The sequence below is a fragment of the Botrytis porri genome, assembly GCF_014898465.1.
Source record: "Botrytis porri strain MUCL 3234 chromosome Unknown BPOR_005, whole genome shotgun sequence".
Taxonomy (NCBI): Eukaryota; Fungi; Ascomycota; class Leotiomycetes; order Helotiales; family Sclerotiniaceae; genus Botrytis; species Botrytis porri.
In genome coordinates this window covers 1,174,114-1,417,962 of record NW_024066079.1, presented here as the reverse complement: position 1 = coordinate 1,417,962, position 243,849 = coordinate 1,174,114, and the positions used below count along the sequence as shown (strand labels likewise).

The window sequence follows — 243,849 nt, the reverse complement described above, 5'->3', positions numbered from 1 at the left end:
GAGTGGTTTGCGTTTTTCTACTTTTTTCTTTTTTTTTTGATTGGGATGGGCGATATTGAAATGATCATAGATTTCTGTTTGTTCAGTCTTTGTGACATGAAATTCATATAGATGGTATAGGGCCTGGCTTTGGTTTTTGTTTTTGGCTGGGCTTTCTTGCAGAAGAAATGGATGGGATGGAAGAATTAACGGCTTTTATGATTGTGATTGTGATGAGATGAATGGATGGAAAGTGTGAGATGAAGAGGAGAGGTGGACAGGGGAAGAAAGATGGAGGAATTTGTACGAATGATTTGTGTGGCTATGGTATGGTAATTGATGGAGCGATTAGCAGATGGGGAATGGGAAGTGGAAGTAGGAAAAGAGGCGAGGGGATTTGAGAGAGGGGTTGGCCTCTTTTAGTTGGGTTGAGGGTGGATGAATGGATGAGGAGGGAGGGGAAAGGATAGGAATAGCATGATGAGAAGTGAATGTACTATAAAGTACGTACGTAGCGAGTGAATGAAAAGACAATCAAAATACCCAAGTAATATAATTGGGTTCGGAATGGGGATACAAGTGAATAAATGATGTTATTTATTGCATTGTTTTGAGATAGGGTGGGAGAGTTAGATTGATGAGCGATTTGAATAAGCTATCTCTTGGTGTACCGCTTTCAAGTAATGTAATTCTTTAGCATATAGGCTATATTATCATATAAGCTACTTCATTTTGTATACAATATTCATTATATATAATCATATACTTTCTTTATTCATTAAGAGAATTTTTCAAAACCTTTTATATAAGATCTAATTTTTCAATTATTTTAAAATTCTAATTATTTTTAAAGTATTAAGTAGACTTGATAAGATATATATACGAAGTATAAGAGTAAAAGGAGTTTGTTTATTTTATCTACTCTCTTTATACGAAGAGGGACTTACTAATTATATATACGTATATCAACTCTATTTATATATGAAATATATATATAGGATAAAGCGTAATATGTAATGTCATGCTCCTAATTACGTGTTTTAATATAAAGTCATTAAAGAAAAAGAGGTTTTATAATAAGAGTTCTAGAATCGTCTCACTATATAGAATTCGATTTCCCTACTAAAACTTTTGATTTTTCAGCTTTTAAGATTTCTATTTCTTTACTAAAATTTTACATAAAATAATGAAAAGAATTTAAAAACAATTTAGAATTAATTTGATTATATATAAAAACACAAGCTATTTTATTTTGAATTTTTTATTTATAAGATTATAAGCTATTAAAGATAAGAATTATAAAAAATTGAAAATCATTTATTCTATATAAGAAAAAGATTATAAATTAAAAAAATTCAGTTTTTTCAATTTTGAATTTATATAATCTATAATATAGTTTATTAGTATGTATATCATATGAGTATATATACTACTCTTTTTACATATAAAATTCGTCTATATGTAATTATATACTTTCTTTATTTATTAATAGACTTTTCTGAAAATGAAATATATAATATTTAAATATTATGAATTTCTAATAATAAATCGAAAATTTGAATTATTATAATAGTTATTGTAAAAAGAATTTTTTTGTAATGAAAATCGTAAGAATGTTAACTTTTTTTTAGAATGTAATAAGAATATTTAAATAAATATTAGATTTTTGAATATTCAATATTTATTATTATTAAATATAAATATTAAGAAAAGCTTAATTTTGATGTATTTTTAAAGTAGTACATATACTAATATAATATACATACTAATAAACTACGTTACTACTTATATAGATGTTCCTTATATAAGTGTTACGGGAGCTGCCTCTAGGGTCACGTGGAAGTGTCTAGAGATCTTCCGAAGTGGTTTAGACTAGACTTTAAGTAGGAATTCAATAAGGTTGTAACTAGTTGTAATTCTCGTAATTATAGTAATAAAACTAATGATTATTCTTGAGTACAAAGCTCTACATTGTAATGAAACCCATTCCCTTATATAGACCTTCGTTCTTTATCCTAATCCCTAGAATCTCTCCAATATATTGGATCATTAAGAATCACAACACACTCCAAAAGCACTAAAGCTCCTTGACGCTCCATCACGTATAATTTATGTTATGTGACACGGTATGTTGAATGCTGTCGTAATAATAAGCTACGCTACGGGGTAGCGTGTTAATCGATTAACATATATCTCAAGATTTTCTAATAAAAGTGAAATTTAATATTGAATATAAGAATTTCAAAATTATAAAAAGGTAAATAATAAAATAAGTAATTCTAATAATTAAAGTGATTTAAATTTTAATAAATTCAATAACAATTTCAATTTCTATTTCAATTTTTAAAACTTATATTAATCGATTCCTGAAATTTTAATTAATAATAATATCACCCTTTGTTAAATTTTCATATGTTTATTTAAAATTATATATTATTTCGAAAATTGAATAATTAATAAATCGAGAAATTACTTAATATGAAATGATATTATTAATCTAAATTGATTTAATTTAAATTCTTAATATTTAAAATGATAAAATAAGATTGTATTTACTTAATTAATAAAATAAGAAATTAAAAAAATTAATTTCTCCCTTTTAATTTTTTCAATGACTTTAACTTTAATAATTAATTTTATCAAAATTATTAGGATTAAAATCTCAAGAATGAAATCAATAAAATTCACTCAATTGGGAGTATAACTTTTTAACTCAAAATATTACTTTTTTATAAAAATTCGAATATATAATGAATTTAAAAGGCTTAGATTAATAAGTTTTTATTAAAACTATATTATGAAATATTTAATATGCATTTAGCTTAAATAGAATTTTATTTTTAACGTCTTGGTAATATTGTTCAAATAGGCCTCGATAGAGAATTAGAAAGGGAAGAGAAGGGGATGAGGAGGAATAAAAAGGGGGAAGGGATAAGCGAGTGAGAGGATATTGTTGGTTCGAGAAGGATACGGAAGACGTAGCACTCACGGTATTCGTAGGTCCTATGTCTAAAGAGCTGGCTAAGTACAGGAAGTTGTAGGTCTTATATAAACGCTACAAGAAGAACTAATCTCTTCTACTTTCGCTTAAAGCTATTATATCCCGTATTCGCTAACAACTACAATATAGTAGCTAATGAATTGAAGCTATTCACTAGATCCTAATGATCAGTGTTCATACAGAGAGGATATGTTTTTAGGCCTTTATTAGTTTATTTAATTTTTCAATTTTTTGAGTTTTTTAAAGGAGGGTTTTATACGAGGTTTCGTAGATGATTGAATGAATGAATGAATAGATGAATGAGATTAAGAGCTACTTATTTATCTATCTATCTACCTAATACTTATATCGCGGATAGCGATCTTACCCTTTGTTTGTTTTTTATGGTTTTTTTCCGTTTTTTTTTTCCGGGGAGGATGGGGGCATAGTGAGGAAGGAATTGAAGGTGAGGTTTTGGGGGGGGGGGGGGGGGGGGGGGGGGGGGGGTGTAGAGAGATAGATGAATGAATAACGTAGTTCATTAGTATATAAGTTATATCAGTATATAGACTACTTTGAAGATATATTGAAATTAAGGTTTTCTTAATATTTATATTTTAATAATTAATTATTATTTTTAAAAGAAAAATCAAATAAAATCATAATAAAAATAAAATATTTTTAATATTTAGGTTTTTTTTAAAAAAATTCATGTTAATTCGAAATTATTATACGTTATATTTCAAAAACTCTATTTCTTTAACAACTTTAATAATAATTGAGATTTTGAAAAAAGAAATTAGATTTTTGAAATAATCGAAAAATTAAGTCTTATACAAGAAGATTTTGAAAAATTCTCTTAATGTTACGGAGGGTACCCGCACCGCAACATGGATTATAAGGTAAACCTAAGGCCTTGATGTTGGGACCTACGGAAACAGTACTGTAGGGACAATCGGCTAAAGAGTATAGGTTAGATAAGCAGTAGTATCATTACCAATCACAAGATGGACGTTATATGATCAGGAAACCGACTTATCGAAATCGGCTTTATGATAATCGACTTGTTGATTTATAGGGTACGAAGTGTTACGGGAGCTGCCTCTAGGGTCACGTGGAAGTGTCTAGAGTTCTCTCGAGGTGGTTTAGACTAAACTTCAAGTAGGAATTCAATAAGGTTGGTAACTGGTTGCAATTCTCGTAACTATAGTAATGAAACTAATGATTGTTCTTGAGCACGAAGCTCTACATTGTAATGAAATCTGTTCTCTTATATAGACCTTCCTGCTCTGCAGAACCTACAGTTCTGTCTTGTCTGGATCCTCTGGATCCTATGGATCTAGATGTTTATTCTTCGATCCCCTAGATCCTCTAGGTCCATCACGTGACTTCCTGACCATGTGACGCGGTATATTGGATGCCGTCGTAACACGAAGGTCTATATAAGGGAATAGGTTTTATTATAATATAGAGCTTTATACTCAAGAACAATCATTAGTTTTATTATTATAATTATAAGAATTATAACCAATTACAACCTTATTGAATTCCTACTTGAAGTTTAATCTAAACTACTTCAAGAGATCTCTAGACATTTTTACGTAACCCTAGAGGCAGCTCCCGTAACACTTAATTAATAAAGAAAGTATATAATTATATTTAGATGAATTTTATATCTAAAATAAAGTAGCTCATATAATGATATAGTCTATATGCTAATGAATTATATTAAATGAATAAATAAATGAATAAACAAATAGATGAATGAATGAATATCTATTAATTAGATATATAAAATTACTTATATATATATCTAGAACCCATTACTATATAATTTCACTCCCATTACTATTCCTGATTTTGAATAATTACATTAATATATAATAGTATTATAAGATTGTAATTATCTCATTATTCAAGTTGACACATAAAACAAATGAATGTACCTCGCAGAATCTCCCTAGCGTTATCAATTTTTCACATGTGTTCTCTGTCGCTTACAAAATCTTCTTCTCACAGTCCTTCATGGGAATATTGTGTTTTAGGATCGGTAGTGAAGAATATGAATGGATGATTTTATGCTTCTTGTGTTTCTTGTGTTTTTGTTAGATGGATATGTTGGTTTTTGAATAAGTTCCTTCTCTCAATTCTCCTCCGCCCCCCCTTTTTTGGCTGTTTCTGGAATGGATAGAGTGGGTATTTCTATAGCTTCATATATATGCTTAGCACACTTTACAGATCTTGATGGACCTCATCTCGCTTCCATTTCGCTCGATGCTATTGTATCTGCTGGTATCTTTCCGCTCAGTTGGAATTGGAGTTGTAGTTGGAATTGAATGGAATGGAATGGATGGGAAGTATTTCGCTTTTCTTTTATCTTCTTCCTTGATGATATGGGGATGGATCAAGATTCTTTGTGGTCAAGAGGTTCATCTAGTTTCTTTTAGGTACAATAGAAATTCAAAGGTTCTTTGATATTCGAAGAGTATCTTCGAATATGGTGGATAGGGCGGCGGATAGGGTGTGGTATTATGTAGTGTAGGTATTTCGAAGGAGGATATTGGATATCTTCATACAAAGCGTCGAGCTAATTATATTGTTTATGGTTTGAGCTTTTATTCGTAGCAAGTGAAGACTTTGGTAGTACGAGGATTTCAACGTCCCTTATTTGATTTTTTTTATGTTAGAAAAGTTGCTAGGTGGATCTAGTGTTTGAACGTTCATTTTCTTGTGTGACTTTATGTATCAAGTTCTGTTCCATAGTTTGTCATGGAAGTTAATTGAGTCCGGTTTCATTTCCATAGATGTCGGTCATCTTACCAAAACCAGAATATTCTTACTCTATAGTGCTAGTATGGAGCATCAATACAAAAAATAGAGGAAATCTAAGAAGTCTTGGAGCACTGCATCTTTATATGGACTCATTGAGATGGAAGTAGTGATTAGATCATGGGTATTTATATGTCTACATCTCGTGGCTTGAGATTTCTATCTTAAATTTGCAAATTTGCTCCGTGGATTTGAAGCGCATCTGTTATTTTTGAACTTTAGATTTCTACTCAGATCCTTCTACTCCATCTGAAACACAATAAAGATGTGTTCTTCCATTTCTTCCGACGATCCAATGGATCTTGAGCCCGATGAGAATCCGTCCACGACAATCGTTCCTGAGCATCTAGGAAACGAAGACACGATGATAAAACTCGGTTTCATCGATGAATTGAAGAAATTATTCGCTATTAATGAGCTTCTCAATCTTCCTCAGGTAAGCATCCCATTTTGCATTTCACAATTGCAAGTCCCGATTACAGAACTGTATACATATTAACGGATAAAATAGCTCGTCGTCATTGGCGACCAAAGCTCCGGAAAAAGCTCCGTTCTCCAAGCTATCACACGACTTTCGTTCCCCGTTGACGACGGTCTCTGTACACGTTTCCCTACCGAAGTTTCCCTTCAACGAGCATCGGAAGACGTTTTAGAGATCAGTATTTCAAAAGCAGTTCGTGCATTTGATGCGCCAAATCAAACTTCTGCGCAGAAAATGTGGCTCGAGAAGCAATCTACACGGATCGATGAGTTTAATGCGAAGTGGGGAGGGAAGGGTGCGCAGATGGATGATTTTTGTGAGATGATTACAGAAGTAAAGTATCGTCTCTGCTCTAAATTATCATGATAGAGTACAAAGCTAATAGAAATTTAGGCGAAAAAAGTAATCATGGGAGATACCGTCGAGCCTGGGCAGTCGGCCAAAAAGATAAACGTTGCAAAGAATAAGAAGAATCTACTAAGCGATGCTACCTTGAAGATTGTCAAAAAGGGTCCAGGAGAAATCAATATCACGATTATTGATATTCCTGGATTGGTTTCATGTAAATCCTAAGAGTGGAGTTGATTTTTGACCACCTTTCTAACGCCCGCTAGCAACTCACCCAGCTCATAAAATGGCAAAAGCATTAGTGGATCACTACATATTGAATCCTCGAAGCATTGTTCTGTAAGAAATGCCAGGAAAGATTCGGAAAGTGCTTACTAATCATTAACAGAGCTGTTGCCCATCCTGCAAATGTCGAGACTCAGGATATGTTCCAAATCATTCAAGGCATTGCAAATTGGAAGAACAGAGTGATTGGCGTTATCACAAAATGTGACAAGATAGAACCAGAGGGTGATGATTGGGTGCGTATTCGCCTCTATCGTAATGTTCATCATGTCAAAATACTAATAAAAACAACTTTGCAGGTATTCAGAGCAATCAAGAACGATGAGAGCGATCCCGAATTCGACAGATGTCTCAAATACGGCTGGTTTGCACTACGCAATCTCTCTCCCTCTGAAAGAAAATCCAGTCCGGGCAAAGAACTCCAAACCATCCGAGACCAGAAGGAAGAAAAACTATTCAGCCAAAAAGTCTGGACAGATCTCGAACGACAAGAGAAACTAGGCATCAAGAATCTCAAAGTGGCATTGACACAAATGCACAACGAACACGTAACACGCAGTATCCCCGAACTCATTCCCGAAATCGCAGACCGTCTCAAAACCATCGGAAACAAAATCGATGCTCTAGGTCCACCGCGCATCACACCTGAGAGTCAGTTGAATTGTTTGGTTAACCTCGCGACGAAGTATTCTTTGCATGCGGGAGATGCTATTGATGGTCATAATGATCGGTTACCTGTCAATTGTCCTGAAGTCAAAATCCGGAAAATCGTTCGCGATACTCTAGATGAGTTTAGGGATGGCATGACCGCGGTTTACGATCAGCGCTTCAATAGTAAAGTGCTGGGCTTCTCTCTCGAATCGGTGGATGAGAAAACATGGGAACGTGCCGTACTTCGAAACAAATATTTTAACGAGATTAGCCAATGTATCGAAGCCAATCGCGGCAAAGAAATGGCCGACGAAGTAAACGGCGCTGTGATCCGTAGTCTCTGGTCCGAACTAACACCCGTTTGGAGAGATCAATCCAAAACTCTGATAGAATCATTAGTCAACGCGATTTGGATATCCGTCGGATGTCTCTTGCACGCGATATGCGAAGAAGAATCTCTCTTAATGAATGTGCAAAACTTCCTCGAAGAAGACAAAACCACTGTTCACGAGGACGCCATGCACGAACTGGATAAACTTCTCAACGACGAGAAATCCGGACTGATCGTCACCCTCAACAAATGGAACGTATATCAGCTATCCGATTTGCGCGAGGGGAGATTCAAACTCATGACGGCGCGACTGGATGAGATCCAGAGACGCGATAAGGATATTGTGAAAACGCAGGTCAAGAGTTGGTTGGGACATAATGCGAAAGTTGATGCGATTTTTACCACCCATGATAAGTTGGCGAGCTATTATCAGATTGGGATGGTGAGGTTTGTGGATAATATTTGTCATCAGGTTTGTGAGAGACATCTCTTGGGGGGGAAGAGTCCATTGAGGACGCTAGGGCCGGATATGATTACGAAGAAGTTTCAGGGGGTGAGTTTTAGTTCTTTTTACTTTTTTTTCTCGTTCATTGTTTCTTTGTCTCTGCGAGTTCTCTGTAGATAATAAGCGAGAACCAAATTAACGAAGAATAAATAGAACGAAGAAGCTCTACGAAAGATCGCAGGCGAAACAGCAACTCAATTAGCGGAACGAGCTCGATTGCAAAAAGATCATGAGTCGTTGAAGAGAGCTATGGAAAAGGCGAAACAGTATAAATTGACTTTGGGGGTACATGGAATGGGGTTGTGATGGATATAGTGGGAAAGAGGAGGTAGTTTGATGGGAAAAGATAAACTGGTGAGATGGGGAAGGGAAGAAACTTTCAGATGATGGGATAGAAAAGAGATGAGACTGACAGTATTGAGGGAGGATGAATGGATGAATGGATGAATGGAGAAATACATGGCGCAATGGGAACAACTGCATAAGCATAGACAAATAGCGGGTTAGATTCAGACGTGTCTAATATTCTCATAGCATATTATATGCAAAGATATTGCTCTCCGAATCCTCCATTTGCCGTCCCAATTAGCCAAAAAAAACCTCCCCTATCTCATACATAATACTAGCACTAGCTTTACCACCACTTCAAATATCCACAAACGTCCCCCAAAAACCAAACAGCCATCAAAACCAATCCATCTTCCCCCGAGAACAGCACATCCATATCCACACCCACAACTCAACCTCCAAGAAAAACGCACAATATTCGCCAGCGAGGCACAATAAGCCATTACAACTAACTCTACCTATCTATCCATCTCAACGTGGTATTGTAACCCAAAATAATTCACCCTTCTATTTACATACAAAGAAATAACAAAAGAAATCAAACGAGTGTAGTTTTAGTTATTATATTTTGATTTTGGATTTGAATCAAGATCTGGGAATATTGATAATGCTGTGCTTCGTATTTTTTTTTGATGGACGGACGGACGGATGGCTGGATGGATAGATGGATATCGATCCTGCTACATCATTTAAGATACCAGAAGATAAACCTAAATGCATCATTTCTCGAACATCAGTATGAGAGGTATGAAATACATGACAATATCCATGAACACAAAGAATATTCCACAGCCGAAGGAGAAAGGGGCGTTCGATAATCAATCAATCAATCAATCAATCAATCACCTATTCTTCGGTCCCCCAAACTCCCCCACCTGCACATCCCGCACCTCACTCGAAACCTCCACCTGCACCGTCCTCATAATCCCTTCAATTTCCTTTCCCTGTCCCTGTGCGCCTCCCGTCGCACTCTCCAAATCCCTCTCCCTCTCCCTCTCCAGACTCTGCATCCCACTCCTCTCATCCACACTTCTTTCTCTCGCAATCATCCCCTCCTCCCCAGTTTTCCCCAAAATCGTCTCCTGACTCTCATTATCACTTACGTCCCCCGGATATCGAGCTGCGGCCCTCGCTGCTCTTTCTTTTCGCGAATTCGTGAGAGTATTGATATTGGAAGTGGTGGTGTGGTGCTGACTTTTCGAGTTACTGAAAACTTGCATGTTGTAGGAGGCGGTATGGGCGTAGGGGTTTGAGGAGCCTTTCCCGGTTGAGGCGAGTTTCTTGCCGAAGACTTTGAAGAGGGGAGCGAGGACGGGCATGGAGGTTAGGATGATCTTGTTTTGTGTTAGCTTCATGTTTCATACACTTTTTCTTTTCATTTTCATATTTCTAGTTTGAAGGGGAAGGAGAAGTGGCAAAGGACATACCCCGACATTTAATTCTATATTCCCCCACACGACCAACATTGTGGAATTACCACTACCGGTCGCAATAACGGGGATTTCAGTCGTCCGCATAACCGAACACACCGTTGTGAGAATACCGAGGGCGAAAACGCCAATGATGCCGAATTTCTTGGATTTATCCATTCGTAAACCGTACAGAAATGGGATAGGAAGAAAGAAGATTATGACATCAAAGACGATAGTTGTAATAGCGAGACCGAGAAATAGCGGACCAACGGGAAGACAGGTTCCTGCAGTCGTTGGATTCCATGATCTTTTGATCTGATGGACCCATAGATTAGTATGTTTCATTTTGTGAGGAACGCATTGGAAAAGAGGGAAAGAGGATCTGTATGTACCGGGTTGCAATTAAATATTAGTACCAGAGTCCCGACTGTATGGCCTATAATGCAGAGAACCATCACGGCCCATACTATGAGACGGTAAGTTGGTTGTCCCTTGGAGAGAATGCGAAGATAAGAGAAGCAAAGTGAGACTTTGAAGGCTAAGATGCCCATCATATAGAAAGGTCGCCCGGCATAATTAATCTGTTCTTTTATCAGTGGCTGATCTTTCGTGCATCAGTCGATTGTTACTGACTCTAGAATATGTGTTCAAGTTGACAATTGGTCGGAGAGTCAACGGCAAACCTAATCCCCATCTTGATTCTATTTCATCATTAGCTCATACCAAATTTGTTCAAGATGCTTCTTACGAGCAATAGTACAAGCGTTGTAAACAATACTACATATCTACCCACGGTTATAATCAGCATAATCTGCAAAGATAAACGAAGAAAGACCTACCGCAGCGAAAAAGACGGCCCAGTCATCAGCACCAACACCTCGCACAGTCCGAACTCTGACATACAATCTCGCGCTGACAGTGATGAGCATCAACACAAGCAATGGAAAGGAAGCTCCTAAAATCGAAGGATAATTGGATTGAGCATTAACCTCTGGTGTCGAGTTGTAGACCCACAAAGTGGGCATGATGATACAATTTCTAGAAGATTTTCTACAAAAGCTCCAAATTTATCAACGATCACATAGCATCTGAACACTGGATCAGAGATATGTATATACCTTGACGTGCTTGGACGATCCTCAATCATTATGGATTTATCACTATTGCCAAGCTCCTGAAGAAACTCCTTGTTAAGTTGTTATGTCGTTTTGATTATCGACCTGTTCGTGTTGGAGATGTCATTTCCCCCATGTCGTCTACAGGGGCCGCGACAGGTATAGTGCCACGGTTGTTACCAAATGCCTACGATACAACAGTAAGCTGAGAGATTTCTGCAATGTAACTTCGATCAACGCAGCCACTAGTTTCGGCTCCTGTTATTTGGGAATCGAGTCATAACTCTAACATATTACTGTGTTGAAGTTTGTTTGTTGCTAATATCATCTGTGTCATTGGCACATTACACAAGTATTGCTTCAATTGCCGTACTCGAAAACGAGGCATCTCTCAAATAGAAACACGCCACACATTATCCTACGGGGATGGGGTCTCAGAGACCCGGATGTCCAAGAAGATGGACCGTTAACAAGATGGTCTGGCCTTGTTCATATTCCTATGCGAAGCAATTGTGTCTGCTGAAAATTTGACAGTCCTCTTGGACCTTGGGCCCCTAGAAATTCGAATGAGTACCCTAGTGTAAATAATCAATAGCAAATTGCCAGGCGTTGCATATTTCACGCAAAAATATCCAAATTGGTAAAGGCTCCGTATCTTTGCACCGGCATTCCCCCCAAGCCCCCGTCGCGAACAGGGTTTTGATCCAAAATCCCCACAATTCGGATCAGATTTTGATTTTCCCCAACCAAACATCAACGATTCATAGCTCGAGGCAAATCGTCCGAGTTTCAACCCTGTCTAAAATCAGCGGAATACCTCGAGGATACCTGCCGAGGTGATATTCCTGATCATAGTTCCTTGTCGTGGTGACATGTCAAAGATTTTCCTAGGATTGTTATCCCTCTCTTACAATAAACCTCGAAATTTATTCGAAGGATGATAGAAGGAATCAAAACACTTTATTCAAGTACCGTTTGTTGAAGTTGTATTAAGAAATAAAGAACGGGCTCGGAAGCCAACTCTTAGTTCACGGGATCGTTCCGGCCCCCTTCATAATTGACAACTAAAAATGATTCGCTAGGGCTGACCCGCTTTTATCATGCAAAAGCCGAACTACAGTCTGTCCATAAGGTTTTTCGTTAATTCGGCCATGTGATAAAATCTTGATCGTACGGACGTAACATTGGACGAGCTGACGAGTGCTAAATCAATAAACAGTCGTCTGTGTAGGTAGACACACCAATTTGACTCTGTGGCTAATTCCTGCGCATCAGTTTCAGGAGACTCAATAAAAGACTGCCAATCTCGAGAGCAATCCAACTCGTTTCAGGCTTGTAAACTTTGTAAACTTAATCCCATGAATACCAGAATGCAATTGTCTGAAGCAAAAAGCTTTTACTTTCCCAAGGTTAGGCCCAGAGGACCAAGATAATCTTTGAAAAGTCTAGACTCACGGATACTATTGATACATCCGGTGCACAATCTTGCGATATTTTATAATCGTAGCAAACCATGCTTGAAGGATGAGAGCTATCTCCGAACGGGAAATGTCTCATTGCCCTCGTTGCATATGCATATAGCTTGTCAATCAAGTATCTTGCTTGGCTTCAAACATGTACTCAGTAGCGGTCGAGTTTGAGGTTTTTCCAGAAATTCTTCCGCTCAACGGATCTGTTTTGTAATTACCCAACCTCGAAGATGAGTGAGAATTGCTCCACGAAAATGACCATAATCGCTTTACCAAGAAATTACCTGATAGGAAAATGGAGATTCATGGTTTGCCACACACGAACAATATCTAGAAATGCTGATGATAAGGATATTATCTCTCCACTCACATCACTGATACAATTTGGAGTCAATTTGCCGTCGAACTCGGATGCGAGTTTACCGAGTCTACAGCCTAATGTGTAGCTCCTGCTCCAGTGTACAGGTGAGAATGGTGAGAGACCCACTCGCAGAAACGGCAAAATCGAATGATAAATTTCGAAACCATAAAATTCATATGCAGAGTTTCATTGGTGCTATATATCCTGCATAGACTATGAAGGACAGTAAGCTGCAGTCTAGGTTGTACTGAAATGAAATGACAGCGCAAGGTTCATGGGCTTGCGCGGGGTATCTACCTAATATAGAAGCAGCCGTTATCAACTGCCCCACGGGGCGCCATTGCGTCGGTTTTCCTCAGCATCGTCCATTGGGCGAACAGAAGGTAAGAGACGGACCATTTGCTATCCTGAGAAATATTGCAATTGCAAGTCGTATCGCAGCAGTGGAGAGATTCTACACATAATCTTATCTGACATAGATATATCATGTCTCGTTTGTTCTTTTTTCACATGTTTCTTCAGGTACCAGATCAATCATGTCTTCGACTTTAGCACTCTTGTCAAAGCATAGAGGCGCGGTTACCGTTGCCGCAGTGGCTAATACAGCTTCTATGCTGTTTGGTTACGATACAGGAGTCGCTGGTTCTGTAGTCGCATTGAGAAGGTGACTATCAAACAACTACCACGGGAGTAAACGTCACTGACCTCTTGAATAGTTTTTCTACGGAGTTCAAACTCTCGACAAGCCCTGCACATTCGGCATACATTTCCTCTAACATTGTAGCTCTTCTCAATGCCGGTGCATTCTTTGGAGCTATAGTTCCGGCCCTACTCACGAAATACATTGGTCGAAAACCAACCATGACTATTGCAGCCGCCTTTTTCATGCTCGGTGGAATTCTTCAAACTGCAGCTCAGCCACCTTCCCTGTCTATGATTTATGCTGGTCGTGTTATAGCAGGTTTCGGTGTCGGCATGGTTAGTAACCTTACTCCAGTTCTTGTTGCCGAGACTGCGCCGAAAGAACTGAGAGGATTCCTTATGGGACTTTTCGAAATGTTCCTTGTGAGTGGTGGATTATTGGCTTACTGGACAACATATGGATGCTCGTTACATTTAGAGGCCACGAGCAAACAGTGGCGAATTCCACTGAGCATCCAGATCGTCCTCGCTGCAATCATTATGATCGGATCATTCCTTATAATCGAATCGCCAAGATGGCTGGCCAAACAAAATCGATGGGATGAAGCCGAACACGCCTTGTGTTATCTCCGAGGCTCAACATCGGAGGACTTGGACATCAAGACCGAAATTGCAGAGATGCATGCGCAAATTGAAGAGGAAATTGCCGCAACTTCTGGTAGATCGGTTACTGAACTGTTTCAATCCAGAAACCTTCTTCGTCTTGTTTGGGGATGTGGTGTTTCTTTCTTTAGCATCTGGTGTGGACATAACGGAATTCTGTACTACGGACCAACAGTATTCAAACAAATTGGGTTTACCGCTCAAAATGCTGCTCTCTTTGCCAGTGGAATCTTCACCTGTCTTAAGGTGGCGACTACTATCCTTTTCTTGATCGCAGGAGTAAGTTCGATCATACCTTTGCTGTTCATTGCGTCTCAATTCACAAGTGGATCATCCTGACACTGATACGTTTAGATCCAACATTTCAAGAGGAAAAACCTATTGAGTATCGGTAGTGCTGGCATGGCAATTTGTATGTTTGCTCTTGGTGCAGTCCTAGCCACACATCCACCAACCGCTGGAAGTTTAACAAACAATACGCCAAGCGGAAAGGGAATGGTAAGTGTACTTCAATACCACAGGCTGAGCCAAATACTGACTTCTTCAGATGGCAATCATTTACCTCTTCGTCGTATTCTATTCAATGTCCTGGGGTCCTATCGCTTGGGTTTATATTGGGGAGTAAGTTGTCATATTACCACATTATTTCTTCAACAGGCTAACAATGCCAGGATTTATCCTACCCGCATCCGTGATTGGGGAATGGCTATCAGTGTTATGGTTGTCTGGCTTTTCAACTATGTCGTTTCCAGAGAAACTCCCATCGCAGTGTTGAACATTGGATGGAAAACATGGATGGTATGTTATTTCCAGAGAAAAACAATAAAGCTTGGGAGAGTCGCGAGAAGCTAATGATTTTTGGTGGGAACAGATTTTCGGAACATTTAACTCGGTCGCATTCATCTTTACGTTGTTCCTTCCGGAGACCAAAGGCTTGAGTTTGGAGGAAATGGATGTACTCTTCAAAGTTGTCAATGAAGATGTCAGAAGGAAGGATGTCGATGAGCATGTCGTAGTGCCACTGGATGGCAGCGAGAAAAGTACAAATGCTGGGACGGTCAGGGAGGTCTGAGTCCTGTTATAGATATGTATGATATTAACAATGTGGTGCACTGTGTAGATATCTCTAGTGAAAGTTCTCACTTTAATTCATCTAGGAATGTTGTGTGCGTACTTCTCTTTTACCCCTATATAATTCTACCATGCGTCTTGATCTGTCGTGAAATGATTAGTACTGTAGGCTGCCTTGAGTCTGTACATAATACCGTTACCATGTTAGATTCATCCCAGGGCTTTAAGACTCTAAGTTCCAGGCACTAGACCCTATAATAGATGTGCAACAAAAGATTGAGCTAGATCGCTCGTTGACGGATGATTGGCTAGAGAGCTCGTACTTTCGATATGTATATTCGTAGTGAGTTTTGATGGGAAATCTATCATCCTCAAGGCACGATAATGAAGCAAAGTATAGGGGGTTTTCGAGAAAATGAACTACAGGGCTCGATGTGCTGTATCCCCTCATTTTATCAAGTTGAAAGAGGATTCATACGAATAACAGTATGCAAGCAGATGATTTGACATCCAGGTTCGATCATTGCCGTTGTGTCTTAGCTGTACCAACGTACAAACGGTTCATCAAACGGGCAGAACTCAACATTCGCGTGAGCACGTGTAAAGACGATTGACGTGCCGGCAGCCATTCTTTAATTGGTTTAGCACTGGACTGGCTAGGTAATCAAAACTCAATTCCCACCAATTCTTCCGACGACTTCAACCCCTTTTTGAATCTTTCACTAGAAGATTAAAAAACATGGCAACATCGCCGTCATCATGATGTAAATGGTATATTCTGTGGTAGCAAAAAGTCACAAAGATTCTTCCATTACTCATCACGTGTTTGTCATTCATACCCCTCCATTCCAATTCTACCACCATGGTTCACCATCGATTCTTTCTTAACCTTACCCAGGCATTGTGTCATTATTATCTCATCTCCCCAATATAATAACTATCAATTTTGCCAGCCATTATTATGGAATCATTCATCCACCACCATACACCAATATTGCTTGGTTGCTACGAAGTATTATTGATTCCGATTATTGTGGTTCGCAATTCCCCATCTTTCAATTGTTGGTAATGACGACACAGAGATCCCCTGTTACATATTACATCATAAGCACTGGGAGGATGAAAGAACCATCTTCTGCAACCGGGCATCAGCGCATATGTTGGTAGATCCTTTTGCATCATCTCCGTCTCTTACTGCTCCATTTGTTTAATTGGTGGATGCGTCAATGTATCTTGGATAGATTTCCTTGAAATCAAATCTCGATGTCTTCTGATATGGGATTTTCAATTTGCCCATTAGCGAGAATGCGGCGGAACGAACCAGTGGGAATCATCACCCTCCCGCCGTACATACTGGGTACATAATATGATATGATACACACCTTATGAGAGGCTTTTTTTGGTTCCCGAACAAATGGATCCAATAGATCAAATGGATCCATCGGAAAAATAGCCACATTTATGATCATGCGACCGTGTGGCGTTGCCTGTGGATATATGACGTTTTTCTCTATTGCATACTCTTTTGTTAGATGTTACTACCCAATAATGATTGACTTGTCTTGGTGTGGCAGGTCCAGATGCCAGCCAGAAGTTGCCTACAAACAAGCAAAGAGCAAGCAGGATCGGAAGGAGCAGGTACAAGGTAGGAGGGTATTGTTCACTAGCCACTTGCCTCATGCCTCCTTCTCAAACCTGCTTTAACTTGGATTGAAAGAAGCATGCGTGCGTACCTGCCTCGTTTGAAGCATGGCTAGTGTCATATTTCCTCTCTCCTCCTAAGTATAAGAATGACACTTCTTCCACTCATTTTCCATTCCTCATTCACATCAAGAAAATATCAACAAACTCACTTCACACCTACAATCACAAACTTCAACCAACTTTTTCAACTCTTCACCTCAAAACAAAACTCCATCAACATGTCTGACAGTCTCCGCAAAGGTGTTGGCGAGCAAGTCTCCGAGAAGGTCACTCCCGACTCCCAAAAATCCACCACCACCAAGATCGGAGAGAACATCTCCGGAGGTGCTGACAAGGCTGCTGGTGCCGTTCAACCTTGTATGCAATCCTCTTCCACTCTTCCTCTCTAATCTTCTCGCACAAGATACTAACAATCTGTCCTCACAGCCGACTCCAAGTCCACCACCCAAGAACTCTCTGACAAGACCCGCTCTGGAACAGACGATGCCCAAAGCCAAGGAAAGGGTATTCTCGGTTCCGTCTCAGACACTGCCGGCGACGCTGCCAACACTGTCTCTGACACCCTCTCCAACACTGGTACGTAACATCCCTCTGCATCCCTCTGCATCCCTCGAACAATAAACAATAGCTAACCCGTCCAATAGCCTCTTCCCTCACTGGCAACAAATAAATTCTTCTCTTTCGAATAATTCACACTGTTGCGAAGGAGGGCAGGATGATGATTGAATCGAAGCACTGTTATTTCTTTTAGCGTTGGGATTGAATGGGCTTTACTTTTGCTTGCTACACATGATGGCATGCTTTTATGAATGTACGATATCCGGAAGGAAGGAAGGAATGAACGACTGGTAATAGTCTTAGTGTTGGTAAATAGAAATACCTTCACGCATACACGCGTTCTTGTCTTTCTTGATTGTGACATGAAATTGAATATGAATGTCACTGTAAAGTTACCCGCACCTCTTGCATCGAACCCTCTCACGCAATAGGTTTTCTCAATTCCTCTCTGCCGAATAATAACCCTGCGACTTCTCATCTGGTTTTCAAAGCTCCTTTCCCTCCATTTCGACTTCGATAATTAGACTTTGTTATCCTAGGCATCACTAACACAGCACACAACTTCTTTGACATCAAATCATGCACCAAGCAAGTACTCATTTGAAATCTTTGTATTTCTTCAATATCATATGATACACCCATTACTTCCCCACCCTTAACCTCATCTCAATCTATTGCATTTGATTGCATTCCCATTCCTATCCATGAAAACCCCTTACTCTACTTTCTCCACGACCATCTTCAATATCTCCTCGATGCCCTTCCCCGCATTCTTCGGATCCTTCGCTACCGCCTGCCAATACTCGCCGTGGCGAGGTTCGCTCAGTATACATTTCTGTATCACATCTGCTCGTTTTTCCTGAGTGAAACATGTTAGTCTCGATTTACATCCCAAACTCAGCCACGTCACCGAGCCGCCTATCCTCATTTTTAACGTCTGGAAGTAGGGAGGTTAGGACTTACTTCAGTACCATGCTGCGATAAAAACTTGTAATACCAAGCCCACGTATCACCCAAATCACTATCTAGTAAAATGGCCTTCTCGAACCAATTCTGCGCCTTTTCCAACCTTCTCTCGCCCCAGAAAATACGGGCAATAGTGACGAAAAGGATCGGGTCGTTGTCGACTTTCTTGATAGCATCCAATGCTCTCGGTTTCCTTTGTGTGCGTGCTTCAAGATTCCAAATCGATTCTGTGTATAATAATCCACTGTTGGGTACCTCTTGAAGAGCTTTTGCCATCATGATTTTAGCCTGCGCAGTGTTGTTTGCGCGTCGTTCAACTCTCACGGATTCTGTCCATAATTCTGGTGATTTGGGGACTGCCAACCGGGCTCTGTCGAGAATACTACGTGCTTTGACTACCATACCAGCTCGCTCTTCCAGTCGTGAATACAGTAGCCAGAGCGGAACAGATTTTGGACATGCTTTGGTCCCTGTGCTGTAAGCTTCACGAGCTTGTGGCATTTTACCTTCGCCTTCGTAGATTTGACCTTTCATCATCCATAATTTGGCTGCACCGGGGAACAGATTTAATCCTTGATTCGCGAGATCCAGAGCTGCGTCAATATTGCCTAACTGTCTTTCATATGCAACACTCTTTGTCCATACACGATCAGTTGGGGCTTCTTGTCGTGCCGTTTTGAGAAGTTCTCGTGCTTGTTCCGGTTGGTTGTTTTCTGCCTCTAGCTTTACCGCCGCCAGCCAAATCTCCTCGTTGTTTGGATTTTGGTTGAATGCTTTACCGAGGACTCTTCGTGCGTTATCAACTTCACCAGCTAGCCACTTCTCCTTGGCTAACATCATCCACAACACTTCACTGGTAGGGCGTGCTTCGACAGCCTTCTCGAGTAATTGCCACAAAGCTTCCTTGGTACCATGATTTTTTTCTAAATCTGCAGCTGCAAGCCAAAGCTTTGTGCTAGTAACAAATACTCGAAGGGCATAAGCATAAATAGCACGAGCAGTCTCATACTTTCCACGGTTGATGCTAGCTTTTGCATCCTCCATCCAAATGTCTTTTCGATCATCATCTTCGTCCAGTCCCCATCCAAGAGTTTCACGAATGATGTTACCACAAGTTAGAACTGCTCCCTCTTCCTCACACTTTTCTGCTTCAGTGATCCAGTCTTCTCTTTTTAACATGGCAGACTCCTTTGCTAGAGCTTTAACAGCACGGTTCATGACATTTATTTTAGAAGCTGTGCCCATTTGTTCACCAAGACGGGCAGCAGCTATCCAAATTTCATGAGAAGTAGGTATAGCTTTGCGAGCCTTATTGAGGACCTTTTGAGCATTTTCAGATGTTTCTAACCTCGCAAGCGCTAACCACAACTCGACTGAAAGAGGAATAATTTCCGTGGCCTTTGCAAGAAGTAGACGTGCATCACTAGGATCTTCCTCGAGATTGACAGCTTCTTTCCAAAGATTCACAGATTGAGGAATGTGATCTAACGCGTGCCTAATGACACGTTTCTTAGCCCTGGGTTCTGATTCCAATTTCATCGATTCAACCCATAAACGCACTGAACGATCGTTATTCCTGATGGCATTTGCTGCAATAATCTTTGCGTTGTGGTTGTCATTTAATCGAATGTTCTCCAGCCAGATATCCTCGCTCTTAGGACAATACTCGCAACCACGTGCGATGATATTACGTGCCGCTACAGTTTTTCCTGCAAGCTCTTCAACACGAGCGGCCGCAATCCATCCCGGAGCATGCTTTGGATTTGTTTTGATAACAGACTCCAGCAGAGTTCGTACACGGACGATATCACCAACTTGGGTTTCTCCCTCGTTAATTTGGGACTTGGCTAAACTTGTAAGATATCCTTTCGGGTCGATATTGGTCGCACTCCCAGACATTGAATCGGTGCCCTGAGATGCTTGATCGAGTTTTACTTTGAGCACTTTGTCTCTCGCCGCTCCAATATCCGCAAAATTGGTCATAGTTCCATCAGGTCCATCTCCTCCTGCACTTTCCCCGCCATCGTCCATTACAGTAGTTCCCAACTCAGTCGTATCCCGAGCTCCAGCAATAACACTATCAGGGACTGCATAAAACCTCTTTCTCAATTCTTGCTTGCTTCGTCGATTTTTACCAGTCAAATCACCCACTTCTGGTAAGTTTGCCCAATCTTCATCACTGACTGTTCCCAACGCTCGTTTCAGGTCCGCGAATTGTTGTTGGATTTTGGGGTTATTTCGTTCGTATTCTTCCCTTTCTGCTTTTTCTCGTGCTTCCCTGTAGGTAAACTCGTCGGTAATCTGCTCATCTATTTTCATATGATAAACCAAATGCATTGGAGGATGGGTACTTGAAATAAATGGGGAGACAAACCTTCTTATTTTCCGCCTTCTATCCATCTTCTCATCTACCTCCTGGTAAATTCTATCTGCTTCATCATCGTCCTTGTCGTAAACGCCACCTGAAAATAACCCAACTTCATTGTCCGGATCCTGAAAGCGCTCATCGTCCTCATCATCATCTTTCTTTTCTGTAGCTCCGTATGCTGTAGGAGCTGCTTGACCGAGTTGAGCAGCACGCTTTGCCAGAGCCTCTTTAATTTGATCTTCACTTGGTCCCTCTCGCGCAGGACCTAAGTCAGATCGTGTTGTAAATCCTGTCGCTCCTCGACCTAAACCAGCAACATAATTTTCTGGCGCCTTTTGACTGAGAAAATCGCGTCGACCAGACATAATTTCAAGCGTTATTGTATTTGAAAATCCAGGTTCAAAGCATTGAAATAATGAAATCTCGAGAAAAGATGCAAGGCTGAGAGTAAATAATCCCCGACAGCCTAGCGATTGAATAGCAGCCATTTTGAAGTGTTTATGTAATCAATATGGATCCACATGCGCACGGTCCATATGGCTCACAACTTCAGTAGATTCAGACCTCACTTGATACTACCATTCCCTCTTCCTTCTGTTTGAAAAGCAACCGTAGCAACCCTTTTCTGGTTCTTTTTGAGTAAGAGTCTAGTAAGAGAAGACATAGTATAGACTCTCTTCTCCTTCGGGAATATTCTCAAAGCTTGAAGATCTACGCAGTCTAATATCTTGGTCTTGGGGAATTTCCTTGGATCATTGGGAACCACAGTTAAAGACATTGTCACATATAGTTATCTCAAAATTATACTGTTTATAGCTTCAAAGCACAGAAGGCTGACGCCTGGTACTTTACAGTTGGTGTTCTAGCTTTTCATAAAGGTTTGGTTCTTGTAAGCTAGTTTTATCCTACTAGACCCCCCTGACTTCTTGCAAATTCAAGTTAAGAGTAGAAACTAGGACATTAATGCAGGCTCCTGTTTAGAAAACAGTTAAAGGATTAGCCTATTTTTTACATCATCTTTAGTTTCGTTTTCTACAAGTGTAGAAAGGTTTTCAGTGGAACTATTACACTTCACATTCTGGATCTCAACCTACAGACAAGCACCACCTCAATGCACATGTTTCATGTCATACCGTTTTCATAAAGCTTGAGTAAAACCCTTGAAAAGACAAAACTTTAGGTTGAGACTTTGGTTGAATATTGGCAAAGGCATCGAAAGCAGCGATTATCTTCGCCTATCTAAGCCCCTCCATTTATATGGTATGGGATTCTAGAATTGTTGTCCCGAGTATGACACTCGCTTCGACATACAATAAAACTCGTGATCTCAACAGTATGAGACATCATGCTGCTGCGTAGTTTCCTACCTTGCTTATGTTCTCAGCAGTAAGAGCTTGCGCAGCACTAACGAGCCGCCTTGGCTATACTTTTTGCATCATGGAACGAAGCGTTCGACTTTCCCAGCCCCTACACCATCAATTGCTGTGTAGTTATCATCTCAACTATTGAAGCCCAATCATGGCTAGGTCTGTCTGCGTGGAATTTGTTTCGACCAATAGCGAATCAAGGATGCTATGAATTCTGTTTTCGTGAACCGAATCGAATCTCCATCATGCAATCCTAGGTGACATATCTAAAACAAAGTTGGATATTCATGAAAATTCTGTATCTCTATCAGAAATAGAGCAAAGACTTTACGGTTACTCCTTGAAAAATCTAATTTTTGGACTTAGTTTGATCTTCTGTTCTGCTTGTGAACCACGTCACGAAACTGAGCCTAGTGACAATCACTTAAACTGCGCTTCACTATCGCTAGTTTATATTTTCAGTATATAGAGATTATCAAAACAAACACATCTGGTGGTCTAGCTGTCTAATTCACCGTTATAGTCAAACCGAAACTCAAGATCTAAGCTAAGCTAACAATTCTACAGAACGCAGACAGTCATTCACAAAAAATATAATTATTAAACACCCATCATGATTCCTGTGGCCACATGGTCACCAGCAACAAAAGATTGCAGCAATCAACTCAAATGAGAGGCTACAATAGCCACGGCAACACCACTAGTCATTTGACCACAGCAAATCGACAATTTACAACACCACAGCAAAGTAGATATTCACAACACTACAGCAATTTCAATGGTCACATAACCACGGCGATATTCGCGTTTGAAAATAGTTGTTCAAAAGCCGAGCGTAAGTACATCCATCTCCTTCCATCTGAATATGACAGCTTGTCCACCATACTTTTTTATACCGTTTAATCTTTACACATTACTATATGAAGTCTCATGTCAAAGATTTCTCAGTTTTTGACTACCATTGAAGTTTGGTAATATGCGCCTTGTGTTCTGGAAATAGGAATGGATTTGAAACCTTCAATTTGGGCTTGCCAAGGGATGGAATAGTATTAAAGACGAACAAAACGATGTTGGTGGCCGAGATTGAACCTGCGGGGTCCGCATGATATTTGTTGATATTTTACATTTTCACAGGTGAACGTTACCCCATCGTTATAATCATGAATTGATATTGAGAAGGTCGAGACCTCGTATGTCCCTTTCATTTAATTTCACATTGCCTGTGCACGGCGTACACTGCACCAGCGCCAAATCTCTGCCCTTAGTGTGAATGGTTCGCTCCGAATTACTCAAGCAAAAGAACAAGTTTTCGTGAGTCGTGACCGATGATTCAAAATTTCAAATTATTTTATTGTCTTGATGAATTACCGTAACAGAGGTTGCATATAACCACATGCATCTTTTGACAGCATGAGATACATCAATGTGATTGTTTATAGATCAACAGGTGTCACTATTTTCCGGCAAAGGGCGTAGAAAGGCTCCCAGAAGTTCGATTTCAACGCATTCATCATTTTTGTTCTTGCTTATTCAGATGTCGAGATATCTTAGAATCAATAGCTTCATTTCCGGTTTTCGCTTTTTTCTTAACCATAGAAGGTAACAGGACTTTCTGTAGAAAAGGTCTATTTACATTTCTCTGCGAGACTGTAAGGGAAGCCTTTGTAACTCTGGTGCTGATACTACAATTTATTTTGCGCAAGCTCCTCCTGTTGTTGAGATTTTACGAAGTTTGTCAAGATTTTCGATTTTTCGTTAAGGGATTGAACAACCGCTTTCTCGACTGTCGGTTTTTAAAGGACAATCTCATGTTTTGCAACATCCAATAAAAAATAAAAAATTATGTGATAGAAATATGGATGGTCTGTAAGTATCACTATCACTATTACTATTTATGTAATGGAGCAGCAAAATTTGCTATTTAAAGAGGGGGGAATGTATTGTGATAAAAGACTTTTGCAAAGCGAGCTCCCACCTTCTTCCCCACTTCCCCAAAATTCCTACACCACTCACTACAACTAGAAACCTCAAAGATACTTCCAGTAGATCTTTCCATTATCCTCAGCAGCCGCCATCAACTCCGGCATCAAATTTCTTTCTTCCCATTCTGCAATCATCCTATCCTTGTATTCCCAAAGTGGATAAATAGATTTCCCAAAAGTCTTGGAATCATCACAGTAAGCGAGATCGCAAGCCTTAGCCAAGTCCTTGGCTTTCTCATACAATCTAGCATCAACTTTGAAAATCAACTCTAATGCCGTTAATTTATCGTCCTCCTCAACGGCAGCGCTGTCTCGATGGACCGCCTCTGCATTGTCGATCTGGGCTTTGACCTCTTGAATTGTTTTCAACCATTCTTTGAATACTGGCGGAAATGTATCCGGCATGAGACGACTAAAAACCATCCCATGTACTTCCAAAGTATGCTGTACTTTGAATTCCTCCTCACAATTTCTGTCCATGATCCACAAAGCTATGGCATCGTCCTTCGAGATTCCAAACGTAGCGTCGAAGATGATTTCCAACTGCGGGTGTTTATAGGCTTGACGAATTGAGTCTGGTAAGAAAACTTTGAAGGACTGTCTACGTTCCATCTCCATGGCATCTAGTTGCGATTGTGTTTTCCTACGCGCAGTTCCCTTCTCCTTCACCATTCTGAAATACATTGATCTCAGTCTGATCAATTCAAGCATATTTACTTGTTCCGTTAAGAGACGTTTCTCCTCGAGCTCCTCCTTGATTCGACCAATCAGCTTGATTGACTCTTCATAATGGATGTCGTCTTTGGGAATTAGATCATTGGAGAGATCAGAATTTGATACATTGGAGTCCTTGGCAGTAGAATAAGTCCGATGAGTATGGGGAGTTTTGGGGGGCAAGAGCCATGAAAGGTCTTTGGATAGGCTGTCGGCCCCATTTTAGTAAAGAAAATGGACGGAAGAGACGCATTTTGGGTTAAGCTGATTGAAGGTTGATGCATGAATTTGTTTACAATGAACTTCAAAGCGTCTGAATAAATTATAAGAAACTTAAAACTTATTTATGATGGAAGAGTTAATTGAAAAGCCGTAGTATCGATAACTAGTGTGTTGGAATAATGGCGATGTTTTGTTTGTACAGCTCACGACTTCGATACCTGCCTGTGTAACTATCTACCTATTCAGGCTTATGGCCTAATCATCAAGGCATAAATGTAATCTGCTATGTTTGAATTCATACACTTGCAGAACCGAATATTGATAGATTTTTGTTAGATCTTTATTGAATTTGTATGTGTATCCATCAAAACACATTTCACGGTGCTCATATAGTATGAAGGAATCAGCCTCTTCGCCAACACATACTCTTCGACATGAGGAATTCAGCGTGACAGGGGCAACTTCGCCAGCGGTAGCGTCAAACAGATGATGGCATGATAGTAAATTCACGGAAGTGGGCCTCCTCCCTTCATTTCCAGTAGTACTTAGTTGATGTGGCGTATCCCGCGCCCAAAATTGATACATGCTTGAGTTCGATATCATTGCGGTCAACTTCAATCCACTGGGCGCATATTTGCGACCATTTCGACATATATCATACATTCCTTTATTTCTACCAGCCTTCAAATACCTTACACCAATCTACCTCGCCTGTAATTATCGTTCATTTCATCCCTCTCCTTCGCCTTGTAAAGGACCTCTGGATGTCTATGCACACTCGGCATCAAACCCAAACCAATAGACCTCCTAATTGCCTTTGCAATCTTTCTCTGATTGACCGGTCTCAATCCAGTTTCCTTACTGCTTCTAATCCTTCCCATCGGGGTTACATATTCTGACATGATGGAGAAATTCTAAAACATTCATTAGTCCTGCTCGTACTTCCCTCAACAGCGCCTGCGCTTGCTATACTCTCAATCCCCGGAAAAAAAACTAACCTTGTAACTCCCCGTAGCTATAGGATCAAAAGCTACCACATCAAAAACATCCCTCGTAACTTTTCCTCTCTTCTTCCATTTCGCCATCTCTATCCCACTCAAATCATGTGGCGCATAAACATCTCCAGCTCTCCACCTTCTATGTATTTGTTTTGTCAGAGCTGATCTCGAAACATTGTCTTCGTATTCCTGGGCCACACTCTGCTGCACCCTAGTATTGGCTAATAATGCCATGCGTCGCTCGAGGCCTTTCTCTTGAGCTTTGCTCACAAGGGATATGAGACTATCATAACCTCTCATTTCCGAGGATGATGTGTCGGATGTTGGAGGAAGTTCTGCGAGGAGTATTAGCAGTTGACTTTAAAGTGGAAAGATGGTTGGATCATAATTGACATACCTGCGGCCATAATTCTACTGGTTGAAAACCGCATTCCGAGGAACGGCGATAATACCGCATTGCGCACGGCGTTTAAACATTGTAGTCGAGGAGGCATGTTTGCTATAATTGAGCGATTCAATATCAAGACCACTTGGTGTTGCGCAATACCAAAATCTTGAAGTCCAAAGCGGGCCGAAACCCCGCATCGGAGCTGGTTATTCCGATGACCCGCAAAAATTTATTTTGATATCTACAATGGAATAATGATAGGCACTTGCGCCAGACACAACATCTTTCAAATCTTCCAATTGAACCCAATTATACAAAATGGTCCGTAAACTTAAGCATCATGAGCAGAAGCTCCTTCGAAAAGTCGACTTCACAACCTACGCATCAGATAACAATCATCGAGATGCGGCTGTGATACGAAGATATGCGATCCAGAAACCTGGGGATTACCAAAAATACAACAGACTCTGCGGTGTTAGTTTATATTTCCTGATGTTAAGCACCATCAGATACTAATACATACATAAATAGTCTCTCCGTCAGCTCGCCCACAAACTCACACTCTTACCTCCCGACTCCCAAGTCCGTCTAAAGCATGAGCAACTCCTCCTCTCTAAACTTCACGATATGGGAATTCTTCCCTCCACCGCTTCCACTTCCAAACTCTCCTCCGTTGAATCTCACGTTACCGTTTCCGCATTCTGTCGAAGACGTTTACCAGTTGTAATGACGAGATTGAGAATGGCAGAGACGGTACAGGCTGCGAACAAGATTATTGAGCAAGGGCATGTTAGAGTGGGTACGGAAACTATCACAGACACGGCATTTTTAGTGACGAGAAGCATGGAAGATTTCGTTACTTGGGTGGACGGTTCGAAGATTAAGAGAAATATCTTGAAATATAGAGAGAAATTGGATGATTTCGATTTGTTGTAGGGGATTGGAGACGAGGTTTGGCATGGTCGGAGTCTTGGAAGTAGGAAAAATTGCTTTGCTTGGAGTTTGGGGGTTGATGGATTCATTAGAGATGGATACCTTGAGATAATTCATGGATACAATAAGTTGTAAAGTATGGTCAGAAACTAATGATTTCGATGGACCCAAGTTTCTGAAAATGGAGTGCTGGTTAACTTGATTACTGAAATCGTGCAAAGAGAGATGGAAGCAGGATGACAACAGAAATTCTTGATATTACGGGATATGGAGGAAGGGCAGTCTCATGCATGGCTTTTACCAGGAAAATCGGTATGACAAATGCTGTGAAAAAGCACTTCCATAGAAATCCCAAACTGCTGTCTTTCCGCAGGAGACAACCGATTTTTTATGACCCTGATTGATCTTGTTCCGATCACATTAGTCAACTTAGATTCTCTGGTCAAGGTTCACCAAAAAGCAGTCTTCTGCTACGAGAGGTAGTTATAGAAATATAGCTCCATCATCTGACATCTTCACATTTTTGATCATCTGGCTTGCTTGCCTGCGTGGGGAAACTATTTTATTTATCATCTGAAAGCCATCATGGCAAGTGTCATCTATACTACTATTGTATCTGAAGCTTTTCTAGCAATTTGCTCAAACAACAAGTATTGAAAAGCATATCATTCCTCCCATAACAAAGTCATGATATTTGAAACTCTTGCGCTCACTTTTTCTCATTATACTGAAGCTTTCCACAGTCTACATGGACTGATTTCTCAATACTCACGCGCTGCGAATATCCTTCATTCATCTTAGTACAAACTTTCTACTCAGAAGCCCCAGCTGCACCACACTCAATACTCTGGATCCGATTCGCATTCACATGACGCAGGGAAGTCGGCATGTTATTCGCAAAGAATGGTACACTATCTCCAGCACGCTTCTCCATCACCTGCGGTTCAACATCTACAATTGTGCTTGTTGAAGATGCACTCATTGTAGAAGTAGAAGCAGAAACACCATAATACGTCTTGGTAGGATAAAAATTAGGTTCCTGAATATAAACTGTCTCACCACAAAGAGTTTCCACCGCGACCAATTCGCCAGTCGTGAGAGCACTGACGGGGATCGTAGTACCTGCAACAGCGGTATTGCACATCGTAGATGTAGATGTGGACGTGATGTCCGTGGTATTTAGTGTCCAAGATGCAGGGATACCGTAAAAGGTCTTTGTGGGGTAGAAATTGGGCTCTTGGATATAAATTGTTTCCTCGCAGAGAACTTCGACCGCGACAAATTCGCCGGTTGTGAGAGCGCTAGCGGGGATTGTGACGCCTGCGATGGCGGGGTTGCATGATGTTGTTGTGGCGGCGATTTGTTGTTTGTCGCCGATTAAGGGGGTTAGGATTAGTGGTGGGATTGAATCTTCGGATGCAGATGCAGAAGCTGGAGCCGGAGTGTCGGTAACAGAAGCATCAGATGCGGAAGTAGAAGCCTGAGCATCAGTAGACGAATCTTCAGATGCAGAAGCATCAACCTGCGTGCTTGCAGCAGGGAACCCAGGGGTAGGAAAACTATATGGTGTATTCCCAAATGTACTCGTCACAGCAACGGCTCCCGCAGCGAGAGTGCTGGTGCTAGAGCTGGTGCTGGAGCGTGTGGGTTCCGGAACGCCCCATTCTGTGGCGGGGAAGAAGTTGGGTTCTTGGATGAAGATGGTTTGGCTGGAGAGGATGACGATGCCAACCTGTTGAGTTGGGGTTGGGGTTAGTGATGGTGTTCTTGAAACAGGTATGTGAGTGGTGGTCACGGGTATATTAGTGGTAGGGTGATGTGAAAGGGGAAGTGGTAAGATCAAATATGGTAGGAAAGAAGTCTAGAACCTACCTGCTCACCAGTCGTCAAAGCAGAAGTAGCAAGCGTAGTAAAAAGACCAAAAAGACCTGAAATTCTCACTCCTGTAGCTTCTTCCTCACTACGCTTGATAGGGTTTCCAGAAACGATGGCAAAGAGAAAGGACAGAATTGCAAGGAACTTGATTGTAAAGACGGGAACAAACATTTTGAATGAGTGACTGATGGTTGGTTGATTTGTGTTTGTGTTTGGTTTTGTTTGTATTGTATTGGACGGGTTTGTATGTGAGGGGGAGTTGGACTGTCTGAGAAGATGGACAAGGAGAAAGAGAAAAGAAACAGAAAGAGAACAGAAAGAGAAAGAGAACAGAACCAGAAAAACAAGAAATGAAAAGACGACCTACTAGGAGCAACTCAAGAGAGATACAAAATATTCATTAACTCCACTCAGCCACTTTCTTCCAGATTTCATTCAAATCTCTTTCATGCGTCTATTTCCCATAGTGAATGTTACAGATTGGAAATGAGAAATTGGATATCAGATCATGATACCTTTAAAAGGGTTTCATCACCCCGAAGCCCGAGAAGTGAATTAGTTGGTAGATGGAAAGTTTGTGATGAATGTTTGCCTAGGTGTGTGATGTTGTCTGTTGTGTTGAGTGTATTGATGAATGTATTGATGATGGTTTTTGGATGAAGAGTAGGTAGCAAGTCGCAAGTAACAAACAGTAAACAGAATCACAGAGTAGACAATCTTTGTTAAAATTACCTTGTTGTGTGAGTAACACAATTCAACTCATCAACAAACACAAAATGCAGAAGAACTGTATAATTCACACCAATATCTCTCTTTCTTCAAGTGAAGAACTGTTCATCAATAACTATATATTCCTCATTCATTCATTCATTCATTCATTCATTCATCCTATCAACATCCTCACCAGAAAGTCACCATATACTAAATATCTCCCCAACTACCTACCTTACATCCAACAAGTAACTCTACATCGCGAGATCCCCTCTCTACTTCACCACAAAATTCTCAATATACCCCGATAACCCCGAGGTCAATCTAATAGACTAATACCAACCAAAACAAGCTAATTTTGGATTCGGCTCGGATTATCTTATCACATCATGTCTTGTACACAAACCCCTCATGTACCAATCTTAGCTACTTTATTAGAAAGGGAATGAGAAGTGGGGAAGAGATGTTTACAAACGTTTATATATACCTCTGTAATACCTACTTCTATTTCTCTTTCTCTCTCAGTGAAAGTGTCCACCTTTCTTCAGATACATTCTTTCTGCAATCCATTTCGAAACACTTGTTCCAGTTTTGAACTCTCTGTATCATACTTGTACACTTTGTTTGTACTTTAATTTCAAGTTTGATAAAGTCCATTGTACTTCCAACACCTTTGTATCATTTCTCAATACATAACAAGGACTCAACTACCCACACGCCTGAAAAATGGTTCGTCAAGGTAATGGTTCGGCGGAGCGCAGTAGCGGTATGTATATCTCCTATTACCCCTGTGAAACTCACCTACTGTATCAAGATCTTCGCTCGACTGACATGTTCCACAGACGGGAATTCAAGGGAATCTCAAAGAGAGACAACTGGGTATGTTGAATCTTTCTTCCTCTCTTCCTCTCGTCCTACCCCTACCTCCCCTCCTCTCCTTTTTCTCTCCCCTACGCACACTAACACCCCCCAGCATCCCCCTCCCTCTCTCCCCTCCACCAGCAACCCGCCAAAATCCCCCAACAACAACCACAACAACAACCACCACCACCATCCCAGCCCCCCCACGACCCCTCAACCCTCACCCTCACCAAAACCCACACACCCATCCTATCCCCCCACCAATCCACCCCCCCTTCCACGCCCACACAGCACAACTCCACCCTCCTGTCTCCACCCCGGAAAGTCTCTTCACCAGGAGAAACCTCCCACCCTATACCGCCCTTCCCATCGCGGATCTCTACCAGCCAGGAGAAACCTCGATCGGCGCACAACAAGGAATACCCGGTGGTTCATCTTTGGGAGCCGGAGTCGGAGCTTCCCATGCCATCCCTGTTGGTGGCGATGGTATGCAAGCATCGGGTACCTCTTCCGCTGCGGGATTTCCTGGCTCTAAGAGCAGATACACTCTGAAGAAGCGGGAATCTAACGCCAAAGCGTCGGGGTCCACTCCCAAACCTTATATCGTGAAGCCCAAGTCCAAATCCTCCAAAGTAAAATCCCGAGTTTCCAAGTCTAAGAAACCGGCAGAGTCCTCAGCCACAGCAGCACCGCCCGCTGAGGATCTAAACGAATATGTAGATACTATCATCCACACCCTGAGTAAATCCCTCTTATCTCCTAACTATGTTTCGAGACTTGCTAATGCGATTGTGATATAGCTGGCGTGGTTGCCGATCTTAATGGTGCCGCGCAGACTATTCGTGATATACGAATTGAGCAGGAGCGGAGAAGAGAGGCGAGAGCGGCTGCTGCTGCTGTTGGAAGAGAAGATCCTGCGGAGGAACAGGAAGATGAACAGGAAGACGGAGAGGAAGAGGAAGAAGAAAGTATGTTATCTGATTAGGCTGCGATTATTGACTTTGCTAATACGCTCCAGACTGATCGACTTTCGATCTTCTTATTTATTGTCGTTGGCTGTCTTGTAAGTATCCCTGGTCATGGGTACAGGGTTTCAGTCAACAAGAAGAGACAATAAAAGATCTTCTACCAGCCCAACTCTTCGATCGTTTCTTAGCAGAACGTTTTTTTAATAATGTACACACAGACCAGATACAGCTCCATGTGTCCTCATATATCGGTGGGATAATATCTGTGTGTGGTTGAACCAGATTTTTTTACAACTTTGGTGGCTCTAGTATGCTTTTAGGATGTATACTTCTGGGTATTCAGAGAAGTGTCATACATAGTTGGATACTAAAAAGCTCTTTAAGGACGGGTTCCTAGGAGTATAAAGGTCGGACTAGATGCATTTGCATCTTCTCTAGTTAATTTCGGAATAGAAAGTTTTGGGCTTTATGATAGAAATTATAAATGGTTGATTACCGTCTTGAATGGTTTCGTGGAGATGAAAATAAAGAGCCACTAAGTCATAACTTGCCTGCAAAGATAACGATACAATTTTGATTGGTAAAAACGATGCTCTCAAGTCTCTTGACTTCAAACAGCATTTTGTTTTGGAAATAATTCGGAAGAATATGTAAGCCAGTTGATAGTCGATAGCAATCTAAGCACCCCACGGTGCCAACATCTGATGTGATCTGCCCAAAATATAGTCTTCTGATAAAATTTACTCGATGGAACAGGCTATTCACCCATCTTCATCATAATTCCCCAATCTCCGAAATTGCGGAAAACATTCAGATTTAACACTTGAAGATATCATGTCTGAAAACGACAACATTTTAGCAACGGCTAACAAGTCGCTAAGAATTGAATATTATCGCAAATAGCAAAAAATGAAGTCCTACCCCAATCTCGAGTTCTCTTCGATTCATCAAGAGCATTCTAGATTTGCAGTGAACTTTCGTATTGTAGAAGGAGGAAACCCATAGAACAATATACCTAGGAAATTTGAAGCAAAAGAATATAACCCATGATTACAGTCCATTGTCTCCTTCCTCTGTAGACCTCAAAATGAAAATAGCATCATGGGCCACTAAGTGTTTGATTAACATGCACTTTCTGAGTCTAAAGAGTAATGGACTAACTCGCAGAAAAATCATGAACTCTTTATGCCATGTAACAAGAGTACAATCAACCTTTCAACATATCCCCACCACAAACGAAATGAAAGATATCAAGAGACCAACTGAAGTCTATAAATGACATGCATTCACAACACCATATTCAAAATTGCAAAATATTCCAAAAACAATCAACATGAATACTCCAAATAATGTAACCACTGGCCTCTATTGCGAGATAGACAGGTTCAGATGCTTAAAATGCGGGCACGATGACTACCGCCACAGATACCGATGTCAAAGACATTTGATTGGGGATGCTTATTGTAGAGAGGCGATACCCATGATAACGCCGGATAGAAATGTGTTTTGTGGAGATTGCGCAGAAGAGTGAGTTTCGAGTCTTTTCACATTTGCTAGTACACGACTAAAAGAAATTATCGGCAGTGATGATCTGGATATAAGTGATCAGGGTCGTATGTCACCGGAACTTCTAGCAATTCAATATGTACCCGCCAGCAGCAATATGACACAAGGAGGAACAGCGGAAACTCAGCCTGCATCTGCCAACACTTCGCAAGCACCGCATCCTGCCGATCCAAATATGTCATCAGGAGGGTGCAACGAGCCTAGAAGTATACCACTTTCGCCGTTAAACCCACAATTCTCGGCTCATGTACCTCCAGTCCAAGATGACGCCATAGCACCCCTAGCGTCTCAAAATCCCCCCTCAGCACCGCCATCATCGTGGAATAGTAACATAACCAGAGCACCACCACTAGCATCGGAACCAACACCACCACAAACACCAACAGCAGAACCAACACCACCACCAACAGCAACAGCAACATCGCCATCAACATTAGCAGCGCAACCAGCAGCGCAACCAGCAGCGCAATCAGCAGCGCGACCAGCAGCGCGACCAGCAGTGCAACCAGCAGTGCAACCAGCAGCGGAAGAATCAGCGGAACTAGCACCAATACCAGCGATAAGACACATAGGAATTTGGGAGAGACTTCGTAGGTGGTGCTGTGGCAGCAGTTCCGAAGAATCCGCTGCGTAAAGACAAATTGGCATCAAGAAACAAATGGAAGGATATAGACGATATCATAGCAAATTGAATATCAAGATTTTCTGACTGCTCTGGTATTCGTCTCAATGCTTCGAATTTTGATTTGAAATTGATTTTTGTGCCGTGATATTGAATGTATGGTTATGAAATTGAGATTGGAGTTATCCCATGTGGAAAATTGGATGACATTTGTTGTTCACTGGAACGTTCACAGAGAGCACTGGTTTCGTGATAGGCTTGTATGGTATTGCAATTTCGCATGCGAGAGAATACACATCTAGAGTACTCTTTGTGCTCACAATCTTGTACAGAGAACATCGAACTATTAATCTTCCTCTACTGACTGTATCTTACGATATCAAATCATTCCATCCTGCCTACACAGACCGAAACTCGATCCAATGACATCGTTTCAGGCTACAGCATGTACTTAAGCAGTGGGTGATCACATCCAAAGACATCAAATGATTGTGATCATTGAACAGCGCTATCGAAAATTGGTGTAGAATATTTTATTGACTTCCACAAGATATAGTTCAATGCTGGTCATTTGCCATGATGATCACCATGTCCTATCCTGCATATAACTTCAAAACAGGTGCATCTTGTGGAATTGGAATGCACTCGCATGCTATGTATTTTCACTTTAGAGTTATGCGTTTGACATAGATGGTAATGCCAGACTATACCTCATATGCAGTGATATGAGATAAATCAGCCATCGGCGCGTGCTCGAGAAATAGCAGAAGCCAGACTAAACGACTCTGCCGCACGAGGAGCAACTGTGCAAAAAGTGTTACCGATACTCGATGGTAGAGAAAGAATTCTGAATGAATCCAGTTACGTCGAAGGAGATTTGCACCAAATGCTTTGCACTCCTTGATGATTATCAAGTAACGAATACGATGTATATCGACAAGCTCTCCGTTATCTCAACCTGACCGTATCGCGTGTAACCAAACATCAAACACCTATGATATATAACATCTATGATATATTCCACGAGGCGAAGTAAAGGATGTGTGGATACCGTTTGAATTTCCTCTCGTAAGCATTACCCTACCCAACCAATCACATACCCTCACCACACCACCGGTCCACCACAGCAAACACAGCCAGCTTTGAAACCCAAAGATCCGAGATGATCTCGAGGTTAAACCAGCCTTATATTCTTACATTGATCGACTCCTTGAATAAAGTCAAAGAGTTGGGCGCTGTAGATCGAAAAGCCTAATTGCCCTACTTGCATGGATTGCGTGCAGGCTGGACTCTGTGATCTGTGGTTTCTACTCGGTCTTTAATCATGGTCCGGTTTGTGAGACTTGACCTGTGAATGTAGTTCATCTAGAACGATGGTAATGATGTGAAGAAAAGCCATTAACGCCCATGATCATTTTGACCGCTAACGTGGCGGTTAAGGTATGACTAGGTAGGTGTCTGGCTGTATCTAACGGGGCGTTTGGTGGTAAATGAATGCGAATACCTACCCGTTATCTCGTGGCGCAGTAATGTGAGTTTAGTATTTGACCTATCCCAAGGTCTACCTAGATCTTATGTAACTTCACCTGCGGCTCTGTTGAAGGCTGAGGTCTGCCTAGGTGGTAGATGATGTGCTAATAAGTATCTAGCTTGTATCATTAGCATGTACATCCGAGCACAAGCCGCGGGAACTACAATAACTAGTTACACACCAATATGAGAAGTTTGGATGGAATTGTTTCATTGCTTTATTGTGAACCTTATTTGTGAATGTAGAATGTAGAATGTAGAATGTTCCCAAGATACGAAGGCGTCATCGTCATTCATTCCTTCTCGACGTCCACGCTGCATAAGTTGGTCATTTTTTACAAGGATACGCCCCTCCAGCTCTCAGGCCAGGACGAATAGATAGAAGGTACCTACCCAGATGATAATGCCTCCCTCTTATAATATGTACGAAAATGTGAAGAATGAATTGAACGACCATTCGAGAGGTTGGGAGAAAAAAAGAGATTAAAGATAATAATAATAATAATAATAATAATAATAATAATAATAATAATAATAATAATAATAATAATAATAATATGATATGAATGTAAATATAAATATAAATATAAATTTAAATTCAAGGTAATGACCAAGTGCCTTCTTCATATTAATAATTACCTACCTAGGTAATCATTGAGTAATATGCTTGTTATAGTTAACTAACTTATCAAAAGAAATACGAGATCTCACCATCTACCTACCTACATCTCCGTCTTCGTCCAACATCTCAACAATTATATAAACTGTAATATCAGTCCAGTGTCAGAAACGCTCTATAAGACATTAATAAGTAATTATCACGAGGCCCAAAATGGGACCGAACCCCAAACTTTTGATTACTTCCTTTCCCTCCCATACTGTACCTAGGTTGGTTGTCACGCTTCCTTGGATTATCCAAAACTTAATCCTAGCGCTACGAGGGTTCTTCTGCTTCACCAGATCAAATACTCCAAGGTTCCCCGTGGTTAAGATAGGTACCCAAAGAGATGTTGAGCGTAGACGCCCGAGATACCTCTGTGATTCCATGTTGTAATTACTCTGTAAGGTTACAGTATGTTGCTTGCTTTGATTCTTGCGTTGAGTAAAAGTTGAGTGTGTGGATTTGTGCATTTGTGCATTCAACCAGCCAAAAAAGCTTGACTTCGCCCAATTCATATTATATATTAACTATATATGTACACTGACGCAAATTTCCAGTCCACTCCCACTTTCATCCGAAGTACCCACTGTCAAATTGTTTACCCCCCCCCCACAATTACTCGAAGTATCTCTGTGGAAATTTAAAGAATCACCCCTCATTTGTGATAAGTTATAAGTTACACATTACATATAACTAATAAGCTTCTCACCAACATCATCAAAACATCTATCATTCATTCGCTCCTCAAACTATATAAATCAATCACTGGGCTTATATCAAGAGATGTCGACATAAGCTAATTATTGGCGCATAAGCCCGTGGGACCAACCATATCAAATCCTAATCATCAAATTTATTCACTACCTACCGACCGACCGACCTACATACACACGCTCGTGTCAGGAGGGGCAATAGGAAGAGTGAGCGCGCAAAGTATCAGCAGCGAAGCCTCGATCCAAAGTAATCCTCCAACTTCCAACCCCCCCCCCCCAAACCAAACCAACAAATAACAACAACTTGCATCTTCTAGTCCTCCTTTTCTTCTTTTTATTAAAATCATTTACAACCAACACATCTACTTACAAACATATACTGTGTGGTCTTCGGACACATATACGATTTACCCTCACTTTCTTTTGGCAATAACTACAGGGTAAACAATTCAAAATGCCTGAGCGAGTTGTTCGCAGCTCTTATCATGACCGAGAGGTCGACTATTATTCCTCCGATGAAGAACGGTCAACGTACGGTCGCTCGAAACCAAATGGTAGTACTTATCGTACCGTCCAACGTTATCGGGTCGCACCGAATCGAGTCGAGGAAGTAGACGACACTCGATCCGTTCGTTCTACCCATCGAGAGTACGAAACTCGACAGGGTGATCGAGTTGAGGTGGATCGTCGAGTCGAAATTGATCGCGAACGGGAACGATATGAGCCAGAAGTACGACGAACGGAACGCATCGAAGTAGACCGAAGAGTTGAGGTTGAGCGCGAAAGATACGAGCCCGAGCCAAGACGTACCGAACGAATCGAGGTTGATCGAAGAGTAGAAGTGGATCGTGAGCGATACGAACCTGAAAGACCCCGTTCAGCTGTCGACTATGATCGAGCGGTTGAATATCAAAGAAGTACAGTTGAGCGAGCTAGAGAACCCGAACGAGAACGAGATCGCACTAGAACAGTAGTCTATGAGCGGGAGCGGGAACGGGAACGAAGCGGGAGTCCCTTACCTTGGGAACGGCGTCGAAATGATAGACCATGGGAGACGGATCACGAAACTGATGTCACAGTTGAGAAAACAATAGCTCGACGTCATAATGAACCCTATGAGCTCGAAAGATACTCCCGAGAAACCGAATACTATGATCGACCGGAACCTACCCCACCACCAATTATCATTCGACAAAAAGCTCCAGAACCCCAACGAATTATTGTTCAAGAAGCGCCAAGTCCGGCTCCAATTATCATACCCCAAATTGCACCAGAATCACAACGGGTTGAAGTTATTGAAAGAAAGACAGAGATACAACAAGAAATCGTTCCACGACCTGATCCACGAAGAGAAGAAGATGAGTACTACTATCGCAGGGATGTTCGCGAGGTTGGCGGGAGAAGAGATCGTGACGAGGATTATGATCGTCGTTACGATGATGGATATGATAGTGAAGGTTATGTCATACGAAAGAAGGTTGTCAAGAGAGAAACGCGCAGTCGTAGTCACAGCCCTCATCACCGAAGACATTTGGCAGAAGGTGCCTTAGCTGGGGCTGGTGCAGCTGCTCTTTTGGCAAGCCATAAGGAAAAGCAAGGATCTGAAGTTGCTCATCGTGGCAGAAACGTTATTGGGGGAGCTGCATTGGGTGCGATTGGTGCTGAAGTAGTTACAAGAGCACGCAGTCGTTATCGTGACAGTCGTGAGGGCAGAAGTAGGTCAAGATCAAGCAGCCCACATGGTCATCATAAGTTGAAGACAGCCCTTGGTTTGGCTGCTGCTGCAATTGCCGCTGGAGCTGCTGTCAAATATGCCCAGAACAGAACTGCAAACAAGGAAGAGTTAGTTCGTGGTCGAAGTCGACAAAGAAGTATGTCTCGTGGTCGCCGCTATTCTGATGGCGATGAATATTGGTCCGATGAGTATGAAAAGCGTACTACCATCATACGTGATGGAAGTAGGAGCAGGAGCAAGAGTATACATGCCGATCCAGCGCATCGTAAGAAATCCATCGCAAAAGCTGGAGCTGGAGCTGCTATAGTCGCTGGTGTCGCCGAGCATTTCCGAAATAAATCCCGAAGGCGTAGTGGTCAACGATCACAATCACGAATTCGAACAGCTGCGGAGATAGCTGGCTCAGGTCTTGCGGGTGCTGCAGTGGCCGGTTTGTATGAGAATAGAAAGGCCAAGCAGGAGGCCGAGGAAGATGAAGTATACGAGAGACGGGAGAGAAGAAGGAGCAGGACTAGGAGCAGAACTAGAAGCAGGTCGAGAGCCAGATCTACAGGCGTATATTCTGATCCAGGTGTTGACCCAGAATTAGGCATGGTTCAGTACGGTACTGAACCTGTATACACGCACCAGCAGCCAGCACCATTCGATCGACCTAACGAGTACGATCCAGCTGTCGCGGCGGCCGCAGCTGGAGCTGCTTACGGTGCTACCAGACGTAGTCGAAGTCGATCGCGCCGACACAAACGCGATTCATCTAGCGAAGATGGAGAACGACCACGATCGCGATCACGAAGTAGAAGCCGTAGCAGAGTACGAGATCTTGCTGCTGGTGCGTTGGGGACGGGTGCAGCCGCTATTGGAATCAATGAGTACAGAAAGAGAAAAGAGAAAAAGGAGAAAAAAGAGAAAAAGGATGCGGAAAAACATGAGCGTGAGCGCGAACGCAGACGTGAGGTCCCCCAGCACTCTAGATCAAGTTCCCGCTCGGTTTCCCCGTCGGAAATAAGATCGTCTCTATCCAAAAGATTTTCAAATCTTATCCCCAAAGCCCCCGAATGATCTTGTTATTTCATTTTCATGTCCATAGGTACTTCCAATATCTATTAAATCACTTGTTTGAGTGGCTCGGCCTCATGTATCTCTTTCTTTTGTACTAACATTCGTTTTCAATCAGGCTATGAAGACGAAGCACCTGAGAGTTACTACACGAATTTCCGTGATGAGACATATTCGCCTTCGCCGCCTCACGCTTCCGGAGGTTCATACTATCCTGAAAAAAATGCATTCCCACCACCTCCTACTTCCAACCCAGAAACTTTCACCCATCATGGAAATAAATCTACACCTTTTGTCAATGAAATCCCTCCTATACCTCCTTACAACCCTCAAGACTATGCAAGTCAACGCCCTACCACTCATGATCCTCATCAATACCCACCTTCATCCAGAATTCCTGGTGACAATGTGAGTACTCATCAATCTTCGACTCCCGAACCTTTTATGACAGTACCTCCTCATACAAGAGAGGAGTCTTATTTCCCTTTTCATGAAACCTCTCCACCTCAAACTGATCATGTATACGACCGGGAGGGTGCGTTGTTTTTATTAATTTCTTTCCATGTGTACAACAACATATTTATCATGATTCCATCAAAATACTAATACATGTTTTAATAGATCGTCTAAATGTTCCAACACCATCGAGACCCGATTCACCCTTAACACCAATCGAAGCTACTCCCTCAAACAAATCTGTCATGTTCGCTCCTCTATCTCCCACTTCCTCTCGTCGCTTGGAACGTATTCGTAGTTCTAAAGCGGATCGATCTACTTCTACGGTCAATACGTATGAACAGCCCAATCCATCGTCGGATCGTCGTTATAGAAGAAGACGAAGACGTAACTCGGATCCTTCTTCTGATCGACCTTCTAGACCCCGTAAGCACCGTAAACATAGGAAAGGAAGACATGGCGATGAGAGTGATAGTGAAAAGAGCGAGGATAATGATGTGGAGGTGTTGCCAGCGAGGTTTGATAGAGATGGGAGACCGTTGAGTAGGAGTAGGGATGGGAGTGGGAGTCGCGAAAGAGAAAAAGATATTGCGAAGGAGTTTGGGGGTGGGAATGAAATGGTTGAGAGGGTGGTTAGGGGGGTGGGAGAGGTGGTTGCAGGGAAACAGACGTGGAGTGATCTTTTGATGGGCTTTGTTAAGGAGGGTGGGTTGGCGGGGAATTCGAGTCGTGGCTCTGTGGCGGATGTAGAGGATGAGGAAAGGGAGGGGAATAGGGGAAGGAATGGTAGGAGAGCGAGTAGGAGTAGAGGGAGGGATAGGGATAGGGATCGAGAGATTTAGGGGTTGGATAAAGCGGGTGTGCTTTCTTTTCTGGATTTTTTGGGTTTTCGCTCATTTCCTCTTTGCGATGCTTGGGATGGGTAATGATGTCACGGCCGTGGAAATAATACCTCTACTTTATTTTTTGGTTTGCGTTGGATTTTACGCGTTGGATTTCTTTGCATTGGCTTTTTTTTAATTTAGATATGCGTATATGAGCATTACGATATCATGAATTTGGACATGAAATATGAAATATGAAATTTAAAATATGGATACGAATTTCTTTTGCATTTTGAATTTGCATTCTGGATTTTGGATTTGCGTTTGCGTTTGCGTTCGGATTTGGAGATGGAGATGAATGGAAATGAATTCAAATACCCACCTACCTACTTGATACATACATAGGACGAGGATGAGATGTGCTAGAATATGAATATGATTTGATATGAATATGATTTGATATGAATATGATTTGATATGAATATGATTTGATATGAATATGATTTGATATGAATATGACTATGAATGATACGTTATGAATGACGTGGAATCTTGGTGGTATTTCTGGGTTAAGGTTATGTTTGAATTGTTGAATGATGCGTGCCTGATTATATGTTTGCTCCCTTACTTGCTTGATCGTGTGATGTATATAATATTCTTGGATGTATGTATGTATGTATGTATGTATTATTTTGCTTTGTGTAATGTCATTTGTATTGGATGGGAATAGAGGAAAGAATGAAGAGGGGCAAGGAGATGGAGATGTTGGTGCTGCTAGTATACTTCGAGATTAAAAATTAGAAATTAGAAGCTGGAAGTTGGGAATTGGAGTCGATTCGTCCAAGACTTATGGTTATTTGGTCGATACTGTACGGGGTAAGATAGGGAAGACCAGAAGATTGAGAGCAGAAAGGGAAGAGAAAGAAGATTATCTCGAGGGGGGTATCTTTCACATACTACGTATGTGTGTAAACATTGAAAATATGTGTACGTGTGTGTGAATGCTCTTTTGCTTTTCTCACCCTTCGTTTGGCCTTTAAAAACTGGGTATCATCGCTTTAAAATGCTAATATAATGACTGTTTTTCTAGATGGATTAAACCATTTGCCGGCTGTGAAGAAAGGGATTAGTGGGTGAACTCGCTCATGCTGCAGGCTAGCTAGGAATTTTCACATACCGGAATAAACTGCCTCAATTTGATTCCCGCCTGACCAAATACTGCTGCCGTTTCCGCATCCATGCTGTATCCTTGACTGTAAACTACTTCTGAAATTCCGACTTGTACAATCTTGATACTGCATGTGAGACAGGGACAGGTATCGCAATATAAAATGGCGTTTTCGCGGACTCTTTCTCGACCAGCTTCGAGAAGTGCGTTTTCTTCTGCGTGGAGACAGAGACATGTGCCGAGTCCTACTCCAGAGCCTTGTCCTTCGTTACAGCGAGAACAGCCTCCTTCTCCGCAGTTAAGAAGACCTCTGGGTGTGCCGTTGTAACCGGTTGAGATGACTCGTTTTTCGCGGACTAGAACGCAACCGACGCGGCGCTTCATACAGTTACTGCGCTGGGCGGCGAGGGAAGCCAGTTGCATAAAGTATTGATCCCAGCTTGGTCGGAGACGGTCTTCGTTTGTTAAATCGAGTTTGCCGAGTGTAGCGTACAGGTGGGCGAGATCGGAGGAGGTATTGAGGAGACGAATGGTAGCGCGGGATATGAGGGATTGTAGACCGTGTTCGGGATCGTATAGATGCTGATCGGAACGGAAGAGGAAATCTTCGAGAGTGATTGGTGTGGAGGGTGTATTGGGACGTGCTTGGAAGCGTTTCCAGCGGATGGAGACGGGGGCGTCGACGCTGACGAGAATAAAGAAGGGGCGTCGGAGAAGGGCGTCAAGGATAGACTCGGTGTAGATATTGGTTGTTACCCATCGTTCGCGCCAGCGCTTGGTTACGAAGTCGAGGAGGTCTGTGGTGCTTGTGAAAGTATATTGTGATTGCGATTGCGATTGAGGTTTTGATCTCTGTCTTAGAGTTATGCCATTCTCTTCAACATTCTCTGCTTCTCCAGCTGTGACGCCATTGATGATTCGAGGAGAGTTCTTGTTGCCTTGCTCTGGTCGCAGGTAAAGGTGAGTAAAGCCATGATGTTCTACAAGATATTGTGCGATTGTACTCTTGCCCGCACAAATTCCTATTGTCAAAAGTCAACTTGATATTATTGTATATAAGCCTAGGAAATTCACTTACCTCCACACAGACCAATAAACATGACTTTTAAACCCTTTTTTCGTCTCAAAGTTTCCTAAACCCTTTGTCCCAATTTTTGCTTTCTCAAATTGTGTGAAGATGTGTGGTGGGAGGTTCTGTAAATTCCTATGGAAGCGTGAAATAGCAAAGACAGCTTGGAGGGAAACAATCATGAATATGCCGGAGTATCACCGATTGGCTGCTTACATAAACTCGGACCATGTGAGTTGAATCCTTGTCTTACTGAATCAACTCAACGTTCTGTATCCCACTAACCTAATTGACCTTCCTTCCATCTATCCCATGATTTGAACCTAAGACTCTGGTATCACACTACACTTCCTACAACTTGACTTCATTCACAAGATATCTTACTCTTCCACGATTTCAACATATCACATCATCTCTTCCAAAACATTAACAAAGCTAACCAAACCCCTTTGATCTTCAGAGTCAAGACTGTACCCAAGATACCGACGTAGCCTTTATTGAAGAAGGCCCTTGGGACGGAGAGGAAGAAGAACTAATAACCTCATTTTCTACTATTGAAGATTTGTACACAGCTATTTGCGTGAGAAAGGATAACAACCGACTCGACATGGCTTTAAAGTTCGCCCCATTTGCTTCTGAAATAGAGCTACCTTTTTACACAGCTCTTTCCCAACTAAAGATCGATCATGATAAACTGGACGATTCTGCAAGACCTGTTCTTGGGTTATATGAACCAAGAGCTACACAGAGTCCGGATCAAAGTTCTCGTATGAGAGTTCTTGGTAATGCTTTGAGTAGCAACGAGTATGGATTCACCTTCGTGTTTCGAACATGGACACTGATTCATTCATAGTGTTCCATCTGGTCACATTCGAGCTGAGGGCAAAATCAAGAATGTGAATACCATCGAAGATTTCAAAAATACGGACAAACAAGCAATGTTACAAACTTCTGCTAAACAAGTAAGTCCCGTGATAATCTGATCGACTCGCTTCGATGCCGTTCTGACAGGGGCAGATTTGGGATGCTATCAATGATGGCACCATTTATTCCATCCCTTCATTACTTTCTTCATTCACTATTTTGTCATTTGCAAATTTGAAGAAATACACTTTTACCTACTGGTTTGCTTTTCCTGCTCTTCATTCGGAGCCGGCATGGCGGAAAGTTGAGCAGCCGCCTAAATTTAGCGCAGAAGAAACCACGGCACTTACGGAAGAACTTGGTACGTGGCGTTACAGCCACGATAATAGAGAGCATGGATTCTTTCTTGCCAAGCGAGTATATGCTTCTTCGGAGCAGCCGCATGATCCGGAGAACGAATCGACCTCCGACTTGCCCTTCAGGTGGGTTATTGGATCCTTGAGAGAATTTGAAAATGGGTTCTTCAATGGTGTAGATGCAAAGGATCAATATGTATCTTTTGTAGACCCGTCTACTTATCATGAGAATCCAGGGTGGATGCTACGTAACCTGTTAGTTCTAGTTAGACGGAGATACAAGTTCGACAAAGTCCAAATCCTTTGCTACAGAGATAATCATGCAAAACGCCATGTGCCTCAGAGTTTAATCTTGATTTTAGAGAGCATCTACGACCCAGAATATCAGTTCACTGCCCCAGATCAGATACCTAAAGTAACAGGCTGGGAGCGTAATAGTCTTGGAAAGCTTACTGCGAAAGTCACCAACTTGGCTCAATACATGGATCCCGCTCAATTAGCCGACCAAGCGGTAGATCTAAATCTTAAATTGATGAAGTGGCGCATCGCACCTGAATTGAATTTGGATGCTATCAAGAACACAAAATGCTTGTTACTTGGAGCTGGAACCCTCGGGACATACGTTTCGAGACTTCTGATGGGTTGGGGAGTACGCAAAATCACCTTCATTGACAATGCCTCCGTATCTTTTTCAAATCCTGTTCGCCAGCCATTGTTTGACTTCAAAGATTGTATTGATGGTGGTGCCAAGAAAGCATATAGAGCGTCTGAAGCTCTTCAGGAAATATATCCAGGAGTCGATAGCACGGGACATGTAATGTCAGTACCAATGCTTGGGCATCCAATCACAGATGAAGCTGCTACAAAGGCGAATTTCGAACTTTTACAAAAGCTCATTGAGGATCACGATGCAATCTTTTTATTAATGGATACCCGTGAGAGCAGATGGCTCCCAACTGTTATGGGAAAAGCGGCCGGTAAGATCGTAATGAATGCAGCTTTGGGATTTGACACGTATGTTGTGATGAGACATGGGGTTACTCCTGAAGATGGAGGTCCTGCCGCTCTAGGCTGTTACTTCTGTAATGACGTTGTAGCACCATCTGACGTAAGTTCTCTTTATTTCTTACCATTCATACATAGCTTGCTAACATAGCTCTTATAGTCCGTGAAAGATCAAACTCTTGATCAACAATGCACAGTCACTCGACCAGGTGTGGCACCCGAGGCATCTTCTAAGCTTGTAGAACTGCTTGCTTCTGTTCTTCAACATCCATTGAAAGGTGCTGCTCCAGCTCCAAAGCTCTCTTCGAATCAACAATCCGGTCAATTGGAGTTCGATCGGGACCCACCAAATCATCCTCTAGGTCTCGTACCTCATCAGATTCGAGGTTTCTTGGCCGCTTACAAAACCATGCTAATCAGCGGACCTTCCTACGATTGCTGTTCAGCCTGCTCACCCAAGATTGTGAATGCATACAAAGAAGACGGATGGGAATTTATCAAGCGCGCATTAACTGAAAAGGACTACATCACCGAATTGAGTGGCCTAGCAGAGGTTCAACGCAAAGCCGAAGCAGCTGCAAACGATGTAGAATGGGATAGTGATGAAGATGGTATGGAAGATGAAGAGCCTGAATTACTATGATTTTGAGCTTTATATGTGTTTCTGGACATGGAGATGGCGTTAAGCTATATATGGTATGGGCATTGATGGTATGATTGATGATTCTATTGGCGTTTTGCAGATGGTGGTGGAGGATTTTAGATTGGTTGGCGGGTTTTGGGGGGATAATTCATCGATGATGAGCTTTCTCGCGGTAGTAGTCCATTAGACATTTTAGATTGGTGGTTCTGATGGTTTTGGCAGGTTTATTCTCACGCAATCGAGATAATTGAAACGATCTTTAAGGGCAACTAATTATGTCTCTGTATAAGCTCGAGGTGACTATTCTGTATGTGTGATGGGTAGTTTTGATCTTGACAAAACCTTATTCTTCTGCTTTAGTCTCTAAAATGGTTCATTGCTATCTTAATTCAATTAGTGACCCAGTCCAGTCGAGTTACGTTGTTTCAAATAGGGATTAGTGAGGGGTAGCTTCTCAACATCAATGATTGGCTGAATCTTAGTGCGGATCTAAACGGGAGTTGCCGTACATTTTCCAAGCTTCGAAGGCCAATGGCAAAAAAGTTAATGAACACCTTGAGGCTTGTTAGTAGGTCAATTATAATTCTTTCTATTATACCGTGAGTCAAACAACTTTACTGCTTCTTCTATTTTCATCTAATCCTTTGGTTTTGTAGATTCTGTACATAGCATTACCATTTCTCAACCATGCGCTCCCAATTGACCCGCAGAGTCTTCCGTGGACTCTTGTCAAACGAAGGCCTCATATTACCATGCCAAAACCGGGCACCATCGTCATTAATACTTCGACGTCGCCGGAATGCACTCCCTACGGTGTCCTACGGATCGCGCCGTTCTCTTTTTGGATTTTCTCGAAAACCTCCACGACAGCCAAAAGCGCCGGACTTAGAACCCGGAATGAAAAAGATGGCAGAATTTAGCTTGATGACGAAGATTCACGCACGAACTGCGAATAAGGATGATATGCTCAAAGCTTTCAATGAATTCTTCAAACATAAGGTCGATACGGAACGAGCAGTTAATAATATCGAGGCAGGGCATGCGTTGAGGACACTGAAGTACCTAGTTAGTTGTGGGGTGGAAGATGGGCAGCTCAAGGATTTTATGACGGCTTTGAAAGCATTGACGATTATTCCTAAAGACGAAACGGGTGACTTTCTTGAATTGGCGAGGCTTCTTTTCCTAGAAATCAAGAAGTTGTCAGGGCTATCTGGATCCAATGAGAATGCGCCAAGTTATGAGCGCTTTATAAAGATACTGAGCGGGGTTGGGAAATCTCTAGAAGCTAGAGAGCTTTGCGAAGAGGAGGCTCGAAATTTTCTAGAAGATGAGAAAACTCTCTCAGGCTCTTCAATCAAAGAGTACAGTGCTACGCAGCGGAAAATCATAAAACGGAACTGGTTTACCGTTTTATCTGGATTTGCGCGCGAAGGAAACGAGGTGGAACTATTGAAAACATACGAGAGATTGGAAGAACTACGCGTAGGACGTAATAATACTAGCAAGGAAATCGTCGTCAAGTTCTATACGTCTAGGGACCGTGTTGTGGAAGCGCAAGCATGGTTTGAAAAAGTATTCTATGATCCGTTGGAACTCACCCCTAGTATACTGCAGGATATACTCAAATTCTCTCTTCGTCATGGGGAACTGCTGGATTGGTGTAAGGGTATCTTTCGCAAGGTTCTGGAATCAGAAAAATTGCAAAAAGAAAAGTGGGATGTCGTGTTTCAATGGGCTGCGAGTGCTATGGACAAAGGCGTTGAAGATGTGGAACGTATGATGCGTGTCATGGAAAAGCGTTATCCTGACGATTATTCTATGAGACCTGATATTGACACTATCAATGGTTTGGTCGAATATGCAATATCGAAAAATGATCCATATCTTGCAGAGCGTTACATCGCGCTGGGACAAAAGTTCAATATTCGTCCGAATGCAAGGACTTTCATCCTGCAGATGGACTATCGAGTCGGTGCTGGAGATCTTTCGGGTTCCCATGCATCCTATAATCTGCTCCAAGGTGAGGAGATTTACAAGGACGAGGATTTGCCTGTGATTAATAGATTCGTCCGAGCACTGTGTGCTTCGGAGAATCTGCCTTACAACGAAATCTCATCAATCGTTTCTGACCTTGACGAGCGTAATGCAAGGTTAGAAGCAGATACAGTTTCGTCACTTTCTACTATGTACATTGCCCGCAATGAACTCCATGATGTAGTAGATTTGCTACAGGCCAATACATACCACTATACCCTTTTAGAGCGAGCTCAAATACGGGACGCGATACTTGCTTTCTGTTTTGACAGAAACAATCATGAGGACCGTATATGGGATGCTTATCGTGTCGTCACCCACATTTTCGACGAGACTGATGTTCCTACACGTACGCGCATTATGAATGAATTCTTTGATCGCAAAAGATCGGATATGGCTTGTCATGTCTTTGGTCACATGCGTCAGCACATCAGCCCAAACAGACGTCCCGTGCTTGATACTTATATTGATTGTTTTGTTGGTATAGCATCATGTGCAGATGCCGAATCTCTCGATATGGTTCACAATATGTTGAAGATGGACAGTACCATAGAACCCAATACCCGTTTATATAACTCTTTAATGCTGGCTTACACGGCTTGCGAAGATGCTAGTCGATCTCTACATTTCTGGGATGACATCACAAATTCTCGCGAAGGACCTAGTTACAAGAGTCTGGAAATAGTGTTTCAAGCATGTCAGAGAAAACCTTTTGGGGATAAACCGGCAAGGGAGATATGGGATAAGATGAAGAGGATGGAGATTGAGATCACGAGGGAAGTTCATGCTGCTTTTGCTGGCGCATTGGCTGGACAGGGAAAATTGGATGAGGTCAAGGTGTTGGTAGAGGCTATGGAGAAAGATGTTGGATTTGGTCCGGATATATTGACGTAAGATGCACTTTTACTCTGTTGCTCTCAAGACTTTTCTAACATATAGCAGCATTGGAACGATTTATAATGCAATTCAAGGCTCAAATAGGAAAGATTTGGTGGCGGAATGGGCAAAGGAATTATATCCAGAAGTATGGAAGGAGGCAGAGAAATTGGGATTTACAGAACATGAGGAGGGTCATATGGTATTGAACATGCCAAAGAGGAAACTTAGAGCTTGAGTGAAGTTTGTGTGTTAGATACATATTTGTTATTTAAATCTCATGACGGGTTGAAACTTTCTAGCTGGTGATTGACCGGTAATCAAAGTTTACTACAGACAATACTGAAGTTGCTTTTGCTTGTATGGCGATATATACTATCTTGTGCCCTGATGTCTCTCGTTCCGTTGACTTCTAGCTTTTGTGAGTAGATCGGTTAGGACAAGAGAGATCTAGATTTTGTAGTGGTTGCGTTGAAGAGTGAAACTTAGAATGGCTTGATAGGATCGCTGTTGATATGCTTTCCGCATTTCTCCAGAGAAGAAAATTAGGTTCTCGTCTCTGATGAGCAGAATGTGTCGTAAGAATAAAGGGGCATGAGAGTCATTTGCCGTAGTTATCTTAGCATGAGGGGACGAAGGATTCAGTCCGAATGAGAGTAGTTTTGATGCTAATCACTTCATTATAATTTATATCGCTTTTGAAAAATATGAGGCTGTTGTCTGATATCTCTTTTTTGACTCCATCTCACAAGATTCATCGCTTAAAATTTTAGATATTACCTAGCTCGCCTTCAAAGTTGAAAACTCTTAGATGCTGTACTTCTTGTATTGTCTGGTCAAAACGGTGTGTAGCGATTGTCTCTCCGTCACTAAAGAACGCAAAGGCGCCAACTTTTGTCGCCGTAGTGTTTCAGAAATCTTGTATTACGGTGAGTTGAATATTCTAGTGGTATTTTGCTATTAACTAACGACCGTACCTCCGTATATTCTGTATACTCAGTCCGTACCAGCTTTGTGTGTGAATGATATCGAGGGTGATACGGTCAGAACATATGATATTTATGGTGTATCAAGTGCTCTCTAGTGGCAACCTGTTATCAACATTATCTCTGTATGGCACAGTAGACCCAGTTCATAACAGCTTTGTATGTGAGTGACATTGAGGATGATACGGTCAGGCCGTACTATGTTTACAGCGTGTCGAAAGATTGTTAAGAGGAAAGCATATACACTTGCACCGTATTAATCCCTTCGGCTAGGAATCTCCTCCTACCTATATATGTTTCATTTACGTCTGCTCCAACACAATTATCTATTCTCGATTTCCAGACGCAAAGTCACAACACTCCATAAACACTTGATAAACACTTTATCCAAACCGCAAGCATCACCGCTAGTTGTTCCTCTTCAAGATTATCAAAGTCACACCAAGACCATCAGAATCGAATCAAAAAAACTTCTTCAAATCTCATCAACTCGCCTTCTTCAAGTCACAAAAATCCTCAAAATGAGTAACACCCCAAATTCGATCTTCTCAGGACGCTGCCAGATTGGCATTTTCCAATACAGATGTCTTCACAACGGGCAGGAAAACAGCGCAAGATGCAGAAATCATTTTGACAATCAGCCTTGTATCCCTGAGGTGGTGTACACGGATGAAGTAAAGGATAGAGATTGCGCAGAATGCGTTATGAGGTTAGTACGTCTTTTCCCGCTACGATTTGAAAAATCGAGATTCAAGATTTGGAGATGTGAGATCCGTAGCTAACTGCGTATTCTTGGTAGAAGTTCCGGGTATGCTTCCGATGAAATCTATATGAATACTCCCACGAACTCTGCCACTGGCACCCCTTCATCAGGAAGCGATGATAAGAGAATATTCAAGCGACACAGCTTGTTCGATAAAAGCCGCAGTGGTATTAAGCGAAGATCCACACCAAGTGGAACGGGAGGAGATAAGTTGGCAAGAAGCAAAGACGTCAAGTTTCAACAGGCTAGAAATGATGAAATGAGATACAGAAGAGCTATTTCTAAGTCCCGCAGTGAAGGCGGCTCTAGAGCACCAGCAAACACTCCCACAAATCCATCGATGAAGAATTCCTCGAGGATCGCCAAGAAGATTCCCAAGAAGTCGAGGATGAGTGCAAAGGCACATTTGCAGTCGAAGATGGAGGCTGAAATCATAGATGATGAGATGGATGTGGATATGGAGATGGAGGGGTATGGGGATAAGAATGATGTAGCTGATCTATCTCACAAGTTGAGATCTCTTTCTTGCGATTAGGTGGGGTAGCTACTAGCTAGTCACTTCTGGATTGCACTTAGCTGAGTTTGAAAATTGAGGAAGAGCAGTATTTGTTAGTTGGGCGTTGATGTAGAGCGGGAATTGTATTTACTTTGATCAGTATCTAATTGGAATGTATTAAACTGTATCGCTCAATAATTGGGGAGATTAAATTTTATTTGTTTAGCATTTGAATTTGGTCTGCTATTTAAATACGAGACTTAGCATAGATTCTACAAACTCTTATTCATTTGGTCGTTTGAGTCTTCGGCTATTTTGCGAGCCCCCTTCATGTGACGTGAATAAAGTCTAAGTGAAATATATCGTCGATGGTTCAAGCAATGCGGTACGTTTCTTGATAGCTTTTTATCTTACAACTTGTAGGTAGAAAATTCTTACTGCAAAAATACTCAGGAAAGCACTTCTTTCATAAATGTTTATCACCAGAATGATACTTCGGTTTCAGCTCTCTTTTGCTTACTCAAGATAGTTTATGTGAGCATTTCCGTTAGTGCAGTCGTGAAAGAACTTTTGGACAGCTCCTAGTTAGACACTCGATCAATCATATTTCGAATAACTTGCGTGACTTGGGATTACGGTATTTGTGAGAGTCACATAGCCGTCTATCATCGAAGCTCATTCAAATTTCCAAACGCCATTATTTGACAAAATGATCAATACTCAACGATTCAGATTAGACATAGTTACAGAACAAAATACTACCTAATTTATGCTGTCTGCTACGGAACTCCCGTCGCCGTCATGAATATCTTCTATTCTCGAACCTCAACCTCGATCTCATGTTCGTCATCTTTTCTTTGAGTCCCAATATTACTTTCGGTGTTGCCCTACTTGACAGTGGTACTCCTAGTTCTCAGATCATTACTGTACCTATTCGACTTACTTCTCCTATCAGGGCGTCTCGGGCCCTTTCTGTCATTATTTCTATATTTGGATATTCTAAGGGGAAAACAACTCTGTTAGTCATAACTTTCAGATCTAGCCATAAGAATTATTAAATCCTCTTACCTATTTTGGCAATCAGGACAATCGTAATTTTTGATCTCTCCGGTCTCAACGCGCCTGATGGGATGACAGGTCCAAGGAGGTAAGGCGTGTATGGCACATCTGTGGAGGTTTGTACACTTACCCGGATGTCCGCATCTGTACTTAGACCAATATGCAGTACATTGTTGAGGCTGAGGAGGTAGATTCTGTAGATTTTGGAATGGGAAGTTGGCACTCATGCTGGATATGATTTGTAGGAGTAGCCATTGCTAAAACTCTCAGGTTTTGCAGAGTATATACGATCATTTTCAAATGGTATATCAAAACAAAGGAGCATATCCCATATGAACGATTATGTCTTTTTGACTGAAGTATTACTCTATATTTTGAAGATATCTGTAAAACCTATCTTACGAGATGCTTCGAGTTTAATCCATGTTGAATCTCATCGATCCAAAGGAAAAGAAATGGAGGACGACTAATGCTACAGATATGCATAACATGCTTCTTTGTATGCTGGTCACAACAATAGTTGGACGGCTCGAAACTTCAATCTATGGTATGATGACAGTCCGAAAGAATAAGTGTTTGCATAGTAAGGGATCGAAACTTCAGGTGAGATCTTCTAGGAGTTATGTCGGTGGAAAGCTCAAGATGAGCAGAGCCTTCCACCTAAAGAGAGCCTTGAATCAGAACCAGTATCAACGTTCCCAATTAGATTATATAATGACGAGGGTCACTGTCCGCTGCACGTTCGAGAATCTTTTGTTTCAATGTCCAGAATTCCATGGATCCTTGGAAAAGGACAAGACCTTCATTGATTCACAAACTAGATACTCAAGCAAGTTGCCGGCACACTTACATTACAAAGAGCCAATGCTGCGCGATTTGAAGCTTCTAGATTAAGAATCTCCTCGCAGTATTGATGCAATTTATCTTAGGCATGATGAATGGGTATAACTGTTTTTGCCATGCACTTCCATGAGATACATCAAGGAACGGAAGAAATTACTGGTATATGCCTGATGGCTGTCACTGAACCTCAGAGATCTTTACACTTCTCATAATCTTCATGGTCATATTGGCATCGATCTAAGGGGTTTATGGAAAAAAGGGTGAGTTTTCGATAATCTACCAAGTTGATTGACTGGTTTAAAGAGTTGAGAGCAGTACATTCAAAGGGAGAATGAAGGAGTATGGTTCAAGGAGGTAAGATTGAAGATGTTTTTTATTTCTTATATTCTAAGTCAACTATTACTTGAATCTTCATTTTGCAAGGGTTATACTTTGATTCATTAGTCGGGTATATCATACAGATTATATAACGTGGTTTATCATCGAGTGGCCCATATCATCAAGTGGCCTATTTTCACCTCAATTTACACTTTCAAACCCATATTATTCAATAATAATTGAATCAATTAATTGAAATTATTAAGAATCTAATAATCTAGGATCTATTACATTATTTTGATAGGTTCTTGTATTATATCCTATCTTTCCGCATTTACTATAATATCGATTAGAAAATACTTCTCCATTAGAATTCCCCCCTTTTTGATACTTATCATATTGAATCTGAATATCAACCTCTTATTAAAATAATATATTAAGAGCCTTTTATCTAATAAGCACTTCTCCTTAATATAATTAAGTTTTTTTTATACATCAACATTTGCTTAATACCTTATTTACTATCCGAAATGTACAATTCTCTATATTTAAAAGTATATTCTTATAAGCTAATCTCTCTATGCCCTTAACTAAAACTAGTATAATTTCGAATATAGATATAAAAGAGCTTAATTAATAATAAGTTATTCAAGATTTAACTAATATTGATTAAAAAAGAGCTTCTATTGGATTATGAGGGATTTGAGAAATTCATTAATCTAGATTGAAAGAGGGAAGAATAGGTATATGAATTTGAATATCTAATTTCGAGAGTATAGCTTCAGGATTAAATAGGATTAAACCTATTTCTCGAAATCCTGATTTTATATTCTGAGAGGTGATTGATTCCTTATATATAGTTTTAAAAGTTATAAAGAATTCAATCTTTGAAATATAATTAATATATACCTTGATAAATCCATCAATTTAATTATCATATAAATATTTTAGATTGCTAAAACAGCCAATATCAAATGATTGAGTTAAATGACTTGAATACAATAATAAACATAAACATATAATATTGTTCTCTTTATAATATATTTGAAAAGCTATTAATTCATAACTTTTATAACGTGATTCATCACCGAGTGAATCACTTTCATCTCAATTGACACATTCAAATTCATATTATTCAATAACTATTGATTCAATTGATTAAAGCTATTAAGAATCTAATAATCTAGGATCTATTATATCAATTTAATAAGTTCTTATATTATAACCTGTCTTTCCATAATTACTATAACATCGATTAGAAGATACTTCCTTATTAGAATTCCCCCTATTTTAATGCTTGTTATATCGAATCTGAATATCAACTTCTTATTAAAATAATATATCCATAGCCTCCTGTTTAGTAAGTACTCTTCCTTGATATATTTGTGTCTTTTTTGTACGTCAATGTCGGCTTAATGCTTTATTAGCTTTTCGAAGTATACAGTTTTCTACACTTAAAAGTGTATTCTTATATATTAGTCTCTTTATACCCTTAGCTAAAGCTAATACAATCTTAAATAAAAATGTAGAAGAGCTTGATTGATGACAAGTTATTCAAGATTTAACTAGTGTTGATTGAGAAAGAGCTTCTATAGGATTATAAGGAGTTTGAGAGATCTAGAGATCTAAATTGAAAGGGGGGGGAGTAGGCGTATGGATTCGAATATCTAATTTGGAAAGCACTGCTTCAGGATCAAATGGAACTAATCCTGCTCCTCGAAACCCAGCTTTCATATTCTGATTTGTGATTGACCATTGATATACAGCTTTGAAAACTATAAAGAATTCAACCTGTGAGATATAATTAATATGTGCTCTTATAAACCCTTCAATTTGAATACTATATTCTCGTTTTAAAGTACTAAAACATTCAATATCAAGAGGCTGAATTAAATGATTTGAATGCAATAGTAAACATATATATTTAATATTATTCTCTTTGTAATAATTCTGAAATAATATTGATTCGTAGTTTTCATACCCATCCAATACTAGTATTCTATATTTGCCCTTAGTTCGATTTCTTATATATTTATCGAAGTATTTCAATCATTCTAATCCTATTTCATTATTCGTCCATCCATTAGAAGTAGATTTAATAGCTCAATCTACAGGAAGATTGGTTTCCGTATACTAATTGGAAAAATACATCTATCCTTGAACTATCAGAAATGGAGGTATAATATCCCCCTCACTATTATCACATATAATTGCTGTCACCTATTCTCGATTGCCTGGCTATAAGTCAACTACCCCACTTTCCGACCACCCCCTGTTTCCGACCACCTAAAAAATTCATATTATCTACACTTAAAACTTTAATAACTCAATAACTATTGAACTTCAATGAAATCGCCTGTAGAATCACTTTCTATAGCACTAGAGCTATCATCTACCTCATCTTCACGATCTCCAGCTTCAATTTGTGTACGCCTTATAGCTCTAATCCCTGCGAACTTCGAATTTGGAGATACCACAACCTTTCGCCTTTTTCTAGGTAATGCTTCATCTAATTGATATTCTAGCTTTCTAATCTTATTCTCTGCCTCTAAGAGTTCATAATCCTTAGCATCGAATCCTTTTATAATCTTGCGAAATAGTAATCTTCGTGTTGGCAAATCGATCTCCTTCTCTTGAATCATTATATCTCTATATTTTCTGATATCGGCTCCTTTTTGAGGGGTTTTCCATTGAATAAACGATGAATATATATTCCATTGAAGAATAGGATCATCATCAGATTCAGGATTAAGTGATAAAACCTCTCTATTGCTATTTTCAAGCAAAAGTCGACTCATAAGAGGTTTAGCCATATTTTTGGGCCAAAGACCACTAGCTTGCCACCCAGACTTGATATTTTGAATAGTTAAACCTTCTATTCTAGCCTTCTGATAGCAAGAAAGGAAATTGCGCTTTCCAATTGGTGAGGAATCGGATAATAGACTTAATTTATTAAGTTCGATTCGATATGCACTTTTTAGGGGTGAGAACACAGATAAATCGAGTGGTTGTAGTACGTGTGACGTATGTGGTGGGAGAAATAAGAGATATATGTTGTTATTAAAGCATTCTAACATAAATGCTGTAGTTTCATGGCTTCCGTGTCCGTCCAAAATGAGGAGTCTTGAATTTTCCGGCTGAATAGGGGTAGTTTGAGGGATATAGATCTTTTTCAGCCATTCTAAAGCTGTAGCATCTGTAGTCCATCCATTTTCTGTAGCGGTAAAGTTCCAACCCTTGAATAGAGTCAAATCTGTTGGAAACCATTGTTGTTGAACTGATTTTCCCTTATATATTACAAGGGGAGTAATGCTTTTTCCATTGGCTGAAATGCATTCTATAAAAGAGGTCCAAATTCGAGATCCAGGTTGCTTTTTTTGAATAAATCTTCGATCAGTGCTTCCTACTACTAGTCCATTAAGACCCTGACCCTCCATTATACCTGCTTCATCCATATTCCATCTGTTGGCCGGCTTAATAGCCTTGATTTCAGGGATTGCGAGGTTCCGGAACCACTTCTTAATAATATCAGATGTAGCACCTGAAACTCGTGCAGAATCGATTTGATGTTGCTTCTTAGTTCCAATATTAGGATGCCTTCGAAAAAAGCTATGTATCCATTTCTTTCCAAGTGAGGGATCCTCCCCTCGTACAATAAGGAGGTGCTCTGCCATCTCTCTGATTTGACGATGTGTAGGGCTAGTACCAAGAGCTTCCTGTACTAATATCCATTCTGCTAGTCGATTCTCCTGAATTGGAGATAACTTTTGAAGTATTTGGGCGCCTTTTTGATGCGAAACTCCACCATATATTCGATCGTGAAGTGTGGTACGTGGAACACCATAATCCAAGCTAGCTCTTCGTATGCTTGCTCCATTTGTAATCGCTCTAAGAGCCTCTGCGATATCTTCTTCGGTATATCTATTCTTCATATCACAATTATAATAATATCAAAATTTCAAATTAATTGATTAAAGCATTGTTGAGTTATTCAAAGTATAAATTTTATAATTACTCAAAGCGGTGTGGTTTTTGAGGTGGTCGAAAAGAGGGGGTGGTCGGAAAGTGGGGTAGTTGACTTATAGCTTTATTCCTACCAAATCTTTCAGAGCTAATAACAACCATACCAGCATTTATAATTCCCATCATAAAGCCTGTTTCATCAAAATTCCATAAATCACAATCGAGAATACCAAATTTGTCTCATATATTTGATATACATCGGAACCAATCTCCAATAAGCTTAGAATCTTTATAAAGAGCTCTTTGAAAATCATAAATACAAGTAAAACACATCCTTAACTCTTTATTGTGTTTTACAAATCGATACGTCTATTGCTTTTCAACTCTTTTTACTCCTTTTAATTCAAGAATATAATTCACTATATCTTCTATCCCCTTATATTTAAGTGCAAAACCTTTCATATCTATATCAATTATATATTGAATAATGATCTCCTTTTCTAATTTCAAAAGGTTACTACTATTTCATAAAGATTCGATACGAAAAGTAAAACCATTCATTCTATAGTGTAGTATTGTATATAGTATATTATATAGCTTAACAGATTATTGAATGCTGAGTTTTTTGTCTTTTCAAATAGCCTCAATAAGTAAGAATATTCGAGCTTCATTATTATTCGATTACATAATAATTGATTAATAAAACGCGTATTGAATTGAAACATGAATATTTGAGGTGAAAGTGATCCACTCGGTGATATGATCCACTCGGTGATGAATCACGTTACTTATTTAGTACCAATATTCAATATTTACCCTTTCTTCAATTCTTAATATATTTATCAAAGTATTTCAATTATTTTAAATCTATCTTATTATTTATCCATCTATTAGATATAGATTTAATAGCTTATTTCGTAGGAAAATTCGTTTCGATATATTAATTAAAAAGATAAACTTATCCTTAAATTATTAAAAATGAGGGAATAGTGTTACGGGAGCTGCCTCTAGGGTCACGTGGAAGTGTCTAGAGATCTCTCGAGGTGGTTTAGACTAGACTTCAAGTAGGAATTCAATAAGGTTGTAACTGGTTGCAATTCTCGTAACTATAGTAATGAAACTAATGATTGTTCTTGAGCACGAAGCTCTACATTGTAATGAAACCCATTCCCTTATATAGACCTTCGTTCCTTGTTGTCCCATTGATCCCATCGTGTCCCACCAGGTGGGAGCAGTGGGATCCAGTGGGAATCTCTAATCCCGTGACTTTCTGATCAGGTGACTCGGTATGTTAGATGTCGTCGTAACAAATAGTTTCATTCTCTTTATTTCTGTATATTATTACTATAGCTCATTCTCGATTACCTGGTTGTACTATCTTGCTTCTGCCATTTCGTTTAGTATTAATTATTATTATTATTACATATATAATCCCTATTATAAAGTCTATTTCATTAAAATTGTAGAAATCTCTATCTAAAATATTATATTTCGCTCGTATATTTGTAATTAGTTGAAACCATTCTTCAAAAAGCTTAGGATTCTTGTAGAAAGCTCTTTAATAGTTATAAATACAATTAAAATGTGTCTTTAATTTGATTCAATATTTTATAAATTAATATACCCAGAGTTTTTTAATATATTTCATATCCTTTAATTCGAGAATATTATTCGCCATATCTTTCATATTCTTTAATTTAAATAGAAATCCTTTTAAATCCATATCAAGTATATATTAAACAATCACTTTTTCTTTTAATTCTATAATCTTATAACAATTCGCTTAAGTTTCTATATAAAGAAATAAACCTTCCATTCTATATCAAAAAATTGTATAAGGAATATTATAGAGTATAATAGTCTTTCGAATACTTAATTTTTTATCTTTATAAATAGCTTCAATAATAAGGAATATATAAGCTTCTTAATTATTCGAATTTATTATAGATTATTGATAAAACATATATTGAAAAAGATAGATGTAAATTGAAATGAAAATGAGCCACTCAATGATATAGGCTACTCGATGATAAACCACGTTAGTTCAGAATTCATTGTGTTAAATTGATGACAATAGTTATCAAGGAAGTAATTAGATGAATGAATTGAATGTTTGACAGCCATTCCATCATTCCACTCGAACAAATTTACGAGAACTTACTATCGAATAGAAATAGAAGCCCTAAAAGAATGGCAGTGATTACGGTGATTGACATGTTTTGCGGTAGACCCCACCAAATATTTCTTTCCGATGTGATGGCATAATACGTTCGTTCTTCATCAATGGGGTGTAGAGCTTTTTTTTGGTTTGCTATCTTCATTTCTGTTCGTATCATTCACAGTTCTACAGATCAAAGAAACCTTGTATAGTGCAGAAGTGAACTCGACAGAAATCCCGATTAACAAAGGTAGTTGTATGTAACCTGATATTCTGACTTCTCATAGCAGCTTGAAACCCAAATCCTGCGCGAACTTGAGTGGTGTCTCAGCTTCAAATATGCTGCAGACCCCAATTCTTATTGTCTCGATCTCTTTGGTTGTTGTTGTCTCCAAAGATGTGCACATTAGGACATGTAGCCAGGAATTTTTTTGGTTGGTATTTTCATCTGTGTGATATCTTCTTGCAACTACTAAACGGTAGATATCAGTACTGCTCGCAACAGAGAAAATCTCATCAGCTGTCGAGATAATTGGAGACATATCCAAGTTAGCTTCGAATTTTCGATTGTATTCACTCCTGAAGACAAGTCTGGGTCTGACAGAACCACCGGGGTGCTTTCGTTCCTTGTACACGATGGCAGGTATAGCTAAACATTGGATCTGGATATAAGCTTTGCCTTGCATATTATGCCAATCACTGGCCGAATACGACAAATTGGTCCCCAAGTATCTGAAATTTTCGTGGGGTGTGAGCACTTGGCCTGGCTGAAACACAACTGAGGTGGTGAAAGTGCCTACGCCTTGAACCAGAGAGGCCCAGGACCAAGTGGGGGCAAAGGGTTCTTCAAAACGTTTTAGATCCTTTCTTTCTCTCATGTAAGGGCTTCCAGTAATATCCCACAACAAGCCCTTTGCAATATCAGAGCTCCATAGTCCAGCTAGATTTCCACAATTCACTTTTTTCTGGAATTGGGTTGCAATTCCAATAAGCGCAATCAACCGGTCTGATTCCCTCGTGATCAACAATTGCGAATGCTCTCTGACCAATTCATTCCATTCATTGAATGTTTCGTAAGCCTCAGGTCCCAAGCTATCTTGATCCTTCGAATTACTGCCTGAATCTTCGTTCATTCTTTCAAGAACTGTGCATTCATAGCGGAGACCTGATTTGCACTCCATTACGAGTTCGGAAGGATGGAAATGTAAAGTTCGCGGTGCTAATTGTCGTTCTTGAAATACCCAAGCTCGAGACAAAAGAGGGGTATTTATCTTATCCAAAAGGTCTGTTTCAGAACTCACCCGACTATTGTAACGGTGATGGACTGATTCAAATGAAGGGCGGAGTCGAATTCCCCAATCAATATTCCTGCCTTGATCGGTGATGGGGTATGACTTTGTTCCAAATTTAAATAACAGTTGCTTCAAACATCGTATGTTAAGACATCCACCCGTACTATCTCTTGCACCTGTTGCAGCGATATTTAAATAGCTGTGAGAGTAGATGGCAGCCATACATGCTGACTCACGCTTCCAGTCCGCATCGTCGTCTTGAATTATACACAAACTGTCTATCCATACATAGTGAATCCTGAGAGCTTGAAGTACTTTTATCGATTCGCGGAAAGTTTTGGGAAGAATGCTTGGTCGTATTCCATTTTTGTGTTTGTTTAAAGAACTCTTGGTTGTTTTCAGAAGCTGGACTTTTCCCCAACAACGACTGAGTGTCGCATAACGTGTGATGGCTTTTCTTGCCTCCGAGCCGTTGTTTTTATGAACCTCCACAGGAACGATTGCATTATGAGCTTTTTTTCTTATATCAAGTAGTCTTGATGGAAGGACTTGTTCCTCTGGTGCTTTGATAGAACAAGAACCGTGCTCAGTGTAACAATATTTTATTGATGATAGATTTTCAGCTCTTTATCGACAGTTTTGGAGGCACGTCTTCAGTTATGCCAAAGGATTTTATCCAAGGAGTTCGGGTATCGGTTCCTTGACATGTATCTAGTATCGCTGTGAATAGAAGATTGGTATGTGAATGTTGTGTGACCTACCTCTTTTAGAAAAGTACTCGAAGTGTAGCAAGTTTTTCAGTTCCAATATCAGTGGAATCCCTTCACGAAGAATTAAAGTCCCCCCTTCTTTCACATCTATCCGATGATTTCTAGTCGAATACTTCTTTTCAATCAAGCTAATTCCACTTTGGATCATCGAGCAACTCGAACATTGAGTTCCAGCAGAGTTTTTGAGTTGAGCACTTTCAAAAGCCAGACGAAATTCACAGGCACAATCATCTGTAATATGAATCTTCCAGTTGATCAATCCACCTTCGGAGCCAGGATTCAAGTCAAAACATACTTCACAACCAGGCATCTTGATACGGAAGTTATTTGAGTTGATTGATCAAAATCGACGTTTCTCTTGGGGCCTTGAAGAAAAAATGAAACAATTCGGCGACAAGCCTTATGAGCCGCTTCATATATGGTAACATACTCGAAGCACCAATTAGCTGAGAACTACATTAAGAGTTTAATGGATGCACATTGGTAGCGTTTTGCGAATCCTTAATGCTGTGCAAGTGGTCGTCCACGTCATGTGCGTGATACCACATATCATTTCTGAGAGCCTTGCCCGTTTTTATCTTGATCCAGTACGAAAATCCGAGAAACGATACTTGAGAATTTCTCTCAACATCTTTTGTCTGATCTCTGACTAAACATCAAGGTGACCAATGATACATTTTATCATAGAATCAAAGAAACGGCTTCAGCATGACAGACTCCAATAGGCCCTCGTATATTGAAGCATAGATTGAGTGCTCTTGTGAACTTGATTGTGTATTTCCTATCCGGGAATCCATCCTGCAATATTAGCATTGATATCACGCTGCCTCTCGAGAAATACTCTTATCTTAGGATTAGTGTGATTGTATAACAAACTTCGTTGTTATTCTTTATTCGGATGTAACATCTTGGAACTTCGCAAGTTTAGTTAGTGTAACAAGCAACAAACAATTTCTATTTACACTCTGATATTCAATGCTTGACACGAACTGAATACAACGTGATTAGCCACAAATTCCGATTAACCAGATTCCATCAAAAGCTGAATGAATCCATGTCCTCCGTCTCTTCAACGCTGTGTGCACAAAGCTAAAGCCTAAATTGAAACCAACCGATTAATCACGATTTCTTTCTCTTTTCACCCATTTTTTTCGGCCCTTTGTATCTCTACGCTTCTTCTTGTCGCGATTGAAAGGAGCAAGTGCTCTACAATTCTTCTGTTTTCTCCGCTTAGGGTGGTTTTTACGAAATCCAGGAGGATGTTTTAGGGATCTGTGATGTAATCAGTCCGTATAATCTTCGAATCAATTTTTTTTTGGACACCTACTTCCCCCTAATTATGACCAAACAACTATAACACGTTTCTCTCGCCAAGCGTGCAAGATAATAATAAGTGTGACGTTTTCCACAATTATAATTGGTACCTTCATGCACATTACACCAGGAGAAATAACGCACATCGGCTCTCTCGTTACATCCATTGCAGACATAGACTATAGCTCGACAATGTCGGTGCTCTACTTCCACCAGGATGGGAATGGTGATACACGGCCAATTTGTGATATCGGATCGAAGAAAATATTGGGAATTTGAAACCATGTTCAGTTGTATGAACTATGAATGCGCGATGGTTGTGACTACTATGGGATAAATATCTGTTGATGGAATGGCAATGTGTACTGATAACAATTCTGTGGCGTTGAGATAGGCTGACATTTATATATGAATTAGAGGACTTCTAGTATTTTTTCATTTGTCTTTCCCATTAGAGAATGAGCTAAAAGGGTCAGAATGATAAGATGAAAGACCTAACGAAGAAGATATCTCAACCCCTTACTTTGAGGTCTTATGGAAGTGCACAGGAGAACTTTAAAAATCATATGGGAAATGGTGTGATTGTTTGAATGGAATCACTATCCGAAATAACATTTTTGAAGGATCGCATTTTCAAAGTAAATTTGCTTTGGAGTCTCTATGTGGGAGTTTGTTTTTATGGTAGAGTTTTTTCTTATGAAAAGCTTTCATACATCCTGCTTAGATTTCCATCTTTCAAAATAAAGCACTGCTTGAGTCTACATAAAAAGCTTCCAATGTGACAGATCCTGTAAGAAAATCACTGTGCCGGATATTTTGGGCAAGTTTAGTGCATAATGTAAGATGTCATAACAGTCGTTGTGCATAGTTGTATGATCTGATCTAAGGCTTTCTCACACTTGGAAAAAGAGAACTGAAAAGAAAGATGAGTGTACGACCGCTTCCTCTTAGTGAATAAAGGGGCGGGAAATGAAAGACATGAAGAGAAAAGAATAATAGTGATTTGATTCTTGGGTCCGGCAGCTTCTAAAACATGTGTACGGGACACTAGACTATATATTTCTCCACAAAAGTTGTTTTGAAATTACGATATTACATCAGGTTTCTAGGCCCTTACCCATCTTCTTTCGATATCAAATACACAAAAGTTTATTCTCAAACATCTAAACTACACGATGTGTATGTTTGACATCATAACCTGCTCAGCCAAGGATGCACACTGGATGAAGCTCGATATGATCCACCTATGTGCGCGAGCACGGTCGACTTTCGTTCCCTGCGACATCTACTCAGCGGCAGAAGTGCACCTTCAGAAATTTGCACATTGGATGTATCCTGAACCTTGCCGTAAATGCCATCCCAATATAGAGCAAGATGTGTAAGTATTTCCGACACCGAAACGCCAGTCTTCACAATCATTCCTTAGCTCCCCACAGCTAATTTACGCAATCCAGAAAAGAAGCAATGTCTACTCCTATCGGGACAATGTCCAGTGAACAAGAGATCATTTCTCAATCTCAGACGACGACCAACAATCTTCGACATGATACACAGAGAAACTTTCATTTCGAAAATAGTCATGCTTCCGACAAACCGTGTGATAGGAGAGGTGACCGCGATGGTACGGATGACGGTAACGGATGCTAGTTACCGCGCTCCCGTGAATCAGGAGTGATGATGTCATGAATTAGAATCTTGCATTTATGATCACTCTTCCATATTGATATATGTCAGGATGACATTCGCAATCGGATCTCAGAGTATCAATTTGGTGCAGGTAACGAGGGAAAATTGGAGTATGTAGAGTTTGAGATGTAGTCAAGGTGGTGCTGCATCTTCGGTTTCACTTGTTGCCCAAAATTGTTCAGCAGCCAGCAAAACCTGCTGAGCAATCAGAATCACTGTTTGATTTATTTTTTTGAAAAGCTGAATGAGAGTGGGTGACATTGCCATTTGAACTCCATTCAAGGCTTTCATTTATTGCGGAATTAAATCTTTCAATGCTTTAAGTTTATTTGTGTTATGGCCATAGATCCCATTGTATCGAAGGTTGTTATTCTATTCCAGAATTGTGTAACTCTGAGAAATCAATCGATGTGTGTTCAATAAATTTTGACTTGCTATTAAATGCAGACTCTCCCTGCGAAGCTCGCTTAATTAATCTGATTAGGGGCGCTTTCAGATGATACCTAGTGGAAGCACGTGTCGAGCTCAGTGATTCTTGACTCTACCTCGAAGACTAGAAAATCGTGTTGCGAGAATGTGCATCTTCGATCTGTGGTATGATTCCACGCAAAGACGAAAGCCATGCGATGAAGGTCGAATGACTTTTTGGTTATATGTTTTACACGAGACTACAAGTTTCTCCCCAGTGTCGTCATCCTACCCGTCAGTTTTCGCCGGACAAGGAATGAAATCCCCAAACTTTTCTCAATTAATGCCAAATTTCTGGCAAAATCGATTGAGAAGATCGAACCTGTGGTTCAATGGTACTACAAGAAACGTGATTGAAAACATGTACTATAGGCTTGAAAGACTTCGTTGGGTTACACTGTAATGAGTCAGTAAGGCTTTACTAACCTTTTGACGACGCAAACAAAAATTAAAATTTCATCCTATTCACACTAATTATTTATATCAAAAAAAGATAATAAAGCATGTTCCTGAACATTTCGACGAAGCATTCCCAGATTTTATCTTTGAGCCCTTGAATGTCACAGGAATGAAACTTCCAACGCATCAAACGCAGATTCTAGATGCAATTTGTCTTTGAAATGAATAAATTTCAGGAGTACTTGCCTTTTAGGAAGTGCTCTTTGAATTTGTTGTTCCCTTTTTGCCTGATGATAGATATAGATATTACGTTGTGAACTGACACCTAGCTACTATCATCTTAATCCCCAATCCATAAACGAATAAATCGAAACTTTAAATTGCCATGTGTCACTACACGATAGAAGCATGCTGGAACGATCACGAGGTATCCAGGCGCAGGAAATGCACACACTGTTCCTCTTGGGAGGAAGGTATCGACTCGGAAAGTTGCAAATACGAAGCTGCATTAATAGCAGGAGAGGTAGAGCGAAAATTTCTTAAATCTAGAATTTGTGAACAGTGCGTGAGGTAAGCAATTCTGAGTACTCCTTAAAATTTGGGCTTGAAACATGGTGAACAGCTCTGGACTGTTAACCTGAGTGAGGGAATTGGCGCGACATTTCAAAAAATTTCTTTGCCACTAGCTGACGACACCTGTAGGGAAATCATCAAGGACATGAAAGCCCAAGAGGAAGAACTTTGCAAAGAGGAAGCTGTTGAAAATAAGGAAGAAACTTCGGGGCATAAGAGAGCTCTGGTGAACGAAAATATGGAGACCATCAGTAAGACCGATGAAGACGAAGCTCCACGGAGAAATGCTGAATCTTCTCATCAGCTACGCGGGGAGAGACTCACATGTGATGGGTCAGCAAGTGTTGGAAAATCGACGAAAGAATTGGCAGAGGCGGAGGACAGCGCTACCAAATCTAAATTGTTACTGGGTGACGTCAGACCTTCCGGGCTACAAGGTCTCGAGCGTAAGACAGGGCCAGGTATCTTGTCAAATGCACTTCAGAATATTGCAAATAACCAGGCAAACCAGACAAACAAGAAGCGCGTGGCCAACACAACCAAGAAGCAGTCGCTTGGAGGTAAGAGTTCTGGCGCTCGAGATACCAAGCACGTCTCGGATTATAAGATAAAGGGTATTCCAGAGCCGGTGATTAGATAACCACGCCGCGAGAAGTGATGGTAGAATATTGGCCATCTTGACTGCATCTCTTGTTGAAGGAATCACATTCAATGCAGGCGGCTGAGACTAAAGGAATACAGTCTTAAACTGAATGAAAGATTAATATTGAATCATAGTAGTGCTGGTACTAGAAACAAAAAGATTTTCATTGAGTTTGTACTAGGACCTGTGATCAAGGTCAAATGCTTTTAAATCAACAAAGAAGATTACATGCAGTCATCCTAACTTAGATCAGCTTGCAAGAAGAAATGTTCAAAATGAATCAAACAGGCCCATATTTCACGCAGATCTCTAATGAGGATGGGAGGAGGATAATACCCACTTGGGGTATGAGTGTGCTAGATATTTGGCCCCTTATTTAGCTTAGTTCATTCTTAACAAAAACTATTCCACCGGGGCCATCATCAGATGACGTCTCATGTTATTTCCACAGGGTTGAGTTTGATAGTGCTGCGTTTTTAAAACAAATGATTGCCAGTGAATATTCAAATTTAATTGCATTGCTCACAAGACCTTCAAATGGCGTAAAAAACAATGAAGTAGGCTGAAACTGCCTTCTCATTTGAGTTTTGTTCACGAAGAAAATTACATGAGGATGAAAAGGCGCTTCACAAGATTTTGAAGCAATTATTTCTTCTTTTTCTTCTTTTGTGGGCAATCTATGAAGAAGTTTTTGAAATTAGCTAGCCCTATTGTACTAAAATTTATCTTTGTGGAAATCTCTACACATAAGTATTGCCCCTTCTTCTGTAATTTGGTCCAAGGGTTTGGTTCTTATTAAGGTTTGTCTTGAAAGCCTACTTCCAACTGAAAATGTGCATCTACTACATTGAAACTTGTCTTGAAGGTCACGAATGTTCTCTCGTTCATGCCAGGGCTTGTAACTATGCAAACAATTGCAGACCGCTCCGATATTGTGACATCGAAGAAGTCAGAATGGGCAACATAAGGAAAAGTACGAGCGCGAGAGAGTATTGTGGGTTTTGAGAAGTAGAGAAGTAAGTAGTGATATCCTTTGATCGATTATTTTACAAGTATCTCAGGGACCAGCTCTTTTTAAGATGCCAGAGGAGAAACCATGAATCGCTTCGCGAGTCTTGATGCGATTTAGTGTATATCACTAATAAAATATTCTTAGACAAACAGAGGCTCAAGAAGAGGCAGCCGAGGCCGCGACTGTGGATAATGAGGAAGACGAGGAAGACGAAGTAGAAGAAGAGGTGCCGATAGCAGTGGTAAAGAAGGCCGAAGCATACGAGCAGGAGAATGAGAAGAAGGAGGAAACAGACAAACTAGATCAATGTACAGTGACTCAGAGTAAGCGTTCTCAAACTCCAGCCGCAGCAAGACGCGGTAGGAGCACCGGAAGGGGATTCAAAGGCTCAGTGCCGGCGAATAATACCCCAGCAAAACGTGGACGTGTTCAAGATGAGAAGTCTGAAGAAAAAACGCCCACTGCCAGAAACCAAAGAACAAATCAGGCAAGAAAGTCAGTGGTCTAATACCATGGATGGTACTGGTTGAAGTAAAATGAGAAGAGCCGAGTTTCACTTGTTACAGAGATTGACTTGCGACATATGTGGGTTTATTGGTGCAGCTGAGAGAAACCATTCGATTGCCTACAGATTAGAGAGTCCTCTCCAGTTCGTGATAACGTTTAAACTGAGACATATGACTCATTTGATATTCAGAAGCTTTTTGAATCATTGAAATCCGTAGAACCAAACACGTGAAAGATCTCAAGAAACATGGCGAACCATTTTTTAGTTATCAATATCTCCGAGTAGAAATCACACTTCCGTAATGAGACTCCACTGTCACTTTGAAACTCTTGAAACTCTCCTTAATCATGTTTTAATAACAGCAGCTTTCTGACTTTCTAGGCAAATTCCAAGCTTTTTCTCCCAAAGGATTTCCCGGGAAATCAAATAGAGGACGTAGAAGATATGAGGATACTAGATCCATTCTTGTTTTCATTGATTGTATACCATCAATCTTTGGTGCTGTTGGATAAAAAGAAAACCAGATGCTGAGTGAGTCTATTCAGATACTGTCATGCATTTTCAAGGAACCTGTTTGTCCTGTCGACAGATTGTAATGTCGCATGTCTCACCTCACTGAACGCTATCCAAGTCAGGGTGATTAGAGTAGCAAGATCACAGAGACCTTTGAGCTAGATTTTTATTTTTAAAGAAACTTTTCTTTCAAATGATACTATAAGAAACAAGACTTTTTCCAGAACCTTCAAATTAATCTGTGATATCTTGTCTAGTTGTTTGTTGTATGTTCCGCTTGATAGAGGCTCATGTAATAAATCGTTCTTGCTTTCGACCTCGTTTGGGTATCTTAACAAAGCTCGTTCTAGCCATTCTTCTCTTTGTGAAGATTTAGACCTATAGCTACAGTATTTAAGCTCTCATATCCACTTAGCTCTAAGATCATACAAGACTTTGCAATTAAGGCAATGGAACAGATCTAAACAGCGATGTGTGTTTACTACACCGATCTATGCCCGCGAGGCGATATTACTCTTATTCACACCACTGCCTGCCGAAATGCACATCGTCGAAAAAAATACTGCGAACTCGGTGATCAAACAGCACATAACAGGTGCCAGCGAAAATTGATGTCAACGGAGTCATGTCCCGTATGCCATGATTTGTAAGTAACTGCCATCTACTATCTCCAGCACTCAGAAACTTCAATAGCATCAGATCTCATAATAGCGGCTCAGAGCAAGCTTCATCGTAATTCATAATTCGGCAATATTGACATAATTTAGAAGGTACCCAGCTGTGAGACCAGGAGGAGATGAAATTGATGGTGATGGTGACGGTGACGGTGACGGTGACGATGGCGATGGCGAAGACGACGACGATGATAATGATGATGACGATAGTGGCAGCAGGAAAAGAAAAATCGCGCGAATAGGAGCTTCTAAGCAGAGTTCTTTAACTGCGATGCTAGCAGAGAAGCGTAATCGAGTTCCAAAAATTATTGCGCCAAGAAAGAGAGCTACAAACAACACAAGAAAACGTGGGCCAGATAATCAAAAGGACTTCTCGAGAAATGCACTACTAGCACAAGCTGAAGGAAGACAACAATACCCACTGCGCCCCAAGATATCGTACATGGATTCAAGGATTAAGGCCGAGAAAGTGGCAAGAGATAGATCTTCGAGAGATGAATATGAAGAAGATGAGGAATTCTGAGGGTAGATACCAAGTACTAGAACAAGGGAGCAGCGTGATAGTAGTGCGGGTGTTCTGATTTTACTGGGAGGCTCAGCCACACAGAGATAGCCCTACTACATAGCAGAGCATAGTGACCCAATTAAGAAGTTTGCATTGCATCCAAAATCTGAATGGCATTAAAAAACACGCAACGGCAATTTCTTGCCAGCTTCTCGGAATCTTACTCCACACTAGAACTTAGTCACATTGATTCAAACAAAACACATAGTGAAAATAGCGCTAGTAAACCTAGACTAAACAATTCGCCTTTACACAGATACAAGACTGAATTTCAACGAAGTAATCATACTTACGAAACAGTGGACACGAGTTCCTGATCGCATCAAAGTGTAGTGCTTGATATGAACAAAAGGGCACCTCATCTACCTACTATTCACAAAGTGATGCTAATACATTGCGAAATTCAATCCAAATATCCGAAAGTCGTTCGCCGATAGGAGAGTCTGATGTGCCTGAGAGACAACCACACATCGGCTGGTACAGACCGACAGACATTTTGTTGGGAAATACACGAATAACTTACTTGGTTGTCTAGACTTGGCTTCATTGTCCATTCTTGAAGCCACTTTTAGCAATATATTATGACTCGTCGCAGCTTGCAAGCCGTTAGTGCTTCACAGTGTCAACTGGTATAAGCATATCTGCGTAAAAATTGACCAAAATTGACAACGCATTGAGCTATCTGATATCTCCAGCTCGCAATAGCTACTCAACACCCGTTCGTTTCGCTTTTGAACAGACGTTGTTCTTTTTTTTTAGGTGGAAGGGTGCCATGAATTCGTTGACCTTCCAAATGTTACTTCTTGAGAAAAACGTTTGGGCACTCTTTGAAAATCTGTGTATATTACAAGCGAAAGCTGTTGTAGATCTCACAATCTCACGATGATATAGATGGGGTATTCACGTTCGATTGACTAACCTTGTGGGGAATGGTTGAATGATAGTTAAATGAAGACTTCGCTAACCTCAGGCTCGACAACTATATCATCATGGGACTCTCAGAATGAAAACCAATTGACCATGACTTACTAAAGCCTTAAAGTTAGATTTAAGTCAATTTCTCTCCTCCAAAAAAGTGGCTTAAAGCTATCTACATAGCCAGGAACTTTCCCAGATAGTTCTACAATTGAAATTTTAGGTATGACATGCCACACCGACGAATGTATAAAACCTGTTCAAAGAATCCTTCATGATACCTGTATTTCTATTCTACTTTGGTATCGCATGAAAAAAGAAAACAATCGCGAACGCCACTTCCCGGAGTAATCCATGAGCTTCGATCTTCCGAATCGACGTCGAGGCTACCGCGAAGCTATGTAAACCGCAAATGACCAATGTTCTCCTATCCTACTCCTTCCTTTTGTATTTGGTATCTATTTCATCACTCATCTCCATCTATCTTGCTTCTACTGAATCTGACGTAGATGCGCTCATGACAGCCAGTTCAATTCCCACATGTAGCGCGCACGAGATACGTGCGAAAAACTCCGCGTTCCACGTGGTAATAACGACATTCAATACTGTTTGTAGTCGCCCTTCGGGCGTGAACTTCGATGCTTTCGTCTTTTCTCGCCTCTTACGATCTGTCGTGTTTCAGGCTGAATCTGAATATCCTCTGGAGCTTCGAGTTTCTCGTCTTCATTATCTTCCAACGAGATAGGAGCATTAGGACTGACGTTTCCCCTTCCTAGAACTATTGGGGGTGGCTCTTTTCTAGGCATTACTATACTCCCTACCCAGGTCAACGCATGCTGCCATAGTGCCGGTGGCTTTGGTAAAGCGGCAATATTACCCACATTTGACATTTCGAACAAGTCGGAAGGAACATCTTTCATCGTAGGGAGGTTTAACCAGACATATTCTTTCGAATTGTGAATATGTCCACGGACAGTCAAAGGGTAGAGTTCTTCTGGAAAGACGAAAGCCGTTCTAACAACCATAGGTCTATATGCAGGAATCAGGAGATGGAAACGTGCATTAATCCTTGATCTCTCAAGTCGTTTTCGCATGAATAACATCCAAGTACACAGGGCGTGAAGATTCTCGGACATGCCGACAAAATTACTTGGCACCGGTTTGTTTTGAACGATATCGTGGAACTCGCCGTGCCAGTCTGTATCCGGGTGATATAGGAAATAGAGATGCTCCTCGTCACCACCATAGACACTCGCTGCCTCTTTCCGGATATATTTGTCAACATGCTTCGCGAATTTATCAGGGGCAGCAAGTCCTGTCTGTGCTTCGAGTTCGCCATAAATTTTTAAACCGATTTCTTCAAGACCCGACGAACCCTGCAGTACTTCCATGAAGGCAGCAACAACATTCGCCCCCACCAGGAAGGTTTGAAACAAATCCAACCAGTTCTTGTTCTTCAAATATCGGTTCATCCCTGAAGCAAACGTTTGCACCTCCGGCACAACGGACTCCAGCTGATTCCTAAGCGCTGCCCCATTTTGATATGTTGTGTAACCTTCTGATAGATTCTTGACAACGCTCGAAACTTCGGTCAAGACTCCAGGGAATCGAAAGATTTGCTCAAGATGCATTGGTGCTATGGACGTTTGATTTGACGATGATCTCGATGATCCTTTCTTAGGCGCTGCAACAGCAAAGAGCTTCTCGAGACCCATTTCGTAATGTCTTAGGCTTTACTGCACTCCTGTGTGGCCTGCCTATCTCGAGAAATTTTGTTTCTATGAATGAATGGACGCAGAGAGGGACAGGGCGTGGAGGTGTGTTGAGGGGGGAATGCGAAAAATACTGTTCTAATGTCAATATCAAATCGACTCGTTGAGACTAATAAGACTCACATCAACCTCCAGGGCAGATATATTTGTGTGTAGCGTACGCAGGAAAGAAGTAAAATGAGAGAGGAAGAAGTAGCAGAACTAATGTTCCCCTCTGTTATCAAGAGTCATCAGGTAACCATATTGCGGTGAGAGCTTCCGAGGTTCAAATGAATGATATAAAAGTTTGACGGCGGATGATGTTTTTTCGAGATGGATTGCTTTCTCACGACATTGATAGTTAGATGGTTCTAAAGATTGCAGATAACTCGCCCCTCATTAACTTATCAGCAGCATTAATCCTATTATGTGAATCACATACATATTTATGATTTATGCAAACGTGAGCAGTTGGGCTTGTCAAGATGGGGCTGTCGACGATGGGTCCGCTGTCAACGTAGCTGGCGGTGAGTGGTGAAAAGTTTATCTAGGACTATTTAGGCTTAGCGAGTGTTTCCGATTTTTAGTGTGTGGGGTGCTATGATTTTCAACTCTATAGGCTTCAGAACCTTGGAGCAACGCGACTTGCCACAACTAACAAATCGGCACACAACACGACTTTGATAATTGAAACAATCAAATTTACCAGTACAGGTTTCTGTAGGTTCTCCAACGCCATCATTCGCTGGACGCTCGAGACACTCAAATTATAGAGTCCAGCAATCTTTCCCTGCTTGGTATCAGTGCTCAAAGATAGCGGAGACGATATACCACAACATTGTTCTGGTATCAAATCCGTAGCTTTCAGAGAGTCTCATGATGCACTTTTTCCTAGGCAGGAGGGGCTATTTTGAGAACTTGAGAACACAATGAGGCTATGCTATTCGTCTCTTAACACAACTACAATCGCCACCCTATGATTGGCCTGCCATGGAAGCCGGATACCTACGTGAATGCCAAAGATACATTGATTGGTTTTGAGGCTCGCAGTTACACATTCATCTGAATATGCTCGCTTCGGATGGACTGTTCTCGACATCGACACTACGAATGTGGGAATCTACTACAACTCACGTTAGAATGATATAGTTCCCAAGGTCGATCTTTATTTCAACTATGTCCACGTGCCAGGTTCCTGAGGTGTACATCGTAAGCTGAGTAGCCCGGACTGGATCCCTTAATCGAGATAGGTTTGAATGATAAGCTATTGATGTTCATAGGTCCAGTTGATTCATAGGAACACTCATGCTTAAACTCTGGTTAGAAATTTCAACGTGAATATAATCCACAGTCTGTACCACAGTTTCGAAATCTCTGCTCTTTATGTCAAAGACATTGCGTTCTTGACCTCAGCTGTTCTGGTACCCCCAGAGTCTAATTAAAGTTCAGATTCACATAGCCTGCTATTTTCTGATTTCGATACCTCAAGTCGCGGCAAAATCATTCATATTGCTGTCGGAAATTACCCGTGGCAATTAATGGATTGAAACTATGAATCCCACGGAAACCCATATCGGCTTGATTCGAATGTCAAAATGCATCTTATCTTTGTATCTTTGACCGCAACACGACAATGCTGCATTGTTTCTTGACAAATCTGCCCATCATGGAATCAGAATGTTACAAACGCCTAGGGGGTGGTCTTATACTTTCTCGGTTACCGCAACTTTTGTCCTATCTGACTTTTGTGATGACCTCTTTGGTACCCTCCGCCCTCGCTCTCGATATGACGGCTCTTAAAGCAACAGTAAAAAACGAAGGAAACTCTGTCAACGATGTATATATATTTCATTATTGCAGCCATCACTTTGGCAACTGTGCAACGAACTACCATGACTTACCGGAACTTAACGAGCTCGAAGATGTCTGTCGTGGGATTTGGTACCCAAGACCAGGCGAAGCTCATGAAGGAAACTTTAGTTCATTTTCCTCCAAACCTTAAAGCCAGACGACGAAGAAGTAGCAGATCTACGTCTCTGTATCAAGCTTTTGTACATGCATGATCGTCAACTTGATTTTTATCAACTCGTGTGCGAATTTATGTCTTGCCATCATGCGACGTTCCGGTAAAGATGTGAAAATGAAGTCGATAGCTGTATGATTTACAAGTATCAATAAAACGTCTCAAACTATAACCTGGACTCCCTAAAACTTTAGTGGTAATCTTGACCAAGGGTAGTGGGGTCACAAGGGAATTTCTCATTGTGTTTATCACAGACACAATGGCTATAGGACAAGATGAGCACTGCACATCAGGATGACGATTCATTTCTGAATCACAAAATGCGAGGATCCAAGTTCGAGGGAACATCGAAGCTCTGGTGCTCGAGGTTGATCTGAGCAATGAGATCTCAATGTTCCAGATTATATAGAACGTCACAACGATGGTTATTTTATTAAAAATTGGGGTTTGTATCTTGAATTCAATGTTTTAGTAAGTCGGGTTCAAAGCTTGTTCGCTAAATTCGAACGAATACAGTAGACGAGGAGGTTAATGATGAAAGGGGAAAATGGAAAACCTCACAAACCCGCCCTTTTTTACAGCAACGTTTCGAAAATTGTGTGCGTCCTTTTAGAGCAAGGAAACAAGTGACGTGAGGTAGCGTCATATTAGATGAAGATTATCTAAACGACAAGCATGCCTGGTATAATTTCACTCAAGACTTAACTTTCACTTTACGGAGATTGCGATTCTGTGCTCAAATTAGATTCCACCACTTTGGTTGAAGATGTGGCACGTTGAAATCACTCAATCATTTCAGGCTCAGAATATTGCACAAATGTTTAATTCCGGCCGATTCCTATTACTACGGACAGACTCAATTCAAACCTTTGATGAACATCACATCGCCCTGACATCAGTGCCTATATGGAAGCTTCCGCAATTGCCCTTCTCAATCCATCGATAACTTCTGTGCTCTGGTCACCTGCCAGATATCTTCTCTGCAGATCTTGTCCTTTCTGGCTTAATTCACGCTTTAACTGTAACGCCTCAGGAACATCAAATGATTTGACAGGGTCCTCTTTACCAATCTCTACTAGGAATTTCCGTGTAACTCGAGCGGCTATAAGCAATTGAGGTGTTTCCAGCTTTATATACGGATTATCACGTAGCTTGCGGCGTTCCTTGTCCGACCAAAGTTCTATCCCGTAAGCTTCGCCGAGGATTCTCAAAACCGTCAGAATATTCTCTTTCGGGTTGGCTTCAGCGCAGTCGACAAGACCGTGCTTATTGTCCATACCAAGTTCCTTGTTCAAAGCTTCCCGGATACGTAAAAGCAACAGACTACATTGGCGTGTAAGCTTGATGTACGGGATTTCAATTCTGGCGATGATCTGCGGTAACCAAATCCTCATCTCTGTGAGGATCTCAAGAGGAGTTCCCTGACGAGTCTTGAATTTCTTGTCTTTAGCGTTCATACACCCATGCGTTTGAGCTTGCATGAGAAGGGTATCAGCAGCGGTTGGGTCTTTGAGATAGCTCATCAGCGCGCTAGAAAACTCGGTAGTCTTGAGCATGTCTTCTGTATTCTTGACAAAATTGACGCCTAAGTTCTTTGCGGTTGAAGCTGGGCGACAATTTGGTGCAAAGGCGCTAGCTGGAACACCCAACTTCATGATGAATCGACTGATGATTTGCTTATGAGTTGTAGGTAGGATGTCATTGAAGAGATGCTTCAGTTGAGAGTCAATTGCACCATCCAATATGGCCCAGTTACTCTGAACAAGACCATCTTGCTTGAGCGCATTGTACAGATGTGCAACAGCAAAAAATGGTGTGAATGTGTTACAAAGATCAACACCTTCCTTTTCCAGCTTGATGGCAATTCTGAACCATTCGAGTCCACAATAAACTGGATTATTGTTATAGTAGAATGCTCGATCTTTCGATGGCCAGATGGTTTCAGCCCGTAGCTGTTTGAACTCTCGAAAGAGAGAGTGATGCTCTGGAATCTTGTTCGCCGTGTCCCGCAAGTGCCTACTTTTTATGACCACTAGGGGGTTGTCCTTGACAGTTTGTTGAATCGATTGAGAAAGATTGATTGCCCGCTGCGTTGTTTCCGGTGTGATCCAATCTCTATCCAGTTCTTCGAGAGTATTCTGAAACCCGTGCTCGAATGTAGCATCGAAGCGGATTCCTAGAGCGTGTGACGCAATGGATGCCTTGAGGCGCAAGCTTTCGTAAGACTTATTAGCACCACTGCCCAAAATCTTTGAAATATCCATGAGAGCTCTAGCTCCAAATACAACAGAGACTCTGATATTGCCCGTGCTATTGGTGGACATGAGGCTTTTCGTCAATTCATCTTCGAATGGTGTTGAGATGATGCGTTCATCGATACGTCTCTGTTCTTTCACTTCTTCGCTGAAGTGTATCTCATTCTGGTACTCCACGAAGCTCTTATTCGTGACGTCGAGGAGAATTTGAGAAAGCAGTAAGTCCTCATTCTTCCAATCATTAATGGAGGATGTTGTTACTGGCATAACATGTTGACCCGTCTGTTCGTAGGCCTGATCGTTTGCAGATAACAAAGTACTGATAGGTATGACACACTGTGCACCATTACTTTGAGTCTGCCCGTATTGAAGATACTTGGATAGAGTCCGAAAGGTGGAGTAATACACAAACTCGTCTGTAGTAGACCTCTTCGACGCGTTATCTTGTTGTTCCAATTTGCCACTGACGTGGGTAACTTCATATAGAATTCACGCAATCTTGACATAAGATGGAACATTACCGAAATAATTTGGGTGGCTGGATATAAGCTCATCTTCAATTTGACGTGCAAGACTGAAAGCCAGGTTAGACACAAGAGAAGCGGTTGTGGCGTCCAATTCTTCCTTAGTAACCAATTTCCATGTCTCTTTCAAGAATTCTTGTATGCGCTGTAAATCCTCGAAGAAACAAAATACGACAAAATCTAAGTCTATCGTATCCTCGATTTTCATCTCACATATGTTCAGGTGTTTCTTTGCTCTCGGTTTAACCGCATTCACATTGACGATGTCAGTAGGCGTGATATTCAGGTCATCCTCACCAACATCTTCAACCTCCAGCATGCCATATGTGTTTGTGTTGTGAGCTGCGACGCTGCCTCGTATTTGAGAGCTAGATCCAGCGCCTTTTTCTTTTCTCACACAAGGCTCGAGTGTAGCAAGTGCCTTCTCAAGTATTGAGATAAAATACGCATGTGTGCGGTTGGATTGATCGGTATGCTGGTTTGTCTCGGTGCTACAAAACCACTGTGCGTTCAATTAGCATGACGTAATAGTAAAGTGAAACATTTTTCGCTTGGAGGTGAGGAAAGTTTTCTTACACTAGCACAGCGTGTTCGTGCCCTTATTGCACGCTCCAAGATGTTCAGAATATACTTTGGCATTTCCATGGGCGGCTTCTTGTGTTTTGCCACGATTTCTGCCTGTAGCAATATCTCTTTCGTCGAAATATACCTCAGTTTAGTTTGCACATTTAGTGTCGAACCGATTGTGGCTCTCTTCGCTTCCTTTCTTGCTTTTCCCTTGAGTCTAGTGCTTGGTTGCATTGACTGCGGCTTGGGAATTTCGTCATCATATCCCGGATTATACCCACAACTTTCCGCAGTATTTAATAGCCATGTTGCAAATACACTGGTGTCTTCCTTGTAGCGTCGATAGCTTCAGCTAAATTGCCAGGTAAGATGATTGATCTTTGAGTATAAAGAGAATAATTGTTTTCGGATTTCTTGATGTGGAGCTGAAAGACGCCCTCAGACAGAGGGTATCAATTGTGGTATCTTAAACTTAATCGAAGGAAGTGATCTGTACTAAGACCACTAAGACCCTACTGTAGACCCCATGTCTCGGAAATTAGTTGACATACACCGAGAGGATGTTAGTGGTCAATAATTTACACATCCGAACACAAGTGATTATCAGTTATTCACTCTACTATGAAATTTTGTTCTTGTATTGCTCCGTCTTTGGGACATCTTGTGAGTGAATCAAGACTATGCTTGACTTGGGGTAAAATGATAGTTTGTTATAGCTTCTTTATATACAGAAAGCTAATATTAATGAGATTAAGATGTGACAGACTTGATTCAACAGGTATTTAGAGGGGTTAGACAGTCTTACTTATACTCCTACCTACTGACAAAGCAAACTACTAATAACACTGCAAATACTGGTTGATGCTATTCATGTTTGTGTAGAAAACCACTTGAATTTTGGCTCCCCGGGTGATGTATCAAGCGATTTTTGAACAAAGCTTGTTCTAATCCAGATTCACGAAAACTTTCTAAATCAGCTCAGTAAGGCTCTCAATTGTCTGGAAAGTTATCTGTTTGACAGGCCAGTGGATTCGAATTCAATGCACGAAACCATCTGTCAATCTCAAAATGACTAGACGGAAAGCTCCCAGTTTTATTTTGTAACATTAGATGTTAATGCACATGAGAAATCCAAGATTGAAATACGCAAAACAAAATTGGCCTTTGAAAGTGAATTCCATGTGGAGTCAATTAAGCGAAGACTCAGGGAATGTAATCAAGACTTAAAAGGCTAAACCCCAGACTCTGCATCTTGAGTGTGTTCTGCGGGTACATTGTGATCATCACACTAACTTGTCCAGGCATCACATTGATCTTCTAAGCCTGGCATTATCCCAGCCTTACTGATCATGCTCAGTAGCTGACCGGAGCTCTCGACAAATTGAACAGCCACCCCAGAAGATGCGTGCCAAGCCTAGAGCGGTAAAGAAATAGCTCCGAGAGACAAAAGAGAAGACATATTGAGAGAAACAAATAGACATATTGAGGAAAGGATCGGGGCTACTTACAATGTGATATTGGAGAAGCCAGAATCTAGGGTTGTTCATTTCAAATCCAATTACCAAGTATCCATTTTGAGGTAGCATAGCAGTGTCTCCTCTTGGGGGTTATCAATATTTGGGGAAAATGTGGTGATATCAAAGAGTGTGTGCGATTGAGCTAATATCGAAAGATCATGACCATGCAGACGAATAGGGTGACTACTATTTGTAATATCAATAGCTGGGTCCGTTGTATTAAACATGCCTTCGATGAGGAAATAAAGCCAATCATTGCCCGGATAATCTAGAAATATCGTTACATAATCTTGTGGAAAGGTATGCCCGATGTATCGAAATTATCTTGGATGAGCTTGAGAGAAGGAACGCTCCAGTCAAGATACATTGGGTAGTTTTTGAGACTCCACTTCAATGGGTGGGTATTGGGGTCCATCCTACGATATGGCTGCAAGGATATATTGAGGAATTGGTCTGGTGTAATTCCATTGATCGGCTTTTCCACCTTCTTGGAAACCACAGGAATCAAATTTTTGGTTGAAGGTTCCAAACATCCGAAGTTTGATCGATTATCACGACTATCCGCGGGAAGCTCAGTTGATGCTTGATCATATCTGAAAATACCCAAGGTAGATATTTGTTTTGGACTGTTACAGTCCCTAGCATGAATCCAGAAGTTCGTACCGTGTGAAGAATCCGCATTTTCCTTGATAAAGATATCATAGCGTTGACCTAGAGAGTGTTAAAAATTTGCCTTGTGGTTGATCGACTTCATTCACCGACAGCAATGTTCAAGGTATCTGTTTCGCAGTCTTTAATAGGTACAAAGTCTGTTCCAACCACAGTAAACGTGTGACCATCAATCCAGAATGTGAATTGAGTGGAAGTTCCCGCATTAACAAGACTGATCTTATATTTTTTACCTTTAGCCACACCAAGGGAGTAGGAACTGCCACTTCTGACACCTGTAGTTTCGTTGTAGTAAACTCCTTGCCCTTGCAGCAGGTGCGAGTTCGATACAGGCTCTCCGCAACATAATTCCTCGTAGAATAGCGAGAAGGGACTTTGGTGAAACCAATCCGATATCAGCAACGGACCAACACCAACACTACAGCCCCAACCCGCCGGTCCGCCGATTCCCAAGGCACCATAAAGTCCTGCCGGATCTAACACAAACATCAACCAACGTCGAGCAAAAGAGGAATTTACAAAGCTACACAAACTTACATTGCAATGCAAAATTGCTCTGATACCAAGATACTCCATACTGAGTCACTTGAAACTCTTATGTATAGGACTGAGAAGGCTGCCAAAGATCGGTATTCCATTTTTTGGGATGTCCAGACTCGACTTGCCGTGATTGGACATTGCGAAACTCCTGGGACACCGTCTTGCCAATTACTGTTCAATTAGCGAATACCATGCCAGTGAACTGCGGTACCGTTCAGATTCATTAAATTGTTGTGGAACGTTATTCCTGAATAGTCAGTCAGTCTACATGCTTATAATCAGTGTCATGTATCGTACTCAAAATATCCCCGCAGTCCGCCTACAGTCGCATGGACATTAGCCAGTGCACAAATGTGAAAGTTACATTTACTCACTTCAATTATCGGAGCCGGAAATTGAGAGTTGAACACCATGCCTAATATTTCCATTCCGTCTGGAGCAATCCACATGTTACTGACAGCCAACTCATACCAGAAAATGACGTCAGAGAAAGTTTTTAAAGATAGAAACTTTCATACTTCTCGAATGACATTTGTCGTTGGCCACTCGTTAGAGTAATTAGTGTGTATATCATAGGCTCTTCAGCAGTCGCGACTAGTCAGTGTATTATCAGTTGGAATTGACGAATTTTTCGAGGAACAATAGTCATTAATATGAATAAAAGAAAGGTTACTCCCAACAAGACATAATATCCTGCCAAAAACGCGTGAAACCATACTTGAAACGAACAGCAGACTGACGATCACACGTTCTTGACGGAATTTGGTAGACTTACCGGTCTTATACATGATCGACATGTCGCGTAGAATTATTGAGTATTTCTCAAAAAGGGGTTGAACAATGAAATTATCTGGGTGCTCATACGATGGCTGGGGCAGATATGTGTTATGGCAGGTTGATGAATTCCTAAAAGCTTCCATGCTACCATACAGCGCAATGCCGATGAGACACCACGAGAATAGTCGACGGTATTATCCATCAATACCAGAAGATCACCATAATGTGAAACTTTATAAAATATAAATTGTTTAGGTGATACGATCTATCTGGGAAGGGCAAACACATCAATTTCGATTACATAAGCACCAAGGTCACTGAATTCATCATCTTTGCCGATAAATAGACGAGAAACACTCCTTTGCAGCCACATCATGAAATCTCGTCATCTTATAAATGGGAACTATATTGACGAAATTCCATTTCCATCTAGCATCATTGGATTTTGCCTTAGAGATCTGAAATCCATGGTAGAGAGCAGGACTTATATTCGTACGGTCCACTAGCTCAGTCAGCGAGGAATCCTTAGTCTCCGGCGAGTACCTAGCTGCACACAACTATGGTTTTCAATGCTTTTGGAGAGATTTCTCACGTAACCTGCATATTAAAATTCCGTCAGATTAATGGCGAGCATTGAACAAGCGTACATGTTGCAGAAAAGTTAATCACGTGTATCACACGTGATTCCCTCAATTTCCATCAACAGTCTTCCTGACACATCCTGCTCATGGTAATGGAACAGTTGTCTACCAAAGAAAGGTTTCGAGAGACCGAAATCATGAAATTCAGATTTCTTTTTACTGTCATGACGTTACAAAACTTTCTAGCACTCATCACTCATCAAACCAGAACACTGGGAGACTGTTGTGCGAACTAAAGTGGATTATTGGTGCGATCCAATTACCACATGGAATCGGAAGCTCGATGTCTCCATGCTTCATCTCCATTCGAATCTGAATAACCATATTTATAGTTCGTCGACTATGTTATTTCTACACATCGAGAAACTTGTGCATCACCACTTCAAGCCCTCGCAAATAAAGTCTGAATATCTTACCAGTGTCATCTCAATTGATTCCCGTAAGATTGGATCTCTTGCGTAAGTAATTGGGGTTCTCATTTGAGGTGTGACCATCTTGGGCCTAGAGCCGAAGAATAAATTGCACTCATCATGAATATCTAGGTAAGTAGTGAATCGAGTATTGCATTCGCTGACTTCCACCCATATGTTTCGGAAATTTGAGATTATTTGAGAGATTGCATATTGACTGTAATACTACATCAAGATGGATTTTTTTGGTGGTGCCACTGTTCCTGTGAAATGCTACTCGAAGCATTGTGGATTTGTGACACGAACTTGCTGGTAAGAATTAGTTCAACTTGAAAATCATTCTCTGCGTTCCTGGGCAAGTTTCTTATATTTCATTCCATTAAATTGTTATAGTACCATGACGATGATCTCGACTTGCCTGTTCTTCTCAATCTGTTGGCTATTGTATGTAGGTGTCATAGCACATACCAAACAGCGCTACCATCTGGACTCAAGATATGAAGGAGCGAACTTCTTCAGTGGATGGGAATTTTTTGTTGTAAGAAATCATAGAACCCTGCGACAAGCATCTTTTCACTAAAGTTCGATAGGATCCAGATCCCACTCATGGTTACGTCACGTTAGTCGGTCGTCCCTTTGATGCTGAGCGCTACTAACGACCTTTCCCAGATATGTCGACGAAGAAGTTTCGAGGGCAAATCATCTCACCAATACAGATACTTATGGACCGGTATATATGGGAGTCGATTATACTACTTTCTTAGATCCTGCTGGTCCAGGACGAAAGAGTGTACGCATAACGAGTCAGAATTCATGGACACATGGATTGTTTATTGCAGATATTTTACACATGCCTGGTGGAACTTGCGGTACCTGGCCAGCTTGTAAGTTCGAAACAATCAAAATGAAGAAAGCAGCTATTGAAGATCCACAAAACAGTTTGGTTGCTTGGCCCAGATTGGCCGAATAACGGGTATGTTTCCAGAATCGAACCTTTAGCGAAGTGTCTAATTTGCAATCAAGGGAGATTGATATCATTGAAGGCGTTAATCAACAAAGCGACAACCTAATGACTCTCCATACGTAATTTGTTTGCCCTTTCAATGGGTTTAGCCTACTAACAGTGAAAGCTCGGCAAATTGTACCATGCCAAACAAAGACAACACACAACTAGGTACGATGAATAGCAATCAATGTGATGGAACCGTAAGACACCCCTCTTCATCCATAGCATACACCACTCATAACATCACTAGTTAAACAACTACGCTGGCTGCGGCTCAACAGCTCAAGCCGGAGCATCCACCTATGGCAAATCTTTCAACTCCAACGGTGGCGGCATCTACGCTACAGAATGGACCTCAGAACATATCAAGATCTGGTTTTTTCCCCGCAATACCATTCCGTTTGATATCAAAAGAGGAACTCCAGAGCCCAGCTCCTGGTCAAAGTCTCAAGCAATATTCCAAGGTTCTTCGTCCTGTATTATTAACAGCCATTTTGCGAATCAGAGCTTAGTGTTTGATACTACCTTCTGTGGTGATTTTGCAGGAGCTGTCTGGGGAAATGATGGTGGAATTTGCAGCCAAGGAGGAAAATTGACTTGCGAACAATTTGTGGCGGAAAATCCAGATGCCTTTAAAGATACGTGAGTGTTAGATGTGATTGCAATATGGATCGGCGCTGACATGGAAATATGATAGGTACTGGTTGATCAACTCCGTCAAGGTTTACCAACTAGGAAAACATCCGATGGATCTACGCATGCCGGTAAGCGGAAGTACAGATACACTTAGAGCTTGACTTTTACAGCTTTTGCAGAAATTCAAGATGCCTTGTATCAACACGAGCTCCACAGACAAAGCTTCTACACTTTGTTGATTAAATAGCTCAAAATACTAGACTGTTCATTCATCTCATCATATTGCAACTACCATTCAATCTGTCCAGCATCCAAGACTTCATCATTTTTCAGAAATTAAAACACCGTCATTGACTTATTTGAATCTGTTTAGAATTTCAATTTCTTTCAGAAGAATGAAGAAAGCAACGATACCATATTGATGCTTCAGGTCTCGTTTGGGAATTATTTAGTTTCGTCCCAAGTCAAATATTCTTATATACTTTATCCATCCAAGAGCACAAAAACTGATTAAAAAGCATAATCGGCCCGTTTCAATCTCGTCTCTGATTTTTGATTTTATAAATTTGTTACTACAAAATACGGGGACACGTGAATTATAAGTCTTTCCGGCCAGCTATCTAACACTAGAAGGCCAAACGCGGCAGAAACGCGAAGATGAGGTTCTTGCGTCCGTTAGTAATTTCCATATCCATTAAACATCACAGAACATTACTTGGTGTCATTATGGTATTTCAATCTTTGTTCAACTTCGTAGTGTCATCGAGTGTGATAATTGCTATGGATAGAGCATTCTCGTCGGAGTTCGGAATCATGCTAGTGCTCCACAATCACTGATATACATTCACAAGAGCCACCACCATGATGAATCTTCAGCGGATATCCTATAAACAAGATGATCACATACAGGATGTTCATGATCCGTTGAGAGTTTCAATTTGTATCTTCTGGCATAATCTCAGACCCTGCATTATCATCAATGTCCCATCTCAATTCAAATCACTCTCCCAGCGAATTTTCACTGGATTAGTAGGCGTCCATTCACGACTCTTCACACATAACCAAGTCCCAATTTTCTGTTCGTAGTCTGTCTGTTCATGATAGATTCGATGCCAGCCGACATATAAGACCCAACCACGTTCCTCAAGCCTCTCCATAATCCTGAGCATCATGGTCTTTTTCTTTTCAAGGCCTCCAGAACGGAGAAAGGAGCCCTTGATGCAGAACTGGTGCCAACTTCTTGCAGAATCAGTATGCTCCTTCTTGAGCTTGGATATCAGATTCATTTCTTGCAAGGTAAGGCGGATGGTGTCAATGAGTTCGTCTGCTCCACCCAGAATGCTTAGCTGATCTTTCAGACACCACTTCCCAGCATGCCCGTATGCCAGAGCAAGCCAGTAACATTTTGGGAGGGGCTTTGCACACTTTCGAAAATTCAAAGTGTCGTATGGATCTAAAAGTGATGGGACAGGTTGTACTTTCCAACCCTCGGAGGCCAGATATGCAATCATGTTGCGTGTCATTCGAGTTACCACATATGTATTTCCGCTACCAAATGGTCTCTTCTTGAGTTTAAAGTAATAACACTCATCGGTTTTAGAACATGGACCTTCTCTTCGAATACCATATTCCCAGCCCTTTTCTAGAAGTGTTCGAATTCCGTCCTTGATTCTTTCAGGAAGATGTTTGATTTTGACACAATTGGCGTTATCAAACCCGAAAGAGGCATGCATCGCGGGGCTTTTGAGATATTCAGTTTCTATACGGTAACTGGAACTTTTCATAATTTTTCTTCCAGCGCTTTGATTACAACTTCGCCGGGGTTCGGTAGTTGAGTCCCCCCCTTTAGCAATTTCTTTCCCGAATGTAACATTGCAAGACTTTACAGACTTGGCTCGGGAGTCTTCCTCGATATCCGTTACCTGATCAGTGTAGCTGAAAGCTCTTGATCCTGCATTTGGACATGAACTTTCACTTGATCTGGGGTCCAAAGATGCGGGCCGAACAGGTGGAATGACTATTGATGATACATAAGCCGTGGACGGTGGAAGTGAGTAGGATGTTGGAGGTATGTAGCTAGCCATGTTTTTATGCTAATACTTTTATCTAAAGACCTTGAGGATTCGAGCAAGTAGCGTCACTGATAATGGCAAACAATCAAGCTTCACAACTAGATCGTTACTTAATGGAAGATTCGTGACTGAAGCTGGATACCTTTCAGTGAATAGGAAGTTTTGATTTGGGTAAGATGGAAAATTTGAAACACAGCTTGAAATAAAAATTACGAGACTGAATTAGAGAGGAGAGGCTATATCCGCTGATAGCTAATAGGAATAAGGATTGATGAGGTGAATGATATTGATCAAAAAGACGAGAGGGAAAAGATTTTATTTGAGAAGAAATTATCTGCACAGAATACAAATAGGAAGGAGTGAGATCCGAGGTTCTTGTCACGATTTCTTACACCGACAACCGACTCGCTACTTCCAAAATGCTAGGTTTTAAGGATCTCATCGAAGATCTAGTGTAGCTTATAGGGCCTCAAGTAAGAACACAATGTGTAGGAGCTCTCAGGAACTAGGCTAGCTATTTAAGGAATTGGTATTTATTAAAAAGTTCACAAACTTTCTACCATGCTTGCATAACAATCAATCTCCCTGAACAAGAAAATTTCGTTTCTTCCTGAACTCCCAACCAAGCTTAAGCAATCCTCCAAACAATACCTAAGTATTAATATGAGATATGAGAAGAACTTTTTGGTCAAAGTATCCGGGCGCTTAGAACCTTCCACACAATGACTTCCTCGATGAAATGGTTGAGATGACAACGAGAATTGAGTCTAACTCTTTCAATTGAAATCACAAACTGATATCGCCATCAACTAGAAACTTTACAATCCCAATCCCTTTGCTTAACAAAACTCTCACAAGATTGATCATTCACTATGAGAGCCATAAGGTCTTGGAGTTCTCGGTCGGAACTCCGGAGCAATATCTCCCGAACCTTCCTCTTCCTGTGTCGCATTCTTCTCTTCGACGTGGCCCACCCAGACTGGTCTATTATCCTGTGTTCCTTCCTCTAAGGCTTGGGTTCTTTCATGCCTCACCTCCTCCCATGATTCATCGCTACCGTTAACCTCGGCCTCGTGTGCGACGCCATGAGATTTCGCGCGCAGGCCTTCAACGGGGCTGACAGCTTCTGCAATTCCATCGCTAGAACTACCAGTTTCAACCTTCATGCTGTCGGGAGTAGAAATAGTACTGTCGCGATGTTCAGTGGGGAGCTTGAGTCGGTGAACGTCGGGCTGTGAAGGCTTGGCATTTCCGGTTGAGGAAGTAATATTAATTGGTTTGGTCTCTCCATGAAACTCAGGGGAGATTGTAGGTACTGGCGTAGTATCTGAATCTGAAGACATCTTGTTTTGGGTTTGCAATCGTGTTTTGATTTTATTATTGTATTTGGTGATCAATGTGAAGCTGTTGTAGTAGAAATAAATTTGTAAAGACAAAGAAATGCAGCAGTGGCGTGTTGAGGGGCTATGACGAAATCCAAATCAGGATCAGAACAAAGAAATTGTACCTCGGACTCACGCGACTAAAGCCAAGAGATATAGCGATTGGTTAAATTCCTATGTATTGAGAACAACTTTGATTGGGTATGCTCATTTAAAAGTATTTAGTAGTCCCAATGAAAGCCACAACTGCTCAACCACATTCTTTTTCCCTTATCTAACTGACGTTAAATTCAAAGGCGTACGCAGTACTTGTATCCACTTGATAAATAGGAAAGGTCACACTGTTCCCCGAGTAAGTATGAGCCACAGTACCAAGATCGTTCAGCGCTGTAACGGAACCAAATGGGCCACCAGTATTTGGAAATCCCCAAGTATTGATGTTCAAAGTACCAGATGTTGGTAATCCAACAGAGGATAAACTGTTTACCGTAATTTGCCAAGTTCCAGTTGCAACGCGTACTCCGCATAAAATCTTTACTTTGGTCGATCCAATCGTAGCATAAGTATCCAACTTACCATCTGCTGACGCTGAGGTTCCAACGCGATGCCCGGTCATGTTGAGGTTATAGTACTTGTAAACCTGCCATTCTCCATTTGGCCGGTAACCGGTGGCAGTCGGAGAATAAGCTGAGGCTCCAGCATTTGGTTTACCAAGAAGACCGGCCATCAAATCGTGAAGTGGCCACCCACTGAGCCAATTCCCTCTTAGCCCAATAGCGTTATATCTCTCCAATTGCGAAATCCACCAAGCAGTGCCAGAAGGGACTTGTTCGGCATTCGTTCCATACTCATCGATGTTAACAGTCTTTTGAGGGAGGCCGTAAGTGGTAAGGATTTGCTGAAGCCCTGAATAAGCTGTTCCCATGTTTGCACTACCACCACCTTCCATGTGCCAGACCCATTGATCTGGAACACTGTTGTTTGTCTTTACAAATGAAGCAAATCCAGTCCACCAATTACTGCTGAGAGATGGAGGCCCTGCATAGGCGGGACCAATGAGAGGAACAGCTGGAAATGCCGCTCTAAAATATCGATTTAGTATATAATTCTGCACAGGATCATTCTACTATTTACCTGAACCTGTAATAAGTTCGACCCCACAATTGGAAGTACTGGGCTTGACTTCTGTTCCAGAATGCGGTGAAATCCGGCTCATTCCACTTTGGGGAGTCAGCTAATAAGCTTCGGATGGCGATAGCTCAACGCGGTTTGACTTACAATATCAATTGAAAGACCAGCCGTGGCACCATTTGCATTGATGTCAGAGATCAATTGCGTCAAATAGGAATCCCATGAAGCCCAGTTCCCATTGTCTCCAGGGTAAGGAACACTCGAGTTTTGGGTTCCGTCTGCACCCCACAAATCGTGGATGAGGAATATGAATTTACCACCATGTGCTCGAGTAGATCGGTAATTTGACAACGCTGACGCGAATCGAACCTAGGACTATTCAGCAATTTGTACACACTTACTTGACAAGAAACAATCTAACGGACCTTATATTCAGACAGTCCCCATATCCAACCCCGTCCTGGTGACGGGACCTGGGCACCACCCGCTCGCGCATAATTAAATCCCATATCAGAATAGAAAGAGGTGGGAATCTGTCCCTGAGTATCTGGAATGCCATAGAGAATGCCCGAAGCAAGGTGTCCGGTAGAACCAGTATTATTGTTCAGATTGACAGTAGAAGTTCCTAGGATAGTCTGTCTTTGCAGTATATTTGAGCCATCTGCAATGGCTGCCAAAAACAAAGAGAGTATGCCGTACTTCATGATGATAATCAAACGAGATGGTGTACCTCTGACGTTCTTTTCATGCTCAAAGCTTTAGCATCTTGCCTTCCTTTATATAAAATTTGGCTGCCGATCTCCCCAATCTCGTCGTCAAGGTTAAACGACAACCCCGCCATCCCCGCCATCCCCGCTTTAACACACGATCTGATAGTGCTCCGGGGTTACGCCCACCGGAGTCGTCCACATTATCATCCCGTAGTTCCCACACATGACACTTACATGTTTAACGCTGGGTTGAGTACCGGTAGATACTAGCGCAAACTAGTTAGGAACAAACCAGCATATACGAACTTTGGCAATGGTGACGTTAACGTGCTATCGTACCTGGGCCTGGTTCGAAAGATTGAGGTATTCACCCGCTCCGTGTATAGTCTCGAAGATTTCGTAATTATCACCCATCAAATATTTTTGGTTGCGATTCCGCCTTTGCATTTGTTCTATCGAGAGATCCTTCATCAGGCAGATCGATTCTCGGGAGAAACAACAACTGATGGAACTATTGTGACAACTTGCAGAGGCCCCTTTAATAATTGGCCAACTTCAAATACTAGCCATGAATATTGCCAATTTGGAATGCAATCGAACAAGAAGAGAAGACATACCTTCGTTGTTTACATCAAGTTTAGAAGTTTACAGAATCTAGAGGAGTGACAATTTTGCTTGCTAGATCAACCTTTTTTTGTTTGCGTGCTTAGTCAGCTTCACTTTTCTAATCTAAGCAAAAAGCTGTCTTTAGTTAACGTAGTTTATTAGTGCGTACACCATATCAATACGTACACCACTTCAAAATACATCAAAATTAGTCTTTTATTAATATTTTTATTTAAACCATTAATCATTATTTTTTCTTTGGAAAAGTTTCCTTATAAATAATAAAAATAAAATATTTATAAAATTTAATCTTTTTATAGATATCTCAATTGTAACTTAAGAATATCACACTTTACATTATAAAAATCTATTTCTGTTACGGGAGCTGCCTCTAGGGTCACGTGGAAGTGTCTAGAGTTCTCTCGAGGTGGTTTAGACTAAACTTCAAGTAGGAATTCAATAAGGTTGTAACTGGTTGCAATTCTCGTAACTATAGTAATGAAACTAGTGATTGTTCTTGAGCACGAAGCTCTACATTGTAATGAAACCCATTCCCTTATATAGACCTTCGTTCTCGTCTGGATAGCTTGGGTAGACTGTCTATCCCGTCTATCCACGGATAGCCTGGATAGCTTGGGTAGACTGTCTATCCATCACGTGACACTTGCCCCGTGACCTACATGATACTACTGCTTATCTAACCTGTGCTTACTAGATAACCTGTACCGCTATCCCTCCTGTGCCTACTGTAGGGTAGGTGCCAACAAAAGATAGGTACCTATCTTTTAATCATTGCTTATTGATTCGGTTACCGCTATCTTTCGTTACCCTTTAATCCAACTGTCCCTACAGTGCTGTTTTCGTAGGTTCCAACACCAAGGCCTTAGGTTTATCTTATAATCCATGTTGCGGTGCGGGTACCTCCGTAACAATTTCTTTAAATAACTTTTTTATTATTATAAGATTTTACTATTTTAATTCATTTTTATATTATTTATATAGATAAATATAATATTTATAAGGAAAAATTAAATTATACCAATAAATAAAGAAAGTGCACGGTTATACACGATCGTTTTTTGTATGTAAAAATAATAATGCACGTACTGATATAGTGTATGTACTAATAAACCACGTTATATAAAAAAAAACCGTAGGGAAAGATCTCTCCATGTAATTAGCAAAATTGGCAGAATCACAGACAGAATGTCTAACTTTCTTGACTCAATTGATCACCTGAAAAATACAAACATATATTTTAGGCGGAGATACGACGTCGTCTACTGATACAAAAGCGTTGTGGTACCAAGTAAGGTGTCTAACTATACCAATAAAGCAAAGAGCCGGCATTTTCTGTATTCATCGCGATCAATAAGAATAAGAGGTTAGAAATATATGAAAGAGAGCTTACCATGATTGGAGTCGCTGTCCACTCCTTGAAATTCTTCCTCGGATGCTCAATGCGCTTTCGTCGCGTAGGCACATTTCGTAGCGTGGTCAGGATTTCGTATCCAGGTCCAGCGAGTATTGGTGAAGTGGCAAACAGTGTTTGCTCTTTCCAGTACGTCTTGTAGTGTCGCAGGAATGCTCTTTGAAAAAATCATGTTCTGCGAATTGCATGCATAGTCTCATAGAAAGAATGCTGGCTTATTCTTGTGACGTACATCTACCTTCATCTAGATTATACAATCAATTTCAATTTCACATCCCTATTGATTTGTGGACTGATTGTCTCGCGCATTTGAAAACCCGGCCTATGTCATCAATGTTTGGCTATATCGCAAAGAATGTTATATCCAGTTCCAAGTACATATCCATGTTAATCTCACTTCCCAATCAAAATCCCCAACACCAGTTCCGATCCTTTTTTATGTTCCATATCACAAAGATCCCGTGAGCCTCAAATCCCTCGAACTAGCACCCACTCTTATCGTAAAAGTTCCCTCAGTGGGCATAACCCAATTCTGCCTGACCACATCCCAATAACTTAAATCCCTTCTCGTCAACTCAAATTTCACTGTTGTCGTCTCATCCTTTGCAAGTTCAACTTTCTCGAATCCTCTCAAGACTCTGACTGGAAAGTCGATATTGGCAGCTTCACCACTAATTTTGTCATATTCAAGATATAATTGTGCCACTTCTTTGCCAGTCACACTCCCAGTATTCTTGAGGTCGACCGATACAGTGGCGTAAACAGTCCAAAGATCAGGGTTACCGCCTTCATCTCCACCAGCTGGTGATGGGGTCTGTTCGATGTCATAGCCCTCTGGGTATGGGTATTTGCCCTCCTTGATATCCGAAACCTTTTCGATATATGGATAAATAAATTTAGAGAGCTTCCTGAAATTTGATGGGAAGTGGGCTTCACTAGGGTCTGGAATTTTTTCCTCGAAAGTAGGTGGGAGAATTCCATCTGGGCGAGTGGCTGGGAAAGATGATTTGGGTAAAATTGCATCAATCTGGATGTTTGTGTATTCAAAAGTGGTGTATGAGAGTCCGAAGCCGAACTCAAATGTAGGTTCTAGATTGTATTTGTCGAAGTGGCGATAGTCAATGTACAAGCCTTCTGTGAAATTCTGCTGTGGAACAACAGCATTCGGATAGTACAAAACTTGACCACCAGAACCATAATCTTGCAGAGATTTTCCAATGGTATAAGGTAGCTTACCACTTGGATTGACGTTGCCAAGTAAGATATCAGCAATTGCATTTCCACTCTCCTGCCCAGGAAGATTTGCCATTATCACTGCTTTGACTCCTGGCAGATCAATCCATTCATCCATAACAACTGGTCCAACAGCATGGACTACCACAATTGTGCTACCTTCCCCTCCTCCACACCCTTCAGCGACTTGTTTCACAAGTTTCCCGCCTCCATGTTGTAGGTTCAAGTCATTGCGGTCGCCACGAATACCTTCATAACTAATATATCCTTCTCCACCATCGGAATTGACAAATACAATGCAAACATCTTGGTCTTTGATAATTGCTGGAGCCTTCTTCAATGGGGGAGAGTTTGTAGGAAAGACAGTAATGTAGACATGTTCCGGGTTGAACGATTTCTTGATACCCGAGATTGGAGAAATCAAGTAAGGAAAGTCAACGGCACCAGATCCCCAGCCAGATCCTAATGTACCTTTGTTGCAACCTCTATCTGGGCACACATTTGGGCCTTCACCTTCGCTTGCATCCTCGCCGAAGATCCCTATTCTGTATACGATTTCATGCTTTTCTGGTGAGCCCCAACCATTCTTATTCAGGGGTAGTAAATTGTCTTCGTTCTTTAGTAGCACAGTTCCTTCGGTGGCTACTTGACGTGCTATAATAGAATGCGCTTCTTCGCCTGCACCTTGAACATCGATAAATTTATTGACAACTTTCTCGTCCTTATCATCGGGGCTTCCAGCATTGATATATCCTTTCTCTTCATTGGTCCATGAGGAAAAGTTGGGACCCTCACCATCAAATTTTGATTTATCATCTTGTCCCAACTGATACCAAGCAGCTACAATTCTGGTCACCATGTCATTGAGTCTCGAGACGGGCAATGACCCATTCAGAACTGATTTACTCAGCTCGGGGCCCCATAAAGATTTTCCATCAACCCAGATAAGGCCGTCTCCTGGCATGGTCATATCAAGTCCAGCAAGTGCGCTTGCTACACCAGATCGTTGCGCAAGCCAATCGGATTGGACAAAGCCTTGAAATCCAAGTTCATCTTTCAGTATTCCGTTGAGAAGCTTCGAGTTTCCACACGAATATGAGTTGTTCACCATTTGGTAACTGCACATAACGCTGGCCACTCCAGCTTTTACAGCATCTCCGAAAGGCCATCCATACAGTTCGTGCAGAGATCGATCGTCGATGTTTGATGACATGGCATTTGGTAATCCCCACTCATAACTTTGTCTGAAGTGTTCTTGCTCATTCCCAACAAAATGCTTAATCGTAGCAATAACGCCTTCTTCTTGAATGCCTTTGATGGTTTGAGCTGCGGCAATACCTTGAAGATATGGATCTGTGCCGAATCCTTCCCAGTTCCGCCCGCCTGCGGGCATTCGACCTATTGGTCCAACACACGGTCCTAAGAGTACATTGACTCCCTTCAATCTGGCTTCTTGGCCATGTGCCTTACCCCGCTTGTACATCAATTCCTTGTTGAACGTCGCGCCGACAGTGATACCTGCTGGGAAAGCCGTTGCATTATCGGCGAAACGCAGCCCCAAGGGCCCGTCTTGCAAGGCGAGACCAGGGAATCCTACATTCAATGCAGGACCAGTATTGCCAACTGCAAGACCCATCTGCCATCCAGTACCCGTGGTAATATTCACCTTTTCTGGCAACGTCATTTTTTCGACCAACGCAGCGGCCTTCGTATAGCTCTGGCTCCATTGTGAGACTGTCCCTCCAGGTGGTGTTGGGTACCATGGCGGCGACTGTCCGGTTGCAGGTGTTTTCTTGTATAACCAGAACCCTCCTCCAGCGAGAACCGACCAAAACACTACACCAACGATAATTGTTATTATAAGGCATTTCGACCGTCGAGCCAAAGTACGTCGTAGATTACTCAATTGAGTGTTGGTATGATATGCGGGCACTGAAACGTGAGGGTGATTCGGATTGAGATAGTCCGTGGCGTCGATATCAGATTCCTCCGAATTTCGATAGGCATCTTCGAATGATTTCCGAATTGGCGTTTGACCATTATCGTCATAATCTCGCAGAAGCCCTTCGCGGCTCTGATTTTCTTCTTTACTGCGATCCATTTTGGATCGATATTCAGATTGACTTTGATCCCGATCTGTTTTACCTGGTGATATGCCGACTGTGCGTCTCAGCTCAAAGGGCGTGGAATCATTCAAAGCTATAAGGAAAGGAAAAGAATCACAGATTCATTGATTGAGGAGATATACTATAAGATGTAGAGATGAAAATAAATAAAACCTGAATCAAGGCAACCTACCTAAAATAAGGTCGATGGACATTTGGCAGAAGCAAATCTCGTGTTTGCTTTGGACCAATGTTGTTGGGTGCTCTCAGACGGGAGCGTGGGTAGCTTCCCCGGTTACAAACAATGTAGTGAGCTGACTCGAAATCTATCAACAATTGAAGCAAGACTAAAACAAGCTTGGATTTCTCTTTCGCGCCTCCATAAATTAGGTCAAGAGTCACACATTCAGTGAGTCAACCAGCGAATACAGCTGTCAGTTGCGATTGTTTCATTCAATAACTTGAGTTAGACCATGATGAAAGAAGCAATTCGGGCCCAGAAATTCCACTCTCTGATGTGAACTTCCGGCATCCCCGGTGAGCTTTGACCATTTGTTCACTACAGTGGATTTCGACCAGAATCTAGTCTAGCTGTTCTCCATTTCATCCCTATCACAACTACTACACAAATCAATAAAGATTCTCGTACTCCGAGATGCACAAGATTCTGCGTTGTGATTGACAAGTGGAATCACTGTCAATCATTGTGAAAATAGCAAGTGGGCCTTTCGACAGGTTATGCCATCATATTCAACAAGCACCGTCGACACGATGTGTGGGGAAAGTTGCAGGCGGATGCGGATGTGCATTAATCATTATGCAAATAAAGCCAGGAATAGAAAGACTTGCGTGTTGCGATCGCAATCTGATGGCATTATTCCCACCTTCTCATAGAATCCAACAAAGTGGCCAGAAAGCGGGGTGGGTTAGTCGACTCACAACTTGGTTCAGCAATATTTGTTTTATCAGCCACTTGACCTCCCGCTTGATGGACTAGATCAGCTTCCCCAAAGCCATGCTCACAGCTTGGGGGGTTTTCTGAGGGGGTAGAGGAGATCGTTTGCAAGCGAAGGCTCTCTTCAACTTCTTATCTCGGTTACTGGAAGGTATGATTAGATCTAACGACTCATGTCACTCACAATACCAGAGATGATACGAAGTCTTTTATTGAGCAAGACTTGAATACACTCGATCCTATTCAAGGCCAGGATGTAGAAATGAAGCTACTTCGTAAGTTGATCCGTGAGATACCCCCAAAAGTTGCTAGAGGGTCTTTTTCAATTATCTTTCAGAAATTGACTAGGATCACGGAGTCTGATGATATTGAAGCGATTCTGAATGAAGCTTCATCCGATGATTTAGTGGCACAAGAGATCATTCCCGATCTTCTAACCCGGTATCGACGAACTTACACTTGAAGCACTCGTCAGACCAGCGACTAGCGCAGAAAACAAATTTAATCTTGTATTCTTGCTAATTTGCCACGCTCTTTTGATTTCTGGAGGCGATGAAATGAATGTAGTTCACCAGTCATTCATGCGTTGGAAGAATTGCAGACGCATCCTGAACCTTTTGTCCGATCGATCTTTAAACATTATAGGCGCTATATCGCTACTGTGCGGTATCAACTAATACCGCATCTCCAGATTTCTATAAAATCTAGATAGAACAATCATTATTTAACCAACCGCAATGATTGAATGCACTAGAAGCAGAGAAAAATGACTTGCCGCTTGATCTCGCTTGAAGTCAAAAATCGATTGTGTTACTCTTCACAAAGCCGCTCCTTGCATCATACTATCCACAGGTCAGGGACTTCGCCAAGTCACTGAACATATCCAAATATAATATGGTCACTGTGATTGCTTATTTATAAGATGACAGCCCAGCGAATGATGCGATCGGGCATGAAATTCTGGCATGGATCGTTACTCATGTCGGGGCTTGATCAAAATATGCTCATTATTTAAATTTTAATGTGTCCAAATGATATTCTGGCATAGGGTGACGATCATGAGGATGAGAGTACCAGAAGTGGTTCATTATACACATAATGCGAAGGCGGATGCGGGAACAAGTTGACCTATGCAGATGATTTCAATGTGTGCAAATCACGTTCTCAGAGGATATTTTGTGGCGATTGCTTGCAAAAGCTTAGGATAAACCACTGAAAACATGAGCTTGTCATCTTTAGCATACTTGGTTGTGTGTTCCGCCATAGAGTGACAACAATGTGACAGGAAAAGGAATTGTAAGGGTGACAGATGAGTCGGATAGTCTAGAGGAGCTGAAGATTAATGACTAGGTCGAAGATTTGAGAACAATCTAGAGATTGGATAAGGACAGATCACTTATCAATCTCATCTAATAGCGGGAACAATCGAGGCTTTCTAAGATTCCAATTCTTTAATCGTGAGGTATCGTTGAGTGGCAGATTTGACAGTTAGACCGTCGAAACTATCAGGGAAACAGGGGGGGACTCATACACTTTCCTACCTATTTCTTTGTAATAAGCTGATTATCCTTTTCATCAAGAATCAAATATAAAGTTAACTTGGGCTAACCATGCGACTCTCCCTTTCTTTTTCCCCTGCTCTTCATCTGAACCGCTACCCTGACGTATTTTGAATGAGCACCATAAGAACCGCCAGATAACCCTTGCAAATCATGTTCATATTCATAATTAACCTCGTCGTGAGCGACGGCCGCTCCCGTAGACTACATTGAACAGTGGCCTGTGCAATCGTCGACCTTGTTCTGAACAGTTTTATAATAGGGCTTAGCCCCCGCTGCTCACATTACAATGAATCGCGCTACACATGGATCGAGACAGAACTTGCTCTTGCAAATAGTGAGCGAAGAAACCATCAGAGCATGGAGTGGCTCTATTCCATAATTCTGTTGGTTCACTAATTCATTTTTTCTCTTATATTAGACACAAGAACATAATAACACAAGGCAATTCATTGTTCTAGACCTCTAGACCTTGAAGATTGGCACGGTTAGACGACTATGCCTGTCATATAACCATGCTAGGACAACTTGGTGACTGTATATAGATCGTACAAGGGTGAAGCTAAGCACTAGGTAAGCTATTCCCTATTGCCGACCGTGTAACATATTAATTAGATGTCAGAAAATTACGGTGCATCGGTAGTGACGGTTTCCTGGGAGATAAAATTGGAGCCGAGAAGGTTGCTGAACCACCCGAATGATGCATGCCAGTAAGCCGGTTCACTCACATCCGAGCCTCATGTGCACGACCACATGAATCTTTCGAAATCACTTCATTCTTGGACAGTACTTTACGACATACACAATCATTGAATAGTCTATTACTATGACCTCGAAATATTAACGCAAAAACGAGCGACCGATTCACATCTAGACCTTTCCATCGCCGGCGTCACCCTGCGAGTTTTATGAATCTATGAATGAAGAAAGAAAGTAAGACCATGGAAATTTCTCTGCCATTTCTCTTCCTTTGTGCATCAGGGCTCCAGATCGAAATTTTTCTGTATCTCAATGACCCTAATTCCCACGGCCAAGATTCCCCAAGAACTGCACTAGAAAAGCGCAATAGCCATCGACGTCAGCAAAATTGACTACTCTAGGATGACTAGTACCTACGCGACAGTCGCAAAAAATGCTTCAAATTGACTGGCGGCGGTCCCAACGAAGATGACAACATATGTCAAAATTGTGAAGACGAACACAACCAGCGTCATCAATTCACGAGAGAGTTCAAGCAAGAACAAGAGACATATTGGGGTTAGAATCATGCCAGTTAACACACCAAGCGACAAGGTATGAGCGAGAATGGACCTCAGTCTTTCATCGTAGTATGATATCTCGGGGTGAACATTCTTTTTGAGCATCCTCTGAAATGAGTCAGTCTCCCTCCTAGATCTGAAGATATCTGATTGATTTAATGGCAGCGCCAAAAATCGAAAGGAAAGGGGGTAAAGCAATATTCATTCACCTTAAGAAACGATCGATGGCTGCTGAAAAGACCACTGTCAATAGTTCATTTGAGAGGGTTATCTTTATCTCAATTATTGAAGGAACAGAAGTCCCTGTGAAGGTGGATATACTTTTGAGCCTGGCGACAGAGGGAACTTGTGCCAGAAATCCAATTAGAGACTGAATCACGACTATGGCGTGGAGGAAGAGGCAGGCCACGAGTACGATGGTATGACAGCAAAATTTGATCTGCTCTTGTTATTCTTGATATCCTTTGCTTCAAAAATTGGTACTGACCATAATGCTCCAGTTTCCTCTTCAAGTTATCCATCAAAGCGTCTTCATGCCACTCAAAGGACCGAATTTCTCCATTGTCATGTTCGACATCTCTACCTTCCTCAGGAGGCAAAGATCCCCCTAGTCTCCAATATTCCCGCGTTCTACTTATTGCAGCATCCTTATCGTCCTGCTCTTGAATTTGTCGCTCGATTGCGGTGATCTGTACCTGCAGATAAATCAAAATACGCATATGGCTCTCATCGTGTCGACAGAAGATCAAAAAGTCATCATGTGTCAGCTGAAAACGAGCAAGCTTCGGTATACCTGTAATGAGGTCTTGCCTTGGTTGCCGTTAGCAATTTCAGTTAATGGAAGCATTTTATTAGTGAGATTATAATCACATCTCGTTTCTTCATAAGTGAGCTTTTTCTTTTTCGTCTCTAATTTTTCGTTATCCGGCAGCGTGGGAAGAGGCGATTCAAATGTGCGATTGGGGTCGTCTTATACTCGCTTGGTCCACCAAGCAATCAAGAAAGCTTCAAAATTTCTTTAGTAAGTCCCTCTCCGGTCAAAATGGGTCTCTTATTCATCTAGGAGGTAAGTCGGGTACCCTACTTTCGGGCCACCCCCCTTTTGGGCCACTTTTTACACCAAAAATGGAATTTTTAACTTTCTTATTTATGAATAGAATTTATTGAAAATTTATATATATATAATTTAGATTATTTTTAGTTTACCTTGAAAATTTCAGATTTTTAGGAATTTTCTATATTGAGATCTAGAGCTTTAAAATATCGATTTTTAAATTTATATAAGAATCATATATAAATTTGAAACTTTTATAAAATCTTTAATAACTTTTTATTAAAAATTACTAAAAATAAATTATAAATTTTTTTTAAAAATTTATAATATATTTATTTTGAAAGATTCAGAAAAAAAAGAAAATTTCCTATAAATAAATATTTAAAAGAATACTCTCAAAATTACAAAGATTATTTATACTATTCTAAACTTATTGTATATTATATTTTTATATTTATTAATTTTTTTTAAAAAAAATTTAAATTTTTATATAGATTTAAGTTCAAAACTTTTAAAAAGATATATATTTTTCTTTTAATAGTTGTTATTAAAAAGTTATTAAAGGTTTTATAAAAGTTTTAAATTTGTATATGATTCTTATATAAATTTAAAAATCGATATTTTAAAGTTTTAGATTTTAATATAAAAAATTCCTAAAAATCTGAAATCTTCAAGATAAGCTTAAAATGACTTAAATTATATATATTCAAATTTTTATTAAATTAGACTATATATTGATAGAGATATTAATAGGCTAAAAAGCGATTTTTGGTGTAAAAGAGTGGTCCAAAATAGAGATGGCTTGAAAGTAGGGTGGTCGATTTACCTTTCAAGTTTCATTTACCACTCACGAGTCAAGTCAGGGATCATAGTTCCTTCGGTATCGGTAGGTAAGACAACTCTATCTCGCATAGGATTGGGAACCTGATCGGTATTGCGAAGACGTAACTCTTCAGGCTGAGTAAGCTCTGAAGTTGCTACAGCCTCGAGCTCAATATCTTTGGCATAACTGTCACGCTGTGAAGGTACGCGCATTGCTGGGCTTGCGCGAGGCGCTTCTGCTGCGGCTTCAATATCAAGCGATATGATGAAAGTGGAATAGTAAATTGATATGGAAATGAAATCGTCGTGAAAATCCTACTTCTTCAACCAGGTAGGCAGTTTTGCGGCCCAACACTCGAGGCTGTAGACCCAGAACTCTGGTTGGTGTCAGCTTATTGCAACATCACCACACCATCATGACTCGTTGGCGAACAAATGAGAAACGCTGTTTTTGTATTACTCAGAAAGAACTGCAATTAATCGCAAGGCTGTCCATATTTAACTGTTTTCGAATTCGTCCGTAATGACACATTATTCTTACTTTATTCAGGATTGGAGAGCCGAAACAAATATCCGTAGCGTTATTTTTGTTTGTTTAGACAGTGAGAAACCTATTGTAGAATTAAAATGGGAGCGTAGAATTGATCTATCACGTCTTCATACTCGATGGAGCTTTCAGGTCCTTCAAAAACAAGCTGGAGAAGCAACTGCATTCTTGTTTCCAAATTATGCAATTGGAAAATGAGTGAAAGTTTTGAAGCCTCAAAAATCATCTCACTGTCGACCCCAGCTTTAAATACTGGAGATCAATATGATATTTGAGGATCTTGTGTCAACAATTCATATCTGACGTTGCGAAACGTTCGAAAATTCGAGATAGAAAGGCTAACTGAAATTCTTTGGATTTTATTTCATGTGTAGCTAAATACATCTCACAGCTTGTACTGAGATCAACACTAAATAAATCAACAAATTTTGCCTCCATAAATTCAATGGAAGTCCAAACACGATCAATCGCTCTCTTCAAAACTCACACACAGCCACGAAACCTTAACAAAAAACTAATTTATCCCATCACTTCCGTAAAGTGTATGCAAGCCTCTGCGAATTTCATGTAGCATTGGACCCAAAGCTCCATAAGAAGCTGCTCTTACGCACTGTGAAGCTCTCTGCCGAACTACAGCTACCAAATATGAACAAATCACTCTCAACACCATTGTTCCCAGAGAAAAGCATTTGATTTAGCGGTTCAAAGTGTGAGATACCCTAGTAAATCAAGGCAGTTGCGTGGTGTGGAAGCGAGAGTTGGTTATGAAGGATTCCCTTTGACAGAGCCATGTATTGTATTCTTATGAGCGTTTGTTCAAATCGTCCTGTGGACCATGCTATTGAGCTACGAATAGCCACCTTCTTGCACTTTCAGACGGATTTCGGTTCCTATTTCGATGAATGTTAGAGGCTGTATTGTAACCAGATGATTGAGAAATGCATTATTTACCGATGCATCAGGGTCAGACTAAAACGGCACTAGCGAATCGTCTTATCAAGTCTTAAAGCAGTGTCATAATTACATCTACTGGCTTTGGGGGTGAAAGCACATCTGCTCGATTGACAAGATCTTTATCATGAAGTTTGCTTTGAAACATGCTGCTGGCTGTCTTCTGCTAGTCTATTTGCTGGTAATAACACTTGGCGAATTGTGTATTTGCGTATTTGTCTTCGAAACTTTACAAAACTCAAATATGATAGCAGTAGAAACTGGAGGCGTCAGTGCTGAATTTCGATCGTTGCAGAACGCAGAAGGTTGACATCGGTCGCCTCTTATATGATTACTCTGCGTCTAACGATTCTAGAACTTCCCCAAAATCATCACCCAGTTTCCAAGTAATCGCTTCCAAGAGCTATCATGTCCACTTGTGGGACGCCGAATAGCTGTGAATAAGAGTTTGAAGTTGCCGGGGCAAGCTGAAGACATGTAAAGGAGGGATCTAGACTCAAGAGCCAGTGGGATTTGACGTGTTGAGAAAGAACAGGACAACCTTTCAGGTCAAGCTCTCAGATTATGTCTTCAATGACGAGGGTCTTAGCGGAGTTTACTAAAGAAGATGCAGAAATTGAAAGGTCTTTGTGTTACGGTACCATAATTGCCAGGTAGAGTCGTGGAAGGGATCAACAAATCTCGAGCAATCATTGCGTGTGTCGAACATCCGGAGGTATTGAACCAAGTCGCTTGATTCGACGTATGCTCACACGCAATGTCCCTCATGATACCGGGGCTATTTCTAAGTTTATGTGCATAAAAATCCAAGAAATCGCGATAGCTTCTATGTTTAATAAGAATTGGCACCATACTCAATGATTGCTGATAGGCCACACGACATGCCTTTATTTTCTTCAAAGGCTACTCATTGCTCACGGACTGGTTGTGAAAAGCATAATTCATAGAGGCTAGAGGCAGGTCAAACAACTGGCTTCCGCCAAAGGTAAAGTATGCTTCCATGATCTGTGATTCGCCGTACCTTTTTCGCCGGTCGTAGAACTCGTGCCATGAACGGATAAGAGAGTATACTTGATGGTATGCAAAGCAATAGAGATAATCATAAGTCTAATAAATAACTGAACTCGTAGACACACTATTAGGAAGGGGAATTAGGCGTTGTAGCTCCAAGCCGAGCATCTTTCATCGTGCATCCGTCCACGTCGCCCTGCTCAGGTGGTAGATTTAAGCAGCAAATAATTCATACAAAACCCCCTCAAAGCCTTTCTTCTAATTTTATTATGGATCCAATAGTCTAAATTTCCCAAAGGCCAGCACATCTACCAGGTTCAAATTACCAAAAAACGTCTAGTCCCTTTGCTACAATCGAAATACCTGAGAATTCATTCCTCATCCTGGAGGTCCGGATTATTCTTCTTCTCATAATTAAGAGTGGGTTTCAAAGATTCTCGAGGACTGAAGTAACATCAACTTGTTCAACCCGCCAGTCTCGGCCTTGGACTGGCGACAGCATATAATTGTCACAAATGCACGCATGCGAAAGTACTTCACATGCATTTGCTACCAATCTTTACATACTTGCCAACAAGGTTACTGATCCTTTGAAGATCTCAATCACGTTTAGATAACTCGGTCTGCGATATGATGCAAATAAAAATGTGTGTAACCTCATCTAAACAGGGGAGTAGGAGGTTCATGGCATATGAAAAGATTGGTGTCGGGGGAAGAGAAGAAGGCAGAGGCAGCAGGAAGCAGGCACTCTGATCATCCAAAACGGGATAGGATCCACTTGCAACAGCGTAGCAACGAGCATGATATTCATATTAAGTCAACCGACGCTTAAACTTGATCTATCAGTTCTCGAGCTCATCTTATAAGACCATTTCTTTCCGTCTTCGAGATGTGGTCATACAATACGAAAGAGAAATTCAGGCCGGCTTTCTTCGTCCATCTGGTACTTTGAAAAATTAGCGAAATTGATTTAAAACATCAACAAGTGTTCGCAGACATCCCTACAATAGGAAGCTGAAAAATCTTTGAAAACCTATTTGTACAAACTTATGCATTCCATATTTCATTGCATAAATAAAAGCTGCATTTATCAACCTCGGTAGTCATTCGAAAAGTAGGATTGAGAAGGGAAACCCAGCAAGTCCCTGAAGAACACTCGTCCACTAAGCCAAGTCATCATATGGCGATTTTAGATTGCTAATTTCTTGTCAAATAATAGCATTATTATCGATAAGCTCCATCCACGCATATTCACTATCGTACCTGTGCAAGATGTGGAGGAAGGATCTTTCTTACAACGCTGGAGAAGGATTGTATGAAAACTGCGATAGTTCGTTGATTCTAGCTCATGCTTTGCCCAAACAGAAATTTCAACAGCTACTAAGCTATAAAATTGTCCGGTAACAGTCAAGGTACTGCAGAAACTTCTTGAAGTACCTAGTTTTCCATATGCATGACCAATTACAGAGTCCGTCCCAACTTGGGACGTGATAGTGCAAGAATTCCAAGCTGTGTGAACAAAAAAAAGCGCGACGAGTTTGCAGCTGCTCTATATAATTATCTAGTTATCTCCAAGCTTGTAGAATTAAGTCAGAATAAGCCTCACCAACTGGTAAAGGCCATAAAAGGAAGTTCATAAGTAATAGCGTCGGAGTGATCGATCCTCTTGGTACTCAAAGATCCCTCGGCTTCGCGTGTTCGCAAATGCGGGGATGTGCGTGGACATTCAATCTTAGTTTGGAATTCGCTATGTCGGCTATTCAAGGAGAGTTCTTCTAGTCACATTGATTCGTGTAGTCTCACTCCATACTCTCGGTGCATGATGTGTGCTACAGCACTTTCTCTGTCTTTGAAACCATGTCTTCTGCCAGGCACAAGTGACACGTATCATTGTCAAGATGGCAAAGATGATAAAGAGTTTATACGAGTTCATATATATGGCGTAGTGTCGAATGTGAGAAACCCCTGTGGTGACAAAGTTAATATTACAGACAAAGAGAAATTCAGTATAAATCCCTATACAAATTTCTATTATATACATAACAATATTAATCTTTCTTTTGTTATTAATAAAATATCGATTTCATTAATAATGAATATTATTGATATAAAATATGATTCATTTATTATTGAATTTTAATAGAAAAAAAGAAAATAAGGGTTCTTGAAGGCCTTTAAGATTCTAAAATCTTTGAATATTAGAATTGTAAAAAAGATAAACAAAAGAATATATATATAAAGATTAAAAGAAGGTTATAAAGATAAAGGAAAGGAGTAAATATAAAGATTAAAATGAATGAAAAGTATTAGTTAAAAGTCTAAAGAAAAGTTTGTTTATTAATTATATTACTTACCTATTACTTTATCTTTAATTTATTTTTCAATCAGAAACTTTATTATTATATTATATAATATAGAATATATTAAATAAATAATTTGATTTTAATATAAATAACCCTTTTTATTTGAAAGTGATTATTTTAGATTAAAAATTAGAATTAGCTTTTGAAATTCAAGAAATTTATTAAGACTTTATTGATTAAAATAAGCTTCGTAAATTACAAAGATTTAGATTAATTATATTAATACTTTAAAAACGATTTATTCAATATATAATTAAAGAATTAAAGAATTTATTATAATGACGAAGAGTTCACTTCGTCAAGTATTAATTCTGCCACCACAGGATACTTGACCAAGCGAGAACTGTGAGCCTTTTACGTAACTATACTTTATCAACGATATTTCATCTTTAGTCATCAATATTTCTGTGAGAGCCATGATTACTAAGGTATATATAGGTCTACTGATCAAACTACACTATCTGATATCTGGCAGCAATTTCATAGTTATACGAGTATTTCATCTACCATTTCATCTGGCAACTACTAGACGAGAATTGAGATCTTTAAATAGGTACTACAATAGAACTTGGCTATACCGGAATAAAAAAATTGACCAATTGAATCCGGTATAAACATGATTCCGGTATAGAAATGGTAAGGCATTAAGGTATCAACATTTTGTAGCTCAAAATTATAAATTTCATTTTATATTAAAGTAGTTTAATATAATTTCTTATATTCTTTATTAATTTAATTTAAGTTTTATTTTATACTTTCTTTTTTATAAACTTTTAATTAAATTAATATCAAAAATATTTTATTATTCTTAATATTTAATTAAAATCTAAATAGCTTCAAAAGCTTGAAAATAATTAATAAAAAACTCTATTTCCCTTTCTATTCTTTTATTCTTTTCATTCTTCTTCATCACCTTTTTAGCTTGAATAATATTATCAATTAGAGTATTCAAATTGTTGTTACTTTCAATAATATATTCTAAATAAAATGAAATATATTTTTGTATATTTGATATACTAGCTATAATACCCTAATACTTTAAATATACTAAAATAAGGTGTAAAGACTTTAAACCTTCTTTAGAATCTTATTATACTATTAATAATATTATAGATTATAATTCTAAATTAATACATTATAATTTATCCCAATAATTTGAAATAATATAGCTTTTAATCTCTACTCAAACTAATATATTCTATTAAATTACTTATAGAATATTAAGCTTTTTAAAATAATTCAAATTGTTATCAAAGTATCTAATTATAAATCTAATAGATTAATATTATAGATAAAACTTTCAATTTTATATAATACCTTGATTAAAAAGTTAATATTTAGATATAAAATTTAAGAGTAACTATATAATCTTTATATTATATAACTTATCTATATTAATCAGAATATTCACAATTAATTTATATACTGAAAAGTTGTTTATAATAAGCAATACTTTCTTATTCTGTTATCTTATAATACTATCAAATTATATAAGATATTCAGCAAATATATCATTATTTATTCAGGATTTTGAATTTGATTGATATTTCACTTCTAAATTATTAAAAGTAATCAATTCTATTCTTCTAAATATCTATAAAATCTATACTTTCCTAATAATCTATAAAAGAAGCTTATAAATGCCTATAGAGTTATTAATAAGAAGTACTGTAAATCAAGCTTTTTCCTTCTTTCTACTAGCAAATTCGAATATAGAAAGTATACAATCTAATCTATCTTTTCAAAAGAGATCTGTTTTAGTACAATTATAGATATCATTTATATTATATAAAGTTATAATATATTATATCTTTTCCATTATAATATCTGTTTTAAAGCCTATCTTGTTACAACGGATTAGTAACAGGCTGTAGAATCACTGACTTATAGGCTATACTGGTATTATAGGCCTCAGTGATTCAGCTGCAGTATACCGGGGGACACTAGGCACCCAAGGAAAGCCTCAGGCATGTATATAGTATTAGTTATAGAATACACTGAATCATAGGACATGGTTCCTAGGACAGTAGGGTCCTAAGAAGAATAAGCAATACAGGACACAGTAAGCAAGAGAGGTCTTGCTAGGATTAGTAAGCTCCCAAGGGATTAGCCCTAGGACAGGAAATAAGACAGGACGACAAGACTCACGGGACTAGTATCACGTGATGGACCATCCCATCAGTCCCACCGATTATTATCAATGGGATCAGTGGGATCCCACTACGCCCACTACTCTCAGTGAGTGGGATCGATGGGATCGCAGAGTGCAAAGGTCTATATAAGGGAAAGGGTTTCCTTACATGTAGAGCTTCGTGCTCAAGAACAATCATTAGTTTCATTACTATAGTTACGAGAATTGCAACCAGTTACAACCTTATTGAATTCCTACTTGAAGTCTAGTCTAAACCACCTCGAGAGATCTCTAGACACTTCCACGTGACCCTAGAGGCAGCTCCCGTAACATATCTCTACAAAGACATTTTTATTAAATTAATATCTTTTTTATATAAAATTATATTTCTTAAAGCTATTAATAAAATCAATTAACTAAGTCTTCCCTTTATTAAATAATAAAGGTTTATTTTTATATTTAAGAAGCTTTTTTCAAAATTCTATAGTTTTAAAATATAAAACATTATTTATAACAAATCCTACATTATAATAACGATTGCATCGAATTTGCTATTTAATTAAAGCTTCTTTGAAAACAGAGTAAATAGAAAACCGAGTTTTAAATTAAATTAATTCGTATTCTAAAAGCTCTATTATATTAAGCATTCGAATTTCTTACTTAAAAGATCATTAATAATCGATTTCTTTAGCTTTATATTATATTGAGCTCTATATTATATTATTACATCATTGTGTCTCTTATTCCCATATTTAAAATCCTTTCACTATACTCTTAAAGCTCTCTTTTATTAATTTGTTAAATTGATTCAAAAGTCATAATAACCAGCTCTTTTCAGCTATTTCGATGACAACAATAATAACAATAATACTATATTCGAAGATTCATTTTTTCTAATATATAACATATTAATTAATAATAAAAGTTTATACTAAAATTTAATTAATTTAATTTGATATTCCAATTTTCATTGAAATTGTAATATTTCCATATAAATTTCGGAAAAACCACAAAAAAAATCCGATATATTCAAGTTTCCGGTATATCCCAGTCCAGTATAGCCAAGTTCTACTGTAACTCTACAATTAGTGAATAGCATTCTATAGCTCTACCTCTTCCTCCCTTCCCCTTAATCATCCCTCATCTCTCATCTCTCATCTCACAACCTTCTCCAATAAAATCCCCCCCACACCATTCCCCAAGATCTCTCTCATTTTTCACCTCTAAATCTCTCCACCCCTTCCACATCCACCATAATCCCATCATCTACTATAATACAACCCCAGTATTCATCTCTAGAAATACTCTTTACAAACATTATCAACACAACAACCACTTCCCGAATGACATCACTGCAATTACACAATCACTCATCAACACGCATCCTTAATTCATGAATTACTATTAACTAATTGCCTCTTGCCATCAGGCGGGTATCACTTAACATAACGCTTCAATAAGACCTAACAACGCTTTGTGAAAACAAGAAAACAAAAAACACTATTCATGACATCATGAATCGTATAACTCTCCATCCACTTCCTTCTCTCTGCATCCCTTCACATCAGATATCCACAAACACACATTCTCTCCCTGTTCCAAATCTAACAATCCATTCCCTGCCTCCATTTCACCACACCTAAACTCTAATCACGACCCCCCATCCTATTGCTCCCGCCTCTCTAACCGCACAAGCTAAACATCCTCTCCCCTTTCTACTGATCAACGCATTCCATCCTCTTTCTGCACATAAAGCTCTTAACAACATTTCCGCATCACTTCCAAATTCTTTGTTTCTCTCCCCACTCCTGATTTCCCCTTCCACACCCACATTCAAATTCAAATTCACATCCACCTCATCAGGAGGCGAGGGCGGTAAAATGGTACTGGCACAGTCTATCACCAAAACTTTGGGGATATTGCTTGTAGTAGTATGAGTACTAGCCTGTATAGTTGCCGAATAAGCTCCTTCGACTGGGGACCTCGGTGAGGAGATGAGTAGAGAGGCAAGAGATTTCGATGCTGGGGATGTGAGTATGTGTTGGAGAGGTATGATTGCGTATGTGAAAGCTTTGTGAAGGGGGTGACCTATTTTTCGTTAGTATTCCTGTGCAAGATTAGAGAAATACATAAGACATACCCATATTCGGATCGGGAATTTGATCGCTTTCATCACCGTTTTGTTGAAATAATGGACTTGTAGGGGACTTCAAAACTTCGATACTATGAGATTTAACACATGGATGGGCGGTAACGAAATGAACATCATGAGTAAGAGCAACATTGATTTCCTTCTTATCGTCTCCATCGAGACTCAATAAAAATCTCATCATTGCAGAATATGTTTTGATACTGGGCGCTGTTGTTATCTCTGTCTGTGGGGTTGGCTCTTCTTCAGTGGGAGTTGTCTCATCCGAATCAACGGCGAAAAGATCTAATGACTCAAATGTTATCGATGGAGGATTCAATGTCGGGGAATCATAAACTGCGACAAAATCACCTGGAAGTATTGATGAAGGATCTGCTCCACCAATAACACTTCCATCTCTTTCAATGACAGCTTTCTGGAGGATTCTAGGGGTGTCTGTGGTAGCATCTATCGCTTCATTGGTCAGCACATCGTTTGATTCAATACATGTTAGAGTGAAAACTTGCCTTCTAGTGACGCTGTATCAACATCTATATTAACCCAGGCCTCGCCAGAAATTCCTTTAGGTTTGACATCCGATGAGATCCATCCCATACATTCAGACGAGTTTCTACCAGCGGCCAGAACTCGACCAATTATACAAGCTGTACTCCAAAAGCTTCTTTGGTCGAATACAAACCCACCATACAGATTGGCCTCGTCTCCCAATTTCTCGACTGCAGCATCATCGTTTTCTAATAATGTTGAGATTAGAAAATGGCTCAGACCCTCACCAGGGAGCATCAGGCCACTAATGTAAGAATTTGAAAGCCATCCAGAAGAATTGATCAAAGCAGACATTCTCTGTGTCGATCTTGATAAGCCTCGTCGTGGAACAGGCCGTTGACTCATGAAATAGGAAGTTTTTTGTGTTGAAACGGACATCGGTGTTCCAGTAGATGGAGTATTTTGAGTACTATCGGAGATATATATATCATTTGACGAGACTTTCTCGTTCAATTTATCCAAATGAGGCCATTTCAATTTTTGAGCGAAGTGTAATAGTCCGGCTAATTGTCGAGTCTCATTTCTTCCACGGAATGTATATGTCTGGACACTTTCGGGTTGTGCACTATTCTCGGCCGAGGCTGATGCTCCAGTCAACGATGCCAACCATCCAGAAGCTTTCCTTTCTGGAATGATTTCGGAAATACTTTGTTCAATGCGGATATTTTCGAGCCAGGATCGAGCTAAGATGAGTGACCACTTGACACTGGGCGTCATACTTTTTTCGAGCTTCTTAACATCAGCAGGTTTAGCGGGCTCTAGACCATTATCGATATTCTGAGATACTGTATCAAGTCGTACTAACAACTCACACGAAAGTAGTATTTGCAACAACAACCAATACTTTTGATCCTCGGAGTCATTCGTGAATTCACTATTGCTAGAGATACCGTCTCCTAGATCACTTTCGAGTTGCTCGCCCCATAGTATCTGTCCAAGACGAATTCTCCACTCAACAAAACTAAAATCAACCCAAATATTAGGTTCAGCTAAGACCTTCACAAGAACCTCGATTTGGACCTGCAGACTATAAGGATCATCTGTATCGGTAACTCTAGAAGGTGGAAATAGAATCTGTGTGAATAGCTCGGAATACAGCTCGACAGTAGAGCGGCTATGCATTTGATCCTCGTGGTAAGAAACACCAATATCCATGAGATGTTCGTAAACAGCGGACTCATCGAGAGGTCTTATTCCATCCTTACCATTTGCAAATCCCCTTCGCCTATAGAAAAGTGAATAGAGTCCAGAATCAGGCTGTATCTCCTCAGATTCTTTTAACGCATCGGCCACACCTAACTCCAACGCTGCTTGATACCCTACAGTTCCCTTTTCAATACCCTGCATACTGAGCATGTTCGGTCGTTCGCGACATCGTGGCATAAAATGGGCCCGGCGTTTCTCAGTAACCTTCGCACCTTCCAGACTTATTGGAGCTTCTCTCGTGATATGCGGCCACGCTGTGATACAACCCCATGCCTCGTCTTGTATTTGCACATGATCAGACAGATCTCGTATCTGCAAGCTTGAGTCCCATGGGAAAGCTATCTTGGGATACGGTGCGCCTGTATGATGACCTTCGGAACGTGCATAGAATTGAGGAGCTCCAGAAAATAGTTCGCGAAGCTCTTGATCCGTAAGAGGTGAGATTATCCTATCTAATTTCTTGTAAGGCCTAGAAGAGATCCCTTCCGAAGACGCAGGCTCCTCGATTGAAGGTGGTGGCGGCGGAAGAGGTTTATTGTGATTCGACATGGGACTTGAGGGGTTGGTTGTGGGAGTTTGTATTGGAATTGTCTGGTAACGACGAGTAATATCAGCGTCATTCCAAAGATATTACAAAACAATCACTGGTGAATCAATGGAAAAGTAAATTACCACGGTCTGCTCCTTCCCCGGCTTGTCTTTGGAGGAGAAGCTAGAGATTTTGAAAAGGTTTCGAAGGAAGTTGCGCTTCGACTTTCTTTGTAACTTCTCTGGAGTCACGCTCAAACTGAAGCTCATGCGATTCTCATTTTGACTTTCGTTTCTATGCTTCAGGAGGGAAGATATTGAAGGCATCTTGGAAGTGAAAAAAGAAAGAAAAAAGCTACCGCGTAGTAATGTATCAATGGTCATCAGATCGATCAGCATGCAGGAAACGCGATTAGGTATAGCAGAAAACAAATGAAAGGAGCAATAGAAATGGATATAAATGAGGAGCCAGTTATGTTGACAACCTGGTATGCGGGGAGCTGCATAAGAAGAACGTTGAAGTGAGAATAAGGTGACCAAACAAGTGCAGTGAAAGTACTTGTACGAGCAAGATGGCATATACAAGAAGAAGTATTAATATTCGGAAAGATTTCTGAAACCCACAATCCTGCAACAAGAGATGCAGATTTGTTGTGGTGGTGCAGCATATAAGTATGTGGGTACTATGGTAGGTCCAGTAATGTATGGTAAGGTAAGGGAAGCAAGCTATCAATCAATCAATCAATCATCTATCATCAATCACATCCCTCTCTTTTTGGGAGTTCCAAGGCAGTGGATGATAGAATGCGTGGTTGAGCAACTTCAAGCAAGGATTCACGGCTCTGTGTATGCATGCAGTCGGTGACAGTTGCATAATAATACGACATATGCCCAGTGCGATACGGCCCTCCGTGACTGTAGATCGCACTGATATGTATGTATCAATTTCTGTCGTCGGTGAAGGGAGTGACTGATGAAGAAGTAAATGAATGGATGATGGATTGATGGATTGATGGATTGATTGAACGAATGAACAAACGAATCCACGAATGAGTGACTGACTTGAGTGACGTGTAGGAAAAGAAAAGAAAGGAAGAGAAAGGGTCGAAAGAAAGAAGGTGGGGTTGAGGTATGGGAATGCTTACATTGAACATACCTTGAATATCATACCTTGAAACTTGTCACTAGGTAGGGAACAGGCAGGGACTTACAAGGTCAATAGTAAATACTGACTAGCATACTCATTTGATGGTGACCACTGACCATAGATCTTGGTATCTCTATTTATCATCCTTTGCGGTTCCAATCAACGACAGCAACAGGAACAACCATCTTTCATTATCTCTTGCTGGTCTCGGCCGTTATTGATATCTTGGACCTGTGTGAATTGTTGTACGATATGCATTTCCGCCAAGCTGATTCGATTGTTTCTCGCGTGGGTTGTTTGTTATTGTTTACTCCGTATAGGTACTCCAGGTTATCGGAATATACAGTTGAAATATTGCTTCTGATTGGAGGGGAGGGGAGGGGAGGAATTACAAACGAATAACTGTGACTCCGTATCTTTCGTGTGGCGTATGGAAGTACCGTAGCCTTGACCATGACATGACTATCATCAACTTCCAATCTCTCATTTTCGTTTCACTTATCACCATCTGCGGACTTCCTTCTCTTCTCTTCTCTTCTATGTTTGCGTTGAGTAAGGTTAATGTTCAGCTGACTTTGATTTCTAGCAGTCGTCTGCAGAAGCCCACTAGCTGCTGCACCATCAACCAACCTCCTTTTAATTGACGGAGCAGTCCTTCGAGATTCCCGTTGGCTGGTACCCATAGTTCGGGATAAAGCTGGCGTTATTCCGCAGAATTCATATTCATCCCGTCAGACTAAAGTCGGATCTGATGGCAATGTCCGATGATTCAATATAAATTCAATGTGTAGACCCTGAAGGTTTCAGGAGTGCAGGTGGTGAGTAATATGTAGTTCATGGGTGGCTCAGTAAACTCAGGCTGTCAGGGTGCAATGTTTTGGAGCTATGATCAATCTCCGTCTTTTGCATGCATTCTGGCAAATCCTCGGTTCCATTTTGATATTGTTAAACCAACAACATGTACCGCAATACTTTCTGGAAGTTATGGAATACTTGTGCGAAGTGTCGAAATCTCGCATTTGTATGAGGTTATGATGTGGTACATTGCTTGTCTCAGTTACTCCATCTCCATCGCAAAGGATTCAAAGGGGCTGTGTTATCCAAGACTCGTCGAATCATGAATACTCCGCGCTGCGTACAAATGACCAACTAAATGTTCCAAGACACGTACGTCTACAAATGGAACCGTTCTCCCAGCGGGGGAGTGGAGAGTACAGCTATAAGTTCCATCAGACTGAAACGTTCCTATGAAGCTGTCTTGAAGGCTGACCGCAATGCAATTGGCGGTGTCATGATGTCTCTCACTTTATGCTATTGTCCTGATTAGCTTCTCAGATTGAGCACTTTAGACATTATTTTCCGATGTTCAGGAGGCATTTCAATTATATCCTGAGTATGAATATATTCCAATCTACTTAAATATCTACCTAGGTACATTCTGCCATTCAGCAAGTGCTATCCTTTAGTGGGTACATACAGCATGTTCGTCTCATCCCACACTTATGACCCATACTTCATGATTGGATCTCATTCAACGAGAAATCTCTATATGAACATCAATTAACGATCACAAACATATCAAGTGCCAATGATAGAGGAATCGATGGCACAAGACACATAAGGGCTTGTGGTAATAACGCAATCATCGCCGCTGGAGGTCATCAAGGACAATCATCCCTCATGAATGAAACAAAAATACCACGATATTTGAGAGAAGACTTAGCCACTACATCAGCATCTCTTTCATTCTCAAACACCGAATAGATATTGATTAGTACTCTATTTACGTCTTAGAAGTCTTTCCAGATATGCATTTCGAATTTTAGCATTTGATAATGTCATCCCATTCTTCCTTCCAAAGTGGTTGCAGAAATATCTTACTGTTGATGTTATTTCTCATGTCTTTGATGGAGGATTATTATTTCCCACGTCTTGGGGATTGAGTTTTATGTATTTCTAACAGTACTCTCTTTGACTTCGGACAAGCACCCGAGAATGATTTCTCCAAGATATGGATACCTTTCTAGTAGTACCTACTATCCTGTTTCTACTCGACGAATACTAGAGAATAGTATCCTGCAGATATACATTGGATCAAGACTAATAATACCTTCACATAATAACTTCTCAATATGCGGGTTTCAATCAGTCGTTTCTTGACACTCTTTTGATCTATCAGACGTCACTCTCGTAGTATCCGGGCTGATCTCTAACGTAAATACATATTCTCTCAACTGCACAGATGAGAGTTCCAAGTGCTTAGAAACATATCGTGTGGTATCCAATGGAACTAGTTCGAAACCTGATTCTACATATTGTCTAGACCATAACCACAAAACCTATGTATCAAGACCCAGGTATCGTCCATCCCCATCCACGCATCTCCTCTCGTCTACATCTATCTTTTCCACTCCCCCCTCATCCCCTGCACCACCCTCACAATCTCAATCCTCCCATCCCAAATGGGATAAACAACCACCGCCAAAATCGCAAAAAAATGCCACACAATCGCCATCACAATCCATCCGCTAAAGAAACTCTTTGTAAAGATCCAATCGCGATATAGTGGTATCGGCCACAACACAATCGTAACCAACACATTAACCACAAAAAATACAATAGCAATTTTCAGCCACTTATTGATGTGTTTAATTATCTCGTCTCCGAACGGGTGAACCACATCATCAAGAAGAAGTTGGGAGTTTGGTGTCATAGAAGGAGGAGAAGGAGGACCGGCCTCATCTCCACTGGTGGTGTAGGATTCTTTCTTCGTTTCATCTTCCGCATGAGTGACTTGATTGACAGCTTCATTACTATGAAGTGCAGATGTCAGTGAGCTGGTTGCTTGGCTTTTATCCTCGATAAGTCCAATTCTTAAAAACTCGCGCCAATCGAATTTGCTTGGCCAAATCATCGAAATCACAATCGAGTATATCCCCGGTGAAAAGAACGAAACGATAGCGCCATACAAACCTGGAACCTGTACCTGCGTTGTTTGGATATTCAAGGCGCCAGACCAATACCACGAGAGACTAAGCCACGTAGCTACCCCCGACATCAAACCCAAAATCGGCGCTAGTATAGCTGCTGCCTTTGTTTGTCGCGACCAAAGCAGCGTGAAGATCATGGGGAGGATCCCCGGACACGCGATGATGGGACGGAAATACGTTGACCAGTTATTTGTGGCTCCTGCATATTCGAGCATGATTGCGAAGCCAGCCATGAAACAACCATGGAAGACGACGCCCCAGTGACTGACTTTCAGGGTCTTGCGATCTGAAGCTGCGGGATTGATATAGGTGCGGAATAAATCGAGAGAAATGATACTGCTCACTGCGATCATGGATGAAGATACTGTACTGGTGATGGCCATGAATACAAGGACGAGTAGACCTGTGGTTGCGCTTTGACCTAATAGAGAGCGAAGAATGTATGGCATTACCATGCCGGAATTTACTTGGGTGGTGGTGAGTGTGTTGGGGTAGTCGAACCAGATGGGAGTTTTTTCGATTGCGCGGGCGCTGAGTCCAATGATGGTTCCGGTGCACCATGGGATTGCGATGATGACGATGGAGACGAGATCGTATGCTGGGACTGTGGAGTGGACTTCGGACGCGAAGGATTTTTGCCAGAATGCGGTGTCCATGAGGACAAGAGCAAGATTGCCGAATTTTAGGACGAGACCGAATAAGACGGCTTTTGAGGTGATTAGGATTGATATTTGATTGAGAGGGACATCGCAAGTCTATAGATTTCACTTACCGCTCTTGGATTTCATTGTCAGGAGTGAACCTTCATAGTTTCCGGGGATATAGTCATCCGTAGCCTTGACTTTCTCATAGAGTCCTGATATACCCCCAATATGCTCATTGGTCAGAACCGCTAGCGAGAAGTAGATCAAGAGTATCAGAGCAACAGTAGTATGGAGAAAATCCGTCAAGAACGTCGCTTTCAACCCTCCCACAGCCGTATAAATGACAACTACAAAGCAACAAGTCAACATTCACCTTCCACATTCTCATTCCCATAGCCCTTTCTTTCATAAATCCCATCAAAATTACTCACCACCAACCGGAATCAACACACAAGCCGCCACAACATGCATCCCCGTCATACCCCTCACCAACTGCGCCCCCGCCAAAATCATACTCCCGCATCCAAAAATATTATTAATAAGATTCAGCACAATAAAAATCCAATGCGCGTAATTTCCGTATCTCATGCGGATAAACTCAAGCGAGGTATGCGCATACGGAACCCGCAATTTAGCTACAATACCCAGTACAGCCATAAGTGCGATTTGGAAGGAGAGACCGCTGGCTCACCAGATGGGGAGGGCGATGCCCCATTTATATGTGTAGGCTGCTGAGAAGACACTTTTGTTGATCCACATCCTAGATGTGTGGAGTTTGGTTAGTATGGGGTTCTCGGGGGGTCAGAATGGAATGGGTGAAGTATGGATGTATGTATGGAATTACCAGCTTGAGAATACGGCGGATGCAGTGAGTCCGGTACCAACGGAACGATTTGCTACCATGAACATTTCGGATTGATCGCTGTCTTCTGAGAGATATCTTTTTTGGATGCGAACGGCTGCGAGGATGATGAGACAGAAGAGGATTGATAATCCCACAATGATGCCATAGCCGTCGGCTTGGGTAAGAAGTTGTACGGGCATGTTCAAAGTTGAATTACTATTACTTAGCAGTCATCTGTAAAATTTGGGATAGACTTGGATATATAGTATATATAGGAACCATTGTCGAATATGCAGACCAGATCTAGTCTCCGCAAGCATGGGTGGTGTGAAAATTGACGCACATGTTATCATCAATCGCAATGGCCACCATCACTTACCATGCAAATTTAGATAGATGAATACCGTGATATATGGCTCATTCTTGGGTGATTATTGGTCGCCGATATTTTTTATTCTTCGTGATACACAAACTGGGTGGGATCGACCAATTGCGTTCATGCGGCTAGTGAGCACGCAAGATGTACCAAAGCACCATCATCACTCCGGGATAAGATATTGTGCATTAATCCGCACGACTTCATGTCAAATATTAGAACATTCTTAATGGTTGGGTTAATTCCGGTAAAGATAAGGTTGTCGAAGAGGAATTGGTAAGATCGAAAATGGGAAGGAAATACCTAGTACGAGAAGAAACATCCAACTGGCCGTCGCTTTTCGCTGAGTCCTCCAACGTTCAGTCTTGGACGGGGGAAAACCGCAAAGCTGACAGACCAAAGTCGGAGAACTATAAAACAGAAAGTTCAAAACATAAAAAGAAAGCTTCTTCGTATAATCGTGAAGCAGTCTGATTTCAAGAATAAGTATTTGATTTTCAAATCCACGTCAAGCATTTTCTTGAAGATTCTCTAGACTTCTAACAACAGTCGCCCAGTCTATATCAAAGACTGGTCGATGGCTAAGTTGAAAAATACACTTCATATCCGAGATACAATATGGGAACTTGCGGCTTTGAGGAGTTTTATATCCACGCGAAATGTCACAAGATCGCTCTTGACTTCAAGGGGTACATCTTGAATCGGCCACTCTATATTTCTCCAATCATCCAGTCCTTCGATAATGGTTCGCTTGTCACTCTGAAATTCACATTGACGTCCAGGGGTACGCACTGAATAGACCACACATTGGAAAACAAATTTGCATGGTTTATGTCATTAAGATATCCTCTCATATAAACTATAACGCCGTAAAATGCTCCTTGGGTATTGAACGCCGTTCCATCGATATGTGTAAACTAAATTTTCCTGCGCTTCTTCTTAAGCTGGGGGTGTTTCATGCACAACAACGAGAATGTATTTTGGATCCGGAACAATCACAAGCTCGTGTTTCTTCGTTCGTAGACGCAGGAGTTTAACCTCATCCTAATATTCTGTCAGATTGGCATTCCCACATCACAGTTCGATTTCAACAAACCTCAACATCTAGTCCCTGCACAAGTCCCCCGGCTGATTTCACAAAACTCCATACCATGGAAGCTAATTCCTCTATCCCTTGGCTCTCCGTATTGGCCGGTGTACTCGAATCTTCCGTCGAAACACTAGGATTGTTTGATCTAGAGATAGAGCGGAAGGCTGAAAACGATCCCGAGTTCTGAATGATGGTACCACTGGAGGTTTCGAGCACCAGTGTCGCCTCTACCCCGGGTTTCTTAGAGAGTCGTGCAAGAGTCTCTGCCAAAGCTTCTGCGCCGCTGCCCTTCAGTTACTGTTAGTAAATTCTTGCAAGAAACAGAGTTCAACATAGCGTACAGTAAGCTGGTCGGTCGTCTGAGGCATATTGTGAATGTAGAACAATCAGTGAGTTGTGAAAACAAATGGGTGCTGTAAACAATCAATGATACCCATGTGCAGGGGTATCATCGGAATGCGGCGTAATTAGTTATTCCGGGACCCTAGTTGGGAACTTTTTTATTTTGCAGTTTCCAGATTATTCCAAAGGCATCATTTTCCATAATAGTAATTATTTGCAATGGGTTCAAGTGCGAGAAAAAAGAGGGAAAAGAAGAAGGACTTTCAAGTAAGAATATTTTCCCCTATTTCTGTTTACACAATTGACTCATATTCCTAGAAAGTGAAACTTCGAGTTGGCAAGACTAAAGCAAAAGCCGATAACTTTACAGACACCAGTTTTAAGTCCAAATCAATTGTTGTAAATCAACAATCTCTTAAAACTGCTGCACCTTCGAATGTTGTACAATTCACTCATTATCTCTCTTTGGCATCGACCTCGAAATCAGACACTCAGCGAAAGGATGCGCTCGCATATCTTACAACTCAACTCTCTTCTCAACCCGTAAACGAATCAATACCCCTCCCAACTGCTGTTATTCTCCCGAAACTCCTACCTTTGATCCTTGATGGAAACGCCTCTGTGCGAGCACAGCTCCTCAAATTCCTTCGACTTTTACCACCTGCAGATATCGGTGATCGAGCAGAATCCGCCTTACTATACACAAGAGCTGGTATGACACATTTGGCCACTGAAATTCGAGTTGATGCTTTAGCCGTATTAGAATGGCTTCTTCAAGTTGCAGGAGAAGATATAGTTTCATGTCCGGGTGGGTGGGTGAAAACATTGAAAAGTTTCATGTCAATGATAGGCTGGACTACAAGTAGCGCAACGTCAAAATGGTCATCTGCAAGTAGAGTTAGTTTTGGAATAAGTAGGACTAGTTTTGAGAAGTCGGGGAAAACTCTTCCAAGACAGTTGATGGTGCTTTCCCAATTTCTCAAGGCTGGCCTTGTGGAACCGGAAATGGTTGTGCAGCCTACTACGAATGGAAATAATTTCCCGCTTTTCGATGTCGAGCGACATATGATACCTTCTAGAGCGAACGTATATGCGCATCTCAATCTTTTTGGATCATCGAGAGATGAAGAAGGAGAAATGTATATCGATAGGGAAGATCGTCAAAGAGTTTTCCATAAAAGATTTGAGGCAGATTTACTCATCGGAGTGGAGCATGCTAAAAGGGAAGCTGGTGAAGCCGGCAGAGCTGCAGCAGTTCTCACCAAAGTTCTACGGGATGGTATGAATGATTATAGTGGCGTTGATGATACCCAATAAAAGGACTTCAAGGTGGAGTTCAAGGTGTTTTACTAGGATATTGTTTACAATGCTGTTCAATTCATTTCATCCAATCTCTCATTTCATCATTTCCCATCCTGGTTCTGGCGTACCACTTGTTTCTGGTGTATATGTAGCGAGTGATTCGCCAAACTCAAAACAGGTGGCAGATGACTCTTGGAAGTACCATCAAAATTGTCTTCATAGAAGCAGCATTATTCTTCTACAGTTTGATTGTTACGCACAGAAGCTCTAGGGGCGAAAGAATTATATAGACTCTAGCAATTGCAGAATTTCCCGCAGATTTCAGAATGATCTCAAAGAATGTACTCGTCAAAGGAAGAAAACTTCCATGTCTAGATTCCCGTGATGTATCGATTTCGATTGTGTGATCTCCCCGAATCTATCTCAAACATTGACTTCATGCGAATTGACGAATTATCTAGAATATTCAATGATAGATGAGAGGCTCCAAGAAAGGATCTTATTAGATGTTTGAATACTTAGAAGATCCAGACAGCAGCTTCAACACTAGCACAAAGAAAGTTAGACTAAATGTACCCCACCTTCCGGAAACGCTTTAAGACCAACAAGACCCACCAACCCACCCAATGCTCTCGTCATGTCCAACAAACACGCGCTTCACTAGGTAATGATGAAATGGCAATCAATATCTAAACATTACATTTCAGAAAGAATCATTGCCAGCTATAGAACAATTTGTGAGTTGGCCAATATTTATGATCTTCTTTGTCCATGTGTACCCCCATTCCGATTTCTTGTCTGTCCCTATCATGCAGACATTATGCCAAGCGGTAAACGTGTAGCATTATAAGGCCGCCACCGCTGTCTTTGGATATCATCTTGCCCAGTGGTTTGAAACAGAACTCAAAGCTGTTCAATTACCTTCACGGGTGCTTCAACAATGTTCTTAGTACTTTTCTGATGTATTGGAACTGTTCCTTTCTGTTGGCACGACGCAAATACAAGTGCTGTAGATCCCCGAGCTCTCATAGGCTTATTATCTCGCCCCTTTTTCACGCGATGGCATTGTGTTACTGACTAACTATCGTAGGCTAATTTAATAATCACCTCAAGCATCACGCCACTTTCTCTTTCCAAAGACGTCACATGACTCTTCGTATCTCTGATATTGCAATTGGTCGATGACTCTTTAAGCTCGTTGCTACAGTCACATACCTTCTACTGAATTTTGTATCCTGATCGTGAATGTCAGATTTGAATTCGGATATCTGCACAAATACTGCGATACAGTGGGCACTTCTTAATACGTATCCAAGACATTACTGTCTTTCATTATGGCAAGAGTGGAAATCAAGCCAGGCTCGCCTGTCGAGGTAAAGCTAATAAAGAATGAAGATTCTGGAGATGAACCTCTGCAACTGGATTTACCGGATGTCGCAGAAGATGGTATTTTCGATGACGTAGATGTCGAAGACGAAGAGTCTGAATATGTGGATGGAAATTTTGAAGGTTTGGTTTTCATTAATGGTATTGAACACTTTGTTTGTCCAGGTAAGTTGGCGAGTGAAATACTATGTTACCGCGTGCTAATGGAGACACATAAGGGTTTAAGATCCGACAACTTCCTGCACCAATGATCGTTAAGAGGCCTTTAAGAATGCTCTATAATACTATCGTCAAGGGGAATCTAGTATTAGATCCAAACTATCAGAGAGCTAGTGTATGGGACGAAGGGCGGGCTTCTACTCTTATTACTTCAGTGTTGATGGGATATTTCATTCCCCCAATCGTTCTTAATGTCCAAACAGTAATCAACAAATTAAAGGACGGCCGGAAAGAGGTGAAGCATATGCGCATCTGTGTTGATGGAAAGCAACGCTTGACCTCGCTTTTTAAGTTCATGAGCGGAGAGATCGGCTTCCTCGACAATTCACACCCGCCGAAAAAATGGTACTATTGTCATCCGACTATCAACGGTGTATTGACACCGACTAGCAACAGAAATATTTGTCCAGGCGGATTGAAGAAGTTTTTCGACGACAAGGTCTTCTGTTGCTATGAGTACGACCATCTGACACAAGAGACTGAAGAAACCATGTTCCAGCTTGTCCAACGGGGAATTGCTTTATCGCCAGCCGAGAAAATGAGAGCAATGTCCACTGAATGGGCTAGATTCACCCGCATATATGAGGATGATTATGCTATGGTGATCAATTGTAAGTCCCCTATAGTTTACGCGAGGAATATGGCTAAAGGGTGATTAGTATCGAAGCAAAGTCGTGCATCAGGCTTTCGCCTTATTCTCACTATCTTTACTATGATTCAAGAAGTTCTTTCTGGATCAACCAATGGTCGGAGGAGGAAAACTGTGCCCTCACTCCAGGCCAGTCCCCAAGCACTTATGCGGGTCCTAGAAGATCCAGAACCAATATCTATGGGTCTTAAACTCGCTTTCAAGGACGTGTTCGACAGGTTTGAATCGCTGATCAAGTTATCTTCTACGAAGTTACCAGACGGCCAATACGAAGTTCAAAAAAATTCAGTATTCGATCCTGCTCCTGAATTTCTAAAGGAGGCGGATGTAAACCACGTCCGCACATTTTCGCCACTGGAATTAGTAGCCACAGGTATTCTCATATCATACCATAAAGACAGGCGATCAGACGACGTTCTTCTTTCAGACATCAAATCCCTCCGTCGCTTTCTACGATTAAAACACAAAGATCTACGAGTCAACGCTCAATGCTGGGCTACGGCATGGGAATTCATTTCTGAGCATGTTCATCGAAATCCCAATCCCCTGAATAACTTCGCACTTCGGTTGCAATCGCATCGGGAAAAGAATGGAACGGGTATCCCTGCAGAGAGGGGCATAAGGAGGGCAAGATCGAATTCAGATTCCAGTACCTTGTCGAGCTTAGATTCGTTGTTTGAAGCTGAGGTTGGAGGGGACCGAGATGATTCGAGTGAGGGCCCGGCGAGTAATTCTTCCGTGGCTAGTTCGAATAAGAGGGTTTTGGTTGATTCGGACAGCAATGGATCTTCCAAGAGAGTGAAGAGGTAATCTTGCATCGTCGGCGTAAAGTTTCACGCTGGTTGTTATCATGGTGATCGGCTGAAGGAAATTCTGGTTGTTGCATTTTTGGAGTCCCTTTTGCTGCATTTCCTCACTGGTAAAGAGCTTTTTGATAAACCTTTGGCACGATGGGCAGAGTAGAGGTATTTAAGTCGGCGCTAGGCTTCGTGTTTGGGAACTTTGTTTGTGGGGGGTTTACAGCATTGCATCAGGAAGGGTGTACGTGGTAGAAGTTCGGTTTGATTATTGTAGGATAGAGTTAGAGAGCTTGGGTTAATAAGGATAATACGTAAAAATTCTGAGCTGATTGTGATTATTTTCTTCATGTGAAAAACGTGTCACTCATTGATCTACTTGCAGCTAGACATTGTAACTAACAATTCGATATCAACCCCTTCGGTCCTGTCTTGTAAAAATTGGACCATAGATTAGTTACTCAATTATCTTTCAACAAAGACAAAGAAGGTTAAAATTTGACGGGAGATACATTGAGCAAGGTATAATTAACTACTAAAGTTACTAGTATACATATTCATAGTTATTATCAATCGCTCTCATAACAACTTCCTAGCATCACAACTCCTAAGAACCTCCCAATCCTAATCCCTCAACCGCCCATTCCTTCCATCCTTTCTTTTCTCCTACCAATCTCACTTTCTCCCACTCTTCTCTCTCGACAGACCTCCACTCCTCAATAGGTATCCAACCGATATACGCGCGATCCCCAAATCCTCCTATCCAGTAAATTTCCTGCACAACCAAGCGAACCCACTCACTGTGATGAATATGGTTACCTGGTAACCAATATTTAGCATCGGGATGAGTATCAACAAAACATTGTCTTAATTCTTGATCTTCTGCAGGCGAAATAGTGATGGGTTCGAGGTATCCCAGGATGCTGAACCGCGGTTGGTTTGCAGCCGAAAATGCGAATGGGTCTCGCTTGGATGTTATGCGGGATTTAGGAGGATAAGGAGGGGTCCAAGATAGGGAGAGAGAGATATTTGGGTTTGAGACTGCGTTTTTGAAGGTGGTTGCTATGCTGAGAGCGAGGATGGTAGGATTGTTAGTTGTCGGTTCACAGTCAGCTATGTAATCCATGAGCCCGATGGGGATATTTTGCAGATTGGAGGGGCGGTTCTCGAAAGTTGATGATGAGTTGGGGAAGATGCTCGAGAGGGTTCCGAGTGGCGTGAGATGGAGAATGCGACGGGCGAGAATGGCGCTTTCGCGGGATGTAGGTATGCGATTTGTAGATTCGGCAGAGGATGGATTGTTGATGATCTGCTCTGGAGTGGAAATGTCGATTGGTAGAGATGAACTGCTTGTAAGTTGAAGGAGAGTGCTCAAGAGCAAGGCTCCCAAAGGAGCTTTTGAGAGGTACATTGCGCAAGAGCTTGAGGAAGCAGAATAAATGTTGAGAGGTGATGGGGGCCAAATAAAGATATATTTGTATGGTAAATATTCAATAGAAAATCAACATTCACTATGTAATAGTTACATAGTAAGATGGTTTGTAACCTTACCGCTGATGAGATGTGATGGTACTCGTGAACAAGACCCGGGTATTAATCCGAAAGTCGGAAAGGATTCCGCCGTCACGGTGATAACAATGGATCTGATAACGATAAGATCTCTTGGCGTTCATGTGATTGAATATCTTGACACAGCTCGTTATCAATTTGAAATTGTACCTTTATTAGAGACTGGAACAAATAATAAAATCTTCAAAGTTTCGAGACGAGTACAGCACGGTGCAGTGTGAGGACAATCCCATGAGCTTATGTATTGATTAATGGAAGAAATAAATTGCTATGCCGATTGAGCATGTTCGTGTTGTATTTTGGTGTTCTTCTGCGTAAGAAATGAAGACCGAGAAGAGAAGATGGCTTCTCTTCAGTGTAGCAAATATCACGTGATCTGATACAAAGGGCTGCCTAATTTCGAAGCCCTAGCAATTTTAGTGCGAAACATCAAGCGATGGCGCTAGAGTAAGCAGCAAAGAAAGAGTATACTGACGCATCTCACCAATCCATCGACAACCCAACAACTCAGCAACCGCGTACGTATACCCATATTATTTCATCAAATCTACGGTTCCTGCCATCTCTAGAATTGCCCGCAGATTCTCGAATTGATTTCTTCATCTCTGCGAAACCGATCTATTTGCATCCCAAGGGGAAGAACATCACCGCTTACATTTGCCACTTTTACAGTTATCGGAAATATCAATCGACAATATCCCGATAAACCGCAATCATGGGAAAGGTTCACGGATCCCTCGCTCGTGCCGGAAAGGTCAAGTCTCAAACACCAAAGGTACGATTCTTTTGATATAATTCTCAATGGAAGTCATGGATATCGAAATGGGCGCGTTGGAGTGGCGAACAAGATCTCTTTGAGGGTCACTTAGGCAGCAACACGGGAGAATAGACATGGGAATGGGATACTTTGAAAGGCTACATGATCTTGATGAATCAAATCATGCTAATACGATATTGTTACAAATAGGTTGAGCCACAAGAGAAGAAGAAGCGCCCTAAGGGACGTGCTGCCAAGAGAGAGAAGTTCGTTCGTCGTTTCGTCAACGTTACTTTGACCGGTGGCAAGAGAAAGGTTCGACAACATCACAAAAATTATCGAATTCAAGATAGTTTGCTAACTCAGGAAATAGATGAACCCCAACCCAGGAGCTTAAATAACCAAAAACTGATGGATGGGGAACAAGAGGGGCGTTGCTTGTTACTATACACAAGAATTTCACCACGATGGGTTTACGATTACGATTCAGGAACTAGAGAATATCTACTTCAAGTTCGGACGGGAATCCATTGGTTGGAGGTAAAGCAATCTTCTTTAATGGGCGTATATGTACATCTGAGGAAGTGGTTTGCTGCTGAATTGAGATCAATGTTATCTTGATCTTTCTCCGTCTCAATACTTGTTCATTGATTTCTGCAGATGTGATGTGATATTACGATGTTTTCTTACGCTGCAAAATGCTAGAGGCGAACTGGGCGGTCCACTTGTGCGGAGAGGTGACCGAGGTCTCGAGAAATGGCTATGGGCCAGCTATCGGCCAGGGGTACTAGAGATTCTGGCCACGAATCTCGGTCTCCTAGATTTCATAGGGATCTGACGACAATCAAAGGTTTCAATGTTTTCCTCACATTTTTCTCGCTGTGTTCTGAACACACGCCACCAATATATGATACAAAAGTAAAGGCCATGTTACGAGTTGAATGAAACACTCCGCACTGAAGTCATACTGTCGCGTCCATTACGTCTCAACTTACATTACTTGTCAAAGGCACCAAGCTGTCAGACTATCGTCAACCTCACTTGACTACCGTTGTGGATCTTGGTCTCATCTCTTTTCTGCGTTCCTTACATATTTTCTTGTTTTCCATCCTATGTGTACAACATATTTATTTCTTCCTTGTGCACTTCGCGAGATGAAGGCCATAGTATAATTGCCGTTTGGTTTCTTGATCGCTATCGTACAATGCCAAATTATCAATGAAGCGAGCTTCAAAGTTGTCTGTTTCCTTTCATGTTCTCTATCATTCGTATTCATACAAGTTGCTAGTTCATCTTCGCTCTCAGAGTGTAAAGAACAGGCGCTCTAAAGTATCCTGAAATTTCTCAGGAGATTATGACGCATGATTTTAGTCTCATTTTTTCTCTCTGTCGGACGCTTCTATCACTGGTCATCACTCCAAACCTACGAGGTGAACGGTGTTCGGCGTCCATCTTAGTGCGCCATTCAAGCATTCCTCGGATATTGGGTTTCTGGTAGTACTGGCCTTCTTGGCTGTCTAATTTTCTTTCGCGAATCCCGACTTGGATTGTTTTGTTTTGATGTTTATCTGAAAATTCTTTTATGTCTATCCAGCCTTATCTTGCTTGACTCTAGAAGACCAAATTATCTGGCTATGGATACCTACACTCTCACATAAGAGTTTGTTAACCCGAGGCTGTAGAGATTTTAACTGAGGATTCGACTTTCCTTCTCGTAAATGATTTGCTTGATCAGGGTTCTATGAATTGGTCTTTGTTAAGATACATATCTTATCTTGTTGTCTGATTTCCATATTACAAAATTCATATACCACGTACTTAGATTGTACTCAAGTCGACTTATCATTCGAATAGACAAAACAGGGCCGGCGCTCACTCATCTAGAATAAGATAGACGTCCGCATGCTTTCTACTAGCAGCGAATACCTATTACGAGAAGGCTTTTGTCTAGTGAACGACACCAAGTGTATAATTCTCAATTTCTATTACATCAATTTAGAGAGATATCATCCTAGATATAGATACCAGCTCGTCGTAGACGAATGTATCTATGTAATATTACTAGAACATCCAGAGGGTATGTGTGTGGCATGTGATCAAGAGACTGAATGTGTCCCTAGAGTCTCGGGGGAAAGTCGCTGGTGGTGCAAGAGCTGTTCTTTAAAGGTGTCAGTGAGTAGGAAGTACGAGAAGGAAGATGTGGGCTGGATAGACGTGTCTTTTGTCTTTTATATAGATCGATGGGAGAATTTTGATGATAGGCGTTAAGGGGATATTTTATGTGTGTGTGTGAATGTCAGTATCAGGGCACTGTTTGTAGAAAACAAAGAGAATGAGATTCATATGGTGCGTCGTTGGCGATGAAAGGAGAATATCAACTAGTGGGGGCCGAATTTTGAACGTGGTTACGGATGTTGGATGATGGGATGAATCTTTTTTAGTACATTGGGGTAGTATAGCGCGGTCAAATTTTATATCTATGTTGCTTCCATTCTCAAGTGTACATGTCTATCGGGTATTCACCCTAGAAGTTAGAATGATCATCCGCGAGATGTCGTGAGGAGGAATATGGAATATCTGTAGATATACCAACCATAGAGGAGGAAATCAAATTCTAAGGGATAGGATGGATAGATTTTTCGGATCCAGATCCAGATTGAGATTGTATTATTCCTATAAATCAAGCTTTTTTGGTATTCTGACATCTGTGTAGAGAAAAAAAAGGGAAAGAAAGAAAAGAAAATGTAGCAATATAAGTAAACATTTCAATTTATAAAAACGAAAAATCCCGTTTCCTCAACTAAGAATTCTAATAAACACCTTCCCCTACCCAAGTACATGAAGAAATATCACAGCCAGCTAGCTAGCTTCAAGTGACTCCCCCCCAACTTATAAAGAAATCTCCAAAAAATCTTCAATCTTCAATCCACCATTCCCCGGAAGATATGATATATAAATATAACATAATTTCCCATACCAAGGAATAATACAACCAACGCCCAACACACCAGAATCCGCGCAGCTCATGCAGCAAACCAACAACTGTACAAATACAAACACCACCCATCCACCTACCCACTTATCTACCTACATACTCCATCAACTTTACCAACTCTCCATCCCTCCAACTATTCAGTCCTGCAACCCTTCAACTCTCCAAATCTAACATCCATTTCTGCAATCAAAATCAAAATCAAAATCAAGAAAAACTCCATCACAACCTCACAACCTCACAACCTCACCAGAAAATGCTCACACATACTACATACGATTGGGAGATCTGAGATCATGGAGTAACGAGTACCTCGTCTTCTATACTAACATAGGAATATTCATCTCGACACCTTCGCTGTGATGTTAATAAACTCATGCATGTAGGTCTCTTACTGCTCATAACACCTACCTGTCAATATTCAACAACTTTCAAAATAATCAATCTTCTCTCTCATGCATTGGATTCACTAGATTCACCATTCACAAATCCAGATAAAAATCAAAGTCAAAGGAAGTCAAAATCAATCAATCAAATGAATTAAGGTCATATTATTCTCCCACTACCACTATCATAGTATCTCCGCCATCTTCTCTCCTCTTCTCTGGTCTCTCTGTGCACTCTACTACATTCCATCCCCATCCCCATCCCCATTGCCATCGCTCTTCCAACCAACCATCCAAGCGCAACAACCAAAGTCAGATCCATCGACTCAATCCAATCAATCCCTTGAACCCCGTGAATCCACTCAGCACAGCCAGCACGCTCTTCCCTACCTCTCCATGCCCCCGAGAAACAGAAGCCCCTATAAAACCCCGTCTATCCGGATATCAAATCATGTCATTAAAGAACCCCTCAAACCCTTGATGCGCTGCTCCGGCAGAAAGACTAAAAATCGACAAGCAAAAACAAGAGTAAAATCGAACCAAGCCAAGGCCAACCCCTATCATATCCACCCACGTCAACCAACCCAGTACAGTTCATACCCATCCTCCGTATTTGCGGCAAATAGCTCGCGCGCAAATACAAATACCATGATCATAACCTCTCAACCCTCAAAATCTTTCACACACAATGTAAAAGGAGAAAAATCAAATTCGCACGATCAAAGTCTCACTTCTCTTACTCTGAGTACAAGAGCTAGAGGATCGAACGAGTGGATAGAATAGAAGGAAAATTAACATGATATCAAAGCTCTTTATGCTGAAAAAAGAAGGAAAAAACAAGTTTAAAAAGAGCCTCCCAATATTTCCCGCCCCTTCATGGGGTATATAACCTGAGATGCATTACGTTGATTCGATCCATTAAGAAAGAAAAAGCATCATCATCGTATCATTTGTATCTTAAAATGTAAAGCGCGAATCCTCGCTGGTATCATAAAAGGCCGAGTATAAGTAACTCCGATGAACAATCAATTGTAGCCGCCAACCCCAGAAAATATCATAGGAAGGAAAGAACGCCCAGTGACGTCATTGGTAAAGAGAACGACAAAGAAGCTCCATCAGAGACTCATGGTTAGCCATTCCCATTCTTGAGGACCAGCACCGGAGCCATTAGGTCCATTTTGACCATTCATAGTCATTCCATGTTGTGAGCCTCCCATACCCATTTGCATTCCAGAACCTCCTTGTCCCATCATTGGTCTTGCTGGCATACCGAATCCATTGCCTAGGCCCATAGATCCATTGTTACCCATCAATCCCATACCAATAGACTTCGCAGCCTCATTGCTACCAGTAGAAGCTTCAGGCGAATCGATATCCATACTCTCAATTGCACTAACACTTTTGCTGTGTCTTCTTTGTCGCTTGGGCACTGCATTTGATCGAGGCATACTAGATGCTGCACCAGGGCCGGGTGTTGCTTTCGGTGGAGCTGCCGCTATAGGGACTACGCCCTTGCCTCCGCTGACACCGGCTGTGCCTGAAGAAGAGCCCGCAGAACCATGATAAGAAGTTGGAGTACTGCCTGCAGTGCTTCCTCCATTTCCTAATGAACCTGTGATTGAAGGGGGACTTGCACTCTCATTTGCATTTCTTCCATGACTGCTAGTAGGTGTTGTTACTTGAGTTTGAGGGGCTGTGTTGACCATACTTGTTGCTGCAACCATCGAGTTCTTTCTAGTGTTGGGTCCACTGCTCATTGTGCCCATTTTCTTAGAAGCTCTCGTTGAAGCGCCACCCGAGTTACCAATAGGAAGTGTAGCACCAGATCCTCTATTTCGCTTCTTGATGACATCAGTTTTCAAGGATAAGGGACGTACAACACCGTGGAGCTTGAGGAAGAGACCGCAGGCATTGCAAAGTGGGTGGCCTTCAGGGTTTCTTCTCCAGAGAGGTGTTGTTTGTGTAAAACAGTTCGTACAAGTTGTTGGTACCCCATTATCTCCTTGACCAGCTGCCGCTAGATTGGTAGTCGAACCATGCTTAGATCCACCAGGAGATCCTGGTCTACTGGGAGCAACTGATGAAAATCCTGACATGTTGTTGGTATCTGGTGGTGAATTTGATGCAGAAGGGCCTGAGTTTTCAAACATGCTATTCTGGCCGAGAAGTACTGCATTTGGTGTCGAGGCAGTTCGAGGAATCTTTTGTCTTCTGTCATTTCTTGAACGGTTGTCGGAAACAGATTGAGTCGAGCCGTGATGTCTCCCAAGGGATCCTCCAGATCCATCCCACTCTAATGGCGACGATACCATTTCTGTTCCTCCAATGGTGACTTGTTTTCTTGGTGGTCCTCCTGGATACCGTGCTGCCCGAGTATTGAATTGTCCCGACAAACTAGCATCCCACTGCAAGCTACCACTTCCATGCATATCCATATTTTGGTCATCCAAAGGCGATTGGGCAAAATCATGCTGTAACATGAGTGTTCGATCGGCAAAAGCTTGACTCTCATCATCTTCGTTATCGGAATCGGCTCCAAATGAAAACATGTTTTCGTGGCCAATCTGGACACCAGGAGATCGAACAGGATGATCGGGTTGGAAAACTTGAGATGGATCAATGTGTTGTGACAGATTAAATCCACCGGCGGAGGCAAAAGCGTTGTTCGAGGGGCCGGAGGTTGTCACTGCAGTGAACATAGATCCTCCGTTGCCGATGTACATATATTGAGGTGCCATGGAATTGGAAAGACTTGAAGGCCCTTGATTGAAAGTGTGAGGGCGTTGGTGTCGCATATTCATTCCGTGTGAAAAATACATTTCCTGTCCCTCTGGAATGGGCTGAGGAGTAGACACTGTGGAAGGATAAGCACTTCCAGGGGGTGAATAGTAGTCGTTCGAGTTCAAGGAGGAAGACGGCATCGAAGCGTTGTTGTACATTGAAGAGAATGGTCCATGGGGAACGAGGGGCGAATGGGAAGGAGAGAAGTTAAAGTTTTGTTGGAAAGGGCCTGCTGAGGTGATAATTGGGTCACTGTCCATGTTGAAAGTATCTAGTTGAAATGGTACACCTGGCACTCCGTGGTTAAAAGGTGGGTGAGATTGATTCAATGAATATTCTTGGAGATCATCGGGATCATTTGGAATCATTATGCTGTTGACTTGCGGCGAAAAATCGGCGGGTCGTTTGCGGGCCTGTTAGTTTTGTCAGTCTCCAACCTTGATGGCGCTTAAGATGTGATTTAAATATAGAACCACGAGAAAGGGTAAACTTACACGTCGCTCATCAATACTTGTTTTCCTCACGTTTCTCTGCACGTAATTAAATTCTTCGTTGCTTCGAGGAGCGTGATGAGGAACTGGGACAGATTGTGGGACCGAAAAGTGCTGTGTCGATTCTTTCCGCATTTTGATAGGAATCGCCGAAGCTATCGAGTTAGTCGATCTGTCAATCTCTTTTTTGGTAAGTTCCGGGGAAGGCGACGTGGCGATTCCTGTTGGTGTGGATATACTATCGGAAAGGATATAATCGTCTAGATTCATGGCATCAGAAGTATCTACAGTATTTTGGTCTGTAGATTTTCTCAGCTGGGCAATTCCACTTGGTCCAGTTGAACTCTGATTTTGTTGAGATAATCTATTGAAATACTGTTAGGGTTTTCCTTCATAAAGGATAAGGACTCGTCGACTTCATACCGAGCATTTTCTTCCTCCTGCTTGCGCTTTCGCAGATTCATTGCCATCATGCGCCATGTCAAGTTCTCCAATCGCTCCTGGTTTGGCAGAGTCTTTTTGGTTTTACTGTACAACTTCCAAATCTGTGTTGCCAAAGGATCTTTCTTTTGCATCTCATCCGTGTTATCCAGCTCCTCGCCGGCGGAGCCATCTTTCCAGGTCGGAAAGAAACTCTCACCAAGCAAATCATCGCGCGCACGGCTTGACGCTGGGTGATCCAGTTTGTCTCCCTGGGCTTTTGCGCTCGCGCCAGAGCTCTTTGTTTGGTCGTTAATGTTATCGTAAGTACTCGTTGATTGATTCGCAGATGTCGGTTGAGTAGATTGATTTTCGGGCCTTCGAGGAAATCTATAATCGTGCTGTGTCCCTATCGATTCTGACGATGAAGCATTATTTATTTGCGAGTCTCCACTTGTATGCCAGTCTTGAGATGAGTCGCGGAATCTTTGTAGATACCCCCCACGCTCAAGGTATTGTGCCGTTCCAGGCATTGTGTTGGAGCGACACACCTCCTTCTCGGACGGTCCTCGCCCAATGTAACAGTAATCCCGCAACAAAATCCAATGCTAGGATGCTTCCGCAGAAATGAGCTTATGGCTATTTTCTTTGAATGTATTTGTGTTTTTGTTCTTCGGGGGAGGGGTTGTTAAATCGAACGATCCCTTTGAACCAACTTAAACTTTCCGAATTTGCGACGATTGGACGAAGGTTGAACAAATCTCGAGTTGTTTTTCAAATATGCACTGTTTGTATCCGTAATCTTTTTTTCTATTCTTTTTTCCTGTCAACCCCAAATACAGCGAGTCAGATGGAAGTGGTGTCGCAAATTTCGGAAATCTTGGCCGAAGATTGGTGGATGACAGACAATTGTTCAAGGGTGTACTTGAGTATTGTTCCTCTTTTCAGGTCGGTATCCGCCCGATTCCAATGCCTTGGTTCTTGAATGGATGTCTCCGAATGTATACTCGAGTACTTGGATATGAATCGAATACGGATATGTGTGAATATATGTATGAATATATGTATACTCGAATGTGAAAAAGGATTGACGGTAGGTGTGGTAAGGTATGGAAGAGTCTTAAAATAAAGTATGACGGGTAAATTTGTAATATGAATGGTGGATTGTGGGTTGTGGGATGTATGTTGGTGGTAATATTAGATAGTGCGATCTGTAGTGTAGTGTAGAGTAGTGTAGTGAAGTGTGAAAAAGAGTTCCGATTTCTTTTCTTTTCTTTTCTTTTCTTCACTTCACTTCAACTCTTCAAAGAGACTTTCTATCTCTTTCTCTTTCTCTTTCCCTTTCTTCGCTTTTGATTGACCAGTGCATCCACACGCCTCTCTCGTCCTGCCTTGTCGGGCTGTTAAGTACTTTTCCCTTCTTCTCTGGTGGTCTCTCGCTCTGACTCGAGGTTCTGAGGTTTTGAGTTCGTCAAACAAAATTGGATTTAACTTTGGATTTTGAAGGAGAAAGACATCCAGCAAAGCAATGCCGAATCACTCTAATAACATGGGATGGGATGGTATTGTATTATTGTCAATGGATATTCCAGGTTCTGTAGTTCCATATGAAGAGGACTGTACCGTAGTATGATCCGGGTGTATTAATTCTAGTATGCGTATGGTGGAGGGTCAGTGGAGTAGAACTAAATTGCTCCCCTCCACCCACTAACAAAAAATTGTAGGTGGTCGTACCGAAGGAGCAAAGACCTAATATGCTTGCTTCTTTGTGGATATCGTTGAGAAGATGGATGGATGGATGGATCATGGACGGATGGGTGTGAGATGTGGATGAAATTATGGATTCGCATTTAGATGAAATATATCATGGACGGAGGAATTGGAATTTGGGGGGGAGATCAAACATGTTCAACTACATACATCCGAATACCAAATGGCTGCATCTTGCGTGGCTATCAGACAGGTTATATTCACAGTGTAAGAGAAATTCCTGATCGATTTTGGTATTCATCAAGTACAATCAATCTACATGTGAGCATGTCTACATTTCTCAATAAGGTTCTGGCTGTCGATGTAATATGTACGGAGCAGATGGTACCGAGTTGAAGGCACCCAAACATAGAGTTATAAGCTAGTCAGTATCACATTGATACATTAGCTCTCCTGTCTGTTGATATTCCACCACCTCCATTGGCTCAAGATGGATTCGCGTGCTTGAGTAGAGCACGAATCACGAATCACGATGCACGATTCACAATGCAACTTCGAATCTAGCGTCAACAACTAACAAGGGAAATGGTAGCTGCTGGAAGACACAGGACACTGGCATCGGAAGGGCTCAATAGTGAAATCGAAAAGCCAAAAAGCTTCCAGAATCATGAATAAGGTTCAATCATTCCTGGGAAACCCTATTGACTTGCAAAGAAAATGTGAAGTCTATCATGATTCATGGTGAACCATCAGTGATCTACTTCATCGTGACCGGAGCATGATGCTGTCCACGTATTGATCTCCTCTCAGTAATGTAAGGATATCGTATTCCACGAGGAGAGTGGCAAAGGGTCATTGAGGGGTTAGTTTGTGGGTACAATATAATATCCTCCGCCTCCAGAACTTGCAGCCTCTCAACTCACTCACGACTCACGACTCACGAAACAGAAAGGACGGAGACACTTTCGATTCAATTCTCCCCACATTGGGGACTGAAATAGGATTCAAGGATCATCGCAAAAACAGCCTCTACTACATACTGTATGCTGTATGCTGTAATGTACTGCGATGCAATAGCTAGGGATTCTGAGATACCTTGTACTTTACTGCTTTGTGATTGCCAGACAAAGACAAAAATGCTGCATGAAGTGACAAGTAGCTTGGTTACTTGGGTAAGATTCTGGCCACTGTATGACCGATGGAATCCGTTGATTTCCATAATTTGACACTGATTTGGCCCCCCTTCTACAATACTCGCTTCCCTTCCTCGATAACTAGTTCGGGCTTCAACTCATGCAAGATACCTCCCATCAATCTGCACCGTAACAACTACTAGCAAACGCTCTTGCAGCAAATGGACGGAGCCAAAGTGCGTTCTCGTCATTGCCAAGCTCAAAAAATGCCCCCTTCATGTTCAACGCAACGCGGACCGGATCACACCAATATAAAATTTCATATATAAAATTTGACCATAAGTAGAGTAAGGTTACCAAGCCTGGGAGATTACAGGGCTGTGTTTAAGTCAGGTAAAAGGAAAGGGGATAAAAGTGTCTGTCCATTGCACGTCGATCGGTAATGTCCAATGGACCATGATCGAAAGCATGGCGTAAAACTGCCTTAGATTTTCTTGATCATGGAACATATCCGATATGCTGACGCCAGACGGTCCTATTCCAAGAGCATCGAATGGCTGAGAGGCGAGGATTTGAAGCTTGACTTTACCCTGTAATGTGTCCCGCGCAGCATGGCTGAAATTATGTGGGTGAATCGCGGCACCATGGGTAGTCGAAGTGGGGGGTGTAACTTATAGTGTGAAAGTCACCTAAACATCGAGACGACAACGGAGGTCACCTCGGTGTGATTTGGAAAAAGGCAGCCGGGAACAAACTATGTTAAAGCCACACGGCTGGCAACAGTACAGGTACTTGGCTATCGTATTCGTTTGTATCCCTCCGAGAAAGAATGAACGTTTCATGTTCAACAGACATCGCCAGTGTGAATAGATTGATGTGCTTCCCCAGGCCTTGATTTTCGACAGCCATCGAGTTTAATTACACCAAATTGAGTATTAAACATGATTACCAGCGTCACATTTCTCGAATATCATATCCATTTTCGACTATAGTGTCATTTATATTTAGTCCCAGGGTTCTACAATTTTTCTGGGATACCATTGTATTGACTATTTGCTATTGGGCAAGAACAGCATGTCTGACAGCTTTAAAAATTGTGGTCCTCGTCTAGTTGACATCGGACATAAGATCTGATTTGGGAAGTGCGACTCTGCGAAAGTGGGATCCCGAATATGAAATGGAGACTCAACGTGAAAGACAACGTCAGGGTCTGAAGATCCCCGAAATGTTTAGAGAGAGGGCACGAGATCCTGTTTCAATGAAGGAGGAGGAGGAGAGTGGTTACTTTGGAGAGAAAGGGTTTGGTCCCAAAGTAAGAGCAAGAGTGTAGGAAATTTTCATTTTGACTTTTGTCAAAAGGCTAATGAGTGACGAGAATTCATTTAAAAAAGAAAACTCTATTCATACAATTGAAAATTAGTTAATTTGGTGCATGTGGCATACGGCAATGCTGTGTTAGTATGAATTGATATTTCATCCGGTTTGACCATATTGTGGTTGGTGCATAACCTTGTCCACATCAACTTCCCCCTACTCGCCTACTCCCCTCATCTATAAACCCTCGTTTGTGACTTAACTCATAAAGCTCGACATTTTTTTGCACAAACGACTAAAGACTAAGTTCAGTTGTCTCGGTGCGTATATATGCAATACAACATGCAAGTACCACGAGCCTAACTACGAAAAGCGTGTTAAACAATGTACCTTATTCAATTAGTTCGAATCTCGCATGGCATAGAGTTGGGTATGGCGCAACTTAGATCACAGCGGAAAGCCGACGATTTGAACGGATTAGGTTTGCGAGTCGTACTTTGAAAGAAAGGTACTGTAAGCATCTCGAAATTGCCACAAGCTGTTCCTCTCATTAGTTTCGGCGTTGCGCGTACGTGACAACAGATTCACAATAGACTTGTTCTCGACTTTCGGCGTTGTTTCTTCTTAAGAACCAGATCATCGACAAAGCACTATGAGATTAATTAAACATTTGATTTATCCCCTGTCCTCTATATAGAAAGTAATTTGTTCATCACGAAGTAGACATGATGTTGCCCATTGAATTTGACGTCAGTACCTCAGTATGCGCAACAAGTATACTGATGTCAATAATATTAATCTGCTTGCGAAAGCGGCCTCTCTCCCGCGTTTTCGTGGGGTCCTTGTGTGTTGAGGAGAGGAGTATTGTATGGTTTTGGGGGGGGCTTAGTGGGGTGAGACCTTCCCTCCATGAACAGATCTTAATCGATGCACACAGACTTCATTCAGCCTGAAGCTTCATGACCATGATGCCATCCATGACTGTTGATCATGCTTCTAGACATGCAGCGATTTCAAGAGCGATGTGACATTTCATCGCTATCGAAGTGACATTATAGCTGGTAACAAACCTAGGTACTTCCATTTGAGATCATGTATCTTCATTCGTCACATATATCTCGGACCGATGGTTTCCCAAAAGTGTGTGCTTAACATTTTCATGCCCGTTCATCTCAAGTGTTTTGAGAGGAGTGATTGGTTGTTTCGACTCTCAAGGGAAGAAGCAGTCGTTAGTTGATGGATTTTACCGTTAGCACTTGGACGCACGCTTCCTTCCTAGAACCATACTTCCGGAGCGGGATTGCAGTAATAAGACTAACTGTGTATAGCTAATAGACCGATTTGAAATTCCGAAAGCTCCCGACAGTTCAAGTCGCAATAAAATAATACGAAAATGCCCGAACTAGACCCATTTCTTATGCTACATCTTAACTTCTTAAGCCCAAATATCAAACGAAGGGTAGCGAATTTCAATGATTGTCATTATTTTGTTTGGAGACCATCGACCGAAACCCATCATACATGGATATGCCTTAACGGCCCTCGTGCATATGGAATAGGCAACCGGGAAATCCTAAGAAGAAGAGCCTCATGCAATCTAGATCAAAGGACCCTTAATATCAGGGTCGACTTTTGGAGCTCTTCGGAGTAACTGTTTAGTATCTTCGCTTCACGAATGGTGGACGGACGTAGCCGTAGACTCTAAGTATGATTGAAAATCAGAACGCAAGATATGCGAATTGAAGCTTTGTATAGATCTATTGAGCGTAGTGTAGAGGTTAATTCCACTGTAACATTACCGAAAGTTTCATCGTTTCTCTAAAAAATTGACCTTGGGATAAATTCCGGTTGTCGCGGCTGTAGCGCAATTTCGTGAATCAGTTGTCCAGCTTTCCATGGGCCACCTTGAAACTATTAGACTACCGATACTACCGACGGAAGAATTAAAAAGCGAAAATGTACCTAACTTGTTTCCGTGTGGTTTGCACGCGACATTTCACTGATCGTTTGTTAGAAATTAGTACAGTCCTCCGTAGATGGTTCAAAGTGAGCAAGGGACTTTGCCATCCCCCCCATTTGGGGGATAGACTTGAGATGGCATGTCCACTCGCTTGCAGTTGTTTTGCATGTGAAGAAGATCCATCATCGGGCTGTCAGACGTTCAAGTTAGTGCTTTTCTATTTTTTGTCTTCTTTGAGACAGACACCAGGATTACCTCGTGCTAGACCCACCGAATTCGGAGCGATTGCGGTGTATTGATCGCAAACAGAGTCGGAAATATACTTGAGACTGTACTGAAATGATAGTGTTGTTCATTCTCCGCACCAATCCTAGGAAGTAACTACTGGTAACCTGCTTTCAGACTTCAGTGTTAAATTAGCGAAACGACTTTGAAATTGTCTAGTGATTAGTATATCCTTGCGTGGGGGAACCATGAACAAGCATGTTCAACATGGTGAACAGGCCAGCCATCAAGGATCTAATTCTGCACGTTCATGGAGTTACATGTGCTCTGCACTGGATATGCGGGGGCAAAGATGAGCGAGACCTAGGATACTGGGCACCCTCATACCCTAGGAAACGAGTCTGAAGGATTTCGAAATGGTTGAGATGGGAAACTGGCCAAACCATTGGATGAAGTTGCCAATATGCGTGGGGGTTAACAATGCAAAGTAAATTCATTCGAACTGCTGCCCTCGCGAGTACAATCTGAAGTAGGAAATGATTTGATATCCACCATCTATGTCAAACTAGTTTTGAAGGCTCGGAGAGGTCGTCCGTTGGATAAATTGAGGAAAGAAACGATAGAGATGGAATCGCCGTTGGATTATTAATTTCCGTACAACACTTGGTTTGTTGAATGTGAAGATCGAGCGATGGTCCGATGGAGGATCGAGTTATTATCTTAATAATGTGGTATGTCGATAATGAATATCGTTTATTTCGGGAATTATTGACGGTAGTTGCGGATGTGAGAGGTTTGTATTTGTATTGTTGTATATGTGTGCGACGATTGTTAATCTTTGTGTTTGTGTTTGCTTGAAGAAAGGATGGGGGATGGGATGGGATGGCGAATAGTTCCTTATGATTTATTCATCATGTGACCTTCCTTGATGTGAGTTCGAAATTCTTCTCGAAGTTCAGTCGAAAAATTGTCCACCACCAAAAACTCGAGCATGAAAATATGGTACCTTTCAGTCCAGTGTGAGATGAGGGCACACGACATCTTATATAACCACAACTCTAATCTCATCTGCATCACGCCTTATCTATCTTTCATCGGTTTCAACATCGGGTCTACAAATCATACCATCCTGCACAATCTAATCAAGACTGACAAGGTATTTCGCATTCCGGGGAAGACTGATTGATTGTATCTTGGCCTCTCATTCGGTTCGCGACAACGCTTGTACCCGCCCCTCAATTCCGCTGATAACATAGCTGCCAGATGGTCATATCGAGATGAGATAAGTGAAGATATGCCATTCTATTTGACCATTCGATGGAATGGGGGAAGGTCGCACAATATCAGAAACGTGGGACCCCAGTAACTCGGGAGATCATTTCCCTCTTATCCTCCAAGATATACACCCTAACAGGCAACTCATCTTTTTTACATCAGTTTCCTCAATGCCCTCCATGTTGAGGTGTACAAACACACAAGTTTCATACCTCAGTCATTCATTCTTATGAACCTTGTCTATTCACCTCAAGTGAGTGTCTTTTCGCTCATACATCTGATAGTTGTCAGATCGTCCCAAGAGAGGAGGAGTTTAATGCTGTTGATGAATCAGGGAGCCTCTACTGAGACTTCATTCCATCGACTCGTCTGTTTTGTTTGTCTTGTTTCCTAATGTGTTCTGTGGATAAAAATTATCATAGGCGATATGAATTTGATAGGGTAAATAAGATCCGATGCGGCATCATCTGTTTGCCTTATCTATGGCACAATATCTTGGGATTTATCTCTCAAGGAAGACCAATTCACTCCATTTCCATTGTAACATCCGTTTACTATTTCAATATCACATGAAGCGTTCCTTCATAAACCCGGTGTTAGATTTTTAGCCTAAGGGATTCACGCCAATACAAGTATTTGCCATTCACGGCTCACACCCTACCGTCTAAAATAACTTCCACAAATACTCCGATTGATCAGAACTTGTGCCTGCATTCTTGATCATAATCATGTTTCAACAAGCCTCCAATAAGCATTATCGGTTGTGATGTACATCTTCAATATGACGATCAAAAATTCTTCGTGCGACGTTGATTCTCTCTGTTGGAAAGGCAGATACTTCGTTGACGTTATTCCTAACTCTGAACAATAACAATAATTTTTCGTCGTCACTATAGCTGGTCAAAATTCACCTTCTTTGTTCTGCACATGATTCCCAAAATAACTCGTGAATAAAATAATAACTTTGCTTTGTCTTCGCCCATTCACCCAGGTCCAACTTCAACATCAAATTCTTTGATAAAGTCGACGAAGTCTAGTCAAGATGGCTTTTGTAACTACCATTAGCGGAAAACATGGTCCCTTATGGCTTCCGATTTAAGAATACTACCGTTCCATACAATACTACAACTTCATACAAGATGGCGACCCTGAACTTCTCTTTAAAGGTAAACAACGCGGTTTCGGAAGCAGCTGGTATCTTAGCATCTGCGACTCCTAATTCTATCGTTCCGGTCGAAAGTGCTACTATTCCACCGTCGACTGGTAATACCCTTGCTCCTCCTGAGAGCGCGGTAACTCTCTCACCATCATACACGTTCCCAGATCCTGATGTCCTCGTTGTTACTACCTTCTCAACAACGACCATTCCGTATCTAGATCCGGTCATTCAGGTTCCTACTCTATCTCCAGTTGAACCAACAACTAAACATGTCACACCAATCCCTTCATCTACTTCCGTCTTATTTGGCTTTCCCGTAGTTCCTGCGGCACCATCAAGTACTATAAACATCATCCCTTCTTCTACGATACTTCCAAATATCTCACCTACGTCTTTAACAACAACTCCCACTCTTACACCATCATACATCATTCCCACCACTCTAGAAACATTATCTTCCACCCCATCACCACAATCAACACAAGCACCTGCTTCTCTCACATCCACCACGCCACTCCCCACCAACTCTAACTCTTCAACCAGCCACCTCGGAGCCTACATCGGTGGCGCTGTCGGTGGTGCCGCCATCACCATCCTTTTTCTCCTCGCCATCTTCTGTCTTGCCCGCCGTCGCAAAAGTAAATCCCCTAAACACCACCCCGACCGTCCCGCTTTCATCGGCGGCTACGAATTAAAATTGGATAAAGTAGGAGATCTACAACGCGTTGTCCACGAAAAAATAGTCAGGAGAAATACATTCGAAGCGTGGAAGAAAGGTGTCGTACCTAGTCTTAAGCAAGATGCGGATGATATGGCTGGGAAAAGTGAAATCAGTCTTGGTGTTGGGACTCCTCAAACTGGATATTCAGGTCCGCTAGCAGATGTTGCGGAAAGTGTGAGTTCACGGGGCTTATCAGATCAGGAGGGAAGAGAATCGTTCAGAGGAGAGAAACGCAGCGAAGCTGGAGATGATGAGGATAGATATATGGTCTCCCCAATAGAGGAGGAGCAAAACCCTTCGAGACCTGTATCTGGTATTAATCCTTTGATTTTTGAATGGGAGGAAAGAGTAGATCAGAGAGGAGATTCAACGATTGGGATCATTGGACTGGCAATATAGATTTGGGGATTTACATCAGAAACATATAAGATACAAGAAGAGAAACACATAGATCAAATGTACATACTACTATTTATAGATTAGATACCGCTAGCAACTTCAATTTTACGCAGAATACTTTTAAACTTAATGATATACATGCGTTTACATATTCTCCCAATAGTAGTGATCGTCTTTCCCCATCCCCAATCCAATCCTGGTCTTCCTCATCATCTCCTTTTATCTAATTTTGACTTTGATATATATACCTCCATTTCTTTCGCACCTTCAACAAACAACACAAACCCAAGCGGCTTTAGCTCACTTGGGAGAGCGCCAGACTGAAGTTCACTTCAGGAACCTAATAGAGTCAATTTGTTTATCTGGAGGCACTGTGTTCGATCCACAGAAGCCGCATTCTGCGAGTTGAGGACCACCTTGACTTAAATTTTCTTTTGCTTCTTCTTTTTTCTTAACTTTGATTATAATTACAATGTGTAGAAGAGCATGTTTTTGAGGTTCTGAGTAGTGGTGAATGTGGGGAGAAAATCTTGTGGGAAAAGGTGGAGATGGGAATTTTAGGGTAGCGAGGTGAGACTTCTAAGTGGGGGAGATGAGGGGTAGGCGAATCGGTATTCTCCTTTCTTTTGCCGAATGTGTTTATCATAGCATTCATTGTACTTTGTAGATAGAGTAACGAACTGGCCTAGGTTGGATTTGGTGATTTTGAAGTTCATATTAAAGGTTTAGATAAGGTCCGTACTTCTGTATTGATACTGTAGTTTATTGTGAGTGGTCTAGGTTTAAAAATTTCTTCTAGTCTCACGGGACCGGCGTGCCATTATTTGAGAGATATTGAAGTGAAATCTGATTTACTGGGTTTGCATTATTTGGTATTTACCATAACCCATCTAAGTTAGATAAGATCGCCTTAAATATCTTAGACATTGGCTAAAAAAGATTATGTGAAAGGTAAGGCGTTTGCATAGAGCTTGAATCGCGAAGACTCTACTTGCGGGGACTACAGGTAAGGCTTCACAGTTGAGGGCGATGATGTTGAGAGAAATTGTCAGATACATGAGTCTACGAGTTGCCGAGTTGACGGACCATTGGGATGGGAAGGATTGAGTTGGATTGCTGAGTTGAATCCAGAATTTGGGATTATATCATCGGAGATATAAGGCTAGGATAGGATAGTCTTGAGCTCTCGATATTGATTGTTTTACTGACCCAGCGGAATATAATCAGGTAGTCCTGCGGTGTGACCCTCATTTGGGACGCCTTGAGTAAAGGAGCTTTCACGCTCTTAATCGATTATGACGAGATAACGGCTCAGCCGCAGCTCTTGTTGCACTTTTTACTACGGTTGTCCAACGCCTCTCTACACGTCGTGCCTGGCAAAGAATATATGTGAAAGTCATGGATGTGGTTCACTGGACAAAGTTGCATTGGGGAAATGGCACAGAAGCAAGTAGTGCGAGGATAGATCTTTCATATGACCTCTGTCAAAAGCAGAACTCTTGCTGCCTATATTTATTGAAAGTAAAAAGTTGAAGTTGATGATGTTACAATGACACAACTTCATTATCACACTTCTTTGCCATTTACATTGCAAGTCACGACGCTTCACCATGGAAAAGGATTGTAATGTCTTTTGACAGTATTCAAAACAGTATGCCACAGATCTTGATTCCAAACTCAAGGTGAGCATGAAGCTCTTGACTACGAGCCAAATCCCAGTTACCTGCATCGCCAACTGGACGAGTCTTTTGGAGCTGCTCTCTACCAACTTGCAAACCCTAATTTTTGAAGACAAGATGTACCATCAACCTGAATGAAGGAAAGCTCCATGAATAAGACTTTCTGATCATTTAGGGGTTGTCGATATAAGCTGGCAAAGACCTTGTAATTTCCCCTCATTTACCCAAATAAAAGCGACAGCATTGTATATGCATTATTCCAAACCCACATATTCTTCGAACGAAAAAACACATTCTTGCCAGCGGATATCCAAATTCTCTTCAGACGCGTTTTCATAGATATTATTTGGAGGCCGGTTGCCATATCGAACATGGATTGGATAACTGTGGGTTGTCGGTCTTCAGTGCATGTCGTCCCCCACCTTCTGATGGAATTGATGTGGGTCCTTTTAATTCTTGGATTTATATAACAAAATATGCGGCTCGCTCAGCATCAAACATCCCTCGTGGCGCAATTGGCTAGCGCGTTCGACTGTTAAGTGAAGCCATTCATTCGCACAGATAAATCGAGAGGTTCGTGGTTCGACCCCACGCGAGGGAGCTTATCTTTTGTTTTTTTGCGCCGATATTCAACGATTGACATCTTCATAATCGAAATAGACCAGCTTTTTGAAAAAGTCATTAAGTTAAGGGATTTGCTGAGCCATTGATTGGTTATGAGCAAAGACAAGGGCTAGGGAAATGAGGGTAGGGTGGGAGATATAGGGAGCTTAGTTTGATAATTTTAAATTTTATCCTCCCCGTTGAACAAACGATTCACTCGCCAATATCGATTAACGATGACTCGTTTGAATCTTCTCGAACCTTTCTCTACTACAAAGGTTGGTGATTCAAGCCCTCCAGAGTGAGATTCGTCTTCTGCTTCTGCTTCTGCTTCTGCTTCTTACGTTCCTTGGTCGACGCAAGATAGAGAGAAGCATGAGAAACGAGAGCTTCGGAGATAAGATTACTATCTCAGTCTTTCATGAAGGATCGTGAGTTAGAGTGTCATAGAGCCGTGAAGAGATAGATATGCATGCCGAGAGCCCTATTGGCAATCGCAGTCTTGAATGGGATGGCAATTTTCTGCCCATGCCGGAACTGGCTGTTTGATATCCTACTGCGTGTGTGTAGGTTTCAATATTTGCTCTCGTACCCGAATCCACATGCCTCCTGTCTCCTAGACTATTCGTAGGCGAAACGTACGTTCAAAAATCGGAGTCCGAGTCCTCCTTACGCTCTGCTGCCCGATTGCTGTTTCCTTTTGTTTGCCCCTGTCCCTGTTGTTGTTGCTGTGCACTCCCCGCGATTGTCTCTTCTCCTAGAACTTTGCTTGCAGCCATGAATCTGATGGAGAAATTGTTAGCCTTATCCTTTCTGTAGAACTCGGTTTGAAGAATCTAAAGAATGAAACAGTAAACTTACAGTCCTCCATGATAAGCACCCAAGCCTCGAATAGACTCAGCTTGTATACTAGTATTTCGTAGAAGATTCTCAAGATCACCAAGGTTGGCAGAAAGTTGGGCGAGTTGTGCGTGTAGATGAGACTGGGGTTGTTAGTTAGAATTGTTGTATGCGTTGTTTTGAATGGGAGACGAAAGTACTGAGTGACAGAGTATCAAAGTGAAAATGAAATGTTGATAGAGTATCTAGAGGGGCTTGGGAATCATACCAGCTGTCGTGGTTTGGTACTACTACTGGGTGCAGTGGAAAGACGAGGTGCGCCGCCGCTGGGAAGTCTGGATGACATTGTCGTAGGAAATAGATGGGAGGATTGCGAGATTGAGTAAAGAATTCGAAAATCAAAATGCCAAATAAAGAATCCTAAAGATTCGAGACGGCTGATAAGTCTGTCGTTGCGCAGGAGATAGTTTGGACCTATGGAGGGGTAGGTAATTATCAAGAAAGACTTGATCCGAGTTACCACAGCACTCTTTTCGCGGTGAATGCAGATACTTATTTATCTTTTGATTTCGAAAAACAAGGGAAGTTTTGTATTATCGTTCTTTAAGTTTGATATCTTGAGATATTAATTATATTGCGCAGCAATAAGCCGCGGGTGTTTAACAGAAAGCACATTGTAAACAAATGGGTATGCACGGGCCATGATTATTTTGTATAAATGTACGTCGTCTTATTATTGGTATTTTATTATTGCTGTTCCTATAGAACATTGTCGAGAGTCTGAATATCAAACGATGGATCTCATTCTCCGTGTAGGACACCTTCATGATCCTCGAATATAGACTGGCCAGATCAAGACTTGCTGGACTGCTCTCTAAACTACCTAGCTGACCGATTGATCTGGTCAGCCTTTCGGTAATCCTCACGAGTCTTGTTGACCTTATGTTCAATAAACTGCCAGACAATGTCATTGAATCCATGACAATCCGCGGCCCAAACTTGTTCGATGAGGGGAGCAAAAAAATCTGAGGGTTCAGAGGAAGGAACTGGTCCCCAGCCAATAGGAACAATTGGTAGATGACCATCAACGTATGCGAACTTTGAAGTGCCAAATACATCTCCAATCCGTTGGTGCAAGCTCTGTTGCGAAATCTCGCCGTGATCCAGTTTTTGCGTACGGAAGGAAATTCCTTGGAAGTCAAGCACCTGACAATTTGGCCCAAACAAAGGCATGGGAGGAGCTTCGTATTCACCGGTAAGGAGCCTACAATCTTCTAAACAGACGGCTTTAATATCGTTTTTGATAGAGGCATGAGCTATGCTAAAGAGTCTGAGGTATGTGGCTAGAGGAGCGCCCATATTATATGGCCTGAAAAGGTGATTAAACATGTGTAGATTATAAAAGTATGGATCCAAGGGTTGAGTGAAAAGGTGTGGTACATCGCAGTCAACGTTGAAGTATATACGGGCGTTCGAAGGGTCCGCAGCAAAGCAAAGCTTATAGAATCTCAGAGTCTCATCTCTTGATCCTTTGCAGATGCGAAGGCCAGTAGGGGTGTTAGTATTGCTCATGAAATGACCCTCAATAAGAGAGATGCGGATCGACCGGGGTCCAGGGAACGATAATCTCCATATTTTAAGACGAAGCTCGAGGGGAACTCTTAGAAATGAATGGGAGGTATCTTGAGTCGTTGCTGATGCCATGCCGTTGCTTTTAGTATGGGAAACGACTTTGGTGATCAAGTCAGTTGAGGGCCGAGATTGAAAATTTTGTTTTCAAAGATTTCAAAGAAGGGACGGTGGACTTTATAGATGAAAAGAATGTCATAAGCCGTACAATACAAAAGAGTGAATTACCAACGAAGCTGAGCTATGATATTACTTGAATTCACTCATTTTAATTCCACTAATCACTACACCACATTATGAGCTCCAATGGGCCTTCGATTTGTCGGTGACATACGGCGTCTTCAATCAGTTGGTTGCCCGGCCCTTTCTTACACTCCTGATGCTCTAGAACTTATGGATCACACCTGAAATAGTCAACATAGATGCTGCCGTTACTACTGTTCAACACCACATCGTCAGGTTCGGTTTCTCAGAAGATTCAATAGGCAGAAAGCTTTTTGGCACCACATTTTCTGAGCCCAGAACTCTTGTTCAATCCATTGCCGATCGAAGTTATATCAAATTCAAGATTACCTTTCCCTAACAGCTTAAACTTCCCACTCATTTCCCCTCCTCCTCTCCCTTTCCCTTTTCCTCCTCATCCCCACCGACACCAGGTCTATCCAAGTACCAACACCTGACATCACTCAACTTTCCCTCATCTATCCTTCTCGAGTAAAACTACTCATATCACAAAATCATTAGTCTCCTTACCATCTCTCTCCCCACAAAACAAAAATCCTTCTGCAAAAGAGACTCACATTTTTAAGAACTTCACTTTTTCTCGCTCCCACTTTGGCTATTGTCCTCTCGCTTGCTTTATTTCTCGGATCAATTTTTGCGACGAGGTGCGGGATATGGGATCTCTCTATTGTGCGGATGGTTGTGTTAGTATATCCTGTTTCTTTTTCTAGAGGGGAGCTTATGGTTGGCCATGGAAGAGGGAATCTTTCTCTCCTAAACATACTTTACACCGAGGATGAAAAGGACAGACAAGAACAGAGATAAAAGAAAAAGAGAAATCATACCTTCCATTCCCCAATAAATCTTCAAAAACTCAGTTACTCCCCACGTAGCATATCCATTACCATAATAATCGGGATTCACACAGTATCCCATTTCGAGACCTTCGGGAGATGGGCGGTTGGTGCCAACGAAACCTACGCATTTGGGTCGGTCTGAAGATATTAGTTGGGGAGGGAGAAGTGATGAAGATAATGGAATGGAGAGATGGGGGGGGAGGGGCGGACGGATGAGAACCAAGATATACAAGGCTGTTTGAGAAGAATGGTATGAGGTAAAGCCTCAAGCTTTTGAAGATCATCCCGAGATCGTCTCTTCAAGAGTCGAAACCCGGAGTATGAGTTTAAACTTTAAACTCCCTCCACTCCTATGAAGCTGACACACTTCATTCCCTCATCTCAAAATCACAGAACCATCTCTCATTCGATCCTTACGCAAGGATTAAAGAGAGAACTTATCCTGCAAGCTCAACATGAAGATTCTACTCTCCCCGAGCAATGTTATCTCATGCTTGGTCCCCAAAAATAAAGCATCATCAAGTAAATTTAAAGCTGCCCCGGAAACTTCCAGGTGTGCTTACCTCCCTCCCCTTTTTCTCACCTCTCTCACGTAGAACCGACGTTCTTCTCTTACATTCCCAGCCCTGTCCCCTACACTTCTCTCCTCCCCCCCCCCTTTCCCATCCCCATCTCCCACCAAAGAGACTCCAACACGTCACCCCTCCTCACCCCATACAAAAACAAAACAGAAAACCACACTCAAACCCCTCAAGACCCTCAAAAAAAAAAAAAAAAAAGCTCAACTCACCACCCTCCCCCTCGCCCTGAAGCAAAATCGCAAATTTATCAATTCCCTCCGCCTCCCCCCCCGGATTCTCTTCCGTCCTCGGTAAAATATGTTGCAAAAACTCTAGTGCATCTTCTTTTGTTTTCATGGGGACTTGTGTTCTATTTTTTTGTAGAAGAACTTCGTTAGAAACCTTTCTCACGTATTATTTTTTACCATTCCTCTTCCTCCTCTCCCTTTTCTTCCTCAATCCATCTCTCATTCTTTGTACTAAAATAAAGAAAAAGGAAAAGAAAAGGGAGAATAAGAAAAGGTAGAATAGTAGAAATTTGAAATAAGAAAGAGGAAAAATAGGAACAAGAGGAAAAAAAAAACAGACGACCAAACAAGCCCCCTTTCCTCTCTCCAAATTTCCCAAAAATCATCCAAATGTTCGGTTGTAGACAGGGGGGCCAGTTTAAGATTTTGTTGTTTTTCCAAAGGATTACAGGGCAAAGATTCGATTTTGGTGGTGTTTGAGTTCATTGTGTGGGTAATGTGTAACTGTACTTGAGGTGGAATGGAATGGTTGGAGTGGCTAGTTGTTGGATGGAGGATGGAGGATGGAGGATGGGATTTGAGAGGAATGGAGATGAAGATGAGAAGGATATCGAAGAATTATTCAGATAGGAAGATAATTGACAAGTTGACAAGTATAAAACATCAAGTACTCTATATATGATTGAATTATGACACATACGGCGAGCACCGACGTCACCAAGTAAGATTTTGGTGCCAAAATTCAGAAAATGTGACGAGAAGTGGAACTTGCACAACAAAATTAAAGGAAAGACATTGATTGCGAAGTCTGTTATTTCTTATTTGTTTTCGATATCGAAAAGTATTATACATGTTCCGTGTTCCGAATCCTGATCGCTTGTTACATTTTCGTGGCTACCCCTACTTACAATTCCTCATTCATGTAAGGAATCAACCTCTCCATCAAATCTTCCACCTCCAATTCCTCACCAGCCCACATCTCTCCGCCCGGAGTCTTGGGTGGAATCAAAACGGAGCTCAAAACATGAATAACACCATCCTTTGCAATACCATCTTGAACACTAACGCTGCTGAATCCATTGATTCTGATGGTGATGAAGCCGCCAAATCTGCCAACATCGATACTCAGACTCTTATCTTTCAACAAGGTAGGTAAATCAACGTGGAAATGTCCCTTGGGGATGTTCGCAGAATCGATTCCATCAACCTCATTGATGCTCTGATCATCAGACTTGGCTTTGTAGAAAGCATCAGAGTAGAGAGTTTGATTTGCAACAACGTGATATTTGAGAAGAGCTTTCAGGTATTTTTGACCGTAGTTGCTGAAGAGGAACGCATTGATTCTAGGACCAAGCTTCTGGAATGCCCAGTTGCTGGGTGCGAATAATGTTCCTCCTGTATGATGAGATGCAGCAATGTCATCGAAAAGACCAGTTTTTTCGAGACCAAGTTGGAGAGTTGAAAACTCGCTAGGAAGGAGCTCGATGATCTTAAGGACTGGGGGAGGTGGTAGGAGAAGTGAATCGACGCCGTGAATTACTCCGTTCGTACCGAACTAGTGAAATTCAGGTTAGCATAGTCTTGATATGGGAAGAGATATTGGAACATACAATATTGACAGCAATGATTCTGCTGTAGAAGTTGACGGCTAATCCCTTTAAACCTAAACCCACACGAAGACGTTGAGGTTCGTCACCAAGACGGCCTTCCTTCAATGCGGTTGGAATAGTATGCGTGACGAGGACACGACCAGCGGGGTAAAAATCCGGAGATACGTGGTATTCCAAGACAGCCTTGATCAACTCCTTTGAAGGCTTCTTGTGTTGTTCTGGGATCTTCTCAAATGCCGCATCGGTTGGTGCAAATACGGTGTAGTTTGCTGCTGTGCCGTTCAAAGCATCGACAAGATCTGGATATTCGTTGATAAGCTTCGCAAGTTTGGTAGTGTACTTGCTGCTAGCAATCAATTCATAGACAGTCTTGTTAGGCTTTCCATGACCGTGATGTGGGTTCTTTGGGTGGTGCGGAGGCTTCTCGTGATGTGGAGGCTTCTCATGAGGATGATCGAAAATATCAATATCCTCGACGGTAGAAATGGCAGAGTCCAACCAGCCGGAGATATCAAACTTTGACATTGAGTGGTGACACTCGATGACATTCTGAGCCTTTTGACCGGCCTCAGAAAGGGTATCGATAGCGTTGTCAAAGGCATTCTCGCTGAATGCAATTGCATCTTTCAAGGAGTTTTCGGCATGAGAGATAAGGTTGTCTTTAATCTCTGGAACTCTATCAAGCCAGGTCTTTGAAGACTTCTGAGATTCGACAATGATCTGATTGGTTATCTGTTCGTCAGGGATAACCAAGGCAGAAGAAACTACCGCAAAGGGCAAAAGAGTAGTTGAAAACTTCATGTTGATATGATTGATAAATGGAAGAAAGAGAAATGAGGCGGGCAGTATCGTAGGTATAAATACAATGGAATGCTGTGATCAGAGCCAAGGTACTAGCGATTCAATGACGCCTTCTCACACCGCGTAAATGCTTTGAAACAGAGACAACTCGGTTCGACTCGTTTACTGAGAAGATTAAGGCGAATGCCAATCAGCCCGAGTCAATTTGGCAGTGAAGATTTAATCAATGTGATGTGGATATATATTAAGAACGCGAACAGAAGTGACACCCGAGGCACCGACAAATATTGCAAAGTCAATTGATATATGTTTATGTTCCTTTCAAACTTGACTTTGTTTCCATACGCATATTCGTACCAAAGAAGGACTAGAAGGCAGTCAATCCTTGCGTGTTTCTTTGTAAGAATACGAAATCCATAACATCATCGATCCAAAGAGGAGGAGGCGTCATGATGCTTTGTTGCTCTATGCAGCTTACCAGCCAATCATTCATGTTCATTTGACATTTGACATTTACCCCTCGATCGGAGGTTGCAGAGACCGACGGACAAGGTGTGAAATGAAAGTCCGCTCAGTCCGATGAAATGAAGATATTGATGAACAATTGTAGGTGGCATTCTGTGTAAGATTTTAATGAAAGTTGTGCAAAGGTTGAGTGGTGGTGGTCTCTCGTATACAGAGTAGATGTCTGGTGAGAAACAGGAGACATCGGACGGGAGGCATGGAAGCTACTCGCCTATTCAACATCGTAAATAATTCTAGCTGCTGTGAGGGGGAGTGCTAGATACCCACCTAGTGTTTTGGGTATTCAAATTTGGAGTATCCAAGTTGCAGAGGTGGAAGAGGTGGAAGAGGTGGATTATTCTATATAGTAAAATCTCTCTATAAAGATACCGGTTTTTGTGGTGTTTATGTATCCTCGTTATATTCCGTGGCAATTCCAATTTTCTACTCTGGGACCGAAAAATATATCCTTATAAAGAGATTATCCTCTGAGAGAAGTCTTACTCTAATACTTGGCTGTCTACACCCGTTAGTCGTTTTTGGTATCACTGGCTTAACAAGGTCTACTCCATCGACACGCTTGCGGTTCAAAAAGCCTGATAGAATCTGGCTCGAAGTTGGCCAGGATCTAACACACCTGGAACACCTTCCACAATATCTCCAATATCTCCAATCATCTCATTGCATTTTTGAGCTTCGTTTGGCCTGCTCTAAAATGAATGAAATTTCTCAATCAATACCACTTCCATCGTTATCATTTCAAGCTTCAAGAACCGTTCACACTCATAGCAGGGTTACGAAACAAGCTTTTTCACCATATATCCCGTGGAGCCACTATGACGCTTGGCGGAGCTTTTCGATCCAAGCAGTCAAACTTCACCATAAGTCAATCCATGCTTCTATGAATAGCATGTTTGGAAAGCCACTTCAATTGGATTAACAAGTATTCATCAGGTAAAAGAAACTCTCTTTATGTGGTCTTTAAGTACTTAGTGGCTGGTGCTTGCCCGTGCTTGCAAGTTACAATTGAGTCCATTTCATCAGATGTCGTCATCTTCATTAAGGTGCTCTGACAAGTGAGTGAATTGGTTGTTTGATGCTTTTCAATAAAGCTGTTGTGTTACCAGCTAGAAATTGACATATCAAATTAACCTCTTCTTCCTTCTCGATATTCTCAATACTATTAACGTACTCTCTATCCCATACTTTGCTAGAAATTTCAAATACTATACCACCATTGCAACTTCTAATCCAATATAATCACCATGTCTCTCGCACGCCATGTAAGTTGGTGTTATCTCATGCTTCCAATGCTAAGCTCCTCATACTGACCGTATCTCCAATTCAGGTTGACCCTGACCAGATTATCCAAAATCTACAGAATATGCACATGAAAGAAGCCGGTCAAAAGCATGTGCACACCAAAGGAGGAACCTCTCATATTACCCCATACTCGACTCGATATGCTTCCAAACAAGAAATCTCCAAGTTCGAAATACCTCGAGAGGGAGCACCAGCAGATGCTGTTCATCAGATGTTGAAGGATGAATTGGATCTCGATGGAAGACCTAATCTAAACTTGGCAAGGTATGTTCAGTTGATTAGATCATTAGAGGAACATGAAGCCGGTCTAAAATTGCTAACCTCACCATCAGTTTCGTGGGTACATACATGGAAACTCATGCTGAACAATTAATGTTCGAGAACATTTCAAAGAACATGTCCGATGCAGACGAATATCCAGCAATGATGCAAATGCACACCCGATGTGTTTCCATCATCGCTAATCTTTGGGGAGCACAAAAGGGAGAGAAAGCTATTGGATCTGCAACAACTGGTTCTTCAGAAGCTATCCATCTTGGTGGTTTGGCTATGAAGAGACGTTGGCAAGAAAAGCGTGAGGCTGAAGGAAAAGATAAATCCAAGCCAAATATCATCATGGGCTCGAATGCTCAAGTAGCTCTTGAGAAATTCGCCAGATACTTTGAGGTCGAGGCTAGAATTCTTCCTGTGTCTGAAAAGTCAAACTTCAGACTTGATCCGGAATTGGTCAAGGAGAATATCGATGAGAATACTATTGGTATCTTCGTTATTTTAGGAAGTACATACACTGGTCATTATGAACCAGTTGAAGAAATTTCCAAAATCTTAGATGATTATGAGGCTAAGACTGGAGTTGATATCCCAATTCATGTCGATGCTGCGTCTGGAGGCTTTGTAGCTCCATTCACCCATGCTAAAGCTGGTGGTCCAAAGTGGAACTTCGAGCTCCCACGAGTCAAATCTATCAACACATCCGGTCACAAATTCGGTCTCGTGTACGCAGGTGTAGGCTGGATCATCTGGCGCGACGAGTCTTACCTTCCTAAACATCTTGTCTTCGAACTCCATTATCTAGGCGGAACAGAAGAATCTTACACTCTCAACTTTTCTCGACCAGGTGCTCAAGTTATCGCTCAGTACTATAACCTCATCCATCTCGGTTTCAATGGTTACCGTCAAATCATGGAGAACTGCATGAGCAACGCTCGTCTCCTTTCCAAATCTCTCGAAGCCACCGGATGGTACACATGCGTCTCCGACATTCACCGCAAGAAAGGTGAACACACATTTCAAGGCCTAAGCGCCTCCGTCTTCAGCAAAGAAGACGAAACGTCCGCTGATTACAACGCCGGTCTCCCCGTCGTCGCGTTCCGCTTCTCAGATGAATTTAAGAAAGAATTTCCACACATTGAGCAAGAGACTATCTCCAATCTTCTCCGCGCTAAACAATACATTATCCCCAACTACCCACTTCCTCCAAACGAGGAAAAGACTGAGATTCTAAGAGTGGTGGTTAGAGAGAGTATGAGTTTCGATCTGTTGGATCGATTGATTTCGGATATCTGTGCCACGACGCAGAATTTGATCGAGAATGATAAGCAAGACTTGAGTATTTTGAGTCAACACTTAAGCAAGGGACATGGAAGCGCGGAGAAGAATCATGGAAGTGTAGGACATAAACATGGAAAGGGGCAAGGAAAGGGTGGAAACAGACCAATGAGTGATGGAGTACATAGAGCGGTTTGCTAGATGATATTGGATTATGATTTTTATGGGTTTAGAATAATAATGGAATTTTGTTAATGAAGTCTAGGAAACAATCTTTCCCCTTCTTTTGAACTTTTGGTACCAACAATAATAATAATAAGATAGCAACTGAATATCCCATCCCATCTCCCCATCTATCTACTATCTAGGGACTTACACATATATATACCTTCAATTCTGAATTCAAACCACCATTACTATGACCCCAAAAACCATAGCATAGATTCGCTAACCTCCTTATCAAATATTTCAAGTCCTAAGTTCCAAGTTCAGCTTCGATACTCATTGCGCAAGTATACTCAGCCCACATATTCCATCACAATTCCTTCATCATATAAGTATTCTTATTCAACGGTTTTCTGGTGGTCTAGATATAGATATGGATAGATATCCCGTTGATATTTTAGCTTTCATTTGTATTTTGTATGGATCATTTATAATCTGCTGTTTGGAGGTCGATGAATGGATGGCTTGAGCAGAAAAGAAAGAAATATAATAGAATGGAATCAGGGAAGGAAGAGAAAAATGGGAGTTAGATTCAGGATCTCCTTATGTCTACAATCCAGTCTCAGACGATGATCTAATAAGAACTGATATATACATCCATTGTGGTCTCAAGGAGGATCAGATGAGAGGGTCATTGATTGAGCTTTCGAACTTTAATTTTCATTTCATTCGGATATCTGATTTGTATATAACGGGACGGGAATTCTCGATTTATGTATTTGCACGAGCCGAAGATACCTAGGTATATGTATGTAGTGTTAAAAGTACTAGAATGATGACTTAACGCAAGGAGGCACATCCCCCCTTTTAATTCCCGGCCATCAATTTCTCGACTGCCCACTTAACGCTCAAATTCCTCAAATCGCTATAATGCTGACCTACGCCTATAAACAGCACCGGTACATTCGTAGCATGCACCATGCTGACTAGGGTGCCCACCATATCCCCCACGGTATCGCATTTGCTAATAATAAATCCATCCAACGATCTGCCCTGGCCAAATGCCGCATTAAAGTTTCTTGCTTGCGCGACTGAATCTGTACCAACGAGTGCTTCGCCTACCATGAGGATTTTATCCGGTTGAGCGAATTTAGCGAATTTTTCAAGCGAGGACATGAGTCGTTGATCGTTGTGACGTCGTCCGGCTGTATCGATCAAGACTACATCGTAGCCTTCTTGGGCAGCGAAGGTGACGGAGTCTTTGGCTACGTTTGCGGCGTCTTTTCCGTAGCCTTTTTGATATAGTTCTACTTGACCACCTTCTCTGGTGGTAAGTTCTTTCAGATTTCGTACGTGAACGGCTAATTGTTCGACGGCTCCGGATCTGAAGGTGTCGCAAGCTACAACGAGAACTTTGTACTTATTCTGTAGAAGGAAATAACAAATCTTGGAAAGATTTGTGGATTTACCAACACCATTGACTCCGACAATGGACATGACATATGGCCTCTTTTTCTTCAACGACAAAGCTGGAGGCGAGACAATAGCATCGATTTCTCGAAGGAGATCAAGGGATGAGGTAGGAGTCAGAATTTTTCTTAGTGATGCCTCCATGGCTGTTGCGATTCTTGTTTGAACACCTGCAAATGGTCAGTGACGCTCAGGCAAAAATTATAAGTGCAATACATACTCTCAAAACTTCCAGTCTTCACTCCTATTAATTCCCGTTCTACACCCTCGCATAATCTCATCGTGGCTTCTCTTGCGACGTTCTTTCGTAATAAATGATCCTCCATTCCCTTCATGGCTTTGTCCAAATCTTCCTTAGTCAAAGTCTTTCCTCCGACCACATTTCTAAATAATCCTCCAATAGCACTGAACCCAGATCCTACTAGGCCAGCTGCTGGGGCGCTAGATTCTGCCTTCTTCGCATTCGCGGAATCCAAAATCGAATGGACCTCGTCTTCAAGATCCTTCAATACGAACTGCCCCTTTCCAGTTTTTGAACCCCATGAGGTTTGTTCAACTCCCTCCACAGCACCCGGGCGACCCTCATCCTCCCCCGAAGTAGCCCCATTCGCGGGAGCAGAATAGTCGAGGGGGGTATCGCTATCCTCATCTGCCATCCCGTCTGCATCCCACTTCCTTCCCTTCTTTGGTCCGGTTTTTACACTTCTACCCTTTCTGTGAGATTCGTCGCCGGATGAAGCATACGTAGGGGTCTGGGCTGCTTTTCGAGCTCTTCGAGAAACCTTTCCACCCGGTCCTGCTTTCGCGCTCAATATATGACTCGCAGGTGTACTCGGTCGCGAATTAGGTGTTCCAAGAGGAGTCGATTCGGGAGAAGGGATATCTTTGACATTGTTCTTTGATTGTCCTATGAGATATTAGTAAGTTTGCGCTTGAGAGAAACACTGGCGCATACCTCTCGAGGGTATTCCAGGCATTGGCGGAGGCTCATTATCCGAGGTCGTAGAGATCAAGGGGATCGACTCTTCGAATGCAGAAGCTTCTGCAACTCTAGCATCTTGATTCAAAGCACTCTTCTCCAACTCCCGCACTTGTTGATCGAAATATTCGTCGAAAGGACATTCGACAACAGTTGTGTGTGGTTTTCTCAATTGATCACCATATAAGTCCACGAAAATCGTTTTGACATTATCCACCAATTTATCAATCCATGAGAGATGTAGCAATGACCTGTACACAACCTGCAAGACAAGTTAGCACGAGAAGCCTCGAAAATCCCATGGAGTTAGTCGCGCCACAAGACCACTTTTGCATACCACAAATATTAAGCCTAATTCTTTGCACGTCGTCCATTTCAGAGTATGTTGATCGTGTTTGAAAGGAGGATTATTCGCAGCAGAAATATCATCTGCAACTCCGGCACCGGGTAAGGTTCGTTCTTCAATGAAGACATTCGTGATAAGGCTGTTAATAACCGCAGGGCTGACGGGGGAAAATTGTTTTGACCAGAGTACCACTCCAGAAGTAGTGAGGATCTCAAAAGTATCCAACATCTTAAGTATTAGAAATTCGTAACAGCCGTTAGAGTCGTAACAATAGATTCGTAGGATGTAACACTGTGGCACTATTAAAAGGAGTCCATCAAAGAAGATTATGGATTCATATGGACACTTTCTTCTAAAGCACACAGAATGATTGTGCCAAGCATCACCGATAAGCTGATAAACGTCGGTTGATAAAGCGGCCGCCATAGATGCTTATAGCAGCCACCCAAAGCTCAATGGTTTATGGAAATGTGTTCGACCTGGGCGCGATTCTTACTTATTGTATGATAGTTATACCACTTCCACCCCCCTATTATTCCACTTCTCGTACTATTAATCGCAGCAGACGCTATACGTCTACTTCTGCCAGACCGTCAATATGCAAAGATCAAATTATGGGAACTTCCCACCAGCAAACTCTCCTCCTCTCCATCACCCGGTACCTCAACATGTCTCTACAGTGCCTCAGCTACGATCACCACCTCCCCCAATGCCACAACAACAGCATCAGTCAGGCTATGGAAACCCTTATCAACCACAAGCTCCAGGAAATGCTGGCGCATTTGGCGCATATGGAGGCTTCATAAATGATCCTACGGCGCAAATGGGATTCCAAGTTGGACAAACAGCTTTAAAGCATGGAACAGAATATGTGGAACAAAACGTTAGTATATGAGGATACATATATTTATATATTGGAGATGCAGTTCTGACAACTAGATAGTTCAATCGATATATCAATGTTTCGGCGCTGAAACATTACTTCAATGTCTCGAATGGATATGTGGTCAACAAGCTATTTTTAGTCCTATTCCCATGGAGACATAAGCCTTGGTCAAGGAAACAATCGATTGGCCCCAGCGGTCAAGAGGGGTGGTTTTTACCTCCAAGAGATGATCTCAATAGTCCAGATATGTATATTCCAGGTATGATTAATTGCCCCGGCGCAAACTCCATAAATTGACATCTTCACAGTAATGGCACTTGTAACTTATATCCTCCTTTCCACACTTTTGGCCGGCCTCAGAGGAGCTTTTCAACCAGAACTTCTTGGATCAACGGCAGGATGGGCATTTTTCATTGTATTTATTGAAATTCTGGGATTGAAGCTTGGATGTTACCTCCTATCAATTTCCAACGAGTCCCAGCTACTTGATTTGGTAGCGTACTCTGGATATAAGTTCGTTGGAGTTATTGCCACTTTAGTTGTCAGTGAGATCATCAACGGCGGAAAAGGAACTGGCGGTTGGATTGGGTGGACTGTTTTCAGTTACACTTTCCTCGCTAATGCTTTGTTTCTGGTATGTTCCCCCCAAATAGCATTTCTTCATGCCCCTGACATAGATATGATAGTTACGATCCTTAAAATACGTGTTGCTTCCCGAAAACTCAACTGATGAGCGAGGGACCATGCAAACAGTTGCACGATCGCAGAAGAGCCGAAGGACACAATTTCTCTTTATCTACTCATACCCTGTACAATTGATCTTCATGTGGGGACTTACAAGAGCGTGAGTTAGTGGCTCGGATATGAGTTGGTACTGCATTGGCGTATAGAATGACAGTAGCGAGATCAATTGGATCGCTACTGGGGTTGATCTAAATTGCTCTTTGGTGAAAAGGCTAGGCTGGCACGACGAGGCAAATATGTAAGAATACAAGTTTTAAAATACCCAATACAAGTTGTTGTTATTCCACTGTTCACCAGCATCGATATGAATTAGCGATGGTTGTTAATGATGCAATTTTGTTGCGCATGCGGTAAACTTTTGAGCTATCATTAGAAATCGTTGAATGATAGCTCGCATTGTTAGTCTAAATCAGAACATCAAGTGATGTTGTCGTCTTAGTCGTCTTTATCGTCTTTTAAATGCTCGAATTGGATAAAGATCTTGAGAAGGGTCTCCGTCCAAATTTGACGTAAGTATTCAGATATATGAGCATATTGGAGTAGCGAGCTCATCGACTTTGGGACCCTGGCTCAACACGCCTCAATCGCAATGACATCCAAAGGATCTGTATTTTTGATATTATCTTTATTTCAAAATACATCAAAACTAAATCATGTGCTACTGAAACAGAAGCGTTTTTAATCCTTCATTGTGCCTCTCCCTTTCGCTTATGGTATGCTCCAACGAGCTACTTCGCAGCTCGGCAATGGTATAGATATTGAGAAGCTGAATATTTAGTTACCAACTGTCAAGTGACTAGTTACCATGTGCATCTGAGACTTGTGGCAAGGAGAATGTATATTATCTGTGCAATAAGAGAACGAAAGTCTACTCTGTGGGCTAATTGCCTGGTTAATTCGCAATTTACCTACTCAAAATGGATATGAAAAGGACGTGGTATGAAATAAGAAATCTGCTTATCTGTTATTATCGGCTCGAGTTTCGCCTACTCGGTATGGATTTCACCGATTGAAAGGTCTTGCATAATTCTTGGTAACATATTGTTGGAATATATCTATGCCTCCTGCATCTATCTAGAGTTATTACTTATACTGCCGTGACAATGTTATACTCTATGAAAAATAGATGGTGAAATTGCAGGACAACGATAGCTGTCCATGTTATATAAAAGGCTGACGATATAAGCGATAGCACTGCAGCGATAGCATAGTTGTGCTACTCACGACTGCTGGAGAAGACATATAGTGGACAATTGTAGAATACCTCATTGAAATAACAATTACAGGTGACCTCTGCAGCCATGTGAAACTATCGGGAAAATTATCTCCCAGATGGCTTCTAGTTTATCAGGGCTTTGCTAGGAGTTCTTCATTGCTCCATCTAGCAACTGCAATATCTTGACTAGCCAAATTTTCACCTTTTAGAACATACCCAAATATTAAGAGGCAAACAATACTAATTTATGCAATTTGAAAACGCCTTCCTACCCACGCCTTGTCCTCTCATGTCGAGATTCTCAACTAACTAGGTACCTAATCAATAACTATATGCTTTCCCACTTCCGCGACCCCAACAATTTCAATTTCGTCACCACTCTCATCGCTCAACAGACTCCTAGTTTTTGCTTCAGAATCCGTATCATCAACAAGATCCACGACCTCTAAACCATGATCAGTATCCTCGATATGCACTCCGTCCATGTCGATATCTTCGCAAATATCCATTTTATCGTCCATCTCCCCATCCCCATCTCCGTTCTCATCTCCATATCCATCTCTCTCATCCCTTACAACCCCATCCGTCCCCTCCATAAACCTTCTAATTCCCTCAAACAACACCTTCGCCACAACCGGCGGTACCGCATTCCCAATCTGTCTTTTAATCCCATTTTGTCCGAACTGATGCTTCAAAGGAAACCCTTGCAAACAAGCGAATTCTCGATCGGTAAATCCTCGTTTTCCGCTCGGATGCCAGTTATCACCACCGCTGGTGGTCATTGTGCGTGGAAGAATCGCGTGGGGATTATATGGTCTGAGATTTTTTTCTGGAAGGAGGTGAGGTGAGTGGTTTGCTGCGGAATTGGGGATTTCGCGGAGAGTTTGGGAGACGGTTTTAAAGGGCTTAGTCTTATTGAGAGAGGGAGACGAGGAGTGTGTTGGTAGGGGCATGGGGGGAAGGGGCTCGCCAGGGCTAAGAGGCTATTAGTTAAACTATAAAAACGAAATGCCTCCCAAGAAAACTCACCATGATGCGATAATAATCAAACGGAATCGTCTTTGCGGGAGTCCCTAAATAATTAATCAACAAATTGAGCTCGCTAAGCATAGAAAATAAGAGGAACTCACCCATTGAGCTAAAGGCACGATTGCCCATCTCAACGAAAACCCACAACTAGTGAACATACAAACCAAACTCGAAAAATATCCTCTAAACCTCGGATATAAAATGCCAAATGTCTGTTTCCAGCGTCACAACCCTCGGTTTCGCAACTGTGATGACTGCAGCTACAGCAAACAAACTCGCAGTATTCGTCTCATCATTCTTACCTTCGACTGTATGCGCAGGCGAAAAATACTGACACGGAGGTGAAAGATGAAGAATATCAACTTTGACATCATTAGGAATGTCTGAAGAATACGGAGAAGGAGTAGCCAGAGATACGAAGCGTTCGGAGGACATCTCGTAGCAATTTGCGTTGGGAAAATTGAGATGCCAGGTTGCGCAGGCGTGCTGATCGAAGTCGAAACCCCATTTTACGCGGAGACCGGCCATGACGGCGCCGCGTGTGGTACCTCCTGCTCCACAAAATGCATCGCCATAAGTAAAGGTTTGTCCGGGAGCCAGAATGAGTGGTTCTTTGAGTGAGGGTGTTTTGAGCTGTGGACCGAAACTAATGAGGAAGATCGGGATGGGTGGGACGATAGATTGATAACTCCGTTAGGTGGTGGAGAGGCTAGCTCAGATGAAGATATCTCGATTTGAGGAGGAATGTTTGGGGATGGAGCTGGGGAGGAGGGCAGTGAAACACTAGCCTCAAGATATGGAGCTCGAGATTTAAGGGCACTGTTTCTTGGTAAAGTCAAGCGACCCCTCAATCTTGGTCGAAAATCTCTGTAGAATCGAAGGCCTCCAGCTGATCTACTCGTATCACGAATTTGTTGTGTGGAGGTCAGCTTGCTTTCGGGCTCACTCTTTGGAACCGTCTCTGATAATGTCTCGATGTTGTAAGAATGCTTGATATATTCTTTACCGTTGAACGCAAGCTTCATCCGACCTAGACGCTGCCTAATCTGCTCCATATCGTCCTCGGGAACTTGGCGGGTTCTTTTTGCTGGTTTGTTATCTTCTTGGTCACTATATCGGTCTGAAGAGGACGAGAAATCTGACTTGCGTTTAGTTTTGATTCCACCTGCCTCATAGTTTTGGGATCTAGCAGTTGAAGAAGTATCATCGCCATCATCGCCATCATCGTCCTCATCGTCCTCGTCGACGATTATGAGTGTTTCAGGACGACTTTCGGTATCCTCGACCACGGCAGAATTTTGAGGTCGCCGGACTTGGGCCGCTGTTTCTTCTCCATCAATATCGTAGCATTCTGGTACATAAGCACCACCAGGAACCGTTTCTCCACGCCATTCGGTTCGAAGTTGGGTGTTTGAGGCTAGGTATGATTGCGTGTTTTGATGTACTGATGACAACCATTCCTCCGTGATCCGTTCTAGAGTTCTCTCTGCATATATGTTCTTTTCTCTAGCTGAAGCTGATGCATATTTACAAGTGTATTTCCAGCGTACAGTAAGTCCTCCTTTGTTGTAAGTATCCCCATCGGTCCAGGTAGCATCGCGATTCAGGTTGCGATACTTTGGGTAGCTGTGATTTGTCCAACGAAGACTACGTAGTGTCTTCACAGAGCTTACAGGTACTTCGACAAGGCTTTGCTCTTCTGGTGCCCGTGGGTCATCTAAGTCAATTTCGTAACATAGACAGATTTCGTTCATCTTCTTTTCTAGCATACCGTTCAGGTACTTGCATCGTTGTAATCTGAATCCTCGAATAGTGATAGAAGTATTTGGAGCGTTATCTAGACTAAGGTTACGGCTTTCTTCAGGCTTTACGTACCCCACAATGTGTTTAATGTAAATAAAATCGCCATCCTCCAGTTCTACAGTCTTCGCTGGTCTTAAGATGAGCTTTCCATGAAAAAACTTTTCGCATTCGAAATAAGGGCTGACAATTGGAGGATTGCGCAGCGGAACGGCTTTGAGTTTCGGCTGGGGTTTCGACTTTTCACTCACACTAACAGAGCGCAAGAACTCGAACTCGGATTTCTCTAGAAGTTGGGATTCGAGTTTAAATTCAAAGTCGTCGCTGTCTTCAATCACAACGGCGTTATCACCTGTGTGCGACGTCATTTCCTTGGCAGAAGACGTTTTCTCTTCGTCTCCACCCCCTTCATCTGAAATCGAGATCACACTTGCATTGGAAGAGCGACGCTCGGGCATAGAATGAGTATGAAGCGTGTTCCGAGAATTGGCAACCATTTCGTTGCGAGAGCTGAAAGTGCTTTCTTTAGTACCCGGACTTCTTGAGAGATGAATGCGGTCTTGTGATGTTTCTTGGTTGGTTCTGACTTCAGCAGCGATATTCCAGAGCCTTGAAGATTCGTATCCCTCGTCTTGGGGTATGAAGCCCGGAATACTAGTTAAGAGACTGCAAACTTTATCTCCAGGGCTAGTGCTCTCTTTGGGTTTCGTGCTACTAAAAGCCCCAGTGGTCGTCAAGTCAATGAAAGGGAGATTAGCTGAATGGTCAGGTGCAGGAGGACTGTCGGATTGGGACCTAAGGGTTGGTGTTGTGAGATGTTCTCTGGTATTTGGACGTGAAGCTCGGTTTTTGATGTCGGCGTTGAAAAATTGTGTTGAGGGCATACTGAGAGCTTTTGCGAGGTATCAGCATAGATATACCTGTGAGATAAGAGGACGAGAGCAAGCAAAACTAGGGCCGGCTGACCTACCTCGTTCTAGAATCACCACCTCATCTCTATCGTCATCTTCAATCATGATAACAGCAACATCATCATCAATAACTATTGCCTGATCCATTGCTACTTTCGAAGCTTAGAAAGATACTATTGAATGAAGTTGAATTATGCCAGTATGTAGCAGATCAAACAGACTTGCCGTGCAGGTTTCTTCTGGATGATACGGCCTCCTTAACCTTAGGCGATTAAGTAAGATATCCAAGTCCAGTTGCTTCTATTCAATCAATGCGACAAATTAACAATCCTTGAATCATGGATTTGATGGAAAGGCAGCTTTCAATATATGTTTTAGCTGCTTTGTTGTGAACTGTTCCCGCGAATTGCTCATACTTAGACCACATCATCCTGAAAGCAAGGTATCTGAATCATCTACATAAGGAGTTTATATTGCAATGACAAAAGCAGGAAAAAACAAAGTTATTACTATTCAGATAAGGCAATAAACGTGAATATGTTGTCTGCTCATTGTGAAGTAGAACATGATGGTTGTTAGAATTGATCGGGACAATTACACTATCTCATCTAACATCACTAGATGACATTGTCTTGTTGCTCATAGAGTGCTCGTAGATGAAAATTGTTATAATTCTTGGGACAGATGACCACACCACCTGCACTCTATAGTTTTGTTGTCTATGAGTACTCATTTGAGTAAAAGAAGTTTTCCAAAAGGTTCATGAGCTGCCTTTGTATCACCAGATGATGATGGATAACAAAAAGCTTTCAAAGATGATGATAGTACTGTAGAACTTTCTTGATCAGGGTGTATCGAAAGCAATAACCAGAATAAAGAGAACAACTCTGAGAAAACAAGATGAATTATCCAGCATGGCTGATCAAAGTAGGAGAAGAAAATGAGGCTAAACTAAATATCAGGCTAATTGGGGCGACTTGTATTCAGGCACGATTGTTCCCACGATGAGGGAGTGGAAGAGTGAACCCCCATTGCCCTCAATGTAACTATATACTGGAGTTTGAATTCGAATACGATGCGAGGTCTGACTATATGAAATAGACGTGAAATCGAGGCTGCTCTCGTCATATATGTGTAATCAATGCTCGAATACATTTCCCACAATGAGGTTCTCTTGTTATCTTCTACAACACTGGCTCTCAGTGTAGGAGACCAACTTCGGGACTCCGACAGGTCTCCCAATCAATTGAAGCCGAGTAACTCATCCAATTGTAGGCACAGAAGTTACTCGTGTTCCTACGAAAATAGACCTTGTTACACGAAGGCCTTGTCTTCCCTTCAATTGTCCTGCATCAGATCTCCGCAACATGTATTCCGAGTACTGTTCGCAATTTCAATCCCCATCAATTACCACAGCAGCATCATGATTGAAATCCCATTCACACATATGATATGAATCTCTACAGAAGAAGCAGAAAACAAGCCATGCAAACAGAAGAACAAACTGGCAGCCTTGAAAACCAGATTCACGGCCTTCATGCATACCCAGATTAAACAATCCCAGACGACATTCATTTCCCATACAAATGATTTGTTGCACATCTGAACTTTGAAGCCCCGAAAGTCCAGGCAATACGGGGGACGGAATTGGTACGCCGAATGAAGATTGTTGAATTTTGAGGCTTTCAGAATGTGACAATCCTAAGCTTTCGAGGTTCTAGAACATAGCCCCTGATGTTTAAGGCTGAAAATTCTGGGAGAGCTTAACAACGAACGTATCGAGGTAAAGACATAGCAGAGAGAGCTACCAAGACTTCCACAAAAATAATCCCTGCAGCTCAACTTCAAACTTCATCCAACTTTCCTTTCTTTCAGGAATTTACAGCTGTTTCTTCATCCAACATATAGCTTTCCGATCGGAAAGTTTCCAGAAAAATCATGGCAGACATGCGTGCACCACCCACTCCCACAGCCATGCTAATCGGCACCGCCATCATAGCCGGTCTCAGTGGATACATGATTGGAATTGCATCTAGTCTTGGATTCTTCCCAATTCCTTTTATGCCACGAGCACCCAAGGAACGCGGAATTGCGAATTACGACGACGAGGAAGAAAGCGAGGAAGAAGATATCGATGCATCGATATTAGACCATGCGCCCAACTGGTCCAATGGATTAGAAGCCGATAAACGCGATGGGTTACGAGCCACACAAAACGAGACTGCGAAAAAGAGTGAGAAGCAGAAGGAGAAGAGTGAAGGCGGACTGGTGGATACCGGAGAAGAATGTAAATTGGTCTTGGTTGTGAGAACGGATTTGGGTATGACGAAAGGTGTGTTATTGATTCCATTCCAGCTATTCACAATGTTTAGATATCTTACGACCTAACAACCCTCTCTTTAGGAAAAATCGCTGCACAATGTTCCCACGCCACACTCGCCTGCTACAAAACTATCTCGCGCCAACCCGCCAATGCATTGATTCTACGACGCTGGGAACGGGAAGGTCAGGCAAAGGTCGCGCTGCAAGTAAAGTCTGAAGATGAATTGCAAATCTTACAGGCGCAAGCTATTAGTTTGGGAGTTGTGGCCGAGCAGATTGCGGATGCGGGAAGAACGCAAATTGCGAGTGGGAGTCATACTGTTTTGGGAATTGGTCCTGCGCCAAAGAGTGTTATTGATCAGATTACTGGGAAATTAAAGTTGTTGTAGACGAGGATGATACTCGCAGATTTAAGGAGGTTTACGAATAAGGCTCTGAGAAGAACGAAGATGGGGTATTGCAGTCCCAAAATGAGTATCATAAATACTTGGGGCTCGAACGCTCCCGAGCACAGGATTAGGGGCAAGAAGGATGATCTGAGGGAATATTGATTGCTTCAAGACTTATGGGGATGAAGATGTTGAAGACATCGAAGTTATGAAACTGAAATATAGGGACACAAAAGCGTAGCATTGCTGGCGTTTAAGACGACCAAGGATATACTTGTAGATATGAACAGGCTTTGAAATGGACTCATACCAAAGCCTCGACCGGACTGGTTTTAATCCCTATGCCCCTTTCCTGTTATATTTCACATGTGCTTTCACCCTGATGCTGGTACTTGTTCAGTGACATGTATCGGGGTGAGAGCCACCAGTCACCTTAGTTCTTTAGTTTCCAGTGTTGCATTTGAGACTGTAATCTTGTATTGGATATGCAGTACAATGCCATGATCTCTCCAGCCAGTAAGTGATATCGGATATTACACACAGCCAGCCTATTACGCACCATAGAAAACAATTACGACCGCGATTACATTCCAGAAAAGAACCGTGTGCAACTAATATTATCATTAAAACTCAAACGCTGGTTGGGTATATCATATCATACACATTATTCTTTCTTCGACAAAGCTCCACCAAAATAGTCGCTGTAAACAGTATATCTTCTGTTGCTCCAAGATGTTCTTCCTTTCGTTTTCTGCCGAGGGTCATTATTTATCTGTGGTTGCTATTAGTGTTATGGGTCTTTAAAGATCGGGTTAGAGTGGACAGTTGGGATTGGGGTGACGTTGAGGTTGAGGTTGTAAATTGGTATTCAAACACCTATAATTGCGACTGTTGAGAGAAACGAACAGACTTACATTCTTGGTCCCTCAATTAGTTCAATTCATCATCACTGCTCTTGATCAACTGATGGTTGTTTGTAATCAAGGGCTTCTCAAACTTGTACTACGAGGAAAAGTCAGTGTGCTCGCTTCGGTACATTGAATCGAGCACTTCAACTTACCTGAACTCTTCTCAAAAGCAAGCCTAGCTTCTTCCTCAAAGGAGTCTTCCTCGAAGGCTTAAACTTTATCTGGGGAAGTTCATCGACTGGACATGCTAATGCAGCTCTTAATTTATCAGCATGTGTTCGAACACCGTATGAAGATGCTTTCAGGCTGCGTTGTTGGCCGGTGAGTGTTCCCGCTGGTGAAAGTGGTATGAGCGAATCTTGGCTGCCAGTCAAAGATAAGCTCTTGCTGTCGCGGGAAGGCTGTCGAATTGGTATGGCGCGTGGGGAAACGTATGGGCTGCATTGGTGTTGGCTGATGGGCGAGTGAAATTCACTATGACGAGCAGAAAAAGCTGGACTGTAGTTTTTAGAAACGTATTGGGACCGAATAGGAGTTGTAGGGATGGATGTTTGATACCCATCATCTGGAGGGAGCCCCCGTTCACAGATATAAGGTGGCAGAGATGATGATTTAATTGCATCTCCATTCCTAATAGATTGACTACTGGCTTTAGTAGTTAGACTTTCACCGTTAGATGGGATCTGGAATAACGAATTTGTTGTTGATTCCGACTTGGTGAGATGCACAACCGCATCTTCAGGGAAGGCACTTTGTTCTTGTTTCAACGATTCACTGAGTAAGGTACCACATTTTGGACATCCTTTACAGCATGCCGTGCAAGGGCCTAGAGTTGTACTGTCTTTGAAACAGAGGGAGCAGAGGAAATCGCCAGTACAGTATTCTGGTTTAGTGGCGTCATGATCCTCGTACACATGGAAAGGCTTTTCGTGCTTTTCATTTGGCATGATGGCAATGACAGATGGGGAATTTGCAGGAGATGTTTTCTCGATGGACCATTTAACTAGATCGATGAGCATCAAATAGTTGTTAGGCCGAATCGCACTGGTCACAGACTCAAAGGAGGTTGTAAAAATGGCTAAGACTTAAGGCTTAGGTCTGCGATGCAAAGAACCAAACTTTTGAAAATGGGAATTCAAATAACTGAGCTACAGATAATTGAAGAAATTTCCTCGAGTGTCAAAAATGGCAGGTGCAAGACAAGAATCGGTCCCGATGCTGAAGTAACATATGAAGGCATGTACGAACTTCATAGGTAGATGCATAAATAATATAATCAAGTCGTCCCTTCAATGACCGTAAAAGAGGATTTGCTATTTTGGGAAAGCGTGGTTGAACTTGGACGACCAAGCATCATGTTTTGCACTTTCCTAGCACAGAATTTGCCAACCTGACCTGACTTCTACTACACCCCTCTTAATTTTGAGGACATCAGATTTCACACCCGATTGGAGAAGTAGTATGTGATAATGCGAAATCACTGAGCAAACATGTGACCTAGCATTGAATCACAACAGAATGTTCTCGAAAAGGGGTTCTATAAGAAGAAGATGTCACGGAAACGACAAGCTCTTCGTCCCAAGAATTTTACACGGAGTGAATTTGCATCGAAGGTTCACACTGGGTGATATCGTGTTATTACAATTCAATAACTATATTGAAAATGCTAACATAACCAACTGCACTACGCCGATGTCTTTCACCAGCAATGCATTGATATTTTGCGAGGCTATCCTTTTGTGATATTACCACGCAAGGAGCCAAGTCTGTTTTTGAAGTTCCTACAGCGTCTTCCTTACTGACGCTGAAGTAGCAAACGCGGATTTGACGATGAAGAAGACAAATGCTATTATATACCATGTTATCATCTCAATGGATAGTATCAAAGGCGCTTTGTGGCTGTGTAATAAATGCGTACGTCAAGCGTTTTCGCAATGACAGAATTCTCGGCACCGGGCCTCATGGCGTAATATTCACCACCAACCAATCAAACCAAACATAGGATAATTCATTGCGGATTTCTCGATCCGTGAACATTGCGGAAACATTTTATTTAAAGGGCCATTGGTCGCGGCTGTACTGGCGGTCAAACCCTCTTTTTGTTATATAAGACTTTTTTCTGTTGGAGTTGGGTCTGTTGCAGGTCTTGACCTTCTTTACAAGTTTTGGAGTTTTGTTTATAAGGCCTGAGAATACCCTGAGTTATACCATATCATTTTGAAAACCCTCGTTGCTTTTGTATGCGCCGCTCACCTGATATTCTCGAACTCGACTGCAAAAATGCCCAGCAATAGTTCGAAAAATTCACATAATTCGGATGTCCCGAAAAGTCAATCACGGAACAAAGAAAGACATCCAGCGGGAGAAGAAGCTAATGAGGAGACATTCATAAATGCTATTAATGATGGTGGAATTTCATATGGTACCGTGTCGCGAACCAATGCATACGCACCAATCAAAACTGGAGAGCAAGTACACGGAAAACACCCTTTACGACGACGAGAATCTGTTATAGAAGAAGAAAATAACGAAGATCTACAAATCGAGATCCCAGCTACCGAGCCGGAAAAGGAGGGGCCTGTAGCTTGGAGTAGTTTGCCGCATAAAAGACAATTGGCTATTCTTACTTGCGCGAGGTTATCCGAGCCCCTTGTACAGACTAGTTTGAGGGTAAGTTCTAAATTCAATCATGAGAGCACTGAAATATGATTTATTTTTTGAACCTTCAATCTTTGAAAGATTATAAGACACTAATATATACAAAAGAGCTATCTATTCTACCAATTAAAATCTTTCGATCCCTCACTACCAGATTCGACCATTGCATCACAGGCAGGTATTATGGCTGGGTCATTTGCCTTGGCCCAATTAACTACTGCTATGTTATGGGGACGATTTTCAGATCGATCGGGTAGAAAGAGAGTTCCATTGATAGGTCTGAGTGGTACCGCCATTTCTTGTTTGGGTTTTGGATTTGCATAGAACTTTTGGCAAGCATTGATATTCAGAATGATCGGTGGTGCACTCAATGGAAATGTAGGTGTGATGAGAACCATGATTAGCGAGATTGTCAAGGAAAAGAAGTAAGAATTTGTTCCTCCTCTCTTTGAACACACCGAGAATTAACAGTGTCTAGATATCAGAGTCGTGCTTTCTTAATATTACCAATGTGCGGTAATATCGGAACTATCATTGGTCCCATCTTAGGTGGTCTCTTAGCCGATCCAGCAGGAAGTTATCCAAGTGTGTTCGGAGGTATCAAATGGTTAGAAAAGTATCCATATGCACCTCCGAACTTGCTTAGTGCCTTGTTTCTTGCCTCCGCCTGCCTTGCGGTCATATTTGCTTTAGAAGAAGTAAGCATTCTCATTCTCTCTGCGTGAAGTAAAGCTCTACTAACCCATATAGACACATGAACTGTATGCCCACCAAGAGGATTGGGGCATCAATGCCGGCCGAGCTGTCAAGCATTTCTTCCGCCGTCTTCGAAGAGGAAACATCAGCAAGGGTGATTATACTGCTATTTCAAGCAATGCATCTTCGCCAACTATCGGGCTTACGCCAATTACTCCTAAATCTCCCAAGCGAGTAGCTCCTCGGTATACGAATCGACTACCGTTCCGTCAGATTTTCACACATAATGTGGTGTGCACTTTAGTCTCCCATGCCTTACTAGCATTCTCGATGGGAACTTTCCAGAGTATCTGGTACTCGTTCCTCAGCACCTCCGTCTACAATCCCTTGCAACCTTCAAAATCTCTTCCAGCAGACTACACCCCACATCCACCTTTCAAATTCACCGGCGGAATCGGTCTTCCGCCCCGCGACGTTGGTCTCGCCATGTCTATTCTAGGCATGATTGGTATAACCATGCAACTGTTCCTATACCCCATAGTAAACACCCGTCTAGGCACCGTCCGCAGCTGGCGCATTTTCCTCTACGGTTTCCGAATCGCCTACACCCTCGCACCCTTCCTATCCCTAATCCCATCCTCCTCTCCACCCCCGTCCCAAAAAACCGGCCCCATAATCTGGATCTCTCTAACCTTCGTCCTCCTAATCCAAACCATCTCTCGTACTTTCGCTGGCCCAGCAACCACAATCCTCATCAACAATTGTTCACCACATCCCTCTGTCCTCGGTACTATTCACGGAATAGGACAAACCGCCAGCAGTGCGGCGAGAACTGTAGGACCTGCTCTAGGCGGTTATCTTTACGGATTAGGATTAAGTCATGGATATGTAGGGCTCGTGTTTTGGGTTTTGGCGGGAATGGCAGGTGTGACTTGTTTGGCGAGTACGTTTGTGAGGGAGGGTGATGGACATGAGATTATTTTGGAGGGAGATAGGGAGGCAGAGGAGGAAGCGAGGGTTAGGAATAGGGAGTTGGGGTTTAATGTTTAATTTTTGTGGGTGGGAAGGGATTAGAAATGGATAGTATTTGATGTGATGATATGTAAAATGGTTGTAGAAAGTGGAATTGATCTATTGTGATTTTGGAGACACCCAGTCAAAATGAAACATTATTAATGCCATTTACATTCTTATGTGTTCAAAATGAATTTTGTCGCTTGGGGTGAGTTCTTTGAAGGTATCATTTCGATACTGCAAATGCTCTGACGGTTCGACAATGTGAACTTTCGAGTGTACAATGCTCCATTGCATTCACAAAAGAAAAATGACCGAATACTCCAAAATGCTGGCCTGTTTTATGTTGGCAACCAGGCCCTATTACATAAATCCTTGATGCGTATCCCTTTTCCTCCGCGGCTGATGGCCCAAACCAAACGCCGTCATTATGCTTCATTATCTTTCCTTGATACCCCGAAATTTCGACCGTGTGTGAGAACAGCCACGAATAAAACACGCCATATACTTTATTTACCAAATTCCATATTCCATATTCCATACATCACCCTAATTGATCTTCGCCCCTACAAGAACATCCACCACCGTTTATCGATTCTCGAATCGATCCAAATCCTCAAACAAACTGCGTCCCCTGCTGCACCGGCAAATTGTGCGACGATTGTCCCGGTATCCTTTGCTGAGAAGTCTGCTGCTGATGTTCTCCTCCCGCATGGTAAGGTGGAGGAACCCCGAGATTAGAGTTCATATTCATATGGTTAAGACCAATATCATACTGTGCCTGGGGATTCCTCCACGGCTCTGCTTCGTAGCCTTCTACTTCCCTAGTAATATCTTCGATTTTCTTCGCTTGGCGACGTTTGTAGCCCCAGAAGAGAACGGGGGCGCAGATGATGATCATGAGAAGTGTGCAGACTAGAAGGGCCCAGTCGAATTTGGGGTTGAGTGCGAGAGGGAAACCGCTGGGTTTGTGTTAGGTTTGATTTATGGGTGCATGGGGATACTTACATGAAAGCGTTTATGATTCCAGCGGGGATAATAACACGGCCTAGCCAAACGTGTATAGGGGCAAATTTGGTGGGAGCCGAGGTTTCCTTGTACATTCGATGGTGAAGAAAGCCGAGGATCCATTGTCCGATCATGGCTATGATAATGACAAGGCCAAAGATTTGATGTCCAGATTTGAAACCTTTCGTCTATATTGATGTTAGAGGTTGATCATTAGGGACTGAGATAATCTATCATACCCGATTATAAAGTGTACCCAGCTTCGCGCCTAATCCAAGCCCTATAAGTGCAATTGCGAGAGATATAGTTTGGTTGAGAGCATGCCACCTGGGACTATTCAGAAATCGCAAAATGACTATACCCAATGGTAAAAGTCCAACAAATACTAGAACCATCAGAACAGCATGGGCAGCTGATGAGATGGTGCCGTCCCCTTTCTCAGAAATTTCAATAGTGCCTTTGGAATTCGAAGTTGGAATGGCAGGAACACCTGATATACCCACCGCTTTCAACAAATCCATAGAAAAAACTCCATAAGAATCATGTCTCTTGACATCGGCTTGTAATGAATCAGACTTCAGAGTTCCGGGCGGTCCATTTGCCCATATGAAAGATGCGTTTGGGTTAGTTGTCAAACCCAAAGATCCTCCTTTCCATGAGGTACAGTTCAGACATCTTCCATTCCACGTGAAAGTGTCGTTGGAAATCCCCGTGCCGGCAAGAGATTCAACCACGATATCTGTGGTATGCGATGGTTCATTCTCCCCGGACGCTATCCGAGGACTGAGAGTTACATTCTTCCCGGTGGAATCGGCATACATCATAAACATTAGGGAATTTTTCATCTTGTTTGATCCCATGCCAACCGCCTAGTTCATGCGATTAGATGAAACAATTTGATCGTTTGAAGAGTCGAACTTACTATCCAGGAGCAACTGCTCGGACCTGATAAGCTGAAATATAGATCATTATTTGTATTTTTCTCTGGTATATTGAGAGCAAATGCGACGCTCGTATCCTCTGCGAGAAATCCCGCAGCAGTTGTTAATATGGCATTGACTATCGAGAGAACTAGCGATACTTTTCAGAAGCTGTCAGCGTCATTCCATCCCATGGTGTCCTTCGGTGGTAAGGCGCTCGGGCCTAAAAACCCTGAAGCGAAGCCCCAACTTTCTTTGGTACATACCCGCTGACGTTCCTAAAATCATTCGAACCATGACTTATCTATTTTTCTGATATTATTTCGTATGTTTGATTTCTCAAAAAGAGATGAAACTACAATAACCATGAAGAATGAAGGATCAGGTTATTCTTTTCTATCTCTTCCGCATCCTCTCAATGTTACTTCAATATATGGGACATTGGAACATATCTATGGCCAACACGTTTTTTTGGCGCCGAAGTGTCGAATTTGTCTTCTAGCCGCCGTGATCACTAACCTATAAGATCGCACATCAGCCTACCATTCCGAGACAGGAAACACTGCGACATTTTACCATCTTGGCAGATTGGAATGAACGTGTGTGTGATTGGATGGTCAAGTTTTCCGGGGATGCTATTGAACCTCATTGCTTATCGAATGCCGACATCCGCGTGCAAATATAGTAATGATTCAATGCAATGCGACGACGATATTTGTGTCGGAGTATTAATAGATTTATTTGGGTTACATGGAACATGATGGAAATATGAAATTATCGAATCGCAGGTAAATCTGAGCTAAATCTGTATTTCCTAAACTTCGACTTTCTGTCGTTGGTCCGGTAGTCAAATTGCTTGTTGCGCTTTGTTTACCGTTTCATTTTCTAATCCATCATCTCGTGCGACTTTTCTATCTTTGGTTATATCTTCATTGCTTCGTTCCAGGATGTTTCCAAAATTTCCACGTTTCTTGCGTCGAGCATTACAGCTAGTGCTAGAAAGCTTTCAAGGGAAGTCAACCAAGAAGCATTCTTACCAAATGAGATTACCCTTTCGTCACCAATGAAATAGACACTGGTCAGTCTTCCTTTTCAGTTCGCGAAAGTACGTTCGAAGTTGAGGATTCTCGTAAATTATCAGTCTTCTAGCATGTCATACTGGCAAAGTTTGGGGCTTATCAGATGGATTCTTCTGAAGTCCACAGCGATCACCAAAACTTCCAGATCAACTCACATTGCGAAGCTCGAATGGTTCTGTTTATGTCTTAGTAAGGGAAAATTTTCAGTCTCACTGGGTATCATCATTGCTAACTAGGGGGACACTACTGTCGGTCATCCTTACGATGGCCTGGGGAAAGCGGTGTTAGATTGAAATGTAAGCGGGGTTCCTTCTCTTAGCTCTCATATACTTTAGAGATCTTTCTGGCTCAAGTTTTTTCATATTAAATCATTCTAGTGATTTAAGCCGTATAGGTTTTCTGAGATCATGTGGATGCTGAATACCTGAATAATGGCCAGTGTCAGATGAGCATCTGAGGTCGGATGAGCTCTCGACACCCAATGTCTAGTCGCTTGAAGGATTCATGTCATGATATATTCAACTCACACAAAGAGATTCTCAAGATGGACCAATACGGTACCATTTCCACTTTGCTTTCCAAGCATATGAAGGTATTCTAAGTGGAACAATCATCAATAGCCCTGCTACGTCCAACTATGATGTTGAACGACCATACTCACGGAACCTAGGGTGTAATTTCAACATCAGCCGAACTCAAGAGGTCAACAATCAGAGATAATTATCTGATCAACACGACCGCCGTTTGTCCTGCGTCAACATGACCGTACAAGCTGGTAAGATCTTATCGCATATCAAATTCTTCTTGTGAATGGCGACATTGGCAGTGATGTTAAACTCATGGTCAATAACCATAATCTCACTGTCATCGCTCTGGATATAGTCGGAATGTGCCTTAAACCATCCAAGTCCTCTCTAGGAGCATGGGACAACGATACGATGTAACCATCGACGCAAGAGAATGCTATTTCTACTCCTGAGAACAAGCACGGGAGCCTTTTCAAGTAGTATTGCACCTTTGTTGAGGAATCCACCAAAGGGAGAACAAAGGTAGCCATGTTGCTGGCCAGTGGGTATTCAGTCACTGCTTCTTATACTAATAATGCAGGAGTTCAGTCGGTTGATGCATTGCCATATTTAGTAGTAAATGGGGTGAGGGGACTTGCGCTATAAATGGTTGGGAGGATGGATGAGATTGAGGAGTTGAAAGCTCCATAGAATCAATCTATGGTTGTAAAGAGAGTCACGATGAGAAGCTTTGAATAATGTAAATTAGCAGCACAATGGCTACTACTGTGGCCACGCCGATCATATTTAACTATACGAATGCGTTCACCGTAAAGGTTGCCATTTGAAGCTATTCCCGAGATCTGAACTTCAACCAATCATATGCATGAAGTTTTTCTCCAGTTCTAAGCGGCGACGAGGCAAGCAAGCTAAACATACCTACCTACATTGAATAATCCCTCCCTTGCTTATGAACTGCATGTAATACCACCAATTAGATGATACGGGGAATACGCCCGGAACCTTTGCGTAGCAAAGTAAGGCGTACAAGCGTTTATCAAAACCTTTTATGGTGTTAACAATTACTGTAAGTAGCAATCTTGGGCTCGGATATTAATTGGATTTATGGTACATCGAGACGCCATATATGCAGAAGACTGCAAGCTTAAGGATCTGATATGACTCCGCAGGAAACGGAATTGGTTGACGAACTTTTAGATCTTCTAATTCACCAATTCACTTCCTCTTGCTCTCTCTCTCTCTCTCTCTCTCTCTCTACCCCACACACCGATTGCTATTGATTTGTAGTGTCATGTGTAGAACCAGAATTCCCAACTTCCTACCTTCCGATCTACCTAAGGTTACCTAGTAATAAACTTGCGTACCATCTTCAAAATTTCCTGTTGCCTTTCCTTCCCTTTTCTCTGTCAATCAACGGGTTTCCTAATTGTTTCTAATCTGTTTCTCTGGTATTTTCGTTGGCTTTTCAAATCAATTCATCTACAGTCAGTATCTTATCTCACTGATTGCTAAGGTGGTACAAATACTAATCATTGGGGCACAGATGACCCTTGACATGCACTGAAATTTATTGATTGCGACGCGTCGACAGCCTTACCTTTTACTTCAGCGCGCCTTGAATTTCTTGGACATTTTATTCGAATCTCGAGCCCCATCTCTGCTGTGCTCTGCTCTGCTCAAATATTGAATTCTCCGAATCCATCGCGTTAATTGCCATTTGCAATTTGCAATTTAATAAGGCTGGCACGTCGAAAAGTATTTCTTATCGCGATCTCAACTCACGAACCCCCGCCCTCTAATTTCGATGCGACATTTCCTACTTCCTCCTTTCTGGCAACTATCTTTCCATGGCTGCCTCTCATACTGCGACCGTTCCGGATACACCAGACCAATATAGAAGCAACAGTGTTAATAATGCAATTGGGAGAACACAATTGGGTGGAGCTTGTAATTATACGGACTTGAATTTTGGAACAAAATGTGGATGTTATGAATTCTGGGCTCAATCTCAGAATTCGACAGCCAGCGCAATATTAGAGAATGGAGGGTTACCTAGAGCGGAAGTCTGCGCATGCGGACATCATCTTTGTTTTCATGGTCATAAATCTTCACAGCCAACAGAGGACCAGCGATCACGAGCTTTAAGTAATGTCTCGGGACTCAATTTGGAGTCTAATACCCCTATGACTCAAGTGAACCGTCAGCCATCTACTCCCAAGAATCTCAACGGACCTGAAAATGACAAACTGGACCCCGCCCGCCGAAGTATCCAGGAAACCCTTGAATGGAGCCGGCTTGTACAATCCGAAACCGGGCCAGAAGAACTCCCGCCAATTCCATCGCAGTGCTTCTTGCCCTCAGAGACTGCTTCAATGAGCTCGAGCCAGGCTAGGCGGCCTTTCTTTGGCTTGGGGCTCAATACCTTGAGTCATATTCCTCGACTCAACACCCAATTGCAAGCTGTACAAACAGGTAAGGGACGACCTATACAGGCTTATAAAACCTCTGATGGTCGAACATTTCTTGAAAGTCCTACCGAGGTATTAACAACGACACCAAGTTTACAAGCAACCAAGGATTTCGCATTCAAAGGTGTCCCAGATGAGCAAGCTATGGACAAAACGCTAGCCAATATCAATATCAACCCTCAAGCTGCTACTTTGCCTCTGCGCTCCAATAGATCGCCCTCTATTCAGGCTTCTCAACCTGGACTCAGTGATCAAGAGGATATTCTCATGGATCTCATAGCTAATTTCGATAAGCCCGATAAGCACCTTGTTCCCAGACTTCGTGATATCGTAACAGATTTTCCAAACACCAAGCGCAACCATGAGGAGAGAATCGATGCTCTTGAGAATACATCATTCTCAAACACTGGGTTCGAGGAGCTCCAGGGAGAGATTGATGATCATGGTGAACGAATCAACGAGCTTGAGAATAGAGTAGAAGAGCTGGAAAAGATTAATGCTGCCGCTGACGAGAGCAGTATAGGTACCAATAGAAACCTGAATGAGTCATTTGATTCTCAGGCAACCAAGACATCCTCTGCTCTCTCAGCGAATGCTAGGAGCCGCTCTGGTCTTATCGTTCGTGTGGAAAAGCTTGAAGATAGACTTACTCAAATAGAAGCTACTCTTCCACCATCATGGGATCGACCATGGGAGATTGAGGTCGTATTCTTACCATATGGACCCCAGATGATGGGGATTTGGTCTACAAATCACGTAATATCTAAACGCTCCAGGGCTAATAGTTGCGCATCTGAAGATTGGACTCAAACTCAACAAAACGTCTTGGCTGCTGCGCAAGCATCTCTTTGCGATCAAGGTTATTCTATGTCCTGGGAGAAGATGATGTTGAAGAAAGGCAATGCAGAAGATGATCTTTTGATGCCGAGAGCGTGTGGTGCTACCACTACGATCAATGAACGCTTGAAGAGCAGAGGTTTAGTGAAGGTGGTGCAAATCAAAGGCCCCGATGCTCGAGATGTGCAAGTAGCTCTGATGTCAGCCTTCGGAGATCTTCCCAAAAAGTTATCCGAAGATGTTTTCTCATCGTCCAAACATACTCCACCTCGGATTCCTAAATCCCTGGACAACTATCTTGGACTATGCGCTGCTTGGATACCACTGAGGAAGTTACATAAAACGTCGGTTCTACGGTTTCTAGATCCATCAGAAATGGTCACTCCTGCATTGTGGACCGTGCCATTTCTTTCTTCAAGTGTGGCAATGCGCACAAAAAATATGCGGAGGCTTTATGTCACACAAGCGGATAGCTATCTTCAACATCATGTCAATCGCTCGGCAAGATGGACTTGGCAGAAGTTGCGTCTGTTACCTCGAGTTCATTATGAAGATTTTGTGGAAAGCCATACGCCCGAGGCTGATGCTGCTGAGACATGCTGGGCTTGGGATGAGCGCCTCGATCCGGCGGAGGATGACGCATCATTCACTACATCTTTGAGTATTCGATTATCTCAAGAGGCAGAGGATGCTGAAATTGAGCCCAGCTCTCCATCAGACGAATACTCTGCTGTTGACACACCCATGGAGTCTTCAACTCCAAGTTTGGTTGCACATTCCAGAGTACCAGGATCGTCTCCCGTCAAACAAGACCGTTATCCATATAAACCTCTTCGTACGGCTTCCATGTCCGCACTTGCCCCACTTATCACGGCTCAGATGGGAAAACGCCGAATGGGCTCCTTTGATCGTGAACCACATTCTTCTCCCCTTCAAAAGACCTCTAGTCTAAAGCGTCGCCGTACATCAAAATCACCTATTCGTCCACGTGATGCCTGGAGTATTGGTCCCTCAAGTCCGGGGATTTCTACATCGCAAGAAGTTGTAGACTGTAAGAGAAATGTCACTCCATCCGCGTACGCTACGCCTTATAGTAATGCGCCTTATGTTGACACAAATTCCCGTACAAGGAGTTTTCAAACGCAGGAAGATGCATTTGGTAATGCAACTTACAATGATATCAATATGGGTGAAGGCTATGATGATAACGCATTGAGCGATTTTGAACCATTTGCCAACGATCCATCTGACGAGGAACATCAACTTTATGATGTGTGGGGAGGCATGGTTGATGATACTCCCAAAGAGGATTCACAATCAACAATTAAAATGACAACCGCTGGTCTTCTTCCACGAGAACCAGAAGTCATTGAAGGCGAGGACAGTGATGATAGTGATACTCCATCGGAATATCCTAGTACACAACCTGTTGGGAGATATATCAAAGGCGCCGTTTTTCAAATTCATGTTGATGAAGATTTTGAGGATGAACTTGGTTAGAAGATATTTTATATATATACGATGAGTATGATCCGACGATATAGCAGAGACGAGATGAGGAGTGGATATATGTTGATTTGTTATCTGACAAATAGAATATGGGATTCTTATTTGCTGTTTTTGAGCCTTGGAGCGTAGCGTGGAGTAGCGGGGTTGGTACATTGGTTCATTGGTGTTTGTTTGGATTGGTGTGAGACATTTCAATTTGCTTTTACTTTCTGGTTCTTGAGGATTTTTGAGGGCTGGTGGTCGTCTCTTTGGATGGATATTGGATGGGTGGATGGATGGAAAAAGTAGTTTTGGGAAGGATAATTGTGAAGGCAGATGAGGGGAGGATATATTGAATGGAGTAAGGAGAGTTATTAAGGAGAGTCATTAAAGAAAGACACTTAACACAGCAAGTGAAGAACAGCAAGCAAAGAAGACAAACATGAGAAGAATAAAGCTGAATATAAAGAGAATTGAGATCAGAAGTGGAAGAATCAAATAGAATAGCATATTAAAGAATAGAATGCAGATTGTATAGCAGACATGCATGGTATGGCGTGGTATGGAATGCTATTTTACATAGGTATAGATTGAAACACGAAAAAGGATAACTTGGAATTTTTCATTCTTTGAGTGCCTGCCTAGGTAGGGATTTGCGCAGAAATTAGATTGCTGTTTTTTTTTCTCCCTTTCTTTGGAAGTCTTGACTTCCCTGCCTACTTACTCACTTGGTCTATTTCAATGTATGATGTATTTCAAGTATCGAGATAGTGAAAGCTTTGGAGGATGAGGAAGGAGAAGAATGTAGATGAAAATGTAGATGTGGATGTGAATGTGGATGGGGATGGGGATGGGGATGGGGATGAAGCACCAAAATATCGTGAAACTATCAAAGAGGAATAGCCGAGATGATCACTCCCCTATTCTAAAGAATGAATAAACGTATGTATGGATGGATGGTGTAGAATGACATGAGAACATGGGAGAGAGGATTGATAGTTTGAATGGTTGGATGAGTTATACACGGATATGTGTTTTGGTGATTGGATTTTATATCTTATCTCACCTCATCTGATCTGGTGTTTTCGCTTGATTGCACATGACGGCTACGAGTCACGATACCGGGATGTATTCTAGATTCGAGATCTGGTATTCGAGATTTGAGACATGAGATATGGTTCTAGGGTCTAGTGTAGCACGATGTGTCTCCTGCGTCTCGCTCTGTCCTGCCCTATTCATACCGGAACGCACCTGTACATCTCTCTCTCCCTCTTCATCTCCCTCCCCCCATCGTGTGATTTTCCTCATCAAAAAGGTTTCCACCCGTCACGCATCAACCTATCCCAAATTGCGATTTCTCGCCTGTAAATCCAATCCCCTATCCTCTCCCTTCAACTGCACACATACACATACAAACCCCCACACCCCCACACCTCCTCTACCAATCTCTTTATCTTTCATCTACACATCTACTCACTCTTATATCTCTCATGCACTTGTGTCTTTCCATTCGCGTGCAAATCACCATTTCCAAATCCATTCGAAAACACATCCTCATTTCCGTTCTCCTCCTGAAGTCTTCCATTTCCGATTCCAGATCCATTTCCCCAATCTTTCGCTGCGTTCTTGCGGCTAGCTAAGATTAAACCTACAGGCCACGCGAAGCTTTTGCCTAGTTCTTGGCCTGCTTCTTCGGAGGTGAGGTATTCGACTAGTGCTATGACTATTGTTTTTGTTGTTAGGTTGGGCTTTATGTACTTGATTTTAATGGTTTGTGTGCTTGGAGTATTTGCTAGATAGGGAGATAGAAGGAAAGGAAGATAGAAAGAAAATGACGTACAGATATAAGCACCGATTCCCGTCAAAATATGCCACCAGCCATGTAGTTCCAATACAAAGGACCAAGGCATTCCCAACGAATGTTTTGTATCGGTGAGAGATTCACAAAACTGATTATCTATATTCCAGAGAATGAAACCGGATACGAAGATTACTAGGTTTGTTAGTTAGGACTCTGGAGGAAGATCATGTGATGTGAGAAGGGAGTATGATGAGATTCTACATACTACCTCCATATGTAACGAGCTTTTTAACCTGTTCCTGGACCGCTACATCTGCCACGCGGAGATTGATGATACTACGTGTTTTGATTCCTACAAATGCGATCTCGATACCTGTTCATGTCCGTCAGCTGCTTGTTGCCTTTTTTCTTGGTTGTGGATTAAACGGGAAAGGGGACGGAAATCGAGAGAAACCTTACCGAAAAGAACAGGATGCATTAGAGTTTCGTCAGTGATACAATGCCAGGCTACAAATGTAACCATAAAGACAAATAAAGATACTCCGGTGACAACTGTATATCTGAGTGATTTGTCATATGTGAAAACTCGATGAACGACAGTAGATGTGGCGATCAACATGGAGGTGTCGTCGACTAAAATTTATTAGTATGAGCATTTAGAAGGAAAGGTATCAGATAGGAAATATAGGGGTTTGAATTCCCTTGACGAGAGAAAAGAGAGATAAGTTACACATACACCATTGCGTCCAGTCTTTATTAGTTGCATGGAACAGAGCACTAAGGATACCAACTGCTGCGAGTCCGAGATAGGGTAGATTCCGCAGGATGGCATCTTGGCGGTTGGAATTCGCGCGAATACCTCTGTAGGCGTAGTAAACTATGTATCGTTGAAGTATTAGCACTTCATCGGCTGTTGATGTAAAAATGAACCTCGTGATTAAACACGTCGGAAGATAAAATGGTAAAACATGAGAAAGAGGATGAGAAGAGGGAAGAATGTACGGTATGTGATATTCGTGAGTGTATTTATAAACTCGGCGATATAAGTAGTTATGATATGATCCTGATTTCCATCAGTTGACTGATACATGATTTATTTCATCATGAATCGAGGATCTCTATACCTCTTCGCAGAAACTACTCGATATTAGTATGGTGAATGAGAGTATATGGTAGAAGGAAGATATACTTACTTTGTTTGCGAGTTAATCGTGCCCCAATATGGAGGATAGGGTTCCTTTCTGTAAGGTATCGACGGTATAGAAAACATCTTGAACTAGATGATCGTCGTCGGTCAAAAGAAATGTATATGTTGATTCCGAGTTGTAATTCAACAGAAATCACAATCCTTTTGAAATCCCAGAGACCCGTATCTTGTGGAAGAATATCAGGATACAAACGTAAGATTACCTTGCAAGTGAATAGGTAGATCTTCTTCCACGAACCTTGAAAGATATTCCAGAGAAGTCCAATCAATATATTCTCAAACGTCTAACCAACAGAACTGTTTTTTCTATACTGTAGTAAAAGTGTATGTCATGTACACCTGATCTATACGAGATATCTCATCATCCTTATGCTCACACCCACAATTCAAAATCTGGTTTCTGATAAGTTGGTTGTACAAATGTAGCCTTTTGAGGAAAAGAAATCGCACGGGAATAGGTGGAGTAATTTGAATGTCATTCTCATTAGGTACCAAAGGAGATTGCCTGAATGCGAGTAACTCTTAAATTGATTGGTAGGTAACTATATATTGTCATGATTTTGATTTTATAGCAAGGGTTTGGATGATCTTGCTAAGTTATACGAGGTCGTGTTTTTGATGAATGCTGGGTCCGTGCGCAAAGCATTTTTCAATGCCTTTCTACAGAGGTATAAAACATATTAAAAAGTAATTAAGCTTTTCATGATTATGATGATTAAAAAGTTTATATGGTGAATTCTAGGTGGTGAAAGTATTATAACTTTCATCTAATTTTTGAAATCTATATTAAATTCTAAATTCTTCAATAATTATAATTTGAAACTAGATATTCTTTATATCAAAATAATTATTAACTAAATCTCTATAAATTATATAGATTTTAAAGAGTTTTAATGGATATTTGAATTATTATATATTTCTAAAAAAACAGAATAGAATGTGATTTTGATGAGGGAATTCGCTTAAATTTCATCCCGGCATTCATCAAAAACACACCCTTGTACGTATGTGCATTTATAGATCATGACAATGTTATTCATGCACACGTGTTGTATGGACTGGATTACCTTGAAAGATTTATATGTTATATGAAAATGATATTGTAGGAATAGAAAGTATTATATGATAGATAGGACTATAAAGAATTGATGAAGATATACTATACGTTTCCATCTTGAACAGAACCACAGTAGAGCCATCAACCCCTTCATTACTCCCAAAGACAGGAAACACCAAAGAAGACCCCCAAAACTTCCATCTAGATTGTCCTCCGTAGATTCGTATACATCGGCAAACCCATCTCCAAATGCGCCGACCACCAGCTCAACCAATCACGGCACACCTCATCTCGCTGACCCCATATCTTACCCTTTAACCTCGGTTCAAATCCTCTCAAGCCATCCGTCCAACCAATACTAATCTCACGACCTCCTGAAAATCCGGGGAAATGCCCTCCTCCTCTTTCTCCCTCCCCAACATCGGAACTGCCAATCTTACTGCTATCCTCGCCACATCTTCCCTCTACATATACTTGATCGCATTACATCAACATCAGCAGAAAACATTATTAGCCGACCAGGAACGCGAACAAGAACGCGTGCGGTTATCTCAATTACAATCCCCATCTCAGAAACAGAAACAGAAAATCCAAACACAACCTCCGAATTCACGAGGAGGATACACCGATTCACAAACTTCGAGTGGAAGTAGAACAAGAAGATATTCTGGGGATCAATCGCAGATTGGAAATCGAGACCAGAGACAATATTATAATTCCAGTACATCGAATTCCCATCCTAATTCAAATACATATCGTCCTCCCCCGTTCAAGATGTCTAAAACCTTTTCTCCCTCCGAAGTCGCCGCTCACAAAGATGCCGAAAATGGCATGTACTTAATTATCGACGAGCATGTATATGATGTTACCAGTATGTTCTATTTCCCCTTTTTATCCTAGTTCTACGAAACCCCTTTTTTCTATATTTATGACTGCTTTTCCCTTCAACCTGCGGCTAAACTAACTCCCTTTCCAGATTTCCTCGAAGAACATCCCGGCGGTGCAAAGATTCTGAAACGTGTTGCTGGTAAGGACGCTTCGAAACAGTTTTGGAAATATCATAATGAGGGTGTGTTGAAGAAATATGGGGAGAAACTGAAGATTGGGGCGGTGGGAGAGAAGGCTAAGTTATAGATGCATTTTGAGAAGATGGCTGGATTGGAGTTGAGGTATTGAAGGTTTGGGGAAGGAGGGAAGGAGATGGGGAGTGCAAGCGGAATTGTGTGCAGGAGATACCTAGATAATGGGGAGTAGATATTGGATGATTATAAACATGCCTATGAGGTGAGATGAGTTAAATTGGGATACTAGAAAGTATTTTAAGATGGAAGAGAAGATATGTGCATATATACACCAGATGAGTATTGATAGAAAGGATGAGTTCATTAGACAATTTTAGTTCACTAGCTAAGTTATTATATCGTCTGCTGGACTATGAAATCTCGAGGTAGGTGATAAGTATGATTATAAGAAACGCCTACGTTAAGTGATGAAAGCGAGTTGTGTAATTGAAAGTTCATCGTATTGGGTATTTTATCACTACCTAGGTACTGCTGATTTTCCAGCATAAAAAGGAAAGTCCTGCAATTATTCATATTTCCCTTTCCTTTCCCATCCTCTCATTCCATGGTGATCCATGAATGCCAACCGAAAGCATCATAATCTCATAATTCATTCTCACAAGAATTGTCTTGCATTTCTGTAATCATAATCCATCCCATCACCAAACCACCTAACACATCAATCCTCCCAACATCAATCCCCCACCCAATCCCATCGCCAACGGTAATCCCGCTCCCCCTCCATATCCCCTCGCATAACCCCTATTATACGGCATCCCCGGTCTTCCATACGCACCCATGCCCATCGCATACGGACTCGGTCCAAACGCGCCTCCACCCGGCATAAACGGATTATACCCATAACCTCCCGCAGGATACATACCCAATCTCGTTGTTCCGGCCCCCGCCATTCCTGAACCAGGATGATATCCTGCCATATTTCTCGGAGGTTCAATATACACATCTTTCCCCTCACGATCTTTACCCAGCAACTGCGGTTCACCTGTCTGAATCGCCTTGCGCATTGCATTTCGAATAGCTTGATGACGTCGATACATCGCAGCTTCCTCTTCTTCTCTCTTTCTGCGACGGGCTTCTCGCTCAGGATGTGTAGAATGAGTTAGTTTATCTTTCATTTTCCGACCGAGTTTGTGGATGCCAGTGGGATTTTGTTCATTGGGACGAACATTCTGAGAACGCGCAGGAAGAGCAGAATCGTCGTCTGTGCTTTCGGCTTCGAGATCTGCGTCGCTGGGGATGCGGTGTAGACCTTCGATTCGCTGACGTTCGTGGGCGGGGAGCGAAGAGAGATATTCGTCGTCGTCGTAGGGATGTCGCCAGATGGAGCGGGGAGGGTTCTGTCGCGTGTCGACGAAGAATTGGTGGTTGCTTTCCGTGTCGTATTGACGGATCCAATCCGGAGGAAGAGAACGTGCTTCATCTTCCATGGAACGACGGCTTTGGGGGGGGATACCACTTCGTGTTTTGTGGGGGTGGGAGGGAGTGGCACTCTCGGTGTAGGGTGGTGGTGGTTCGGTGGGATTAGACATTGTGATGTGATGTGAAGATTGTATTCTTTAGAGGTATGTTTCGCGAGCACTTTTGATGCTCGTATGTAATAGTTATTGTAGGTATCGTAGGATTTTATTCTTAAAGGTTTCAACAATGTAGATAAACCTGTATCGAATTCCAATAATATATGGTAGTTTCTCGATTTTGACATCACTCAAGCTTGTCTGGGGCAAATGCTCCGAAATGACGTCATTAACAACTACTCTTCCTGTGGCTATTCATTATACGCCTATCAAGTTTCCTTATCACTCGCACTTGCCACAGGCACAGCCATTAAGAGCAGTTAGTAGGTCCACGGGTAGGTAGCCCTGGTATCGGGTTCTATAGATATTATTGTGGCGGTGCAATATAGCCAGAAACAACCAAACAAGAACGTGACTAACAACTTTCAGAACAGTGAACTTCCTCACTTAACATTCTGGTTACTTGTATGAGGGAGAATATACAGTTTATCTCAATCAAAGTATTTCTCAAGGGCACGCTCAAGATAAGCATTCGGCATTATCAGCTCAGGGTAGGTAGAGAGATTGGGCAGAAAGCTGTACTAACTAATCAGGATATCGAGGTGTTTGATTGCCTGTGCATGAGGCTATACAATGCGATCTTACTGATGCGGACTTGATCCTATCACTTTCTGGTTGGATAAGGAAGAATGGTTGTTTGTATATACAAAACGAACAGGAACATCTGCAGCTAATCTTTCTAAGAGTATTGAAAAGGACCTACCGTCAGGAAAGCTTGCTATTGTGATGAGCGTTTTCCGGAAAAGATAGGTTTGGCGATATCATTTCTGAAATATTGATCATTTGATTTAGCACGAAATTAGCAACCGGTGAAGACGAGAGAATTCTGACGCCAATCATAATGGCGGGTAAGGTGGGACGAGTTGACCCTCCTTGTCAATGGAAAATTAGGAACTCGATCAAGCTCCATCATAAGATTATACTCAATATTCTCGTAACTCGATCTTGTTTACGCTTTACTCGAGACAGATACGCTGCCTTGTAAATTCTTGACCAAAATAACGCTGATCATTGAATGGAGGCATCATTTCTTTAGCAATGGAGGCACCATCGATGCCAACGTATCTGCACACCCAGAAGTCTTCCAACTTCATGCAATCAATTCTTGTGAAGCTTTTGTCGCCCTTTCGTAAAACTATGAGGCCGCGAATACTGAAACATTTCTCTTCACCCGACTCGATTTCGGTTGTAAAAAGAAGACTAAATGTTTGTTCTCCAACTTCAGGCTCAATATTCAACGTTAAACGAATTACGGCGAATATCCCCGGGGGTTTTTCTCAAACATGACATGGTGGTGACAGGTCCTGAAATCTAGGTTTGGAAACTCACCAGAATTCGGTAGTTGATTTGCCCCGACGAGCTTGAGTTTGGCTGATGGGCCCGTCGCATACAGATGCATCATTTTTTGTTCACAAAAATTAGTCGACTTGTCTGGAATCTTGACAGATATGGGTGCATATGTTAAGTCGGTGGATCTATATGAATTGGTAAGGTAACGATCCTTAAACTCGATACCTCCCTCCCACCCAAACCATGACCAGGTAGGGAAATCTGGTCTTCGTCGTTTGGATGGTTCTGGATGATACCAATGTAGCAATGGGGCGCCATCTATAAAGGGTAACCCCCAGTGTGATTCGGCAGGCATACACTGCTCGAAGCCGAGTCTATTACTGCCGATACTTCAGAGCATGCTGCTCTCTGTCGCTCATACGCCGCAAAGCTATCAAGGAAGGCATCGAGGGAATCTTGGGGGTAGGATAGGTGTCGCCGAGTGTACTCGACAATTCGAAGCTGAAGCGCAGACACTGCCCTCTTGGTTGCAAATAGTGTCTGCAGAATGATCCAATCTTTCATGAATGCTGCTGTATTCGGGGAAATAAGCTGCTGCAAAGATTCTTCAATATGTCTGCCCCTACAGTGACATAGCATTCCCCTGTCAGTGAAAACAAGACACCGTGTCGATCATAAACACTCTTGATACGTCCAACCTCTCTGTGTCCAGGTGAACGACCGTGTAGAGTTAAGTATTGAAGGGAGCTCTAGTAGTGTACATCCACCAAGTTGAGTCTCCGTTTGAGCTAAACGAGGAATGTGTCTGGAGCGGTATATCTAGCATACCTATCGTAGTATCATACTTCTTAGCTAGGAGCAATTCTTTGAGGAGGAGGAGGAGGAGGAGAAGAAGAAGAAGCTTCAATAAAACAGAAAAACGGAGTAGGAAAAGAAGAAGAAGTAGTAGTATAAACAAGCGAGGAAATTGAGAAGATTGAAGAACTGCTCCTACAAAGCATCAGACTTATGGTGCTGTTGAGTCGTGGTGTACTATTGAATAGTTTGAACATGGAGACTACTTCTGTTTTGGGAGGTAGGATGGGATAGGATAGGATAGGATAGGGTATATGTGTAGACAATGTTACGTATAAATATAGACATAGATACAAATATAAATATAGATATAGACATAGATATAAACATAAACATAAACATAAATATAAACATAAATATAGATATAGATATAGATATAAATATAGATATAAATATAGATATAAATATAGATATAAATATAGATATAGATATAAATATAGATATAAACATAGACATAGATATAGATATAAACATAGACATAGGAATAGAAAGAAAGATATACATAGATCGATATACACCAAGAAATATATACTGATCTATATCAAGCATACACCCCGCATAAACCTACACATACATTCACCGATGAAGAAAAAATGAGTAAACAATCCATCCAATCACCAAATAGTCACTCAATCCAAAGCAGAGAGAGTGGGAGATAAACAATAGTTCAAAGAGGTGATAGGTATAACATTGTCCGCTGTGGTAAGGTAGGTAGATAGGTAGATAGGTAACTATCCGATTACCCTCCTCTTCTCTTCCTTTCCTTCTCTTTCCCTCCCTCCCCATTCCTCACAAAAGTGAGAAATTTATAATCCCCAAAGCCGTTTATACAACACTTCCTTCTTTCCTTTCTTTCCTGCTACCTAGTATCCTAATCATAATTCATGCATGCATCCATTCCTCCATCACTCCAACCATTGCTAATCCGTAAACACTCAGAACCGCCGCTCAATCGATCAAGCCACGCACCCCTCATCCCATCACTACCGCGATGACGAATGAGAACCCAAGAAAGGGAGGGGGAAAAAATCGATAATACCCCCAGCAAACGAATAAACCAACCAACCAACGAACAACTTGCGAAGCGCTATACAAATTTGGACTGGATGTCACGTCGCTAATCCAAAAAGTGCGTGTGGATCTTCACTCCCCAAAAACCCCTCCATAAAAAATCAATAACCTCGGTCCCTCCATCCATCCTTATGAAAACGCCAGAAGGGAATTGAACTGAATTTGAATCACAAAAGACGAAGCAATTTATACCAGGTCTCCAATTTGCAAAACTCCTACAAGTTCGAGATCATCCATAACCGCCAGGATAGTAGTCCCACAGTACGTGCTGTTCTTTTCCGAACCAGATTTTGTATACATCTCCTTTGCAGCAGCAACCTCCGTCTCAGCAGGAATAGTGATCCATTTCGTACTTGGGATCATCAAACCTTTGATAGAAGTCGCTTGTAAGTCCATGTCAGCTTTTCCAAGTTGTTTGATAGAGCGAGGTGGGACGACGATTTCGGTTCCACATCTCGCCCATCCGGATTCGGAGCTATATGCTTTGATGAGAAGATCCGCTGCGGTGTTTGATCCATTACCTAGATCCGGCATGTCGGCGAGACATATAGCGATATCGGATAATTTTTGGGGTGGTTTGGAGGCGGCGCCAATGGCACCACCGGGATGGTATTTGGAAAAGACGGTGGAGATGTTTCCGTGGATTTCTCGAGCAATGACGAGAGCGAGAGCATCGCCTACGGCGATGGCCATCGTGGTAGATGTGGTTGGAGCTGCACAGCCAAATGATACTGTTTCGGGTTCAAAAGTGGGTGCTGGCAATAAAATAGTTTTTGGTCGACGTCTGATGATTTCGCAATTGGATCGATGGGTGTGACCGGTGAGGATGATCATGGGGAGAGATGCATCGAGATGAGGAAGCAACTCTAGTAATTCGGGGGTTTTGCCCGAGAAAGATACGAGGAGAATAGTATCATATTTAGTGATGGCTCCCAGATCTCCGTGTACGGCTTCGGTGGCGTGGATAAAGACTGCTTGGATAGCGACACTACGCATTGTGGCGACGAGTTTTTGAGCAATGTAGCCACTCTTTCCTACACCACAAATGACGAGCTTTCCTCTCTCGCCAATGGATCTTTTGATCGCGTCCACAGCATGATTGAATCCATCTCTTGCGACTGGATCGGTATCATAGAGCATCGTTAATGATGATAGTGATGTAGCTTCGGTACTAAGAACATGAACTGCTCCCGATAAGCGTTGACTAAAGGGTGAACATCCCTCCTCTATTTCTAGGGGAGTCAATGACATCAGGTCGTCCAGTGGAGGAGGAAGTTCGTCACATGGCGTACTTGGAGTTGGTGGCGATGGTGGAGCGGAAGCCGGAAGGCAAGTATGAGGTGCAGAATTGAGAAGGTACACCTCACTATTTTGAACGGGGTGATCGTAAGCCATTGTTGGTATGTGAAAAAAAAAGTACAAATTTAAATAATTGGTGCGTGATGATATGATACGGTATTAAGCTTCCAGAGCCGATTGATGGTATATAGACGATGGACAGCTTCGCTGCTCTGAATAAGGATTTATATGGCTCTAAAAAAATAATAGATAAAGCTGATGTCCGATATGAGAGATCTTAATTAAAAACGTTAGCCGGAACAAATAAGGATAGATACTTCGATAACTTTTTTACCTTTCTCAATTCGTCGGATGGGCTTTATTATATTCTAGAATGATATCGTGGACGTAAAAGAGTCTAGCGGGCTAGAGCGTGGGTAAGAGTTCTGACTAGGATATCTCAGACGAGAGCTCCACGTAATGGGAAGTTTCGGTGCTTCAAATAGAACGGAAAGTGAATCGACGTTTACGGATCATTCTGAAAGCATTGTAGAAGGGTGCCATGGGGGGGATTTGAATATAATAAGAGAGGAACAAGGTTTGTGTGACAGATGTGGTGGATGTAATCGATGGGTGGGACGACCGTGAAGGGGAGAAGAGGGGAGGGGGGTGGAATACCTTTATTGATAAACAATTTGGAAGGGGGAACCGATTAGGTGAGGATGAGAGAGAGCAGAGAGCAGAGAGCACTGAGCACTTGAACACTGAGCAGTGGTGCACTTGAGAGGTGGGCCGTGGCTTAAGATTGTCTGGTCTTGATACCGGTATATACTAGATACTAGGGAGGCTAGTCGGGACTGTGTATAGTCTGTCTGTATTTGATAAAGACGGTGGATAAGAATACGATTTCTTCGATCTAAATCGATGACCGAGGGGCTTGCGATTAGTTTTTAAATATGAAAAGGATCTTGCCGTTCCTGTCTAGACGAGCTCTAGCTAGGTATGGAAGCTAGAGAAGAAGAACAGAAGATGAATGGACTACGGGTGGCAGGGAAGTGAGGGAACTAGAGGGAAAGCCGACAATTAGACTTTCTGAAGTAGGTACTTCGTACATCATACATGGTAGTAGCAGGTCGTAACAGTCGTCAATAGTAGTTGGCTAGTAGTACCTATGTGAGTAATAGTTGAATGGCACGTACACTACCAAGTAGTTTATCTCACAAGTGTTGTCGGCATTGTTGTCATTGGGGTAGATCCAAGTCCCAAGTTTTTTGTAATGATCTTGTTAGTATCATCGATTTACCGGTAATCTGTAATCATATATCGTGTACCTATCTAGATCTAACGATAACGGATTCCTTCCGATATGGGTCGATTGATTGGTTTCCTTATTTATCGAGAGTGCATTCGTATACCGGTAGTTAGTCGATTAGCTAGGTACCTAGTCTCGTGGGTAGTAGAGATCACTTTACGATAGAGAGAGAGAGAGAGAGCTTTGCTATCGTTCAAAGGAGCGTACCTAGTACCTACCTTGGTACCTCCGTCTACTCTATAGTATAGAAAAGAGTACCTTCCTCACTCGGAGTCACTCCCTAGCTAATGCAATTTCTCTTTTACGTCGTCCCAGGACTCCCAGCACGCAATTTTCACCCCGGTAAGATGTCACTGCATTCGGACCCTCAAAATTCCGTGATATCGCCAGTGCTAAGGATTTCTTTGGTCTCTAGTCTCTCGTTGGAAAATTCCTTTGTCCACTATTTCTATTGTGCCGATGGTCAGGATTCTCCAGTAATTCCACCATGACACGGATATCTGGATGGTGATTTGTTACAATCGACTCACATGCAGTCACACTATCCTCGATGCGATGTGTCGTAAAGTCATAGCCTCATAGAGTCCACGATGATGATTGACTACAAAGGATAAAAAAGTGGTCATGTTGGCATCCCTAGTAATTCCGATCATAAGATAAAATGTTGTGCTTTCGCAGTCCGGCGTTTGTAGCATTTCCGAGGTCTGATTATGAGAGCAAGACCTAACACGAGTACGAAATCTTACATGCAGATGTGGAATGGGGCGACGGTGCTGGTATCAAATCATGTCCAACTGAAATTGTGATGGAGATTTGATAGAGATGGATCGATCTGTTTACCTTTTTACCTTTTACCTTTTACCTACCACCTACCACCTACCTCCTACCTCCTACCTCCTACCTCCTACCTCCTACCTGATAGATCACTGTATTCATTCAAATTTCGACAAAGTAATATCTTGCAAATACAAAGAAGATAAGATAAGGAATAATAACTTCTTGGCTGTGTGATAGTTATTTCGGATTCTTAGTTCTTGAAATTCATCATCCTTGAGACACGCGCGATTTCCCCTTCCCGCCGCTTATTAGTTTTTGTTGATGCTCTTTCTTTCCTTCAGACGACAAGAATCTATGAGCTTTGACACGTGCCGGTGCTATCAAACCCTCTGGTAATACAATGTGGATAAATGTTTGGGAATTCTGATATCGATGTACAGTGTCAAGGTAAGTCATAGCATTTAGCATTTATGTGGCAGGTACTAGGACCTCGAGGGAGGTATTCTCGAGGCACCTTACCTTTGGGGAATCACACATTGCTGTCAGCTCAAGGTTGACACTCTTGAGAGAGGTGGATGTCGGTTAACGCGTGAATTTTAAAATTTGCCGTTGTGTTGAGACTTCAGTTCATACAAATATAGAACCTTTAACCACGATGATGAATCAAAAACCATTATGAAAATTCACACGGCATTAGCATTAGCATTAGCATTGGCATTGGCATCAACATCAACATCAACATCAACATCAACATCAACATCAACTTTGTGCTTAAACTTGCCCCAAGAGATATGAGAATCCATTTTTGCTTCTTCTTTTCTCTCTTCAAAGTCAAGGGTGTCGCAACATGAAATAGAACCCTTATCTTTTCGTAATCACCAAACCACCATCCCCATAATTCCGAAGCAGAGTTCCTCTCTTCTCTTACAAGTCCAATGTTTGAGCTTGTCGTCGTTCAGACTTCATTCGATAATGTTGGAACAGAACTTATGGAGTGGAGAAGTTTCGAAATCGCCAAGAGAATCGATGAGAATGCATTCATTCACTCCACCACACCATGGCTACATTTTAATTGCAAGTGTACCTTGAAAGGACCTTGAGAGTGTACCAGGTCGGAACTTCATAAATCAGATTGAGAGAAGTGGTGGGTTTAATGACAAGATCGAGGTAGATGACAAGGCAAGATAACAGATCCAAAAATATCCCAAGTTGTGTGTGATGATCACCAGGAATATGAACCCTATGGACTCAAGTGCCGAGGGATGGAAATGTCACGTGATATTACCATCACATGATTGAGAGTCTCGTGAGTCTCGTGAATCTCATAACGTGATCTTGGTATCTCTCTCGTGATGGCAGAACCAATCGATTCTACCTAGTAATCCAAGTCACAGATTTCGACGCATTGCAAAATATGTCGAGTCTAATATTGAACATCGAATTGCTGGGGCTTTGGAGTGATTTCTGTCACGTCACATCACATAAAGTTCAATTGCGCCCGATTAGTGGTGGTGGTACTGCAGATTGGATAGAATCAATCAGCCATAGCAGAAATATCAACAGTTCTGAGAATTCGAACAATTGTATATGATGACAGAGCTGGTAGTCGATACATTGGCCGGTATGAAAATCCAAATCGCCTATACTATACACACAATACGAGGACTATGCAAAGCTACCTGGGTACCTACAGATGATGATTGTTGTGTCTCGGGTATACATCAAAGTTGAGTATCAAGTGGCTCTTTGGAAACTACAGAGCAACATGTATAACAATTGACTTATTAGGCAGAAGAAGATAGTAAGATAGATTTTATAGTATCATTCATTCATTCATTCAATCCTTGAAGATTTGGTGTTCCTGATGTTCTTAGTATTTTCGACTCTGAAAGCAGTGACTTTGGTGAGAATTGAAGTCGTTTGCAACTTCCTCATCGATCCATTCAACTCAATTCATTATTTTTCCGATGATTACACAAACCACGAAAAGTCTTTACTTACCTCAATCTTCTCTCATCTTGTCTTCAAAAAGAGACACCTCATCAATCTCCGTCGTTCAAAAGATTATAATATCACATCACGTATACTCCGGGACTTTACAATCAACATCTGTCAGGTATGTCTCAAATTCTTGTTTATAAATTTCAAATTCCTCATCCCTTCCCCCCTTTTCTTTCCGCATGGAAGATAGACCAGTCAGCTTTTTTGTTGCGAATCATCTCAAATTTCAATCTCGAGTTCCACAGTTGAGCTGCCATAATTCCTACATCTTTGCAATGCCTCCACCCATCTATATATACATGAACACTGGTCTCAGGATCATGTCCCTTGGGGAATTGTTCACTCTCAAAGATACCATGAATTGACGACTGAAAAGCTAGATCAATTGACCAAACAACCACTCTTTACTCGCGAACATTGATCGTCGAAACATCCACGAGGCCATTCTTCAACGTGAGTGATACTCTCGCAGATACCCTTGAAGCTCGAATGGCTCCACTAACCCTCATACAGTTTTCCATTCATTTCAAGCCCAGAGCATTGAATCGGTGAGTAGCGCCTTTCTCCTTCCATCTAATGGGAGCACTTGCGGCACGACGGCCACCACACAAAGTCTACGTATCTCTGTCCACATACATCTAAACATTGAGTCCACTCGGGGATCAAATTTGCAATGTTGATATTTCGCTTGAAGCAACTTTTCAAATTGAAGATTTGATCTGAACTTCCAACCATTGAATCCTGCGGGCTCTGGACTAACAGATCCCATTTACAGTAACCAATCAAAATGGCAACTATCCAAATTCGCGAAGCGACACAACAACTTGTTAAGAGACAGAACTGGGCAGCTCGTGAGCCTGGTGTCATTGTTGTATTCGCCATTGTCTTCATCGTAGCATCTGGTCTTATCGGTCTTCAAATATCTCGATGGATCGCTCGCTATAAAGAAAAGCAAGCAGCAAAGCGTTCCACTGTCTGATCAAAGCATTCATGTCAATACGAAAGGAGTCATAAATCATGCGGATCTCGTCATCTCAAGGAGTGGGGCGTAAAACGTCGATCTCAAAATTCATTGTAATAATATGCAGAATCTTGAGATATCTTGGGAGTCGAGGCTTAATTGGCAGGATCCCATTGTGTTGCTGTATTGCTACAGGTGCTGAGGATGAGCTCTTGATTTATCGATCCAGTTCGACAATTCAGACATGAGATCCAAATACTTACATTAATCAATGGACATCATGTAACATCACGTTTCCGCTGATTCTGATACGTTTCCATATGGGATTCGTGAATTTTTAAAGAGAACCTCCATGTCGATAAAGATTACTCATGTTTACTTGGTTTTGAGAACATTCAATCTTACCAGATACTTTCCTTAGGGGAAGACGAAAATCCTTGTTTGTCGTTATGATCAAAGCCAAGAAAACTGGGTCCAAGGTCCCTGCACAACATTTTATACTCCGGTTGTTTTAATGGTGTCAACTACGGAAGATCAACACGAGAATGAGTGAGGAACGGTATGAATGTATTTATGGGAGCAGAAGGGGATTCTTTTTTAAAAAAAACTCTTGATCTCCATTCAGAGCTGCCAGATTATCATCTCGTGTGTGATATTCTATCTCGGCTAGGATCATACCACATTCCAAATCATGTATGACGATATCCCAAGGGTTTTCTAGCATCAAGGGCACACCAATGCCTAACGGTCTCTTTAGTGAAGGCAGTTAGCTGCCAAAAGTTGGTGATCATTTACCCGCAAACTGGTTAGTCGCACCGAGTGGTGAGCATCATGGTGGTACTACTTGGATTCAATCTTTCGGCCCGCAGATCGCAATTAGTACAACATGTTGGATATGCGGTGCCTATATTACTACCGACTACCTCTAACGTTTTCCTACTCTTTTTTGTTTTCCCTTCATCACCATTTATTTATTGCGCTAATTTTTAATCATAATCATGCTTAAACTCTCTGCTGCTGTCGTAGCAGCTATCTTGAGCTTCGTTGAAGCTAAGTCTTGCACTGATATTTCCATTCCAGTGTCGATCAATGCTCGAAATGGCAATTTTAATATTCCACCTCTTTCTGATGCTATTGCCGTAACAAAGTTCGCGCAAGATTTCCTGAGAGCAGGGCAAAATTACAGTGCATCTACGTTATCAGGATTCACTACAATAACTGGCCAATACAATATTGCTGCAACTGTTTGTGTACCAAGCGAGTCAAGTAGCAACTCTGATTCATGGCAATTCCTTACTCATGGAATTGGCTTTGATAGATCGTAAGCACAAAACTAGTCTTTTCAGATATATGTACTGATTATGGATACAGGTATTGGGATTTGCCATTCAACAACTACAACTATTCATACGTGGATGTTGCGGTTGATCAGTATGGCTATAGCACTTTAGCTATCGATCGCCTTGGAATAGGTGAATCCTCAAAGGCTGATCCAACATCAGTCATTCAAGCACCTGCCGAGCTTTCGGCAATCGTAGAAGTGACAAAATTACTACGTGCGGGTGACTTACCAGGCGTCGATATCTCAGAACCAAATAAGATTGTCCACGTTGGTCATTCTTTTGGTTCAATCCTATCATATGAGCTCGCTTCTGCATATCCAAGTATCACAGATGGACTCATTCTCCAAGGATTCTCCCTTGACGGTTCTGCACTTCCCCAGACAATCGCAGGATTCAACATCCAATCCGCATCCGTAAACCAACCTTACAAATTTGGCTCTCCTTCCATCTTCTCTCTTTTCGGCTCCGCAATCTCTCAACTCGAAAATACATTTACCAAAATAGGATGTTTCTACACCGCCGGCTCAAACAGAGATACAGGTAACATCCACGCCCAAGATCTCGCCGACGGCTATCTCACCTGGGCTAATCTCGGCGCGAACCAATTTAATTTTCTCGCGTCTCCTTACTATGATCCGGAAATCGCGGAATATACGGAAATACATAAGCAACCGTTTACGACGGGAGAACTCCTCACGTTGGCGGCGCAACCGTCGTCGGCGAAGGAGTTTGAGGGACCGGTGTTGGTGTTGGCGGGGAATGAAGATGCGATTTTTTGTGGGGGGAATTGTTTGGCGGGTGGAGGGAATGTTTTGGAGGGGGTTAAAGGGGCATTTCCGAGGAGTAGGGGGTTTAAAGCGTATGTGTTGAAGAGTTGTGGTCATGCGGTTAATGTGCATTTTGGGGCGGGGGAGGCGTATAGAGTTATGAATGAGTTTTTGGGGGGAGAGGGGTTTTAAAAGGGGAGGGAGGATAGGGGAGAGGGGAATAGGGATGAGAGGAGGACATTACAGGACTGTTTATTGATTGATTTATTGTCTTGTAGTTGGATAATTTGTAATTTGTAATGAATTATGAGATGGGTTGGATAGATGATAGATGGATAGATTGATTGATTGATTAGTGATGAGAATGAGAATGAGAATGAGAATGAGAGTGAGAGTGAGAGTGAGGGAAAAAAGAAAGAAAGACAGAGAGGAATAGATAAATTAGTTATAAAGATGTTATATGTAGGTATAAAATGAAGTGGGTAGTATGTGTGTATTATATTGTTGATGATGAGGGAGTAAAAGATGGGGGAGAGAGGAAGAGGAAGAGGAAATATATACATATGAAGAGAAAAGAGGAATGATATTGGATGTCAAGATTATTTGATATCTAATTGAGGAAGAGAGGAGAGAAGAGAGGAGAGCAAGAGAGGAAGGTGAAATATACAAAATTGTATATAATTCATGTGGTATAAAAGGCCTTACGCAGATATAATTAGGTATCCTTAGAGGATTTTGATTATGATCTTGATCTTGAGTGTAGGAGATGAAGATTAGTACGGAAATGAGAGACGCACTCATGTTGTTTTGAAGAAAAGGAAGGGAAGAGAATACTGATTGTTGAAGAATTGATGTCTATTTGTCTATCTAATGTATTTTCTATATGAACGAATTATGATATCCAGGTTTGGTGTGCGAAATGCACTGAAATTGTTCCATCCTGAGACATTTCTGTCTTGATAGATACTCGCTGTTTGTAATTCCTTCCTCGAACTCCGAGTTTGAAGATTGAGGTCAAGATTACCTCTCACCGTATCCTATGCTATAAATTCACTTCCATGCTCAAATCCCATCCCTCAAACCTTATACCTAAAACCCCTCTGACCCGCCGCCACCGTGCCCTCATTAACCGCTCCATCCACCACCTCTCCCCTGTCCAACTTCTTATTCAACCTCACCAACATCGTTCTCAACACCAACGCCGCACACATCGCCATAAAGATCATTCCACAATTAACACTCATCGCAACCACGTATCGCGGGCCCGCACTACTGGGATACATATAACTTGAGTAAATGCTACTCGCGTTACTCACTGCATTGATGAAAGCCAAAGCAACTGCTCTCTTGGCAGGAGGGCGTGGCAGCGTGTTGGAGATCCAAGCGAGGGCGACCACGAAACCGGTGTAGCAGCCGGGAACCATCAGCATCATAGCGAGATAGCGAGGAGCAATACTTGTGGTTGCGGCGGCGAGGATGAATGCTACAAAGGCGAAACAGAGCGGGATGACAACGTGGAGGAAGCGTTCGCCGGTTTTATCGGCGTGCCACGCGTTGAGCATGGAGGTGAAGAGGGCGAGGACGTAAGGGGGAGCAGTCAGAAGGAGTGATTGAATACGGCCGTACTTTAAAGTAGCGACGACGGTTCTGGGATGTGTTAGACTTTGTTGTCTCGGATTGTATTGGACATGGGGAATCTTACGGGAAGAAATTGGTAACGGATGCAGCTGAAACAATACCAAACAAGATTATCACCAGGATATAAGTTTTGATATCTGTAAATGCGAGTTTCAAGCCGTGTCTGAAAGTTTGCTGATGGCTGTCGACCCAATCGTCCATACCCACATCCTCTTCCAAACGCCAAACGGCCAATTCTCGTTCCCGGTCTGTCAACCAAGCTGTGGTGCGAGGAAAATTGGGTAGGATAAAGTAGGCAGTAGCGGCAATGACAACGGTGATTGCACCTTCAATAATGAAAAGCCATCTCCAGGCTAGAAGGCCATGGACTCCATCCATACCACCCGTGATACCAGCAGCGATGAGACCCGAGAAGGCTCCGCTAATGAGGGATCCGGAATAAAGGAGTGCGGTGCGCAAACCTAATTCCTTGCGGGTATACCAACATGAGAGGTAGTAAAGGCAGCCAGGCTGTGTAGTGTTAGAGCTTGTAATATATCAAATAGCCACACGCATTAAACTTACAAAATAAGCAGCCTCTATAAAACCGAGGAAGAATCTACAAACGAGAAGACCAGCGAAATTTTGAGTACCAGCTGTTGCACCTGATATCACACCCCAAATCATCATTGCTCCCGGAAGATATATTGCTGGTTTACCTATCTTATTCAAGAATAAATTTGAGGGAATTTGCATGAGGAGGTATCCTACGAATAGGATGCTAACACAAGTCTATGGAGATTAGCTTTTGGCACCTATGAATAAATTACTGCATACCTGATATTGATCTCCCACTAAATTCAAATCTTCCTCCATTCCTGCTAATCGCGCTGCTGCAATGTTGTTCTACCATGATTTAGTAAACTTTGGAGATATATGATAATTGGAGCAATTAACACACCCTATCTAGATAATTCATGATATACATCAGAATGACCATAGGTAACAATCTCAGATCGATTTTCCTTTTGAGTTTGGCTTCAATACTGAGGCGTTCTTCCGGAGACAATGCTGCGATCCATTCTGGCGGTTCAAGAACTCGAAGACCGGGATCTATTACCGCAGCTGATGTCGTCGAATCGTCCTTGTCGACATCTTCTATATAATCCGACTGTGCCTTGACATTTGACGCCATAGTCTCGTTACTTGAGTCGCTTTGTTGCTGTATTTATGAGATAGCTGACTCGAGAGGCTTTTCTGATATCAGATCTGTGGTTATGTTACCTAGGTACACTACTCCTGGTGTGAGGTATTAAATGTATCACAGAGTCGAGATCTTGTGGTGGACGTCCAAAATGAGAGAAGCCAAGTTAAAGTTTGATATCACAGACCAAAGCATCCAGCATTGAGAAAAGCTTGATGGAATGCCAGCTAGATAGAGAGAACGCCTTATAATCATTAGCATATTTTCATTGGGGTAAAGAAGTGAATATGCATGACAAGTCATGAGGTATCATGATCATGATCATGATCATCAACATCTAAAATCTGTGTATCCAGTCATTATGCCTGCTTTGGTAGTAATGATTGCTTATCAGTGCCTGTCATATTGCATCACTTGCTATTTCACGGGGGAACTCTGCGGGGAGGAAGGGTAAAGGAGCGATCATTAACAAGGAGTAGCAGTGCCGACGAGAATGCGGGGATTGTTGATCTTACTGGGGAAGTTAGCCGAAGACTCCGCAATTTAACCGGATTCTTTAACACAATTTACATGACTCTTGATTTTTGATCTACTCTGAAATACTTCCCCCTCATTGCCAAGAGTGGAAAAGTGAGTCTACCGTTATGTCCCGCTCCAAGAAACTCTCAATAATGTTGCCCAGATACAATGAGATATGTCAGCCTCTCAGCCAACATATCATGATGATACATTGAACTAGTAACGCGTGTATCTATCCCGAGACAATACGGACTAGCATGTGCATATGGATATTATCATACATGCGAGGTTTCCCCGACCCGACGCTCATAGACAATATCTACTTTCATTGGTTCGGGGTTTATGCAGATAGCGAAATTTCCGTTTTTGTTTTAGTATTCCCAATACAACGGGACACTTATTAGCATTGGCGACGGGAGTGTAGTGAGATGCTTCTTTTCTTGTATCGAGAATCTCGTGTTGTGATCTGTAGAACGGTTTCTCTTAGCACTTCTTGGCAGCCGGGGCTGCGAGGCTGATTGGATGAGTGAGTTGACGTAAAATCAGAGCATTTGTTGAGAACTTGAGATGATTAAAGTTTTGGCCGTGGTCGGAGGATCTTTTGGAGTCCTTGTTTGATTGCGTCGTTCATACCCCGCGTTGCTGGTCGGCCAGTCTCTCTTTCAACAAACACGTGAATAATTTCACCCACTGACTTGACTTCTTCAACTCCCCTCTCGAATAGACCGATTTCGTAAGTAACACTGCTATTCCCAAGCTTGTTGACACGTAAAGCTAGATCAGCGACAGCTGGAAATGCGATTGAACCAAAGAAATCACCATGGGAGTGCACAACTAGGCCGTACTGAGATGAGGTGGGTGGATGCAGACCACAATGTTCGATAAGATATGAGTTTACGATTGAATCGTACCTTTCTCTCGTCTTAGCCATAGACTATACCTACTGTTCTCGATGGAACTTACAGGAAGTTATAAATGCTGTTGTTCATATGGTCATACATGTCATTATCAGACCTCCAAATCTTGTGTCAGCATGTTGCGATCTGTGTTACGGCGTGAAGACGTGAAGACACCATACCAGCGTGTTCTATATTCCAAAACGTAGCCATAATCCTCTCGTCTTCTTCTCTTGAGCTCCTCGTGTGGCATGTTGAGTAGTGTTTAGTTCTTTTCTCAAGATATCAAAGAGAATATATTAGGGGTGAGAGGTTCGGAAGGGATGGATTTTGGGAAGGAGAACGGGAGCAGGAGATTTGTTTTCAGCCGAAGTATGTTTGAATGTTCTAGTAATCTAGTCAACTCCAAGACAAAGTGTGGTGTTATTGGAAATGCTGGACATTAAATAGCAAAGGATCCTCAATGTAAGTTCATATCATGCGCCGAAATGGATCTTCTCAACTTTGGTTTGAAAGGTTCAAGTCCCTGGGCTCTACAGGAATAGGTTGTCCATGTAAGTGCCAGGTGCCTAGGTACTGCAATCATTAGATTGATGATTAACTCTACACACCGCCTTGGGCAGAACATAATTTTCTAAATTGATCTGAACTTGCGCATCATAATTCCGATTAGTCGTTCACCAGCCGTTTGCGTTACCTCTCAAGTTAATTCAAATCTGATCAAGTGGCTCCTTCACCTCGAATAATTGCGCTCTTGGCCCGCAGGGCTGGAAGAATGAATCCTACCATGGCACTCGTCGCAACTTCAGCTGGATATCCTCCCGTGGAAGAGAAGAAACCATTTCAAGAACCCCCCGCAGTCGTGATCACACCTTCCGATCCATGGCCACGACCATATTATTTAGATAATGGGTTACGCAGAGTCGCGCCGTACCATTTCACCTACAATACATACTGCAAACAAAGATGGAGAGGAAGAGAAATATTGGATATATTTTCGAGCGAGTTTCGAGATAGGCCAATAGAATACTACGTAAGTTCGGCATGATTCAAGATAATGATTCGTCTTACTGACAGGTGTAGAAAGATGCTATGGAGCGCGGAGCTATCGCTGTGAATGGAAAACCGGTCGAGTCAACTTCACAAATCATCAAGAATGGAGATGTTATATCACATACCTTACATCGACATGAACCTCCTGTGACAGCTCTGCCAATATCAGTCGTACACGAAGATGAAGACATCATTGTCATTAACAAACCTTCTGGCGTCCCTGTTCACCCAGCTGGTCGATATAATTACAATTCCGTAGTTGAAATCATGAGGGCTGAGCGCGGCCATGGCTGGAATCCACTGCCGTGTAATAGATTGGATAGACTAACCAGTGGTATCATGTTCATTGGAAAACACGCCAAGGCCGCAGAAGCACTAAGTTTACAGATATCAGGACGCACTGTCAGAAAAGAATACATAGCACGAGTGAAAGGAAAGTTTCCAGATGGAGAAGTAGTGTGTGATATGCCAATTCTTCAGATATCTCCGAAACTGGGCTTGAATCGTGTGAGGGCAAATGGTAAAGCTGCCCGCACGGTTTTTAAGCGCCTGGCATATTATCCTCCAGAACAAGCTGAAGACAACTCCGAACAGACAGAGCTAGATAAATCGACAAAGGAAGGCTACTCGATCGTTAGATGCCTTCCAGTCACTGGTCGTACGCATCAGCTCAGGGTTCATCTACAGTTTCTAGGCCATCCTATTGGCAACGATCCTATATATTGCAATCAACGTGTATGGGGAACAAGACTTGGAGCAAATGACTCGGACGCAACTCAGGATACAGATGAAGACATTATTACTCGTCTCTCAAGGATGGGCAAGTCAGAAGTTGCTGATGCTGTAGCCTACCATGATGAAATGGTAGACGAGTACAATAAGAAGAAAGCCGAGAAGATGTCTGGAGAGTTATGTGAAGTATGCCAGACCCCATTATATACCGACCCTGGTGAACAGGAGCTGTCTCTATGGCTTCACAGCCTTCGTTATGAAGATGCTGGAGGCTCTTGGAGTTATGTGAGTCCTCTCCCAGCCTGGGCTTTACCTCCTGACGGTATGGATGGACCAACCGAAGTTGGAGGTATGGAAGAATTAGTTGAGGCAGTGAAGGAAGACAACCCCGAAATTGCATGAGCCACCACACCTCGAAAGCTAAGCCTATTGTCGCTGCACATCACGGAAGACGGGTTGTTTTAATGTGGGTAAAGGAAGTATAATTGTCTAAAAGAAGTAGTACGAGAGATGATCTCATACTCCACTTAACTAGCCAATCTCACGCAAAGACCTCCTCCTCAATTCACTTCTTCTTTCTACCACTCTGATTGCAGGTTTTAGTGAGGGCGATAAGATGTTGCTATCATCCTTCCGGGAATTTCCCAGTAATGCCGCGGAAGATCGAACTGGCCCCAACGCCCACGTGTGATAACGCACGGATTCGGAAATGCCGATCTTTGAGTCTGTTAATAAATTTTGATCCATTTCTGTAATCCGTTGCATTTGAAGGATTTTTAAAACCTGGATCCTCCAAGAGTCCCCAGGAAGCCTCAAGAGTTAGCTGTTGTAGTTGTCATGACTGCGGGTTCATCAGTACCTGGCTCTTAGCATCGTTACTATCTGCTGACTACAGAAACGAATGCTCGAGTACAGTTTCTGACACATGCGAACATGAAAGATATTGAACTATTACCTAGGTATCACATCGATATTTTGTTCACAAGACTGCTAGGTATTGAAATCTGTATTTGTAAATTCTACAACAATTTGATTTAACTATACGGAGTACTATCATAGTCACCGCTAGAAGAGTTACTCAATGATCCCAACACTAGGGGACCTCGGACTATTGCATGCATTATTAGTTGTTGGAACATCTAATCCAATTTGAGTGCTTGAATCCCGGTAAAGTTATAAGCCGATGTGATTTATGTACGGAATGTCGAGTTAATCAATTAAGGAGAATATATACGGACGAAGTACATAACACATGTGTATATACGGTGCGCAGAAGGGACGGCATGAACCTCTAACCTATTAGTTCTAGAAATTCTGTAAACGAACCTTTTTTTCCCCGTACATCCAAGTCAAGCTCGATTGAGTTCATTGACCTCGCTCATACGAGATGTTATCCTCGGAGTTTCATTGGTAAAACTCTACCACCGTACATACTACCTTCCACCCACCGTTCAAGCCTACCTACATCGTTCACCTAGATTCCTAGGAGTAACCTACAAATGGAAATACTCTAATGTAGATAGCTTCGCTTTCGGGCTTTGGATGCTATGCTAGGTATCTGGTACCGTCTACCAAGGCTGAGTTAATTATACTTTAATTTTCAAATTCGATCTCGTTCGAATTTCTTCAAAACCCCTCAAGCTTCCTCACAAGCTCACAATCCGTCTGCGCCACGCCATAATTACCTGCACTACCAGTCAAAGTAGTTTGGAGCCAAAACTCGTGCATCTTGGCACTAGCTCACTACTTGGGTACTTACAGTAGAGTAACTACGGACCGCCCAAACTTTCTTTAATCTTCTATCTCACAATTCATCCTTATATGCAACATATCATATACTGATTCATCTTGTTTGGAATCGGTACGACTTCCGTATCCGCAGTCTGGCCCCTCAAGTCTTGTTATCCTCTGCTGTGGCGAAGAGTTTAAAGTAACTTCACAAGCAAGCTCGAACGACGTTTCCGAGTAGGTGATTTTCAGATCTCCGAACTACCGCAAGTCAAATCTACAACCATCTATATTCTGTGAAAGTTGAGCATTGTAGGAATTGTTCTATCTTGTTTTTACCATTGCAATCGAGATTTCATACGTTGATAAATACATATATCTGCAGCCAGCTTTCACGTTGACGGAAATTGATTCGAAAGCAACGCACGTACCCCAAACGACACGACCCATGGGTCACGAGGAAATCCAGGGGAACATTCAATCTGTGTTATAATCTTCTCTCGCAACCATCTACAAAGTCTCCAATCATGTCTCAACCAATCCACGGCTTCAACGAACCATTAGGGACCGATGTAGATGGAATGAACCATTCAGACTCGATCAATGCAACTAGCAAGAAAGCCGGTGAAAAGAAACGAGGTACGAATTAGTCGGGCAAATGTACAAGAACCGATGTCATAGCCATATGTTCAATTCGAGATGTCATCTAACTTTCATAGTATCACGTGCTGGAACACGCAGTGTTTCAACTCTAAGCCCTGCCCAGTACGTACAGAATTTCATGATAGTTCCTTGATGTGATGCTGTCGAGCAGGATCCAACACACTGCCTTTATTCTTTGATTGAAAATTGTTGATTAATTTGTAACAGGCTAGCAAGGAAAAGAGCCAATGACCGTGAAGCGCAGCGGAACATTAGATTGAGAACCAAGGTGCGGAAAACTACTTCTTGGTCCATTTCAACCTCAGGTTGAGATACTTGACCAGGTCTTACTTCTACTACTCATTGAATTGGTTTGTTGACTAGAGATGTAGGAGCATATTGAGAGATTGGAGGCCCGTATTGAAGAGCTTACCTGCGGTCGTGAACCTGGTGAAGAGCTCGAAGAGGTGCGGAAGCGCAATGAAGCATTAGAGCGAGAAGTAAAACAGTTGAGTGAAAGTCTGGCACAGTTGAGGGATGATGATAGTTCGAGTACGTATGCACATTGTATTTTCTCTCATTTTCAGTCAAATTTTTGAAATCGAGCCTCTTCGCGTATTCATGGTTTTTTTGGGGGGGGGGGAAGGCCAAGGTGTCTGTTAAATCCTCAGCTGTCAAAGTTGGTGCTATCAAGTGATTCCAGATATGGAAGAATATGTCAAGGACATCGCGAAATAGTTGCTTGTTCAATGTCGCCTGGATGTGTGTGATTTTGACATGCTTTGAAGTTTTTAACTTCTCCTATGAGTTATCATATCCTAAGGCTAACCCTAAGCCACATAAGGTCCGGATCGATCTTCTATGTTGAATCCTGGACAACCTGCTAGTATGCCTGGTTCGTCAGCACGAGATATCAGTCCAGCAATGGCCTCAACTAGGTCTATTAGCTCCGGAGCAGGGTGGTACCAACCACTACCTCCGAGAAATCCATCTGGTACTAACAGGCACTCATTCAGCATGTCTTTTGGGCCTATGGATATGGCAGCACCAATATCCGGGCCAGCTTCCACCAGTGCTTTGGATGAGGGTAATCGATTTTCATATTTTGATCCGATCCCCGCTGTGAATTTCAATGATGGTATCGCAGTCCTGTTTCTTTCTTTAAAGTTCAGTTTCTTTGGAAAGTTTAAAGTAATGACAGTTTATAGTAGGAAATTGGGCTCCTAGATCTGTTCCATCAGATGCCATTCAAGATCCCCGCCTAGCTACCCCGCGGCCGCGGCCTTTAGTACCACAAAGTCTTACATCCCCAGTCAGACAAGCAATACCGCCATCCTTGCCGCCGTTTCAGTCACTTCAGCCTTGGGCTCTACCCATACTCAACACATCGACACCAACGTGTGGAGTTGACACATATCTAATGAATATCATAAATGCACAAAAAGAACTCGCGAGACAGGGAGCACCAGAAGCTCATATCATTGGACCTCCTCAGCCTAGCATGAAGGCGCTTATCTACCCCGATGACCCAAATCAGACCCACATGGTCTCTACAATCATTTCGGATCTTCTTACAAACCTTGCTGTTAAAGGTCTCGCCGAACGTGCAGGCTGCCTCTATCTAATGTATCACATTTGCCAATGGCAAATCTATCCCTCGTCGTCGACTTACGGAAATTTGACAGATTGGACTTCACCACGAACATCCCAGCTCATCACGCCTCATCCCTTGTGGGCAGATTCCATTTTCTGGGGCAAACTTAAAGATAGGGTTATTGAAAAGCAAGATATTTATGCCAACGAAGATTTTCAGAATGCATATATACTTTGCATCAACGCGAATTGGCCACGTCCGGATCTGGAGGCGTTCAGGTTCGAAGGCGATGATATATTTGTTACAGAAGAATTTGAGAATCACATCAAAACTCTGTCAAACTGGAGCTTGGACGAGAGATTTGCTGCTAGATATCCCGAACTAGCACCTTTGGTAAAAATATCCGGACTGGGGGAAATGGGATTGCAAGGACCCTACGTGTTTTAATGAGAATAGTTTACGGAGCATAGGCGTTGTTAGACTACAAATGGTTCATGGAGGCATGCAAATACCAAGGACATTTGTGGTGGGGAACATGGACATAGTTGAGATTGAAACTTAATTCCTGTACAAACGAGGAGATGAAATGATGACTTGAAACGTTCGTCATCCCACGGTAGCTAAGAGCCCTAGGATCAAAGTGGCCAAATGAAACGTCACCCACGGTGCCACCACTTCGAGTATAATAAACTTTATCATATATATGGGATCGAGATTGTGGCGAACTTTAAAACCACTATGTAGTGGTTTCAAAGAAAATAAATAGGAAGAGGTACATATAAAGACGGAGATAGAATGATGAGTGTATTTACGAGATCACTAATCTTCGTAATTGGCTGGCCATGCAATGTAGATCTTTTTCCGGCTCACCCTAACAAACTCTATTGAACTGCCCGTTATGCTAACTTATATGAGATGATAGCAAAAAGAAGGAAGATCTGTACAACAAGCTAGGTTGGTGCAATGTGCATAAACGTTTGTAAGTTGGTATGATTGATAAGCTTCGGCTGAAAGGAAGAATTGGGATATCAACACCTATCGATGTTTCGATACTTGCTTGACTTGATGATAAATCAAATTCTATCTAACTGTAAATAGAATATGAAATGTGACAAATTATAGACGTTTTATTGATATATTTATCCATATTTCAATCGATAATAATGATTATCTGATTTTGAAATTATATATTGTATATTGTACAGGAGATTGTCTCCGGTGGAAATAAATTCTGGGTGTTGGATGGTGCGGGATCTCGTATGTGGGGTCACACGAGAGAAATCTTGTTTTGATGCTAAAGCTATATGTGAGTATCATATACCAAGGCACCTAAGTAGATCGGAGGACTTACACTTGTCACTTGGATTAAAGTTTGAGACTTTTTCGAGGGGATATCGATGCAGCGCCGTAGGGCTGGAGAGATACAATGCCATGAACGAAAGGGAGATATCAGAAATCTGTATCACGTGTTCACGCGACGGGAAATCCCCCTAGTTTTGAAGATGCTGCGCTTTCTTATCTTGTTGTTTGAACGGAACTGATCAGAGCAGACAACAATATCATGCATTGGAGAAAATGAAAGACGAGTAATGGGGAGACAGATAATGACAGGAGGTTCGGTTTAGAAATGGATGTTTTTAATTGCAGCATTCAACGATGTCTTGACTGCGAAAAGCCGTACCAAAACTCGAAACGCGTCAATCTTTCTCTAATTCTCTTTCATGGTTGATTATTGATGAAATCAACTTTGTTGATTTGAATGCTCGTCTGCAATTCATGAAATTATTTTCACTAGTTTTAATTCGAGATCCTCTTCTATAAACGATACGTTTGTGGCGTTTCGGTAGCAATAGCATCGAGGGTCTAGATTGCATTCCAGCAGGATCATATCATGGCTCGCACTGCGCATAACGAGGATGACGTGAGCACAGAAGATGAGGGTTTTGAGCAGAGACCTGATAAAATAAAGGCACTACTGGCAGATGGTGGGTGGATTAGAAGTATTTTCAATAAATGCACTAATTATTCTTCAGAGGTCCTTTCAATTTCCGACGACGAGGATGATAACGAATTCGAATCAAAACCCTCCGATGCTGACAAGAAAGGCAAACGTAAAGCTCTTGAGCAAGTGGAATGGTCAGACGATGATGAAGAGGAAAACCCTTACGAGAAATTCAAGAAGAGGAAGTCCGAGAAACGCAAGAAGCTGAATGCACAAAAGAAACGGATAAAGGAGCGAGCAAAAGATGCGAAGCAGGCGAAGGAGAAAGGAGGTTCGTCCAAAACAAATGAAAGCGTATGGGGCGACGATTCGGATTACGAAATGGACGATGAAATCCCCGAATATTTACAAGTAAGGCGGAAGGAATTCGATACCAATCTTGAAAAAATGAGGAGCGCCGGCCTTCAACTTCCTCCTGACTATTCCGATATATATTTCTCGGACGATGAGAGATTGGCAGAGCTTGAAGAACGTCCGGACTTTCCTAGTACTGTGGAGCCATCAAGACCCTATGCAGATATCAATATGAAGTTATCCAATGGTGTCATACCAGCATCTATTGCACAGTATCTTCGAGATTATCAGGTTGATGGAGTCAAATTTCTTCATGAAAAGTTTGTTTATCAGAAAGGAGGTATCTTAGGGGACGACATGGGGCTGGGGAAAACCGTACAAGTGGCTGCTTTTCTGACTGCTGCGTTTGGCAAGACAGGAGATGAGCGAGATGGAAAACGTATGCGAAAAGTGAAGAACGCCGCCGAAAAACGATGGTATCCTCGAGTACTAATTGTTTGTCCTGGTTCCTTGATACAAAACTGGAAGAATGAATTGATGAGATGGGGATGGTGGCACGTCGAAAAATTCCATGGAGGTGTGAAGGAGAAAGAATTCGTACTTCGGAGTGCGCAATCTGGTCGGGTTGAAATTGTCATTACTACCTATGCAACATACAAAAACCACAAGGATGCCCTGAATACCATTTCTTGGGATTGTGTTGTGGCTGATGAATGTCATCAACTCAAGGAACGGACATCTCTTACGACTCAGGCAATGAATGAAATAAATGCTCTGTGTCGCATTGGACTTACAGGGACGGCTATACAAAATAAGTACGAAGAGCTTTGGACGCTGCTCAACTGGTGCTCACCTGGAAAGGTTGGTCCGTTGGCTACTTGGGTCTCGACCATCTCAGAACCTCTAAGGATTGGACAAAGTCACGACTCTACTACTCAGCAGGTGAAACGGGCTAGGGAGACTGCGAAGAGGTTGGTTAACAACCTTATGCCTCATTTCTTTTTGCGGAGGATGAAGACTTTGATCGCTCATCAACTTCCAAGGAAGACGGATCGATTGTTACCATGTCCGCTTACTGATCTTCAACGAGAAGCATACGAGAGGTTCCTTGAAAGTGATGTCGTACAATTTGTCAGAAACCATGGCGAGCCTTGCGATTGTGGCAATGGCAAAAATTTATCGCGTGGCGGCTGTTGTTATTCTAAGATACCTGGTACCAACACGAAATGGCAGGCTATGGTATTTCCTATCATGACTACACTTCAGAAGTTATCGAACCACTTGGCTCTTCTTCTACCTAATGACGGGGATCCTAGAGAGAAGCAAGAACGGGATCTAGAATTCCTTCAATTGATGTTACCCGACAGATGGGAGGAACTATACAAAGCTCGAGATTCAATTGCAAATCTGTCAAACCCCGAATTTTGTGGGAAGTGGAAAGTGTTGAAGAAGTTATTGAAACATTGGCACGAGGAAGGAGATAAGGTTTTGATCTTTTCTCATAGTGTCAAGCTATTGAGGATGCTTCAACATTTGTTCCAGAGTACTAGCTATAATGTTAGCTTCCTTAGCGGCGAAATGAAGTATGAAGATCGTCAGGATACGGTAGATGATTTCAATTCTGATCCCAATCAATTTATCTTTTTGATATCAACTAAGGCTGGAGGTGCGTTTACTTTTTTTACTTAATTGTATTTTATGTTGCATATCTGTTAGATTTCTGGTATCCAAATTTGGTCCTTTTTAAAACTGACCATATCTAATAGGCGTTGGCTTGAATATCACCAGTGCTAATAAAGTAAGTCTCATCCATTGACACACTTCCCAGCAATGACTAATCTTACAGGTTGTTATCTTCGACCCTAATTGGAACCCCAGTTATGATCTGCAAGCTCAAGATCGAGCATACAGAATAGGTCAGCTCCGAGATGTAGACTCATTTCGACTTGTTTCCGCTGGGACTATAGAAGAAATCGTTTATGCTCGCCAAATTTACAAGCAACAGCAAGCTAACATTGGATACAATGCTTCAATGGAGCGTCGGTATTTTAAGGGTGTACAAAATGCTGCTGGCCAAAAAGGAGAGATCTTCGGATTAGATAATCTATTATCTTTTCACGCGGATGAAATCCTACTTCGAGATATTGTCAATAAAACTAACGTTGCGGAGACAAAAGCAGGAGTCGCCATGGCTAGTTTTGATGTGCAAGCAGCACTTGATGATGACGATAATCTTCGCGCGGATGATGATGATCCTGATGGCGCCATGAGTCAACTTGCCGCTCTGATAACCGAAAACGAAGAAGATATCAAGCGCATGAAGAGACCCACTCCAAAATCTGATCCCATAGCCGCAATACTAGCATCAGCGGGCGTGGAATATACGCACGAAAACTCAGAAGTAGTCGGCTCGTCAAAAGTAGAAGAAAGATTAAGTCGTCGAGCAGAGGAAACAGGAGGTGAAATTGGATATGGTGAAGAATTACTCTTTGGACCCATGTCACGACAAGCGGAAAATGGAAATATACGTTATGAATTTCATCCCCCAGTGGAGGTTATGAAGAGACAGTTCTGTACGATGGCGAAAACATTTGGGTTTTCTAGTGCGACGGAATTTGCTTTTGTGGTGGAGGGATGGACGCAGAAACAGAGGACGGATTGTTTGGAGAGATTTTATTTGAAGAGGAGAGAGAGGTTGGAGGAGTTGGATAGGCAGAAAGCGGAGGATGAGGTTGTGGAGAGAATGAAGAGGGCGAGAGAACAGGCAAAGGTTGAGATGGAGGCAGAGACGGAAAGTGATAATGATGAATTGTGATGATACCCCTGGTTGGAGCTTGGAGTAAGGGAAAATGGGCGTTGAGTATTCTAGGGTCGAAGATTTGAGATGATGTACTTACACTGATTGCATGTGTGAGCTTTGAATATTAGTTTAGATTTGAATGTTCAATATGCCCTTAGAGTATGAATAGTACACACATTTCACATACCTTGTATTTTGATCTCGAGAAGGAAAGCTGCTCAAACAATGAACAATTTATCCCAGTCACTCGAATTTACAACCAGCGAGATAAGCGCCAAAAGTCTTCTGAGATCCGACAATCTCTGCAACATCCCGTGATAACAGTCATTGTTCCACAAGGCGTTCCACAAGCGGAGAATATTAGTGGTGGACGGGTACGCACATATGCGTGGAGGGGTGTCAAGTTTCGAGGAGAGGGGATTGAGCAGATTGGGTGGAGTGGTGGGAAGATTTGTGGATGGATTTATTTTTTGGCGGATGGTTAGTTAGAGGAGAATGGAATTTTGAGAGTTGGAAAGGTGAGAAGGAGGGAGGAAGGGAGCAAGGGGGGAAGGCGAGAAGTGAGATGAGGTGAATTGGAATCGATGCTAGGAAACTGGGGACTCGAATTAGGAAGGGAGGATTAGTAGTTGGAGATTTGAGGAGATGGGATGTTGAAACGAAAACGAAAAAGAAAGCAAGGAAAAGAGATCCGGGTAGCTGCGCTGGGGGGATCAGCGGTGCTTCCTGGAAAGAGGAGATGAGATTGAGCAATCAAGAAGAAACTTGGAAAGAAGGGTCCGCAGGGTAGTAGTGAAGATGTAATTAGGGAGGGTGTAGCGGCTAGTCATTGACAGTCTCCAGCGAATTAGGAGACCTGGGACACTACGTGGAAAAGAGGGATGGTAATGATGTATCGGATACGCGCAGGTACGGGAATGCTAGGATTCGAAGATTTGTGCTGTGGAGGTACTGAATCTAGTTTGTATGTATGTATGCATTGATCGATGAGGAGAAATAGTTTTGTGAGTGGTGTGTGTGTTGTTGATACATGTACATATTTGGATTTCTGGGCGAGGGATATAGATGGGTGGATGGGTGGATAGGTACGTTGCTGTGAATTTGTCACGGGTAGGTCTGGGAATTTGGAATCGGCGGGGGGTGATGGAGGGTGAATGATATGTGTGTATGTATGATGTATCGCACCTCTGACTCTGACGGAGAAAAAAGAAAAACGAAGAAAGTTGAGTGGTGTAGGTCTGGTTCACAGTTGATTGGATTACTTTCGGTGCTCGAATGAATTAGTTGATAGGTAAGAGGACAGTTTCTCTCCTCGAAAGTTGACAATATGGAGTTGAAGTGTGGGTTATGGATAGATGCACTTTCCTGGTTGTTGCTCCTTCCTGTATGGAATGAGATGTGCACATCTTGTTCCTTTCTTTTCCCGAGACTGGAAGTCACTAGATTCTTTACTGACTCTGTGCAATGTGTATAGACAAAGAGGCAAATGTGCTCGATGAAATGCGATCTGGTCACCAACGCGACGACTTAGATTTTCGGAGACGATACGATTCTAATTTCCAATAGTCCGACCTGCAATTCGATAATTAGAGGCTTACAGATTCTGAATCTTTGGATGGTTCAAATATCATGGAACACTGGATTTGTTTGGACGATTGTATTACTTCCAGCCATTGAGGATTGTGTTTAGTCTTCTATTTCGAGCGAATGCCCTAATATAACACTTTGCGAACTACACACAGCGTGCACAGCGTACACGGAGGGCTTCTACCATTCGCTCTATTCCATATGCCCATTCATCATTTGATCTCTGGCCATTCGAAGCAATGGCAGATGTACACTTTCGCTTCCATGACTATGACAGGAAACATGAGTTTGAGGTTCGAGTTCGAGGGGATATAGATGCGGGGCCTACAAGAGCAGAGGTTGCAGGATTGAGGGAGGAAATTAGAGGGGTACGGGCGGAATTGTGGCGGCAAGAGGAGAGAATTGTAGGACTAGGAGACGAAGTTGTAGGAATAAGAGAGGAAATGAGGGACGTGATGGAAGAGACTTCAGAATTGAGGGCGGTCGTGAGGGGAGTACAGGCGGAATTGCGACAGCAAGAGCAGAGAATTGTAGAATTAGGGAATGAAGTTAGAGGAATGAGGAGGGAAATGAGGGTGGAAGTCAGGGGGTTACAGGCCGAATTGCGACAGAGAGAGGAGAGAGTTATAGGACTAGGGGATGAAGTTGCAGGAATGAGGGGGCAAATGACGACCGTGAGGGAAGAGCTGAGGATGACGAGGAGAGACCTCTGGGGAACTAGGGCAGAAGTCTTGAGGCTGAGTATTGAGGGCATACAATATAGAGAAGACCTCGGAGGTTTAAGACAGGAGATTTTTGATTTGGAAGGAGAGGTTATGGGGTTCAGGGGCGAGATGAGGAATGGGATCCGAGGGATGAGAGAGATGAGGGAAGAGGTTTTGGATTTCATGGATGAAGCTGATAGGGGACAAAGAGAGAGGTTGAGAGATGCGGCCATGGCTATTGAAAGATTAAGAAGAGAGGTTATGGAAGAACTAGTTTTGAGGAATGCGAACAACGTTCAAATAGAGCTACGATTCATGGAGGGATTAGCGAGAAGGGATGCGGACAACGTTCAAATGGAAGTACGAGTAATGGAAGAATTAGCGAGGAGGGATGAGTACAATATTGGGATGGAGCGGCGGCTGATGGGAGAAGTTCAAGATCTCAAAACAAGGAACGCAGAAAGGTCAGAGAGGGAAGATGAGTTGATACATGATGTGGATAATCTAAGAAATAGGAATTTGGAGAACGAACAATTAATAAGAGGCGAAATTGAAAGTCTAGGTAATAGGATGGACGCTTTGGCGCTGGAAAATGGGGGTTTGATGGAAAGAGGAACGTGGTTGGAGACACCGGGACCAGAAATTGAGGAAGAGGTGGAGCCAGTAGATGATCAGGTAGTCAATGATATGGCTGAAGATCGGCATAATAAAAGAAGCCGAAAAAAGCGTGAGAGGGGAGGATGCCAGTGGCTAAAACTCTATACTGGAAGGAAGAAACATAGTATTGGGAAGGAGGTAGCTTTAAGAATCATGAAGTGTGCAGTTACATGATCATAGATTTGGACATGATGTGTGACTGAATTGGATAAGAAGATTTTCACAAGAACCTCTTGGTACTATCCAAGAGACGCTCTCGAAGAATAATTGAAATTCGAGCACTCTCTACATCGTAGAGCTGACCATGCAACACAGCAAATTGTAGTCTTACCACTGGACTATCTAAGAATCAAGTTTAAATTCCAGCAGCGAGACAACTTTTGTCCTTTATATTTGTATTATATTAGATATTCAGGGCCTTTCTAACCTGTCAGAGCTCTCGATTGGTAAATAGTCTTTGACTGTTCAAGAGTCTTCACCTATTCTAAGATATTTAGTTTCATTCACGTCAAACACGCTTACAAGATCACCCTCAAAAAGACAATCCCCAAAATCAAGTAGGAAGATAGCTAAACTAACTAACCAAGATCTCCAGGCACGATTCAAGTAGTACCCTTGGTACTCTCCACAACTACTGGCCATTGCGGCGATAAACATAAGTTTCTATCATTTCACTCCTCAGTATCTACATCCACTTGGATATTTCATATTCTAAATTCTTTGCACTTTTGGGCCATTTTATACTCGGTGAATCATTCAACCAATGCAGCGGCCATGGCCAAAAAGAGTTGAGCAAAGAATTATCGAAATATCGACGTCCTAGTTTGGATCTTTCGCGAGACGACCTACGTTTGTATTTGAGGTACTGGTAGCAAGTTTCATTGGCTATTCATACGAAACTTTGAAGCAGCTCCCGCTATGTAACAATAAGAGAGAATGTTTGGTCGGACCGGCTATAATGCCATGGTTTGGAGAGCACGATGCAGTAATTGCTCGCATCATAGCTTTCTAACGAGCAGAAGAGAAAATAGGAGACAAAATCAAAATGGATCTGGATCTGAATCTGAAGAGACATCTATGAATAGAGAATTCGCCGAGTACAACAATATGCTGTGGAAATATCATAAATGACCATTGCCATGCAATCGTTGGGTTTGCGCCACTGGAACAAAGCCAAGACAAACCAATCATGGGTATGCTCATGTATAGACTCTAAAGGGCTTTGCCTATGAAAATTGACAATACAGGAATCAGGATTGATTTTGCAGAGATCGTAATATCACTGCGAAACGATTTCATGTACTAGCCTCGAAGAAGACAATATTCCTGTGTGACCACAACACAACCTCCAAGTTAATGAAGTGAAGCAAGGAGACGAATAGCTATAACGATTTCGGACCGATGATAAATGCGCCAAGTATGTCGAGTCTTGAAATGCATGAAAAATGCCCTTCTCGGCGTCAGCCATGTGCGGCGGGGTTTTTCACATTCGGTACATAATCGTTCTGTGTATTGGATAGGTTTTGGTCAAGATTCCATGGTAACTTTGCAACCCGTTCTGAACACAGCATGCATGTGATATATGACATGAAGGTACGACTGAGAATTTATGTACCTCTTTCATGATTTCTGCACCATTTTCCAATTGAAGAATGTAAGATATCGTTGTCGCCTTCACAAATGAACACTGGCTACACGTGGTTGAATTTAGGTTATCTTAGCGCCGTTCGTGCCGAGGACAAGCTCTCCTCTCGTTTGAAAAACCTCCACATTCCTATAAAATTGGCCACGACACCTCGATTCACTTCAAGTTCTTACAGCATCTCATACAATCATGTTCACCTGACGGACCGAATACTGATAGCTAAGAATGTCAATTCCGCCGGTCAATATGGCCCAGCCATTGTGATGAAGATGATCCACGTTGTTGGGATGAGATCCATTCATCCCATTTGATATCCACTTGAAATATCATCAATTCCAAGAAACTATCTCAATTAACGAAGTCACACGACAGAAAGAGCTCAACCGAAAATGGTTTCTCGAGACTCGAGCTGCATGGAAAATTTGATCCGATTCACTGTGATTGGACGTTATATCTTACCCCAGAAAGTAGTTGGATACTTTCCGATGAACAGACTCCCTTCCCCGCAATTGGTTGTGGAGGGTGTTCGATGCTTTCAAGGGCTTCAACTTGCATTTTTAGACTTCTCAATGGCTAAAGATACCATTAGAGTTTGAAGACCCTTGTAAGAAGTCTTGAATATGATGATTATTATTCTTAAATACACTACACATACTGTCCCGTACTGTCATCTGTAACATTGCTATCCCGTACGTAATTTGGCCAAGACTCCAAATCACCCCAGATTTGATATTGGTATTCGTTTATGGTCTCATTAGTTTTGGGATTCTCGTTTTGTTTTGATATTACTTACTCATTGTGTATTCATTTCCTTTCCACCACATGTACTGTAGCTAAGTAGGTACCTACTACCTAGGTACTTCCCGTATGCAAACCTTGGAGCCTTTCTTCCATGCATCCAATCACCCAATTTACATACCGAATTAGTGAATCCCTTGCTCATCGTATGGTACTTTCCCCACGGAAATTATCTAATTAATCCCTTTTAGATGCGAAACGTATCAAATAAACTTCGTACATGCTATCGTACCTGCCACCCCTCTACATAAAAAAGACCTTCTTCCTTTCACCTCACAAATTCTAGATTCTTACACAAAATTAATTTCATACCACTTTTCCTCTTAATTCAAATTCTCCCTACGAAATTCTTTTTGGCATACACTAGTCTATCCTCATTCTTTAATCCATTTCTGTTGCTTAATCTCTAATAAGAATATTATTCAACAAGATGGGCATCTCAATTGTCAAGCCCGCGGGCGTTCCAGGTAGATCATGGCCAGCAGTAAGTGTCTATCTATATGGTATTCTTGAATAGAATTAACAGTTTGATTAGATCGTCATCGGTTGTTTCGTTGCGTTTGGTGGTCTCCTCTTTGGTTATGATACAGGTACTATTGGTGGGATTTTGGCCATGGAGTAAGTTAATGCCATTGAAACCTATGTGACTTCAATCTAAAGCACCTTCTTGCTAACACTTTGTTCTAGCTATTGGCGAGCCGAATTCTCTACTGGTTACATGAATCCGAATGATAAACATCTCGATGTTTCCCCATCCCAATCTGCCGCCGTTGTTTCCATCCTATCCGCTGGTACTTTCTTCGGCGCACTCACTGCGGCTCCTCTTGCGGACTTCTTCGGTCGAAGTCTTGCTCTGTTGATATCTGCTGGTATTGTTTTTAACTTTGGTGTTGTCTTACAAACCGCCTCTGCTGCATTGCCAATGTTCATTGCTGGTCGTTTCTTTGCGGGTTTTGGAGTTGGTCTCATCTCTGCTTTGAGTAAGTATTTTCATGTCATATTATTACAATCTGATTCATTAGGAGTCAACTCTACTACACCAAAAATAAAGCATCAAACTAACATTGCCTCTCCTAGTTCCACTTTATCAATCCGAGACGGCACCTAAATGGATTCGCGGTGTCATTGTTGGATGTTACCAATTAGCTATCACAATCGGTCTCCTTCTTGCAGCTGTTGTTGATAACGCTACACAACACCGAAATGATACTGGATCATACAGAATTCCCATTGCCGTTCAATTCCTTTGGGTAAGTCACTTCATCCTGTACCTACTTGTATCTAACTAACATCTACCAAGGCAATCATCTTGGTCATCGGATTATTGTTCTTGCCTGAAACCCCTCGCTACTTGATCAAGCGCGGCAATTTTGAAAAGGCCGCTAGATCTCTCGCTAAGCTCCGTCGCCTACCCCACGATGATCCATATATCCGTGGAGAATTAGCTGAAATTCAAGCAAATCATGAATATGAACTCAAACTCGGCCAAGCTTCTTATCTTGATTGTTTCAGAGGAGGTATGGCTAAGAGACTTGCAACTGGATGTCTTCTTCAAGCTTTACAACAACTTACTGGTGTTAACTTCATCTTTTGTAGGTCTACTTCTGCAAGTAAATTTATACATGGAACATTACTAATGACATCATCATATAGACTACGGTACTCAATACTTCAAGAACTCTGGAATCAGTAATGCCTTTGTCATTCAAATGATTACCAGTGCCGTCAACGTTTCATCTACCCTTCCCGGCTTATACGGTATTGAAAAATTCGGTCGTCGTCCACTTCTCTTGTGGGGAGCTGTAGGAATGTGTATCAGTCAACTCCTCGTCGCCGTTTTGGGTACCGTCACCACTGGCCAAAATGCCGATGGATCTGTATTTGCCAAAAACCTCGCTGGACAAAAGGCTTCCATCGCTTTTATTTGCATCTACATATTCTTCTTTGCATCCACCTGGGGTCCTCTCGCATGGGTTGTCTGCGGCGAGATATTCCCTCTCAAAGTCCGCGCCAAGGCTCTCTCCATGTCGGTCGCCACCAACTGGCTCCTCAATTGGGCCATTGCCTATTCCACCCCCTATCTCGTCAATTACGGAAAAGGAAATGCAAATCTTCAATCCAAAATCTTCTTCATCTGGTTCGCTTGCTGCTTTGTATGTATCGCTTTTGTCTACTTCATGATTTATGAAACCAAGGGCTTGACATTGGAGCAAATTGATGAATTGTATGAGAGTAAGACTAGTGCTAAGGACTCCGTTCATTGGAAACCTAGCAGACAATTTGTTGATTTGGTCGATGGTCATGAGAATGGAGGAGTTTTGGTGGATGAGAAAACAGAGGCACAGCATAGTGATCGTTCTCATGCTCAGCATGGAAATGATAATGCGGTTGCGACTGCTTAGGAGTTTTTCTGAGTCTTTCTAACGGGTTTCCATTATTGATTTTCTTAATCTATGGTGGAGTAGCGTGGGTTTGCTACTTGTGGATATGGAGTAGCATCGTATCGCAGCGCATCGTAATACTTTCGCGTTCACTTTCGCTTTCCCTTCCATCTCTGTCTCTGTCTGTTTCAAACTTACCGATACTCGGTTCGTTTAGGGATTATGGGGTATCCAATCATAAATCAATCGATCTGAAACTTCAACGTGTATACAAATCCTCTCTTTCTCTCTTCCTTTCTTTCTTTCTGGACACAGGTTTTAATAGTTATTGCTAAGGGGGGAGTGTCTGAGATGGAATGGGATGGAATGGAATGGAGTTTGTATTCATGGGTTGGCTCTCAGTTGGGTTGACTATGTCGGGATGGAATGGACGAACGAATAAATAAATGAAATGCATAGCTTGCAATTGTTCTTAATACTACCTACACTACCTATGCTACCTAAATATCGCACACAACCTATTAATTGATTACTTGCATATTCATACAAGATGTTTTGTTTTGATCATTTTGAATTTGTGTTTTTGTTTGCTTGCTTGCTTGCTTTGCTGAAGATTGATGAGATTGAGATGTAGTATGATATCCATCATTCAAGACGCATGTATGCATTGAGCTTTTTTGCTTCTCACTTCCTCATCAACAAGATTCATATACTCCTTATCTCCTATCTCTTATATCCAGAAATCATATTAAATATATTAGTTACTATTTCAATCTTATCCTTCATATCAATCATATCAATCATATCAATCAATCGATTATCAAACCATTCATTTTACACATGTATGAAAATCCTACCTACCTAACCACCTATCTACACTACCTATCTACCCACCAAAAATCCAACCTGTCCAGCTACCTGCCTCACACCATGAGCTCAATCCCAAATTCCTCATCCCAAAACCCTCCATCCGAAAACCACATCCCAAACCCAAGATTCCCATCTCCATCTCCATCTCCATCTCCATCTCTTTCCCAAACCCTCAATCCTCACACTTTTCCATAGCCCTTCCTCTTATTATTCCTAGCTCACGCTCAAGTTCATACAATCCCATAATCTCATCACATCGTACGATGCCATACTATACCATAGCATACTTATATCACACTCTAATACTCCATCCCAAAACCCTCTATTCAAAAAATACAAACAATCCTCACATTGTTGCATAGCCCTCCTTCTCACCCTACTTCAAGCTTATATAACCCATAATATCGTAATATCGTCTGATGCTATACTATATCATACCACACAATATCACCACTCCCTTCTCCTCTCTCCCTACCTCCCCATCTTCCCTATTGATCCAATAAATCACACAAAACTCGTATCACACACACACACCACATTACACTACTCACCCCTATCTCCGTATTCACAATCCCCCTCTCTCCATCTCCATCTAGACTGCGCAACGGGTACCCGCAGGGCGGATAATGGCCTCGACAGATAATCCGCGGATAATTTGTCTGTAAAGCGAATAATTCAGAATCTAAACAAATAACCCATAAAACAAGTACAAATTACCCATAAATATCTATTTACCCATATATTATATAACTATTCATAATCTTTTATAATATTAATATAATTTTATAATTAATATAAAAATTAATATAAATCTAAGTTTAAATCACTTTTAAACTAAAAAATAATCTAAGAATAACTTCATATTTTAAGCGAATCTCCACTTTTTTCAGAAAATCTATATATCCATAGATTATTTACAAATAATCTACAAATTATCTATATACCTATAAATAATCTATAGATAATCCGTCTACTCATATACCTACAAATTATTTACAAATAATCCACAAATTACCTATACAAAGCAAATAATGTTAAAGCCTTAACAAATAATCCGCAAAACAAATAAAACTTTTGATAAATAACCTACAGAGTGAATTATCCGCAGATAATCCATGGGTACAGATAATTTGTGCGCAGTCTATCTCCATCCAATAGAACTCACAAATCTCACATCACACCACTCCATATCTCTCTCTCTCTCTCTCTCTCCTCTTATCCACAATCCATCCAATAAATAACAAAAATCTCACATCATATCATACCACTCCACACCAGACACTACACCACACAACGCTCTCCCCATATTCTCCTATTGACTTACTTAATTACCTAGCCTGAAACTCTCATGAAATCCCCAGAAGATCCCCAGAAAATCTCCAGAAAATCTTTATGCAATTTAAACCCTCAACATCACACCTGCAACCCTTCACACTCCTCCCACACCTTCCGCAACCTCTTCAACCCCCCCCTCCACATCATCAAGCTACAAACAGCAAACTATAACCAAAAAACTTCATCAAAGAATTATCATTCATTAATCATAAACTCAATGCCTAGGGAATTTATCGTAATGTATCCTCATCTCCACCCCGCATTTCCCATCTCTCATTTCATTACTCATCCTCCATTCCTTTCCAAGTTCCCACCTACTTCCATGTATTATATAAAGATAGATACCTACATATGGACATTGCTTTCCTATCATGAAAATGATCATCAAGTCATGTATGTATCCATGTATGTACCTTCTCACTTCCCATCTCCCAATCTGCACCAAAACCAAACCAAATCAAACCAACGCATCTATTAGACAACTAAAGTAATATCCCCCTCTCCAAAAAGAAATCCCAATCCATCAAAATTACTACCCATAGGTACACAAGTTCTACACATCCCAATCTATCATGAAACTTTTCCAGACTCCATGTTCCCAATCATTCAAGTACACCAACCATCGTATACCCAAACAACATCTCCAGAGTTCCTCTCCAAACCCCCAAAATCTAAGCACAAGGCACCAAATAAAGACCAATAGCACTCGGTGCACTATTCTCAAAATATTCCAATCCCAAACCCCCCACACTCTTCGCCTCATAACTGACCGTTCTTCCCGCCGGACACGCAAAAGTCGAAACCGTATATCCCTTGCCGGGAAGAACTTCAACTTTTCCAAAATCCGTTGCGACAGTTGGTAGAGTATTGTAAGTTGTATTCGCATTAGCAATACCACTTAGAAGCGAGAAATCGATTCCACCATTTTCAGTGGTTTCTTCTTCGATGCCGGTGAAGTTGTATGTGCCAGCTTGAGTAGCTGATGCGACGGGGAGAAGGAAGAGTAAAGCGCAGTTACCGGTGTAGGGGGCTGTGGATGGGACGTCGAAATTGAATATTGTGCTATTTTGTGGCGTGATATGTGCAGTGTATTGATTACCAAATGGGTGATTTGGAGATTCAGACGAGACGGGAACAATCAGATGAGGATATTCGAAAGGTCCTGATGTGATAACTGTCGGGCAAGAAACTGCAGCTGTAGAAGTAATTGATGCAGGTACAGGTACAGAAGTAGAAATCGAAGTGGCAGCTGCGACAGAAGTAGTAGATGAACTCGATGGTCTTCCCAATGCTGCACAGCTGAATCCTCCGGTAACTATTTGAATAGTTTCGCAACCGGTCGTGTTGGTTTTGGCTTGGGTAAAGATGTTGTAACTTCCATCTTCACCTGGTCCCGTTGCTGGACAAGCTACCCAATCTTCAGTTGAGTTATTGTAGTTGAGATTTCCATTATTGCCCAATGTGAAGAGAGTAACGGCAGAACCTTGAATACATTGAAATTGAGAAGTGGTGGGAGAGATACTGCAATTGTGACCTTCGGCATCGGTGAGCACTTTGGCATTAATGCTATAGACACCTTGAGGCCAGGATCCACCAATGCGATTTTCTCCAATGGTGGTTTCGACAATGGAACCAGTGGGATCACCAACGGCAGCCATGGAGAAGGTACATGGAACACTTTGTCTTCGGAGAACAGCAGCATTTGTAGTGGCTGCAAGAGCGAGGAGGGAAATTGAGTACTTCATGATGAAATCTTCAAGAGTTGTAGAGTATTTAGGTGTTGAGGTATTTAGGATTGCAGGATCAAGATTGAAGATTGAAGATTGAAGATTTAAAAATGAGTACAAGTAATAAGAGAAGAGAGGTTGAATTTGAGGAGGTTGATATGAAGGAAGTAGGGGAGAGTTAAGTGTTTATATTTTGTATCGAGGTTGAGACGGGATGGGATGGGGTGAAGAGGGGCTGTGAGGGGCTGTGGTACAAGAAGGTAGAAGGTGGTTCGATTGATTGATTGATTGAAGCTTTGACAGCTCTCAGCGTTATGCGTGGAATCAAATTAAGCAATGGCGGGTGGCTATTGCTGGTGCGTGGCTATTTTGTTGTTGTTGATCCTAATTCAAGTGAAGGAGGTACGAGTCAAGTAAGAAGGATGGAAAGATGGAAAGATGAAAGAATGAAGATAGAATTGAGAAAGGAAAGAAGTATAATATAACTAAGTTATACTTAAACAATCTCAACTATTTCCATCTACCTCTGTGCCTAGCATGCCCGGCATCACATATTCTTGCATGTCCTGTTGATCATTACTCCTTTACCAGAACAAAAGATTTAAGTCTCACCACTTTTCCTTGACAAGCTTTGATTTGTTCATTTGTACATCCACATCCATCGTCATTATCCACCAGGTACGCTGCTGGTATCAATCAATGTATCACCACCGATAATCGTATCGTACTCTGTATAACACACTGTGGGGAAAGATCAAACCCTTTGTACATTGTATTCCTTCGTATGCAAGAATCCAACCATTCCAACCAAATCATTCTTTAGCAAATCTGATAACTTCCAGATGTATCTGGAATATGATTAGATGATCTTTAACCAATTGTATGTAGTATTGTGATGTACAGCCGAATGCAATACACCTATGTGCAACTCGAGAATAGAATGTCTATGTATTGGTGGCTATAATATCAAAGCTCATTCATTCACAGCGTAGGTATGTCTAAAATCTTCAGAAGAATACCTAGCACTGGTATCATCAAAGAAAGTCCCTCCTTCTCCCTATCACTAACATCATATCACATCTACCTCAATACATTTACCATCTACCTCATTGCTATGACCTCGGGAACCATCAATACACCCAATCTATACTGTATGCAGTATAAAAGTGGCTGGAAAATGGGGCTGATGAACGCTTTTTCTCCTCAATCAACCCCTGGATTAACGGGTAGGTTATGTGCTGGTGATTATTGGGGATCGACAGTGGAGTTACATTCCTACCCGTCAATGTGCGGTAAAGTAAACGTTGGGAAGACGGAGGTAGTAGGTAATCCATCATTAATGATGATTTTTTGATCTAATGAATTTTTTGGTGTTACTTGGTATTTGGGATGATGATGATGATGATAGATTGGAATGAATGGAGATGGAAATCAAAATGCATATGAAAAGGTTAGATACGAGACAAACTACTAACTCGTATTTGTTTTTGATAACTACAAATTGGCTAAGTTAGTTATATGATAATGATATCAACAACGATCCTCAGACACACCACTAGAAACAACACAAGAAACCTTTACACAGCATGGAGTACTGCATATACGTTATCGTACACTAATATCTGCATACATATCTCAATCTCGTATTTTTACTCAATACAACTCACATACTAATTTTAGAATGACTACTAGTATCTACAAAGTGTTAGGTAGGTAGGTAGTATTCAATAATCATTTCATTTCATTATGATGATTCTATTATCTAGGTATTCATCTATTACAATTAGGGTTGGGCGATTTATAATTATATAAAGTATAATAATAATCAAATTAATTATATCCCCTAAAATAAAGTAGGGATTTTGAAGAAATTTTAAAGAAATCTTGAATGAAAATCTTAAATTTAATTGAATTAAAGAGAGTAAAATTTTATTTAATTGTTTTCAATATGAAAATTATTAATAATCTTATTAATTTTATTCATTAACGTGGTTTATCAGTGAGTGGGTCATATCAGTGAATGGGTCATTTGAAAATACATCAAAATTAGGTCTTTTTAAATATTCTTATTTTGGTAACTAATCATTATTTTAAAAAAAGAAAAGAATTTTCAATAATAATAAAAAATCAACTTTTTATAAATCTATTCTTTATATAAATATTTATATTATATTCTAAAAAAAAGTGAAAATTGTCACGATTTTCGTTACAAAAAAATTATTTTTATAATAACTACTATAATAATTCAAATTTTTAATAAATAATTAAATTTTTATAATATTTATATAGTTGAATTTCAATATTTTCAGATTTTTTCAAATTATATTATCAGATAAAGAAAGTGCACGGTTACGCACAGACGAATTTTGTATGTAAAATGGGTGACCCATCCACTGATTGTTACAACGGATTAGTAACAGGCTGTAGAATCACTGACTTATAGGCTATAATAGTATTATAGGCCTCAATGATTCAGCTGCAGTATACCAGGGGACATTAGGCACCCAAGAAATGCCTTAGGCATATATATAATATTAATTATAGAATATCCTAAAAACCTAAAATATAGTTCCCAGAATAATAGGTTTTAGGAAAGATAGAATATAATAAGTAAAAAGGTTTTATTAGGATTAATAATATTCTAAAAAATTAAGCCCCAGAACAAAAGGATAAGCTAGAATAATAAGAATTATAGAACAAATGTTATATAATTAAAAGCTAATTGATTTATTAATCGACTTTAGTATAAAGGTTTATATAGGGAATAGGTTTCATTATAATATAAAGTTTTGTACTCAAGAACAACTATTAATTTCATTATTATAGTTATAAGAATTACAATTAATTATAACCTTATTGAATTCTTATTTGAAGTTTAATCTAAACCATTTTAAGAGAACTCTAGACACTTTCATGTGACCCTAGAGGCAGCTCCCGTAATACTGATATGACCCACTCACTGATAAACCACGTTATATTATTATTAATTACAATCTTCTTCTTCTTCTTCAAATTGAGCTTTAATTATCTTTTAGATTATTTAATATATATTATATATAATTATACTTTCATTAATTAAAACCTTTTTAAAGTTTTATATATAATAATCTTTTTAAATACTTACTTATTCGAGTCGACGGGGATAAGGGGATGATGAGGTAGACACAAGACAAAGTACAATAGGACATTTGAGGGAATATAAGGGGATTTATATTTCATTATAAAGAATAAAACAAATGATAAATAAGAGATCAGATGAGGTAAATAAAGAGGAAAAGAATAAGGAAAATAAAAAGCAAATAAAGAAATATAATTGCTATAGAGCAAAGGTAGATAATTATAAGATTACATTATTATAATAATAATAATAATATCAACAACAATAAAAAAATTGTTATATTATTAAAAAAAAGAAAAAGAACTTATATTACTATATTGAATAGAAATAAGCTATATATTATTAACTTATAGAATAGAAACAAAGTAATTATAACAATATCGTTTTCGAAAGTATAAATATTATAAGCTATAAGTATTAAATAGAACAGATATATAATATAAACAATTCAATAGGACATTAAAAAAAGTAGGTTTTTATATCTTTTTCCTATCTACTTTATTTAATTAAATACAAATACAAGTACATCACATAGTTTTAGTATAACTATATAGATCAAATCGATTATGAATTTACTACTACTACTACTACTTACTTAAAAATATATCGAATTAAACCCACTTTTATTCATTTACTTAATTTTATAAATTAATATAACACCTCATAAACATATAAATACACATAAATAACATATAAATATCATATACTATAATCTTAACATAATAATTCATATCACTCAAAAACCATTATATTATAAGATTATATAAACATCCTTCAAATTATATAATTTGCCTAACCTTAATCACAATCTCCCATCCATTCCATTCCTCCCTCAAACCTGATCTCTCTAGAGATCTGCACAAACTTTCCCTGGTTTTCTTCCCTTCCATGATCCATCCCTCCCCTCCCTTCATCCATCTATCCATTCCGTTCCAATCTCGATCTCAAATTAATATTTCGATGACGAAGACATGATGATCAAGACGAGATAAAATATTACCGCCGGCTAACGCTTTTAAATTCCTACAGCACAATTATTTCACAAAGAACATCCAAAGAGGCTTAAATCGTATTCCCTCATATATCCCATCAATCCGCTCGCTTACAGATACCTAGTAGATATCAGGATTCGCATCTCTATCAGCATCCTTCTCGGTCTCATATCTATACTACCTGGGATCACATCTCCTCGCTTCCATCAAATGGAATCAAACCAATAACCCTTTACTTCCATCCCCCTATCCCTCGCTCACCAACCTTACCATTACGCATACCATAAGTCTAAACCCAGGATCAAAGCACAACAAACTTCCTTCCCCATATCCCATACCATTATCTATCCCTCTCTTCCTCCAAAGTTATAAAGATACAAAACTATCCTCAACCCTTACCCCATAACGCTCACCCCGCAACCCTTAACCCGTACCCCCTAACCCCCATCGCACCAGCGCTTAAACAATCTTATTTCAACATCCATCCCTCCATCCATCCACTCACGCGCCTATCAAGTTTCTTATATATTACAAGGCGTATTTTATAAATCTCTTAGGATGGATGAATGTTCCGGTGATATCGGATATCTAGGTTATAGTGCATGTTTCTTCTGAATATTATAATCTCGTTGCCTGGGAGAAGGAGGGGAGGGATTGTGATTGCAAGGGAAATAATGCGGTGTATACCAAGAGCACCAAGGTTGTGTATACGATGACATGGAATATTGCGTGATGTCTCTTCACCCATCTAATAACTTACCTCACCTCTACTATAACCGTTTAACGATGCATATACACATATCATCATTATAACTATAAGTCCTATCAAGAAATAGTAAAGCGGAGATGGGATATGAAGTCCTGGGAGAGGACGAGAGTATATCTTCTCTGTGATTTTCACAGAGATCTTTTGTTATCATGTAAAATTGTATATGCTGGAGAATCTGGGAAATTGTGTAGTGGATGTTTTTACATGGTGTAGGTATATCTCTTCTGTACTGATATGTAAGAATTGTCCGGTAGGTAGTCTTGCTTTCGATAGACACTTTGATATATAGCTACCTACTGTGATCTTGGAGTCATGAACTATCATATTATCTACACTTCGTTCTATTCTCGCTCTCAAATTGTGACTTCGATTTCAATTATCCATCCTGTTACTCACTCACTCACTCACTTACCCCCTTTTCTCCCCCACTTCCACCAGAACGATTCCCTTTCCATCACCAAACAAACTTATAATTCAGCAACTTCTAGGCATATAACTTTCCTTTCCTTTTCTTTCCTTCCCCTTCCCCCTTACCTATAATATCTCACGCAAGATAATATAGCGAGAATCTCTCCCATATATACATACCTAATACCGCTACGAAATTCCTCTTTAATTGACTCTTCATCCGCATCTTCCCTCTAATCGATTCATTCTCCCACCTCTCAATATCAATAGCTTTCCTCTCATCCTCCTACCCAGTCTCCACACATACTGCGAATTCTCTCAAAATCGCAAACTCTACATATGCTACAAACTCCCTCCGGACCGCACTTAGAAAACTCTCTCGGCTTGTAAACATTGATAGTATGGAAGAAATACCAAATCTGACATACGAACATAAATCCACAAACGAACCCCCAAACACAAAGAGAAATATCAAAATCCCAACTACGTATCCACTTCTCAAACTGTGTGAAGATGTATATATAAATCTAGACATCCAAAAACCAAGAAATGTGTAAATTTTAGTAAAGAACGAATGTATTTAAAATACTTGTTCATGAAGGTAAAGGTAAAAATACAGCCACAAATAAGAATGAAAACAAAAATGTTTACCACAAATACCACAAATACCATTAGCTCATTGCAGACTAATAGACTAATGAAACTCCAAGGGCAAAGGGAAGGGCAGGATCTAGTAGAACTCTACTTAAATCCATTCTCCATTTCCAATTCTATCTTCACTCTCCCTCCCGCGACCGCCGAAAAAAATCTCATCAGAGATCCACAGTCCAAATCCCAACTCCAAACCCTCAAAATCTATAACAATTTCCACCCTATCACACACTCAGACAACAACAATGATATTTACCATCCGTTCTAGCAAAACATAAGAAAAGCAATGTTATCATATCATCTACATTTCACAACTCGAGGTCTATCAATCCCTTCCACCCCTTGTACATCCATTTCCTCGTAAAGAGAAATTCCCGAGTTTCCAGATTCCCAAAGTCCCCTACATACGATAGTACTACTAAGTACAATACTCAAAATTCCCCTCAAATCCTCCTCAAATCCATCCCCAAACCCCCTCCTTCACCCCAACAAAAACACCAATACACAAAACCAACCCACAAAAACCTCATCAACCCTCAACATCATATCCAAAAAACGCCATAATTCAAAATGTCTCAAAAACTCCACATCTCCTCCTTCAACCTCCCAATCCCAAACCTGCCATACTCCGTACAGGAGACCAAAAAAAAACCCCGACTTTCTATACAAATGACAGTCAGATAGACAAGTCAACCTTCCATCTATCCTTCTCGAGTAACAATCAACCATCCAATAATTCCCTAACTTACCACTACGTATCAACACGGATCACCGCTCGCAATTTGTATATATCATAGAAACAACTCATCTGTCATTGAATATAGAAGAAAGTGATGAGGAGAAGCCACTGGGTAGGTAACACAGTATACGCAAATATTGAAGAAATCATCTTCGCTCGGACAAGTCTGTCAATCTTACATGTAAAACTCACCTCCCGGTATCGCTAGGATCACTAGCAAGACGGCTCTCCTTTGTTACCCAGATATTCAAAGCTCTGAGCTGCCTGGTAATAAGCCAAGTTCAGAACTTCCCTACAGCTTCTCTTGGAAGAGCAGCTGGCCGAGGAGCTTCTCGCTAATGGCAAGGAATTTGAGGATCTTTATATCAAAATATGCATGTGAGATGTTATGATAGACTGAGTTGGCCTACATCGAATGAGCTCATGCTGTCTATTGTAGGTCACTAAATCAATGAAAATGGTACACGGAAGCTTGGTATAGCTTAATAACCACACTAATTGAACTATGACCAAGCTATCAGAATACTCATTTTGACAAATTCTGCATGAGCTAGAAAAACTATCATATAGGAACCAAATCCATAAAACTTCTTCAGTCACTGACCCTTAAGTTGATTGGACATCGTAATGTTTTCATCAATCAATTGTCCACTAGGTGATTGTAATTGACAGCCTCAGTCTCTTCCCCAGCTGAAATCCAAAAGATTTCAAAACGCCATTTCATCCTTTTCATAAAGTCATCGTAATCATTATAGTCATCACTTCTAATATTAATTCAGCATAACCACACACACATTTAACCATCCATCCGCATAACTCGCTTCCCTCATTAAATCCTCCAATGGTGCTTTAAACGGAACCGTTGCCCCATGTAAGATAACATCCGCTAAAATCGCATCTCTCCTACTTGGAAATAAACTTGGAAGAATAGTGTTGAGAGCCCCTCCCAATGTTTGAGGTTCACGAGATGTAGTTTGTGGTTGTATGAGAGTCTGAACTGTTTTGAATGCGAAAAGTGGTGGAGGTGGAGAAGAAGTACCTGGAGCTTTTGATGAACTCGAGGAAGCTGGATGAGGAGTTGAAGATGGAGATGAGGATGAAGGTAGGTATATACGTAATGGAATATGTTTTAGAGGAGTAGCGGGATTGAGGAGGATGGTGGAAATCTTGAGGTAGGTGTGAAGATCATCTGCGGGTTGTGTCAGATTAGCGCATGCTATGTCGATATCGTATATGAATGTAGATCAAAAAGGGATCATACTATCTTGAACCGAGTTCCATAATTGTGTCGAGTGTTCTTTTGACATGCTCATGATTCTCTTTGCATTTCCATTGCGTATGAAATCGGCCTGAATTACGATCGTTAGTAAACGAGGCTGAAAATGACTCGAGGGAGGGTAGATACTTCTTTGACGCTATTAATAAAGGTATCATGAATATCAAAAGATGGACCATCTCCTAACTCTATTCTCCATGGCAATTCTGGTTGATATAGATCACATAATAGACCAACTGGTAGATTCTTCAATAGAATTCCTTCATAGGAGAAACTTGTAACATTTTCTCTGAAGAAGGATAATAATCGCGGGAAGAGGAGCGGCAGATAAGAGACTCGGGGTATATTGATCAAATAAGGTATGGAGGAGGAAGGATGAGTGATATACAATGGTATATTAGAGGCCCAAATGAGGGATTGCATAACGAGAGTTCTTTGGTCTTCAACATGTATGTTTCCAAGTGGTGTTCATGCCTACCTGGGTAGTAAGGCTGTGAGGTTAATCTTGGAAGGCTACGATATCTGCTGCAAGCGACTCAACACTCGTTAAGGTTTAGCTTGGAGTGACTAATCATGCAAGGCTGAGGCTGAGGATTTGCATCAATACCCAGGTATTGCTTGCTACGCGAAGTTTCACACATCGGATATTAGGTGATCAGACCTTGAACTTGCAAAAGTTAAACGTTGGGCATACTTTGGAACTAATTCTAACGCTCAGAACCTTCTTTACAATCAAACTGGTCGATGATGCCAAAAAGTCTACAATTACTAGCAACGAAACCATCGAAAAGAAGAGTCTGAACGTAGCGGAGTACGTTTCCTCCGCATTGGTAGCTCACCGGCCAGCCTAAGGTGCGGAAGGATCCTCATTATAGCAAAGTCTACTTTAATACATCCTAACCTTGTTCTTCTTTTAATATTGGTACTTGATGCTTCTTAGAAGCCGATTTCAACACAACTCGAGATCCCTGAAACATCAATACGTGTTTGAAAGAGGAGCTATAACAACTAGATCACTAAGTGTACTACAGGTAAGTTCCTAGAACAATCAACTAGAAAGTGTAAATGAAAGATGTTATGTACACTGGATCCTATAAACGAGCTTACTTAATAGATCCATGGTGGATATTTTTCCGCTCAAACAGGGTCGCTCCCAACTTGCGAAATTCTACTTCCTTCCCAAATCCAGCGTACGGCTCGCAAGAAGCCATGCCATCTATTCCATCTATTCCAGAAGCTCTTCGTTTGAACTTTTATGAGTCCCTCATGCATTTTTCTAATCGCAATAGGGGCCAATTCCGAGCTGAACCATTCGATATACACTGAATCTTGAATCAATATATCGATCGTGTGGCAATCTAGATTCCATATCCGAGGAATCCGGTATGCCGCGCGATTCGTCAAGGCAATCAAACAATTGCAGAATTTCATGGACTTTCGCCTCATCTTCTATCTTGATGGCATGTTCAAATTTCCGAGCTTTAAAAGAAGTGTTCAGACTCCCATGCATACGATCCCGACAGGATACTTTGCACTTGTCCAACTAGAGTGTATACCATGTCACGTTGTGTTACACTCAGAGTATTGCCCCGATGTCAGAGAGCCAGCAAATGATCTTCCTTGATCTTGTCGCGTATCTTCTCCACAGCGAAAATCCTGGGTAACCTTAGAGCTTGGACTGTAACGATACTTTGGACCAGATGCGTATTTGCCAATACTCTGTGCTTTTAGATTAACGTTCGCCTGAACATGACAAGTACTCATCACAGGAGCTCCATTGAGCCAATTTAAGGGTATGGAGATGATGGGTGACAACATGTCACATTGTCACTGCAGTTCCTAGAGCTACTGAGCATAAATTACTAAAGTGGACATTGTACAGCCTGCATAAGTAACAAGCATTATCAAGAAAGGTTATTCCCAATCGATTACCCAATACACTTTATGCATGGCTAATGGAGGAAGTAGTAACTTCGTGGTGTAATTCGTTGAAAATTCTACGCTTAATATAAATCCAACAATTCTATGATAAATAGACACGGAACCACTTTCCTAAAGTCAAATGGCACGTAAGCTCTTTCATATTTCATCCATCCCTTCGGGTCTGCGAAGAAGTCTCTCTGCCGTGGGAGGGTTTTGTCATTGCAACCATTGAATCGATCGATACACACAGACCTACCGGTATGTCCTACAATATTGTATTCATTACCGACATTAGCAAGGAACTTTCATAGAAGGTCAAACTACTTCCTAGAAGTTTCTTCAAATTTGCGCACAGGATATTTGGTCACACGAATTACTAGGCAACGTGTCACCAAAAGAATCATCCGAGCAAGCGCCGTCGTTCAAAACAACATAAGGCTTCAGAAGTTTAATGGGGTCAATTTACACGTTTTTAAATACACGCGAATTTTTAGTTGGTCTGTAGATCATCTAGATACATCCTTCCGGAAAAGCTTGCGGCTAGCAGATTACTATATCTCGTCCGCTCATCTAGCCTTTTCTTTATCGCCCTTGTCTCGATCCATCCCGCAGTCTTTGTGCCATCCTTGTTTCTCACGTCTGCTAGAATAAACATGGAACATACACTTTTTCTAGGATGGTGAAATTCCCGGGTTCTGGGATAGGAGAAATCTTTTCTAACAGAATACAAATGAATAGCATTGGTCTAGAGGAGCTGGGATGTTCGATGCGGAAGGAAGGAAGGTATTGGGATACAGGTACAGATACCTTGTTCTTACTATAGGTAGTGGACTCATTGCAAGGAATAGACAGTTTTGTTCATCCTTTGGCCTGATCTACAGATGTTACAAACCTATATGCGGATCGATATGTAAGGTCCAGACTCCCCAGTAAAGCAAGTTTCTCCTGATCCTTTTGGGTTTTCATTTTTCTCCATCTTGCTCATGTTACTATCTGTTGCTCTGGCATCGATAGATAATTGCCTGAATATTCGATAGGCATGCATTTATCTCCATGTTGACTTAAATGCAAGTCCTACTATCACTACCCTTTTGAAAGTACTGAATGGGCACCGGGATTCCGCAAGAGGCCATAGGTGCTTCTGCTGCCGTCCTGACGTACTCATCTCTATGCCTCCTTTTGGTCAGCTTACTCATTTGTATGCTATGGACCTATGGTGAAAGATGGACCTGTAAGTTGCTCTATCAAAACTTGTACCGATATATCTAACAAGACAGATGTAACATTCCTCGCAAAGTTCTCTGCTTTAAGCACAGTTGGATCTATCGTACAGCAAATACATTATAATCGCTCTTGGCTCATTGTCAAGCATGACGCTTATGCGACGGCTTTAAAAGCTGTAGAAACGCCAGCTTTGGGGTTTTCGGGTGTGGGCAATACCATGGATCTTGTACTATTTACGATTCGTAAGTTCTTATCCCGATGTTATCAATACGAATGACTGCTAAACTCTTGACTCAGAATTCTATTGTTATAATGTTATGGCTTTGATGGTGTTATTCTGGTAAGTCGAACCGTGATTAGATGAGTTGAGTATTGAGATTTAACAGTAATCAGGGCTGTTAAACTTTTCTGTGGTTCCTGGAAAATTCGTGCAAACTTCCTTGGTAGCTGGCTGCTAGAGCATATATCTTTCATATCCAAGATATTTGCAATCATTGTGCCCGGTATTTTGGTGGGCGTAGGGCATGCTCCGGCTGTGCTAAAAAGTCTCGTGGCGACTTTTATTTTAACGAACTCCACAAGTAAGTCATCCTTAGCCAAATCTTCTATCTAAAGGTATATATTCAGAGCTTAGGCTGATGTGGGATACTAGTGCTCATAAGCTTGTCAACTGGCAGTATCCTCATGGTACTTATTCTTTATAAATATATTAAAACACGGCGACTTCTGTTTGCACACGAAAAGCGTAATGGGTGGTGGGCTTCAAGCGGTACAGCGACAGCGACTGATACGACGGGCACCAGTACTGGAACTGGAACTGGAACCGGTCAATTTAATGCCAATAATCGCAAAATAGCTCGTAGGTCTGTATACGATCGTGCACTTATTACCCGGTTTACGATTGGATTTGTTGTTATTCTGTGAGTCTCTTTGGTTTTCTAATGGTTAAACTGATAGAAACACCAGCTAACAATTTTTAAAAGGGTTTTCGAAGTTGTATTAATCATTTTTTCTCTATTCTCCGAACAAAACTTTCAAAAACTTGCGAAATCGTCATCTCCCGACTTTTCGATATCTAGCTGTATTACAGACATTATTCTCTTCATACCCGGAGTTACAGCGTCACTCTTAGTATTTCTCGTGTTCGGAACCGCCAAATCTTTCTCACAATATAAAGATTTAATCCTTAGCTGCTGTGGACAGCGTACAAAATTTCCTAAAAGCAAAAGAAGAGGTGTTGTGAGATCTGGAGATGAGGAACAGGGGACCGAATTTCAAAGATTACCTAGCATGGGAACAAAGATCGTCACGCCCGAAGAACAAGCTGTGTTGGATGCGAAAATGCGAGGCATGTTACCTAACCAACGAACATCTGTCGGGACACAATATACAGAATATACGACACAAACAGGAAAAAGTGGACCAGGATCATCAGTATACACTCATACACGGACTCTAAGTCCAATAACAGCCAACTTTAATTTCAGTCTTCCAGCTTCAGCCAGAAACCCACCTCGACCCGGGATGCGCAAAGACGAACGTGATGCGGGGGAAGCGTGGGCGAGACAAAATGATTTGGAAGATGGCCTGGCGTTGGAACAAGAGTGGACTGATAATAGACATGGAAGGGAAAGAGATTCAGCAGGAAATACAACTGTGGGAAATACGACACTTCTTGAAGATGTCGATCCTTTGTCTCATCGGGATTTTATTCTGGATGACAGTGATGAGCATGAGGGATGGACGAGATGAATAGGTTCATGGGAGGAGTTTTAATGATTTTATGATTGATACCTCAGTACTGGAGTGACTTTTCTATCGGTACCTAGTCTTTATATAAAAAGGGAAATATGGATACTTATATATATATATATATATGGGATATTGGATGGATAGATGAATAGATGGATGGATGTAAAAAATGGTTGGGTTTAGCGAGCACAAATTCTTCACGGAAAAATCGCTACTGTATGAATAGTTTAGGATTTAAAAGAAGGAAAAGAAGACCCCTTCTTTGTATCTATCACATGAAGTCTACATAACGTGCGGATGTGCCGATATGATAGTGGTAGTAATACCGGTCTATCACATGCAGGAGATCAGTGTACCGTACTGAGCCGCATAGGGTTATCGACAAAAAGAAAATCTTTTACTAGGTAGTCGACGATCTACACGCTTCGGAGATATATCACATCTCATATCTCATGTGAAAGATTACTGGCGTGGCACTGACATCTGTAACCAACCAACTGGATGCTGGATACAGGTCAGGATAAGTACAGCCAAGATAGAAAAGCATGGCAAACCCCACCTCAGATTCTCGGAACCCCCTAAAAATAATCTCGGGGTGTTTTTACCATTTGATTTGGAGATTTTTTTATCCTCTCAATATTTGAAATTCGTCGGCCTTGGGTTCCTCCGTGCGTGCCTCGGTTGACCCTTGCATGCTTGTGTTCTGTTGTGTGCAGTGATTTATATTTAATTATCGGTGTCCAGTAGTATTCTTGTTTGAGATTGTTTGAGATTGGAACTTTTGATTTAATGTGTTCGATAACGTTTTTTTTTTCTTCTTGATTCACTTTTTTGTTAGTTGCTTATATATAAGTGTGCGAATTGGGTTCATTCTTTACTTGTATATACAATTTCTTCTAAGATTAAGGTTACTGGCTTTCGAATCCGGAAACTCACCTCCTGAAAATGGCATCCGCAACTCGTCTCCCGCTCAAATCAATCGCGTTTACGACGGCCGTGGTAGCCGCAGCGGGAATCTCTCATGTCAACATACAAAAATTACTCTCAGATGTCTTTACGGGACCGGGTAGTTATTCGCGGATTGCAGCTACGGTTGTTATTCTAGCGAATTTGAAAAGTTTTCCGGGAGTTTGGCATGTATGTTTTCCTCTTCTTCACTCCCACCTCATTCGCTCTATAAAAAGGAGAAGCAAGATAGCATCAACTAACACACGCAGTTCCGAGTCTGGAACGCCATCCTCAAACATCTCATCTTCACCATCCCCAACATCCCCTCCGAACTCGGTCCCGCATCGCTCTTCCTCCCCGTCATAACCACCTCTCATGCTCCCCTCTGGGAATGCGATTACAACCTACATAAATCGAATAGTACCTATTTTTCCGATCTCGACGTGACGCGTTCGCATATCATATGCTGTCTTCTCGAACCGGGCATTCACGCTCTGCAAGCGAATCTCAAAAACAAACTCGTGCTAGATAAGGAAGGGAAAGCGGTGCGCGGAAGATGGGGAATTATGCTCGGAGGCGTAATGTGTAATTTCAAGAGGGAGATAGGTATTTATGAGAAATATGAGATGTGGAGTCGGGTATTGTGTTGGGATCGTAAGTGGATTTATGTGGTGACGCATTTTGTGAAGAGGGGGACGGTGAGGCCTAGAGGGTTTGTGTTGGGAGATGGAAGTTGGCTTGGGGGTGGAAATGCGAGGTTTGAGGAGAGGGATGGTGAGGGGGATGCGGTCGAGGTGGATGAGAAAGCGATTTTTGCAAGTGCGGTTAGTAAGTATGTGATGAAGTTGGGACGGTTGACGGTTCATCCAGAGGTGGTGTTGAACGCTAGTGGGGTATTGCCCGAGAGACCGGGAGGTTGGCATAGTATGGCTAATTCGGGGGTTTCGACGCCGGAAATGGATGAGTCGTTTGTGGAGGCGAAAGTTGAGGATGAGGAGGTTAAGGAGGGGGGAAATGGAAATGAATGGAATTGGGAGAGAGTTGAGAGGGAAAATAAAAGAGGATTGCAATTTGCGGAACACTTTGCTGCGATGGAAGGGTTGCATCAGGAGTTTACGGGAAGTCAGGGACCAGCGTTGGGTAAATATAGAGATTTGCTGTGAGGGTATATAGACTTTTTGTGGAGTTAGACGTTTGTTGATGTGCGAGTTCATATAGATGGGTTAGAATAGAATAGACTAAATTAGTTGGAATGGAGTATAGATTGTAAAGGAGCATATAAACTAATACATAGAAGAAATATCAAGATGATTCTTTGTAATCCAGGATAAGTGCAAGGCATTTTCCTGAGCCATTTCAGTTTTCTCAAGCGAGTTTTAGATTGTCATATCTCAATGATCAAGCTCTTTCAATATAACCATGGGAAGTGAATACAGCACGTGGTAGTGCCAAATTCCATTCTTGACGTCACAGCGCAGGGCTTGATTGAGTATATAAGGGGTAGAATTTGCATCTCAACAAGAACAAATGTGTTTGAGTAGTACCCGATGATCACAAGGTCGAGCATTATACTTCTTGAAATTGTAGAAAAACTCGATATGTGTCTTTGACATATGCACGTGATTCATGTGTGAGAAAGACGATATCTTGGGAGGCGTTTCTGATTTCTTTCACCGAATCGTATTTCGCACTGGCGGTAGTATGACAGTGGTATTTGTGAGAGAAATCAGTGATTGGATGGGATGGAAAATGTCAATAACAAATTTCCTAGCAGCATAATCAACAACAAGAAATCTCATTTTCCTCGCGCTTTTGTCTCGCGTAAGTGGGAAGTGAAGTCAGTTACAAACTTTGAGTATACATCGGTCAGTATTGAGGGCGAGGGATTGGATAGCTTTTGAAACTTTGAAGGAGAGTTATGCAGTTGGTAGCAGCCTTCGCGCTCCTCCATCAACCTGTGTTGTCGGTGTTTGATCTTTTAGTTGCACTGGTCAAGACGTGTCATTTATATGTCTGGAGGGAAGGCTAAGAGGCGAGAGAATGAGAAGAGGGGTATTGTTATGAGTATACAGGTGAATAATCTACTCTATGCATGCACAGCTCATAGATCGAAATGTCCCTACAGTATAGTATGATATATACACATCCAACTTTCCGGGTACCTCTAACAAGAAGTCCCAGATGTATTTCAAAACCTCAAAGGAGTGATGATATAAATAGTACGAAATCCAAGTTTGAGGAAGACGGTAAACTTGGATAGAAGATGCTGGAAGGCATACTATGGTTTAGCTTGAAGTGTGTGGGGTTCCCAAATGGCGTCTCTGAGTTGGGGTGTGGGATTTTTCGTATGGAGTTGATTGCGGCGGTGTGTTAATAATGTTTAGTTGGTGGTGAGTGATGATACCATTATCTATGTACACTTACATCTTGACAGCGGATGGGATATTTATAAACAACAGCAAAAGCCTCTTTCATCATACATACCCATTAGTTGACAGTTCACAGGCATCGTCAGTTGCAGATATCCACCTGAGTAATGCGTCGATGCATTGTCCTAAAATAACGGGAAAGTTGAGATTGACTTCAGCTGTTCGGACCTTTGGGTACTTGTTGAACATGAATGAGGTAGATGTGAGGAAACTTGGAGTGTGAGAGTGTTATTTATATATCCATAGCTTGAGAACTTTTTCGCGAGGATAGAAAAAGTTGGGAGAGGGGTACATACATGCACTGTATTTGGGAGGAGTAGATGATGCATTTACATTTACATTTACATCAACTCGCGTAGTAAATGCACTATGAAGTAAAGCTCCCAAGCGGGTTAACCAAATTAGCATGGAGCTGGAAGAGAAACGGAAGTTGTGAACAGAATGATATTATGCAAGTATGTTTGTAGCATTCCTGGAGGCTTTTCTGGTTTGCTATTTTTTCTAGACCAGCCAATCTTGACAGTCTTTGGGCAATAGTAGACTGATGCGTGTCTTTTTGTGTTGTCATGATTCTATACCCAACTCTCCCGGTGGAAATCTCAAAAGGTGGAGATTTGCAGATAACGGAAATCCCCATAAAACAGATGTTTAACAGCGGTAACATGAGTGATGGCGATGTTTTTTGACTGGACGAGAGGAGGGATTGATTACTATTATGGAGTATTTTTCCCGTATGGATAATTTAATCCTATTTACGGGGTTGATGGCACAAGTGGGTAAACCAACGCGATAATGATCGCACACCCATACTAGAGGATAGGGCATCTTGTATAGAGTTTTTGAAGTGT

The 243,849-nt window shown here is 41.5% G+C and overlaps 70 protein-coding genes across 70 annotated transcripts; 34 read left to right on the top strand and 36 right to left on the bottom strand.

Moving 5' to 3' along the window:
- Positions 1 to 6,053: 6,053 nt before the first annotated feature.
- Positions 6,054 to 8,695, top strand: EAF01_004114 (uncharacterized protein; the record flags this gene model as incomplete). The annotated part of the gene is made up of 7 exons (XM_038912368.1): positions 6,054 to 6,224; positions 6,300 to 6,602; positions 6,663 to 6,831; positions 6,884 to 6,956; positions 7,006 to 7,138; positions 7,202 to 8,437; positions 8,543 to 8,695. The coding sequence occupies 7 exons, from the start codon at positions 6,054 to 6,056 to the stop codon at positions 8,693 to 8,695; spliced, it is 2,238 nt and encodes a 745-aa protein (XP_038772052.1).
- Positions 8,696 to 9,579: 884 nt separating this feature from the next.
- Positions 9,580 to 11,174, bottom strand: EAF01_004113 (uncharacterized protein; the record flags this gene model as incomplete). Its single annotated transcript, XM_038912367.1, has 6 exons — positions 9,580 to 10,071; positions 10,165 to 10,464; positions 10,542 to 10,730; positions 10,783 to 10,850; positions 10,898 to 10,934; positions 10,989 to 11,174. 6 exons carry the CDS (start codon positions 11,172 to 11,174, stop codon positions 9,580 to 9,582), a joined length of 1,272 nt encoding a protein of 423 aa, XP_038772051.1.
- Positions 11,175 to 13,630: 2,456 nt separating this feature from the next.
- On the top strand, positions 13,631 to 15,471 carry EAF01_004112 (uncharacterized protein; the record flags this gene model as incomplete). The annotated part of the gene is made up of 6 exons (XM_038912366.1): positions 13,631 to 13,758; positions 13,811 to 14,678; positions 14,754 to 14,897; positions 14,947 to 15,020; positions 15,071 to 15,197; positions 15,271 to 15,471. 6 exons carry the CDS (start codon positions 13,631 to 13,633, stop codon positions 15,469 to 15,471), a joined length of 1,542 nt encoding a protein of 513 aa, XP_038772050.1.
- Positions 15,472 to 17,392: 1,921 nt separating this feature from the next.
- EAF01_004111 (uncharacterized protein) lies at positions 17,393 to 17,844 on the top strand (the record flags this gene model as incomplete). Its single annotated transcript, XM_038912365.1, has 3 exons — positions 17,393 to 17,531; positions 17,601 to 17,750; positions 17,819 to 17,844. The coding sequence occupies 3 exons, from the start codon at positions 17,393 to 17,395 to the stop codon at positions 17,842 to 17,844; spliced, it is 315 nt and encodes a 104-aa protein (XP_038772049.1).
- A 483-nt stretch (positions 17,845 to 18,327) lies between these two features.
- Positions 18,328 to 21,431, bottom strand: EAF01_004110 (uncharacterized protein; the record flags this gene model as incomplete). Its single annotated transcript, XM_038912364.1, has 2 exons — positions 18,328 to 18,591; positions 18,696 to 21,431. The coding sequence occupies 2 exons, from the start codon at positions 21,429 to 21,431 to the stop codon at positions 18,448 to 18,450; spliced, it is 2,880 nt and encodes a 959-aa protein (XP_038772048.1). The 3' UTR covers positions 18,328 to 18,447.
- Positions 21,432 to 24,460: 3,029 nt separating this feature from the next.
- On the bottom strand, positions 24,461 to 25,087 carry EAF01_004109 (uncharacterized protein; the record flags this gene model as incomplete). The annotated part of the gene is made up of 1 exon (XM_038912363.1): positions 24,461 to 25,087. One exon carries the CDS (start codon positions 25,085 to 25,087, stop codon positions 24,461 to 24,463), a length of 627 nt encoding a protein of 208 aa, XP_038772047.1.
- Positions 25,088 to 26,043: 956 nt separating this feature from the next.
- On the bottom strand, positions 26,044 to 26,843 carry EAF01_004108 (uncharacterized protein; the record flags this gene model as incomplete). Its single annotated transcript, XM_038912362.1, has 3 exons — positions 26,044 to 26,265; positions 26,350 to 26,684; positions 26,747 to 26,843. The coding sequence occupies 3 exons, from the start codon at positions 26,841 to 26,843 to the stop codon at positions 26,044 to 26,046; spliced, it is 654 nt and encodes a 217-aa protein (XP_038772046.1).
- A 212-nt stretch (positions 26,844 to 27,055) lies between these two features.
- EAF01_004107 (uncharacterized protein) lies at positions 27,056 to 27,673 on the top strand (the record flags this gene model as incomplete). Its single annotated transcript, XM_038912361.1, has 2 exons — positions 27,056 to 27,211; positions 27,269 to 27,673. The coding sequence occupies 2 exons, from the start codon at positions 27,056 to 27,058 to the stop codon at positions 27,671 to 27,673; spliced, it is 561 nt and encodes a 186-aa protein (XP_038772045.1).
- Positions 27,674 to 28,481: 808 nt separating this feature from the next.
- Positions 28,482 to 29,716, bottom strand: EAF01_004106 (uncharacterized protein; the record flags this gene model as incomplete). The annotated part of the gene is made up of 2 exons (XM_038912360.1): positions 28,482 to 29,402; positions 29,543 to 29,716. 2 exons carry the CDS (start codon positions 29,714 to 29,716, stop codon positions 28,482 to 28,484), a joined length of 1,095 nt encoding a protein of 364 aa, XP_038772044.1.
- A 1,266-nt stretch (positions 29,717 to 30,982) lies between these two features.
- Positions 30,983 to 32,140, top strand: EAF01_004105 (uncharacterized protein; the record flags this gene model as incomplete). Its single annotated transcript, XM_038912359.1, has 5 exons — positions 30,983 to 31,022; positions 31,099 to 31,135; positions 31,230 to 31,858; positions 31,918 to 32,085; positions 32,136 to 32,140. 5 exons carry the CDS (start codon positions 30,983 to 30,985, stop codon positions 32,138 to 32,140), a joined length of 879 nt encoding a protein of 292 aa, XP_038772043.1.
- Positions 32,141 to 33,418: 1,278 nt separating this feature from the next.
- EAF01_004104 (uncharacterized protein) lies at positions 33,419 to 34,285 on the top strand (the record flags this gene model as incomplete). The annotated part of the gene is made up of 2 exons (XM_038912358.1): positions 33,419 to 33,612; positions 33,643 to 34,285. 2 exons carry the CDS (start codon positions 33,419 to 33,421, stop codon positions 34,283 to 34,285), a joined length of 837 nt encoding a protein of 278 aa, XP_038772042.1.
- Positions 34,286 to 36,909: 2,624 nt separating this feature from the next.
- On the top strand, positions 36,910 to 41,522 carry EAF01_004103 (uncharacterized protein). The gene is made up of 3 exons (XM_038912357.1): positions 36,910 to 39,861; positions 40,087 to 40,503; positions 40,590 to 41,522. The coding sequence occupies exons 1-3, from the start codon at positions 37,632 to 37,634 to the stop codon at positions 41,264 to 41,266; spliced, it is 3,324 nt and encodes a 1,107-aa protein (XP_038772041.1). The 5' UTR covers positions 36,910 to 37,631; the 3' UTR covers positions 41,267 to 41,522.
- Positions 41,523 to 41,712: 190 nt separating this feature from the next.
- Positions 41,713 to 43,667, bottom strand: EAF01_004102 (uncharacterized protein; the record flags this gene model as incomplete). Its single annotated transcript, XM_038912356.1, has 3 exons — positions 41,713 to 42,359; positions 42,426 to 43,438; positions 43,520 to 43,667. The coding sequence occupies 3 exons, from the start codon at positions 43,665 to 43,667 to the stop codon at positions 42,315 to 42,317; spliced, it is 1,206 nt and encodes a 401-aa protein (XP_038772040.1). The 3' UTR covers positions 41,713 to 42,314.
- Positions 43,666 to 46,353, top strand: EAF01_004101 (uncharacterized protein; the record flags this gene model as incomplete). The annotated part of the gene is made up of 5 exons (XM_038912355.1): positions 43,666 to 43,716; positions 43,946 to 44,289; positions 44,339 to 44,447; positions 44,503 to 45,813; positions 45,871 to 46,353. The coding sequence occupies 5 exons, from the start codon at positions 43,666 to 43,668 to the stop codon at positions 46,351 to 46,353; spliced, it is 2,298 nt and encodes a 765-aa protein (XP_038772039.1).
- Positions 46,354 to 47,040: 687 nt separating this feature from the next.
- On the top strand, positions 47,041 to 49,501 carry EAF01_004100 (uncharacterized protein; the record flags this gene model as incomplete). The annotated part of the gene is made up of 2 exons (XM_038912354.1): positions 47,041 to 49,277; positions 49,330 to 49,501. 2 exons carry the CDS (start codon positions 47,041 to 47,043, stop codon positions 49,499 to 49,501), a joined length of 2,409 nt encoding a protein of 802 aa, XP_038772038.1.
- Positions 49,502 to 50,770: 1,269 nt separating this feature from the next.
- Positions 50,771 to 51,547, top strand: EAF01_004099 (uncharacterized protein; the record flags this gene model as incomplete). Its single annotated transcript, XM_038912353.1, has 2 exons — positions 50,771 to 50,958; positions 51,049 to 51,547. The coding sequence occupies 2 exons, from the start codon at positions 50,771 to 50,773 to the stop codon at positions 51,545 to 51,547; spliced, it is 687 nt and encodes a 228-aa protein (XP_038772037.1).
- Positions 51,548 to 56,061: 4,514 nt separating this feature from the next.
- Positions 56,062 to 57,660, bottom strand: EAF01_004098 (uncharacterized protein; the record flags this gene model as incomplete). Its single annotated transcript, XM_038912352.1, has 1 exon — positions 56,062 to 57,660. The coding sequence occupies one exon, from the start codon at positions 57,658 to 57,660 to the stop codon at positions 56,062 to 56,064; it is 1,599 nt and encodes a 532-aa protein (XP_038772036.1).
- A 2,470-nt stretch (positions 57,661 to 60,130) lies between these two features.
- Positions 60,131 to 62,221, bottom strand: EAF01_004097 (uncharacterized protein; the record flags this gene model as incomplete). Its single annotated transcript, XM_038912351.1, has 2 exons — positions 60,131 to 61,704; positions 61,903 to 62,221. 2 exons carry the CDS (start codon positions 62,219 to 62,221, stop codon positions 60,131 to 60,133), a joined length of 1,893 nt encoding a protein of 630 aa, XP_038772035.1.
- A 2,179-nt stretch (positions 62,222 to 64,400) lies between these two features.
- EAF01_004096 (uncharacterized protein) lies at positions 64,401 to 64,872 on the top strand (the record flags this gene model as incomplete). Its single annotated transcript, XM_038912350.1, has 2 exons — positions 64,401 to 64,603; positions 64,680 to 64,872. 2 exons carry the CDS (start codon positions 64,401 to 64,403, stop codon positions 64,870 to 64,872), a joined length of 396 nt encoding a protein of 131 aa, XP_038772034.1.
- A 1,624-nt stretch (positions 64,873 to 66,496) lies between these two features.
- On the top strand, positions 66,497 to 66,991 carry EAF01_004095 (uncharacterized protein; the record flags this gene model as incomplete). The annotated part of the gene is made up of 1 exon (XM_038912349.1): positions 66,497 to 66,991. One exon carries the CDS (start codon positions 66,497 to 66,499, stop codon positions 66,989 to 66,991), a length of 495 nt encoding a protein of 164 aa, XP_038772033.1.
- An 834-nt stretch (positions 66,992 to 67,825) lies between these two features.
- Positions 67,826 to 68,514, top strand: EAF01_004094 (uncharacterized protein; the record flags this gene model as incomplete). The annotated part of the gene is made up of 2 exons (XM_038912348.1): positions 67,826 to 67,992; positions 68,151 to 68,514. 2 exons carry the CDS (start codon positions 67,826 to 67,828, stop codon positions 68,512 to 68,514), a joined length of 531 nt encoding a protein of 176 aa, XP_038772032.1.
- Positions 68,515 to 69,497: 983 nt separating this feature from the next.
- On the top strand, positions 69,498 to 70,224 carry EAF01_004093 (uncharacterized protein; the record flags this gene model as incomplete). Its single annotated transcript, XM_038912347.1, has 2 exons — positions 69,498 to 69,673; positions 69,795 to 70,224. 2 exons carry the CDS (start codon positions 69,498 to 69,500, stop codon positions 70,222 to 70,224), a joined length of 606 nt encoding a protein of 201 aa, XP_038772031.1.
- Positions 70,225 to 71,780: 1,556 nt separating this feature from the next.
- Positions 71,781 to 72,896, bottom strand: EAF01_004092 (uncharacterized protein; the record flags this gene model as incomplete). The annotated part of the gene is made up of 1 exon (XM_038912346.1): positions 71,781 to 72,896. The coding sequence occupies one exon, from the start codon at positions 72,894 to 72,896 to the stop codon at positions 71,781 to 71,783; it is 1,116 nt and encodes a 371-aa protein (XP_038772030.1).
- Positions 72,897 to 77,699: 4,803 nt separating this feature from the next.
- EAF01_004091 (uncharacterized protein) lies at positions 77,700 to 79,173 on the bottom strand (the record flags this gene model as incomplete). The annotated part of the gene is made up of 3 exons (XM_038912345.1): positions 77,700 to 78,236; positions 78,311 to 78,647; positions 79,157 to 79,173. 3 exons carry the CDS (start codon positions 79,171 to 79,173, stop codon positions 77,700 to 77,702), a joined length of 891 nt encoding a protein of 296 aa, XP_038772029.1.
- A 925-nt stretch (positions 79,174 to 80,098) lies between these two features.
- On the bottom strand, positions 80,099 to 81,476 carry EAF01_004090 (uncharacterized protein; the record flags this gene model as incomplete). Its single annotated transcript, XM_038912344.1, is given in 4 exon segments — positions 80,099 to 80,529; positions 80,577 to 81,010; positions 81,025 to 81,198; positions 81,325 to 81,476. 4 exon segments carry the CDS (start codon positions 81,474 to 81,476, stop codon positions 80,099 to 80,101), a joined length of 1,191 nt encoding a protein of 396 aa, XP_038772028.1.
- A 1,782-nt stretch (positions 81,477 to 83,258) lies between these two features.
- EAF01_004089 (uncharacterized protein) lies at positions 83,259 to 84,704 on the top strand (the record flags this gene model as incomplete). The annotated part of the gene is made up of 8 exons (XM_038912343.1): positions 83,259 to 83,393; positions 83,446 to 83,474; positions 83,525 to 83,739; positions 83,795 to 83,828; positions 83,879 to 83,938; positions 83,986 to 84,061; positions 84,112 to 84,503; positions 84,559 to 84,704. The coding sequence occupies 8 exons, from the start codon at positions 83,259 to 83,261 to the stop codon at positions 84,656 to 84,658; spliced, it is 1,041 nt and encodes a 346-aa protein (XP_038772027.1). The 3' UTR covers positions 84,659 to 84,704.
- Positions 84,705 to 85,486: 782 nt separating this feature from the next.
- On the bottom strand, positions 85,487 to 86,581 carry EAF01_004088 (uncharacterized protein; the record flags this gene model as incomplete). Its single annotated transcript, XM_038912342.1, has 1 exon — positions 85,487 to 86,581. One exon carries the CDS (start codon positions 86,579 to 86,581, stop codon positions 85,487 to 85,489), a length of 1,095 nt encoding a protein of 364 aa, XP_038772026.1.
- An 851-nt stretch (positions 86,582 to 87,432) lies between these two features.
- Positions 87,433 to 87,912, bottom strand: EAF01_004087 (uncharacterized protein; the record flags this gene model as incomplete). The annotated part of the gene is made up of 1 exon (XM_038912341.1): positions 87,433 to 87,912. The coding sequence occupies one exon, from the start codon at positions 87,910 to 87,912 to the stop codon at positions 87,433 to 87,435; it is 480 nt and encodes a 159-aa protein (XP_038772025.1).
- Positions 87,913 to 88,225: 313 nt separating this feature from the next.
- Positions 88,226 to 89,786, bottom strand: EAF01_004086 (uncharacterized protein; the record flags this gene model as incomplete). Its single annotated transcript, XM_038912340.1, has 4 exons — positions 88,226 to 89,033; positions 89,086 to 89,171; positions 89,230 to 89,451; positions 89,508 to 89,786. 4 exons carry the CDS (start codon positions 89,784 to 89,786, stop codon positions 88,226 to 88,228), a joined length of 1,395 nt encoding a protein of 464 aa, XP_038772024.1.
- Positions 89,787 to 92,278: 2,492 nt separating this feature from the next.
- Positions 92,279 to 95,164, bottom strand: EAF01_004085 (uncharacterized protein; the record flags this gene model as incomplete). Its single annotated transcript, XM_038912339.1, has 1 exon — positions 92,279 to 95,164. The coding sequence occupies one exon, from the start codon at positions 95,162 to 95,164 to the stop codon at positions 92,279 to 92,281; it is 2,886 nt and encodes a 961-aa protein (XP_038772023.1).
- Positions 95,165 to 109,459: 14,295 nt separating this feature from the next.
- Positions 109,460 to 112,576, bottom strand: EAF01_004084 (uncharacterized protein; the record flags this gene model as incomplete). The annotated part of the gene is made up of 4 exons (XM_038912338.1): positions 109,460 to 109,908; positions 109,961 to 110,416; positions 110,476 to 112,312; positions 112,394 to 112,576. 4 exons carry the CDS (start codon positions 112,574 to 112,576, stop codon positions 109,460 to 109,462), a joined length of 2,925 nt encoding a protein of 974 aa, XP_038772022.1.
- Positions 112,577 to 113,890: 1,314 nt separating this feature from the next.
- Positions 113,891 to 114,079, bottom strand: EAF01_004083 (uncharacterized protein; the record flags this gene model as incomplete). The annotated part of the gene is made up of 1 exon (XM_038912337.1): positions 113,891 to 114,079. The coding sequence occupies one exon, from the start codon at positions 114,077 to 114,079 to the stop codon at positions 113,891 to 113,893; it is 189 nt and encodes a 62-aa protein (XP_038772021.1).
- A 1,715-nt stretch (positions 114,080 to 115,794) lies between these two features.
- On the bottom strand, positions 115,795 to 118,074 carry EAF01_004082 (uncharacterized protein; the record flags this gene model as incomplete). Its single annotated transcript, XM_038912336.1, has 5 exons — positions 115,795 to 117,092; positions 117,159 to 117,377; positions 117,462 to 117,544; positions 117,722 to 117,790; positions 117,875 to 118,074. The coding sequence occupies 5 exons, from the start codon at positions 118,072 to 118,074 to the stop codon at positions 115,795 to 115,797; spliced, it is 1,869 nt and encodes a 622-aa protein (XP_038772020.1).
- A 981-nt stretch (positions 118,075 to 119,055) lies between these two features.
- EAF01_004081 (uncharacterized protein) lies at positions 119,056 to 119,790 on the bottom strand. The gene is made up of 3 exons (XM_038912335.1): positions 119,682 to 119,790; positions 119,347 to 119,628; positions 119,056 to 119,294 (listed from the first exon to the last, which is right to left on the bottom strand). Exons 1-3 carry the CDS (start codon positions 119,706 to 119,708, stop codon positions 119,190 to 119,192), a joined length of 414 nt encoding a protein of 137 aa, XP_038772019.1. The 5' UTR covers positions 119,709 to 119,790; the 3' UTR covers positions 119,056 to 119,189.
- Positions 119,791 to 119,889: 99 nt separating this feature from the next.
- On the top strand, positions 119,890 to 121,345 carry EAF01_004080 (uncharacterized protein). The gene is made up of 2 exons (XM_038912334.1): positions 119,890 to 119,949; positions 120,001 to 121,345. Exons 1-2 carry the CDS (start codon positions 119,902 to 119,904, stop codon positions 120,997 to 120,999), a joined length of 1,047 nt encoding a protein of 348 aa, XP_038772018.1. The 5' UTR covers positions 119,890 to 119,901; the 3' UTR covers positions 121,000 to 121,345.
- A 336-nt stretch (positions 121,346 to 121,681) lies between these two features.
- EAF01_004079 (uncharacterized protein) lies at positions 121,682 to 124,360 on the top strand. The gene is made up of 4 exons (XM_038912333.1): positions 121,682 to 121,721; positions 122,075 to 122,535; positions 122,589 to 123,200; positions 123,249 to 124,360. Exons 2-4 carry the CDS (start codon positions 122,319 to 122,321, stop codon positions 124,046 to 124,048), a joined length of 1,629 nt encoding a protein of 542 aa, XP_038772017.1. The 5' UTR covers positions 121,682 to 121,721; positions 122,075 to 122,318; the 3' UTR covers positions 124,049 to 124,360.
- Positions 124,361 to 124,642: 282 nt separating this feature from the next.
- EAF01_004078 (uncharacterized protein) lies at positions 124,643 to 125,446 on the bottom strand (the record flags this gene model as incomplete). The annotated part of the gene is made up of 1 exon (XM_038912332.1): positions 124,643 to 125,446. The coding sequence occupies one exon, from the start codon at positions 125,444 to 125,446 to the stop codon at positions 124,643 to 124,645; it is 804 nt and encodes a 267-aa protein (XP_038772016.1).
- Positions 125,447 to 126,038: 592 nt separating this feature from the next.
- On the top strand, positions 126,039 to 126,880 carry EAF01_004077 (uncharacterized protein). The gene is made up of 4 exons (XM_038912331.1): positions 126,039 to 126,122; positions 126,277 to 126,379; positions 126,572 to 126,676; positions 126,735 to 126,880. Exons 2-4 carry the CDS (start codon positions 126,320 to 126,322, stop codon positions 126,756 to 126,758), a joined length of 189 nt encoding a protein of 62 aa, XP_038772015.1. The 5' UTR covers positions 126,039 to 126,122; positions 126,277 to 126,319; the 3' UTR covers positions 126,759 to 126,880.
- Positions 126,881 to 130,854: 3,974 nt separating this feature from the next.
- Positions 130,855 to 133,964, bottom strand: EAF01_004076 (uncharacterized protein; the record flags this gene model as incomplete). Its single annotated transcript, XM_038912330.1, has 3 exons — positions 130,855 to 132,933; positions 133,015 to 133,375; positions 133,435 to 133,964. 3 exons carry the CDS (start codon positions 133,962 to 133,964, stop codon positions 130,855 to 130,857), a joined length of 2,970 nt encoding a protein of 989 aa, XP_038772014.1.
- Positions 133,965 to 142,121: 8,157 nt separating this feature from the next.
- On the top strand, positions 142,122 to 143,327 carry EAF01_004075 (uncharacterized protein; the record flags this gene model as incomplete). The annotated part of the gene is made up of 1 exon (XM_038912329.1): positions 142,122 to 143,327. The coding sequence occupies one exon, from the start codon at positions 142,122 to 142,124 to the stop codon at positions 143,325 to 143,327; it is 1,206 nt and encodes a 401-aa protein (XP_038772013.1).
- A 1,411-nt stretch (positions 143,328 to 144,738) lies between these two features.
- EAF01_004074 (uncharacterized protein) lies at positions 144,739 to 147,066 on the bottom strand. The gene is made up of 3 exons (XM_038912328.1): positions 146,718 to 147,066; positions 146,471 to 146,592; positions 144,739 to 146,392 (listed from the first exon to the last, which is right to left on the bottom strand). Exons 1-3 carry the CDS (start codon positions 146,793 to 146,795, stop codon positions 146,254 to 146,256), a joined length of 339 nt encoding a protein of 112 aa, XP_038772012.1. The 5' UTR covers positions 146,796 to 147,066; the 3' UTR covers positions 144,739 to 146,253.
- A 262-nt stretch (positions 147,067 to 147,328) lies between these two features.
- On the bottom strand, positions 147,329 to 148,153 carry EAF01_004073 (uncharacterized protein; the record flags this gene model as incomplete). Its single annotated transcript, XM_038912327.1, has 1 exon — positions 147,329 to 148,153. One exon carries the CDS (start codon positions 148,151 to 148,153, stop codon positions 147,329 to 147,331), a length of 825 nt encoding a protein of 274 aa, XP_038772011.1.
- A 459-nt stretch (positions 148,154 to 148,612) lies between these two features.
- On the bottom strand, positions 148,613 to 150,451 carry EAF01_004072 (uncharacterized protein; the record flags this gene model as incomplete). Its single annotated transcript, XM_038912326.1, has 5 exons — positions 148,613 to 148,798; positions 148,879 to 148,985; positions 149,146 to 149,295; positions 149,948 to 150,087; positions 150,306 to 150,451. The coding sequence occupies 5 exons, from the start codon at positions 150,449 to 150,451 to the stop codon at positions 148,679 to 148,681; spliced, it is 663 nt and encodes a 220-aa protein (XP_038772010.1). The 3' UTR covers positions 148,613 to 148,678.
- A 418-nt stretch (positions 150,452 to 150,869) lies between these two features.
- Positions 150,870 to 152,376, bottom strand: EAF01_004071 (uncharacterized protein; the record flags this gene model as incomplete). Its single annotated transcript, XM_038912325.1, has 2 exons — positions 150,870 to 151,520; positions 151,576 to 152,376. 2 exons carry the CDS (start codon positions 152,374 to 152,376, stop codon positions 150,870 to 150,872), a joined length of 1,452 nt encoding a protein of 483 aa, XP_038772009.1.
- A 1,769-nt stretch (positions 152,377 to 154,145) lies between these two features.
- Positions 154,146 to 155,952, top strand: EAF01_004070 (uncharacterized protein; the record flags this gene model as incomplete). The annotated part of the gene is made up of 3 exons (XM_038912324.1): positions 154,146 to 154,163; positions 154,229 to 154,467; positions 154,536 to 155,952. 3 exons carry the CDS (start codon positions 154,146 to 154,148, stop codon positions 155,950 to 155,952), a joined length of 1,674 nt encoding a protein of 557 aa, XP_038772008.1.
- Positions 155,953 to 156,783: 831 nt separating this feature from the next.
- On the bottom strand, positions 156,784 to 158,939 carry EAF01_004069 (uncharacterized protein; the record flags this gene model as incomplete). The annotated part of the gene is made up of 4 exons (XM_038912323.1): positions 156,784 to 157,556; positions 157,607 to 158,293; positions 158,342 to 158,627; positions 158,703 to 158,939. 4 exons carry the CDS (start codon positions 158,937 to 158,939, stop codon positions 156,784 to 156,786), a joined length of 1,983 nt encoding a protein of 660 aa, XP_038772007.1.
- A 370-nt stretch (positions 158,940 to 159,309) lies between these two features.
- On the top strand, positions 159,310 to 160,445 carry EAF01_004068 (uncharacterized protein; the record flags this gene model as incomplete). The annotated part of the gene is made up of 4 exons (XM_038912322.1): positions 159,310 to 159,594; positions 159,655 to 159,856; positions 159,906 to 160,231; positions 160,284 to 160,445. The coding sequence occupies 4 exons, from the start codon at positions 159,310 to 159,312 to the stop codon at positions 160,443 to 160,445; spliced, it is 975 nt and encodes a 324-aa protein (XP_038772006.1).
- A 1,429-nt stretch (positions 160,446 to 161,874) lies between these two features.
- Positions 161,875 to 165,444, bottom strand: EAF01_004067 (uncharacterized protein; the record flags this gene model as incomplete). Its single annotated transcript, XM_038912321.1, has 5 exons — positions 161,875 to 162,532; positions 162,587 to 162,630; positions 162,776 to 163,219; positions 163,276 to 165,278; positions 165,357 to 165,444. 5 exons carry the CDS (start codon positions 165,442 to 165,444, stop codon positions 161,875 to 161,877), a joined length of 3,237 nt encoding a protein of 1,078 aa, XP_038772005.1.
- A 1,598-nt stretch (positions 165,445 to 167,042) lies between these two features.
- On the top strand, positions 167,043 to 168,364 carry EAF01_004066 (uncharacterized protein). The gene is made up of 2 exons (XM_038912320.1): positions 167,043 to 167,629; positions 167,701 to 168,364. Exons 1-2 carry the CDS (start codon positions 167,236 to 167,238, stop codon positions 168,006 to 168,008), a joined length of 702 nt encoding a protein of 233 aa, XP_038772004.1. The 5' UTR covers positions 167,043 to 167,235; the 3' UTR covers positions 168,009 to 168,364.
- Positions 168,365 to 168,627: 263 nt separating this feature from the next.
- Positions 168,628 to 170,370, bottom strand: EAF01_004065 (uncharacterized protein). Its single transcript, XM_038912319.1, has 3 exons — positions 169,069 to 170,370; positions 168,923 to 169,010; positions 168,628 to 168,780 (listed from the first exon to the last, which is right to left on the bottom strand). The coding sequence occupies exons 1-2, from the start codon at positions 169,933 to 169,935 to the stop codon at positions 168,939 to 168,941; spliced, it is 939 nt and encodes a 312-aa protein (XP_038772003.1). The 5' UTR covers positions 169,936 to 170,370; the 3' UTR covers positions 168,628 to 168,780; positions 168,923 to 168,938.
- An 826-nt stretch (positions 170,371 to 171,196) lies between these two features.
- On the top strand, positions 171,197 to 173,320 carry EAF01_004064 (uncharacterized protein; the record flags this gene model as incomplete). Its single annotated transcript, XM_038912318.1, has 5 exons — positions 171,197 to 171,586; positions 171,683 to 171,798; positions 171,925 to 171,999; positions 172,053 to 172,272; positions 172,325 to 173,320. 5 exons carry the CDS (start codon positions 171,197 to 171,199, stop codon positions 173,318 to 173,320), a joined length of 1,797 nt encoding a protein of 598 aa, XP_038772002.1.
- A 580-nt stretch (positions 173,321 to 173,900) lies between these two features.
- Positions 173,901 to 175,509, bottom strand: EAF01_004063 (uncharacterized protein; the record flags this gene model as incomplete). Its single annotated transcript, XM_038912317.1, has 5 exons — positions 173,901 to 174,246; positions 174,293 to 174,480; positions 174,532 to 175,161; positions 175,215 to 175,372; positions 175,479 to 175,509. 5 exons carry the CDS (start codon positions 175,507 to 175,509, stop codon positions 173,901 to 173,903), a joined length of 1,353 nt encoding a protein of 450 aa, XP_038772001.1.
- A 3,156-nt stretch (positions 175,510 to 178,665) lies between these two features.
- Positions 178,666 to 181,623, top strand: EAF01_004062 (uncharacterized protein; the record flags this gene model as incomplete). The annotated part of the gene is made up of 1 exon (XM_038912316.1): positions 178,666 to 181,623. One exon carries the CDS (start codon positions 178,666 to 178,668, stop codon positions 181,621 to 181,623), a length of 2,958 nt encoding a protein of 985 aa, XP_038772000.1.
- Positions 181,624 to 183,080: 1,457 nt separating this feature from the next.
- Positions 183,081 to 184,682, bottom strand: EAF01_004061 (uncharacterized protein; the record flags this gene model as incomplete). Its single annotated transcript, XM_038912315.1, has 8 exons — positions 183,081 to 183,334; positions 183,452 to 183,604; positions 183,678 to 183,785; positions 183,872 to 184,045; positions 184,149 to 184,289; positions 184,415 to 184,475; positions 184,537 to 184,549; positions 184,606 to 184,682. The coding sequence occupies 8 exons, from the start codon at positions 184,680 to 184,682 to the stop codon at positions 183,081 to 183,083; spliced, it is 981 nt and encodes a 326-aa protein (XP_038771999.1).
- A 1,359-nt stretch (positions 184,683 to 186,041) lies between these two features.
- On the top strand, positions 186,042 to 187,159 carry EAF01_004060 (uncharacterized protein). The gene is made up of 2 exons (XM_038912314.1): positions 186,042 to 186,547; positions 186,653 to 187,159. The coding sequence occupies exons 1-2, from the start codon at positions 186,067 to 186,069 to the stop codon at positions 186,808 to 186,810; spliced, it is 639 nt and encodes a 212-aa protein (XP_038771998.1). The 5' UTR covers positions 186,042 to 186,066; the 3' UTR covers positions 186,811 to 187,159.
- Positions 187,160 to 187,408: 249 nt separating this feature from the next.
- EAF01_004059 (uncharacterized protein) lies at positions 187,409 to 188,287 on the bottom strand (the record flags this gene model as incomplete). Its single annotated transcript, XM_038912313.1, has 1 exon — positions 187,409 to 188,287. One exon carries the CDS (start codon positions 188,285 to 188,287, stop codon positions 187,409 to 187,411), a length of 879 nt encoding a protein of 292 aa, XP_038771997.1.
- A 3,447-nt stretch (positions 188,288 to 191,734) lies between these two features.
- EAF01_004058 (uncharacterized protein) lies at positions 191,735 to 192,943 on the bottom strand (the record flags this gene model as incomplete). The annotated part of the gene is made up of 1 exon (XM_038912312.1): positions 191,735 to 192,943. One exon carries the CDS (start codon positions 192,941 to 192,943, stop codon positions 191,735 to 191,737), a length of 1,209 nt encoding a protein of 402 aa, XP_038771996.1.
- Positions 192,944 to 197,703: 4,760 nt separating this feature from the next.
- EAF01_004057 (uncharacterized protein) lies at positions 197,704 to 197,895 on the top strand (the record flags this gene model as incomplete). The annotated part of the gene is made up of 1 exon (XM_038912311.1): positions 197,704 to 197,895. The coding sequence occupies one exon, from the start codon at positions 197,704 to 197,706 to the stop codon at positions 197,893 to 197,895; it is 192 nt and encodes a 63-aa protein (XP_038771995.1).
- Positions 197,896 to 198,088: 193 nt separating this feature from the next.
- EAF01_004056 (uncharacterized protein) lies at positions 198,089 to 200,179 on the top strand (the record flags this gene model as incomplete). The annotated part of the gene is made up of 2 exons (XM_038912310.1): positions 198,089 to 199,198; positions 199,249 to 200,179. The coding sequence occupies exons 1-2, from the start codon at positions 198,876 to 198,878 to the stop codon at positions 200,177 to 200,179; spliced, it is 1,254 nt and encodes a 417-aa protein (XP_038771994.1). The 5' UTR covers positions 198,089 to 198,875.
- An 884-nt stretch (positions 200,180 to 201,063) lies between these two features.
- Positions 201,064 to 202,799, bottom strand: EAF01_004055 (uncharacterized protein; the record flags this gene model as incomplete). The annotated part of the gene is made up of 5 exons (XM_038912309.1): positions 201,064 to 201,634; positions 201,690 to 202,135; positions 202,190 to 202,396; positions 202,442 to 202,510; positions 202,566 to 202,799. 5 exons carry the CDS (start codon positions 202,797 to 202,799, stop codon positions 201,064 to 201,066), a joined length of 1,527 nt encoding a protein of 508 aa, XP_038771993.1.
- Positions 202,800 to 203,898: 1,099 nt separating this feature from the next.
- EAF01_004054 (uncharacterized protein) lies at positions 203,899 to 204,476 on the bottom strand (the record flags this gene model as incomplete). Its single annotated transcript, XM_038912308.1, has 3 exons — positions 203,899 to 204,238; positions 204,291 to 204,341; positions 204,406 to 204,476. 3 exons carry the CDS (start codon positions 204,474 to 204,476, stop codon positions 203,899 to 203,901), a joined length of 462 nt encoding a protein of 153 aa, XP_038771992.1.
- A 431-nt stretch (positions 204,477 to 204,907) lies between these two features.
- On the top strand, positions 204,908 to 207,176 carry EAF01_004053 (uncharacterized protein). The gene is made up of 2 exons (XM_038912307.1): positions 204,908 to 205,256; positions 205,307 to 207,176. The coding sequence occupies exons 1-2, from the start codon at positions 204,999 to 205,001 to the stop codon at positions 206,408 to 206,410; spliced, it is 1,362 nt and encodes a 453-aa protein (XP_038771991.1). The 5' UTR covers positions 204,908 to 204,998; the 3' UTR covers positions 206,411 to 207,176.
- Positions 207,177 to 208,263: 1,087 nt separating this feature from the next.
- EAF01_004052 (uncharacterized protein) lies at positions 208,264 to 210,419 on the top strand (the record flags this gene model as incomplete). The annotated part of the gene is made up of 6 exons (XM_038912306.1): positions 208,264 to 208,375; positions 208,456 to 208,501; positions 208,607 to 208,667; positions 208,771 to 208,930; positions 209,223 to 209,516; positions 209,587 to 210,419. The coding sequence occupies 6 exons, from the start codon at positions 208,264 to 208,266 to the stop codon at positions 210,417 to 210,419; spliced, it is 1,506 nt and encodes a 501-aa protein (XP_038771990.1).
- A 1,444-nt stretch (positions 210,420 to 211,863) lies between these two features.
- On the top strand, positions 211,864 to 215,083 carry EAF01_004051 (uncharacterized protein; the record flags this gene model as incomplete). Its single annotated transcript, XM_038912305.1, has 4 exons — positions 211,864 to 211,957; positions 212,006 to 213,934; positions 214,035 to 214,066; positions 214,115 to 215,083. The coding sequence occupies 4 exons, from the start codon at positions 211,864 to 211,866 to the stop codon at positions 215,081 to 215,083; spliced, it is 3,024 nt and encodes a 1,007-aa protein (XP_038771989.1).
- A 1,811-nt stretch (positions 215,084 to 216,894) lies between these two features.
- EAF01_004050 (uncharacterized protein) lies at positions 216,895 to 218,190 on the top strand (the record flags this gene model as incomplete). The annotated part of the gene is made up of 1 exon (XM_038912304.1): positions 216,895 to 218,190. The coding sequence occupies one exon, from the start codon at positions 216,895 to 216,897 to the stop codon at positions 218,188 to 218,190; it is 1,296 nt and encodes a 431-aa protein (XP_038771988.1).
- Positions 218,191 to 220,889: 2,699 nt separating this feature from the next.
- EAF01_004049 (uncharacterized protein) lies at positions 220,890 to 222,861 on the top strand (the record flags this gene model as incomplete). Its single annotated transcript, XM_038912303.1, has 6 exons — positions 220,890 to 220,943; positions 220,995 to 221,077; positions 221,147 to 221,439; positions 221,537 to 221,709; positions 221,760 to 222,051; positions 222,113 to 222,861. The coding sequence occupies 6 exons, from the start codon at positions 220,890 to 220,892 to the stop codon at positions 222,859 to 222,861; spliced, it is 1,644 nt and encodes a 547-aa protein (XP_038771987.1).
- Positions 222,862 to 225,716: 2,855 nt separating this feature from the next.
- EAF01_004048 (uncharacterized protein) lies at positions 225,717 to 226,790 on the bottom strand (the record flags this gene model as incomplete). Its single annotated transcript, XM_038912302.1, has 1 exon — positions 225,717 to 226,790. The coding sequence occupies one exon, from the start codon at positions 226,788 to 226,790 to the stop codon at positions 225,717 to 225,719; it is 1,074 nt and encodes a 357-aa protein (XP_038771986.1).
- Positions 226,791 to 234,219: 7,429 nt separating this feature from the next.
- Positions 234,220 to 235,148, bottom strand: EAF01_004047 (uncharacterized protein; the record flags this gene model as incomplete). The annotated part of the gene is made up of 3 exons (XM_038912301.1): positions 234,220 to 234,638; positions 234,711 to 234,798; positions 234,855 to 235,148. 3 exons carry the CDS (start codon positions 235,146 to 235,148, stop codon positions 234,220 to 234,222), a joined length of 801 nt encoding a protein of 266 aa, XP_038771985.1.
- A 485-nt stretch (positions 235,149 to 235,633) lies between these two features.
- Positions 235,634 to 239,837, top strand: EAF01_004046 (uncharacterized protein). Its single transcript, XM_038912300.1, has 9 exons — positions 235,634 to 236,638; positions 236,694 to 236,790; positions 237,387 to 237,445; positions 237,497 to 237,879; positions 237,926 to 238,114; positions 238,170 to 238,212; positions 238,266 to 238,453; positions 238,525 to 238,792; positions 238,856 to 239,837. Exons 4-9 carry the CDS (start codon positions 237,753 to 237,755, stop codon positions 239,622 to 239,624), a joined length of 1,584 nt encoding a protein of 527 aa, XP_038771984.1. The 5' UTR covers positions 235,634 to 236,638; positions 236,694 to 236,790; positions 237,387 to 237,445; positions 237,497 to 237,752; the 3' UTR covers positions 239,625 to 239,837.
- A 732-nt stretch (positions 239,838 to 240,569) lies between these two features.
- Positions 240,570 to 241,735, top strand: EAF01_004045 (uncharacterized protein; the record flags this gene model as incomplete). The annotated part of the gene is made up of 2 exons (XM_038912299.1): positions 240,570 to 240,761; positions 240,842 to 241,735. The coding sequence occupies 2 exons, from the start codon at positions 240,570 to 240,572 to the stop codon at positions 241,733 to 241,735; spliced, it is 1,086 nt and encodes a 361-aa protein (XP_038771983.1).
- Between the last annotated feature and the right edge of the window lie 2,114 nt (positions 241,736 to 243,849).

What these genes read in the sequence shown, in the direction of transcription:
- EAF01_004103 (XM_038912357.1), top strand. Translation starts at nt 37,632, where the DNA reads ATGCCTGAGCGAGTTGTTCGCAGCTCTTATCATGACCGAGAGGTCGAC. An exon ending in GCGTGAGCGCGAACGCAGAC is followed by an intron (nt 39,862 to 40,086) that starts GTGAGGTCCCCC and finishes GTTTTCAATCAG; the next exon opens with GCTATGAAGACGAAGCACCT. An exon ending in TCATGTATACGACCGGGAGG is followed by an intron (nt 40,504 to 40,589) that starts GTGCGTTGTTTT and finishes ATGTTTTAATAG; the next exon opens with ATCGTCTAAATGTTCCAACA.
- EAF01_004081 (XM_038912335.1), bottom strand. Translation starts at nt 119,708, where the DNA reads ATGCCTCAGACGACCGACCAGCTTACT. An exon ending in AGACGACCGACCAGCTTACT is followed by an intron (nt 119,629 to 119,681) that starts GTACGCTATGTT and finishes CAGTAACTGAAG; the next exon opens with GGCAGCGGCGCAGAAGCTTT. An exon ending in TGCAGGGACTAGATGTTGAG is followed by an intron (nt 119,295 to 119,346) that starts GTTTGTTGAAAT and finishes ACAGAATATTAG; the next exon opens with GATGAGGTTAAACTCCTGCG.
- EAF01_004080 (XM_038912334.1), top strand. Translation starts at nt 119,902, where the DNA reads ATGGGTTCAAGTGCGAGAAAAAAGAGGGAAAAGAAGAAGGACTTTCAA. An exon ending in AAAAGAAGAAGGACTTTCAA is followed by an intron (nt 119,950 to 120,000) that starts GTAAGAATATTT and finishes TCATATTCCTAG; the next exon opens with AAAGTGAAACTTCGAGTTGG.
- EAF01_004079 (XM_038912333.1), top strand. Translation starts at nt 122,319, where the DNA reads ATGGCAAGAGTGGAAATCAAGCCAGGCTCGCCTGTCGAGGTAAAGCTA. An exon ending in TGAACACTTTGTTTGTCCAG is followed by an intron (nt 122,536 to 122,588) that starts GTAAGTTGGCGA and finishes GAGACACATAAG; the next exon opens with GGTTTAAGATCCGACAACTT. An exon ending in TTATGCTATGGTGATCAATT is followed by an intron (nt 123,201 to 123,248) that starts GTAAGTCCCCTA and finishes AAGGGTGATTAG; the next exon opens with TATCGAAGCAAAGTCGTGCA.
- EAF01_004077 (XM_038912331.1), top strand. Translation starts at nt 126,320, where the DNA reads ATGGGAAAGGTTCACGGATCCCTCGCTCGTGCCGGAAAGGTCAAGTCT. An exon ending in TCAAGTCTCAAACACCAAAG is followed by an intron (nt 126,380 to 126,571) that starts GTACGATTCTTT and finishes TGTTACAAATAG; the next exon opens with GTTGAGCCACAAGAGAAGAA. An exon ending in TGACCGGTGGCAAGAGAAAG is followed by an intron (nt 126,677 to 126,734) that starts GTTCGACAACAT and finishes CTCAGGAAATAG; the next exon opens with ATGAACCCCAACCCAGGAGC.
- EAF01_004074 (XM_038912328.1), bottom strand. Translation starts at nt 146,795, where the DNA reads ATGTCATCCAGACTTCCCAGCGGCGGCGCACCTCGTCTTTCCACTGCA. An exon ending in GTACCAAACCACGACAGCTG is followed by an intron (nt 146,593 to 146,717) that starts GTATGATTCCCA and finishes TAACAACCCCAG; the next exon opens with TCTCATCTACACGCACAACT. An exon ending in GGTGCTTATCATGGAGGACT is followed by an intron (nt 146,393 to 146,470) that starts GTAAGTTTACTG and finishes TTTCTCCATCAG; the next exon opens with ATTCATGGCTGCAAGCAAAG.
- EAF01_004066 (XM_038912320.1), top strand. Translation starts at nt 167,236, where the DNA reads ATGGCAGACATGCGTGCACCACCCACTCCCACAGCCATGCTAATCGGC. An exon ending in GGATTTGGGTATGACGAAAG is followed by an intron (nt 167,630 to 167,700) that starts GTGTGTTATTGA and finishes CCCTCTCTTTAG; the next exon opens with GAAAAATCGCTGCACAATGT.
- EAF01_004065 (XM_038912319.1), bottom strand. Translation starts at nt 169,935, where the DNA reads ATGCTCATCGATCTAGTTAAATGGTCCATCGAGAAAACATCTCCTGCA. An exon ending in TGCTTTTGAGAAGAGTTCAG is followed by an intron (nt 169,011 to 169,068) that starts GTAAGTTGAAGT and finishes TTTTCCTCGTAG; the next exon opens with TACAAGTTTGAGAAGCCCTT.
- EAF01_004060 (XM_038912314.1), top strand. Translation starts at nt 186,067, where the DNA reads ATGCCCTCCTCCTCTTTCTCCCTCCCCAACATCGGAACTGCCAATCTT. An exon ending in GCATGTATATGATGTTACCA is followed by an intron (nt 186,548 to 186,652) that starts GTATGTTCTATT and finishes CTCCCTTTCCAG; the next exon opens with ATTTCCTCGAAGAACATCCC.
- EAF01_004053 (XM_038912307.1), top strand. Translation starts at nt 204,999, where the DNA reads ATGAATCCTACCATGGCACTCGTCGCAACTTCAGCTGGATATCCTCCC. An exon ending in ATAGGCCAATAGAATACTAC is followed by an intron (nt 205,257 to 205,306) that starts GTAAGTTCGGCA and finishes TGACAGGTGTAG; the next exon opens with AAAGATGCTATGGAGCGCGG.
- EAF01_004046 (XM_038912300.1), top strand. Translation starts at nt 237,753, where the DNA reads ATGGGCACCGGGATTCCGCAAGAGGCCATAGGTGCTTCTGCTGCCGTC. An exon ending in GCTTTGATGGTGTTATTCTG is followed by an intron (nt 238,213 to 238,265) that starts GTAAGTCGAACC and finishes AACAGTAATCAG; the next exon opens with GGCTGTTAAACTTTTCTGTG. An exon ending in TATTTTAACGAACTCCACAA is followed by an intron (nt 238,454 to 238,524) that starts GTAAGTCATCCT and finishes GTGGGATACTAG; the next exon opens with TGCTCATAAGCTTGTCAACT.